The 220,518-nt window shown below is 38.3% G+C and overlaps 1 protein-coding gene, 1 non-coding gene and 1 pseudogene across 3 annotated transcripts; all 3 read left to right on the top strand.

Annotated features, from left to right (window-relative positions):
• Window positions 1-59,112: 59,112 nt before the first annotated feature.
• Window positions 59,113-220,196, top strand: TLK1 (tousled like kinase 1). The gene is made up of 21 exons (XM_010377611.2): window positions 59,113-59,848; window positions 90,388-90,506; window positions 127,380-127,451; window positions 149,265-149,340; window positions 152,564-152,610; window positions 154,372-154,467; window positions 155,734-155,823; window positions 157,050-157,142; window positions 160,721-160,831; window positions 160,948-161,084; window positions 164,539-164,727; window positions 182,438-182,504; window positions 196,134-196,231; window positions 199,664-199,745; window positions 204,060-204,151; window positions 204,234-204,323; window positions 204,482-204,651; window positions 204,840-204,975; window positions 212,716-212,827; window positions 213,804-213,911; window positions 218,133-220,196. The coding sequence occupies exons 1-21, from the start codon at window positions 59,710-59,712 to the stop codon at window positions 218,307-218,309; spliced, it is 2,301 nt and encodes a 766-aa protein (XP_010375913.1). The 5' UTR covers window positions 59,113-59,709; the 3' UTR covers window positions 218,310-220,196.
• LOC115893353 lies at window positions 88,847-88,930 on the top strand. Its single transcript, XR_004053365.1, has one exon. It is a non-coding gene; the product is annotated as a small nucleolar RNA Z195/SNORD33/SNORD32 family (small nucleolar RNA).
• On the top strand, window positions 88,854-89,570 carry LOC104673527 (annotated as a pseudogene). The gene has a single exon (XR_749522.2). The product of XR_749522.2 is annotated as a 60S ribosomal protein L13a pseudogene (transcript).
• Window positions 220,197-220,518: the final 322 nt, after the last annotated feature.

Consider the following 220,518-nt stretch of genomic DNA (forward strand, 5'->3'; position numbering starts at 1 on the left):
GAGGTCAGGAGTTTGAGACCAGCCTGGTCAACACGGCAAAACCCTATTTCTACAAAAATACAAAAATTAACCAGAGGTGTGGTGGCACATGCCTGTAATTCCAGCTACTCAGGAGGCTGAGGCATGAGAATTGCTTGAACCCAGGAGATGGAGGTTGCAGGAAGCCAAGATGGCACCACTGCACTCCAGTCTGGGTGATAAAACAAGACCCTATCTCAAAAAAAAAAAAAAAAAAAAAAAAAGGAGGTGGGGAGGGACCCCAGAAAGCTCTCTTGACTCTTTCTGCCATGTGAAAATACAACAAGACGTTGGCAGTCTGCAACCCAAAAGAGGGCCCTCACCAGAACATGACCATACTATCACCCTAATGCTGGACTCCCAGCCTCCAGAAGTATGAGAAATACATTTCTATTGCTTATAAGCCACCCAGCCTATGGTATTTTGTTATAGCAGCCTGAACTAAGACAGAGAGAGACAGAGGGAGACTTGATTCACACAGAAGAGAAGGCAGTGTGACCATGGAGGCAGAGATTGGAGCAATGCAGCCACAAGCCAAAGAATGCCAGCAGCCTCCATAATTTGAAAGAGGCAAGGAATGAACTCTCCTGGAGACTACAGAGGGAGTGCAGCCCTGCCAACACCTTGCTTTTGGCCTAGTGAAGCTAATTTCAAACTTCTGGTCTCCAGAACTGAAAGAAAATAATTTTATGGGTTTCTTTATTGTTTTGTTTTAATAATTGGAGACTGTTTATTTTTCTTTCGGTATGATTAGAAGGAAGGCCTTTAGAGTCAAATCTTCCTGGATTTGAATCTATCATTGTGATCTTGGGCATATTCTTGCACCTTATTTGTCTTCAAAATGGGGCTAGAAAACAGTACCTACCTCAAAGGTAAAGCTTTAAAAAACTGTGGGTTTTTCTGGTAAAATACACAAAATATAAAATTTACCATGTGTTATGATTTGAATGTTTGAATTCCTTCCAAAATTTATGTTGAAACTTAATTTTTAATGCAAGGGTATTAAGAGGTAGGGCCTTTAGGAGATGATTAGTTAATGAGGACTCCTCTGTCATGAATGGGATTAAGGCTCTTACAAAAGAACTTCACACAGTATTTGCCCCTTTTTTGCCCTTCTGCCTCTCCACATGAGGACACTAACATGAGGGTTAGTCCCCTCCAGAGGATGCAGCAACAAGGTGCCATCTTGGAAGCAGACAGCAGCCCTCACCAGACAGCAAACCTGCTGACACCTTGGTCTTGGACTTCCCAGCCCCTAGAACTGTAAGAAATAAATTTCCATTGTTTATAAATTACCAGTCTCAGGTATTTTGTTATAGCAGCATAAATGAACTAAGACACCACCTTTTTAAGTGTATGGTACAGTAGTGGTAAGTACATTTTCTTGTTGTACAACCAGTCTCTTCCAGAACACTTTTCATCTGGCAAAACAAACTTTATACCCATTAAATGACATTCTATTCCCCTCTGTCTTTAGCCCATGGGCAACCACCATTCTACTTTCCATCTCTATGAATTTGACTACTCTGTTTTTGTTGTTGTTGTTGTTTTTTGTTGTTGTTGTTGTTTGTTGTTTGTTTGTTTTGAGATGGAGTCTCGCTCTATCACCAGGCTGGAGTGCAGTGGCGTAATCTCAACTCTCTGCAACCTCTGCCTCCCGCGTTTAAACGATCCTCCTGCCTCAGCCTCCCGAGTAGCTGAAACTACAGGCATGTGTCACCACACCTGGCTAATTTTTTTGTATTTTTAGTAGAGACAGGGTTTCACCATGTTGGCCAGGATGGTCTTGATCTGCTGACATTGTGATCTGCCCGCCTCCGCCTCCCAAAGTGCTGGGATTGCAGGTGTGAACCACCATGCCTGGCCTTACTCTGTTGTTTTAATACACCAGGTTTGTAGCGATACAAACTTGGTGTATTAAACTTGGTATTTTAATACACCAAGTATGTAGTAATTTGTTATAGCAGCCATAGGAAACTAATACAGTATTCTTCCCCAACTTTCTCCATGTTCATACAACTTTAAATATTTATAGATGTACACAATTTAACTCACACATATATATGCAGGAATTTTTGTTATTGCTCTATAAAAATAAGACCATATTACATGTACTCTTCTTTGTTCTCTCTTTTCACTCAACATGTTTATTGAATTTGTGTTCAGAATAATCATTTCACTCTTTGACTTTGGGCTAACCTGTTTCAAAGTACCTTTATAAGCTTTCATTAGATGTTAATGTCTGAAGCATGTTCAGAGTGCTTTCTCTGCCATCTGACAGTGGTGTCCTCTCAATTAGCCAAGCCCTCATGATCAGTTTTAGGAGTGTGTTCCTCCCTCCTGCTGTCTGCTTTTCATACCCTTCTCCATTCATTAGGGCCTCCACCAGAGGGGGGCAAGGAAATGGAAAAGAGGTGAAATACGACTCCAAAACTGACAAAGAGATCAATGGAACAGGAGGGTCCAGAAACCAGTTCTTAAAATGGTCATTTTTCCTTATGTTAGGGATGCTGGAAGAAACTTCAGTAATATACTTACCAAGTTATCTGTGGATTTGCGAGGGAGAATGGTATCTACTGCCTACTCTTGATTTGTAAGTTGGTTTGCCCCATGTTTATATAATCATGGCAAAAAGCAATCCCTTCATAAATGTCGGAAGAATACATTCAATCAACAAACACTTATTAAGTATCTATAATGTGGCAGGAATTATGCCAGGCTCTGAATGAATGAACAACTCAGGTTTTTGTTTCTTTCCCTAACAAGTGGGACTCCTGTTCTGTAGCACTGTTGTTGGAAGGTAAGAGGTTTAACAGTGAAAAAGTAGGGAGGATAAATGCATCAGTTCGGTATCAGTTTCCTAGGGCTGCCATAAAAACGTACTACACACTGAGTGGCTTAAAATAACAGAAATATGTTGCCTTATACTTCTGTGGATTAGTAGTCTGAAATCAAGGCAGGGCCGCATTCCCTCTGAATCCTATAAGAAAATTCTTCCTTGGCTCTTCCAGCTTCTGGTGGTTTGCTGGCCGTCTTTGGCATTCCTTGTCTTGCAACTGCATAACTCCAATCTCTGTCTTTGCTGTCACATGGCGTTTTTCCTGTGTATCTTTGTCTTTACATGGCTGTCTTTTAAGAACATCAGTTATATTGTATTGGGGGCCCATAGTACTCCAGTATGAGCTCATCTTAACTAATTGCATCTGTAATGACCCTACTTCTAAATAAGGTCCTATTCTGAGGTACTAGGGGTTAGGACTTCAACATGTGTTTTAGGGGGTGAGGAGGGACACAATTCAACCCATAACAGTTTCTACTTGTCAAACAGACAAGTCAAAAAAGATCTTGGAATTCTGGAGTTCGTTAATCTAGGAAGTTGTTGTTCTCTGGTTTTGTTTTGTTTTTTAAGGCAGCATAGTGGTTAGTGTGCAACTCTGGAGCCAGAATTAGTTTGAAGAGTATCTCTACCTCTTACTAACAGGTATGACCTTGGGCAAGTAAACTAATTCCTGGTGCCTCAGTTTGCTGTCTGTAAAATGGAGATAATAACAGAACTTACGGAATTGTTATAAGGATTAAATGAATTAATGCCAGGAAAGTCCTTAGAACAAGGCTTGGCACAAAGAGAATCTTGATAGGTGTTAGCTAATTTTATTAAAAATGAGTAACCGTGAGTTGATTATTCTTGTAATCAATTCCCACTAAAAGGGTGGTGAGCATATTGTTAAAGGGAATAAAGTGTTCCACTGTGTGCATGTACCCACTGGGGCCTCCCTCTAAGACGAACTGGACTTCCAAGGAGTGGACAGCTGCTCACTGCATATGCTACTAAAGTGCCTTTCTTAGCCTCTGACAGACTATAAAGTCAAGAGACTTCCAAAGCCCCTAGAGAAATATTTCTTCTTTTGGACAACCAACCTCTGAAAAACAATTGATTGAAATGTTTTCACGGAAAATATATCACTATTAGGGAAGCCTATATATATAAAATTTAAATCTCCTTTGGTTCCTTTTGGATTTCAACTTAAAATGACCTGTAGGCTCTATCGGAGTAAGAGCAATACATCACCGTGCCTGTCTTAGACATTCTTAGAGCAGATTTGCTCTGCCTGGTGTGACCTTCCTCCAGTCACAGCAGAGCCTGAATGTAGACTTGATTCCCTCAGATCCCCGAGGAAAAGAGAAAATTCTCATCACAACTGACAAGAGTTGGAGAAGGGCACTGTGTTCTGTATTTGCGTTGGAAACTAAACACAATACGCCATCCTCGTTTCCTATGAAAATGAATGTTAGCGTCTTTATGTAGGTGGAGTCGAAGGTAAGGTGGAGGGGATACTGAAAGAGTTGAGAGAGAGAGTGGGTGCAGCGGCTCATGCCTGTAATCCTAGCATTTTGGGAGGCTGAGGTGGGCAGATCACTTGAGCCCAGGCGTTTGAGACTAGCCTGGGCAACACAGCAAGTGGCCGCCTCTACAAAAAATACAAAAATTAGCCAGGCATGGTGTTGCCAACCTGTAGTCCCAGCTACTCGGGAGACTAAGGTGGGAGGATTGCTTGAACCCAGGAGTTAGAGGTTACAATGGGCCATGATCATATAACTGCACACCAGCCTGGGAGACAGAGCAAAGCCCTGTCTCAAAAAAACAAAACAAAACAAAAAACAAAAACAAACAAACAAACAAACAAAAAAACTGTTGAAAGAGAACCTGATTGCAGACGGAGTCAGGCTTCAATTGCTGAATCAAGACCCATTGTCTTGACTCACTTAAACATCACAGAATTCTTTAGCTGGAAGACCTTGAGGGGTTACTAATTCAGGAGTTGAAACAAAGTGTAGAAAGTAATTTGTTAGAAATAATAAAAGTACAGTTTATGACTGTTGATTAATTACTAAATTTCAGGGGATTCTAAGTTCTTATCATACAGTGGTCCTCAAAGTATGGTTCTTCCAAGACCAGCAACTTCGCATCACCTGGGAACTTAATAGAAATGCAAAATTTTCAGCCTCACTGCAGACTTAACTGAATCAGAAATTGTAGGGTGGGGCCTGGCAACCAATGATTAACAAGCCCTCAAGGCAATTCTTTTTTTTTTTTTTTTCCTTTTTGTGGAGAACGGGGTCTTGCTGTGTTACCCAGGCAGGTCTCGAACTCCTGGGCTCAAGCTATCCTCCCGCCTCTGCCTCCCTGAGAGCTGGGATTACAGGCGTGAGCCACCGCGCCCGGCCCCCTCAAGGCAATTCTGATGCCCACTCCAGTTTGAGAATCACTGTTAAAATCGTATCAATTTAATGCACCTGACATTCAGGTGTGCTTTATCAGGGGAGTATGAATGGGTGAAGTTGTATACAACTAGCGCCTGGTGACTGGGGCACAGAGAGCCACGCATGTGCACATGTTATTCTCTGATGTCCCATTAGGATAAAGATAGACCATTAGTGACCTTATCTAGACCCCATTGTACAGATTAAGAAGCTGAGGTGCAGAAGGGTTATGTGACTTACCCAAGCCACATGGATACTAAAAGGCAGAGAAGACACTAGGTCCCACCTTTCCTAGAGACCACCAGCTCAGAATTTTCTTCTGTCTTTTTTCTTGAGACAGGGTCTCACTCTGTTGCCCAGGCTGGAGTGCAGTGGCTTGATAAAGCTCACTGCAGTCTTGAGCTCCTGGGCTCAAGCAATCTTCCTTCCTCAGCCTCCTGAGTAGCTGAAACTATAGGCATGTGCCACCATGCCTGGCTAATTTTTTTTTTCATTAAAAATTTTCTAAAACTATTCACCAGAGTCTGAAAGAAGATGATGGCTGCTAGAGGTGGGCTCCAAACTCCTCAAGAAAAATATGGCTGGAGTTTGAGACCAGCCTGGGCAACAAAACAAGACCCCCTCTCTAAAAAAAATTTTTTTTAAATTGCTGGGCATGGTGGCATGTGCCTGTAGTCCCAGCTACTTGGGAAGCTGAGGTGGGAGGATCATTTGAGCCCAGGAGTTTGAGGCTGCAGTGAGCCATGATCATGCCACTGCATTCTAGCATGGGTGACAGAACTAGACCTTGTCTCTAAAAAAATACAAGCCTCAAACTCCAGGGCTCAAGTGATCCTCCCACCTCAGCCTCCCAACTAACTGGGCCTACAGGTGCATGCCATCATGTCCAGCTAATGTTTTTTACATGTTTTTGTAGAAAGTAATTTTATTACATCGCCCTCCTGCCTCAGCCTCCCAAAGTGTTGGGATTATAGGAATGAGGCACCAGGCCCAACCTAAAATAATTTTTTTTTTTTTTTTTTTGAGACGGAGTCTCGCTCTGTCGCCCAGGCTGGAGTGCAGTGGCCGGATCTCAGCTCACTGCAAGCTCCGCCTCCCACGTTTACGCCATTCTCCTGCCTCAGCCTCCTGAGTAGCTGGGACTACAGGCGCCGCCACCTCACCCGGCTAGTTTTTTTTTTTGTATTTTTTAGTAGAGAAGGGGTTTCACCATGTTAGCCAGGATGGTCTCGATCTCCTGACCTCGTGATCCGCCCATCTCGGCCTCCCAAAGTGCTGGGATTACAGGCTTGAGCCACCGCACCCGGCCACAAGTTTTTTTATGTTAAATACATTTTGCTTTTTAAAAAAAAAAAAAAAAAAAAAAAAAAAAAACCCAAAATGCTTTTTGCTGTTTTCCTCTCATTTCTTCATGAGCACAGAGCACTAAAACTAAAACGCTGTGTACAATCATAGGAAGCTCAAATGTCCTGCTGGAGACCCCTGATTAACAGGGGCTCTGACTGCCTGCCTTAGCCCAAATGCAAGCTCTCATCACCAAGCAGGCATTTAATAAATGTCCTTTGATAATAAAAATTATGAGGACAAAATGGGTTTATAATTTTTTTTTTTTACAGTTAAGAAATTACGTGCTGGAGGTAGAGAGGACTTAAATTGCTTTTCCAAAGTCACACAACCGGTTTTAAAAGGAGCTGGCGCTGGAACTGAAGTCTTCTATCTACTGGTTCCAAATCCTTTTCCGTTAGACTACACTGACATTGATAAAGGAAGTCTAAAAGGATGTCTTTTATTTCCTTAGGAGGAACATGTTTATTTACCCAGGCAAAGGTATAATGAAATCAAACGTCAGGGACCTATTACCAGATATAAAGATATCAACTGAAGAGATGTTGGGAAAATTGGGGGTGTCAGGTTAAAGTGACAAAAAGGCAGCATAACAGGGAGTGAAGCTTGGGGGCGGGGAGGGGAGGTGAGGGAGGGGGCAGCGAGGGGTGAGCCAGGAATGTCTCTCTGTGATAAAACAACTGCTGGAGTGGCCAGGCTGAGCTTATGCAGATGCTAATTGATTTCTGGAGGTCCAGAAAGGCTTGTTAGACAAGCTTTAAAATGAGAGGAGGCCAGGCATGTTGGTTCATGCCTGTAATCCCAGCACTTTGGAGGGTAGGTGGATCACCTGAGGTCAGGAGTTCGAGACCAGCCTGGCCAAAATGGTGAACCCCTGTCTCTACAAAAAATACAATTAGCTGAGCGTGGTGGCATATGCCTGTAACTCCAGCTACTCGGATGGCTCACTTGGATGAACCCCGGAGGCAGCGGTTGCAGTGAGCCAAGATTGCACCACTGCACTCCAGCCTGGGCGACAGAGTGAGACTCTGTCTCGAGAAAAACAAGAGGCCAGGCACAGTGGCTCACGCCTGTAATCCCAGCACTTTGGGAGGCCGAGGCAGGCGGATCACGAGGTCAGGAGTTCGAGACCAGTCTGACCAACATGGTGAAACCCCATCTCTACTAAAAATACAAAAATTAGCCTGGCATGGTGGGGTGCGCCTATAATCCCAGCTATTCAGGGAGCTGAGGCAGGAGAATTGCTTGAACCCGGGAGGCGGAGGTTGCCGTGAGCCGTGATGGCACCATTGCACTCCAACCTGGGCGACAGAGCAAGACTACATCTCAAAAAAAAAAAAAAAAAAAAGAAAAAAGAAAAAGAAAAAGAGAGGAAATGCAAACAGAACATCAGCATCCATTTAACTCAGATATCACTAGATACATTTATGACTGAGTGTAGTCAGTGCAAAATAGCATTGAACAATTAAACTTTCATGTGCACCTCAATGAAGTATCTTTGTATATTATATTTCCTGTGTATTAAATAAGTATAGGGTAAGCCACACATCTTAGGTGAGTTCAACTACACAAGAAAAGAAAGAGGAAGTGAACTTACCATGACAAACGGTTTGATATAATTCGTGGTGAAAACCAAAAGGCTTCCTACAGTCCAAACCGGTTATAGAAAGGGAACCAGTCAAAGTAAGTAATAAAACAATGCTTGTTTAAATTTTTGTCGCATGAAAGGCTCTACAGCAATGTAAACTGTGTTACAGGCACTAACAGTCTTGTAGGATTCGAGGTCTCTGAATTGTTGAGCATCTGTCTTCAGAGCGCTTTTTAGTTTCTAAGAATGTAACATGGGGCAGGAAGCAGAGAAATCAACCAGAAGTAAGCTTTTCATTTGCCCAAAGGATGTCACTGCAAAGATCACAGGAGATAATGTAGACGTATCTGAAGAACTGCCTTCTGGGCTGGCTGCTTATGACTGCCGTCTCTGGCACATCCAGCTGCATATACCTGCTGGCTGAAGTTACTCTCTCAGCCTCCTGGTTATATTCAGCTTCAAATGCACCTTCCTTTCTCCCTCCTGGTAACAGTCAGAGAAGCCTAGATCCTGTTAGCAGTTCCTAGATTTCCTCTCAACGTTTCATGGCATTCTCTCAATGAATTAACCTTGCCCTAATTTAATTAGCCAGCAAATTCTCCCTTGCAAATTGTTCTGGTTTAGTTTTGTCTCTAGATGGTTCAGATATAAGGATGTTGCAATACAATGCAAAAAAGTCAGAGTCCGAAGTGTCCGTGAACATTAGGACTGGGTGTTTGTTTGTTTTGTTTGACTTTGTTTTTGCACAGGGCATTGTTTTTGTTTACTGTGGTGCTTAGCCCATTGGATGTATTAATTGGATATACTAATCAGAGATTTTTCTGATTATGTCTGAAATTGAAATTCTTTTATTTCCCAAATACTTGCCTAGATGTGGTCTTGGTGGGGAGCAGCCCCAGCCAGGGCTGTTACTCTTAAAGGGAAGATACTGACCATGGCTGGGTGTGGGGGTATGTGCCTGTAGTCCCAGCTACTCAGGAGGATTGCTTGAGTCCAGGAGTTCATTCTCTCTTATAGCCACATTCTAGCCTGAGCAACATAGTGAAACCCTTGTCTCTTATCAAAAAAAAAAAAAAAACAAAAAAGAGAGACCGTGAAGGTGTGAGTGGCATTACAACCTTATTTCTCTTTCAGAGAGGCTGCTATAATACACACCTTGGTTACCACATTCCAGTCCAGCTCTATTCATCTAAAAATAATCAGTTGCTTCACTGATCATGGTATTATAATGACATTCAAATTCAGAACAGTAATACAACTTTTTAACATAAGGAAAATGTAAATAAACATCAATGAATATATGACACTGTATTTTGATTTACCTAATTAGCTAGTAGGAGGTACAAAACAGGCATTCTCATACACTGCCTGTGCCTACAAGCTCCTAGAAATTTTAAGAATGTGTATCAGTGTTGTCATTAGTTTGCTAGGGCTGCTATAACAAAGTTCCATGGATTGCGTGGCTGAAATGACAAAAATTTATTTTCTCACAATTCTGGAGGCTAGAAGTCCAAGACCAAGGTATAGGCAAGGTTAGTTTCTTTCGAGATCTCTCTCCTTGGCTTGTAGCTTGTAGATGACCGTCTTCTCTCTGTCTTTTTATGGTCTTCACTTTGTACATATCTGTGTCCAAATTTCCTCTTCTTATAAGGACTCCAGTCATACTGGATTAGGGCCCACCTAATGACCTCACTGTAACTCATTATAATTACCTCCTTAAAGATCATATCTTCAAATACAGTCCCATTATGAGGTATGGGAATTAGGACTTCAACAAATAGACTTACAAAAGGACCCATTACTGAGTCAGCTTTTAGTAAACCATACTAAAGAAATGAATATAATTTCTTAAGTTATAGGAGTATATATTACTTTCTTATAACCTGCTTTTCTTACCCAATATATATTTGAACATTTCTGTGTATATCTAAACACTTACAACATACATTTTCATCACTATCTAGGATTCTATCATGTAGACACCTAATAATTTATTTAGCAGTACTAACTTAAATTTAATTTTTTGAATAAGAAAAACATTCATATGGTTCAAAATCAAAACAATATAAAAAGGTAAATACTTCCATCCTGCCCCTGTTCCATATAAGTAACCCCTTTTATTAGTTTCTTGTGTATTCTTCCAATGTTTCCTTATGCAAATAAAAGCAAATGCAAATACATGCTCTTATTTCCCCTACTTTCTTATACAAAGGGAACACACTATTTACACTGTGCTGCAACTTACTTTTTCTAAAAAGCAACATATTTCTGAAGCTTCTCCATTATCAGTACATAAAGAGCTTCCTCATTCTCTCTTATAGCCACAATGTACAATTGTGAAGCTGAACCATGGTTTACTTAACCAGTGTCTTCTTTACAAGGTTGTCTCTAATTTTTCTTCTGTTACAACCAGAGGGGCAAAGAATAAACTCATACATGTTATTTCCTACAAGTGCAGGTGTATTGCTAAGATAAATTCCTAGGAGTGGGACTGTTGAGTCAAAGTGCATTTATTATTTTGATAGACACTGCTAGAATGTTCTGCACTGGGCTTGCATCATTTTGCCGTCCCACCTGCAGGGAACAGTAACTAATGTTTCAAAGCTTCCCCAAGAGAATGAGTTGTAAACGTTGGGATAGTTGTCAATATCAAATGCCTCATTTTTGAATGTTTAAGTTGTTTCTACTTTTGCTACACTTAGCAGCACTAGGATTAATATCCTAGAGCTACACCTTTGCTCATTTTAATTGTAGCCTTAAAATAAATTTCTTAAAGTTGATTATGTTGTTCTGGGAGTACATGCCTTTTTAGGGCTTTTGATCTGTTTTGGGGATTCTTGAAGTCTCAGGGTTTTTTAAGCACGGAGAGGAGAACTCTCCACTCATAATGTAATTAATGCTCTAAGTTTATATAGCTAATAAACAAAACTCAGAAAATCAGTTTCCTTGAGCATTTAAACATTGATTCTAAACATAATTAATTAAAATTCCTTCAATGATTTAAAATTTAATTACAAATTTAATTTGAAGGATTATTTACAATCCCTCAAATGCCTTAAACAACAGTGAGAATAAAACTTACAATTTAAAAATAGCAACACCATGAATTCAATTTCTTTTATAAAAAGTCTATTCTTATTTTTATACCTTCCTAAAGTTGCAATAATACTAATATCTATACTTTGCCAGGATTACATTAATTTTACTAAAGCCAAAATTTAAAAAATAAGAAAAAAGAAGACTAAATCAGACTAATTTACGTTGGAGAGCCTGTGTTGTTAATTTAGTTGAGATATACTTGTATCTTTGAAAGTGATTCAAGCCCTGGCGAGGCACAATGGCTCATGCCTGTAATCCCAGCACTTTGGGAGGCCGAGGTGGGCAGATCACTTGAGATCAGAAATTTGAGACCAGCCTGGCCAACATGGCGAAACTCCATCGCTACTAAAAATACAAATATTAGCTGGCCGTGGTGGCGGACGCCTGTAATCCCAGCTACTTGGGAGGCTGAGATCTGAGAAAAGAATCACTTGGACCTGGGAGGCGGAGGTTGCAGTGAGCTGAGATCATGCCACTGCACTCCAGCCTAGGTGATAAAAAGAAAGTGATTCAATCCTGTATCAAAGACTAGTCTAGACCCCCCACCCTTTTAAAAATAGATTTTATTTTTAGAGCTGTTTTAGCATCACAGCAAAATCAAACAGAAAGTACAAAGAATTCCTATATCCCCCCATCCCCAAACATGCCCAGCCTCCCCTGCTGTCAACATCCCACACCACAGTGGTACATTTGTTACAATGGATGAGCCAACATTGATGTATCATGATCACCCAAAGTCCATAGTTTGCATTAGGGTTCACTCTTGGTGTTGTACATTCTATGGGTTTGAACACATTTATGGTGACATATATCCACTGTTATAGAATCGTACAGAGTGGTTTTAGTGCCCTAAAAATTCTCTGTGATCTGCTTACTCATCCCTCCTTCTCGCTAATACACTTACTGATCTTTTTAGTGTCTCCCTAGTTTTGACTTTTCCAGAATGTCATATAATTGGAATCATACAGTGTGTAGCCTTTTCAATTTGTCTTCTTTCACTTAGTGATATGTATTTTCATTTCCTCCATGTCTTTTCATGGCTTGATAACTCATTGAGTTTTAGTTCTGAAGAATATTCCCTTGTAGGATATCCCACTATTTATCCATTCATCTACTGAAGGACATCTTGGTTGCTTCCAAATTTGGGCAATTATGAATAAAGTTTCTATAAACATCCGTGTGCAGGTTTTTTGTAGACATAGATTTCAATTCATTTGGATAAATACCAAGGAGCATGACTGCTAGACTGTATGGTAAGAGTATGTTTAATTTTATAAGAAACTGCCAAACTGTTTCAGAGTGGTTGTACCATTTTGCATTCCCACCAGCAATGAATGAACATTCCTGTTGCTCCACATCCTTGTCAGCACTTGGTTTTGTCAGTGTTTTGAATTTTGGCCATTCTAATAGGTGTGTAATGGTATCTCATTGTTGTTTTAGTTTGCAATTCCCTGATGACATATAATGTTGAACATCTTTTAATATGCTTATTTGCCATCTGTAGATCTTCTTTGGTGAGATACGTCCCTTTTTATAGAAAGGTTTTCCTCATGTCAATGGGACTTTCATGTCCAGTCCACACTTTTACATAGATTTTAGTTTCTAGCAAGCTGGTCTCTTTTCCTAAAATAATGCGTTCTTTTTTATTTGCTTGGTCAGCATTACATAAACCAGTATCATGTCCCCATTAAATATTGACTTGGTCTTCTAGCACTATTGGAACCTGTATATGCCCTACTAGGCCCTAGAAGTGATAGGCCCCTTAAAGGTTTCATCTCCATGAAGATAAGGGGTAGAGATTTTATTGCCCAGCCTCCCTCTTTAGAACATTTGTCTAATCCATCACCTTTCTACCTCTCCTCTCTCATCCATCCTAACGTTGGTAGGGTTCTTACTGTTCTTCATTATAATTTGGCTATCTCACCATTTCACAACTTTCTCTTTTCTTAATCAAATAGAGAAAAATGCATGCCATATTTTATTAAATGTAAGATGCTATTGATTGTCAGCTGCTTCATTATGTTATGTGCCTCTAGGAAAGAATAAAAACTAATTAAACTATGACACAACGCCTTACTGATAATCTTACATAGTTGAGGAATCAGTTAAAATCGCCTCTCATTGCTCTGAAATTTCTTTCTATGAGGGATTTGGCCATTTGTCCCATCTTCAGTTGTATTTCTTGACATGTAATAATAATCTTTTTGCATGTATCTCAGTAACAAAATATAACATAGTTTCATTTACTGCAGGTAGCTTTTCTTTCTCGGGTCCCATAAAGCACTTAGTTGTTGCATTGGAAAAAAAATATGGGAGATATGCTGACACTCTTCTAAAGATGAAGATTTGCTTCACTAATAGCAAATGTACATTCCACTGCTCTGTTTCGTTGCCTTTCTGTGTATACAATATTTTGTTTCAATCCCAAAGTTACAGAGGAAACCTTTATTTTTAGACATTTCAAATAGTGGTTTAACTCAATCTGTAAAATAACAAACAACGAAGCAGATTACTCAACTGAAGTGAAGAGAATGGACAGCTGTTACTAAGTGTGAACATGCCGCTCTCCACCCAACAGCAATTAAAAGGCCATCTACTGTAGAACCACTTCAATTTCAGAGGTGTTAAAATACAAAAAACAGCTGTCTTGGCCTGGTGCCGTGACTCACGCCTGTAATCCCAACACTTTGGGAGGCCAAGGTGGGAGGATCGCTTGAGCCCAGGAGTTGGAGACCAGCCTGGGCAACATGGCAAAACCTCATCTGTACAAAAAAAAATACACAAATTAGCTGGGTGTAGTGGCATGCGCCTGTAGTCCCAGCTACTCAGAAGGCTGAAGTGGGAGGATCGCTTGAGCCTGGGTAGTCAAGGCTGCAGTCAGCTGAGACTGTGCCACTGCACTCCAGCCCTGATAACAGAGCAAGACTCTGTTGGGGGGGGAAAAAAGCTGTCTTAGAATCAATAAGTATGTATCTTATAATTTCTATAATTTAACTGTCATATATTTAATAGATGATAGATGGAACACCTATGAATGTCAACATTCTACTATTTTTAGAGACAGGGTCTTGCTCAGTCTCCCAGGCTGGTGTGTGTGCAGTCACATGATCATGGCCCACTGTAACCTCTAACTCCTGGGCTCAAGCAATCCTCTCACCTCAGCCTCCCAAAGTGCTGCGATTACAGGCATGAGCCACCACACCTGCCTATTAAAAATGCATTTAAAAAATATAGCATATTCCATTGCATTCACCCTTATTTAACATCATAATTTCCTTTTGTTTTTTATTTACTTAAAATCTTTGTTTTTTTTTTTTTTTTGGAGGACTCTCACTGTATCGCCTAGGTTGGGGTACAGTGGCACGCTCTGACTGCAACCTCCAAATCCTGGGTTCAAGTGATTCTCCTGCCTCAGCCTCCTGAGTAGCTGGGATTACCCGCCACCACACCCAGCTACTTTTTGTATTTTAGTAGAAACGCGGTTTCACCATGTTGGCCAGGCTGGTCTCAAACTCCTAACCTCAACTGATCTACCCACCTCAACCTCCCAAAGTGTTGGGATTACAGGCGTGAACCACTGTGCCCAGTCCATAATTTCCTTTTTATATAAAATACATAGATTTTTCCTTTTTGGAGTGGCTTACAGATATGTAAATCATTTCAATTAGCCATAAGTACCTCTTTTTGTTATTTTTTTTGGATGCTTAAATGACACAAAATGACACCAGTTGACCAGGCCTGCCTTTAAGCAGGCTCTTTTGTCCTTTCAACATGACTCTGACATTTTAAAAACATCTTTGCTTCCTGAAAACATTACGATATTCTATGTTTATTTTTCTCCCTATCGTAGGACATGGCATTAGCTACTTTTGATGGCTATTAGAATTTAAGACCAAATCTGGGCACGCACTGGGGTTCCAACGTAGATCATTCCATTTTAGTATCAGTGTAGCCAGGACTATAGCACTGCAAAGTGCCAATTTAAAGGCATTTCTCTTGAAAATCTTGAGTTCATGTCAATTTCTCCATGTGTAATGGAGAAATATTCTAATCTAACTCTAAATCCCTTTAAATTCTGATCTAATCACAAGTTTTAAATTTGTTTTCTATACAAAATGCTTACTTAAATGTTTAACCTTTCACTTATCCATAATTTTATCATCTTTTCTTTTCTTTTCTGAGACAGAGTCTCGCTCTGTTACCCAGACTGGAGTGCAGTGGCATGATCTTAGCTCACTGCAACCTCTGCCTCCCGGGTTCAAGTGATTCTCCTGCCTCAGCCTCCCAAGTAGTTGGGACTACATGCATGCGCCACCACCCCCTGCGAATTTTTGTATTTTTTTTAGTAGAGACAGGGTTTTACCATGTTGGCCAGGCTGGTCTTAAAATCCTGACCTCAGGTGATCCACCAGCTTCGGCCTCCCAAAGTGCTGAGATTACAGGCACGAGCCACTGCACAGGGCCCATCTTTTCTTTTATAATTCTTATATGTCTCATGGATCACCAACCTGTAGTAATTTTATTGACACTGTAAAATTTCCTCCAATATATTTTGTATAAATAAACACTCTCAATGCTCATGCTCCTAGCCGCATTATTTACAGTAGCCAAAATGTGGAAGCCATCCAAGTGCCCGTCAATGAATGAACGGATAAACAAAGTGTGGTTCATACATGTAATGAAATATTATCCAGCCTTGAAAAGGAAGGAAATTTTGACCTATGCTACAAAGTGGATGAATCTGAAGGACATGATACATTACATAAGCCAGTCACAAAAAGACAAATACAATGTTATTCCACTTATATAGAGTCCCTAGAGTAGTCAAATTCATACAGACAAAAAGTAGATGGTGGTTGCTAGGGGCTGGGGATAAAGGGTATGGAGAACTGTTGTTTAATGAGTATAGAGTTTTAGTTTTACAAGATGAATTCTGAAGACTGGTCACACAAAATGTGAATATACTTAACACTACTGAACTATACATTCTGTATACCATAAAAATGGCTAAGATGGTAAATTTTATATTGTGGGGTTTTTTTTAAACCACAATTAAACATTTAAAAAAAATTATGCTCTCACCAAGAGGGCATGGGGATACTTATTTCTCCTAAAATTACATTTGCAGTAGAAAAAACAACTAGCTTTGTTTTTTAAATTTTAAAGAAATTAATTGGAAGAATTAACAATACTTAACAATATATTAATATAGTGTATATTCCCCCACCACTGAGAGAGAATCCATTGTTTATATCAAATTTCCAAAAACGTATCTGACCCTAAAAGATGCTAAAAACCATTCTTCTACAGAAATGGAAATTTTCAAAAAGAACTTTGGAAATTAGATCAATATTTTGTCCAATAAAACTATGAGAATGATATTTGTATGTGCCAGAATTAAGATTTGAAAATAACTTAAAATATTGTTAAGTAGTCCAGATCTAACAATTTAACAGATAAATAGAAAGTTCTATTTTTTTGTTTTGTTTTGTTTTGAGATGGAGTCTTGCTCTGTCACTGAGGCTGGAGTTCAGTGTTGCAATCTCAGCTCACTACAACCTCTGCCTCCCCGGCTCAAGCCGTTCTCCTGCCTCAGCCTCCCAAGTAGCTGGGACTACAGGTGCATGCCACCACGCCCAGCTAATGTTTGTATTTTTAGTAGAGACAGGGTTTCACCGTATTGGCCAGGCTGGTCTTGAACTCCTGACCTTGTGATCTGCCCACCTCAGCCTCCCAAAGTGCTGGGATTACAGGCATGAGCCACTGGGCCTGGCAGGGAAATTCTTATACCCAAAAATTATTTGTTGTTTGTCTGAAATTCAAATTTAACTGGGTATCCTGTATTTCATCTGCCAACTGTACGTTTTAGGTATAGTAAGAACTCAATAAACATTAACAAAATCTAGTAACAGTCCCCAACTCCAGTTTTTCCATAAGCCCCTCCTCCCTGTGCAAGGCAAATTGCCTAGATAGATAGATAGATAATATATATGATTGATGATAGATAGATAGATAGATAGATAGATAGATAGATAGATAGATAGAGTCTAGCTGATAAAGTGGTCTTAGGCTAAGTTCACGTAGTCATAGTGGTGTCTAGACCTAGCGAGCTGAGGTTCTCACTGCCCTCTCCAGTTGGTCACATCGAGCTGTAGTAAAGACCTGCAGAGACCGTGCATGAAGAGATACGACTTCAGGGTGATGGAACAGCTCCCTGTAAAGAACAGAAAACTTTAAGTGAAAGAATCACCGAGATTTCTTCAGAGTTGTACCAGAGCATTAGATGGGAACCAAGGTGGAACAGTTCCTTAGAAATTTTCAGCACACTCTGAGGGAAATTCTCAGTGGTTAGAGCAGTCTACAGAGCCAGTAAATGAAAACCTAAACAGTAGGGACCTTCTTGCCAATTGAGGCTGGATGATCACCTATCAAATGTGTCATGAATGGGATTTCCTAGTTGAGTGGCTGGATATGTGGCCCAGCTGTCCTCAAAAAGGCTCTGAAGTGAGGTCAGGCAAGGTTCATGTTGATAGTGTGGCTCTTACTGAATGGCAGCTCTCTAGCCAGTAATTTCAAAGATGCTTGATAATGATTGATGACAAAATATTAAGTGTAAATCTGTAAATAATGAGATGGCATTTCAACAGTAATTAATTAACAAGCATTGATAAAATGAATTTAAAATTAATCTCAAACATACTCTATGAATGTAAAAACTTTTGTAATGAACTTAGGGTAAGGCAGACAGATAATATAAAAATGGGATTTGAGGCCGGGCGTGGTGGCTCACGCCTGTAATCCCAGCACTTTGGGAGGTTGAGGTGGGTGGATCATGAGGTCAGGAGATCAAGACCATCCTGGCTAAAAGGATGAAACCCATGGTGAAACCCTGTCTCTACTAAAAATACAAAAAATTAGCCGGGCATGTTGGCATGGACCTGTAGTCCCAGCTACTCAGGAGGCTGAGACAGGAGAATGGTTTGAACCTGGGAGGTGGAGGTTGCAGTGAGCCAAGATCAGGCTGCTGTACTCCAGCCTGGGCTACAGAGAGAGACTCTGTCTCAGGGAAAAAAAAAAAAAAAAAAAAAAAGAAGGGATTTGAGCCAAGTGCCTAATTTGACTTGTCAGGAGCAATTTTTAAATGATTTAGATTAATAAAAATAATATAAACTAAAATCTGATTGATCCTAATATATTTATGATGCTAATTAAGACTCAGAAGGACCTAATATGAATCTCCTTAATAATTTGTAAAATTACAGATGGGGTCTCACTATATTGCTCAGTGTAGTGCTATTCACAAGTACTATCATGGCACACTGTAACCTCGAACTCCTGGGCTTGATCCTCCTGCCTCCGCCTCATGAGCAAATGGGATTACAGGCATGCACCACCATCCCCAGATTCCAACTAATCTTGATTTTGATCCAGTTTTATTTAGCTTGCCTGAATTTCAAATTCCTAAGCTTAGGCCTACCTTAATGGATCCCAATACATTGCAGCAAGACTGTAAAAGCTGGGCTGTGCAAGTCATTCTAACAGTTCAAAGAAAGGAACTATGGCTTCCAGATAGTCATATGATAAAGATAATTCCAAACCACTGTTGTTGCACAGACCAAAATTTTAAACTCCTTTAAGTAACGATATCATGCAACTGAAATTTAATACGGGATGGCGAGGGGTAGCAAAAACAAGCACTTGAAGGATGAAGCAAAGCACACTTTAAATAATGTAATATAACTGTGGAATGCTGACAAATGGTATCTTGATGGGAGGGGAAAGTGGAAACCCCACAATTTCTATTTCTACTATGTTTTCCAAAGACACGATTTGCTTATGTTTGTATGTAAACAGGGCTTTATTTTCTAATAGTATCGGTTCTGATTTAATCAGGGGAAAAACTCTTGCTTGGCCTCACCTTCCAGTCTCTCACATTTATGCTAGTGGTTCCCTGTTTTCTGGAAAAGGGAATTCTTGAGTCATTGGTCATTACTGTAAGCCGTGTCAAAGGTGTGTCCTCTGCTCAGCAGTTACTAATGATCTATTGTGGGATAGCTTCTTTTTTTCCCTTACACTTGCTCTGTTGAAAATATCAACAAAATCTGAGTTTATTTGCTCACCAGTATTGTGCATGCCGGAGACATGAAAACATCCAACCTCATATTCCTTGATTTCTACCTTGCAGAAACTTTTCAGTAAATGAGGCTTTGAAATTTTCAGATTCTATTTTGAATTTATAATATGATCCTCCTCCATAATTGAAAAGTTTTTCCCCAGCAAAAGGGCCCACTGGATTTACTACTTTGTGCCCTATCCCAAACACACACTTATAGGAGGATCCACTGGCTGAGGGATCCCTCAAACTTCAGACTGATTCTGGGCTTTAGGACTCAAGGCTCAGAGGCTCAGACGACTCCGCACTTTGTGGTTTGTTTCTGATTTTTTTTTTTTTCTTTCTTTCTTTTTTTTAACCAGGTCTCACTCTGTCACCCGGGACAGAGTGCAGTGATGTGATCATGGCTCACTGCAGCCTCCATCTCCCAGGCTTCGGTGATCCTCTTTCCTCAGCTTCCCCAAAAGTGCTGGGATTATGAGTGCATGCCACCATACCCAGCTAGTTTTTAAATTATTTGTGGAGATAGGGGCTCCATATGTTTCCCAGGCTGGTCTGTAATTCCTGGGCTTAAGCAATCCTTTCACCTTGGCCTTGCAAAGTACTGGGATTATAGATGTGAGCCACTGCACTTGATGCTTTTGGCGAGTTTTGAGTTCAGAATGACCTTGGCATGATTTTATGGGCTAGCCTAGAAAACTGATCTGGCAGATACACATGCACATTCCTAATATAACACTACTTTTAAAATAAATTGCTTCCAAGCCACAAACAACTTAGTTACAGATGGCTGTTTGGAAAACAATTCTTTCACTTTTTTGAAAAACAAATTTTGGGTACATGGTTCTTTCATTAGAAACTTATTGGATGGACAGGACTTGATCTTTACTTTTAATAATTCATGTTATATATTACCAAAAATGTGATTCTGGTGATGTCAAAGTCATGCTTTGTTCATTTGAATCTATTAAATAAAGTACTTATATGGGAAATAAACTTACTTTAAAATTGATCAACAGGTAAATAGGAAAGGTCTTAAATAATCATGAATAAAGAACTAAAACAAGCAAACATTTGCTTTTCTAGGTTGGAGGATAAATTTATCAGAGTCAGATTTTCCTCACCATGCAGAGTTTAAAGGCCGTTTATAATTATTCCTCATCTCCATCCTTTAGTCCATCAGACCTCTCTTCTAACACATCTTTGGATGCTTGTCTAACTTTCCACTCTCATCACTGCCAACCCAACCACCAGCTCTGTCTAGTCCCAGCTGCTCTTACAACCTGCTAATTGAATAGTTTCAATGGCCCTTTTATACATCTATCCAAATCCACTCCAATCCTCTACTTTGTCACATTCATTCCTGGATTTTTTTCCTTGCAGTTTTGAATGTGCTAATATTTCTATTGAAAATTATTCTACTCATCCATAAGACGCAAATATTTTACATTATTTTTCCAATTGAGATATTGTGGCCATGTTGAACCATTGATATTTCTTAAATGATGCCTCTGAGCAGAAAAGCTTCATGCTCTAATTAATTGAGCTGACACATTTATAGAATATTAAATGTGCTTACACATATATATCACACATTAAATATGTACATCAAATACATTTATAATGTATTTCCAGCTGGCCAGCCCACATTTCTTTGCCTTTATCATTTTTTTCTCTGTTCTTGTTTACCTCTGGTAACTATAGAACATAGATGAATACTTCAGTAAATGCTTGGATTTAAACTATGATGAAGAGGAGACAGACCATCTCCCCTATGCAAGTTGTTCATGTAAACATTTATTGACCGTCTACTGTAGGCCAGAAACCAGGGTAGGTACTGAGGATACAAAAATGGACACATCATATCTATCCACAAGAAACTTTGTCTGGTGCAGTTGTTTCATAAGTTAGTGTTCTTATAAGAATCATGTAAGGGTACTAGCCAAAAATGCAGATTCTGGAACCCCTAATTACCCCACATTTTAATTTTAGAAGTTTGGAGTAGAGCCCAAGTATATGCATTTTAGCAAGTCCTCCAAGTGATTCTTTAGTTTTTTTTGTTTGTTTGTTTTTGTTTTTGAGACAGAGTCTCACTCTGTCTCCCTGACTGGAGTACAGTGGTGTGATCTTGGCTCCCTACAACTTCTGCCTCCCAGGTTCAAGCCATTCTCTTGCCTCAGCCTCCTGAGTAGCTGGGATTACAAACCTGCACCACCATGCCCAGCTAATTTTTGTACTTTTAGTAGATACAGGGTTTCACCATGTTGGCCAGGCTGGTCTCGAACTCATGACCTCAAGTGATCTGCCCATCTCAGCCTCTCATAGTGCTGAGATTGCAGGCATGAGCCACCATGCCCGGCCTGATGCTCCAAGTGATTCTGATGCAGGTAGTCCATTGATAACACTTTCAAAACATCACATTGAATACTACTGAATGTTTTATATTTGTGCCTATAGTTCTGTACTGTTATCTTACTTTTTGGGGGGTACTTTTGTTTTTTTTGTAAAAAGCTATTTAAAAGAATATGTTATTTAACCAGTTTCCTTTTCATCAAATGCTTTTTTCTCTTTCATTTTTAAATAAGAAATCTTTTCATATTCAGAGATTATCAGTCAAGTATAAGAAAATTTAGCCGGGCGTGGTGGCTCACGCCTGTAATCCCAGCTCTCAGGGAGGCAGAGGCGGGAGGATAGCTTGAGCCCAGGAGTTCGAGACCTGCCTGGGTAATACAGCGAGACCCCGTTCTCCACAAAAAGGAAAAAAAAAAAAAAAAGACAAAAAAGAAAATTTAATGTATGAGTGCTTTTCTAAAAACCTAGTTTATCATATATTTTCCCTATTTTTTTCACCTCCATTAGACTATAACACAAAATGTAACACTGTTACAACAATATTATTACTTTACAAAAGTTTAGATTTCAAAGTTTACTACTGAGTATTTTTTTCTTCGTACTTTCCCCACACTTAGGGTTCTCCTGCTTCCAGGAGGAAAGGAACATTTAGTTTCTCTAGTCCAACTAAAGGCCCAAATGATGACTTATATGAGATGTAACTTCTAGCTATATGCCCATTACTTTGAAAGAGACTATGAAAGTAAGTTTAAGTAAAGCAAAACATGAAATAATCTTACTGAGTAAGTTTTTAGAGCTATATTCTTATAGGCATAGTTTGTTACTTTTTTAACTAATGCTTAAGTTTGATGGAATAGTCCTCCCAATCTGTCTTCAACTTTCTTTGCTAACTCACTGTGAAGTCTCTCGTAGAACCAGGCTGACAGTGGCCTCCAGACTGCTGCCTTCAGACACCATACCATTTTTTAAAAATTTCCCCTGCAAACTACTTAGTTTTTAGAGTCCATTGAAGGGATGCCCAAGCTCACCTCCATCCTTCTGCACTGACTTCTCTGTAACCTCTGTCCATGTAGCTGGGAAGGGGTTGCGAGAGCAGACATAGAAAAAAACATACAGATATATGGCAAGCCAAGTAACCATTAAACAAAAATTTTTTTTTTGAGACAGAGTCTCACTCTGTCACCCAGGCTGGAGTGCAGTGGCACGATCTCGGCTCACTGCAAGCTTTGCCTCCTGGCTTCCGACCATTCTCCTGCCTCAGCCTCCCGAGTAGCTGGGATTATAGGCACCTGCCACCACGCCTGGCTAATTTTTTTGTATTTTTAGTAGAGATGGGGTTTCACCGTGTTAGCCAGGATGGTGTCGATCTCCCGACCTCGTGATCCGCCTGCCTCGGCCTCCCAAAGTGCTAGGATTACAGGCGTGAGCCACTGTGCCCGGCCAACCATTTCAATTTTTTGAGAACATTTTAAAAAATCCCCATGGGTTTGATGTTTTCTAATTACCAGGAGATAATTATCCATATTATATTTAAATAAAATGAAAAGGTCACACCACTTCTGGCTACAAGGCCTGGCATGGTGGCTCACGCCTGTAATCCCAGCACTTTGGGAGGCCAAGGCGGGCGGATCACCTGAGGTCAGGAGTTTGAGACCAGCCTGGCCAACATGGTGAAACCTCGTTCTATTAAAAATATCAAAATTTGCTGGGCATGGTGGTGGGCACCTATAGCCTCAGCTACTTGGGAGGCTGAGGCAGGAAAATCACTTGAACCCGGGAGGTAGAGGTTTCAGTGAGCCAAGATCACACCACTGCACTCCAGCCTGGTAGGCAGAGTGAGACTCTCATCTCAAAAAAAAAAAAAACAGCTAATGCCCCTCCCTCCCTCCCTACCTCCTTCCTTCCTCCCTCCCTCCCTCCCTCCCTCCCTTCCTTTTTCTTTCTTTTTTTTTTGATACAGAATGCACTCCAAGCTGGAGTGCATTCATGCAATTTCAGCTCACTGCAGCCTCCACCTTCTGGGTTCAAGTGAATCTCCCATCTCAACCTCCCAAGTAGCTGGGACTACAGGCACACACCAATATGGCAAGACTGGGTTTTGCCATGTTGGCCAGGCTGGTCTTGAACTCTGGACCTCAGGTGATCTGCCCACCTCGACCTCCCAAAATGTTGGTATTACAGGCATGAGCCACTGCTTCTGGCCTACAATGCCTTTTAGCTCATTGGGATCTCAACAGAAAATCTTATAAATGTAATCATTTTAGGTGTTTATCCATATGCTCCACCAAAATGAGATGTAAGAAGACAACATTTTACAAAATGAACAGTGTTGATTATTTAGGAACAATATACTTAATTTCAGGAACAGAAGACAATGACATATTTCATTATTTCCCAGTAGAAAATAATATATATTCAAATATAGAGCTTATTCATGGTGGATTATGTTTTATACAAGTACTGTATTCTTCTTAGTGTCTGACATCTTGTTATGAAAAGGGTGTTTTCAGTTGTGAAGAGTGTTTCATATCTTTAAGGGTTTAGGGCTTGAAGGATTTCACTAGTTGAATCTTTACTGACAGCAAGTAAATGAAAATGCCTATCAGAGAAATTTTGCTGCTGACTTCAACTTGCCAGCCACAGACATTCTGTGTTTTGAACTGATTGAGGAAAGGACTGTGTTAGAAAAGGAGCAGTGAATGAGCAGAGTAGTGATTCGTGTAGTGATTGCCAAGAACCTTGCGTTTCAATCCTCCCTCTTTTTTCTAATATAACCAAATGAATTTTTCTCTTAATGAAAAATAATTACAATGGCTTTTACTTTTTTTTTTTTTTTTGAGACAGAGTCTCGCTCTGTCACTGAGGCTGGAGTGCAGTGGCGCGATCTCTGCTCACTGCAAGGTCTGCCTCCTGGGTTCATGCCATTCTCTTGCCTCAGTCTCCTGAGTAGCTGGGACTACAGGTGCCCACCACCACGCCCGGCTAATTTTTTTTTTTTTTTTATGTTTAGTAGAGATGGGGTTTCACCACGTTAGCCAGGAGAGTCTCGATCCCCTGACCTCATGATCCGCCCACCTCGGCCTCCCAAAGTGCCGGGATTACAGGCATGAGCCACCGCACCTGGCCCACAGTGGCTTTTACTTTTAATTTTTATTCAAATTTTGTTTCACTGAACTTTTTCTCAACCCCAAAACTTTACTTTGTTTCATAATAAATGATGGAGAACTTAAAGATACATAATAAATGATCAACCTTGCTCATGTATGGGAAGAAACATCACAGGATTTCATAAGATTTCTTTACATTCCTCTCTTCTTCAGTCAATTTATTTCTGTAGGTATGGAAGATGGAATTACAGGCCCCACTGAAGACTGTTTATAGTTGTTTGGGTTGTACAGTCCACAAATGGCACAATTATATGTAGCAGCCCTGACTGCTGAGGCTCATTTTTCTACACTTCCTAAGTGTTGTGTTCACAGTTTAATGTGAATAAGGATTAAAGAAATACATTTCATCAATGGTGAGCCCCAACTATGCTCCCCATGTACTGGTGTGTAAGCCATTTGCTTTTAGCCTAAAAGGGAAAAACGATCTAGACATGCTAAGACAAGGGCAATCGCATTATTAAAACAAAAACGGCAGGGCACAGAGGCTCACACCTGTAATCCCAGCACTTTGGGAGGCCAAGGCGGGTGGATCACCTGAGGTCAGGAGTTCGAGATCAGCCTGTCCAACATGGTGAAACCCTGTCTTTACTAAAAATACAAAAATTAGCTGGGCATGAGGTGGCAGTGCCTGTAATCCCAGCTACTTGGGAGGCTGAGGCATGAGAGTCACTTGAACTCAGGAGGTGAAGGTTACAATGAGCCGAGATTGCGCCACTGCACTCTAGCCTGGGCGACAAAGAGAGACTCCGTCTCAAAAACAAAACAAAACAAAAAAAACAATAAAAAAAACCCTGGGCAACAAGAGCGAAACACTGTCACAAAAAAAAAAAAAAAAAAAAGGCCGGGCGCAGTGGCTCACGCCTGTAATCCCAGCACTTTGCAAGGCCAAGGCGGGCGGATCATGAGGTCAGGAGATCGAGACTATCCTGGCTAACACGGTGAAACCCCGTCTTTACTGAAAAACAAATACAAAAAATTAGCCGGGCGTGGTGGCGGGCGCCTGTAGTCCCAGCTACTCGGGAGGCTGAGGCAGGAGAATGGCGTAAACCCGGGGGGCAGAGCTTACAGTGAGCCGAGATCGCGCCACTGCACTCCAGCCTGGGTGACAGAGCGAGACTCCTTCTCAAAAAACAAAAAAAACCAACAACAATAAAAAAAACCTAAGTGATAAAAGAAAACAGAAAACAAACAAAAAAATATTAACAGTCACTATGGAGACATATTTATGTCATCTAAGAAACAACGGTTTTGGTGAGGTTTATGAAGTCCTAGCGGGTGTGATTTTCACTCCTCCTAAAGTAGACTTTTCATTCTCTCCCAGTATTGATATTTCTAAGTGTGGCTGCTGGCCTCATGTATTTGATTTATGGCAGCATATGGTAGAGCTCACAGATTGCTTTCTTTTACCAAATGTGTGGTTACCAATACTATATAAGTCTGTACCTGAGCAGAAGGTTTTAAAGAGCTAATTTCAACAAGATTTCTTGTAGTGATTTACACCAGCTTTATTGTTAACCAAGGAAAGTTAGCAGGCTTTACATCATAATCATTTAATAGATTCTGTAACTAAAAACTGAAATGTACATATGTTAAAGTATGTCGATCCACTAGGCAGCTAATTCCAAATCTGAGAAGAATAGCATGGAAACATGATCAAATAACAACATTTTCCAAAATAATCCTCTCTTGTGAACAGGTTCAAGACCCTTCTTATGAATGACTAGAACAGTCATCAAGATGTTGGAATTTGAAGCATGTACAGATGGCCCTAACTCTTTTTTTTTTTGAGACGGTGTCTCGCTCTGTTGCCCAGGCTGGAGTGCAGTGGCCAGATCTCAGCTCACTGCAAGCTCCGCCTCCCGGGTTCCCGCCATTCTCCTGCCTCAGCCTCCCATGTAGCCTGGACTACGGGACTACAGGCGCCCGCCACTTTGCCCGGCTAGTTTTTTGTATTTTTTAGTAGAGACGTGGTTTCACCATGTTAGCCAGGATGGTCTCGATCTCCTGACCTCGTGATCCGCCCGTCTCGGCCTCCCAAAGTGCTGGGATTACAGGCTTGAGCCACCGTGCCCGGCCAGATGGCCCTAACTCTTAAACTATCTCTAACATTTTGGCCATGACACCTTAAAGTCCAGTGGTTCAGACTGATTTTTTTGTCACCAATAACTTCTTTTTTCTTTTTTTCAAGATGGAGCCTCTTTGTCGCCCAGGCTGGAGTGCAGTGGCGCGATCTCGGCTCACTGCAACCTCCGCCTCCCAGGTTCAAGCCATTCTCCCACCTCAGCCTCCTGAGTAGCTGGGATTACAGGCACATGCCACCATGCCTGGCTAATTTTTTGTGTTTTTAGTAGAGACGGGGTTTCACCATGTTAGCCAGGATGGTCTGGATCTCCTGACCTCATGATCCACCTGCCTCGGCCTCCCAAAATGCTGGGATTACAGACGTGAGCCACCGCACCTGGCCCTGTTACCAATAACTTCTAAATCCAAATGCCCTTTGGAGGGTTGCCACTTGTATTATGAAAATAATCGTCAGTCATGGTGGCTCACGCCTGTAATTCCAGCACTTTAGGAGGCTGAGACCTGAGGATCACTTGGGCCCAGGAGTTCGAGACCAGCTTGGGTAACATGGCAAAACCCCGTCTGACAAAAAGTACAAAAAAATTAGCCAACATGGTAGTGTGCACCTGTAGTCTCAGTTACCAAAGTGGCTGAGGTGGGAGGATCACCTGGGCCCGGGAGGTCAAAGCTGCAGTGAGCTAAGATCGCACTACTGTACTCCAGCCTAGGCAACAGAGTGAGACTCTTTCTCCAAAATAATAATAATAATAAATGTGTGTTCATCTATTTAGAGCAAAAATTTTCAAAATGTGTTCTGAGGTAAAAAGGATTCTATGGTCAAATTAGACTGGGAAATGCTGAATTAAATCTGGACCTACCTCTCAAAGCCTTGAAGATGCTACTATGCACTGGGAGTCTTCAGAGAAGATTCCAGTATTCAGCATCTCCTCAATTTATTACATCAAAGGATCAGAGTTTTTAAACTGATCACAGTTTATAGCACACATTTAGGAAAGTGTGTTGGCCTTGCTGGGTAAACCCCTTCTTATGTCTTGGTAGAAGGACTGCTAATACAGGTCAATGGCAAAAAGAGAAGTTCTTAGGAAGGCAGTGGGACCAGGGATTTTAGTTTTCAGTGGCAGAAGTAAGATTATTTAAAACTCAATTTCCCTTTGTTTCCTCCCAAGGCCCTCTCCTGGCTGATGTGAGATGCCTAAAGATGGCCTTCATTGAGGAAGGAAATGAATTCAGGGTGTGGCTCAGGAGAAAGGGGTGGGTATCTCTGGCCAGTTCTAATTCTGACTTGAGAGAGACTCCTGGGTGCAACCAATCCTACTGCCCCAGTCCCTGGAGTAGCTGGGACTGTAGGCGCACACCACCATGCGGCTTATTTTATTTTATTTTTTTTAGAGATGTCGGGGGGTGGGTCTCACCATGTTGCCCAGGCTGGTCTCAAACTCCTGGCCTCAAGTGAACCTTCCACCTTGGCCTCTCAAAGTGTTGGGATTATAGGCATGAACCACCATTCCTGGCTAAGATTGCTTCTTGGTAGGGTTCTTGAGGCATAAGGGCAGATCCTGATTTTATGGGACTTGAAAGTTCCCCAATTTGGAGTTAGGGGGAACTTGTTTAAAAGAAGAACATAAACTTTTTTTTTTTTTTTTTTTTTTGAGACAGAGTCTCACTGTGTCACTCAGGCTGGAGTGCAGTGGTGTGATCTCGGCTCACTGCAACCTCCACCTCCTGGGTACAAGCAATTCTCCTGCCTCAGCCTCCCTACTAGCTAGAATTATAGGCACACACCACCACACCCAGCTAATTTTTGTATTTTAATAGAGACGGGGTTTCACCATATTGGGCAGGCTAGTCTTGAACTCCAGACCTCAAGTGATCTACCTGCCTCTACCCCACAAAGTGCTGGGATTACAGGTGTGAGCCACTATGCCCAGCCAGAAGAACACAAAATTAAGGGCAAAAGTGACTATTTAAAATAAGGAAAGAAATCAGAACAAATTAGATTTTAAAAACTGATAAATACCATTAAAAATCACAAAGAAGAACAATATAAATTTTATAAACTGCCTGACATATTCCTAAATTTTTAAAACTATTTTTTGCTGCATGCTTGTTGTTTACCTCTTTATATGAAGTTTTCACATTTTGAAAGAATATTTTACGTAGAATAGAAAGATAATCCAGGCTTTCCTCTAGCAAGTTTGTTTGAAAATTTTTTTTTTAATTGGTAATTTAGAAAACTTCCTTTCAGCATCATAACGTGGAAATGTCATGCAAAATTTTAGGATTATTGTCAAACTTTGGAAAACTTTTACCTAGATTCTTTCATGTATCTGATTTGAGAGCATTTCAGATTTTCTTGTGAGTGACTAATGCAACTCCTTGAATTGAAGACACTCATTTAACAGTTTGTCATCAATATCCTAGTGTAGTGGCTTGACAGTAAGCTTTATGTTGAGCCCTGTACCCTCACATCATGGTGCCAGGCGAGTTAGCACCATGGGCAGCAGGAGTTTTCCTGAAAATGATTCCTATACCTCCAAGGTTGGCACTAACTCAACTATAAACAAAAGTGACTGTGTAGCTCCTAAACAGATTCCACTGAATTTCCCCTTAGCTTCATCTCCCAAAAACCAATGCCACTCCAACAACACTCACTTTGTGTTGTGAGGATGGAGAAGTTCAAATGGAAAAGTCATATTAATGATTGCAGCTAAAATATCTTAATTGTGCAAATTTGACAAAAATATATGACCTTGTGAACATATTGCCAGGGTCTCTTCCTCACTGAATGGAGATGTCTGATAGATCTCTTTCCATGTTTTAGCTGGCATACGCCTTCTGCCCTTTTTTTTCTTTTCTTTTGAGACAGGGTCTTGCTCTGTCGCCCAGGCTGGAGTGCAGTAGCATGATTTTGGCTCACTGCTTTTCTTCCTGCTTGGAATTCAAATACAATGCTGGAGGTGAAGCAGGCATCTTGTGACCACAAAATGACAACATGAGGGCAAAAACCATATAAAAAGGGAAAGGCACAGAAAGATGGAAGGCTCCCAGCTGATTTCACGGCCTTTCTTCAGACTTCTTGGTACACAAAAAATATCTATCATATTTCCTGTTATTTACTAATGAATGCAATCACAAATTGAAATGCTTCCCATGATAGTGATTTTGAATTAATGATATAGGTAACAGAATTTCTTTTGCCACCCTGTGGGACTTTGAACATTTTAAAAATCAGTTGGCCTATGCAATAAACAATGCACGTTGTTTTCTCAAGTCTTTCCCATACTTCTTATGAACATTTTAAAATCAGGAAATATTTGAAATCTTAAAATTGTACTATCATAATCCCAGCACTTTGGGAGGCCAAGGAGGGCAGATCACGAGGTCAGGAGTTTGAGATCAGCCTGGCCAACACAGTGAAACCCATCCCTACTAAAAGTACAAAAAATTAGCAAGTCATGGTGGTGGGTGCCTTTAATCCCAGCTACTCAGGAGGCTGTGAGGCAGGAGAATCGCTTGAACCCAGGAGGTGGAGGCTGTAGTGAGCCGAGATCACGCCATTGCACTCTAGCCTGGGCGACAAAGCGAGACTCTGTCTCAAAAAAAAAAAAATTGTGCTCTCAATATTTGAGTTGATCTTTCGATGTTATTTAAATTCCCTCTCTATAGTCTGGTTGCATGGATATTTCACTTAAGATGTGATATTGATTTAAGATGATTTTCACAGCTGACTTATAATTCTTACATGTTTACTTTGTCCTTTTGTAAAATGAAAATAATTACTAGTTCTTATTAAGCACAAAGGATGTAAATGAGTCTGTTGTAATGTCTTTGTATGTCATGGATAATGTATCAAATGATTTTCCTATGAGGTATTTTGCTTGAATCTTTTTCTTTCTTTTGTTTTTTTTTTTGACACAGAATCTTGCTCTGTCGCCTAGGCTGGAGTGCAGTGGCATGATCTCGGCTCACTGCAACCTCCACCTCCCTGGGTTCAAGAGATTCTCCTGCTCAGCCTCCCAAGTCGTTGGGACCACGTGCCACCACGTCCTACTAATTTTTTTTTTTTTGAGACGGAGTCTGGCACTGTTCCTGGGTTGGAGTGCAATGGCCTCCAACCTCCACCTCCGAGGTTCACGTAATTCTCCTGCCTCAGCCTCCCAATTAGCTGGGAATACAGGTGCACACCACATACCTGGCTAATTTTTTGTATTTTTAGTAGAGATGGGGTTTCACTATGTTGGCCAAACTTGTCTCGAACTCCTGACCTCGTGATCTGCCCACCTTGACCTCCCAAAGTGCTGGGATTACAGGCATGAGCCACCGCACTCGGCCTAATTTTTGTATTTTTAGTAGAGATGGTGTTTCACCATGTTGGCCAGACTGGTCTTGATTTCCTGACCTCAGGTCATCCACTCACCTTGGCCTCCCAAAGTGCTGGGATTATAGATATGAGCCACTGCGCCCAGCCTGCTTAGGTCTTAATGCCCATATTAGGATCCTGTAAAATAAGATTTTAAGTGTGGACAGGATTATTGCTTAAGCTAAGAGTCCAATAGTTTGGACTATTTTCAGGGTACTGCTTTAGAATTGATCATGTTTTTGCTAAAAGCTTACCGGGTATTTTTCAACTAGATCTGACATAAGGGATGAGTGAATTTCACTTGACCTTTGACCCATGCTCCTGTGTTCCTTATGATTTAGTCATATCTGTTTATATATTTCATGTTATGCACGTGGATTCCTGCTTCTTGCCCCTCCCATTGACTTTGTAATTCAGTCCAGAGTTCATAATCTGTCATACAATCTCCTCTCAATGTGAAGTTTCTTTTTATTGTAGAATATACCACTCTGTTCTTTTATTGGTATATAATTAAATCTGTACTTATAGTAAGTTACTTATTCATTCATTCATTCATTCAACAAATATTTAATGGATGCCTCTATATAACAGATAGAGTTCTAGGCAGTGGAGATGTAGTATAAATAAGGGTAACAAGGTTCTTTTTTTTTTTTTTTTTTTTTTTTTTTTTTTTTTTGAGACGGAGTCTTGCTCTGTCGCCCAGGCTGGAGTGCAGTGGCTGGATCTCAGCTCACTGCAAGCTCCGCCTCCCGGGTTCCCGCCATTCTCCTGCCTCAGCCTCCCGAGTAGCCCGGACCACAGGCGCCCGCCACCTCGCCCAGCTAGTTTTTTTGTATTTTTTAGTAGAGACGGGGTTTCACTGTGTTAGCCAGGATGGTCTTGATCTCCTGACCTCGTGATCCGCCCGTCTCAGCCTCCCAAAGTGCTGGGATTACAGGCTTGAGCCACCGCGCCCGGCCCAACAAGGTTCTTGTTCTCATGAAGCTGACATTCTATCAAAACCAGGCAGACAATAAACAATATTTTAAAACTAGGAATGGATCTAGGGAATGGTGGAGAGCTGGCTTCCTAAAAAATCATGTTTGGAGGAACTCAAAAGCCAGTAGCTCAAAAAATATCTCTCACTTGACTGAAGTGATGTTGTGCCCCCTTCTTAAAATTCTCTCTAACACTTCAGCTCATGGCATCTGACATTCTTCCCTTAAAGACTGTAAGTACTCATTAATAGCTAGAGTTAGAAGTAAGTTTAGGAAGGACTTTTGAAACTGTCATAGACTTTTAATGGTATTGAGTCATAGAATGTTAAAACTGGAAGGCAGATAGTTTAGAAATATTCTCTGGGAGTCACCTGAGTTATCAGGCCAAACAATTAAGACCTTGAACCCTGAAGAATGACGTGTCAAGTGTATATATTCCAGCTAGGATGTCTATTTCCTAGGATGATGCTAAATTGATGAGGCTCCTAGGAGTGGATGCCAAAACTCAAAGGAGACTCCTAGAGATGGGAGGATTGATGGAAGAAAGTAATGAAGATGAACTTTGCTGTTTCTGTTAGAATTACTCTTACCTGGACCAACCAAAAAAAATAAAAAATAAAAAGAAGTGCCTGGATTTAAATACTTTATTCTTTTTTTTTTTTTTTTTTTGAGACAGAGTCTTGCCGTGTCACCCAGGCTGGAGTGTAATGGCATGATCTTGGCTCACTGCAGCCTCCGCCTCCCAGGTTCAAATGATTCTTCTGCCTCAGCCTCCCGAGTAGCTGGGATTACAGGTGCCTGCCACCATGCCCAGCCAATTTTTGTATTTTTAGTAGAGACGGGGTTTCACCATGTTGGCCAGGCTGGTCTCGAACTCTTGACCTCATGATCCACCTGTCTCGGCCTCCCAAAGTACTGAGATTATAGGGATGAGCCATCACACCTGGCCTAAAGACTTTATTCTTTTATCATTCATCTTTCATCAATTATATAAGAGACTAATATGGAAGTTACTATGAAAAGTAATTACAAAGTGATTATTTAAGCCCACACAACCTACAAAGCATGATGAGGTGTTCTGCCCACACTCCTTTGCAGTTTCAGTTCAGAGTGACTTTTAGTGCTGGGCTTCTCCTAGCCAATGAGAAATGGATGAGAAATAAAGTTTGCTTCTTAATTGAGTCACTGTGGGAAATATGGGGAGAATAATTCTTGGTCATATAGGACTGTCCCACACATTGCAGGATATTTAGCATCTCTGGCTCCTAGACACTAAATGACAAGGGCACTTCCTCCCATCATTATGACAAAAATTTCCCCAAACATCCCTCCAGGGGAGGGGACTGTGTCATCTCCCTGACTGAGAATCACTGGTAATCAGGAAGAGATTCTTAAATGCGTCCCTTCCATGTGACATGGTATGTGTGAGGCTAGATGTTTGTGTTCATTGCTGTGAGAGTGCAGAGGGAGAGGTATCTCACTGAATCTGGTGTTTCCCATAGGCATTTCGATGAGGATTATTCCTATCAAAATAATCCAACAATGCCATTCCTACTCAAAATATTTTAAAGCCTCCCCTCTGGGTTTACTTTTAGAGCCTGAGTCATATTCTTTTGAATTTGTTCAACAGAAGAAAGTTTCTTCCTTTGGAAGCATCCCAAAGTCACTTGTAGCCAAGCCTTGTGAGTAAGATGAGTGAACAAGCTGGACAATATTATTTTTAGTTAAAAACAGTTTCACAGAACATAAAATTATGAGCCAGCACTTAGTAGTTAGTGAATTATGAAAAGCACTTAGTTCAGGTTTTAATAAGATTTACCACTTAGTCCATTATTTTTCAAAGTCTTATTATCACGAGATTCTTAGCACTCTGTTAGGTACTGCAGATATAGAAATGAAAAACAATTCCTGCCATTAAGGAATTCACTATCTAGGGAGAGAGCAAGAGAGAAAGATAAGTAAACCAATAATTGCAATAAAAACGTAAAAGTGTATGCTAGAAGAGGTATATTTGTGCTGCTATGGGAGTACAAAGGAAGGGCACTAGCCCAATCTAACAGCAATGTTCACGGTTTACCACAGGAAGTTGATGCTTTATCTGAGTTTTGAATGTGCAGTGCTAATTGGCTTGAAGGAGGAATGGAAGATATTCTAGGCAGAAGCAGCAGCATATCCAAAGATACAAAGGATTGAAAGTGTGGTGCACTCTGCGAGCTTCAAGTTCTTTTGTGTCTGGAGCAGATGGTATCTATTAGGAGATGACACTGGTGAGATAGGCAGTGTCATGTGTCAATGCTCTTTTTATTTGCCATACCAACGAATTTGGACTCTGTATTGAAGATGAAGGGTGACCATGAAGGATTTAAAGGGTAGAAATCTGATGATACTTACATTTTTACATCATCCTAGGAACAGAGTGGAAAATGAACTGGAGGAGGATAAAACCAGAGACAGCAGTTAAGATGCTAGGAAACATGGGAGAAATGATGAGGTCCCAAATAAAGAGGCAAGGATGGGGATTAAATGGAGAGGGAGGATTCAATACATTTAAAAATATAAAGTAACAGTGATTAAAACATAATTATAAATGGTGAAAAGAGATCCTTTCTGATAAATGGATCAGGATACAGTTCAGAAACCAACGCTGAATAGGAATTATGCATACAGTAAGGATGACATTTTAATTTAGTAGGAAGTGAATGGAATTTTTGTTAAAGATGTTGGTTAGAAAGATATACTAGTTTTCTTTTTCTCTTCTTTTTATTTTTTCTTTTTTTGAGACGGAGTTTCGTTCTTATTGCCCAGGCTGGAGTGCAATGGCATGATCTCGGCTCACCGCAATCTCCGCCTCCCAGGTTCAAGTGAATTCTCCTGCCCCAGCCTCCCTAGTAGCTGGGACTACAGGCATGTGCCAACACGCCCAGCTAATTTTGTATTTTTAGTAGAGACAGGGTTTCTGCATGTTGGTTAGGCTGGTCACGAACTCCTGACCTCAGGTTGTCCACCTGTCTCGGCCTCCCAAAGTGCTGGAATCACAGGCATGAGCCACTGCACCCGGCACTAGTTTTCTCATTATCAAACTATCAAAAACCTTATGGCTTAAATAATATATTTAAATTTACTTTCTTATTGTTCAGTAGGTCAAAAACCTGATATGAGTCTCATTGGGCTAAAATCAAGGTGTTAGCAGGGCTTTCTGCTTTTTGGATTCTCTAGGTGAGAACCTAGTTCCCTGCCTTTTCTAGCTTCTAGAAGCCACCCTTTTTCCTTGGCTTTTGGCCCTTTCCTCGGTCTCCAAAGCCTGTAACATCGCACGTCTCTAACCATTATTCTGTAGTCACATCGCCCTCTGCCCACAGCTAGGGAAGTTTCTCTACTTTGAAGGACCTGTGTGATTAGATTGGACCCACACAGACAATCTGGGATAATCTTCTCATCTCTACAGTCCTAACCATATCTGGAACATCTCTTATGCTGTGTAAGGTAACATATCCATAGGTCTTGGGTTTACGGCATGGACAGCTCTGTGGAGCCATTATTCTGCCTACTACAGATGAAAAAAAATGTTAATTTAGAGTCCTACCTCATTACATAAATGAAGAATAAATTACTGATGGATTAAAGATCTAAACATCAAAACTAACAAAGTATGAAAAAAATGTAGGAGGATATCTTTAAATAAGGAAGACTTTCCTGGATAGGATAAGAAACCCAATGGTCATAAATTAAACTATTGACAGACTTGGCCCAATATTTAAATTATTTAAAGCATCCATACAATGAAAGACAAACAAAAAGTTACAAAGTTAACAGGCAAGCACTAGACTAGAAGACAATATTTGCAATATATATATATATATATATATATATATATATATATATATATAAAATAGACAAAGATAATATCCATAGTATATAAAGAGTATCAAAAAATCAATGAAGAATAAAACCAACCAGATAGGAAAGTAAACAAAGGATAAAACAGATGATTTAGAAAAGAAAAAATAAAAGTAACTAATAAACAGAAAGTAAGAAAGCTAAACTTCTTTCACTATTAGAGAGTATTAGGAATTTCTACATATGTGGTAAATCTTTAAAGAAAAGCAAGGAAATGATAAGATATATTCAGGATATATCTTATCCAGTTTAGACTTATCTGTGGGTGGAGAGGAACACACTGGGAGCTTTAACATTATTGACAAATTCTCTATTTCTCAAACTTAGTAGTAAATTCATAGATGTTCATTTTTATTTTTAAATGTCATTATTGTACATTTATTACACTTATTCTTTTTGGTATATGTAATGTATCATGATTTTTAATATGGAAAAACAGGTTTTTAAACTTTATTTTCAGATAACTTATTTGAAACAACTTCAAACTTACAGAAAAGCTGCAAGAATTGTACAAATAACCCCCATAAACTCTTTGTCCTGAGACCCTATTCAAGTTTGTCCAGCGTCACAATAATGTGGTTTTTTTTTTTTTTTTGAGACAGAGTTTCACTCTGTCACCCAGGCTGGAGGACAGTGGCATAATCATAGCTCTCTGCAGCCTTGACCTCCTGGGCTTGAGCAAATCTTCCTGCCTCAACCTATGGATGAGCTGGGACTACAGGCATGTCTCCACCACACCTGGCTAATTTTTAAATTTTTTGTAGCAATAGGGTCTCACTATGTTGTCCAGGCTGGTCTCATACTCCTGGGCTCAAGCAATCTTCCTGCCTCAGTCCCCCAAAGTGTTGGGATTACTGGTGTGAGCCACTGTGCCGGGCCTCAGTATATTCTTTTTGCTATAAAGCAAAAGGATCCATTCCATCTATTGTACCCAGTTATCATGTCTCTCTAGTCTCCTACTCTGAAATAGTTCTTCAATTTCCTTGTCTTCCAAGGCCTTGATATTTTTAAAGACTACAGGCCAATAATATTGTAGAATGTCTCTCAGTTTAGACTTATCTGAAGTGTCCTTTTGATTTGACCTAGATCCTGCTGGAACATCATAGAAGTGAAGCTAAGTTCTTACTGCATTCTAATAAGTAGCCCATAATGTCAGTATGTCCCATTTCTGGTGGTATTAATTTGATCAGTTGATTAAGATGGTATATGCCAGGTTTCTGACTGAGAAATTATTCTTGTATTCCTTTGTAATTAATAAGAATTTTGGGGAAAGTACTTTGAGATTGGGTCAAATTCTCTTCCTCATTCTACTTTCACCCACTAAATTAGCATCCATTGAGGCTTTTTCTGAATTTTTATTATGCTGATTACCAAAAAGTGATTTTCTAATTCCATCTACATTTGTTAGTACAGTGTGATTTCCATATGGCCCTATTCCCAGAGATAGTCATCACTAGCGTTCCTTTTTGATAGTCTGATGGGGATTTTTCTCTACATGCTCAGGTATAGGAGAGAAAAGCCAGTGGATGGATTGATCCAGACTAGGTTCAGTAAGTGATCTTTCAAAGGAGTAAACAAGTTAATTGTCTTGGCAAGAGTAGGGTTGACGAGATGGATTGTGGGGTGTAGCTGGATAAGGAAGGAAGTAAAGCCAGAGGCAGCTGACAGATTAGGAGGAGAGAGACAAGGAATGCCATAGTTTGAATGCTCTACCCCTTTGAATCTCACATTGAAATCTGATCCCCAATGTTGGAGGTGGGGCCTAATGGGAGGTGTTTGGGTCATGGGAGTGGATCCCTCATGAAGACATTAATACTCTCTCTCTATTTAGAGAGGAATAGGTTATTGCTTTATTAGTTCCCTTAAGAGCTGGCTATTAAAAAGAGCCAGGTGCCTCTCCTTCTCCTTGTTTCCTTTCTTGCCACGTGATCTCTGCACACAACAGTTCCCCTTCGCTTTCCACCATGAGTGGAAGCAGCCTGAGGCTCCCACCAGAAGCAGATGCTGCCACCATGCTTCTTGTATGGCCTGCAGAACCAGGAGCCAAATAAACCTCTTTTCTTTATAAATTACCCACCCTCAGGCATTCCTTTAGAGCAACACAAAATGGACTGAGATGAGGATGTAGAAACTCTTTGATGCTAATATGTTAGAAGGGAAGCTTTAGGAAGTACAAAAAAATTAGAGCACTTGGGTCCTGGCTTGGTTTTTTACTTCCGATTTCTCAGATGCTTCAGAGTCTTTATATGGACACCTCATTGATTAAGCACATGGAATGATTCATACTGATTGAAGTCAAGAAACAAGTTTCACCATTTCACTTGTGAGTCTGACAATTTTGGGGTCTCGGTGATGGTGTTTTACAACTACCAACTTTGAAGTTTTGCTTCAAGATCATTAAAGGAACATGGAATTTTGTTTCAGCTACTGTTTCTCTCAATGAGACATTAATTCTTCCAGCTTCTGTTGAAAGATCAGAACAAATGGCAAACCTTTATTGTTTTTGTTCATTATACAAACAAATTTTCTTGTGCTCAAAGCTTTTTACAGAATGAATCTCTTCTAACTTTAACTCCTCAAACATCATTATCAGAGTTAATCATATTTTAAAGCCCCAAGTCTCCGAACTTTTTAACATTTGCATTAGCCCTACAGTTTTACTTCTCATGAAGAGTCATCTTCTCCAGCTTTGAACATTATGCTAAAGTAAAAAAAAAAAAAAGAAAAAAAAAGCATCCTCTTAACATTATTTGTATGCCCACATAGTCCTAACATGTCGAGTGATTCATTTGCAGCATTTACATGACTGAAAACGTAGTCTCAAATCAGTGTCTCAGTAACAGTCACTCATTTTAAAGCCAGTGCAGAAAACCCTCCTGGACTACTGGAACTTTGTAACATCAGCGCAAAGCTTCAAACAGAACAGATGCAAACTACTTCAGAACTCTGGAAAGAGTCATTCAAACCTGTGGCACTGAAGATGCACCGGATTATCCAGTGCAATAAAAAGTGTATATAAAATTTAATAGTCATCAGTGTAAAAGGCCATAATACTTGAAGTAATCAAAACATGTTGTAGTCTTCTCGGTTCTGACAGTTCCTCTTTTGTTTCCAGGAATCGTAAGGAGAAAACAATCGGTCTTTGTAGCACTCCCATGTTGCTAATCTATGATTTCGATTATTCATACTCAAGAAAAGAGATGTCAATATGGGTAAAACAACTGATAATATGCTAAGGCATTCCTTCCTATCAGTTTAGGATGTGAATTTTGATGACAAATACTGCCTATTGAGACACAGGGACCTGGGGGGCAATTTTTTTTTTTTTTTTTTTTGAGATGAAGTCTCGCTCTCACTCTGTCATCCAGGCCAGAGCCAGAGTTGAGTGGCCCTGTGTAGCTGGGATTACAGATGTCCACCCCCATGCCAGGCTAATTTTTTTTTTTTTTTGAGACAGAATCTCACTCTATCACCCAGACTGGAGTGCAGTCGCAAGATCTCGGCTCACTGCAACCTCTGGCTCCCAGGTTCAGGTGATTGTCCTGCTTCAGCCTCCCGAGTAGCTGGGATTACAGTCATGCGCCACCACACCTGGCTAGTTTTTTTTTGTTTTTAGTAGAAATGGGGTTTCACCATATTGGCCAGGGCTGGTCTTGAACTCCTGACCTCAGGTGATCCACCAGCCTCAGCCTCTCAAAGTATTGGGATTATAGATGTGAGCCACCACACCTGGCCTAATTTTTGTATTTTTAGTAGAGACAGGGTTTTATCATGTTGGCCAGGCTGGTCTTGAACCCCTGACCTCAAGTGATCGCCCAGCCTTGGCCTCCCAAAGTGCTGGGATTACAGGTATGAGCCACTGCACCTGGCTGCTCCTGCTCCTTAATGTCTCCTTTACTTATTCCTTATTTGTGAATAATGAAATTGATAAGTAGAACAAATACTGTCTGCTTGATTGTCAGACCAAAAACTACTTCCTTTTTCTCTTCTTCGCTTACACCTTCTCTTCTCATAAAAGGAATAGAAGGAGCTAACTGCTTAAATGTCAGACTCATAGCAATAAAGAATCTATCATGTTTCAAAACCTCTGAAAGATCTCTAGAAGACAAATAGGGGGCATTGGGGAATCCACACCTTCTCTAACATTTTTATCCTCTTAGCCAAGATTCTAATTCATGTCTGTCTGATTCGCTTAACTGCTAGATTACAAAAAATTAGGTCTTTGAAATGAGAATGAGAAAGAAAAAAATGTCATCATGTATATTTATTTCATTTGGGAATAAAAGGGTGCCCTGTAATTTAGAATAAGAGACAGGGATGACTCATTACAACGATGAGGATTATTAAGGAAATGAATAAATCAATCACACCACTCCAACTGTACTTGTCATCACAGTAGCATTGCCAATTTCCCTATACAGTTGGTAATTGTTATTCCATATCTTCTTACATAGAACATAAGGCCCATTCTGGTGTAACAAGAAATATTAGAATAGTCTTCAAACCCATCATTAGATGAGGCTATTAAAAGCACTAACTAGAGCAGGTGCAAGCTACCTCGGAACCCTGGAAAGAGTCATTCAAAATTACAGCACCGAAAATGCATTGAATTATCCAACGTAACAAAAAGTATATATAAAATTTAATAGTCATCAGTGTAAGAGGCCATATACTTGAAAATTAAGACTGTTTTGATGTTAAGTTAAATTGATACCCCAAACCAGGAAAATGGTAGAATGCCTAAACTAACATTTAAATTTCTTCTGTTTAATAAGTCTATAACTGCTTAACGAAAAGAATAAGAGCAATATATATTGCAGCAGCTTTGTTTGACTCTATTTAGACAAGAAAAATCTTAAGCTTCCCTGTAGTTTTCCTTATAAAGCTGACTGATTCTCAGTTCATTTCAGCTAATGTTTTGCTTGATATGTCTTCGTTGCTTTGTCAGGCTTGGAGTTACTTTTCCACTGCTGTTTTTGCCTGCTCCCTAGCCAAGGTTACTATTGTTGTCATGAGGTGTCTTTACCCAAGCCTATCTGTCTTAGTATAAGTCAATGAAGACAGAAGATGGAGGAGAAGAAAGGGTGAGAAGCCAAAGAGCTTCCCTTAAGCTCCTGTCTGTAACTGAAAGTTCCATGACATTCCATCCAGAAATCAAGAAGCATATCTGTGGAAACTGAAAGAAATAAAGGCCTATGCAGAACAGTTGAGAGCACAGACTTGGCCTCAAGCAGACCTGGGTTCCAATCCTGGTTTCTTCCCTTAATATCTGCATGACGTTGGACAAGCTCCCTAATCCCTCTAAATCTGAGTTTTCCTGCTTAAAAAAATGAGAAGAACAATATTATCTATCTTACAGAGTTTATTGATAGGAGCATATTAGATAATGCATTTAAACACTCTGTATAGAACCCAGCATATAGTAAGCATTCAAAAATGCAAGGTCGGGCACGGTGGCTCAGGCCTGTAATCCCAGCACTTTGGGAGGCCAAGGCGGGCGGATCACCTGAGGTCGGGAGATCTCAGGGGACCAGCCTGGCCAACATGGAGAAACCCCGTCTCTACTAAAAAATACAAAATTAGCCGGGTGTGGTGGCGCATGCCTGTAATCCCAGCTACTCAGAAGGCTGAGGTAGGAGAATCGCTTAAACCTGGGAGGCAGAGGTTGCGGTGAGGTTGCGGTGAGGTTGCGGTGAGCCAAGATCGCGCCATCGCACTCCAGCCTGACCAACAAGAGAGAAACTTCGTCTCGAAATTAAAAAAAAAAAAAAAAAAAAAAAAAAATGCTAGGTAGTAAAATATGGATGCTATTAATATAAAACCTTTTTGTTCAAAAATGCACTATAGTCTTGGTAGGAGATGCTCCCATATCCTTTTGAGGGCCTTATTCAATAAGGACCTTGAGTCTAAAAATTGCTGTACTTCTATCACTTTGTTAGTTGAAAAGAGACAGGTTCTAAACAAAATGGTAAAGTATATCCTTGATGACCAGTTCTGTTCCTAATTTGGTTTCTCTTTCCAATAATCACGCCCTTCCCTCCCCTCAAGACACTTAGAATTCTGTATGCCAAGGTCTCTCACAAAGGCTTTCTGTCTTGAGGTAGAAGTACTTGTTCTGTTTGAGAAACAGCTTTAAGAAGGCCAATGAGGTGGCTAACGCCTATAATCCCAGCACTTTGGGAGGCTGAAGCAGGTGGATCCCTTGAGCCTAGGCGTTCGAGACCAGCCTGACCAACGTGGCAAAAAAACCATCTCTACAAAAAATAAAAAAATTAGCCAGCATGGTGGTGTGTGCCTGTAGTACCAGCTACTCTGGAGACTGATGTGGGAGGATCCCTTGAACCTAGGTCAAGGCTGCAGTCAGCTGTGATCAGGCCACTGCACTCCAGCCTGGGTGACAGAGTGAGATCCTGTCTCAAAAAAGAAAAAAGGAGTCAGGTATACTGTCTCATACCTGTAATCCCAGCACTTTGGGAGGCAGAGGCAGACACATCACTTCAGGTCAGGAGTTCAAGACCAGCCTGGCCAACATGGCGAAACCCTATCTCTACTAAAAATACAAAGATTAACTGGGCATGGTGGCGGGCACCTGTAATCCCCGGCACTCAGTAGGGTGAGGCAGGAAAATCGCTTGAACCCAGGAGGTGGAGGTTGCAGTGAGCTGAGATTGCGCCACTGCATTGCACTCCAGCCTGGGTGACAGAGGGAGACTATGTCTAAAACAAACAAACAAACAAACAAAAAACACAAACAAACAAACAAAAAGGCCGATGAGATGAAACAGAGAGTGAGCAAGGCAGAGAATGCTCAGAGAGGAGGCTGACGATCTAGAACAGAGGCCAAGTCATTGTGGACGCAGAGGGCAATGTAGGGCAGGAATAACTACGAGGTTATTGTTTTAGATCAGTAAGAGATGATGGTAGCCTAGACTAGAGTGGTAGCCATGGAGAAAAGGAGAAATGGTAACATTAGAGTGTGCTGTTAATGCGTAGCAGATCAGAACTTAATTACGTGGATGTGGGAAATGTAGAATCAGACAACTGCTAGGATTTCAGCCTCAGCAACTACTAACTAATGGGGCCATTTACAGAGATGGGAAAACTGGGGAAAGAACAGGTTTGGGGGCAAAAGTCAAGAGTTCTGTTTTGGATATGTGAGTTATTAGACAGCCCAAGAGAAGCTGTGCTAGCCGAGGTTGGAGCTCAGAGAGTGATCAGGGCTGGAGACTTGTATTCTGAATCAATCTGCACAGAGATGGTTTTTAAACCCACGCAGTGTGCTGCTCAACACTGGTCCCAATTGAATCACCTGGACTGCTTTACCACCCTTGATATCCTGACTCCAGCTCCAGAGATTCTGATACAAAAGGGGCCTGGATTTGGTATCTCTTTTTTTTAAAAGCTTCTCAGGTGAGTCTAATGTGCAGTCAAGGTTGAGAACCAGGGTCCACGGGAGGAAGTTGCGGGCATCAAGGTGGGAGGACAGTGTCCCAGAGGGCAAATAAAGACAGAGGTTTAAGAAGGAGGGAGCAATCAGCTGAATCAAATACTGCTAGGAGGGCTAGTTAGACAACCACTGAGAGGTAACTGTTAATTAGGCATGATGAAGTGTGTTACAGATAGAATGGGAGATAACAAATGGTCCTCCAGTTTTTCTTCATTGTGTATGTACAGTTGTCCCTTGGTATCCATAGGGGATTGGTTTAAGGACCACCTTCCTATACCAAAATTCAAGGATACTCAAGTCGCTTCTATAAAGAGGTATCATATTTACATACTTATAAACTTTAAATCATCTCTAGATTACTTATGATACCTAGTACAATGTAAATGCTCTGTAAATAGTTGCTATACACTATTGTTTAGGGAATAATGACAAAAAAGAAAAGTTTGTACATGTTCAGTATAGAATGCAACCACTACCATTTCTTTTTTTTCAAATATTTTATTTTAAACCTTTAGTTGATTAAATCTATGGCTATAAATACCATGAATACAGAGGGCTGAGTGTACTTTTTTTTTTTTTTTTTTTTAAACAATCTCACTCTGTAATCCAGGCTGGAGTGCAGTGGCACAATCATAGCTCACGGCAGCCTTGACCTCCTGGGCTCAAGCAATCCTCCCATATCAGCCTCCGAAGTAGCTGGGACTACAGGCTTGCACCACCGCACCTGGGGCTGATTTTATCCATTTTGTGTAGAGACGGGGCCTTGCCATGTTGCCCAGGCTGGTCTCAAACTCCTAGCCTCAAGCAATCCTCCCAACATGTTGGGATTATAGGCATGAGCTACTTCACCCAGCCTGGACTGTACTTATTAAGTGAAGTTGGGAGTCATAAGGCATTTTATAAATAAAAATCATTTAAAATGTTAAAGGTACTATTACTAAAAATTACATTCTAAATCTTTTCCTTTTTTTTTTTTAAAAAAAAAAGAGATGGTGAATCTAAAGAACACATAGCCACAGAAAATTTGGGGAATTGAGAAAAGGAAAAAAAATATTACCCAAAAGACTATTGTGTGAACATAATAACCATTACTTAGTCATTGACTCACTTTCATTTAGTGAATTCCTACTTTGCAGCAGGCTCTGTGCTAAGGATATAGAAATGAGTATGACAAAGTATTTGCCCTCAAGGAACTCAGGGCCTAGTGGAGGAGGTGGACATACAAAAATAATTATAAAACAAAGTGATAAGTGATATAATAAAAATTTTACTAGTATACTATGGGAGCAAGGAGATAGCTTAATATTGCATGTTAAATAATAATTATGAAGAGCCCCTTGGCAAATTAAAAAATTGCTCCATTTTAATGTTAGTGATAAAAACAAGAAGGAGAATCAGTGTACCCCATGATTACAATCATATAAAAATGTGATTCCCCAAAGGTTCTCCAGCCAAGGAGAGGCTTGAGCTGTGTCTTGAATGGTGAGTTAAGCAAATAAGATTAGGAAAAGGGTATGGGAAAGAATAGGTAGGAGAAGGAAATTCCAAGCTGCAAGAAGGCAAAGGAAGTGAAACAGTGTATAACCTGTTTGGTCACTGTAATAACTTTGGTGTGGCTGCAGGGTGGGATTCCCATGAGGCAGTAACCAGATATAAAACTGGGGAGACAGGCAGGTGATAACAAGATTAAAAAGATAAAAAAGAATCACAGAGTGCTAGAAAGACTAGTTGGAAAGCTTTTGGAATAATCCAGGAGGAAAAATAATAAAAGTTTGAACTAACACAATGGAAGAAGGATGGATGGATGGATAGATGAATGAATGGGAGGAGCTGGATTCAAAAGGCTGTTTAAGAGACACTGTAGTCTTAGGGAGTGGTAAGGGATGGAGGTATGGGAAATGGGGAGCTGGGGGGAAACAAGAATGACTCCCAGGTCTCTTGTTTGGATAACTAACTGGGTTCTTGTCTTGGTTCTTATTCCTGGTCCTGTTTCTACCCAAGATAGTGAATATAGGATGAAGACATTTGAGAAAACTGTGGAACATCCAAGGGGAGATGCATAGGGATGATTCTGAACATCCTGGAGCTCAGGAGAAAGATGTGGGCTAAAGATACAAATTTAAGAGTCATCATTAGGCTGGATGTGATGGCTCACACCTATAATACCAGCGCTTTGGGAAGCCGAGGGGGCAGGATGCTTTGAGCCCAGGAGTTTGAGACCAGCCTGGGCAACATAGTGAGACTCTGCCTCTTCCAAAAAAAGAAAAAGAGAAAAAAAATTAGCAGGGTATGGTGGTGCACACCTGTAGTCCTAGCTACTCTGGAAGCTGAGGTGGGAGGATCCCTGGAGCCCAGGAGTTTGGGGCTTCAGTGAGATCTGATGACACCACTGCACTATAGCCTGGGCAACAGAGTGAGATCCTGTCTAGCTCTGTACATATGTGATCCATATGAGTCATAAGAGTAGATGAGATTGGGCAAGAAAGTTGCATATATATCATTTGTGTGTTTTCCTTTTTAGTTATGTTATTCTAACTGGTATATTTCCTTAGTTATAATAATAGCATACAATTTTCTGTTTCCTTTTTCACCCTACATTATATCAAAAGCTTTTGTCATGTTGCACCAGAGTTTTCAAAGTAGTCACAACTGGCTGAATAAAACTATACTAACAGGATATGCTATAGTTATAATTGACTTTGACTCTGTGATAAACATTTTTATTCATAGTATTTCTCCATATTTTGGATTTTTTTCTTAGGAAAGAGTCTCAGAAATGGGAATATATGTATGCTACACAGTTAAAGTGGACTATACATATATCCAAATCATTTTCCAAAATGTTTGTACCAGTTTACCAACAAGCTATGAGAATACTAGAGTATTAGTCTGCTCTCTCACTGCTATAAAGAAATACCTGAGACTGGGTAATTTATACAGAAAAGAGGTTTAATTGGCTCACAGTTCTGCAGGCTGTACAGGAAGCATGATGCTGGCATCTGCGTGGCTTCTGGGGAGGCCTCAGGTAACTTTTAGTCATAGCGGAAGGCGAAGGGGAAGTAGGCATGTCTTACATGGTCAGAATAAGAGCAAGAGAGAGAAATGGGGGAAGATGGCACTTTTAAATGACCAGGTCTCATGAGATCTCACTCCCTATGACAAGAACAGCACAGAGAAGGAAATTCACCCCCATGATCTAATCACCTTCCACCAGGTCCCACCTCCAATACTGAGAATTACAATCCTACATGAGATTTGGGTGGGGACACAGATTCAAACCATATCAACTAGTTTAACTAGATACTTCCCATAATTTTGTATTGTGTGTGTGGTGTGTCTATATTTTTATTGTATATGTTAAAACATTTTATTGAAGTATAACATACATGTACCAAAGTGTACAAATCTAAATGTATAGCTTGATGAATTTCCACAAAGTAAATGTACTGTGTAACCTGAACCTAAACTAAGAAACAGACCATTACCAGTCACTCAAAAGCCTCCCTCCTATCCTCTCAAGGGTAACCACTGTCCTGATTTTTAACCTACAGAATGATTTGCCTGTTTTTAAACTTTACATAAATGGAATCACATAGTATGTAATCTTTCATGTCTATCTTCCTTTGCCCAATATTATTTTTGTACAGTTCATCTACATCATTGTGTTTAGTTGTGATTTGTTAATTCTCATTTCTGCATAGTATTGTATTATGTGAATGTTCCACAATTTATTTATTCTGATGAGTGCTTAGGTAATTTCTAGTTTGAGGCTATTACAAACAGTGCTGCTTTATGAACATTCCTGTCCATGTGCTTTTGATGAATATATGTAACGCCTTTTTGTTGGGTATATACCTAGGAATGAAATTGATGGATCACAGATATGGACATTTCAACTTTAATGGTTACTGCTACCAGGTACCAATATCCACTTCCAGCAGTGTGTGGGAGTTCCCAGTGTTGCACATATTTACTGACATTTCATATTTTTCATTTCAGCCTATCTGTTGAGTGGTATCTCTTTTGCCTTATTTGCTTTGTTGTTGTTGTTGACTAAATAAATTTAGCTTTTTTTTTTTTTTTGCATTTGGTTATTCTCTTTTGTGAGACAACCGTTCAAGTTTTTGTTTATGTTTCTACTATATTATCTATCTTTTCCTTAAAGGTTTTATTTTGTTTTTTACATATTCTGAATATGAGTCCTTTGTCAGATATATGTATTGCAACTATCTTTTTCCACCCTGTGTTTGCCTTCACTGTCTTTTTTTTTGGGGGGGAGATCAGGGCAGGGTAAGAGTCTCCTATTTTGCCCAGACTGATCTTGAACTTTCAATCTGCCTGTCTCAGCCTCCTCAGTAGCTAGGACTACTTACAGGTGCATACCACTGCACCCAGCATCCTTTCACTGTCTTTTTTTTTTTTTTTTTTTCCAGACAGGGTCTTGCTGTGTCATCCAGGCTGAAGTGCAGTGGTGTGATCTCAGTTCACTATAGTTTTGACCTCCCTCCACCTGCCTTGACCTCCCAAAGTGCTGAGATTACAGGCATGAGCCACTGCACCCAGCTCCTTCACTGTCTTAAAGCAAGTTTTTTGATGATCACAAGTTCTTTATCTTAATATTGTTTAACCAATCAAATATATCCCACATGGTTAGCATATTTCATGTCCTGTATAAGAAATCTTTGCCTAACTTAAGATCATAAAAATATTTTTCTATTTTTAAGAGCTTTGTTTTAATTTTCATATTTACAGCTACAATTCATTTGGAATGTATTTTTGTGTTTGGTGTGAGGTAAGGGTCAAAGTACATATTTTCCCCTTTGGATATCCGTTTGACCCAGCCTCATTTATTGAAAAGATAATTCTTTACCCCACTTCACTGAGTATTAATATTCCAATTTTTTCTTTCTAGTTTAATCGATGAAAAGTAGTACTTCATTGTTTAATTTAAATTTCTTGACTATTTGGGTGGTTTGACATTTGCCCATTGCATTAATCAAGACAGGATATGCTATGCTGTAATAGCAAATAAAGCACTAAACAACGTAGGTTTATTTCTCTATGTGCAAAGTCTGGTGCCAACTTACGGGGCAGCTACGCTCCCTGCAGTGATTGGAAGATCCAGGGCACTTTCACCTTGTGACTTCACATCATTATCTGGTCTCTATAGTCGCTACCAGAGGAGAAGAGAGAGTGTGATAGTGGCACAATGACTCTTAAGTCTTTTGCCTGGAAGAGACACACCAGATGCCTGCTTACATTCCATTGTCTATACCCAATAACGTGGTCCCATATCACTGAAAGGGGACTGGAAGTTATAGTTTTCCCATGTGCCCAGGAAGAAGAGGAAAACTGATACAGTGAGGTAGTGGTTCTGTAACACTCCCATAGTTAACGAATTTATTTTCAATTTTGTGAATTGTTGTATCTATTGCCATTTATCTTTTTGTGTATCTCATATTTATATTAAATCAAAATAACCTTTAAGCTTTGAATTCTATTTTAATCTAATAATGCTTTTTCTAATTTATTATAAGCTTGCTTACTACATATTTAACTATTCTTTGTAGTCTTTTTGTGTTATTATATTAAGATTTTTTTAATAAGCAGTAAAGTATTGGATTTTAATTTTTAACACAATCTGGGAGGCTTTTTCTATTAATAGGGAATCTACATTTAATAACTAAACTTATCATGCTTAGTCTCACTGCTGCCATGTTTTCATGCCTTTCTTTTCATGTGTGCATGCTGTTTCTTTTCAGTTTTGTCATTTGCTCTGCAGACTTAGTTTTGTTTGCTCTTATTTTCTACTGTGATTTTCAAAGATGGCCATTCCTCTGATTCTGCTAGTGGGTTCCTGAAAGCTGTCCACACTTTTTTTTTTGAGACGGAGTCTCGCTCTGCCACCCAGGCTGGAGTGCAGTGGCCGGATCTCAGTTTACTGCAAGCTCCGCCTCCTGGGTTTACGCCATTCTCCTGCCTCAGCCTCCCAAGTAGCTGGGATTACAGGCGCCCGCCACCTCGCCAGGCTAGTTTTTTGTATTTTTTAGTAGAGACGGGGTTTCACCGTGTTTGCCAGGATGGTCTCGATCTCCTGACCTCGTGATCCGCCCGCCTCGGCCTCCCAAAGTGCTGGGATTACAGGCTTGAGCCACCGCGCCCGGCCCACAAATACTTTTAAAATCTACCTTGGCTTAATTGAATCAATAAAAAGCCAAACAATAGCTTTTAACTATCTGTGGAAAAAAAGGCACCAAACATTTTGTTTTTCTTCTAGCCCCTGTTAATCCTTCTTTTTCTTGGTCTTCGTTAATTTAATCTGGGGTAGTAAACTCAGTCATTTGAAAAAATACAGCATTTGTTTTCCCATAAAGTAATTGCTATTCCTATAAAACATTTGGAAAATATTGAAAAGTACAAAGGCCAGCAACAAAAATCTGCCATTATTTTACCACAGCAAGACAACCACTCTTAATACTTTGTTACATTTTCTACTGAGCCTGGTGGTGCATGCCTGTAATTCCAATTATGTGGAAGAATCCCTTGACCCAGGAGTTCAAGGCCAGCCTGGGCAAGATAGTGAGAATCGGTAATAAAAATATTTTGATATATTTCCTCTCATTCTTTTTGTTATACACTTTTTATATGGTCGAGACTATATTGTATATATATTTTTATGTTGCTTTATTCACTGAGATGCTCTTATAAGCAAATTATTGCTTTTGGTTATTATAAAATCTTCACAAACATTTTAATGGCCTTCTATAAGATAGATGAGCCACAATTTATTACCATATGCTTAATATTGTACATTTAGGTTATTTTCAATTTTATTGTTATTATAAATAATGTTGAATAGAATTATCTTTGTGTACAAAGAGAAAAAGCACAGACACATTTTTTCAAATGTAAGATTGTTTCTTCCAGATAGATTCCCAGATGAAATTAGTGGATCAAAAATAATTTTTTTTTTTGAGAAAGGGTCTCTGTTGCCCAGGCTGGTGTGCAGTGGCAAGATCTCGGCTCACTGCAACCTCTGCCTCCCAGGTTCAAGCGATTCTCCTGCCTCAGCCTCCCAAGTAGCTGGGATTACAGGCACATGCCACCATGCCCAGCTTTTTGTATTTGTTGTAGAGACGAGGTTTCACCATGTTGGTCAGGCTAGTCTCAAACTCCTTACCTCAAGTGATCCACCTGCCCCTGCTTCCCAGAGTGCTAGGATTACAGGTGTGAGCCACTGCGCCCTGAGCACACACTTCCAGAATAACTCCCATCTTTATAAATAAAATCTCAATGTAACTATATTGTTGTGATAGTTCTATTAACATTTTAGACTTAGCATCAACTTATCTCCCATTATTGGTGTTTATATTATCTTGTATCTATAGCTAGAGTCTGTTTTAGACATCAGCTCTGTCCAAACCCTATCTTCCAAACTACGAATTCTTTTTATGATTCAGTGATTCATGGTTCATTGAATTATGTCAAATCCATGGGAGAATGGTCCTGATTTGCCCCTAAAGTCCTGGGATTACAGGCATGAGCCACCGCGCCCTGAACACAGACTTGTAATCAGCACCTGGATCATGGAACAAAAAAATCACTTGCAGCCCAGAATCCCGGCTCTTACTTCATGGTGGCATTTTGACTCCTTTTTTTTTTGGGGGGGGGGGAAGAGGAGGAAGAAATTCTCATCAATATTTTACATTTCCATATTGTTTCAAAGTTTCTAAATACATATGAGGTTATATATGTCTCCTTTGTCATGTATCTAATTAAGAAAGATTTGGCATTTAAGTTTTTATTTTCTGGGAAAGCATTAAGTAATTTTGAAAATCTTTACTATGGAGTGGGAAAGATATTGTCAAAAATCAAAGACGTTTGATTTTTTTTATGAAAAGAAACTTCCATTTCTTTTGCCTACGAAAAAATTTATGCTGCAGAAACAATGTCCAGAGTAAGATTTTGGGCATTTTTGTTTTTTCCTCTAATGTGATAAATTTATATTTTGGTTTAATCAGTAAAATTTAGGATGAGTAAAGTGTAACACTAGAATTATAAATTATAATTTATATATTTTTAATTACTTTTCAAAGTTGCCTGCTTTATTAAGAGGTAAACTGTTGATTCAAAATTTGTAATATGAGCACTGTTTGCTTGTTGTACTTTGTTTTTGTAAACATTTCATAATACCAGGTCCTTGGAGGATAGCTTCTAGTGCGCTTTGGGGGAGGGGATATTATTGTTCTGAAGTTGGTTACAATTTTTTAACCTCAGGTGAAATAAATCTAGTAATTCCAGTTTTTGTTTGAGAATCTAGTAATTCCAGTTTTTGTTATGTATGGACCAAGGTTTTCTTTTTTTCAAATGGATTGACAAATCTGAGAGAAAACATTTCCATCACTGGAGAGAGCAGAGGAGGTGTAATCTAACCTATTATATACAAAAGCTTGGAACTATCTCTTCAGGATTTGGAAACCAAAACCTTCAAGCAGTGGTTTTGTGAATTGTACAATGAAGATAGAATCACCTTAATGAAATGAGAATTCTTCATAATCTAATGTAATGGAGCCATTTGTCTAAGCAACTAATCAAAAAAACTATTGAGGGGACATGTTGAGATTGCAGGGTAGGCATCTTAAAAGCTCTGATCTGTATTCATACCTTTGGACAAAGAAGGAAACAAAAATCTGGAGGTGAGTCCAGGCAGAGGAGGCCATGTTGACATTTCAATTCACTCTGATAAGACGGAAGAAGGCCCAGTACTCCTCAACTCAACATTTGTAATGTAATAATTCATACATGTAAGAGTAGATCTAATACATACATGTAGTTTAAAGAGAAAGAATAAGACAAACATACCTCTGTACTCCCACCCAGCTTAACAAGTGGTGCTTTTAGCAGTGTTTTTGAAGTCCCTGTGAGTTCCCATGATCACATGTGCCCTTTTCCCTGAAGGAGGTAACCACTCTGATCCTGGCTTCTCAGTTACATTTTTTTTCCTTGTAGTTTAATCACATATGTATTCCTGAACAATATATTACTTAGTTTTTTTTTTTTTTTGAGACGGAGTCTGGCTCGGTCGCCCAGGCTGGAGTGCAGTGGCCGGATCTCAGCTCACTGCAAGCTCCGCCTCCCAGGTTCACGCCATTCTCCTGCCTCAGCCTCCCGAGTAGCTGGGACTACAGGCGCCCGCCTCGTCGCCCGGCTAGTTTTTTGTATTCTTTAGTAGAGACGGGGTTTCACCGTATTAGCCAGGATGGTCTCGATCTCCTGACCTTGTGATCCGCCCGTCTCGGCCTCCCAAAGTGCTGGGATTACAGGCTTGAGCCACCGCGCCCGGCCATTACTTAGTTTTCAATGATTCTGTATATTTTAGGAGGAATCAAACTGACTTTGTTCTTCTGTAACTTGTTCTTTTTAGTGAGCATTATATTTGTGAGCATTTTAATTATGCAGTATCCCACTGTATAAATATACATATCTCTAATTTATCCATTCTCTTATTGATGGACATTTGGGTAGTTTCCAGGTTTTGACTACTACAAACAGTAGTGCCGCAGACGTTCTTGTTCTATCTCCTGGTGCACAGCAGCAAGAATTCCTCCAGGATATATTCTTTGGAAGGGAACTGCCAGGTCACAAAATCTTCGTCTTTCATAGATACTACCTTCCGAACTATCTTTTTGGTTACTTCAAAAGGGCTTGGGTTGCCAGATTTAGCAAATTAAAATGCAGGATGCTCGGATAATTTGAATTTCAAATAAATAAAAAACTTTTTAGGATAAATATGGCCTACACAATATTCATAGTTTAATCTGAAAACCCTAACAAGGTCAGTGAACTTTATCAAACCACAAACATTGGGCAATGAAGGATGAGTGTGAGGGGATGGTGGGGCATTTGGCCTATTCTTCCTCTGCTAGATGGCCAGCTTAGATGTTTATGAGCAGGTTAGCTCGGGGGACTCCAGTGCTTATTAACCAGCTGTGTAGGTAGTTGGTTGGCTCCACAACTGTATGCCAGGCAGGTGCTAGATGTTGGGTATTAATACAACTGTAAACATTACAGAGAAGGGTCCTTGACCTCCCTAGGCTTTCAGCCAAGAGGGGGAAATAGAGAACAGAGAACAGTACAGCAATGACAAATGTATGATGGGAGCAGTGGTGTGCTGGTGAGTGCTTAATAACTGGCTCTGATGGGGAGAAGCAGCTCTAACTTGTAGCTTTTGCTGACCTAGGATTTATAAGTACTCTCATCATGGCTGACTTCAAGCTACAATTGTAACATGTAACATTACTGAACTTGGAGTTGGGAAGCCACGTACATAATCTCCCAGGACATTACGAACAGGCTCCAGTATCCCACTGTATAGGAGTACTCAGAAAGGATACCTCATCCAGTCTCTGGGCTCATTTCTTTTCTTTTTTTTTTTTTGAGACGGGGTCTCCCTCTGTTGCCCGGGCTGGAGTGCAATGGTACAATCTCGGCTCACTGCAACCTCTGCCTCCCGGGTTCAAGCAATTCTCCTGCCTCAGCTTCCTGAGTAGCTGGGATTACAGGTGTGTGCCACCATGCCTGGCTAATTTTTCTATTTTTAGTAGAGACGGGGCTTCACCATGTTGGTCAGGCTGGTCTCGAACTCCTGACCTTGTGATCCGCCCACTTCGGCCTCCCAAAATGCTGGGATTACAGGCATGAGCCACCGCACCTGGCCTCTGGGCTCATTTCTTGTTGGTTTGGGGGAAAGGGGCTTAGGTGGCTCAGACATTAATCTTTTCCTTGAATTTAGAAGTAATCAAATGTTGAGTATAAAATGCATTTTAGTATGTCTATAATATTGGATGCTTTGTAAATATTTTTACTATAGTATAGAAATAGTAAAGAGTCTACTAAACATCATTGTAAATTATGATCATCCTACAGATCGGGGCTCAAACCTTCCACTTTTGCATCTGACCTTCCATTAGGAGACTATGTGAAGACAGGAATCAAACATTTAATTGTCCTTCTAAGGAAGTATTCACAACAAAAATATAACTAAAGTAACTTGATCATGTATATGCTATAATCCTCTAGTCATCATTGAAGTCTTCTCCTGCATTGCCCTTTCACCTGAATCCCAGCTCATTGATCGTCATCATTCATTAATTCCACAACACTGACAGAGCCCTTGGTCTGTACTAGAGGCTTAAGGCCCTGTCCCCATGGAGCACTCAGAACGTTCTCTCCAGTCTCTTCCTGATTCTTTCTAGGCAGGTTTACTACCTTTTACTTGCTCAGTTCATTTTTGTGTTCTCAAGCGGGCTTTCCCTCTGGGAATATTCTTCCATGGAAGATTGCCAGAAAGCTTCCAATGATCTCTTCTTGCTCTTGAGATTTCTTCTTCCCTACAGAGTGGCAGGTGTCTCTTTCTGTCTGAATCTGGACTTTTCTGACTTTTGTATATTTTTTCCTATTGTGTAATCTATCACTCTAACCATCTAATCTTTTTCTTTTTTTAAAATAGAGATGGGGTCTTACTCTGTTGCCCAGGCTGGTCTTCAACTCCTAGGCTCAAGTGATCCTCCTGCCTCAGCCTCTCAAAGTGCTGGGATTACAGGTGTGAGACACCATTCCCAGCCTTGATCTATTTTTTTATCAGACATTTTTTGAATGCCCATATACTAGCAAATGTCAAGGTGTGGAGAAGCCTCTACTTGCCATTTAAAAGTTTTCATTTATTTGACATAATCATTTTATAAAATTATGTATTTGCACAATTTATGTCTAGAGGCCTTCTTTATGCTTCAATTACTTCAAAAGTATTTATTGAACTTTTTCCGAATGTAAAAAGAAATACATTTGTTTTACAAAATTTGGAAAAGCATACATGAAGAAATAATAACTATGTAATCTCAAAGCCCAATGCTAGTTATTATTAACTTTTGGGGGCACATCCTTCCAGTTTTTCTTTTTTTTGAAGAGATGGGGTCTCATCATGTTGCCCAGGCTAGTCTTGAACTCTTGTGTTCAAGTGATCCTCCCACCTTGGCCTCCTGAGTACTTCCAGTTGTTTTTGATGCATATTTAGGAATAAATCCAGATCATATCCATTTTTTCACTTACTATAGTGTGAAAATGTTATCTTCTTTGGTATTCTTTGAAGACATGATTTTAAATAATGGCATGACATTCCATTTTCAGGCTAAGCCGCAGTTTGTTTAAGTAACTCCCTATTGCCAGTAGGGGCCTTTATTTTTAAGGTTGGTGAGTACTGTCTTATCAAAAACTACATGAAGACAGGAATCAAACATTTAATTGTCCTTTTAAGGAAGTATTCACAACAAAAATATAATGAAAGTAACTTGATCATGTATATGCTGTAATCGTCTAGTTATCATTAAAAATAAACGTAGCCAATCTGCATTAAATGTTAACATGAGTTAGGCCGGATGTGGTGGCTCATGCCTGTAACCCTAGCACTTGAAGAGGCCAAGGTGGGTGTACTGCCTGAGCTCAGGAGTTTGAGACCACCCTAGGCAACATGGTGAAAACCCCTCTCCACTAAAATACAAAAAATTAGCCAGGCATTGTGACGGGCACCTGCAGTTTCAGCTACTGAAGAGGCTGAGGTATGAGACTTGCTTGAATCTGGGAAGCAGAGGTTGCAGTAAGCCGAGATTGCACAACTGCACTCTAGCCTGGGTGACAACTGAAAAAAAAAAAAAAAGTAATATGAATTGGTATAAGGGCAACTGAAAAGCTTGAAGCTCTGGAGAAGGTTGGGAGAGATAACCTACCATCATCAAACCTTTTTGGTTGGGCTTTATTTACCATTTTTGAGAGGAACTGAGCTCTGTATAGTCTCAGGTAGGAGCTTTAAAAAATCACTCAGTGACTCTAACCTCTTTCTTGTAGATGAAGAAATTGAATCAAGTTACCTGCTGAGACTAATACTCAGGTCTCTTAACTTCCTTCCTGTCCCATATTCTTTTCACCGCAATCTGCTGACTAAGCCTACTCTTAAAAATACAGAAAGAGCATACATTTATCAACATGTCATTACAGAAACTCTGTTCATCTTACAGGGCATGTACTCAGGTATAAAAATCGTATGGCAAGATCTTGGGTATGTATCCAAGGGAAAGGAAAATCTATGTCCACAGAAAGACTTGTACATGAATGTTCTTAGCAGCATTATTCATAATAGCCAAAAAGTGAAAACAACGCAAATGTCCATCAATAGTTTAATGGATAAACAAGTGTAGTATACTCATTCAGTGGAATGCTACTTAAAAATAAAAACTATTGATAATGCAACAATGTGGACGAATCTCTCAAAATAATGATGTTGAGTGAAAGAAGTCAGACAAGGCCGGGCACAGTGGCTCATGCCTGTAATCCCAGCACTTTGGGAGGCCAAAGTGGGCGGATCGCCTGAGGTCAGGTGATCGAGGCCAGCCTGGCCAACATGGTGAAACCCTGTCTCTACTAAAAATACACAATTAGCTGGGTGTAGTGGCACATGCCTGTAATTCCAGCTACTCAGGAGGTTGAGGCAGGAGAATCATTTGAACCCAGGAGGCAAGAGGCTGCAGTAAGCCAAGATGGTACTCCAGCCTGGGCAAAACAGAGTGAGACTCTGTCTCAAAAAAAAAAAAAAAAAAAAAAAAGCAGACAAGAGTACATATTGACTGTATGGCCAACATTTATCTAAAATTCTATGAAATGTAAAGCTACCCATATGACAGAAAGATGATCTGTGGTTAGAGAGAATGGAAGTAGAGTGGAGGAGGAACCACAAAGGGATAGAGGAAACTTGGGAGGGTGATAGATACATTCACCACTTTCCTTGTAGAAGTGGTTTCAGGGATGTATATACATCAAAACTTATCAAATTGTACACTTTATTTTTATTTATTTTTGAGACGGAGTCTAGGAGTCTCGCTCTGTCGTCCAGGCTGGAGTGCAATGGCGCGATCTCGGCTCACCGCAACCTCCGCCTCCCAGGTTCAAGCCATTCTCCCACCTCAGCCTCCCCAGTAGCTGGGACTACAGGCATGTGCCACCACACCCGGCTAATTTTTTATTTTTAGTAGAGGCGGGGTTTCACCATATTGGCCAGGCTGTTCTCAAATTCCTGACCTCGTGATCCGCCCGCCTCAGCCTCCCAAAGTGCTGGGGTTACTGGTGTGAGCCATCGCTCCCGGCCTGAAATTGTACACTTTAAATATGTGCAGTTTATTTTGTCAATCATACCTCAATAAAGTTGTGAGATGTCCCTCTTAAGTTTGAAAAGCAGACAAGACTAAAAACTCACTGAAGTATCTAAAGCACAAGGCAACTACAATTACTTTTGGAGATAACTGACAATCAAAGTTCTTTTCTAGTATGATAGTTTATCTGAACAAAACATTACTATGAGAAATGCAAAGTCATAAAAATAAAAAATAGAAACGACATTTTTGTCCCCCTGGTAATCATGCCATTTCCTCATGTCTGTGCAGTAGCGCTATGTTATAATCTTTTTAGTGCTCTATTCAATTTGGTTTTTTTAAAGAGAGAAATAACCTTGTTGTAGTTTTCCTGAACTAGACTGCTCTTTTATGTACAAGAAGCCCAATCCCTGGTGTGAGTGTACTTGTGTGGGTCTGTAGAAAGCTACACTGTATCTATAAATTTTAGCAAATGCTGTCATTTGTTTTGGGATTTTTCTAGTCGGGACTCAGCGGAGACACTAGAAACAAATCAGAAATTTCTAGAAACCATACCTTCTACAAGATGAACGCTGTATAGTTTTCCTAAATATGTGAATTCAGTAATCACATTTTTCATTTAGATTTTCCACTTAACTGTTTTAAAACAAAGAATTGCTATACCATTCAGTCTACGAAACCGGTAATTTTCAATTTCTTCATTAAAGATTCCTTCACTCTTTTTTAGAAAACACGAGAAAGTTTTATTTCCCAACTCTCCCACTACCCATTTCAGAGCTGTTTTATTCGGTCATTATTCCCATTCTGCAGACGGGGAGGCGCACATATGTTTTTCTGCATAGTACAGAGGGGCATGAAAGAAGGAACTTTCAACTTTTCAGTTCCATTTTGAGAAACGATCACATTGAACTCCCGAGAAGCGGCAGCTGAGCGAGAGCAGCAGCATTTCTCCCCGGGGTTGGGTGTGGGTCAGGAGCCAGGCGCGCTTCCGCGGGAATAGAGGGGGAGTCAGGTGGCAGCAGCGCCCGAGCCCGAGTGGCGCGGCGGGGGCGCGCCTCCCTCCGGCCGGCGCGGGGACGCTGCCCCCGCGCACGCGAGTCCGGCAACCCCGGGCTCCCGCGCCGCGCGGCGATCCGCGGGTGCGGCAGGGTCGCCCCCACGCTTTCGTCTCTTCCCTCGCGCGCTCGCTCCCTCCCCATGCCCCCAACATCTCTCCCCCCAGTCCCTGGCAGGTCCCTCCCCCAAGCCTGCTCCCGCGGCCGCCGCTGCCGCTACCGGAGGCGCAGGAGCCTCGCGATAGTGTTTGCACAGGCGGCGCGTGACGCCGCCGCCGCCTGTAACTGATGCAGAGGTTACCCCGCCGCCTCAGCCGCCACCCACCGCCCGCCGCCGCCTCCCGGGCGACGCCGGGGGCCGACGCACTGCAGAGGTGCCGGCAGGTTCCGCCCGCGGAAGTCTCCTCGGCCGGCGCAGCCCGCGCTCCGCCCGCGCTCCGACCCCGGCCCCAGGGCACCCCCTCGACGCCTCCGCCGCCGCGCTCCTTCCCTCCGCCTCTTCTCCGGCGCGCCCGCCCGCTCCCTAGCTTCTCCCCCTTTCCCTCCTCCCTGTCCCCTCTCCTTCCCTCACCTCTTTCCTCCCCACCTCCCCTCTTCTCGGTTTCCTCCCCCATCCCCTTGACTCTCCCCTCCCAGCCCTCGCTCTCTAGCTCGCCCTTAGCGCGGCCCCCGCCATGACGGAGGCGGGTGCCGGTGCCGTTGCCGCCGCTGCCGTCGCAGGGGGGGAGTCGGGTTCCCAGAAAGTAGCTTGATGAGTGTCCAAAGTAGCAGTGGAAGTTTGGAGGGGCCGCCATCTTGGTCCCAGCTCTCCACGTCTCCAACCCCGGGCTCGGCGGCGGCGGCCAGGTCCCTGCTGAATCACACGCCGCCATCCGGGAGGCCCAGGGAAGGTAAGCACTGCCGCGCCCGCGCCCGCTTGCGGGCCTCCCCTCCCGTGCCGCGGACCCCCGAGACCCCCCGGGGCTCCTCCGCCAGACCCCGGGGTGGGGGATGGTGACGAGGTGGACGCGAGGCCGCCCGGCTCCCCGGCTCTGGGGAGGTATTGCCCTGGTTGTGGGTGGTGGTTCGCGGGTGGCGGAGGAGACGGATGAGGGGGTGCGCGCTGGTGGGGACGGGGCGAGGCGCACAGACTCGCCTGGGGTTCCTGGGAGCCAGTTCTGCGAGGGTGGGAAGCCTCCCCCCGGACGCGAGCCCCTTTCTGCTCCATTTGCCAGCACACTCAGTACTCTTAACCTCCTGGCCTCCGGTCTCTGGTGGGTTTTCCCTCCCGCTGGAGCCTTCGTCCTCGAGCCCCCTCCCCTTCCCCCGCGCACTCCTCCCATGGAGGCGGTCCCCGCTCTGCGAGCTTTGCTGCCCCGGACCTGGAGGATGCCCCTCGCTTGCAGGGTCTCTCATTTGGGGAGAGACGCTGAAATTATCTAGGCAGACTTTGATTCCCTGTGTGGCCCCCTAGAGCAATTTAAACGACAGACTGACTCGTGGGCAGGCTTTTAAAACCGCCCCTCCAGATGGTTGCAACTTTCTCTCCTTCGCCGTTGCCTCCTGCGTGTTTGTGCGTTATATTCTCTGCTGCAAGTAGGCTACTGTTCTTCTCTGACAGGGTCGTGGGTTTTGTGGGAAATATCTGCGTAAAGGTTATTGCAAACACGCACTAGATCGGTTACAATTGTTTTCTAAGTTTTCTGGCTTCTTGCAAGCAAGTGTGCTGCCACCAGATGTAGCAGTTAGACAGCTTGTAAGGCACCGGCGTGCTTTTGACTAAAATTTCAACTTGCTGTATTTAACTTTAAGGATACGACATAAAATAAAATTTGGGAGAAAACACATTTATGGGTGATGAATAAATGTGCATGGAATGTCTTTTAACGCTCTTTTGTCTGGAAAACGCTTAGCGATGTTCATCCGCAATTGGTAAACGGGTTGTTCACTCCCAGTTGTCGCACACGAGGAGATTGTAGGCATATTTTCAAACGTCTGGAAGTTCAGCAGTCTAGTGAATGTTTTAAAGAAATCAAGAGCTTCGATTTATGTAGGAATCGGTGGGAGTACTTTATTTTGAAAATATCTGTCGATATATACTATCCAGAGCCTTGACAATTGTTAAGCAAGTGTTTTGTGTCCTGAATCCAGTGGTTCAGGCATAGCATTCTTTGTCATTTTGTTCCTGTGAGCATGTGTGAAAGTGACAATAGGCTCAAAGATTGGCATGAATATGCTCCAGAAAATTCACGGAAAGCTTTGATTTATGGGATCCATTAAACAGGCGGAATACATTGACTGACGTTTCTCCCTTTCATCTTATCCCAACGCAGAGCTTTCATTATTAGAATGTAAAAGTATTAAATGACTAAAAATTTAATATATCTGGTGATTCTTTTGCACTTGAAAATTTCTAAATGAACGGTTTAAAATGTATTTTATAGAGAAGCTGGTGCTTTTAGCATGCTTTTACTTTTGTTTGTAGTTTCGTTAAGATGTTTTGTGTTAGTGTTGTGGGTTTAAAAAGACCATTTTATTGTTTCTTATTTAAGACTATATCATCATTCATTCGTTCATTCATTCATATCTCGAATATTTATTGAGCCATTACTGTGAGCCAGGCCGTGAACTGGATACTGAGGACATAGTATTGAATTGTTTATCTGTTGACATCTGTTACCAGTATTGGGAATTTGGGAGACAAAACATCTAGATTGTGAGTTTCTGAGGTTACTTCAACTTAAAAACATTCTGCACTTTTCCTGATGTTTGAAAATTTGGAGGGGTTGGAATCGTTTAGCTTGAGCTTCCAAATAACCATAATTTTTTCCGGCAGTTTAGATTGCAGTGGGTTTTTATGTAACCTAAAGTAGTGAGTTTCTGTTAATTCATGATATCATAGGACAGGCTTTTGTGAAAGTTACACTTCATGCCAAGTACCTGTATAGCTACAGAGGGATATTTCTTTTTGACCAACCAGCATGCAAGTTAAAACTATTAATCCTCTCTAGGGTTATATTCATTTTGAAGTTTGGCGATGTGTTCTCAGATTTCACTAACGCTCACAGGAATATGAAGCCCTGAGTATCAAAATGGAGATGTTTTCTATTGAGCGAAATCTCAGTTTTTATTTTAACAAGTGTTTAGCACCTTTTTCAGGTATACATGTTACTACATTATATAAATTGATGAAGTTTTAGAAAGCTTTTTGACGGCTAGTTACTGCTAGTAAGAACCATTGATATTAATGGAACTTGAATGTATTGTATGTGTCAAGAAGAGAACTTTGTTTCTTGAAAAATTGAGCCAGTTTAACATAGAGTAATAGAAGAATTGAAACTTCAAAGAGATGAACATGTATATGAACTTACATAAATATTCTATGTGATGAACTCCTTTTAGGCAAATTTAACTTTGAAAATGGGTTACTTTTAAAGATATGCCATAAGCATCTGTAAAAGTTACTTATTTTGAAGTTTTGACGTTTGAAACCAAAAATCTAATATTATAATCCGATTATTTTTGATGCTGTATGTTGTGGTTCTCTTTCTCTCTTTACCTTATTACCATTATCATATTCATATAGTTTTATTACAAATACAATACAGCTCTTTAAGATTTGAGAATCTATTAGAATTTAGGAAATTATATGATAAATATAGTGTAGATTTCTTTTCCCTGGGTCCCAAAGCTTTTTCCCTTACCAATCTTGTGGTTCTGTTTGAGGTGTTCAGCGATGTAGCTCTAGATTTTCTGTTGAATCTTTTAAACCTATAATCTCCATCTCATTTTGTCTTCTATAATCCTGTGATTAAGGGAGTGAGGAGTTAAAAAGGTCTTCAAGTAAAGCCCAGTTTTGCTTTGTTGAAGCCTAGGAACCTAGTGTCATAATGGCTAGATAAGAGTTGGGTTTTTTTGCATATCAGTACATGGGTACTTTTGAATGGGTTATTGCTGAGAATCAAAGGATTGCTTATACAGAACACTTGCATTTTCTTTCCTGCTCCTGCCAAGTATAAATAATTTGATTTTTTTTTGTAAATAGTGAAAACTTGGCCAAAAGGATGGCATGGGCCGGGAGTGGTGGCTCAAGCCTGTAATCCCAGCACTTTGGGTGGCCTAGGTGGGTGGATTGCTTGAGTTTAGGAGTTCAAGACTAGCCTGGACAACATGGTGAAACCCTGTCTCTACAAAAAATAGAAAAATTAGCTGGGCATGGTTCGGGAGGCTGAGTTGGGAGGATTGCTTGAGCCTGGGAGGTGAAGGCTGTGGTGAGCCTAGATAGTGTCATTGCATTTCAGCCTGGGTGACAGAGTGAGTCACTCTCTCAAAAAAAGATGGCATGATAGTACGATTAAACTGTAAACTTGCTCTGTTTCCATATTTAAAGGCTGCATTCCTTAGAAGAATTAAAGTATTTGACTTCAGATGATTTAGTAATGAGATGTTAAAAACGAAGGTGTACCAGATGGCCCTGTAGACCTTTAATTTTTTGAAATCGCTAGCTGGAGGAAGACAGGGTTATATGTTTAAGGATTCTAGCTCATGAATAGATACGTGACAGATGTCTCCTTTACAATGGTACATTTACACATTAGAGGAGAGAGAAAAGAGAGAAACCAGAATGGAAGTTTGAAAATCTTATGCGAAATAGACTATGCTTTCGCCTTTTGACCTCAGAGCCTCTTTACTCGCTGAACAATTATTGAGGACCCCAAGGAGATTTAGGTTTATGTGGCTATGTCTACTAGTATTTGCCATTTTAGAAATTAAATCACAATTTCAAATATATTTAATTTAAAAATAAAGTGTGTTGTAAATAGAATTTTTTATGAAGAATAAATATGTTCTAAAACCAAAGAAACTAGACCAGTGGTGGTGTTTTATATTTTTGCAAATCACCTTGATTTCTGGCTTACTAGGAGAAGACAGCTGGGTTTTGTGTCTGCCTTCTGTTGTGATGTTTTGGTTGAGATATGTGAAGAGAATCCAGCTTCATGTAGATACATGGTTGGAAGAGGAAGGAGTGAGTATTCTTTGGCATTACATGAAAATTCAACAAGTGGCAGGTTTTTTTTTTTTTTAAGTTACTTACAATGTGAAAGTGCATTGTATTCCAGAAATGTCTCTAGGATCTACAGGAAGTCTAGGAACATATATTTACAGAAGAGACTAACGGGTGGGAGACATGATAGCTGTCTCCAGGTATTTAAGAAACCTGGATTTCAGTAAATAGGATGTAAAAACCTGTTAATTTTAATAAGTAGGAGGGAGAATAGATCCATTCTCCTGCTTTAGAAGGCAGACCAACTGGTGAAAATTAGGAGGACATAGATTGAGATCAGTCTAATTTTTTTACAAGAATGTAAGAACTGTATGACTAGACTTGAAACAGTGGAACAGTGGAGCTACAATGGAACTCGCAACCACTAACAACAATGGAAAGTAGTAGTTAGTTTTGAGAATTTAAAGTGTACTACAGGGACATGTTTTTTGGGGAGGTGGAGATAAATTCTGTAGATTCTTATGATGAGTGCTATTGGATTAGTGACTTAAGGCTTCATCCAATTCAAAAATGTAAACATTCTATGATTCTTTAAAAATCCCTGAATATAGTTAAGCTATACTTATATATTCATTAATGTTTTTGAATGTTCTTTCAAGTCCGTAGTATGAAACTATTGTTGACTTTATTACTATTTTGCATTTTTATTGTGGTTTTCCTCCGAGGATTTTCCTGTATTTTCTGGTGTCAGCAAGATCAGTCTTCATGAAATCTTGCTAAATTCCCTGTGAAATATAATAAGCTTCAGACATTTTAGAGAACCAAATGCTGTTTATGATACAATTTAGTAGAGTTGCAATATATTTCAGCACAGAATTTTAGAATACTATGGGGGCTGATTTTCAGTTTTGTAAGAGAAACTATGAGCATAGTTTATATAGTCTTTTATTTGTAATTGTTTACATGATTTCAGAAGTAATATGCTTAAGCTATTCTAACGTTTTTAAACCTAGAGAGTCTGAAAAGAGGAAAGAAGAAAGAAAAGTATTTTAATTGATCTCTTTTGAATTTAAAAATGCATGTTAAATATAACTAGAACATAAATGAAGAATTTAAATTCCCATCTTATTCCTAGAATTATACCTATAATATTTATCCTTACATACAACAATTCATATTTTAATTTTGCATGGCACATAATCTCTTCTGTGAGTTGGATTTTTAGATGGTGAGAATTTAAGCATAAATTCTGACAACTTTCTTGAGGTCAATTTAATATTAATAAGTGTAGTAAGTAATAATACCCAGCTTGAGACCTCATGTACTTGTTGCATTTGGATTTAAAGCTCATTTTCTCTAGAAGAGCTGTAGAAATCATTCATTTAGTTTCATAAACTCCTTCATACTTATTAATGATTTTCAAGAATCTTAGAATAAATTACAGGAATATTGTTATGAAGTAGAAGAAGCAGTATGGTATAGGGGAGAAAGTGATTGTAGTTGGAATCTGAGGGTTGTCTTTACTTTGCTATTAACTAGCTGTGTGACCTTGGGCAAGTTGCTTATCTCTGCTTCAGTTCCATAAACCATGAATTACAGAGCTGAAACAGATCTTGGAAGCAATCTAGTACAAACCTCTCATTTTACAGATGAGGAAACAGATAATTAGCACAGGCTTTCGCTGTAAGACAGTTGGGCCCAAAATTCAGTTTTCTGACTTTCGGGTTGGTTTTTTTTTCCATTATACTTCACAGCCTCTTTTCATCTGTAAAATGAGAGCATTGGATTAGAGGCTCTCAAAAGCCTCTTCCAGCTCAAAAATATTGTCATTCCTGTGACATTAGTCCTAATATAATTTAGTAGGGGAAAGTTTGTAACTTTTATTTATTGGTGAAGGAAATGTTTCTTGAAGAGCCTTTGCAAGGCTATATTTTGTTTTTGTTTTTTTTTGAGATGGAGTTTCGCTCTGTCACCCAGGCTGGAGTGCAGTGGCCGGATATCAGCTCACTGCAAGCTCCGCCTCCTGGGTTTACACCATTCTTCTGCCTCAGCCTCCCGAGTAGCTGGGACTACAGGCGCCCGCCACCTCGCCCGGCTAGTTTTTTGTATTTTTTAGTAGAGACGGGGTTTCACCGTGTTAGCCAGGATGGTCTCGATCTCCTGACCTCGTGATCCACCCGTCTCGGCCTCCCAAAGTGCTGGGATTACAGGCTTGAGCCACCGCACCCAGCCTATATTTTGTTTTTTTAAGAGAATATCATCAGGCCAGGTGCTGTGTCTCAGGCCTGTAATCCCAGCTTTGGGAGACCAAGGCAGGAGGATTGCTCGAGCCCAGGAGTTTGAGACCAGCCTGACCCCGTCTCGAAAAAAAAAAAAAAAAATTACCTGGGTATGGTGGCATATGTCTGTAGTCCTACCTACTGGGGAGGCTGAGGTGGGAGGATCCCTTGATCCCAGGAGTTCAAGACGGCAGTGATGCATTGAGCTATGATCATGCCACGGCACTCCAGCCTGGGCAACACAGTGACCCCCGTCTCAAAAAAAAAAAAAAAAAAAAAGGAAAATATCTTTATTATTACCAAAGGGTGTTTACATTTATGAGCATGGTAAGTAGTGTGATAGGTAGTCCCGTTTTTTTGAAAACACTTATTAATATATTAACGATATAAATTGCATAAACAAACAATGTGATACCCGGAAGTGAAATAAGTAGGTGATTGTTCCTCAGAAAATATTTCTTGAGTTTATTTCATCTGAGACCCCTGTGTTTGCTCCTAGTTAAGTGCCTGTGTTGTTTAGTGTCTCATAGGATTGTCTGTTTCCATAGCATCTGCATCATGCTACTTTTATTATAGTTTTATTTATGTTGTCTACTAGACAGAAAGGTCTTGAATTCAGAGACTATTTTGTTCATTTCCATATTTTCAGTGCACAGTGGGACATCCTCTACAGAGTTGGCACTCAACTAAAAGTTTTGTTGAAGGACTGTTTCACATACATCATCTCTCTATGTATTGTATGCACGTATTTCAGACCCAGGAAGATGCTTATTTTAGTAATTCTAAATAAAAGTGAATTATATTTTAGAGGGTGATATGGATAACAGTAACAGTAATAGCTAAAGTTTATTGTGTTCACACGTTAATTCTTGTATTTCATAACTCTGAGATATATACAGTTGTTGTTCCTATTTTCAGATGAAAAAACTGAAGCACTGAGAAGTAAAGTGACTTACCAGTGTGACCTAGAGTAGTACATAATGGGAATTTAAACCAAGTTGGTGTATTTTAATCACTGGGATATATTGCCTAAAATACGAAAATTTGGCTTTTAGGATTTTAGTAGTTTTTCTAAGCAAATTTTAACTTACTGATCAGTCTTCCAGGCTTATTCAGTTTACCTCTAAACTTTTGTTAACTTTTTTTGCATGAGTTTTTATACACGTGTGAAGATAAGATTTTTTAAAAAATACAAAAACCCCAACCAAACACCCCAATTTAGAAAGCTGTACCAGCTGTGCACATCTTACATTTCCTTTTTTTAAGATAAGTTTTGTCCATTCATGGAACATGTTAGAGATACATCAATGAAAAATTTTATTTCCATGTTAGGTAATCTAGTTTGTGATTCCATTTATCTTAATATTTTGGCCTCATAAGCCCACTGGAGCCATAACAAGTAAATATTAGAATTTGAACAAAAGATTTCCCACTGTCTATTTATTGTGGAGTCTGTTTATTGTGAGCAGTCTTTTTATTGTGGAGGCTTTATAACCTGATGGACAAGCCTTTAAATTAGAATGTTTTAGCGGCAGATCTTTGACTCTTAATAGTATACAATATGGGCAGGGGAAAGAGACTTGATGTGCAGTCTAGTTAATCTGTAAAAAAGTATTTTACAAAATACTTAGTTTTAGTTCTTTTATTGCTAACAACAACAACAACAACAACAACAACAACAAAACCTTTGGTAGCATGTATTATGTAGCAAACCTAATTGAGAGGCAGGATTTGAGTGGATTGATAGGAATTCATTAGTCACAGAGTGGAAAGATATGCGGAACAGAGCAGATCCAGGTGGTAGGTTGTCAAACTTGAATTAAATTTTCCCAATGTGGCTTCGTCATTAGGTCTGAAATTTAATGAATTTCAAGAAGGCGATTTTACCTGTATTTAAATAAAAGTGATTATATTCTACATAGATTCATTAGCCAAATATAAGTGTTTTTGGGGGATGACTTAAAATATTTTTTCCTTTTCATTTATATGGATTGTTAATAATTGGTTATACTCATAAATTTGTGCCTTTCCTTGAAAACTAATTAGCTGGTGGAAGTTAATTAGGTTTAAATTCTAAGGTTTAAATTCTGCTGTTAATATGATACCTTGTGTGACTTCATGATTCCCCACTGGACACTAGGTAAGTGCTTCCTATCTGAGGATGAATGTAGTTCCTCTGGGGAAGGTCAGAGGGGTTTGTGTGAGGCTAATCATACTCATCCTGTCTCCTGAGACCAGAGACATGTTTTAGTTTTTTCCTTTTTTGATACTGTATATTTGCCTCATAAAAAATACAAATTTTCCCTTTTCCTGCAGATTTCTTTTAAACATCTGTGTAAGTATATAGTTTAGCTCGACTTTGTATACTACTCTGATACTTATTTCATTTACTTAAAGATACACATATTTATTAATGCTGGACACTGTCTGGGCACTCATTTGCTTCTAACAATCATATGAAGTCCTGTTAGTATCCCTACTTTACAGATGAGAAAATCGAGGCATAGAGAAGTTAAGTAATGTACCCAAGGGCCAGGCACAGTGGCTCATGCCAGTAATCCCATCATTTAAGGAGGCTGAGGTGGGCAGATGGCTTGAGTGCAGGAGTTCGAGACCAGCCTGGACAACATGGTGAAACCCTGTTTCTACAAAATATACAAAAATTAGTCGGGTGTTGTGGTGCACGCCTGTAGTCGCAGCTAGTTGGGAAGCTGAGGTGGATTGCCTGAGCCCAGGAGGTTGAGGTTGCAGTGAGCCATGATTACGCCACTACACTCCAGCCAGGGCAGCAGAGGGAGACCTTGCCTTAAAAAAAAAAAAAACAAAAAAACAAAAACCAAAAAACAATAATGTACCTAGGCACAGACAGAGAATATTTAGCAGCGCCAGGATTCAGACTGGGCTGAGTGCATGTTCTTAACAGTTACACTATTCTGTCAGTGTTATTTCCTTGAATGGATGCACTATAATTGGTTAACTATTCTTCTTTAGGTAGGACGTTAGTCATGAATCTTTTGGTTACACGTGATAACAACTTAACACAACTTTGTTAAGTTAAAGAATGAGTGTATTGGTTCACATAGTAGGAATTGTATGTGGAGAATGATGGAATGGCTTTGGAAATAGCTAGATCCAAGGTTGCAAGTAATGTCATTGGGTTTCTTTGTCTCCTTTTTGGGTTTTTCTAGCCTCTTGCTTCTGGAGCGCCAGACGTATACCTTTAACTTAGCAACCACACTTGAAAGACAGCTTCTCTTTCCTGTTGTCCACATGTGTCAGTTCTGGGTTGTTGGTAATCAATTCTGATTATCAGTTCCTTAACCAATCATTGGAACCTGGGAGATGAGCTACAGCAAGGGCAGCCACTTTGGTGGCTGTGGTTCGGGTCAGTTGGGGAACCCACAGAAAGCCATAATTGACAGTCTCCTTGAGATGACGTGAATTGGATGAGGTGTAGTTTTCCTGAGGAAGGGATGATGGTGAGCAAAAAACAACTATAGTGAATCATTTAGGTTATGTCTTTTTAATTTTAATTTTATGACTATCATAGATAATGATATAGTAACTCAGTAAAAGCTTCTTTTTTTAAATACTAGATTTTCAGTGATGGGATTACCAGAGCAGAGTATAAAACTATTTTAGGGCTTTTGATAAATGTTGCCAGATTATTTTTTTGAAGGATACATGTGCTTAGCTCATATACCAACAGCATGCATGAGATGAGCATGTACTTTTGAACCAGGTAGGGTTCAGCTCATGTTAGAAATACTGTACTGGGCTTAAATATTAACACATGCCTTGCACTTAATCAAAGGGTTGCAAACTTGACACTGAGCAAATATCTAATGCAGTTTATCAAATGTTTCCTATTTTCTCTGGATGTTTTTTATTCTCATTATTTAAAAATTTTTATTATGCAGTTTCCTTCCTTCCTTCCGTCCGTCCGTCCGTCCGTCCGTCCTTCCGTCCGTCCGTCCTTCCGTCCGTCCGTCCTTCCTTCCTTCCTTCCTTCTTCCTTCCTTCCTTCCTTCCTTCCTTCCTTCCTTCCTTCCTTCCTTCCTTCCTTCCTTCCTTCCTTAATTTCCTTTCTTTCCTTTCTTTTTTTTTTTTTTTTTTTTTTTTTTTTTTTTTTTTTTTTTTTGAGACGGAGTCTTGCTCTGCCACCAAGGCTGGAGTGCAGTGGCCGGCTCTCAGCTCACTGCAAGCTCCGCCTCCCGGGTTCACGCCATTCTCCTGTCTCAGCCTCCCGAGTAGTTGGGACTACAGGCGCCCGCCTCGTCGCCCGGCTAGTTTTTTGTATTTTTTAGTAGAGACGGGGTTTCACCGTGTTAGCCAGGATGGTCTCGATCTCCTGACCTCGTGATCCGCCCGTCTCGGCCTCCCAAAGTGCTGGGATTACAGGCTTGAGCCACCGCGCCCGGCCGCCTTTCTTTCCTTTCTTTCTTTTTCTTTTCCGTTTTTTTTGAGACAAGGTCTCACTCTGCTTCCCAGGCTGGAGCGCAGTGACATGATCACGACTCACTGCAGCCTCCAACTCCTGTCCTCAAGCACACCCCTTCATCTCAGCCTCCCAGGTAGCTGGGACTACAGGTGCGTGCCACCACATCCTGCTGATTTTTTAACTTTTTGTAGAGACATGGTCTCCCTATGTTGCCCAGGCTGGTGTTGAACCCCTGGGCTCAACCAGTCCTCCTGCCTCTGCCTTTCTAAGTGTTGGGATTACAGGCATTAGCCATTGTGCCCAGTCTGTTGTATAGTTTTAAACAACAAAACCAAAAGGCTAATAAATGGTACCGCTTTGCAAGCTCCTGCCCCTCCTTTATTTTTCCTCCCGGTGTCTCCTACTTCTCTGACCTAGTTGGCAGCATTATACTTTTTGGATGTTGGTAGCATGTGTAAAATACATTATTGCATAACAAGTTAGTATAACATAATAGTTTCAAGGGTTTTGCCACTTAATTATGCTAAGTTACTTAACCTCTCAATGCCTTATCTGTAGATTTTATTTTTGATAGGGTGGGATAGTAATAGTAACTATGTCACAAGGTTGTGAAATTAAATGAGAAATGCATGGCACTTTAACAACTCACTATGGATTTTTTCATTTCTTTTCTTCTTCTCCTGCTTCTGCTTCTCCCTGCCCGCCCCCGACCCTCCCCACCTGTTTTTTTAGAGACAAGATCTTTCTCTGTTGTCCAGGCTGGAGAGAAATATAATTTATTTACTCCCAGTAAGGCAAATCTTAGAAATGTAAAAAAAAAAAGCAATTCAAAGGATGAAAAATGACTATGTGTGTAATCTTTACCACAGTATTATATAGTGAGAAGAAATGAGACCAACAACTGTGATTAAGTTTTGGTATGTATATCAACTAAACGTTTTATATATATATATATTTATTTATATATATTTTTATATATATAAAACATATATATATTTTTTAAGACAGAGTCTTGCCCTGTTACCCAGGCTGGAGTATAGTGGCACGATCTTGGCTCACTGCAACCTCTGCCTCCAGGGTTCATACGATTCTCACACCTCAGCCTCCTGAGTACCTGGGACTACTACGCACCACCACGCCTGGCTAATTTTTGTATTTTTGGTAAGACGGGGTTTCACCATGTTGGCCAGACTGGTCTTGAATGCCTGACCTCAGGTAATCTACCCTTCTCGGCCTCCCAAAGTACTGGGATTCCAGGTGTGAGCCACTGCGCCCAGCCTTGTATACATTCACTTAAAAGACAATTAGGAAAACTGTGCAATATAGGCACATGTACAAATGACCAAACATAGCCTAAAAGTTACTTTTCAATGACTCCATAATATTAGTTTGTTTTTTGTCTCGGCTTTCTCTCAAAAGAAAAAATTCACCACCAAGAGCAACAATGACAAACAACATGCCCAAAGTCACACAGATGAGAAGTGATTGAAGAAAAGATGCCAACCCAGGTCCACACTCCTAATCCCTATACCACACTGCCTATATTCCCACTGGTAAACACACATTATTAGGCACCTAGTGCACGTAAAACACTCTCTCTCCTTGGTACTAGTAAGAACACACAAAAATCACAGTATAGGCCCCTTTTAAAATTTGCAATATAGTGCTTTAAAGTATACAACTGCTGCTGGGCGCAGTGGCTCATGCCTGTAATCTCAGCACTTTGGGAGGCTGAGGTGGGTGGATCACGAGGTCAGGAGATCGAGACCATCCAGGCTAACACGGTGAAACCGCGTCTCAAGTAAAACTACAAAAATTAGCCGGATGTGGTGGCACGCGCCTGAAATCCCAGCTACTCAGGAAACTGAGGCAGGAGAATCGCTTGAACCTGGGCAGTGGATGTTGCAGTGAGCCAAGATTGCACCACTGCACTCCCGTCTGGGTGACAGAATGAGACTCCATCTCAAAAAAAAAAAAAAAAAAGGAATGACTGCATACCAATATAATGTATAAACACTGCTAATCCAAATCTAGTGCTTGACATGTAAATGGTGTAACCATGTCTTATACATGTGATCAGTTCTAAAGCCACAGAAAATTACAGGCACTAAGATGATGAAAGCAGCAATTTTGGGCATCATTCTTATTGTGTCCCTCTTTATCTCAGTATTACATTTTACCTTGTAGTATTCGTATCTAGTGTTAAGACAGATACACTTTCATTTGGTGTTTGCATGATACAGCTTTTTTCATTCTTTCAGCTTTCGAATTTTAGCCGTATCTTGTAAGTTGCATATATTAGTTAAAAAAAACTAGTTTGACCATGTTTGTTCTTTAATTGGAACATTTAGTACATTTACATTTAATATTCTTGCTGATATATTTAGGTTTAAATTGATACTCCTAATAAATGATTTCTATTTATCTTGTTTGAACTTTCTGTTATTCTTTTCTGCTGCTTTTGGGATTATTATTATTTTTTGTTCCAAATACCCCCCCACTCCCCAACTTGGCTTAATAGTTAGACCATCTTTTTTAAAATTTGTTTTTAATATTTATCCTAGAGATTACAATATGCTTCCTTTCTGTGTTAAAGTGTGATATAAGTTAGCACTTTTTTCTTTTTCTGGTCAGTGCAGCAATGTTAGAAAACATTAATTGTACATTTCCCTCTCCAGAATTATATACTATTGCCAGATAGTTCTCTGATATTTTAACTCCCCAGAAGATATTATCATTAGTGTTTTATTCAGTAATTATACCTTTAAATTTGTTTATATACTCAGTTTTTTTCCTTCAATCTTCAGTGCATTTCCAGGCTTCTAGCTGGGTTGATTTTCTCTCTCTGAAAATATTCCCTCTTTTTTTTTTCTCTCTCTGTTTGGGCCTATCTGTTGAGGAATTCTTTTTTGCTTATCTGATAATACCTTTTTTTTTCATTTTTTATTCTTGAAGGGATTTTTTGTGGGGAGGGAGCTTGGTATAGAAGTCTTGGTTGGCAGTTATTTTCATTTGTCATGTTGCAGCTATGCACAGTGCCCTTGAGACCTGGTTTCCAGAGTTTCTGTTGAGAAATCAACTCTCAGTCTTATTGTTGCTCCTTTGACTGTACTCTAGCTTGTAGATCTCTGGTCACTTTTTGTTTTTGTTGCAGTGGGGTGTTTATTTTTAGTTTTCAGCAGTTTTACTGTGATATGTCTAGGTGTCTTTTACTTGTTCAGCTTGGTGTTTGTAGGACTTCTTATATCTGTGACTTAGGACTGCACTGCCCAGTGCCAACCACTAGCTGCATGTAACTATTGATACCAATTAACATTTAAAAAGTTATAAATTCAATTCCTCACATTTTAAGTTCTCAGTAGCCAAATGTTTCTGTTAGTTACTGTATTGGCAGATGGAGAAGGTTTCCATCATTCTATCAATAGAATAGCAAGTTCTGTTGCATCATTCTATCAGTAGAATAGAAAGTTCTGTTGTACAGGACTGACGAGCGTGTTCGTGTTCATCAGTTTTGGAAAATTCTCAGACTATATCACTTCAGATAGTGCTCCTGTCTTGTCATCTTTTTTCCTCCTGGTACTCCAGTTATACATGTATTAGACATTCTTAAATTTGCCCTGTGTTTCTTACATCCTTTTTTGTATGTTTCATCTTTTTATTCCTGTGTGCATTTTTAAAGATAATATTTTTCTGACCAATCTTCCAGTTCATTATTTCTCTTAGGCTGCGTCTAATATGCCATCAGACTCATACACTGAGTTCTTTAATTTAGTTTATTTTACTTTTTAGTTCTAGAATTTCAGTTTTATTCTCTTTAGTTTCAGGTTTTCTGCTAAAGTTCTCAGTCTTGCTACTCAGCATACTTATTTGACAGTCTGTGTCTGATAACTTAATTATCTAGATCCCTTTGGGTCTTGTTCCGTGTTTCATTTGCATTTTATTTGTGTTATTTTCTTGGATTTCTGATTGTTTTTTATTATGTATGAGACATTTGATGTGAAATACTATAGAAGTAATTTGAGGCTTAGAATAATGGTAGTCTTCCATGACATAAAATCTACATCTAATTTTGACAGAAACATAGGGGCTCTATAAATCTGCTTCTCTTAATTCACTTTTAAGGATTGAGATTATTTGAAGCTGGGCTTTGATTGTATTTCTTTTGCTCTGAGGTTGAGATTCCAACCCAGAGTTTGGGGGAGGCTCAGAGTCTCATTTTTGTCTGGCTAGCCCAGTGAGGCTGTCAGATGTTTTGCTTAGCTTCCCAGCCTCGCAGTCACTGCTTAAATCAGCAGTTGCCTGTAGGGGAGAAGAAACGGTATACCAGACTCACCTCTGGGAACTTACTGAATTCTGGCCCCATTTCTTTACTGCCTGATCTCTAGAAGCAGACTTTTCTTTTTTTAAACTTAGTTCAACTTTTCAAGTTTCTTCAGCCAGAGATTGGTTTGATGACCTGATCACCATTACTGGAAGTAGAAAGTCCTTGTTTGCTCCTATTTTTAATACTTTACTTGGTTTTGAAATTTTGGGTGAATTTGAATCATTTTCTCCTCTTAACCATGCTCTTCTTCTGTCTCTTTATCGTCCTTTTGTTTAAATTATCAATTGGTTATATCAGGGGTCTGCAACACCAGGGCTGCAGACCCATACTAGTCGCTGGCCTGTGAGGAACCAGACACGCAGCGGGAGGTGAGCAGCAGGCCAGTGAGCATTCCCACCTGAGCTCCACCTCCTGTCAGGTCATCCATGGCATTAGATTCTCAGAGGAGCACGGACCCTGTTGTGAACTGCACATGCAAGGGATCTAGGTTGCTCGCTCCTTATGAGAATTGAACTAATGCCTGATGATTTGAAGTATAACAGTTTCATCTGAAACCATCTCCACTGCACCCCACCCCACCCCACCCCTGGTCCATGGAAAAATTGTCTTCCACGAAGCTGACCACTGGTGCCAAAAGAGGTTGGGGACCACTGGGTTATATACGGAGTTTGAATAGGACCAACTTGTGGAGCAGTTAGCCATCTGGAATTGTAGGTTTAATTGGAAGCAGAACTATCTTTGCCTTTGATGCCTTGAAGACAGCCGGTTTTTTTGTTGTTGTTGTTTGTTTTTGAGACAGAGTCTCACTCTGTTGCCGAGGCTGGAGTGCAGTGGTGGGATCTCGGTTCACTGCAACCTCTGCCTGCTGGATTCAGGCTGTTCTCCTGCCTCAGCCTCCCAAGTTAGCTGGGACTACAGGCGCGTGCCACCACGCTCAGCTAATTTTTGAATTTTTAGTAAAGACAGGGTTTCGCCTTGTTGTCCAACCTGGTCTTAAGCCTGTGACCTTGGGTGATCGCCCACCCCTGCCTCCCGAAGTGCTGGGATTACAGGCGTAAGCCACCATGCCCAGACAGATTACTGTTATTTTAAAAGTCTTTTTTTGGCAACTGGCTAGTACTAATGTAAGTTACATTTGGATTCAGATAAAATCTTCAGAGCATTACGATATATTTTTAAAAGACAGCTCTTCATGAAATCACATTTTTTATATGTATGTATGTATGTATGTATGTGTATGTGTGTGTGTATGTATGTATATCCTATTTCTTTAATGCTGGATATTTTCTCAGCTCTGTACTCAATTATTTGTCCTATAAGTAAAAATGTGATACACATCTTTAGTCACTTTGCTTCTTTTAAATTATTACCCTTTGAGCAGTAATTTAATATGAAAAATGTTTTAGCTTTCGAAACAGACTTTTAGAGTTGCTTACAGTATAACGTACCCTTTATCCCTTTGGAAAATTTCATTTTGTGTATTGTAGTTACTGTTCCAATTTGTTAATTGAGTTATTTAGTCAAAAAATATGAATGTCTTTAGGGATGTTACTGTATTGTACGAGTTGTAACTTTAGAGTGCCACTAGCAACACGTACATATGAACCAGTTTAATGGAAACGTTATTGCTCTCATGGTAGTTTTAGGAAGTGTTTGGCTTGTTAAGTAGGGATGGTATTACATGTTATTTTACTTACTACATATATTTGATTATCAAGAGATTAAGCAGTTTTCCACATCTTTATTACTGTTTCTATTGGTGACTTGTTTTAAAAATTAAAACAGTCTTAAATCTCATCTTGGACTTGTTACTCCTGCTCATTACTGCCAAAGCTTACTATAGTATGTACTAACTACAAGGACTGTGATTGTTTTTATGTTAAGATTACTTAAGTTTCTTTGGACTAATTTTCTTCTCTAGCTTGAGAAAAAAATGATTGGAATTTTTCAGAGGGGTTACATTATTTTATACTGTCCTCCAAATGCTGGCATCTGAAATTTGAAGGTTTGCAGTAAGGATCAATTTATAGTAGTTATCTACTCTCTATTTGCTATTATAAAGCCAAAATAAATATATTAATTATGTCGTTTTCGTGTATTACTATTTAACAAATTCTATTTTTCCTTAAATTTTATGTTAATAAGTTAACTGGCTGAAACAAACATACATGGCCAGTTAGAACACTGTCTAAAACTTCTTGATATAAGCAAGCATTTTAGTTGTCTTTGAAAGCTCACACAATACGTTACAACCTCTATGTCTACCCCCTTGAGCTTGCTTTTAAGAAAGTGATAAAAGTGATGCAAACTTTTTATTATCATTAGTTCTCAATAATTTTATTGTATAATTTAACTTTTATAGGATGCCTTTTCTAAATTTGTATGAAGTAAAAATAACTTTCAGTCCGGTTATTTGAGAAGACAAAGCTGTATAACTGAATAGTGGTATAAATCCTATGTTTGTTAAGAGTGCCCGAAGAGCTTAATAACTAATGAAAGTTTATCTTTTTTTTTTTTTTGGAGACAGAGTCTCACTCTGTCACCTAGGCTGTAGTGCAGTGGCGCGATCTCGGCTCACTGCAACCTTCACCTCCTGGGTTCAAGCAATTCTCCTGCCTCAGCCTCCCGAGTAGCTGGGACTACAGGCACACGCTGCCACACCTGCCTTATTTTTTTGTATTTTAGTAGAGACGGGGTTTCATTGTGTTGCCCAGGTTGGTCGCAAACTCCTGAGCTCAGGCAGTCCACCCGCCTTAGCCTCCCAAAGTGTTGGGATTACAGGCTTGAGCCACTGCGCCTGGCTGAAAGTTTGTCTTAAAACTGAGGCTTACTTCAGATACTAAAGCTATTAAACATAAGACATGTGTGCATGTGCCTGGGTGTCTATGTAGATGGCTTGGGGGTAGAAGTAAAATCGAAAGCCACAGAAAAGACTATGGCTTTTTATTTAAAAAAAAAAAAATCACTTCATTGAATCAACATTTTAATTTGTTGATACTCTTTTTTGAATTTACTTCATTTTATTTCTGCTCTGCATCTAATTCCTTATTTTGGGATAAGATATAGAGCATGAGTCAGCAAATTTTTTTTTTTTTTTTTTTTTTTTTTTTTTTTTTGAGACAGGCGCTCACTCTGTCACCCAGCCTGGAGTACAGTGCCATGATCTCAACTCATTACAGCCTTGACCTGCAAGGCTTAAGCAATCCTGTCACCTCGCCTGGCTAATTTTTGTATTTTTTGTAGAGATGGGTTTCACCATGGTAGACTGTTTTTGAATTCCTGAGCTCAAGAAATCCACCAGTCTTGGCTTCCCAAAGTGCCGGGATTACAAGTGTGAGCCACCACACCTGTCCTAAACTGTTTTTAAAAGAATTGTCACAACTATGACAACTCCTTGTGTTTGTGTGGTAAAGTGCAGCCATAGACAATATGCTAACAAGTGAAATGGCTGTGTTCATTAAAACCTTACTATGGACACTGATATTTGAATTTCATATTGATTTTACTAATTGCAAAGTAGTCTTCTTTTGATTTTTTTACCTTCTGATATTTAACAGGATAGTCACTGCTGCCCATCCCTGTATAAAGTAACTTCCCTTGAGGAAGTTCAACCCTTCTAGTTACCCAACTATCCAGGTAGCTTTTGAAAGTTTTGAATTAAAGAGCAGATGTTTCTCTGACTTTTCATAGATCAAGAAAAGTCAGGGATGAAAATTGTTAGCTCTGTACATATGCAAACATCTTAGCCATTTTTTGTTTTCAAAATTGTAATTGTGGTTAAAAAACACAAGACATAAAATTTACCATCTTAGCCTTTTCTTTTCCTTTCCTGTCCTGTCCTGTCCTTTTTTGAGACAGGGTCTCCCTCTGTCACCCAGGCTGGAGTACAGTGGTGCAGCCTCCACCTCCCGGGTTCACTTGCCTCAGCCTCTGGAGAAGTTTGGATTACAGGCATGTGCCACCATGCCTGCCTACATCTTAGCCATTTCTAAGTCAGTAGTGTTTAAACTTGGGTCCCATCCCCCAGATACCTCATTATGTACACGCAAATATAAAAAAAAAATCAGAAGTCTAAAACATGTTGCTCCCAGGCATTTTGGGTAAAGGCTACTCAACCTGTATTCATCATTGTTCATAGTTAGACATTATGAACTATCAGTGTCTAAGCCAGAAAACAACCCTTCTCTTTTCTTTTTTTAAAAAAAGCTTATTTTATTTTATTTTAATTTAGATAGGGTCTCACTCTGTCTCCCAGGCTGAAGTGCAGTGGTGCCGTCTCAGCTCACTACAACCTCTGCCTCCTGGGTTCTGGCGGTTCTCATGCCTCAGCCTTCCGAATAGCTGGGATTACAGGCACCCGCCACCACACCTGGCTAATTTTTTGTATTTTTAGTAGAGACAGCATTTCCCCATGTTGGCCAGGCTGGTCTGGAACTCCTGACCTCAAGTGATCCACTTACCTCGGCCTCCCAAAGTGCTGAGATTACAGACATGAGCCTGCGCCTGAATTCAGTCTGTCACCAAATCTTGTTTTTTTGTCTCTTAGATATTTTTCTGATCTGTCACTGCTCTAGTTTAGGCTCCTGTTTTCTCTTAACCTGGATGGCTGCCTAACATGTCTCCATGTATCCCCTCTGGAATCTACCGTTAGGCAAAAAAGCAGAAGCTATAGTACTTCACAAGTAACTGTGTTTAATTTTCAACTTGGCTAAAGTAGCTCAGCTTGTATCCCTTTTATTTTTATTATTATATAGTTTTACATATTGAGCTCCGAGAAATTATAGTTCCTTGGTTTTTAAATAAGATCTGTAAGAGGAGTTTAATCCATATTTAGTGTTGTGTTAATCTTCACACCAGTAAGTTAGACATTTATTCTCATTTTACAAATAAAGAAATGGTTCCTGAGAGTTAACTGTGTGGTGGAGTTGAGATTTTGATTTAGTGTTTTGTTTTGTTTTTTGAGACAGTGTCTCACTTTGTTCCCTAGGCTGGAATGCAGTGGTGTGTTCATAGCTCACTGCAGCCTTGATCTCTGGGCTCAAGCGATCCTCCCGCCTCAATCTCTCCAGTAGTTGGGATCACCACACCCAGCTAATTTTTTGATGTTTTGTTGAGATGAGGTCTTACTATGTGGCTCAAGCTGATCTTGAACTAGGAAGCCGTAGCACCTGGCTGACAGCCATCAGTATTAAACACAAAAGTTTAAGTGTTCCTTTTAGGCTTTTAATTATCTTAGAAAACAGCTATTTGTAAAGAAATTGAAAGAACTTTTACTAAAATACCACTACGCTGTATTATTAGAGTACTAACATTAACATGCAATGAACTTATACAAATACGTAAGTTTATAATTTATCTGAAACTTGTGTTGGGGTGGGTAAGTGTAACTTTATGAGTTTCTGGATATATGACTACTGTTGATATGGTTTAGCTGTGTCCCCATCCAAATCTCATCTTGAATGGTTGTTCCCATAATCTCCATGTTTTGTGGCAGGGACCCGGTGGGAAGTGACTGCATCATGGGGGCACTTTCCCGCATGCCGGGTCTCCTCCCGATAGTGAGTTCTCACAAGATGTAATGGTTTTATAAGTGTGTGGCATTTCTCCTGCTTGCACTCATTCTCTCTCCTGCTGCCCTATGAAGAGGTGCCTTTGGCCATGATTGTAAGTTTCCTGAGGCTTGCTCAGCCACGAAGAACTGTGAGTCAATTAAACCTCTTTTCTTTATAATTTACCCAGTCTCAGGTATTTCTTCATAGCAGTGTGAGAACGGACTAAATACAATGGTAAAGAAAACTAAATCCAAACTGAGAAGTGGATGGATGGAGATTTTATGTAAGATCTTTCATTTAGCAATATGTCAGCTAGGGATAAATATATCCCCTGATGAACTTTCAGGATTTTGTACAAATTTTTGTAATTGTAAATGTAAAAGCATCTTTGAATGCCAGCGGCTACCACTGTATAAAATGTAATCTCAATTGTTGAACAAAAAAAGAAAAAAAAAAAAAAGATATGTGGGAAAAAAGACTGGAAGAAAATAAGCCAAAATGTTGACATTGGTTATCTTTGGGTAGTAGGAATATGAGTGGGATTTCGTTGGCTCTAATTTTTTGCATTTTTCCATTTTTCTTTACCATACGTTCATGACTGAGGGTAAAAAGGAAAAGAAGTGAAATTGCTTCTTTCCTGACAGTTTTTTAGGAAAATAGCTTTTTGTTCATAAGTCAAATAAATTGTCTTGGGGAAGAAATGTGAAGAAATATGAAGTCAGAAATATTATAATTGAAAGAAGTCTTGGTATAAGTCCAGTATTTTTAAGTGACTGTTTGCTGGAAAACTGTGATGTTAATCTGAGGCCAACCAGGCATGTAACTTTAGGACTTTGCATCTGCCACTCTGTTTTGGCAACTTTTAGAGTAATACAAAAAAGACATGAGAATGATGTGACCCACAATTTATTTGAATCACTAAATACTGTCCAAAAATGGGAGTTACAGTAATTTGTGAGGACACTAGGAAATCTGATTATATTATAAGCCATTTTGGTCATTGAGTATTAGGTTGAACCACATGAACCTATTTTATAGATTAAAAATGGTTGAGTGTAACTTCCTATGATTTAACCTGTTAAAAATAGTACTTTTTCATTCTTCATTCAAATTTGATTTACTTAGCTTGTATTATGTATGTATAATATATATAATATGTATATATGTATATATAATATGTATATACATATATATATAGATTGATACAGATCTATATATATATAGACACAGAGATATATAGGTATCTTATCTAAATTTACAGGTTGGTGTGTCCATTAAGGTTGCAGATAAAAGAAATTATTATTAGAATCTTAAAATTTTGATTTTGGGGTGATTTGGTCATTGGAAATATGTCTTTCTCGAGGACTATTATGACCTTAATGTGGATTATGTGCTAATTTATGTATCTGGATCCCAAAGTTGGTATTCCCTGGAGTCTGATGGCCATTTACTGATGTTGAGTTAATTAAATTGTATTTTATTGAAGCAGTCAAAAAAATTACATCCATAGAAAATAAACTTATTTTAGGCTGTTAGCTTTTTGGCAAGAACCATTGATTTAAGAGTTGAGGACATTTGAAGCAACATCACTAGTCAATTAAAAAACAAGACAAATGATTTGGAGTGGTTTTTCTTGGCTCTTGATGAGCCGGCAGATGTTATTGATACAATTCAGTTGTTCTTTATTCAAGGAGTCAGTGCCAAGTTTGAAGTGGCAGAAAAGTTGGCCTCTGAATAGTCTGTGCAGAACAACTATAGGCAAGAATATTTTCAAAGCTGAGAAAACACTAAGTACAATCTGAAGTGGAATCTGCTAGGATGTGCTGCAACCGATGGTGATAAAATACATATGGAGCAGAGAAAAGCTTAGTTGGACTAGTTTACAAAGCTTGTAAAACTGAGGAGTTCATAGTTTATGGTTATTCGTTGTTATTCATTGGCAGATACTTTGCAGAAAATATTTCCATCTATCCATGTGTGTTACTGAATCAGTATTGTCAACTGTGAAGTCAGTTTGCTCTTTTGGACTTAACTAGCATCAGCTGCACGAATTTTTGTTAGAGGATGAATATCCTGACTGGCTTAGAAGTGGTAAAGTATTTTTTTCGCAATTGTTTGAGCTAAAGGGTGAGATTGAAATTTTTTTGAGCAAAGGGAACTGCCCTCAACTGCTGTTAAATACTAATTAACTTTGGAAATTAGCTTTTTCTGAAGATTGGGTAATGTTTTTAAAATGAATTTAACCTAAGATTTCAAGGCAAAATAGTGCTTATATGTGAAAGACTGTGGTAAAGTCATTTCAGTGGCAACTGATATTCAAATCCCAAGTAATTTCAGGCTGCTTTATATACTTCTCAAGCCGTCAAAGAAGTTAGATTGTCATTCCCACATGAATATGAATGGACGCATTTTCTAGTCTCAAACTATAGTTCCCACAGCATTTTTCAGAAGTTGACACAAATGCACAGAAAATTCCATATTTCAAAAATTTGTTTAATTTTGCAGTGGAGAAACTTTCTACCTAACCTTCAGTTGGAAGTAATCAGCACTGTGATGACATACTGAAAAGCAAATATCAGATGAAGAACCAATAGATAACTGCCTTCCCAGTAATGAATATGCTCAATTAAAATCATGATTGTGGGTTAATATCAATATTTGGCAATATCTGTTTCTGTTAAAAGACATTTTCAAAGACAAATACATACAATCTCATTACAGATCAATTTTTTTTTTTTTTTTTTTAAAGAAAAAGTGCTCTCATTCTGCACCCAGGCTGGAGTACAGTGGCACAATCATGACTCACTGCAAGCCTGTAACTCCCAAGCCCAAGTGCTTCTCCTGCCTCAGCCTTCTGAGTAGCTGGGACCATAGGTGCATACCAGCACACCTTAGGTTTTATTTTTTTTTTTATGTTTGTATAGACAGGGTCTCCCTATGTTGCCCAGGCTGGTCTTGAACTCTTGGGCTCAAACAATCCACCTGTCTTGGTCCCCCAAAGTGTTGTGATTACAGACGTGAGCCACTGCGTTTAGCCTATAGATCAATATTAACAGATGAGGCCAGGCGTCGTGGCTCATGCCTGTAATCCCAGCACTTTAGAAGGCACAGGTGGGCTGATCACTTGAGATTAGGAGTTCAAAAACAGCCTGGCCAACATGGTGAAACCCCGTTTCTACTAAAAAAAAAAAAATACGAAAATTAGCCAGGTGTAGTGGCATGTGTCTGTAATCCCAGCAACTTGGGAGGCTGAGGTGGGAGAACCTCTTCAACCTGGGAGGCGGAAGTTGCAGTGAGCCTAGATCGTGCCACTGCACTCCAGGCTGGGCAACAGAGCAAGACTTCGTCTCAAAACAAAATTTAACAGATGAGTATTTGTAATAGATTTTGATGATAGGAAACTCCAATTAAGTGAGGTTATTTGTTGAGGTGCTGTCTTCTCAAAAAGAATTTCCTTCTTTTCATTAGCAGACTTTTATTTAAAAAAAAAAATTGTGTGTGTGTATATTTATTTATTTATTTATTTTGTCATACATGGTCTTCTCTTGTCACCCAGGCTGCAGTGAAGTTGTGTGATCTCGGCTCACTGAAACCTCTACCTCCTAGGTTCAAGTAATTCTTGTGCCTCAACCTCCTAAGTAAATAGGATTACAGGCACCCACCAACACGCCCGGCTAATTTTTGTATTTTTAGTAGAGATGGGTTTTTACCATGTTGGCCTGGCTGATCTTGAACTCCTGACCTCAAGTGATCCGTCCTCAGCCTCCCAACGTGCTGGGATTATAGATGTGAGCCACTGCACCTGGCCTATATTATACTCATTATTGTATCTTGAATTTTGTCAACAAAAAGTTTGTAGAAATTGTTTCTGTATCCAGCCTGGGTGACAAGAGTGTCTCAAAAAAAAAAAAAAAAATTGTTTCTGTCTTGTTATGTAAGTATCTATATGATTTTGCCTATTGGCCTGCAAAGACTACAATATTTGTGACTGGGCCCTTTACAGAAAAAGTTACAGATCCGTGTTCTACAGAAGTACTTCTGAAACATGAATGTATATAGTAATTACTGGGGATCTTGTTAAGATGCAGATTCTGGTTTGGTTGGTTTCTGGAGGAACCCATGATTTTGCATTTCTTAATAAGCATCTTGATGATACAGTTGCTGCTGGCTCATGCACTGTAGGTTGAGTAGCAAGGCTCTACTGTTTAGGATTAGCATTTGCTGAGCACCTATTATGTGCCAGGAATTACACCGGAGCTCTTGCGTATATTGCCTCTTTAAAATATCTTATTAGGGCCGGGCACGGTAGCTCATGCCTGTAATCCCAGCACTTTGGGAGGCTGAGGTGGGCAGATCACGAGGTCAAGAGATCGAGACCATTCTGGCCAACATGGTGCATCCTGGCCAACATGGTGAAACCCCATCTTTACTGAAAATACAAAAATCAGCTGGGCGTGGTGATGCGCACCTGTAGTCCCAGTCACTCAGGAGGCTGAGGCAGGAGAATCGCTTGAACCCAGGGGGCAGAGGTTGCAGTGAGCCGAGATCGCACCACTACACTCCAGCCTGGCGACAGAGTGAGACTCCGTCTAAAAAAGAAAAACAACAACAACAACAACAAAAAACTAATTAGAAGATGTTAAGAATTAAGGAAAGATTGTGCTTTTAAGAGTTTTTGGTTAGAAACGCATTGATGCTTGGGTGCATAATTTCCTGTAAGACTTCATGGAAGAGGGTTGAGGTCCTAGAGGAAACTATACATCTGAGAAAAACAATAGGAAACAAAATATATTATTATTTACTGATCCAGGTCAGAGCAGGGCCCGATGCCCTCATATTCCATGGTAAATTTCAGTGTGCCATCAACTAGTTATCAAGTCAAAGAGTAGGCATAGTATATAGCACATACATACTTTATAAATATTTTCTTCCAATCTGTTGTTTGCCTTTTCATTTTGTAACTATGTTCTTTTGAACTAGCACCATTTTAACTTTTTGATGAAGTCCAATTTATTGAATTAAGAACTTGTAATTATTATTTGAGACAGGTTCTTGCTGTGTCACCCAGCCTGGAGTGCAGTGGTGCAATCTTGGCTCACTGCAGCCTCGACCTCCTTGGCTCAAGCAATCCTCCCACCTCAGCTCCTTAGTGGCAACTACAGATGCGCACTGCCACACCCAGCTAATTTTTGTAGAGACGGGGTTTTGCCATGTTGCTCAGGCTGATCTTGAACTCCTGGACTCAAGTGATTCTCTTGCCTTGGCCTTCCAAAGTGCTGGGATTACAGGCTGGGTGCTACCATACCCAGCCTGTAATTATTTTTTTTTTAATTGTGGCAAAATATAAAATTTACCGTGTTAACTGTTTTTAAATGTAAAGTTCAGTGGTATTAAGTACGTTCACATTGTTGTGCGACCATCACCACTCTTCATCTGTAGAAATTTTCCGTCTTCCCCAGCTGAAACTCTGTACCCATTAAATACTAACTTCCCATTCCACCACACCCACCAGCCCCTGGCAACCACCTTTTGTGACTGACTTATTTTACTTAGCATAGTGTCTTCAGAGTTCTCCGTGTTGTAGCATGCCCCCACATTTTCTTCATTTTTCCGGCTGAATAATATTCCATTGTATGTAGATACCACATTTTGTTTATCCATTCATCTGTTGATAGCCATTTGGATTGCTTCCACCTTTAGGCTAATGTGAATAATGATGCTGTAAACATGTGTGTACAAATACCTGTTTTAGCCATTGCTTTTGCTTGTATTGGTTATATACTCAAGTGAAATTGCCGGATCATATGGTAATTCAGTGTTTCATTTTTTGAGGAACCGCTATACTGTTTTGCACAGTGGCCGCACCATTTTAAGTTCTCAGCAGCAATGCACAAGGATTCCAATTTCTCCACATCCTAACTAGCACTTGTATATTTGGGTTTTAGTTTTTGATAATAGCCATCCTAATGGGTATGAAGTGGTATCTCACTGTGATTTTGATTTGCATTTCCCTCATGATTAATGTTGAACATCTTTTCATCTCCTTATTCGTCGTTTGCACACCTTCTTTGGAAAAATTTCTATTCCAGTCTTTTGTCCATTTTTTGGTTTGGTTTTTTGTTACTGAGTTGTAGAAGTTCTTTATATATTCTGAAATCAATCCTTTGTCAGATATGTAATTTTCAGATTTCCATTCTGTGGGTTGCCATCTCACTCTGTTGATTATGCCTTTTAGGCGCAAAAGTTTTTAATTTTGATGAAGTCCAACTTACCCATTTTTCTTCCTTCCTTCCTTCCTTCCTTCCTTCCTTCCTTCCTTCCTTCCTTCCTTCCTTCCTTCCTTCCTTCCGTCCGTCCGTCCGTCCCTCCTTCCCTCCTTCCGTGCAGTGGTGCGACCTTGGTTCACTGCGACCTTGGTTCACTGCAGCCTTTGCCTCCCAGGTTCAAGTGATTCTTGCCTCAGCCTCCTGAATAACTGAGATTACAGGCACACACCACCATGCTCGGCTAATTTTTTTGTATTTTTAGTAGAGACGGGGTTTCGCCGTGTTGGCCAGGCTGGTCTTGAACTGCTGACCTCAAGTGATCTGCTGGCCTTGGCCTCCCAAAATGCTGGGATTTCAGGCATGAGCCTCTGCACTTGGCCCTATTTTTTCTTTAGTTGCCTGTGCTTTTGGTGTTAGATCAAAGAAACCAGTGCTAAAATGAATGCCACGAAGCTTTCTCCATATGTTTTCTTCTAAGAGTTAGAAAGTTTTAGGTCTTATATTCAGGCATTTGATCCATTTTGAGTTAATTTTTGTATATGGTTAAAGTAAGGATCCAACTCAGTTTGTTTGCTTGTGGATATCCAGTTTTCCCTGCACCATTTGTTGAAAAAACTGATCTTTCCCCACTGAATGAATGGTGTTGGTGTTCTTACTGAAAATCATTTCACGTGAGGGTTTGTTTTCTGGTCTCCCTGTTTTATCCCATTGATCTATATCTATCTATATATATGTATGTCTGTCTTTATGCCAGTACCATATTCTTATTTTTTAAATGTGATTTAATGTTTTCAAAATAGTCCTGTGCCAGGGAAGGATTGATAGTTTTTTTTTTTGTTTTTTTTTTTTTGTTTTTGAGACGGAGTCTCGCTCTGTCACCCAGGCTGGAGTGCAGTGGCCGGATCTCAGCTCACTGCAAGCTCTGCCTCCCAGGTTTATGCCATTCTCCTGCCTCAGCCTCCCAAGTAGCTGGGACTACAGGTGCCCACCACCTTGCCCGGCTAGTTTTTTGTATTTTTTAGTAGAGACGGGGTTTCACCATGTTAGCCAGGATGGTCTCGATCTCCTGACCTCGTGATCCGCCCGTCTCGGCCTCCCAAAGTGCTGGGATTACAGGCTTGAGCCACCGCGCCCGGCCGGATTGATAGTTTTTTATAAAGCAAAACTTCAGTAGATTGTAAGTTTCAGTGCCAAGCTTAAGACTTGACAGACCTGCCATATAATAGGTGTTTGATTTGAGAATCATGTTTGAAGCCAAAGGAGGTCTGAAAAGAAAACAGAAGGCCATGGGGAATATTTGCAGTTAAGAGAGAACAAGAAGGTGGTGGGGGGAACAGGTGTAGCTGAATTATGAAAACTAGAACTGTTTATGTTTTTACTTTGGTTTTTCCTCTCAAAGGAATAATGTACAGTTTCTGATGTAATAGCAAGAAGGGAAAAAATGGAAGCATTGATAATACTAAGGATGATATGGTTATAAACCAGTTTAAGGGAAGAATTAAATGATAGCACAATAAAATTGAAGCTATGGTAGACTTCTAAAAAGACATAAGTGAGGGGAGAAGGAGACAAGGAGTGAGCAGATGCCAGAGAGGTAGGGTACTTGTGAATACAAGATTTCTTGGATGTCAAGAAGGAATGAGGTCAAAAGCAAGTGTTAAGTTAAAGGCTTTAGCTTTTTAGAGGGATTTACCTCTTTTTTTGAGCTAAAGGAAGTAGACAGGGGAAGGTGTATTTTCAGGTACAGGGATCCAAATAAGCATGAAAGAGTGGCCACCATTCATCTAGTCCTTTGTCCAGGTGAGGATAAAAAGTAAGAAAGGCAATTTCAAAAGATAAGATCTATAGGAGTAGTTGTTAACCTTTAGGAGAATAATGTCAGGATGTGTGGAAGGGGGCTCGTATAGTTCAAAAATGCTCCCCAAGTCATTCCAGATTCTGGCAATATCCTTACCTGCTCTCTTTGAGAGCCATTCATTTATGTCACTTCTAGGGTTTTTGTCAGAATTAGCGGACTTAGATAAAGTAATTTTTAAGAATTTGTGGTCGGTGATGAGCAACATTCACCATCTTTCGTTTGAGTCTCACGGCCATGAGATCAACCCCATGCACCGCTCTGAGACCTGCCAGCCACTCTTCCCCAGGGTTGGGGACTCCAGGCTCAAGAAGTGGATTTCTATTAGGCTAGATTTTCATTTAAACGTGAACTTAGCTCTGGCCGGAAGGTGGTGGTCGTACGCTGCGAAGGCATCAACATTTCTGGCAATTTCTACAGAAACAAGTTGAAGTACCTGGCTTTCCTCCGCAAGCGGATGAACACCAACCCTTCCCGAGGCCCCTACCACTTCCGGGCCCCCAGCCGCATCTTCTGGCGGACTGTGCGAGGCATGCTGCCTCACAAGACCAAGCGAGGCCAGGCTGCCCTGGACCGCCTCAAGGTGTTTGACGGCATCCCACCGCCCTACGACAAGAAAAAGCGGATGGTGGTTCCTGCTGCCCTCAAGGTCGTGCGTCTGAAGCCTACAAGAAAGTTTGCCTATCTGGGGCGCCTGGCTCACGAGGTTGGCTGGAAGTACCAGGCAGTGACAGCCACCCTGGAGGAGAAGAGGAAAGAGAAAGCCAAGATCCACTACCGGAAGAAGAAACAGCTCATGAGGCTACGGAAACAGGCTGAGAAGAACGTGGAGAAGAAGATTGACAAATACACACAGGTCCTCAAGACCCACGGACTCCTGGTCTGAGCCCAATAAAGACTGTTAACTCCTATAAAAAAAAAAAAAAAAAAAAAAAAAAAAAAAAGAATTTGTTTGAACTTCATCTAGAATTTGGAGTGCTTTAGTGTGCGTAATAACAGTAACATCAGGGTGTTAAAATTTTCCCCTTAATTTTCAAGGTGTTGTTTAATAATAAATGTTACTTCAGTCATCTGTATGTATGATAAACGTGTCTGTGTTTCATTTACCTGATGGAAACCTAAAACTATCAACCATACAAAAAATCTTAAGGATTGTGACAATAATAAAACAGTTCTATATAGTTTCAAATGTAGTTATATAAGATATACATAAAATAATTAAGTGATAATGTCACATAGTTACAATTCTGGGTATGCTTAGAATAGGGAGGTTACATTAGAAGAGTAGTATTTTTTCAACTATGGACCCATGGTCCATTATTGGTTTATGAAATCAATTTAATTGCTATTTACTACTGTCACCCCACCCTTTTTTAAATGGATTGGAATAGACTAGAAAATAGTTGTTGTACAGGACACTTACTACTGCATTGCAGTAAGATTCGGTATTCTGTGAAACTTTTAAATATATGAATGTTTGTAACTGTGTATGAATTAGATGGAAAATACATTTCTTTCTGTGAGTTGCAGCCAAAAGTGTTGGAAATCCATTGTAGGATGTTTTGGTAAGTTGATGTGTACATTTAAAAATAGTCTGTCAATTTCATCTGCTTGTAGCATTCCTAAATTTTTAACATCTTAACTAATCATATATATATATATTTGTGTGTGTAAGTATAAAGTATACACACATATATATGTACATATGTATATTTTTTTTCTTAATAGGTGCAATGGATGAGCTTCATAGTCTGGATCCAAGAAGGCAAGAGTTATTGGAAGCTAGATTTACTGGAGTTGCAAGTGGGAGCACTGGGAGTACGGGCAGTTGCAGTGTTGGAGCTAAAGTGAGCAAAATTTTCATCTTTATTTGACAGTCTTTCTTTGTATTAAATGGTCTAAAATAGTATGTAAAGGATTCCTACATATGTGCTTAACAGCAAATGTAACTTTTATAATGTATAGAATAAGATCAGTGTTCATAAACCTGTTTTGAATATAGTATACCATATTTCAGGGGCATTAGGCATTATAATACAGCATAATATGTTTCAGGGATAAAAAGGAGTTCGGTAGATTGTACTGCCGGTCTCCCACTGTGTACTTTCTTACCCTGCCTGCCCTTATTATCCATGGTCCTATCTGTACATCTTATCCACTGTTTCTAATTGCTGCATAAAACTTTAATAGCGTATATCTTTTAGGTCAGGAGTCCTCAACCCTGGGCCGAGGACCAGTACTAGTCCTGTTAGGAACCTGGCCGCACAGCAGGAGGTGAGCGGCAGGAGAATGAGCAGTACTGCCTGAGCCTCACCTCCTGTTAGATTTGGCGGTGTTAGGTTCTCATGGGAGCATGAACTCTATTGTGAATTGCGCACATACGAGGGATCCAGGTTGTGCACTCCTTATGAGAATCTAATGCCTGATCTGAGGTGGAATAGTTTCATCTCTAAACCATTCCCCACCCCACCCCCAGCCCCCCATTTTTCATGGAAAAATTGTCTTCCACGAAACTGATCCTGGGTGCCAAAAAAGTTCGGTATCTTTGTGTTCAGCCTTTCAGTAATAGACCCAGATTGTCTACCTCAAACTGTGATGAGTTTTCATGTACTTGGGCTCTTACGGACCTTTGTGACCATTTATTTAGGATGTATTCCCAAGAGCACAATTGCTAGGTCATAGGGTATGTATAGACTAAAACTGGATAAATACAAGGATGCTGTTCAGAACAGTTGTACTAATCTGCATTTTCAGTGGAGTGCATGAGTATTTCTGTACTTCTATATCTCAGAAACACTTGACACCATCCACATTCCTCGTCATTTAGGTATAAAATATCTTTTTGTTTTACTTGTACCATCAATTATTTTGAGAATTTTTTCTTCTTCTTCTTTTCTTTTCTTTTTTTTTGAGGGAGTCTCACTCTGTCGCCCAGGCTGGAGTGCAGTGGCACAATGTTGTCTCACTGCAACCTCCACCTCCCAGGTTCAAGTGATTCTCCTGCCTCAGCCTCCCAAGTAGCTGGGATTACAGGTGCCCACCACCATGCCTAGCTAATTTTTAGTAGAGACGGGGTTTCACCATGCTGGCCAGGCTGGTCTTGAACTCCTGACCTCAGGTGATCCCCACCCACCTCGGCCTCCCAAAGTGCTGGGCTTACAGGCGTGAGCCATCACGCTCGGCCTATTTTGAGTATGTCTTTGTATGCTTGTTAACTTGTTGGGAGTCTTAGAAATTATTTTAATTCTTTGTCTGTTTTTATATTAGTATTACTTTCTTTTTTGAACTGATTTTCCCATGTTCCATGTATATTCTACATGTTGATTTCTTGTTGACTTCATGCATCATAAGTAACTTCTCCCACTTTGTCATGTCTCTTACTTTGTTCATGGTCTCTGTTGAACTGGAGTTGTGTGAATTCATAGCATATTGAACTTTCTAAATTTGTTATCATCAGTCTCACCAATTTTTTGCCTTATGGTTTGTACCTCAGAAGTTTTGACTAACCCTTGGTATTTAACAAAAATAAGCATCACCATTAACCATTTGGGTCAAATGGACCTTTTTGTATTTTTATATTTATAAGTTATTTTACTACTAATTTATAGACACAGGAATAAAAGGATTATGAAAAACAACTTTATTAGATATTTTAATAAGAATTATATTGCACACCTCTTTTTATCAAGTAAATTTTGGCTCACAAACATAAAAGATGAAAGAATACTGTGATACGTCCTTTGAGCATAATGAGGTGGTCCAGAATATGGTTGCAGAATATTATATGATGCAGTCCTTACTGTGTTTTCTTTTTTTCCTTATAAATATATTGTTCAATTCATTGATTCTTGAATTTGAGAAAATTCGTCTAGGTTTATGTTATCTGATTATCTGAGATTTTACAAATAGTATCACCACCATCAGCTTCAGAGTCTAGACATGCTACTGTTGGTGTTTATTTTCTGATTAATCTAATAATTGTAAGATGTATTCCTCTGTCATTTTCTTCTCTTAGCCATTGTGGATGGAAAATGAAAATTTTTGAATTTTTAGGTGGAGTCAGTGAAAGCCAAGATTAGACTACAAAGATGGTATTCTAGTCTTTCAAAAATATTCTTAAAAGATGAAGCGGGGTGAAAAATGATGCAGTACTTGAAAGATAATGGAAGGCAAGAAGAAAACTGAAAGATGATTTATTTTACTATTGCACCATCCTTGTAGGTTATTAAATCTGTATTTTTCTGTTGTTTCCATAACAAATGAAGTAAACTTAGGTGTTTAAAACAACACAAATTTATTATAGTTTTGTAGGTTAGAAGTCTGTTACTAGTTTTATGGGCTAAAATCAAGGTGTTTATAGGGCTGTAATCCTTTTTGGAGGCTCAAGGGGAGGATCAGTTTCCTTGCCTTTTTTAGTTTCTTCTTTTTTTTTTTCCCCCTCTGAGACAGGGTCTGGCTCTGCCACTCAGCCTGGAGTGCAGTGGGGTGATCGCGGCTCACTGCACCTTCTGCCTCCTGGGGTCAGGTGATCCTCCCGCCTTAGCCTCCCCAGTAGCTGGCACTACAGGTGTGTGCCACCATGCCCAGCTAATTTTTGTATTTTTAGTAGTGAAGAGGTTTCACCTTGTTGCCCAGGCTGGTCTTGAACACCTGGGCTCAGGTGATTTGCCCACCTCGGCCTCCCAAAGTGTTGGAATACAGGTGTGAGCCACAGCACCTGGCCACCTTTTTTGGTTTCTAGAGGCTGCTGTATTCTTTGGCTTGGCTGTTCCTCCAGTTTCAAAGCCAGCAACAGCCCATCTCCTTGACCATTCTTACAAAGTCACATCTCTGACAACAGTCTGGAATGGTTGGGTCTCTACTTTTATGTACTCAATGTGATTAGAGTAGAACAACCCAAATAATCTGGGATAATCTTCCCCAACTCAAAAGGCTTACCCTTAGTCACTTCTGCAGAGTCCTTTTTTTGCCATGTTAAGGTAATATAGTCACAGGCTCTGGGATTTAGGGTGTGTGTATCATTGGGGAAATTATTCTGCCTACCATACACCATCATTCTTCATTTTTTTCTTTGATTTTTTATTTTGTTTTTTAGTATAGTTGGGAATAATTGATGAAAATAATAAGTAATGATGAAGTAATTCCTAGTATGTGATAAATTCAAAATATAGGAAAAATAAGATCTGTGAGATTCCATAATATATTTTAGATTTATGAAAGGGTCCATTTGACATCTGATACTTGCAAGATATAATGAGTTTTATTCTATTAACAATAAATATAATTTTTGTTTTTTTGATGATCCCTAAGAAGAATAAAAGTCCTCAAATATCATTCTTTACAAATACTTAGAATGGCTCAAAAAAGAAATTCAAAAACTAGAATTTGATCTCATAGACCTTGATGGTATTCTAATTGTTAAATACTGCTTCTCCATCCCTGGGCCATAAAGATATTCTACAGTTTCTGTTATTAATTTTATAGGTTTACTGTCATACTTGCTCTGTAATCCATCTAGGGTCCACCTTTTGTATAGTTTTGGTAGTGATCCAGTTTTATTTTTCTCCATCTAGTGAACAAGTTTTCTCCACAGTGCTTCTTAAATCATCTTTTTTTTTTTAGTGATTTGTGATGCCATCTTTATCATACATATGACTTACATAATTAACACATATGATTTACATATATATGATAAGTATATGTGGGCCGGGTGTGGTGGTTCATACCTATAATCCCAGCACTTTGGGAGGCCGAGGCCGGTGGATCACTCGAGATCAGGAGTTCAAGACTAGCCTGGTGAACATGGTGAAACCCCATCTCTACTAAAAAATACAAAAAATTAGCTGTGCATAGTGGCAGGTGCCTGTAATTCCAGCTACTCGGGAGGCTGAGGCAGGAGAATTGCTTGAACCCAGGAGATGGAGGTTGCAGTGAGCTGAGATTGCGCCATTGCACTCCATCCTGGGTGACAAGAATGAGACTCCATCTCAAAAAAAAAAAAAAAAAAAAAAAAGTTTATGTGGTTGCCATGTATATATAGGATATAGGTTTGTCTCTGAAATGTCTCTGATGTCCCAGTGGTCTGTGTTCTTGTGCTCCAATATCACATTAAAAATACTATCATATTTTGGTATGTCTTTTTTATATAGTAAAGTAAAATCTCTTGTTTACTCATTTTCTAGGGTTGACTTTGTTCTTTATGGATCTTTAGTCCTTCATAAAATTTAAGCATCTCTATATTCTTGATAGCATTTGCGAATTCTTCTATTGTAGCTTTTTTGTGTCTTTTTCCTTAAAATATTCGAATGTAATTCTAATTTTGAATGCATTCAATTTGTACATTACTTTAGGGACTACTAGCATCTTTGTAAGATTAGGTTATCCTATTTAAGTACATGAAATGTCTCCCTATTTATTCAGTTCTCCCCATAGACTTCTTAGGAATTTTTGGCTATTAGATCCTTTAAAGTTTGTTGTTAATCTGTTTTTAATTATATTTTCTAGTTGATTATTGCTGACTTAGGATGCTTTTAATTTTTATAGTTTGATCTTGTATCTGGCAGTTTTGCTGTTGTTCTCTTTTATTGATTGTAATGGTTTGTTGGTTCTGTAGATTTATTTAAGAGAAATAGTTATCTTCCAAAAATGATAGTTTAATCTCTTATACCTTAAATATGTATTTTTTCCTTATCTTGTTCATGACCTTGAATGCTGTGTCTTGTTCTTGCCTTGAAAGAGGAATTGTCTGAAGCTTCTTCATTAAGCATAATGCTTGCTCTAGGTTTCAAGTATATAACTATGCCCAAATTAAAGAAGAGCTTTTTTATTCCTGGTTAGTTAAGGAGATTTTGTTTGTTTTAAAAATTATAAATAGTTTTGAACTTAGGAAAGTCTTTTTTCAGTGTTGATTGAAAGACTCAGGTTTTTCTCCTTTGGATTATTAATATGATAATCGAATAGATTCTTAAAATGTTGAACCTTGTTTGCATTTCTGGGATAAACCATACTTGATATGATGTACTATTTAAAAAACACTTATCAGGCCAGGCCTGGTGGCTCACACCTGTAATCCCAGCACTTTGGGAGGCCGAGGTGGGCAGATCAGGAGGTCAGGAGTTTGAGACCAACCTGGCCAATATGGTGAAACCCTGTCTCTGCTAAAAATACAAGAATTAGCTGGGCATGGTGGTGTTCACCTGGGGTCCCAGCTACTCGGAAGGCTGAGGCAGGAGAATTGCTTGAACCCGGCAGGTGGAGGTTGCGGTGAGCCAAGATCGTGCCACTGCACTCCAGCCTGGGCCACAGAGCGAGACTGTCTCAAAATAAACCAAAACCAACCAACCAACCAAAGAAAACCCCACCATTCATTGGATTTAATACATGATTATTATTTATGATTTTTACATATATGCTTTAAGAGAAATGAATGTGCCAACTGGAAGAATGTAGTTCAGTGAGTTTTGACAAATGTATACACTTATGTAATCTACATTCCTCTGAAGATACAGAACATTTTCATTACCCTACCATATCTGGTTTATAATTCACTATCACATTAGCCTCACAAAATGAACTGGGCCCCTTTCACTGTTTTTAGTTTTTTCAGCATCCTGTATATGATAGGAAATGTTCATGAGAATATGAGTAGACACTTGTAAAACTGTCTTGGCCTGGAGTTTGTTTAGAATGGAGACCTTTTTTTTTTTTTGAATACAGGGGCTCACTTTGTCACCCAGGCTGGAGTGCAGGGGTGTGATCTTGGCTCACTGCAACCTATGCCTCCCAGGCTCAAGCAGTCCCTCCATTTCAGCCTCCCAAGTAGCTGGAACTATAGACGCTTGCACCACGACACTCGGCTAGTTTTTTGTTGTTGCTGGATTTTTTTTTGTAGAGACCAGGTTTTGTCATGTACCCAGACTGATCTCTAACTCTTGACTGAAGCGATCCACCTGTCTTGGCCTCCCAACGTGCTGGGATTACAGGTGTGAGCCACTGTGCTCAGCTAGGGAGATCTTTTACTGTCATTTTAATTTTTTTTTTTTTTGAGACGGAGTCTCGCTCTGTCACCCAGATTGGAGTGCAGTGGCACGATCTGGGCTCACTGCAACCTCCACCTCCCAGGTTCACGCCATTCCCCTGCCTCAGCCTCCCGAGTAGCTGGGACTGCAGGCGCCCACCACCACACCCCCCTAATTTTTTTTTGTATTTTTAGTAGAGACGGGGTTTCACCGTGTTAGCCAGGATGGTCTTGATCTCCTGGCCTCATGATCCACCCGCCTCGGCCTTCCAAAGTGCTGGGATTACAGGCGTGAGCCACCGCGCCCGGCCTAATTTCTTTAATATTTAGTTCGTTAATTCATTTCATGTAAGCTTTTAAACTTATTAGTATATATTTATAATACTTTTAACAACCTCCTTTGTTACTTTCTTTCTTCATATTCTCCTTTTCTGTTCATTCTTGCCAGAACTTTGTTTACTGAATATTTCAAATAAACAAATTTTTGTTTTAATGTTTTTCACTTTTTTTCTTCTCCCTTTTCCCCAATGATTTCTGCCTTCATAATTTACTTGTTATTTTGGATTTGCTTCTGTGGCTCTTCTTCCAGCTATTGAATTGAATGTTTAGTTTATTTACTTGTATATAGACATAATTAACATACAATAAAATGTGTAGCTCTTATGTGTTTGGTTATGGAACTTTCTCCCCACGGTTTTTATTAAGGTATAATTATCAATTAGTAAAATTACCCTTTTTTTACTTGTATAGTTCTGTTTTAAGATTTGACAAATGTATTTAATTGTGTAACCACCATCACAATTAAGATATTAAGTAGTTTATTTCACCAAAATATTTTCCCATACACCTTTGTAGTCAGCTCCTCTAGGTTGCCTCTGGCAACCACTGATCTGTTTTCTGTTCTTTTAGTTTAGGTTTTTAAGAAATGTTACATAAATGGGTACATATTGCAATATGTACCTTTTTGAGTATGGCTTCTTTTAACTTAGCATAATGCATTCATTTGAGATTGATCCATGTTGTTGGATGTTGGACCCTTTTGAATGCTAAATAGTATTCTGCTGTATGAAGATAACTACTTCTTTTTAGTCCATTTTCTGTTTGTTTATTTTTTGAGACAGAGTCTTGCTCTGTCGCCCAACTGTAGTGCAGTGGCACACTCTTGTCTCACTGCAACTTCCACTTCCTGGGTTCAAGCGATTCTTGTGCCTCAGCCTCCCGAGTAGCTGGGATTACAGGCGTGTGCCCCCATGCCCAGCTGATTTTTGTATTTTTAGTAGAGAAGGGGTTCACCCTGTTGGTCAGGCTGGTCTCAACTCCTGACCTCAAGTAATCCGCCTGTCTTGGCTTCCCAAAGTGCTGGCATTACAGGCATGAACCATCGCGCCTGGCTTTTTTAGTCCATTTTCTAGATGAGGAATATTTGTGTTGTTTCCAGTGTTTTGATAATTAGGAATAAAGGTATTGTAACCATTTGCGTATTCAACCTCCTGAGCTCAAGTAATCCTCGCAACACAGCCTCCCAAAAAGCTGGGACCACAGGTGTGCACCACCACGCCTGGCTAATGTTTTGAAGAGATAGGGTTTCATCATGTTGCCCTTAGATATGGAAATTGTTTAGTGTAAATAATACAAAAAACAAAATATAAAACACTTCCATCCCTCCAGAGTGTTTTCTTCTGCCCCTTTCCAGTCATTTCCCTCTTGTCAAACCCTTTCCCCCAGCTCTTATCTAATTTCTGTCACTACATTGCCTGTACTTGGATTCCATATACAGTAAATGAAAGTATGTAGTATATTCTTTTGTGTCTGGCATCCTTTATTTAACATAGTATTTTTGAGATTTATCCACGTTGTTGCTGTTTTAGTAGTTAATTCTTTTTGTTGATGAATAGAATTCCATTGTGTGAATATACCACAGTTATGCATTTAGTAGAGTGGTATTTGGATGTTTTCATTTTGCCTGTTATAAGTAAGATTACAATAAACATTTTGGTACAAATGTTTTGGTAACATGTTTTCATTTCTCTTGGGAAGATACTTAGCTGGATAGATGTATATTTAACTTGATAAGAAACTGCCAGGTTTCCAAAGTGTTTGTACCTGTATAAAAACTTTGTTCTGCATCCTCCCTGACATTTTGTTGTGATTCTTTTTCATTTTAGTGTAGTGGGTGTGAAGTAATATCAGCTCGTTTATTTTAACTTTTCTTGTTTTTTGATTAATGCTATCCCTCCAAGAACTGCTGTTGTAACTGTTCCATAAGTTTTGATGGGTGCTATTTTAATTAATGTTCAGATCTATATATTTCATAATTACCTTTGTTTCCTTTTTAACACAAGGGTTATTAATATAGGATATTTTGAGCTATCTTTTTGTTCTGGATTTTCAATCTGTTGCATTACAGTTGGAAAGTAGTTTGTATGACATCAGTCCCTGAATGTGCCTCATTTTAGAAACATTTCATATCTGATAGCTCTTAATTGTATTTGTTCAGATCTTAGACATCTCCTTGTATTGTGAACTTGGTGTATCTTTTTCTGAGGGAGGTGTGTTAAAATATTTAACTGATGATCCATGTATTTCTACTTGCCATTCATTTGTTTTTGCTTGATACATTTTGAGGTAGTATTTTTACATGTGTATCTCTTGTTCTTTTTATGACTGTACACTACTTACTGTTAACTTTAGCTTTCTTTTGGATTATATTTGTTTTAGATACATGGTTTTCTATTTTATTTTTGCTCTCTTTAAATGTGTTTCTTGGGGCTGGGAGTAGTGGCTCATGCCTGTAGTCCCAGCACTTTGGGAGGCCGAGGCAGGTGGATCACTTGAGCCCAGGAGTTCAAGACCAGCCTGGGCAACACGATGAAACCCTATCTCTTCAAAACATTAGCCAGGCGTGGTGGTGCGCATCTGTGGTCCCAGCTTCTTGGGAGGCTGAGTTGGGAGGATTACTTGAGCTCAGGAGGTTGAGACTGCAGTGAGCTGAGATCATGCTACTTCAGCTTGGACGACAGAGTGAGACCCTGTCTCATTAAAAAATAAATAAATACATGTATTTCTTGTAGACATCATATGTTTTTTGATAAAGTAGGAGCATTCAACTCTCTTAAATGGTGAGTTTTGTTTATTACATTTTTTGTAATTATTGTTATTTTCTGACTCGGTTCTACTATCTGTTGCCTAATGTCTTCTTGTACTTTATGCATTTTCCATTGGACAAATGTGAATTTTTTTTTTGATGTTTTAAAGTTACATATTCTATTTGTAGTGTTATGACAGTATACTCAGTGTAGTATATAGTATATGAGTGTAGCATGTCATTATAACACCGAAAATGCTCTTTCAAACTGCATTCCTGTGGGTTTTTTCCCTTTAAGTTTCGCTTAATTTGTGTTCATGTACATCTTTACCATCTTTCTCTGGTATTGCTGTGGTCTCCTGGCTGCTGTGTGTGTGTGTGTGTGTGTTTTTTTTCCTTCTTTGAGAGAGGGGTCTCACTCTGTCACCCAGGCTGGAGTGTGGTGACACAATCTTGGCTCACTGCAGCCTCTGCCTCCCAGGCTCAAGTGATACTCATGTCTAAGCCTCCTGAGTAGCTTGGACAATAGGCAAGTGCCACCATGCCTGGCTAAGTTTTTTGTATTTTTTTTAGAGATGAGTCTCACTGTGTTGCCCAGGCTGGCATTTAACTCCTGGGCTCAAGAAGTCTGCCCACCTTGGCCTCCCAGAATGCTGGGATTACAGGCATGAGCCTCTGTGCCTGACCAGCTCCTTTTTTAAATTCAGTTGTTATAACTCATTATTGTCTTTGAAATTCAGATTGTCTCAAATTTGGCCAGTGGAAACTCCTTCACATGGTCACTTTAGAGATCTTTTATCATTCTTTGGTTTTCAGACACAAGACATTTCTGGCTTACCTCATCCATTTCTGCATTGAATGTGAGCAGACATTCTCCAAGGATTCCTGGTTCATTTTAGTGAATAATGGTACTTAGGAACCAACATCTAGGTGCTAGTTGTGCTTGTTGTTATAATACATAATAGTCTCTTAGAAGAATGCCAGCTGATGTAGAATCAGAACATTCATCATTTGGCATCCCAAATGTAATTATTAAGGCAAGGATCATCAATGGATGCTAATACCATTTAGTAAAATGTTTTCAAGAGCAGTATACTTACAAAGTCCTAATGTTTTACCCCATAGATTAGTTACTACAAAAGAGAAATGTGTTTAAAATGGACACCATTTCTCACCACCATAATAATCAAGATCAGACTTTTCATTGGCATATTATCTCAGAGAATCTGACATTGTATGTGCCTCCTAAGGTGGTGCAGTAGGAGTTACACAAATCACCTCTGTTTTTAATGCTGGAAGTATTTGATTTGAATTTAATGATGAGGCAACACTCCTGGGACACTGCTAGACAGCTGGCCTGGACTCATCAAAGTATTCAGTGCCTTAAAGAGCAAAGAGAGGTAAATGGAATTGTTGTAGATTGGATGAGGCTAAAGAGACATAGCAATCAGATGTAGTGTGTGAATCTGAATCCTGATTTGCTCCCAGACTGGGGGAAAACAGTTATAAAGGACATTTTTGTGACAATTGGGGAAATTCGAGTATAGATGTATGTTGGATGAAGATACTGAATTAATGTTGGTTTTACTCTTTTGTCTTTTGGGTAGGTTGTAATTTTAAAAATTGATTTAAGAACAAATATAGGTGAAGCTACAGAATGTATGACAGTTGTGACCAATGACTCCTGTAATGTTTAGAGTGATGATGATAATGTGCTTGTGAGATGCAGTATTATTAGGCAAATTTTAATAATAGTAGCATCAAGAGTTTGTAATTTGGAAGTAAAAACTAGAATCTAAGGATCAAATTGCTGGTAGCGATGGTGCTCTAGGAGAGAGGGGCAGGGAGAAAGGTAAATACCTTATCTAGGAGTATTGATTTATCCATAGAGAAAAATAGAGCAGTATATTTGCTGAAAGCAAGAAAGTGAGCACAAGCAACAGATACTGTACATAGAAGCTTCGTTTTTTGTTTTTCTGCTTTTATTGTTTTTAATTGATAGAGTAATTGTACATATTTATGGAGTACAGTGTGATATTACATGTATAGACAATGTATAATGATCAGATCAGGGTAACAAGCATATCTGTCATCACTTCAAACATTTATCATTTCTTTGTGATGGGAACATTCAAAATCTGCTCTTCCAGCTATTTGAAGATATACAATAAATTGTTGTTAATTATAGTCTTCCTATAGTGCTATAGAACACTAGGACTTACTCTTGCTATCCAGCTGTACTTTTATATTCATTAATCAACTGTTGGCTGCCCCCTCCCGCCTACTCTTCCCTACCTCTATTCTGTTCTCTACTTATAAGATCAGCCTTTTTGGTTTCTGCATATGAGTGAGAACATGCAGTATTTATCTTTCTGTGCCTGGCTAATTTCACTTAACAATGTCCTCCAAGCTCATCAATGTTGCTGTGAATGAGAGAAGTTTTTTTAATGGTGAGACAGTATTCCATTGTGTATGTACCAGATTTTCTTTATCCATTTGTCTGTTGATGGACACTTAGATTGATTCCATACTTCAGCTATTATGAATCATGTTACAGTAAACATGGGAATGCAGATATCTCTTCAGCATACTGATTTCCTTTCCTTTGGGTATACCCAGTAGTAGGATTGCTGGATCTGGTAGTTCTATCTTGTTTTTAAGGAACCTCCATATTTTTTTTCCTTAATGGCTATACTGATTCGCACTTCCCATCAACAGTGTAGGAGGGTTTCCCTTTCTCTGCATCCTTGCTAGTATTTGTTATTTTTTGTCGTCTTTTTTCTTTTTTGAGACAGAGTCTCGCTCTGTTGTCAGGCTGGAGTGCACAGTATCGGGGCTCACTGCGACCTCCGCCTCCTGGTTTCAAGTGATTCTCCTGCCTCAGCCTCCTGAGTAGCTGGGATTACAGGTGCACGCCACCACGCCCAGCTAATTTTTGCATTTTTGGTAGAGATGGCATTTCACCATGTTGGCCAGGCTGGTCTCAAACTCCTAACCTCAAGTGATCTGCCTGCCTCGGCCTCCCAAAGCACTGGGATTATAGACATGAGCTACTGTGCACGGCCAAGCATTTTTTAATATACCTGTTAAAATTTGTATGGTTTTTGTATGGTTCTTCTTTCAAGAAATGTCTTTGCCCATTTTTAGATTGGATTATTTATTGTTTTGCTGTTGAGTTGTTTGAGTTGCCTGTAAATTCTGGATATTATTCCCTTCTCAGATGAGTAGTTTACCAATCACTTTCTTCCATTCTACAGGTTGTCTCTTCACTTTATGATTGTTTCCTTTGCTGTGAAGAAGCTTTTTAGTTTGAGAAAATACCATTTGTCTATTTTTGCTTTTGTTGCCTGTGCTTTTGAGATCTTCTTCATAAAATCTTAACCTAGACCAATGCCCTGAAGTGTTTCCTCTAAGGTTTTTTCTAGTAATTTCATAGTTTTGGATCTTATGTTTAAATCTTTAACCCATTTTGAGTTGAGTTTTGTATACAGTGAGAGATAGGGGCTAGTTTCATTTTTCTGCATATGGATATCCGGTTTTTAATGTTCCCAGTGCCTTTGTCGAAGATTAGTCGGCCATAAATGCATAGATTTATTTCTGGCTTCTATTCTGTTCCATTGATCTGTGTCTGTTTTTATGGCAGTAGCATGCTCTTTTGCTTACTGTAACATTGTAGTATATTTTGAAGTCCAGTAGTGTGATGCCTCCAGTTTTATTCTTTTAGCTCAGTGTTGCTTTGGCTATTCAGAGTCTTTTGTGGTTTTATATGAATTTTAGGATGCTTTTTCTCTTTCTGTGAGGAATGTCATTGGTATTTTGATTGGAATTGTGTTGAATCTGTAGATCACTTTTGGTAGTATGTCATTTTCAGAGTATTCTTCCAATTCATGAACATGGGGTGTCTTTGTATTTTTTTATGTTCTCTTTAATTTTTTTCTTCAGTGTTTTATAATTTTCCTCATAGAAATCCTTTACCTCATTGGTTACTTTTATTTCTATTTTTGTTTGTTCATAGTTCTTATAAATGGAATTTTTTTTTCTTTTTTTTTTGGAGATGAATCTCACTCTGTGACCCAGGCTGGAGTGCAGTAAGTACAATCTCGGCTCACTGCAACCTCTGCCTCCTAGGTTCAAGCAATTCTCGTGCCTCAGCCTCCACACGCCCACCACCATGCCTACGTAATTTTTGTAGTTTTAGTAGAGACGGCATTTCACCATGTTGGCCAGGCTGGTCTCCAACTCCTGGCCTCAAGTGATCCTCCCAAAGTGCTGGGATTACAGGCGTGAGCCACTGCTCCCAGCAGTGGCTTTCTTGATTTCTTTTTCTGCTAGTTCATTGTTGGTGTATAGAAATGCTACTAATTTGTGTATGTTGATTTTGTATTCTGCAGCTTTACTGAATTTATCAGTTCTCACAGCTTTTTGGTGAAGCTTTTAAGGTTTTCTATATATGAATTCATGTCATCTGCTATACATAGAACTTTTAAATTGCTGGAATAGAATGTAGAAGAAGGAATATAAAGAAATGTAATTCAACAAAAGAGAAGGAGAAAGAGAAAAAAAGAAAATATTTCATTTTTATCTGCTATTATATAAGATGGAAGCAATAAAGCCAGGTATGTATTAACACAATAAATGAGACTCCATCTATAAGCTGTTAACAAGAAACATCCCTTAAAAAATGATGAACTTTGGAAATACCTGGAAAGAAAGTATCTCAGATAATCACGAAGAAAAATAAAGTACAATTAAGTATAAATTTGAGGCCAGCTGCAGTGGCTCACGCCTGTAATCCCACCACTTTGGGAGGCTGAGGCAGGTGGATCACTTGAGGCCAGGAGTTCAAGACTAGCCTGACCAAAATGGAGAAACCCCATTCTCAAAAAATTAGCCGGACATGGTGGGATGCACCAGCAATCCCATGTACTTGGGAAGCTGAGGCAGGAGAATTGCTTGAACCCAGGAGGCGGTGGAGATTGCAGTGAGCCAAGATTGTGCCACTGCACTCTAGCCTGGGTGGCAGAGTATGACTTCTGTTTCAAATATATATATATATATATATATATATATATGAAGTACACAGACACACACATATATACATATATATAAATATAAATTTGAGATCAATTTTTTTCTTAACTCAGAACCTTCCCCAAACTTCCCATTGCATTTCAAATAAAATTCAGTGTTTTCACTGTGCTCCGCACAGATCAGAAGGCCTTCCTCTAAATCAGGAGGCCTTTTGATTTAGCCTTAGGCTAACAACTGCCCCACCACGGCACCCACACTGGCTTATTTGCCACTTGCCTCAAACACACTTCTCGCTGACTTCATTCAAATTTCCCCTCTTCAAAGAGGCCTTATCTCACCCTTCTATGTGAAGTAATACCTTTGTCACTGCCCCTTAGTTTTTCCACTTCTTTTCTGTAACACTACAACTTACTGATTCTGTAGGTAATACTAAAATTTATATGTTTGTTTATATTCTCTTTCCCTTCTCGTAATGGAAACTCCATGAGCACTTGAATTGAGTCTGTTTTTTTCACTGCTGTATCCCTAGCATCTACGACAGAACCAAGGCCCTCAATGAATATTTTTGAATGCATGAATGAATAGCAAATAAAGCATTTTTCAAAGGCAAAAACCTTGAATGGTATAATGATAGATTTTTTTAAGGACTAAGTCTCCACAAAGAAGATAAGGCAGTTAAAATTTTTATGTATCAAACCGTTCTAGAAATAACATAGTGAATTTATTAAAACACAGTTAGAATGAGGAATTTTAAATGATTCTTTTAGATTTTGACTGTTGTTTTACCCTAAGCCTGTTTCACCTGTTTATTTACTTGCCAGACCCTGGTAGCATATGAATTTGTGACTCTCAGATAGAAAGAAGGGTAAATGTTATAAACTGTAATGATGTAAACTTACTGTGTAGTTGTCATGTTGGGAGAAGTTAAGGATATATTTTCTTGTTTTACATAATGAGGAGTCATTACACACAGTTTGAACTTAAAGAAAAAAATTACATTACTTTAAGGTAAGGCAACCATTTGAAGAATTAAAAATAAAAAATATAACTAAATGTGTCAGAAAGAAGGAGAAACTGTGATGCTAGATAAATTCTTCATTTTCCATGGCAGGGTCAATTGAGGATTTACTGGATTCTGGTACATACAGTAGATTACTTTGCACCTGTTTGAAAGAAAGGAAGTAAAGAAAAAAAGAAATGAAGACACTGTCTATGTTTTGATTTGGAAATGTCTCCAAGATATATTAAGAGAAAAATATGCAATGCAGTCTGTATAATGTTATCTTTGAGTAAAAAGGGAGGAACCAAAGAATATATATTTAATTTGCTTGTATAGAAATAGAGACTCTAGGAAGACAGTAAGAAAGAAACCACAGTAGTCTGTTTACATTGCCTATTCAAAAATTAATTAAGATGGTTCCCGGCAAGATGGCCGAATAGGAACAGCTCCAGTCTCCAACTCCCAGCGCGAGCAACACAGAAGACCTGTGATTTCTGCATTTTCAACTGAGGTACTGGGGTCATCTCACTAGGGAGTGCCGGACAATCGGTGCTGGTCAGCTGCTGCAGCCTGACCAGCGAGAGCTGAAGCAGGGCGAGGCATCGCCTCACCTGGGAAGTGCAAGGGGGAAGGGAGTCCCTTTTCCTAGCCAGGGGAACTGAGACACACAACACCTGGAAAATCGGGTGACTCCCACCCCAATACTGCGCTTTGAGCAAACGGGCACACCAGGAGATTGTATCCCACACCTGGCCGGGAGGGTCCCACGGCCACGGAGCCTCCCTCATTGCTAGCACAGCAGTCTGTGATCTAACTGCAAGGCAGCAGCGAGGCTGGGGGAGGGGCGCCCGCCATTGCTGAGGCTTAAGTAGGTAAACAAAGCCGCTGGGAAGCTGGAACTGGGTGGAGCTCACAGCAGCTCAAGGAAACCTGCCTGTCTCTGTAGACTCCACCTCTGGGGACAGGGCACAGCTAAACAACAACAACAAAAAAAGCAGCGGGAACCTCTGCAGACGCAAACGACTCTGTCTGACAGCTTTGAAGAGAGCAATGGATCTCCCCACACGGAGGTTGAGATCTGAGAAGGGACAGACTGCCTGCTCAAGTGGGTCCCTGGCCCCTGAGTAGCCTAACTGGGAGACATCCCCCACTAGGGGCAGTCTGACACCCCACACCTCACAGGGTGGAGTACACCCCCGAAAGGAAGCTTCCACAGTAAGAATCAGACAGGTACACTCGCTGTTCAGCAATATTCTATCTTCTGCAACCTCTTCTGCTGGTACCCAGGCAAACAGGGTCTGGAGTGGACCTCAAGCAATCTCCAGCAGACCTGCAGCTGAGGGTCCTGACTGCTAGAAGGAAAACTATCAAACAGGAAGGACACCTATACCAAAACCCCATCAGTACGTCATCATCATCAAAGACCAGAGGAAGATAAAACCACAAGGATGGGGAAGAAGCAGGGCAGAAAAGCTGGAAATTCAAAAAATAAGAGCGCATCTCCCCCTGCAAAGGAGCGCAGCTCATCGCCAGCAACGGATCGAAGCTGGCGAGAGAATGACTTTGACGAGATGAGAGAATAAGGCTTCAGTCCATCAAACTTCTCAGAGCTAAAGGAGGAATTACGTACCCAGCGCAAAGAAACTAAAAATCTTGAAAGAAGAGTGGAAGAATTGACAGCTAGAATAATTAATGCAGAGAAGGTCATAAACGAAATGACAGAGATGAAAACCATGACACGAGAAATACGTGACAAATGCACAAGCTTCAGTAACCGACTCGATCAACTGGAAGAAAGAGTATCAGCGATTGAGGATCAAATGAATGAAATGAAGTGAGATGAGAAACCAAAAGAAAAAAGAAGAAAAAGAAATGAACAAAGCCTGCAAGAAGTATGGGATTATGTAAAAAGACCAAATCTACGTCTGATTGGGGTGCCTGAAAGTGAGGGGGAAAATGGAACCAAGTTGGAAAACACTCTTCAGGATATCATCCAGGAGAACTTCCCCAACCTAGTAGGGCAGGCCAACATTCAAATTCAGGAAATACAGAACGCCACAAAGATAGTCCTCCAGAAGAGCAACTCCAAGACACATAATTGCCAGATTCACCAAAGTTGAAATGAAGGAAAAAATCTTAAGGGCAGCCAGAGAGAAAGGTCGGGTTACCCACAAAGGGAAGCCCATCAGACTAACAGCAGATCTCTCGGCAGAAACTCTACAAGCCAGAAGAGAGTGGGGGCCAATATTCAACATTCTTCAAGAAAAGAATTTTAAACCCAGAATTTCATATCCAGCCAAACTAAGTTTCATAAGTGAAGGAGAAATAAAATCCTTTACAGATAAGCAAATGCTTAGAGATTTTGTCACCACCAGGCCTGCCTTACAAGAGACCCTGAAGGAAGCCCTAAACATGGAAAGGAACAACTGGTACCAGCCATTGCAAAAACATGCCAAAATGTAAAGACCATCCAGGCTAGGAAGAAACTGCATCAACTAACGAGCAAAATAACCAGTTAATATCATAATGGCAGGATCAAGTTCACACATAACAATATTAACCTTAAGTGTAAATGGACTAAATGCTCCAATGAAAAGACACAGACTGGCAAACTGGATAAAGAGTCAAGACCCATCAGTCTGCTGTATTCAGGAGATGCATCTGACATGCAGAGACATACATAGGCTCAAAATAAAGGGATGGAGGAAGATCTACCAAGCAAATGGAGAACAAAAAAAAGCAGGGGTGGCAATACTAGTTTCTGATAAAACAGACTTCAAACCATCAAAGATCAAAAGACACAAGGCCATTACATGATGGTAAAGGGATCAATTCAACAGGAAGAGCTAACTATCCTAAATATATATGCACCCAATACAGGAGCACCCAAATTCATAAAGCAAGTCCTTAGAGACTTACAAAGAGACTTAGACTCCCATACAATAATAATGGGAGACTTCAACACTCCACTGTCAACATTAGACAGATCAACGAGACAGAAAGTTAACAAGGATATCCAGGAATTGAACTCATCTCTGCACCAAGCGGACCTAATAGACATCTACAGAACTCTCCACCCCAAATCAACAGAATATACATTCTTCTCAGCACCACATCGCACTTATTCCAAAATTGACCACATAATTGGAAGTAAAGCACTCCTCAGCAAATGTAAAAGAACAGAAATTATAACAAACTGTCTCTCAGACCACAGTGCAATCAAACTAGAACTCAGGACTAAGAAACTCAATCAAAACCGCTCAACTACATGGAAACTGAACAACCTGCTCCTGAATGAGTACTGGGTACATAACGAAATGAAGGCAGAAATAAAGATGTTCTTTGAAACCAATGAGAACAAAGATACAACATACCAGAATCTCTGGGACACATTTAAAGCAGTGTGTAGAGGGAAATTTATAGCACTAAATGCCCACAAGAGAAAGCAGGAAAGATCTAAAATTGACACCCTAACATCACAATTAAAAGAACTAGAGAGGCAAGAGCAAACACATTCAAGCTGGCAGAAGGCAAGAAATAACTAAGATCAGAGCAGAACTGAAGGAGATAGAGACACAAAAAACCCTCCAAAAAATCAATGAATCCAGGAGTTGGTTTTTTGAAAAGATCAACAAAATTGACGGACCGCTAGCAAGACTAATAAAGAAGAAAAGAGAGAAGAATCAAATAGACGCAATAAAATATGATAAAGGGGATATCACCCCTGACCCCACAGAAATACAAACTACCATCAGAGAATACTATAAACACCTCTACACAAATCAACTAGAAAATCTAGAAGAAATGGATAATCCTGGACACTTACACTCTTTCAAGACTAAACCAGGAAGAAGTTGAATCCCTAAATAGACCAATAGCAGGCTCTGAAATTGAGGCAATAATTAATAGCCTACCAACCAAAAAAAGTCCAGGACCAGATGGATTCACAGCTGAATTTTACCAGAGGTACAAGGAGGAGCTGGTAAGGAAACTATTCCAATCAATAGAAAAAGAGGGAATCCTCCCTAACTCATTTTATGAGGCCAACATCATCCTGATACCAAAGCCTGGCAGAGATACAACAAAAAAAGAAAATTTTAGACCAATATCCCTGATGAACATCGATGCAAAAATCCTCAATAAAATACTGGCAAACCGGATTCAGCAGCACATCAAAAAGCTTATCCACCATGATCAAGTGGGCTTCATCCCTGGGATGCAAGGCCGGTTCATCATTCGCAAATCAATAAACGTAATCCAGCATATAAACAGAACCAAAGACAAGAACTACATGATTATCTCAATAGATGCAGAAAAGGCTTTTGACAAAATTCAACAGCCCTTCATGCTAAAAACGCTCAATAAATTCGGTATTGATGGAACGTACCTCAAAATAATAAGAGCTATTTATGACAAACCCACAGCCAATATCATACTGAATGGGCAGAAACTGGAAAAATTCCCTTTGAAAACTGGCACAAGACAGGGATGCCCTCTCTCACCACTCCTATTCAACATAGTGTTGGAAGTTCTGGCTAGGGCAATCAGGCAAGAGAAAGAAATCAAGGGTATTCAGTTAGGAAAAGAAGAAGTCAAATTGTCCCTGTTTGCAGATGACATGATTGTATATTTAGAAAACCCCATTGTCTCAGCCCAAAATCTCCTTAAGCTGATAAGCAACTTCAGCAAAGTCTCAGGATACAAAACTAATGTGCAAAAATCACAAGCATTCTTATACACCAGTAACAGAGAGCCAAATCATGAATGAACTTCCATTCACAATTGCTTCAAAGAGAATAAAATACCTAGGAATCCAACTTACAAGGGATGTCAAGGACGTCTTCAAGGAGAACTACAAACCACTGCTCAGTGAAATAAAAGAGGACACAAACAAATGGAAGAACATACCATGCTCATGGATAGGAAGAATCAATATCGTGAAAATGGCCATACTGCCCAAGGTTATTTATAGATTCAATGCCATCCCCATCAAGCTGCCAATGAGTTTCTTCACAGAATTGGAAAAAACTGCTTTAAAGTTCATATGGAACCAAAAAAGAGCCTGCATTGCCAAGACAATCCTAAGTCAAAAGAAGAAAGCTGGAGGCATCACGCTACCTGACTTCAAACTATACTACGAGTCTACAGTAACCAAAACAGCATGGTACTGGTACCAAAACAGAGCTATAGACCAATGGAACAGAACAGAGTCCTCAGAAATAATACCACACAACTACAGCCATCTGATCTTTGACAAACCTGAGAGAAACAAGAAATGGGGAAAGGATTCCCTATTTAATAAATGGTGCTGGGAAAATTGGCTAGCCATAAGTAGAAAGCTGAAACTGGATCCTTTCCTTACTCCTTATATGAAAATTAATTCAAGATGGATTAGAGACTTAAATGTTAGACCTAATACCATAAAAACCCTAGAAGAAAACCTAGGTAGTACCATTCAGGACATAGGCATGGGCAAGGACTTCATGTCTAAAACACCAAAAGCAACGGCAACAAAAGCCAAAATTGACAAATGGGATCTAATTAAACTAAAGAGCTTCTGCACAGCAAAAGAAACTACCATCAGAGTGAACAGGCAACCTACAGAATGGGAGAAAATTTTTGCAATCTGTTCATCTGACAAAGGGCTGATATCCAGAACCTACAAAGAACTCAAACAAATTTACAAGAAAAAAACAACCCCATGAAAAAGTGGGCAAAGGATATGAACAGACATTTCTCAAAATAAGACATTCATACAGCCAACAGACACATGAAAAAATGCTCATCATCACTGGCCATCAGAGAAATGCAAATCAAAACCACAATGAGATACCATCTCGCACCAGTTAGAATGGCAATCATTAAAAAGTCAGGAAACAACAGGTGCTGGAGAGGATGTGGAGAAATAGGAACACTTTTACACTGTCGGTGGGATTGTAAACTAGTTCAGCCATTATGGAAAACAGTATGGCAATTCCTCAAGGATCTAGAACTAGATGTACCATATGACCCAGCCATCCCACTACTGGGTATATACCCAAAGGATTATAAATCATGCTGCTATAAAGACACATGCACACATATGTTTATTGCGGCACTATTCACAATAGCAAAGACTTGGAATCAACCCAAATGTCCATCTGTGACAGACTGGATTAAGAAAATGTGGCACATATACACCATGGAATACCACGCAGCCATAAAAAAGGATGAGTTTGCATCTTTTGTAGGGACATGGATGCAGCTGGAAACCATCATTCTTAGCAAACTATCACAAGAACAGAAAACCAAACACCACATGTTCTCACTCATAGGTGGGAACTGAACATTGAGATCACTTGGACTCGGGAAGGGGAACATCACACACCGGGGCCTATCATGGGGAGGGGGGAGGGGGGAGGGATTGCATTGGGAGTTATACCTGATATAAATGACGAATTGATGGGTGCTGATGAGTGGATGGGTGCAGCACACCAACAGGGCACAAGTATACATATGTAACAAACCTGCACATTATGCACATGTACCCTAGAACTTAAAGTATAATAATAATAATAAAAAAATTAATTACAAACATTTTTTAAATAAGTCATTCCTCTCAGTGGTGGTACTGATGTGGGAAGGAGAAATTATCTTTCTGTAATGATTGAAATTCTTCTTATGTGCCTGTGTTGCTTTTATTTTTCTTAAATCAATGTCTCATGGGTGTTTTAAAAAAAATCTATTCTTTTGAAGACTTCAAGTCTGTGTATGTGTGCTTGCAGTGGAACATACTATATGACTGTATGAATGATTATATACTGTATTTTGTTGAGCTTTTTTCCTTCTGATTTCCCTCCACTAATGTGAACTTTTAGAATCACTTTTATTGAGATATAATTAACATACCATAAAAATGACTCATATAACATATTTAATGCTTTTTAATGTATTCACTTTTTTATGCAACCATCACCACTGTCAAACTCTAAAACATTTTTATTACCGCAAAACTGAAACACACAAACATTAGCAGCAACTTTCCTTCTTCCCCATCCTACACTGCATCGCGTGGCAACCACCAATCTACTTTCTCTATCTCTGGATTTGTCTTTTCTGGACATTTTATATAAATGGAGTGATACAATATGAGATATTTTGTGCCTGGCCCTTTTTTTTTTTTTTTTTTTTGAGACAGAGTTTCACTCTTGTTGCCTAGGCTGGAGTGCAATGGAGCTATCTTGACTCACTGCAACCTCCATCTCCTGGGTTCAAGCGATTCTCCTGCCCCAGCCTCCTGAGTAGCTGGGATTACAGGTGCATACCACCGAGCCTGGCTAATTTTTGTATTTTTAGTAGAGACAAGGTCTCACCATGTTGGTCAGTCTGGTCTCGAACTCCTGACCTCGTGATCCACCCACCTTGGCCTCCCAAAGTGCTGGGATTACAGGTGTGAGCCATTGCGCCTGGCCTTTGCCTGGCTTTTAAAACCTAGCATAATGTTTTCGTGGTTCACAGATGTTATACTATGTATTGTACTCATTCCATTATATGACAGAATGTTCCATTATATGGATGTGCCACATTTTGTTTGTTCTTTTGTGAGTTGTTGGACATTCGAGTGATTGTTTCCATTTTTTGATGTAAATGTTATGAACTGTTATGAATACTCTTAGAAACTTTTGTGTAACATTTTTTAGTTCTCTTAGGTATATAGATAGGAGTGAAACTGCTGATTCTATGTTAACTCTATGTTTAATGTTTTGAGGAACCGTCAAACTCCTTTTCAAAATAGCCACACTGTTTTATATTCCTACCAACAATCCAGCAATGCATAAGAGTTCCACTTTTTCCACATCCCTGTCAACACTTATTATTGTCTTTTTAAATTATAGCCTGTATTGGTCTTCTTGTGTTGCCATAACAGAATGCCAGAGACTGGGCAGTTTATAAAGAAAGAGGTTTATTTAGGTCTTGGCTCTGTAGGCTGAGAGGTTCAAGGGCATGGCCTTGGCTTCTGGCGAGGGGTTTTATACTGCCTCATATTCCAGAAGGCCAAAGGGGAAGTGGATATGTGTGAAGAGGGACTAGGGAGGGGGAACCTTGCTTTGTAACAACGTGCTCTTGCTGGAACTAAATCCAGTCTTGCCAGAGTAAGAACTCACTCATTACTGCAAGAGTCGCACCAGGCCGTTCATGAGGGAGATACAACGCAAGCACCTTTCACTAGACCTTACTTCCCACACTGTTACACTTTGGACCAAATTTCAAAAAAATTTCTTATGCCTGTACCATACTGTTTTGATTATTATTACTTTGTAGTATATTTTGAAATCAGGTACTATGATGCCTCCAGCTTTGTTCTTACTCAGTTTTGCTTTGGCTCTTTGGGTTCTTTTGAGGTTACACATAAATTTAGGGTTGTTTTTTCCATTGCTGTGAAAAATGCCATTGGAATTTTATTAGGATTATACTGAATCTGTAAATCACTTTGGATAGCATAGACATTTAAACAGTATTAATTCTTTCAATTCATGAAAACAGGATATCTTTCTTTTTGTATTGTCTTCAATTTCTTTCAGCAGCTTTATAGTTTTTATTTTATAGATCTTTCACCTCCTTGGGTTTTTTTTTTTTAAGACAGGGTCTTGCTCTGTCACCCAGGCTGGAGTGCAGTGGTGCCATGTTGGTTCACTGCACTCTGCCTCCTGAGTTCAAGCAATTCTGCTTCAGCCTCCTGAGTAGCTGGGACTATAGACGCCTGCCACCACGGCTGGCTAATTTTTGTATTTTTTTGGTAGAGGTGGAGTTTCACTGTGTTTGCCAGGCTGGTCTTGAACTCCTGGCCTCAAATGAGCCACCTGCCTTGACCTCCCAAAGTGCTGGGATTACAGGCATGAGCTACCTCATCTGGGCTGATTAAATTTGTTCTGAAATTTTTGTTAGTTTTTTATATGGTATTATAAATGGAAATGTAAGTTTATTTTATTTTATTTTTTTGTAGACATGGGGTCTCACTATGTTGATCAGGCTGGTCTTGAACTCCTGGCCTGCTAACTCTAATATTTAGCTAACTCTAATAGTTTCGTGGTGGAATCTTCAGGGTTATCCATATATACAATTATGTTATCTGCAAATAGAGATAATTTTATTTATTCTTTTCTGGCTTGGATGGCTTGTATTCTTTTTTTTTCTTTAGCCTGATTGCTCTGGGTAGGATTTCCAGTACTATATTGAATAGAAGTGGTGAGAATGGGCTTACTTACTTGTCTTGTTCCTGATCTTAGAGGAAAAGCTATCAGCTTTTCATCCTTGAGTATGAAATTAGCTGTGGGCTTATCATTTATTGCCTTTATTATGTTGGGTGCAGTTCTTCTATACCTAGTTTAGTGAGAGTTTAATCACAAAAGGATGTTGAAAGGTTTTTTTTTTAATCATGGAAGGATGTTGAATTTTGTCAGATGCATTTTCTGTATCTATTGAGATGATGATATGATTTTTATTCTTCATTCTGTTAATGTGGTGTGTCATATTTATTGACTATGTATGTTGAACCACCCTTGCATCTCAAGAATAAGTTTCATTTGATCTTGGTGTTTGATGATCCTGTTAATGTGGTGTTGAATTTGGTTTGTTAGTGTTTTGTTGAGGATATTTATATCTTCTAGAATCATTTTTGGTAGCTTGTGTCTTTCTAGGAATTTGTCCGTATCATCTTGGTTATATGATTTGTTGGCATGAAACTTTTCATTATATTCTCTTGTAATTCTTATTTCTGTAAGTCAGTGATAACATGAGCTCTTTCATTTCTGATTGTAGTAATTTGAGTCTTCCATCTTTTGGTCTTGGTAGGACTTGCTAAAGATTTGTCAATTTTGTTTTCAAGGATCCATCTTTTGGTTTCATTGATTTTTTTTTCTATTGTTTTTCTTTTCTCTGTTTCATTTGTTTCTGCTGTGATACATATTTTTCCTTCCTTTGGTTTTAGTTTGCTTTTCTTTTTTCTAGTGTTTTTTGGGTGGACGGTTGGGTTATTGATTCGCGATCTCTTTTTAAATGTAGACATTTACAGTTACAATTTTCCCTCTAAGCACTACTTTAACTATATCTCATATGTTTTGATATGCAGTGTTTTTGTTTTCATTCATCTCAAAAGTTTTTTTCTAATTATCTCTCTGAGATTTATCCTTTGACCTATTGGTTACTTAGGAGTGTGTTGTTTAATTTCTACATATTTGTCATTTGTAGCAAATCTTTATGACAGTCATACATAAACCTGTATCTGCTACCCTCTTCACTCCCTTTAGAAAATTTAGTTTGAGACCAGGCGTGGTGGCTCACGCCTGTAATTCCAGCACTTTGGGAGGCTGACGTGGGTGGATCACCTGAGATCAGGAGTTCAAGACCAGCCTGACCAACATGGTGAAACCCTGTCTCTACTAAAAATACAAAATTAGCCAAGCGTGGTGGTGCATGCCTGTAATCGCAGTTACTCTGGAGGCTGAGGCAGGAAAATCGCTTGAACCTGGGAGTTGGAGGTTGCAGTGAGCCGAGGTCGTGCCATTGCACTCCAGCCTGGGCAACAAGAGCAAAACTCTGTCTCGAAAATAAAAGAAAAAAAGAAAATTTAGTTTGAGGGTATTGCTTGCCCTTACAGTGTCAATCTTTTAAGCATTCTTGAATACATGCTGCCATGTTTTGAGTTTGTGTGTTTGAAAATGTCTTTCTTTTGCTTTCTCATAGTATCTCAGTAGTTTATAGATACCATTTTTGGTGTCTTCTAGTTTTTAATTTTTCTTCAGCTCAGGAAGTTTTCTTTTTAATATTTGATTTTTTTTCTTAATTTGTTTCCTCCCTTCTGAAAACCAGTTATTTTCATAGTAGATCCCCTAGATATGTCCTTTGTATCTATTGTTTTAACTCAGGATTTTAATTTCTTCATATTTTGATGTTATGGGATGATTCTAGTTCATTTTCTAGATTACTAATTTCATTTCTAGCAGTGTTTCTGCCCCTACTCTTTACTGAATTTAAATTTTTGCAATTGTGTTTCACTGTCAACTCTCTTATTTCTAATTATATTTACTTTAAAATTCAAATAATATACTTATAAAAGATTTATTTCTGCTTGACCTTAATTTTTCCTCCAGTTGAGCCACCTATTCTGTGTTTGATTGGGGCTCTCCCTTGCAAGCTAGTTAGGCTCCTTAAATTACCTGTAAGGTTTTCTTGTCACAGCATCCATTCTGGTTAGGCTGGTGGTCTTCTCAGTAGTGGTAGATTGGTTGGTGGTGAGGTTTACACCTCTTGCTCCTGGTGTTGGCTACAATCAGGTGGCATCTAGAGCAGCATGGGACAGGTGGATAAGGGGAGTCTTCTCATTATGCAGAAGTGATCAACTTAAGTCTCTGTCAGATCTACCTTTATGTAACCCTATGGACATTCTTCACCATAGATATGACCAGAAAAGCAGGCCTGATCTTACTTATCTACTCTAAATTATTGATTATCCTAGCCTTGTTAACAGTGGTATTAAGAAGGTGTTGCTTAGAATTTTTTTTTAATGGTTTCACGTAGTTTTTAAGTTGAAGTTCAAATTACCTGACATTTTTCTGATTCCTACCTTACCACTGTAGCCCAATTTCATGCCCCACCTTCCATCTTTTCTTCACATTGTACTTTGCTCATAACAACCTATTTGTGGTTCCCTAAATGGATATGGTTTTTCACATCTTTCCTTTGAACATACCCGTATGCCCTTTCTTTTCATCAGATGCATCACTATTTGAATGTCAAGGTCAGATCAGGTATCACTTTAAGGATGTTTCTCTGGTTACCTCTTTCCATCTGATTGCCCAAATCCAAATCTGGTGGACCTCCTGTGTCCCTCTTCAACACCTATGTGTACCTAGACAAAATTTTTCCCATCATATTTTAATTATTTGTTTCTTACTTGACTATTAAGCTCTTGAGGACAAAGGACTGTGTAGCTTATTTTAGTGATCTCAGCACTTAGCTCTGTGTCTGCTGTGTAGTTATGTGCTCAATTTTGGGGGAATGAAATACTTCTACTATAAGAAATCAAAACAGTGTATCCTGATTCAGAAAATTTGGAGACTCAGGCAGTTAGAGGCTAATTTTGAGACTGGCATATATTTTTAAGTGTACCGGGGGAAATTTTTGAATTGCATTTAAGAGTTTACATGGAGTCATGTGGTCCATCTGGACTTGCTTTAATATTATCTTCTTAGCACTGCCCAGTATCAGCAAGCTCTTTGGAACTGAAAATAAGGCCAGTATCTGTTTATTTTACTAATTTTCCTAACTTCTAACCTGTTAACATCACATGAAAAATAATATACCCATCTAGTTGCTTCATTTCCTCACCATATATTTTGAAGTACTCGTGTGTAAGGGTCCATTTAGGGTCCTTGGTTGGTAGACAGAGGACAAAATCCTTGCCCTCAGATGCTTTTAGTCTGTTCCAGTAGTAACCACAGAAGAGCAAGCATAGTTTGGGAACTTCCAGGTGGACATATTCATCATTTTGTCCATGGGGGTAGGAGGGTGGTCTTAACAGTTTGCAGGTTAAACCCACATTTCAAAAAACATGTTAAAGTAGGAAGCATTCTAATGAAATCTATTGGCATAGCAAATGGGTATTTTGGGATATTAGTTAACTAAAGAGATATTTGGGGAGATGGCAGCTACAAACTAAAATCTGAACACTTTGATTAATATTTAGAATTAATTGACAACTACAGAGAGCCATTAGTGGTGGTGCTGATAAGAATGTGGATGGTAACCAAAACTTAGTCTGTTTTACAGTTTTGCCTATAGCTGGTCATAGTCAAAATATGTAGTGTGAAAGTGAATGTCATTGATGGACCAATCTTCTTTAAGATGTTTGAGTTCGTTTTCTACTTTTGTCCACCCCAGATTTTTTGCCAAAACAATTTGGATTTTTTTTCTTTGGCAGAAAAAAACTCCAGCTCTCTAGTACCTTAAGCAAAGAAGGGAAGTTATTGATCGAATATCAGGCGATTCAGAGTGGTTTGGAGGCCTGGAAAACCACAGTTGTACAGGAACCAGGGCAACCTTGGGTGACTAAGCAGCAGGAACTGCCCATCCTTTTCATTGTGGGATCTCCAGTGGATTAAAAAAAAAAAAGACACCCCCACCCCCATCCCATGCTTATTATATCATTCCTTTGAGATTCAAACTTCTGGAGAAGAGAGTTGATTGATTTTCCCCTTTGTTTCTTGATTATAAGTATGGGTAAAGATTACGTATGGGAGAAGGAGACCCTCCTTAGAATTTCTATAGTTGCTGGGCAGGTTGATTTCCAGTCCTACCAAAAATACAAGGACAGGATGGTTTTCTAAAAAGGAACTGTGTTGCTGTCATGAATTTGGAATGGAGGTTGAATACCTAAAATGGGAAATGTTTACTGTGTTCTGAATCATAAGACTTGATTTTCAAACCCCAAATTTAAGACAGTTAATGCTTTTTAGGGATACAAGAAATGTTTATACTAGATTATGTCTGGTTAGATGGGGGCATCTATTGATGAAATATAATATTCCCTCTTAACGCATTTAGCTCCTCTCAAGCATTGAACTCAAGCACTGATTTTTGTGATTTTCGTATGGTCTGTGGCAGAGGTTGGCAAACTTTTTCTGTAAAGTGCCTGGTAGCTAAATATAGGTCATGTGATCTCTATCAAAACTACTCAACTCAGCTCTGCTATATTAGTACTAAAGCAGACATATACCATAAGTAATCAAATGAGTATGGCTTTGTTCCAGTAAAACTTTATATAAAAACCAGGCAGAGAGCCATAGTTTGCTGACCCCCTATCTTATGGCAACTCTGTCCAATAGAAGTTTCTGATATGATGGCCATCTTTTACATCTGTGTGGCCTAGGAAAATCCCAAGGATTTGATGACTTTGTAGCAAAGAAACCATTCAAATAAATAGCATAGACGATAAGTAGTTCTCTTCCTCAGTATATTTAGGATAATGACAAATCATAAGTATACTCAGTGAATGTTCACAAACTGAACACAGTGATGTAAGATTATCCCCATAACATGATTATGACCTAGAGAAAAATCATAAGGAATCTACAAATAATTGAAACTAATAAGTAAATTAGTTAAGGTCATTGATTATAAATCATATATTAAAATCAGTTATATTTCTGCATATCAACAACAAATAAGTAGAAAGTAGAAAATGAAGTTTTAGAGAGATACCATATACAACAATATTAAAAATTGCTAATATAAATATAATGTTAAATATTTACAATAAAATATAAATTGAAATAAATCTGACAAAAGATACCCAAGATATCTTTACTGAAAACTGTAAAACAGTGAAGTCAAAAAAGGCCTTATTAAATGAGCTGCAGTATTCAAAAATTGGAAGACTCAATGTTATAAAGCTGTTAGTTCTTACTAAGTCGATTTATAGCTTCACTGCAATACCAATTAAAATCCCAGCAGGATTTTGGGGAGGGTGGAAATTAACAAGCTGGCTCCAAAATTATATAAAAATGTAAAGACCAAGAATGGTCCAGGCAGCCTTAAAGGACAATAACAGAGCTGGGGGAATTATACTACTATATATCAAGAATATTTCTTGATATTATTGGTAAAATTAAACCAGGCACAGTGGCTTGTGCCTGTACTCCCAGCTACTTAAGAGGCTGAGCAGGAGGATCATGTGAGCCCAGGAGTTCGAGGGTGCAGTGAACTATGATCATGCCACTGCACTGCACTCCAGCCTGAGTGACAGAGGAAGACCTGGTGTCTTAAAAAATAAAGAGAAAGTTAGTCATTAAGTCAGTATGATATTGATGTGAATAGAAAAATAGACCAATGAAAGAGAATAAAGTCCAGCAGTAGACCCATCTGTAAATAGTAACTTGATCTATGACAAAGGTGATATTGCAGTGCAGTGGGAAACAGTTGATTGTTTTAACAGATGTGCTGTATCAATTGGATATCTATAAGGGAAAATAAATAACTCTTCACTTTGAACTCTTACCATGATACAAAAGTCAATTTCAGGTAAATTGTAGATTTAAATGGGAAAGGTAAAGCAATAAAACTTTAATAAAATGAATAGACTTTGAGATTCAAACTCTTCATGACTTTAGATTGGCAGAGATTTCATAAATAGGTTCCAAAAGGCAGTAGCCAAGAAGAAAAACATTTGATAAATGTAACTGCGTTGAAGTGACACAGTAAAGTGTGAAAAGGCAAACCATAGATTCGTGTCCCGAATGTGGAAAGAATTCCTGCAAATCAAGAAGGAAAAGACACAGCATTCATGTTCATAATTTCAAAAGCCAGGCCAGATGTGGTGTCTTACTCCTGTAATCCCAGCACTTTGGGAGGCCAGGAGTTTGAGATCAGCCTGGCCAACGCGGTGAAACCATGTCTCTACCAAAAGTACAAAAAGTAACTGGGCATGGTGGCGCATGTCTGTAATCCCAGCTACTCAGAAGGCTGAGGCAGAATCTCTTGAGCCCGGGAAGTGGAATTTGCAGGGAACCAAGATCATCATAGGATCAGGGAGACTTTTGTGTCTGTCCTGTGTTTGAGCTATTTCCTGTATTCCGTAACTTCTCTTTCTTGGTTTATTTGTTTTTGATGGAGCAGATTCCCTGGTTGCTTCTTGAGGAAAGATATATGGGTAGTGAAATTTTTGAGATCTTGCATGTTTTCCTCCTACCCCTTTGTTTTTAGTGTATCTGACGGGTAGGATTCTAGGTTGGAAATCATTTTCTCCGAATTTTGAGTTTTGAAGGCATCGTTCTATTGTCTTCTAGCTTCCAGTGTTACTGTTGCACACTCCAATACCATTCTGATTCCTGATTCTTTGTAATACTCTATTTGTTCTTCCCTGGAAGCTTTTATTTAGGAGCTTGTGTTTGTCTCTAGAATTTAAAATTAATTATTCTGATATATCTTGGTTTGGTTTTCTTTAAGCCATTGTGCTTGATTTTTTAAAAATGTGTCTTTCTAATCCAGAAACATGCTTTCCAGTTCTGGAAGAATTTTTTGAGTGATGTTGGAATTTGTTCATATCTATGCATTAAGCACTTAAACACTTATTGGAAACTTTGTGTAACTAGGCAGGGTTTACTGACTGATGGATTGGTTTTGTTTTTTGGGGTGTTCTTGATACAGGGTCTCACTTGCCCAGGCTGGAGTGCAGTGGCACTATCACAGCTCACTGCAGCCTCTACCTCCTGGGCTCAAGTGATCCTCCTACCTTCGCCTCCTGAGTAGCTGGGACTACTGGTACATGCTATCACATCTGGCCAATTTTTTTTTCCTCTGTAGAGACAGGGTTTCCCATGTTGCCCAGGCTGGTCTCAAACTCCTGGGCTCAAGCCATCCATCTACCTCAGCCCCCCAAAGTGCTGGGATTATAGGTGTGAGCCACCATACCCAGCCACGGATGATCTATTAGGTCATTTCTCTGAAGGACTTATGAGGGATTTATAAAATCTCCCAGAGAGAGATTTTATCATCTCATACCTGTGGAGTAAAAGCTTGTGGCTGCTAACTTTTTAGAATTGAGAACAAGAAAGGGGCCTAAGGGTCTCTTTAGTGTAGACTTTCTACTTAACCTTCTCTGTTTTCTCAGCTGTGCCTTATGCATCTTAGTACAGAGTTCTTCTAGCTCACTATTTCCAGATAGTAAAGTTGGCCTCTAGCATTTATGATGACAAGTCAGCAGTTACTTTTATCCTTTTTTATTCTCATGTGTCCTTTATCCAGCTGCTTTCAAGAACTGTTTTCTTTATCTTTGGTTTTCAGCAGTTGACTGTGATGTGCCTAGGTGTGGTTTTCTTTGTACTTACCCTGCTTGGGGGATTGAGTGAGCTCTTCAATCTATAAATTAATATCTTTGCCAAATTTTGGGATTTTTCTGGCTGTTATTTCTTCAAATTTTTTTTTCTGCTGCTTTTTCTCATTTTATGACTCCAGTTACATGTGTATTAGACTGCTTCATGGTGTCCAACAGACAGTATTTTTCAGTATTTTTTTCTCTGTTCTTTAGTTTGAGTAATTTGTCTTGATCTATCTTCGGTACTGTCTTTTTCCATTCTTCTGTTAAGCCCATTCAGTAAGTTTTCTATTTTAGAGAGTGAAATTTTCAGTTGTAGAATTTACATTCAGCTCTTTTTACAGTTTTTATTTTTCTGCTGAAATTTCCAATCTTGTCGTTTAAGCTACTTATATTAGCTGCTTTATGGTATTTATTTGCTGATTCCAAATCTGTTACTTCATGGTTAGTATCTATTGATTGTCTTTCCTTTTGAGTATGAGTAACTTTTTCTTGTTTCTTCATATGATTACAAATTTTTATTGTATCCTGCACACTGTGAATGACACATTACAGTGACTTTGGAGACTGTTTTTTATTTTTCTTTGTTTTAGGAGGCAGTTAACTTGGCTAGACTGAAATTTAAACTATGTTTCTCTGCAGAGGGCAGCACTGACATCCCTGTTAGTTGTTTTATCTAGGCTGCTTATTGTCTGCTCCGTTTTTTCGTAGATCACTGACAAGCCAGAGAAGTAGGCAGAGTTAATATGGAGAATTTGGGACTCTCCCTTTGTGGATCTTTATTTTCCAGCATATCCCTCCTTACTTTGCAGCCTCTTTGGAAGCACGAAAGTTGTTTTTCAAGCCAGTGAGACTACAGATTTTGATCTTGGTTTCAACTGCTGTCTGTGCAGCTTTGATCTCTGGGACCTTCCCCTCAGCAAAAGCTGTGAAAACAGGAAACCTACCTAGATCTATTCCCTTCTTCTTCCTCTTCCTCTTCTTCCTTTTTTTTTTTTTTTTTTTTAAAGACAGAGTCTTGCTCTGTTGCCCAGGCTGGAATACGGTGGTGCGATCTCTGCTCACTGCAACCTCTGTCTCCCAGGTTCAAGCAGTTCTGCCTCAGACTCCCTAGTAGCGGGGATTACAGGCATGCGTCACGACACCCGGCTATTTTTTGTATTTTTAGTAGAGACGGGTTTCACCATGTTGGCCAGGCTGGTTTTGAACTCATGACCTCAAGAAGTCTGCCCATCTCGGCGTCCCAAAGTGCTGGGATTACAGGCATGAGGCACTGCACCCGGCCTCTGTTCCCTTCTAAGTGTTGTCTTGTACTTAGATGCTGCCTACTTTTGGTTTGGGTGGTGGTTTTTTAAAATCTTCTTTTTCCAGAATTTATAGTTATCTGTAGAAAATAAGGTATTCTGTTTTTACTGGTGGTGGAATCTTATTCATCTACCTACCTACTTGTATTTTTGTTGTTTGTTTTAAAAGATAAAAATATTTCATGAATTTTTATTGATATTTCCAATTCAAACTCAGGATTATAAGGTTTTTTTCATATGCATCTTTATACTATGAATTACGATTCTTGAAGATATAAAGCAGAGGATAGAATTGGATATCCCTTAATTATTTTACCTTATTCTGTATTTCACACACATAGTGGTCTCAAAATAACATTAGCACAATGAACAAAGTGGATACTGAAAAATATGCTTTCCATCCCCTAGTTTTAAGAATATTGTATGCATTTAGTCATTAACTATTACATCCTCTCCCTTGTCATTATCATTTAATCTTGATCAACAATAAGTCATATTATTGCTTGCCTTCAATTCTTAGACTGATAAACTATTCATTTTGGTTGTCTTAAGCTTGTTCTATAGTAGATTCTTTAGGAAAGGCTCATGGGAGCAGGATTCCCTAATTCTTGCAGTTTTGGTAACCATGTATCTATGCTTTCCATGTGCTTAAAATAGATTTTACTAAATATAAAACACTTTGCTTTTGTTTTCTTTCCTTGAATAGCTTATGTCACTCCGTTTTCTTCTGGCATAAAGTGTTTGCCTTTGATGTTCGCTTTCTGGGTTGTTACTCTTAGGTGTGCATGGTGCTCTGTCAGTAATTTCAATTTTTTCAATTGAACATTTAAAGAACAACAACTGACAACAAGAGCCTGACAACTGAAAATGTCAGAGACATTTATTTTCTTTTTATTTTGAGATGGAGTTTTGTTCTTGTTGCCCAGGCTGGAATGCAATGGTGTGATCTTGGCTCACTGCAGCCTCTGCCTCCCAGATTCAAGTGATTCTCCTGCCTCAGCTTCCCAGGTAGTTGGGAATTACAGGTGTGCACCATCATGCCTGGCTAATTTTGTATTTTTAGTAGAGACAGGGTTTCACCATGTTGGTCAGGCTGGTCTCGAACTCCTGACCTCAGGTGATCCGCCCGCTTCAGCCTCCCAAAGTGCTGGGATTCCAGGCATGAGCCACCGTGCCCAGCCTAGCCGTCAGAAACATTTTCTTTAATTACAGTTTTTACTGTTTTCTGGCTTTAGTAGTTTTTAGGGTCTTCTGTTATCTGTATATTGATCTTTGTTGCTTCATCAGCTGTTGCTTACTCTCAAATCCTTTTTATCTCTTCATTTCTTTTGATTTCAAAAATGTTCCTGTTTTTCGCCTTCTAGTTATCTTTTAAAGCATTATCTACTGTATATATTTGCTTTTGGGTTCATTCAGATTTACTTTTTATTTCTGAAACTTTTTCTTTTATTTTTAATGCTTTCTTGAGTTCTGTTACCTTATTTCTGAGTTTTTTGAAATCTGATTTATATAGTTGCTTCATGTCTTGAGTCATTTTTGTAATATCTTTTAGCTCATTTTAAAATAGTAGGTTACAGTTTTTACCTATTTTGTGGATGTGTGTTTCTGATATGCTTTTATTATCTGGATGTTATTCTGTATCTTTCTTTTTTCTTATACCTTTATGACCTACATAATTTTCTTTTGCCTACTTTCATGTGAAATTGGATTTCCTAAACACTTAAATAGCAGGTGTGGTTCAGGATGGCTTTTCTTACAGGGCTTTCTCTACTGCTGTTTTTAGGCATGCTTCAAAATTGTGGCATTTGCTTTCTGAGTTTGCTAGGCGACCTTCCCTCTCTGCTTTATCTGAATATTCTCTTTCCATTATTGTAATTGTACCTATATAGTGCTCAATTTTCATTCCACACCCAGTAATTTATACTCATTGTACCACCCTGTTATGTAAAGATCAGTTTCAGGGATTCATAGAGGCCAGACGGCTCTCAGTTCTTAGACGTAACCGTGGACTCCTCCCTCTTAAGTCACTAATTGAAAGTGCAAAACCCTTCTGTACTTAAGTTAACCTAGCTTCTGTACCTGCTTGTTGACTGTTTTAGGTGTCTTTTGTTTTTGGTTATCAGACATCTGTTTCTTACTGTTTCCTCCCGTATTGATAATGATACCATACATTATCTATGGTTGTTGTTGACTTGTTTAAATCTGCTGTTTTGAGGGGGATTCATGGAGATTCTTGTCATCTAGTTTTGTTGTAAATATTGCCCATGGGTTTTTGGTTTACTATTTAGTTTTATACATTATTTTGGTGGGTATTTACAGATGCTCAGACACTTTGCCACTGCCCTTATTGTCCTAGAATCTTTCTAATGTGTTACTTCTTAATTGCTGCTGTTTCAAATTTGATAATCTTGCCATAATTAGATAACTTATTCCCAGTACTACTTGAATTGTAATTAGTTCAAGTGCTATCCTCTGTTGACAGCAGCTTTTACAGTATCCAGCATAGTACTGGGCATGTATGCAATGGCTCAGAGTTGTCACTTTGGAAATTAATCTAATTTCAATTATATAATTATAGTCCAACTTGCAACCTGTTAATAGTAGGATTAGCAGCCACTCCTGTTACAAGTGGAGGTGAAACGTGAGGATATCAATTGGCTTGCCTGTATGTAATGTTAATTCTTGCCTCATCTTTGGCATATATGCCATGATCTGTCAGCCTCCTTGTCTAAGCATTTCTGGAAGACTTTGATCTGATGTACTGATGGTACAAAAAAGTCACAGAAGCATAGAAGCATCATAGAAGCATATTGGAAACAAAGCAGACATCATCCTACAGAATGTTAGCTCTTTTTTCTTTGTTACAGTTCAAGAATACTGTCAAGGAAATGGAGAAATTCTTGAGCAAAGCAGTTAATTAAAATGGTCAAGATGGTCAAAGAGTTTTTTGAAGAGATTGAGTTAAAACAAACAAACAAAAAAAAAGACAGTTTGTTAATACGGAGAAAGGCAAAGAGGTGTGTTTCAAACGTGATGGAATTTCATAATTGTGAAGGGACCTGAAGAGCCCAAATAGTACTTTCAACCAAAGGTAGCATTAGTTTTTAATACATTGGGTAATAATTTTAGGGATCTTGTCATCCTGACAATGGCTCAATTCCTTTGCTTTTGAACTGGGATTTAAAAAACCAGCTAATAGAAGTCAGTTCCTAAAACACAGCGGAAGTTTATTGACTTTATAAAACTTTTCAGAGTATTTATAGTGTTAAGAATTTAGTATTTCTTATTTTTACCTCATTTGGCTTCCTTGTTTAAAAGAATTATATTTTATTTATGAAGATAGATTATGTACTTTGTAATATGTTTGTTTAAAATTATTCCCAGTGCTTTAAAAAAGTACTCCTAATTTTTACTTTTTAAAAAATCTTTAACAGGCCTCAACAAATAACGAAAGCTCTAATCACAGTTTTGGAAGCTTGGGATCTTTAAGTGACAAAGAATCAGAGGTAAGTAATTTCATTTTAAATATGGTGCTATTAAAGTAAAAGCTGGAATCACCGTTTTAATTAGTTTTTCGTTTCTTCATCAGTTCTTTTGCTAAAGGTTAATGCTTTTAAAGTTTCTTATAGGAATGTTTTGTTCTGCCTTACGAAGCACAACATTCAGATTGAAGATTGCATTTGGCGTTAGAAAGAAAATACAGTTTCTTTGGTTATGTAGCTGAACTTGTAAATGAATGATGTATATATATTCTTACTGAAGACAGTTATTAGCCATTCATAATTCTGTGAGAGGAAGGTGGTTCTTAAGTATGTTGTGTTTCCCAGTTTTCTATTATTTCCGTTTATTCTTCCCTTTTAGTTTGATCCTTAGTAAGAGTTTATGTACTTTCTGAGATATAGATACACATTTTTCCCCTCTTTTTAGAATTTCTTATGGAATCATGCTGCCGGTTTTCACTTTTTGTATTTTAAAATATCTGAAGAATTCCCTCCCCTCTTGATCCCTCCCCCTTTTACCCATTTACTGATCCCACCAAGAAAATATCTGGAATTTTACAAGCGGGCATTTGGATCCATGGTATAATTTACTCTGAGCATGATATACTTGACATCTTTTAAAAATGGGTAGACAGGAAGTTCCGTGGGTTTTAGCATTCATTTGTTGATGTTACAGCTTGACTCTTGTGGATATAGCCTTTTCTCTCCTTGGATGATACAGTTCTGTCACGTGTGTGTGTGTGTGTATTTTCCCTGTCAATCTTATTTCTACTTGATCCATTTTTGTCTTTTTTCTACTTGGTTAGTATAGACCTATCACCTTGATAATACCAGTAGTTCATTAGCACTCAGAGACTCTTAGGCATTTTGTTTCACTGTTCAGAAGAAAGGGAACTTCAAAGGTGGCATTTTTTTAGTTCTGTGTTATTGAAAGCATCTAGAAATCTCTAGGTAGACAGTTGCGTGCAGTTCTCTGCAGGACCCTGACACTCCAAAGGAGTATGGCATAGGGCTCTCACTCATCAGGCTTTCCCTTCCACAGAAACAACTGGCAGGCAGCTGAAAGGACTGTGCAAGTGACGGGACTTTATCTGCAGTAGGTTCCCTTGAGGTAAGCGTTAGTAGCCCCTGTAGCATCAGATTATCAGTTTAGCTTTTAAAAAATTAACATACTTATACTAAGTCTTTGAAAATTGTAGGTTTAGCTCTAGTCAAAGTTTTTTTAAAAACTATATCAAGAATGTTCTCACTTTATATTTCCTGGACTTTGGAACATTTCTTGATATTTTCCCAGAATTGGGAATATTTAGTAATTTCACCTGCCTCCTCTTTCATAGGCATTTGTGTTATGAAGAGCAATAAAATAATTTTAGATACTTCTCTTTTCTGTTCACTAAATATGATATTTTTGATATATATTTTTTAAAAAGCAAAACATGGTGAAAGTTAGATCACTTATCACAGTTATATGTTCTTTATAGGTACCCATATTCCAAATATAAGTTATAGATTTAGTATTTGGATTTTTTCAGAGGAATTAGTCCATAAGAGAATTCAACTTCCCTTTAAAGAGCCCAGGGATCACTTTTGGCTATATTTTTAGTTAAAACATGTTTTTGTTTCTTAAAAGACCATACTGGCATTTGCAATGAAACACAATTTGGTTAATCATTAGATATACTTAGCTTTATCTGTATTGAAGTTTTGACATTAGGGGCAGTAATAGAAAATTTTGAAAAATCTTTAGGGCCATGTACGGTGGCTCACACTTGTAATCCCAGCATGTTGGGAGGCTGAGGCAGGATTGCTTGAGACCAGGAGTTCGAGACCAGCCTGGGCAACATGGCAAAGCCCTGTTTCTACAAAAAAACACAAAAAATTAGTTGGGTATGGTGCCATGTGCCTGTGGTCCCAGCTACTCCAGAGGCTGAGGTGGGACGATAACCTGAGCCTAGGAAGTCGAAGCTGCAATGAGCCATGATTGTGCTACTGCACTCCAGCCTGGGCGACAGAGTGAAACCCTGTCTTAAGAAAAAAAAGAAAGAAAAATGTTTTGGCTTTTGCTGTTCTGCATTCTCTGTCTTGGATTTTTACAAATTAATGGTTAAGTCTAGTGGCACAGAAATGACTACAGATTATACATTGTCCTTAAGATTCAAAGAAATAATTACTATTACCATTATTATTATTATTATTATTTTAGTGTATCTTTCCATTTAAGAAGTTGCTTATCTGGAAAGTGATTCCCAGGTTTTATCTGTGTAGTTGATACCTTAATAAATTCCTTTGGGATGAAATTTTATATATATCAAAATACAGATATTTATAGATCATTAAGTAAACATGAGAAGAAACAGTTGCAGGATGGAAGTACTTTGGTTTTTCCTAGTACTCCTAGTAGTAAAGTTTATGAAGTATTTCATTGTCTTCTGATGTCACTATTTTGGTAATCCATTCTCCGATTTACTACATTTTTAAAAATAGTAGTTTTTGGTTTTGGGAGCAAATAGTACTGGAAGGTTTATTACTTTTTTTTTGAGACGGAGTCTCGCTCTGTCATCCAGGCTGGAGTGTAGTGGCGTGATCTCGGCTTACTGCAACCTCTGTCTCCCAGGTTCAAGCGATTCTCCTGCCTCAGCCTCCTGAGTAGCTGGGATTACAGGCGTTAAGCCACCGTGCCCAGTCAGTTTATTACTTTTTTTTTTTTAAACTGCTGCCTCCTACCACCCTTACCCCACCCTGGATTCCTGAAATTTATATCCATATTTTAATATAATTAATATGCATACCCTATTGTAGTTCACCAACTGGACTTTTCTGTTGAATCCCTCATTACAATCCCTTTTCTGTACTTTGTTTCCTCCTACCAGTACTCTTTTCAGACATCCAGAATCCTCTTGTTTTCTTCTACCCTAACTATTAAAACTGGAAAGCATCCAATTGTCATTGTTAGGTTGATTAATCTACTTCAAGTGAAATTTTTATTTCAGTTTGTATGCGGTTTATTTTATATATGAATCTGACTTTTGTTTGTTGTAAATGTGGAATTAAATAGAATGAAAAAGTTTTTCCTCTTGTAAATGAAAGAAGATGGTAGGGAGGAAGGTATTGTTTTGATTTTGTTTTATTTTACATCACTCCTGGTCCATTCAGCAGGCTCCAGAAAATTCAGGGTATTTTCAGTAAACATTTATTGCATATCTATTAACTTATAGTCTCTGCCTAATCACAGAGAATATAAAGATGAATAGGATACAATCCCTGCCTTCAAATGAAATCAGTGTTTAGTAGAACAAACATTTAGACTGTCTGCTTCATGAACAGTGTAGGCTGTGCTGTAACAGATACAAGCACAAGATACTATGGAAGCAAAGTGCAAGAAACACCAATTTCATTTGCCTGTAGGGGAAAGGAAGCAAAGAGGTCTTCCTTCAAAGAAGAGATGATAATTTGAGTTTTTAAGAGAGGCCGTGAATTCATCCCATAAGACAGGGCGAGGTATGAAAAGAAGGTATACAGAGGGACTACGATATGTGTTTGCTTTTACATGGGAGTATGACAGATAGTTTAGTTTAAGAGAGGACAGTGATTCTAGCCACTACTGTTCTTTAGATCTCCCGAAAAGCTTTAAAAAATACCCAGCTGCTTCAGTGATTCCCCTGGTTTTCAGACTTCTGGTAGAGGGAGTATATGCAGAAATGGGGAAAGGTAGGCAAGGTTCAGGTTTTGAAGACCCTTGTATTTCATAGTAAGGAATTTGGACTTCAGGTAGAGAGCCATTGAAACAGGGGAAACAAAAGACAAAGTAGAGGTAAAAGGCAGATAGCAATGTAGAGGATTGGATTGAAGGGACATGAAACCTAAGTTAGGAAGATCAGTTTGTTAAGGAATACTGCCTTCTTTATAAAACTCTAAAACCTTCAAGGTTTAATATTAGGAAGAAAAACTTGAGATAAAAGGACTTCTAACTAGTATTTTCAAGTTTGCTGTTTGGGCTCTGCCTTCTTCAGATTCTCTAACTTTGGGTACTGAGACTATCACCACCCAAGGCTGTGGTTCTCAAACTGTTCTGTGCGAATGAATCACTTAATGTTTATGACGGTAGGTCTGGGGTAGAATTTTGCATTCCTAACAAGCTTCTAGATTTCATTAGATTTTTTTTTTCCTTCTTTTTGAGCTGGAGTCTCGCCTGTTCCCCGAGTTGGAGTGCAATGGCACGATCTCAGCTCACCACAACCTCCGCCTCCCAGGTTCAAGCAATTCTCCTGCCTCAGCCTCCCAAGTAGCTGAGACTACAGGCATGCGCCACCATGCCCTGCTAATTTTTGTATTTTTAGTAGAGATGGGGTTTCACTATGTTGGCCAGGCTGGTCTCGAACTCCTGACCTCATGATCTGCCTGCCTTGGCCTCCCAGAGTGCTGGGATTACAGGTGTGAGCCCTTGAGCCTAGCAGACTTCATTAGATTTTTGAAAAGTAGAATCAGTAGAGTTTGATTACTCGGAATTAGCATAAAGAAGGAAAGGGAGGAGCCTAAGATGATTTAAAGGGATCTAGCTACAGTGCCTTTGAGATAGGCATCACAGAAGGAAGATAACAAGTGTAGATGGTTTAGCAGGAGCTATCTGGAACTCAGGAAGGAGGTCAGGCTAGACAAGAAGAACTAGGGGTCTTTGGCATAGGTGTTAATTAAAAAGGCTTGGTTGTAGATAAGCAGATCTTAGAGTGTGGTTTGAGGATTCCTAGGGGTCCCCTGTGATTCTTCCAAGGAGTCAACAAAGTCAAGTGTTTTTTATAAAAGTGCTAACACATTATTTGACTTTTTAACTTTCATTATCTCATGAATTCCCAATGAAAATTTCCAGAAGCTGTATAATGTGTGATATCACTCTGATTTATTCATTTTTACTCTTTTACACTAGTATATTCTAGTGTTATAATGTTTTAGTTTAAAATCCTAAAATAGTTAAAGATCGATAGTTATACACATGTAAATAAAACCTCTTTGGGGTCCTTAACAATTTTTTAAAAGTTATAGAGGGGTCCTGAGACCCGAAAGTAATAGTAAGTAGAATTAAATATCATAGAAGTCAGTTAAGATAGTGATTGTAAAAAGTGACTAAGAATTTTACACTTAGACTTAATTTTAGTAGATTAATGGGAACAAAATGCCAGATTGTAGTTAATTGAGGAGAAATTGGAAAATGAGGCAATAGCAACAGCAAACATTGACTGCTTTTGGCAGAACCTTGACTGTGAAGGAAAGGAGACAATATCTAGAGTCAAACAGGCTTGACAAATCATGTGCTAAGGAAAGAGTCATAGCAGAGCTGTATTGGAGACAAAGTGCTGAAGAGAGAGGAAAAGAGAAACAAAACCAAACATCTTTTCCTGGAGGAGGAATGAATGGGTGAAATCCAGACCCTGGGTGGGCAGGGTTATTCATAGACAGGACTAGGAACATCTTTCCCCTGAATTGGGGTAGATGAACTTGCTTATCTGATAACCCTTTCTCTTACTTAACAGTGAAAATAGGTTATCAGCTGAAAGGAAAGAAGCGTGAGTGGGTTGTGGATTTGAGGACTGATAAAAATTTTATGGGAGGACCAGAGAAGAGAGTGTACCAGGGCCACTCATCCTTTATTGAAATGTTTTAGAATACCTGAAGGAGTTAGAAATATGGTCATGTATCTAACCTGCTGGCTAAGAGCCCACATTCTTTTATGAGGATAAGAGCCCATGTTTCTTGAGTACCAGTGTTTTGAAAGTTTTTTTTTTTTTCTCTTGAGACAGAGTCTTGCTCTGTTGCCCAGATTGGAGTGCAGTGGCCCGATCTTGGCTCACTGCAAGCTCTGCCTCCTGGGTTCACACCGTTCTCCTGCCTCAGCCTCCTGACTACCTGGGACTATAGGTGCCCACCATGCCTGGCTAATTTTTTGTATTTTTTTTTTTTTAAGTAGAGACGAGGTTTCACTATGTTAGCCAGGATGGTCTCGATCTCCTGACCTCATGATCCACCCGCCTCGGCCTCCCAAAGTGCTGGGATTACAGGCGTGAGCCACCACGCCCTGCTCAGTGTTTTCTAAGTTTTGAAACATGCCGTGATCCACCTATTTGCAGTTCTCCTTGTAGCACTTTCACTATCTAAACACAATGATCTTGTGTCTTAGTTCATTTTCTGCTGCTGTAACAGAATATCACAGACTGGGTAATTTATAATGAACAGAAGTTTATTTGGCTCTTGGGTCCAGAGGATAGGAAGTCCAAGAGCATGGTGTCAAGCATTGAATGAGGATCACCACATGGTAGGAGATGGAAGGCAGAAGTGAGCGTGTGAGAGAGAGAGGGAGAATTGGGCTCAACTCATCCTTTTAATCAGGAACCCGCTCTGTCAGTAACGAACCCATCCCTACAATAATGGCATTAATCCACTCATGAGGCCTCTACCTCTTTTTCTTTTCTTCTACCCTGCCGAGACCGAGTTTTGCTCAGTTGCTCAGGCTGGAGTGCAGTGTCACGATCTTGGCTCACTGCAACCTCTGACTTCTGGGTTCAAGCGAGTCTCCTGCTTCAGCCTCCTGAGTAGCTGGGATTACAGGCGCCTGCCACCATGGCTGGCTAAGTTTTATATTTTTAGTAGAGACAGGGTTTCACCATGTTAGCCAGGCTGGTCTCGAACTCCTGACCTCAAGCGATCCGCCCACTTCATCCTCCCAAAGTTCTGGGTTTACAGGCATGAGCCACTGCGCCTGCCTCCCCCCAACCTCTTAATATTCTTACTATACGGAGCAAGTTTCTACGTTGAACTTCAGGGCACATAGTCAAACCATAGCACCTTCAGGTTGGGTACAGTTGCTGTCTCTACCTAAGCCCAAGATGCTAAGTTAGATTATGCATCTTTTAGCTCATTTGGTATTCATAATGATTATTAAAACCATAACCATTTTTCCTCCATCGGGATACATTTATCTGCTTTATTTATTTATTACTGACGTTGGGATATTTGTGACTGAATGTATCATTTAATTACATCATTTTTAATAATGTCAGAGAAGCACAGTTACATCTGTTTATACATGTGTGCTTACATACAAGGTACTCCATAATATTCATGTTTATAAAGCAGACATATATCAAATTATTTTTCTCAATTTAATCCTTAATACTCATCTTTTGGAATACTTTTGTATAATCTAAATCAGATTTGAAAAAGTTAAAATATATACTATCTCTGTAACCAAAGTGGTTTTCCCCCCTTTTTCCTGGGTAACTATCAAATCTTAAGCCTTTATCCGCTGACCTTAAGTTATTGTGTATTTTTCATCAAAGTATATTTTGGGATTTTTGAGTTATGAATTTTAAATTATGGATATATGGAAGCTGGGACAGTTGTTGCATCTAGAGCATTTCCTGATTTAACCTTGTTTTATATACATACCCACCTCCACTTTCTCATACCTGCTTTTTTGCCCTTTTAGTAATGCTTAGTGCTTAGCTAGTGCTTAGTGTGATTCTAAGCACTAGTGCTTAGCTATGATTCTATTTGAAAATAGAGGTAATACTGGCCTTAAGTTTTGTTAACATTTTCATTAAATTTTAATTTATCTATATTTATTTGCTGTGACCTGGAGAAATCTTTTTTTTTTTTTTTTAATGCCTTACTCTTGAGTACCTAGTAAGAAAGAAGAGAGACTTTAAAAATCGATTTACTGATGGATGGGATAAGTATCACTGAAAGTTACATTTTTAGGACTTTTACCCCTGAATAAATTACCTTGCTTTTGACTTACTCTGTTTAAATCTGTTCTGCTTCTTAAGATGTTCGACACCTATCATAAATTTTAAGAAATATTCTGTCTTGCTTCCTAAATTATTTTCTAAAATATGTTAGTGTGATAAATGATGTTTGTGGTATTCTACTTGATGACCACCTCTATCTTTTATCTCTCTGCTAGTATTTTATCACTTTGTTCTTACCAAAAATCTTACTATTTTTATGTCATTCCTTTTTCTTCCTTTCCTTTCCTTTCCTTTCCTTTCCTTTCCTTTCCTTTCCTTTCCTTTCCTTTCCTTTCCTTTCCTTTCCTTTCCTTTCCTTTCCTCCTTTTTTTTTTTTTTTTTTTTTCCCTTTCCTTTTTCCCTTTTTTTTTTTTTTTTTTTTCTTCTTTTCCTTTTTTTCCTTGTCCTTTCCTTTCTTTTTCCTTTTTTTTTTTTCCTTTTTTTTTTTTTCCTTCCTTTCCTTTCCTTTCCTTTCCTTTCCTTTTTCCTTTTTCCTTCCTTTCCTTTCCTTTCCTTTCCTTTTTCCTTTCCTTTCCTTTTTTTTTCCTTTTTTTCCTTTTTCCTTTCCTTTTTCCTTCCTTCCTTTCCTTTCCTTTCCTTCCTCCTTCTCTTTCCTCTTTCTCTTTCTTTCTTCTCCTTTCTCTCTCTTTCTCTTTCTCTCTCTTTTCTTTCTCTTTTCTTTCTCTTTTCTCTTTTCTTTTTCCTTTCCTTTCCTCTTTTCTTTTCTTCCTTCCTTCTTCCTTCCTCCTTCCTTCCTTCCTTCCTTCCTTCCTTCCCCCTTCCCTCTCCTCCTTCCCTCCTTCCCTCCTTCCCTCCTTCCCTCCTTCCCTCCTTCCCTCCTTCCCTCCTTCCCTCCTTCCCTCCTTCCCTCCTTCCCTCCTTCCCTCCTTCCCTCCTTGCCTCGCTCTGTCACCCAGGCTGGAGTGCGACGGCACGATCTCTGCTCCCTGCATCCGCTGTCTTCTGGGCTCAACGGTTCTCCGGCCTCAACCACCCAAGTAGCTGGGATTGTAGGCACCCACCACCATACCTGGCTAGTTTTTGTTTTTTCAATAGAGATGAGGTTTCGCCACATTGACCAGGCTGGTTTTAAACTCCTGACCTCAAATGATCTGCCTGCGTTGGCCTCCCGAAGTGTTGGCTTTATAGGCGTGAGCCACCGCACCTCTGGCCTATGTCATTGTTTTTACTGAGGCATGATATGCAACAATGTTGCTATATGCAATGAACAATATGTACAGTAATGATTTCTTGAAAGCAAGTACTCTTTCTATACATGGAAAATGGTATTATTTTGTAACATGAAAAATGGGGAATGTGGCCAGGTGGGGCGGCTCATGCCTGTAATCCCAGCATTTGGAAGACTGAGGCAAGCAGATCACTTGAGGTCAGGAGTTCGAGACCAGCCTGGCCAACAGGGTGAAACCCCATCTCTACTAAAAATACAAAAGTTAGCTGATCGTGGTGGCACATGCCTGTAATCCCAGCTACTCAGGAGGCTGAGACAGGAGAATCACTTGAACGTAGGAGGTGGAGGTTGCAGTGAGCCGAGATTGCACCACTGCACTCCAGCCTGAGTGACAGAGCAAGACTCTGTCTCAAGAAAAAGAAAGAAAAAAAAGCAGGGGGGCGGGGGAATGTTGTTTTGTTCTCTTCTTGTTAGTTCCTGTGAAACACCTGAAATTACTTTGTAACTTTTTTTTTTAAAAGAGATAACAGTATTTAATTCACCACTATATATTAAAGGACACACTATTTTAGAGACCTATATTCAGGCAGAAAGTAGAGTATCTGACACTAAAAATATATTGTATTAACCAGGTTCATAGCAAAAGATGTGAGTCCTGCTTGAACATGTTCATGCTTATTAGTGTCTTGGAAGGAAAAGTGGACTGGAAACCAAATGTGAGACTCATCCTGGCTTTGTACATCTGTTTCCATAAAGGTAGAAGAATATGTATATCAGAATTCTTCAGGGAGCTTTTTTTAATGTTTAAGTAGCCAGTTGGAAATTATGATATATTCTGTCTAGTTGAGTTCTTGTAGGTCATGAAATCTTGAAATGGTTCTGTAAGCTATTTAGCAAGCAAACAAACAGCTGTTAAGTATTACCCTTTAGAAAAATATATTTGATGTGGTTCAGTGGTTGTTTTTTACAGCAAGGAATTTCTAAGGGAATATAACAAGGATGCCCACCTTCACCACTGTTACTCAGTATAGAACGGGAAGTCCTTGCTAGAGCAGTCGGACAAGAGAAAGAAATAAAGGGCGTCCAAATTGGAAAGGAAGAAGTCAAATTATCCTTGCTTGCAGATGATATAATCTTACATTTGGAAAAACCTAAAGACTACCAAAAAATTATTATGACTGATAAATTCAGTAAAGTTGCAGGATACAAAATCAATATTAGAAAAAAAGTAGCATTTCTATATGCTAACAGCGAACAATCTGAAAAAGAAACCAATAAAGTAATCCCATTTACTATAGCTATAAATAATATGAAGTATGTAGACATTAACCTTTTTTTTTTCTGAGACAAAGTCTTGCTCTGTTGCCCAGGCTGGAGTGCAGTGACACGATCTCGGCTCACTGCAGCCACCACCTCCCCTGTTCAAGCAATTCTCCTGCCTCAGCCTTCCGAGTAACTGGGATTACAGGCGCGAACCACCACACCCAACATTTTATTTTTCTTTGAGATGGAGTTTTTGCTTTGTTGCCCAGGCTGGAGTGTAATGGCACTATCTCAGCTTACTGCACCCTCCGCCTCCTGAGCTCAAGCAATTCTCCTGACTCAGCCTCCCGAGTAGCTGGGATTACAGGCGCCCACCACCAAGCTTGGCCAATTTTTTTTTTAAATGTATTTTTAGTAGAAACGGGGTTTCACCATGTTGGCCAGGCTGGCCTCAAACTCTTGACCTCAGGTGATCCACTAACCTTGGCCTCCCACTGTGCTAGGATTACAGGTGTGAGCCACAGCACCCGGCCTACCCAGCTAATTGTTTTGTACTTTTAGTAGAGATGGGGTTTCATCATGTTGGCAAGGCTGGTTGAACTTCTGACCTCAAGTGATCCGCCCCCTCGGCCTCCCAAAGTGCTGAGATTACGGACGTGAGGCACCGCGCCCAGCTTTTAGACATTAACTTAAAGTAGTAAAAGATTTCTACAATAAAAACTATGAAACATTGATGCAAGAAATTGAAGAGTATGCAAAAAAATTGAAGCATATTCCATGGTCATGGAATGAAAGCATCAATACTGTTAAAATGTCCATTGTACCCAGAGCAATCTATGGGTTTAATGTAATCCCTGTCAAAATACCAATGGCATTCTTCACAGAAATAGAAAAAATGATTCTAAAATTTGTTTAGAACGACAAAAGACCCAGAATAACCAATGCTATCCTGAGCAAAGAACAAAACTGGAGGAATCACATTACCTGACTTCAAATTATACTACAGAGCTATAGTAATCAAAATAGCATTGTACTGGCATATAAACAGACACATAGATCAGTGAAACACATAGACCAGTGGAACAGAACAGAGAACCCAGATAGAAATGCATATATCTACAGTGAAGTTATTTTTGACAAAGGTGCCAAGAACAAACATTGGGGAAAGGACAGCCTCTTCAATAAATGGTGCAGGAAAAACTGGATGTTCGTATACAGAAGAATGAAACTAGACCCCTATCTCACACCATATACAAAAATCAAAATGGACTGAAGACTGAAATCTTAAGACCTCAAACTATGAAACTACTACAAGAAAACACTGGGGAAACTCTCTAGGACATTGGTCTGGGCAAAGATTTCTTAAGTAATACCCAACAAGCATAGGCAACCAAAGCTAAAAATGGACAAATGGGGCCGGGCACAGTGGCTAATGCCTGTAATCCCAGCACTTTGGGAGGCCGTGGTGGGCGGATCACTAGGTCAGGAGATTGAGACCATCCAGGCTAACACAGTGAAATCCCGTCTCTACTAAAAATACAAAAAATTAGCTGGACATGGTGGCAGGTGCCTGTAGTCCCAGCTACTCGGGAGGCTGAGGCAGGAGAATGACGTGAACCCGGGAGTCAGAACTTGCAGTGAGCCGAGATCGGGCCACTGCACTCCAGCCTGGGTGACAGAGGGAGACCCGTGTCAAAAAAAAAAAAAAAAAAAAAAAAAAAGGACAAATGGGATCACATCGAATTAAAAAGCTTCTGCACAACAAAGGAAACAATATCAGCAAAGCGAGGAGATAACCCACAGAGTGGGAGAAAATATTTGCAAACTATCCATCTGACAAGGAATAAATAACTAGAATATATGAGGAGTTCAAACAACTCTGTGGGAAAACATATAATAATCCGATCTAAAAATGGGCAAAAGATTTGAAGAGACATTTCTCAAAAGAAGACATACAAGTGGCAAACAAGTTGATGAAAAGGTGCCCAATATTATTGTTTCTAAGACATGCAAATCGAAACTACAATGAGATATCATCTCGCCCCATTTAAAATGGCTTTTATCCAAAAGGCAGGCAATGACAAATGCTGGCAAGGATGTGGAGAAAAGGGAACCCTCATACACTGTTGGTGGAAGTGTAGATTAGTACAACCACTATGGAGAACAGTTTGGAGGTTCCTCAAAAGGCTAAAAATAGAGCTACCATGTGATCCAGCAATTCCACTGCTAGATATATACCCAAAAGAAAAGAAATTGATACATCAAAGAGATATCTGCACTGTCATGTTTATTGCAGCACTATTCACAATAGCCAAGATTTGTAAGCAACCCAAGTATCCATCAACAGATGAATGGATGGCCGGGCGCGGTGGCTCAAGCCTGTAATCCCAGCACTTTGGGAGGCCGAGACGGGCGGATCACGAGGTCAGGAGATCGAGACCATCCTGGCTAACACGGTGAAACCCTGTCTCTACTAAAAAATACAAAAAACTAGCCGGGCGACGTGGCGGGCGCCTGTAGTCCCAGCTACTCTGGAGGCTGAGGCAGGAGAATGGCTTGAACCCGGGAGGTGGAGCTTGCAGTGAGCTGAGATTCGGCCACTGCACTCCAGCCTGGGTGACGGAGCGAGACTCTGTCTCAAAAAAAAAAAAAAAAAAAAAAAACAGATGAATGGATGAAGAAAATGTGGTACATATACACAGTGGAGTACTATTCAACCATAAGAAAGAATGCGATCCTGTCATTTGCAACAACATGGGTGGAACTGGAGGTCATTTTGTTAAGTGAAATAAGCCAGGCACAGAAAGACAAACTTCACATGTTCTCATTTATTTGTGGGAGCTAAAAATTAAGACAATGCAACTTATGGGGATAGAGGGTAGAAAGATGGTTACTAGAGTCTGGGAAGAGTGGTGGTGGTGGGGAGGGGGAATGGTTAATGGGTTCAAAAATAGAAAGAATTAATAAGACCTAGTATTAGCTAGGACAACAGAGTGTGTATAGTCAAAAATAATTTAATTGTATATTAAAAAAAACTAAGAGTATAATTGGATTGTGTAACACCTTTGTGTTACAGTTGATGTACCCCATAAATATATACACCTACTGTGTACCCACAATGATTTAAAAAAAAGTTTTTTTAAAGGAACCTTCTAAGCTGATTGGTGGAAACGAGATTGGAAGAGAAAAACGGCCTATTAATGTAAGAGTGAAGACATTCTTTTAAAGTGGAACCCAGTATAGTGCTTTACCATAATAGGTGCTCAGTAAATAGTTGTTGACTGGTAACATGACAGGTTGACATCACTGTCTACCCACCTCCTTAATAGGCTACTACTTTTCCTCTAGCATACTCATCTCACTTGCTAGCATTTCCTAGTCTTACGATCAGGATGTGTGTATCTACAAAAGCAGTTTTCAAATTTTGGGTGTTAGGACTGCTCTATAACTTTAAAAATTCCAGGACCCTAAAGAGCTTTTGTTTATGTTGGTTACAACTATTTGGTATTTACCATTTTAGGATTTCAAACAAAATGTTGTAATCCTAGAATACACAAATACATAATCCATAAATCATCCAGTGAGTTGTCATCACATGCCATATAGCCTCTGGTAATTTTCACTGTAAACTCAGAATGAAAGTAAAAAAGCACATCATACAGTTAGTTTTATATAGCAACTACAAATGATTCTTAATGTATTCATCAAAGCAAGGTTTCTCACCCTTAACGTTATTGACGTTTTGCACTGGATAAATTTTGGGGGGTGGGGTTCCTGTTCCATGCAGTGTAGGATGTTTAGCAGCATCTCTGCCTCTGCACATTAGATATCTACAGCCTCGTTACCCCCATCCCCAGTGTGTCAACCAAAAATGCCTCTATATTGCCAAATACCATCTCCCCTGGTTGAGAGCCAACTCATTAATGGAATGAGAAAAAAGAAGGTTTTTAGCATGTTACCCATGGAGCTAGATTGCCACTTCATAAGTTTAACATGTCTAAATTTAGAAACAGGTGAGTCAGAGTAAGTAATTTGTCCATAGTCACACAGATACAAGTTAACAGAATCAGAATTTGAATCCCAAAGTATGCCTTATTTCAAAGTGATGCTCTCAACTACTGTGCTGTTATAATCTTTCTGTATAACTAATATAATATATAACTTGTTATATAAATTACCCTGATAAGTTTTGGACAAAAATGGTACTCTTTGGAAATATTTAGGTTTCAGATAACTTATAGTAATTATCAAATTTGCCAGTCTAAGATATACCTGAGCTAATAGCACTTCACAAATGTTTAATCTGATAAATGTTGCTTTTAGACTGGATTTTTAAAGCATTGACCACAAGTTGACATTACTGACAAATTTTGTTTCAGAATTTTATTCTTTAGTTTAAAAAATATTAGAAAGATGTATTTTTATGTCAGTAGAACACAGTGAATGTTCTACTAATTTTCTTTAAGATTCTCATTTTTCTAAAATAACCAAGTAACCATGACAACCCATTTGACTTTTTATAACCTAATTAGTTTTCTGCTATATGTAATAATTTTGGTCTTTAATATGGAAGATTGTAAGGAATAACATTCTTAATTTTAGAGATTCTGTAAAGTGGAATATGTGGGAACTATACAACTTATTATTTTATATATAAACCTAGATAGACAGACAGACTGTTCCTAATCCTGATGATACATAACATCACTTCTGGACCTTTTTAAAAATAATGATTCCTTTGGTCTTTTTCCAAAGATGGTTAAATTTGGACTGGAGATTCCAGCATGAGCTTTAAATAAAAGCTTTATAAATGATTGATGTATAGTCAACCTTAAGAATCAATACTAATAAAGACATGATAGAGCAATTTAAGAAAAGGACAAAGAAGCTGGGTATGGTCACATGTCTGTAGTCCCAGGTACTTGGGAGCCTGCGGCAGGAGGATCACTTGAACCTAGGAGTTACAGTCCAGCCTGGGCAACAAAGCGAGACCCCATCTTTCTTTTTTTTTTGTTTTTTTTGTTTTGTTTTTTTGTTTTTGAGACAGAGTTTTGCTCTTGTTGCCCAGGCTGGAGTTCTATGGCACAATCTCAGCCCACTGCAACCTCCGCCTCCCGGATACAAGCAATTCTCCTGCCTCAATCTCCCGAGTAGCTGGGACTACAGGTGCTCACCACCACATCCATCTAATTTTTTTGTATTTTTAGTAGAGGTGGGGTTTCACCATGTTGCCCAGGCTGGTTTCAAACTCCTGACTTCAGGTGATCCACCCACCTTGGCCTCCCAAAGTGTTGGAATTCAGGCTTGAGCCACCACTCCCGGCCGACCCCGTCTCTTGAAAGAGAAAGAAAAAGAAAAAGAAAAGACAGATCACTTTTTTTTTCTGATTAAAAGTGTTGTATTGGCACCATGGAATACTGTGCAGCCATAAAATAGGATGAGTTCATGTCCTTTGCAAGGACATGGATGAAGCTGGAAATCATCATTCTCAGCGAACTAATACAAGAACAGAAAACCAAACACCACATGTTGTTTCTCTTAAGTGAGAGTTGAACAATGAACACATGGACACGAGGTGGGGTGGGGTGGGGGGAGGCATTACATAACAGGGCCTGTCGGGGGGTGGGGGATGGGGGAGGGATAGCGTTAGGAGAAATACCTAATGTAGACTACAGGTTGATAGGTACAGCAAACCACCATGGCACATTTATACCTATGTAACAAACCTGTACGTTCTGCACATATACCTTAGAACTTAAAGTACAATAATAATAATAATAAAATGCTGTATTGGTGTAGAGAAAGTAGTAACACTTTTTTACCCATCAGATCTTAAAGGATTGTTGAGTAGTCTTATACAGTGTTAATGTAAACATGTCAGTTGATATTGGCTTTGAATGTGCAATTTGGCATTATCTTTAAAAATCTAAGTGTGCATATTTTGCGATACAGCATTTACATTTAAAAGTATGTATACCAGAGAAATGATAGTACAGACCTAGGGAGTCATGTTCAAAGGAATTGTAGGGGTATGATACAGGAGTATATTATTCCATTGTGAGTGTCACAATGGGTCAAAAGTTATGAGACCACAGCTCTGAATTTGACTATTATAAGCACTCTCAAAATGCAAACATTTCCAGAATAAATTATCTGAAAATGTTACTTCCCAGCCCCCCACCCTTCAGCAGTTGTTCTAAATGGCTGTTTTATTCTTGTATGATTTGAAAACTACTGGCAAGGTAATTTGAGTAGGGGAGAAAGTTCAACATTATTCTAATTTTATAGTATATACTATTTAACAAATAAAGCCTTAAAGGGATAGCCGGAGAAGGGAAAATGCCAAGAAATAGACTACGTAAGTGATAAGAAAATAACAGACAAAATAATTTTCATCAATATTAAAACCTTAGTATACTCCTTTAAACATGTATGAATGCAGTGGGTCCAAGTGATGGGAGTTTCAGAAGTCACAATGTGAGGATGTTAAGTTAAGTTAGGTAGTTGTTAAAAATTAAGCGTAATTGTTTTAATATTACATTTCTTTGGAGTACTGATACGGTTGTGAATGCTGTGCATGTGTAAATAGAGTCCTTCAACGTTTACAAAAATTTTACAAAAATGTATGAGCTGACATACTTTAAATATACCTGTAAGACAGCACATATTTAGTTGGGTGGTTACCCAATTTCTTCTTATTGGTGTTCTACCATCTTTTATATTACACGTTATTAAACAATAAAGGCAGTACAGCAGAAAATACACTAAACTCCAAATTGCCTGCACGATGATTTTGATTTACTTAGAACTACAAGGAAATGCTTTTATTTGATGATAGGATTCCAAAATTTTGCATACATAAATTTTTTATACTAAATATTAAAATCAACATTATAATAGAGATCTTCTTTTAGAGGTCAAAGGTTCAAGTAAATATTTACAGATAATAGTTATCAATATTAAAGTTTTAACTCTGGGATAGAGACAGATTATGTGAATTTCAGGTCATACCAGCTCAAAATCATCCTTGAATTCGGATGTGCATATTTCATGAACACGTTTTATTTAAATGTAAATAGGATACGAAGCAGCAAGTATTTTCCTGTCTCACATCTAGTTCAACAAGTTTTGCCTAGAAATGTGGATAAAAATTGAACATTGTTTTACCAGCTGCCAGCAAAAAGGTTTGTCATGCCATTTGTTCAAATTATAGTAGCTTTGAATTTGATACCCGAGTGTGAATCATTAGAATAGCCAGTGAGTTGCAGTTTTGAAACCAGTCTTTGGCCGAATGGATCTATCAGAAAAAAATTTATTCTATTAGGTTTGAAGATTGAATATTTTGTAGGGATACTGTTTAATATTAGAGTAACTTTTCTTTCTGTTTTAAAGTATTTTCTTGTTTAACAAAAAGTATTGAAATATTCTGTGTCTATTAACTATAGTGATTTTTTAAGAAATGATGATATCTGATTTTTGTTGTTTATTCACTTAGGCCCAATGAAGAACAGACTTTAATATCCACCCCTTCTTTTTTTGTTGTTGTTAAAATATCTTTTTGTATACTGTTAAATTTTCTGTATTGCATTTATTTCCGTAATTTTAAATATCTCTCTAGTTTGAGGCTTATACATGTGGTTATCTGTTTTCATGGAATAATTCATGTTGATTTCTGTCCCTCATTCTGTAACAGCATTGAGATTCCTGTGTTCTTATGTTTAGTCTTATTTACATTGAAGAAAGACTCATTCATATTTTATTATAAGATAAAACCAGCAGGCCACATGATTAGTTATAAAAACCTTGATTAATAATCACTGACCTAAGTTCCAAATAAAACTGGAGGATTAGTTAAATTATATCACTACACCTCTTGAGTCCTTTAAATTTGTCTTTGTGTTTTTTCAACAAACTTTCAACTGGTAGAAAATACTGTGTAAGTTCACACTAGTATCTTGGAGTATCTAAATGCCAGAGTAGTCATTCAGGTTTTGATATGATTACAAATCTAACATTTACACAACTAACTTGATTTAAAGTGTACTAGGCTCTCCTTTCTTCATTATCTCCTAACGACTGTTTCACTGTATATTGGAGGTCTTTGACCTTTTATAATTACTGCATTCTTTTCATCTTCACTTCAAAGCCAAACCTATTGTTTTGCATTCCATATTAATCTTTTCTTTAGTGGTCTATTTATAGTAGGATAGTGAAGAAAAAATAGAGAATAAAAGAAAGAAATGACAGCATTATTAGCAAGAGCAATCTTGAAAATGTTCTATATAAAATGTTTGATATGTGCACATTGTATACCTTAGCAAATACATACGTGGCCTGGTTGATGTCCTTTGGATTTCCTCAAGAAAATAATTGGTCATGATCAGTAGTTTTTTTTAAAAGCTGCCGAACTATTTTTTCGAAGGAAATCTCACCTGGAATCTCAATATTAAAATAGGAGATGCTGTGTTTGCAGATTCATGGTAGAGGTAACATAGACTATGTCTCTGGTAGGCTAGAGCCTTAACTCAGCCACTCACTTCCTTCCCTTCTCCTTCCCCTTTAAGACTTCTGGGGCACAGCAGTCTTAAAATTAATTTTAGTCCTGTTACCCTTTTTCTTCTCCATCTATAAATTCTTCTCTGGTTTAAAGGAGGTAAACTTGTTGCTTTCTTTACCATAATTATAATGCATTCGTTTGCTTTTTGGTTGGTTTAATGAAAAGACATTTTTGCCAATGGACTGTCCCATACCTCCACACTGGGAAATTCTGCCTCAGAGGAAAAAACCTTCACTAAGTAATCTGTATGTTAAACAACAAAACACTAAGTAATCTATATGTTAAATAACAACCTTAAATATCCTAAAGTGCATATCCAGTGAAGTATTTAACGAATGTTATCTCAAATAAGTTTTGAAAATTTATTGTATCTTCCCACCTCATCCCTTTTTTGGAGATAGCCAATGCATGTTAGCATTTTGAAATCTAATTTTGTTTACCCCATTTGAACTCACCCCCTTTCACCCCCATTTAGAATATAGCCTTCTCAACCTGTCATTGAACACTAATTCCTTAGGATATACTTTAGAAAATGGTACAGAACCATTTTGAACTTGACATTTTATTTGTTTACTAGCTAGAAAATGCTTTTTTCAATATAACTGGTTCAGAATTATAACATTTTGTATGGGTTTTTCCCCCCCATTTTTGCCTGTTCAAGAGTACCTAGTCAAGATTTAAGATGGAATTCAAATAGGATCCTGCCATGCTTAAAAAATTAGTTAAACCTTAAAGTATTCTGAAAAATTATGTTTTCTTGACTCTATTTTTTTATATAAATTAAGTTAGCAAGGATATGAATAAATTATTATTTGGGGATTTTTTATTTTAACATAGATTTGGGGTTCTTTTGTTTTTGAGACGGAGTCTCACTGTATCACCCAAACTGGAGTGCAGTGGTGTGATCTTGGCTCACTGCAACCCCTACCTCCTGTGTTCAAGCAATTCTTGCACTTCAGCCTCCCGAGTAGCTGGGACTACAGGCACGCACCACGATGCCCGGCTAAGTTTTATATTTTTAATAGAGACAGGGTTTCACCATGTTGGCCAGGCTGGTCTCGAACTCTTGACCTCACGTGATCAGCCCGCCTCGGCTTCCCAAAGTGCTGAGATTGCAGGTGTGAGTCACTGCGCCTGGCCGATTTAGGGTTCTTTAATAAATATTAACTTAAAATAATTTTTAATGTAGTGATACTTTTATTTCTGGGAAAACAGAAGATTGATTATTGTTTGAGTTTGGTAATTTTGACAATGAAACGAAAGTAGTAAACTGCCTACCCAAAATTGCTGGTGCATCAGTCTACCTCCTGAGAAGATGGCCAGTTATGGTGGATTTCTCTAAGACTTCTGGTTTGTGAAGTGAAAACATACCGGCATTTCATTGGACATATTGAGTTTTATTTACAAACACTAAAATTTTGAAATATTTTTATACAGTAGATTAGTTCTTGATGTAAGATATCATAGAAAAAAGGAAGAGCATTTAGGTCTTAGAATTATATAGAGCTGAATTTGATTTGAATCCTGGCTCTGCCACACTGGTAGTGTTACCTTGAGTAAGTTAGTTAATATTCATTCATGTATTTATCAAGAATAACTGTATGCCAGGAGTGGGGTAAGAGGGTGAGGTGGGGAGAAGATGTAACATCTGTTTTTAGAGAATTCAGAGGCTATGAACATTCGGTGCAGCTTCTCTGAATCTGTTAACTTGTTGGCAAAATAGAGGTGAGAAAACTTTAAATACTCAAGATGGTACTTAGAGGAACAATATGTGTTCAGTAAGAATTAGGCTGTGTATTGTTATTCATATATTTAATTGTAGGCCCACTCAGAGACATACAAATATGTATTAAATCCCTTCCTTGTTGGGGGACCATGATGCTTTAAGAGATTTATTTTAAGTTGTTTAGTAAGATTCATTCATTCAATCAAATATTAATGGAGCTCCTGTGAAGTTCAGGAATTTTTCTGGCACCAGAGGTGCTTACCAAGTTTCTAGAATTTGAGGGCCTGGTGCCATTGCCTTGTGCTTTTGCTCTTGGTTTTAATTTTTGACTAAGCAGGAAAGTTTGTCAAACTTCAGAGAAATTACTTGTATTAGTCTAATGAAAATACTTGCTATCTGTTATAGGAACACACATGTCATTTGGAACCAGAGCCACCATCTAGAGCAGGGATCTCTTAACTTTTTTTGTACAAGGCCAGATATTTGTGACTTTATGGGCCATTCCGTCTCTGTTGTGGCTACTCAGCTCTGCTGTTGTAATGTAAAAGCAGCTATGGACAATACCTAAATGAAAGAGTGTGGCTGTGTTCCAATAAAATTTTATTAGGAATACTGAAACTTGAATTTCTTATAATTCTCACACCATAAAATAATCTTTTTCTTTTCAATTTTTAAAATTTCAAACATTTAAAAGTGTAAAAACTGGTTCGATCATACAAAACAGGTGACCAAACTGATTAGGCCCACAGGTCATAGTTTACTGATCCGTTATCTAGGGCATAATCTGTGAATTGGCTATAATTGTTGGATAATTGCCAGGCATTTAAGTGAATGGTCCTTTTTAGTAGGGATTGTGTATATCAGGTTTGTGTTCTGCCCCTTTTTTTCTCATCCAAGTTTACTTTTATACACTAAGTATGTTTGAGTAGTAGGAAACTAAGGAAAAACTTAATAGGAAAAAACTAATAGGAAACACTAGGGTGACTTTTTCCCCCCTCATCCAGTTAAGCATTGGAAGGTCATCTTGTCAAGGCTAATTACTCTAGGATTTTTCATCTGCTTTATGTCAAATTCTGTAACTGAATATCAGATAATATGTACAAGATCTTCTCTACTTGGAATTTAAAAATTTATACAGTAGGAATTTTTATCTTTTAAATAAATTGTGTGTAAATAACAGTATATTAACATCTCTTGACACTACTGAATGCTATTTTTTTGGTCTTGAAACATGGTTTTATATTGATTGTGATAATTTTGTATATTAAAACTGTCATTTAAAAATCTGTTATCTTGTTTTCTGTAGACACCAGAGAAGAAACAATCGGAATCATCCAGGGGAAGAAAGAGAAAAGCAGAAAACCAGAATGAAAGTAGTCAGGGTAAGCACACATCTTCCTTCAGAGCCTAGTAGACACTTAAAATTAATTGTTTTAATTTTTAACCAGTTAATATTCTAGTTGTAAAATAATACGAAGTTGTAAATCTTGGTGTGTGCACAGGTAGTTAGTGTATAATTATTGCTTTGAGGCTTTTCAGCGTTGCCCTTATTGTTTTTTTTTTTTTTTTTTGGGCGGAGTCTCGCTCTGTCGCCCGGCCTGGAGTGCAGTGGCCGGATCTCAGCTCACTGCAAGCTCCGCCTCCCAGGTTTACGCCATTCTCCTGCCTCAGCCTCCCAAGTAGCTGGGACTACAGGCACCCACCACCTCGCCCGGCTAGTTTTTGTATTTTTAGTAGAGACGGGGTTTCACCGTGTTAGCCAGGATGGTCTCGATCTCCTGACCTCGTGATCCGCCCGTCTTGGCCTCCCAAAGTGCTGGGATTACAGGCTTGAGCCACCACGCCCGGCAACCCTTATTGTTTTCATTTGGGTCCTAGAAAGACAAGTATCATATCCAAATCTGGCAAGCATTAACTTATGACTTTTCATTTTTCATTCTTTATATGTATTGTATTAAAATGACTTGTTTTTGAAATAAAAGCTTCAATCTCACTTTAATAGAACTACGTAAACTTCTCCTTTTTATTTAAAAAAAGGCTATAAAAATAATTATGAGACTCTAGTTAAAGCATCTGTTTTTCTTTCCATCCTTTCTTGCATACCTACCTTTTGTGATATGAGCTAAGAAAATTATTTTCATTAAACTAAATGTCTTATAATGAATAGAAAAATAGTACTGTCATTTAATTTGAGCACTCAAAATTAAATATAATAAATTAGGCTCTTAAATCGTGTATAATGATGACTTTATACATAATGTTACATGTGTTGGAGCCAATCTTTAGCCATAAGATCTATGGCTGTGAACCCATGACTTACTGGTGTATATAGGGCACACTGGAAGCAAGGAATATATTTGCAGCAGCTGTCTTTGTGGAAGGAAGGGGTAAGTCATTTTAGTGCCTTTTCTGAGGTGTATTGTATTTTATATCTCAGTTTACACTGAGCTCCTTTTTGGTCTTAGTGTAGCTCCCCCAAGTTGTAGTTAGTGGACTTGGAGCTTTATTTATTGTAAAGATATAATAATTATGATTATTTCAACTGTTCTAAAAACTCAAAAATAAGCCCCCAAATAAGATGAGGCTTCTGGATTGGTTTAACCATGTTTTTTCCTTTGTGGTCTGCCATCTGCAGAATTGTCTGATTATTTTTGTTTTTAGGATGGTTGCCTAAATGGTTTTTTCTCATTTCACCTTCCTTACTTATATTTGCTTTAGTCTGGCTTTCAGTGTTTTTCCCCCCTTCCTTTGGAGTAAACTTGACTTCAAGTCCAAAGCAGACCTCTCCTCTCATCTTCTGCAGGGTTCCCCAAACTCCCGGTCTTACAGTCCTTGGCCTATTGGGAACCATGTCGTATAGCAGGAGGTGAGCAGCAGGCCAGTGAGCAATTACCGCCTGAGCTCTGCTTCCTGTCAGATCAGCAGCGGCATTAGATTCTCATAGGAGTGTGAGCCCTATTGTGAACTGCACATGCAAGGGATCCAAGTTATGCACTCCTTTATGAGAATCTAATGCCTCATGATCTGAGGTAGAACAGTTTCATCCGAAAACCATCTTCCCTACTGCCCGCAGTCTGTGGATAAATTGTCTTCCACAAAACTGGACCCTGGTGCCAAAAAGGTGGGAAACTACTGATCTTATGGACTAGATTGGTCATATGTCCATTCCAAAACTAGTATGACCAACAGAGGTACTATTGCCTTAAAAAAATGAGGCCATCTCTAGGTGGATAGTGTCAGAAATTTAAAAAAAGAAAAAAAATCAGGCCCATCTTTGAAACTGGAAATGGAGGAAATGGAATTAAGTTCTTAAACATACAGCCTGTGTGGAGAAGGGATGATACTTGAACAAAATTGAAATTCTTATAAGAAGGAGAGAAGGGGACCTGGAAGTGGAAGTTGTATAGGAAGGAGTCAGCTTCCTCTGAAGTTACATGTGCCACATAGGGTGAAGGGTGTTAACAGAATAAAATTTTCATTCAATTAAGGAAAAAGAATTGGGGAAATAGCTTCTGGAGTAGGCAACCAAAACCATCTGTCTTCATTAAAATATAGCACCTCTTTACAGTCTACAGAGAAATTATTATAGACAGAAGGGAAGTTCCTTTAGCATAAGATGTTTACAGTCATCTCTGACCTCTAAATAAAATCTGTGCAGAAGTAATGTTCAAAATTTCTAGGTAGCATTGGTAGTCCTGAATACTTGTTTAGTTTTTAAAAATTCCCCCCACCTTGTTCCAAGAAGAAATTTAAAGTTGTTGAACTTTTAAGAATACTGTTTTTCATCTTAGTAATGGCTGGCACATAGTAACCACTTAAGAAATATTTGTTAAATAAGGTAAATGAATGCATGAAATAAGTCAGCATTGAATTGATAAATATGTGTTTGTTTATATTAAGCAAAGCTTTTGACTTTGTGATATCACTAGTTGTAACTTGAAGAAATCATGTATTCTATATAGTTCCAGTCAAGGATGGCTACTTCTCCCCTAAGAAAGCATCTGTAAACACCATATTTCTTAGCATGTTCTTAAATTAAGACTTGTAGGACTGATGAAGAATCCATTTTAGAGCAAAATATTTAAAAAATAACGTGATCTCTAATGAGCTAGTTCACTTTGTCAGTATGGTCATATATGAGCAATATTTACAATCTAGTTTTTAAAAAACATTGTATTTATTTTGGGAATAGTTTTTAGAAAATCAAAATACGTTTTACAAAATAACATTCCTATTGAAGCGTGTTACTGTCAGTTTGACAGGAATCATGTTATGGTTTGTATAACTAAAGCTGTTTTATTATTTACAGGTAAAGGTTAGTTTGTCAGTGATGTTATCGCTACTTTTTTATTTACTGATTTGCTTTTCTGAAATTAGTAGTTATTAAGCAGTATTAATAATGTAGTTTTAAAACAGGATATCACTTACATCATTTATTTGTATGATTCTCCAATAACTGGAACTTTTAAAAATTGGCATGTCTCTATTGAAATGTCACTTGATTTTCATATTTGTGAAGTTGACAGCTGATGTCCTGCGGACTCTTTAGTATTTTTTTGATGCCCATCAGTACCCTACTAACATCATGCGCTTCTTATATTTTAGGAAAAAGTATTGGGGGACGTGGCCACAAAATTAGCGACTATTTTGAAGTAAGTTCATTGAGGATTATCTCCTTTTCCTAATTCAGTACTATTCTGCTGTGAGCTAAAAATATTTTCTTAGAAGCACAGGTCACCTTTTGATTACTTGCTTGATTAGAGCAGAGCTTTATTACTATGTGATATCTTTTCTTTCTAGGAAAATTAAATTTACATTTACATTGGGATGCCATTCATTGTTTTCTAAATACTTTCTCACATAGTTGTTTATAATAACCTGTAAGATAGGCAAAATACATATTAGTGTTTCAGTTTACAGATGATGAAACTGAAGCCCAGAAATGTAAAGTAGCCTACATTGTAATTTTTCGAATTTTTCTGTCAGACCTTGGCAGCAGTGACCTTGAGCAATAATAGAACACTAGGCATAAATGGGTTAACCCATTTAAGGCAAATTCTGAATTGAGGAGTAAAGAATAGAACTTAAAGTTCCCTGGCTCTCTAGCTCAAAATTCTCTCTATTATCAATACAGACTTCATCACATTACAACAACATTTGAGTCCTGTGGATGGAAATTAAGTATTTGATAGAGGCTTGAATCTAAGAGAATGCGAAAACAATAAATTTAGATTCTTACCCAATCTGGAATGATGCCTTGCTTCTGTATAGAAACACTTTTGGCTACCGTTTTAAATTAGAAAATTTTTAAGTGTAATTATTAAAACAACAAACATGGTCTACTCAATTGAAAAATATTTATATTTACTTGAGAGAGCAGAATTGGCTGATTAAGGAAAGGGCTGATTTTTTTTTAATCCACCACTGCTTTCTTTCTTGGGTTTGTAAAATCTAAAGTAAAGCAGTTGCTGACCATGAGATACATTGCTCTTTGGTTGAGGTCAGTCACTTACTGATATCATTAATTAAGAACCTTTGCCAAAGGTACGATAAATTCAAATAAACAAATGTCTCTTGAATGCCTACTGTGTGCTAAATTTTGTGCTAGGCTCTATTGGTAAAATAAATAAGGCAAAATCCCTAAGTTGTAGGAAGTTGTTTAATGAACATGCTAGGAAGTCCCCATCTGTGCTGTTCATGTAAGTAATTAAACAAGAAATGATGAAGTGGACAGTAATCTACACACCCAGAGGAACTTTGCAGCAGTAAGTTATTTTCTTTTCCCATCCCGTATGGAAACTTGAAATAGGAGAAAAGGTAGCTATGGAACAGATCAGTTGATTTCTCTTCATGTGCAGCTAAGTCATGCACTTTGTACAGAAGAATTGATTTTTTAAGGATGTTGTGCTGTTAGAGGGAAGGGACCTATTATAATTATTTTTATATAGTGCCATGAACACTTGGATATCTTGAGACAGATGTTCTGTTTAAAATAGTTGATGATGTTCACTAAGGTCTATGTGTAGACATTTTGGAATTTCTTGGGATTAGGGACTATATGGCTCAATAAACATTTGTAGGGAACCTGTGCTAAGATTTGGGGGGAAAACAAAATATGTTTATTGCTTTGGAGGAATTTATTTGTCTTTGAGTTGACCAAAATAACAGATGATAGTAAGAATATAGAGTAATAAGGATCTTTATAAAACAGTCTTGTCATGTTCGTGTGATCAGTAGTCTCTCAGTCTTTTAGGACTTGGCTGACCTTAGGTTTTTTTTGTTCTGGATCCATTTAAATGACTACTTATTTTAAAATTAGGTATATTTAGATTAATTCTTAATGTCATATCTGAAATAACAACTGTCTGAGCCTGCTTTGGTAAATAATAATGTTTCCTTTTTCTTTTACTCAGTACCAGGGTGGAAATGGCTCAAGTCCAGTAAGAGGCATACCTCCTGCAATCCGTTCTCCTCAAAATTCACATTCACATTCCACTCCTTCCTCATCTGTAAGTCATCTTTCAAGTTTTTCATGCATAGTCTTTGGGAGGTTATGTATATTGAATAAGTTTTATAATTTGTTGTTTTTTATTGAGAACTTAAATAAGTTAGCATTTATCTTTTAATACATTATTTCTGTGACATGAATTAAATCCTTCTAAATTATCTGGTGCTATTAGAATTTTATTTCTGGAAGTGAGCCTCTTAAAGATTTTCTGAAGTAATTATATCCAAGAAGCATTGTTTCTGTTAAAAGAATGCCTGTTTAGTCTGTGGGACTAACATGAGTACTCTTGTATCAATCTGTATTCAGTTATTGATTCCTAATTTATAACTTCCTTAACAATTGAATTTCTTAAGCACTAAAATTATAGCATAATTCCTTTCTGGGAATCCTTAAGAAAAAGGCAGGATATGTAGTTTAGTATAGATAAAGAATCACGGACTTAAAATTATCTTAAACTTTTCGGTTTATTGCTAACGTTTTAGATATAGTTCTTTCATATGCATTGTTTTGCATATTGGATTTCATTTTTAAATTTACTTTCATTGTGTGAAAGTTCATTATCTAACTAGAAAAACAATATTGGTTTTCAGTAATTTAAAGAGGAATTAAAGAATCAGAGTTTCACTTATTTATTCAAGCACGTTGTTTTTATTTCTTGTGTCCCCTTCTTGATCCTTGTCTTTAGACATACTTGGTTGTGTCTTACTCATTTTGTACCTTTCAGGATATCACATTGCTGTGTATAAAGTGAGGCATAAGATTCAACAGTAACTTTAAGAGTTGTAGTGATAGCGTTGATACAATGTTATAATCTGCTTTCAGTGAGTGTATTTTTGAATTAGTGACCAGATAAACTATGAAATTCATTAATAAATTGATATTAAACTACATAAGGGCATGTATTATTGTCCCTAGTACTAAGTTTGTTTTTTGAACTATCATAATAAATTTTTAATATTTTCCAGAATAATTTATTTGGCCTTTTTTTTTTTTTTTTTAATAGTATGAAAGCATTAAGATTTCTTTTATGGCACTAGAATGTAAGCTCCATGAGGGCAGGGAATATATTGTATTTCTCACTGGGTCTTATGTAGGAGGTACTTAATGAATGCTTGTTGAATAAATGGTGATTAAAGGTTTCTAAAAGTCAGTTATGTTTCAATGTAGGTATTATTCTGATAGAAACTTCTGCAGAAATGTTAATTATTGCTAATTAGAAACTTTTTTTTTTTTTTTGCTAATATAAAATTTTTAATAATTTTTTTAGGTTCGACCGAATAGCCCTTCTCCTACTGCATTAGCATTTGGGGACCACCCTGTTGTACAACCAAAGCAGTTATCCTTTAAAATTATTCAGGTAAATGATAATTAAACTGTTTTTTTCCCATGGCTTCTAAGAAACCATTGACTAACTTACTAACAACTGAGATGTCTATTTGTTTTATATGTAGTCATAAAGCAGAATTACACATCAAGAAAGATAACAGTAATTACTAAACAAAAACAACAGAATTTGTAGGAAGGAGTGAGAAACTGAAACACACAATTTACTGTCAGCTGTGACTTCTGTTTACTGATTCTTTCTGAACTTAATTTCCAAGTATATGTAATTGATGTATTGTGAAACTGCTGTATTTTTTCTAAGTGTACATTAAAGCCGCTCATTTGACTGTATTTATGTAAATACATATATGTGGCAAATTATAAAAATTATTTGAATTATTTGTATATTTTCTACACTTATTTAGTTTCATGAATTTTGAGCACAAAGTTCTTCATTTTAATTTTTTACATGTGGTAGTTTCTGAATGGCACTTTCTCAGACTGGGGTTTGGGAGAGTAGAGTAGATGTTACTCTTCAACCTCAGCTTGCCAGATTATTTCCATTAGATTTTATTTGTGAGGTCATATCCAAACTGTTGTGCATGTATCAAAACCTCTTTCTTTGGATGATCCTGAGGCTAGGATTACAGGTACATTCCTTCATCCACTGAGTAGATCATGAAAGGTTTTGCTGCATGAGATGTTGGTCAAAGGACATAAAATTTTAGTTAGAAAGAATAAGTATCAAGGGAACTATTATACATCATGGGGGCTACAGTTAAAAACAGTATTTTGTGTATATGAAAATTGCTAAGAGAGTAGATTTTAAGTGTTCACACCACACAAAAAAAGATATATGTTAAATAACTTGATTTAGCCATTCCACAATGTAAACATATATCAAAACATTGTGTTGTATACCATAAATAGATAGGTTTTTACTTATCAATTTAAAACAGGTTTTGCAAAATTCGAAAAAATCAGCTAGAGGAAGGTATAGCACAAAGCAGCGGATATATTGAATTGTAATGTGGGACATCAATATTCTGAGTAATTGACCTTTCTAGATGTCTCTTGGTAAGTCTGTAGCGTTTATACACTTGAAGTTATTAAAACTGCACTAAAACTTTTTGAGATTCACTTTACATATGCACACAAATATATTTTTCTTTACCTTTTGAATTTGGAGTAAAGTCTGGTTTTGCGTTTGCTTGAAACAACATATATAATGGAGATAATAAAATAACTTTTTTCATTTAGACTGATCTCACAATGCTGAAATTAGCAGCATTAGAAAGTAATAAAATCCAGGACCTGGAAAAGAAGGAGGGACGTATAGATGATTTGCTCAGGGTAAGTAATGAGTCATAGAGGGGAAAAAAAATTGAATAAATTATTTGGCAACAGTCAAACTGTTTAGAAAATACTTAGCATTGCAAAAAAAAATCTGTAGCTAGGCCGGGCACGGTGGCTCATGCCTGTAATCCCAGTACTTTGGGAGGTCGAGGTGGGCGGATCACAAGGTCAAGAGATCGAGAGCGTCCTGGCCAACATGGTGAAACCCCGTCTCTACTAAAAATACAAAAATTAGCTGGGCGTGGTGGCGCATGCCTGTAGTCCCAGCTACTTGGGAGGCTGAGGCAGGAGAATCGCTTGAACCCGGGAGGTGGAGGTTGCAGTGAGTTGAGATCGCACCACTGCACTCCTGCCTGGCGACAGAGTGAGACTGTCTCAGAAAAAAAAAATACTGTAACTAGAACTCAATAAGCTTTTTCTGTTAGTTTAAGTACATGATTGAAAATACCAATTTTAAAGTGAAATATTTTATTAGATCTTCAGTAAATTGGGAATTGAGAAACTGTTGGAGAACTGAAAGGAAGTTAATAACATTTATGTGACCAACTACCATAACACAAATAGCCATTTCATATTAAAGTTTATTGATTTTATTATATGCCTGACATCTGATACCGATAGGATGAAGTAACTGCTGCAGTTCTGAAGGATTTTTAATGTAAGCTTTATTTAAAAATACATCTAGAAGTATATTTACAATGTAAGGGTTTAAAGCAGCAGTTCTTACCCTTGATGCTCCTTAGACTCACCAGTTGGGAAGGGTGAAAGTACTTAATGCCTGAACTCTACCCTGAGAGGTTCTGATCAAGTTGATGACATGATGTGGGCTTGGGCATTGGTAGTTTTAAAGGCTCTCCCGGATAATTCTAATGTAAGCCAGCATTGAGAACTACTGGTATAGAAACTCGATAAAACCAACACCTGTGATCCTACTGTGTTTGTCAGTACCTTTAAAATCCAGTGTGTCTTTTTCCTGATCCTGTCATATTTATTTTCTCACATCCATTTACCATTTAACCACTATTTAAAATTTTGTGTTTGTCGTGCCTTGGTATTTCTTTATGGTTGTATTAAATATGTGCTTACATTCTTAACAATATATTATTTCATTTGGTTTTTGAACGTTAAGTGAAATTTTCCGGTATGGACCCTTTTGCCCAGCTTGTTTTCACTGAACGTTATATATCAGAGTCGTCCACTTTGATGAGTATAACTGTAGTTTGTTCTTTTCACTGCAGTATTGTAAAGCGTTTTGAGTATACCATAATTTCTGTATCTTTTCTGCTTTTAGTTGACATTTTATTTCTACTTTTTCTAATATAAACAGTTCTAAGAACATTCTTTGTACGTGTCTTCAGGGCAAATATGAAAGAATTTTTCTATGGTATATGTTTAGGAAAGACATAGCCAGAGTACAGGGAGTATGCATTTTCCATTTTACTGTGTAATAGCAGTTACTTCTCAAAGTTTTTTAGTCTGGTCATTTTTTTCCCCCCAAGTGACACTCTGTCACCCGGGCTAGAGCACTGTGCGGGATCATAGCTCACTGTAACCTTAAACTCCCGGGTTTAAGCGATATTTCTCCCTCAGGCTCCTGAGTAGCTAGGACTACAGACTTGTGCCATCACTCCGGGCTGATTTTTTTTTTATTTTTTGTGGAACTGGGAGTCTACAGGCTGGTATTGAACACTGGCTTCAAGTGATCCTCCCACCTTGGCCTCCCAAAGTGCTGGGACTACAAGCATGAGCCACCATGCCCAGCTGATCTTTCAATATAAATTATTAGTCTTACTGAAATTGATTTTTGGTATGGCATGATGTGGTTTCATTTCAGTTTCTTTCTATATGGATAATCAGTTGTTCATCCCCATTTAATTAAAAGCTCATTCTCACACTGCCAGCTCTATCAGCATAAAATCTTGTTTCCAATATACAAGTGTGTCTATTTCTGTGTTCTGTATCATGTTTCCTTGTTCTGTTTGTATCTCTACACAAGTACTGCAGCATCTTTTTATCATTGTTGATAAAACAATTTTTATCAATTGTTTTTGGCCATTAGTAACAGTGAACATAAATAACAGTCCTTCAAATGAGATAGAAGCTTATTTTTCAAGAGAAGAACAGAAGTGGGCAGCTCAGATATTATTACTCCTCAGTATCATATGGGACCTTGTCATTGTTAGTTCATGGCTGATATCTCAAAGGTCACTTCAAGATTCTGTATATCTATTAGGGTCACAATTATGATATCTGCTTTCTAAGCAGATAACAGGAGGGAGGATGGGAGCAAAGAACAAAAAGCACAATTCTGTGTGCAGCCTTCTTGGATATCTCATTGAACAACTTCTGCTTGCATCTCATTAACCATCCTTCGCTGCAAGGGAAGCTGGGAACTGTAGTCTTTTGGCTAGGCAGATAGCAATCCAGGATAAAACATTGAATTTTCATTATTAAGGAAGAAGGGGGCTTAGGTGATCATAATTATGTAGCTTTATATTAAGTCATGATACATGGTTAAACAGATATCCTCTTCTTCATTTTGGCTATTTTTGGCCCTTTGCAGTCTTAGAGAAATTTTAGAATCAGGTTTCAAGTTGCATATGCATCATACACACACATTGTTAAGGTTTTATTTGAATTGCTGAGGGTCTATTAGTTTTAAATTCTGTTTCCTCTTCCTTGAAAAACAATTGTGTTGGGTATCTGATTTTAGGCTGGCAATTATTTTCTCTCAGCACTTTCAAGATACTGTGCCCTTGTCTTGTGGATTCTACCATGGTTGGCCTAGACTTTTGATTCTCAAAGTGTGATCCTCAGACCAGGAGCATCAGCATTCCTGGAGAACTTATTAGAAATGGAAATTTTCAGGTCCTTCCTGAGACCCGATTCAGAAGCTCTGGGAATGGTTCCCAGTAATCTGTTGTAACAAGCCCTATAGGTTATTCTCTTGCCACTGTACTAATCAGGCTCATCTTTTGATGTTAGAGAGAGGCCTCTTTTCTGAGCATATGGCCACCTACAGAGTGAACAGAATTAGTATCCTATTGCTAAGGAAGAGTGGTGAGGACAGCTGTTGGGTAGGCAACTTGTGTATGTCATTTATAAGTTCAGTGGAGAAAATATTTTGTTAGTTATAAGAGATAGAGGAAAACTCACATTTAATTTGTTAATTATGAGATAGAGGAAAACTCACATTTATTTTTAAGTGATAGACACTTTATATACCATATTTTAGTTATTTTTAACAAAGTGAGGTAGATTGTGTTGCTTCTATTTAGAAATAAGAAAGCTGAACTAAGTTTCTTGTAACTTAGCCAAAGTTAACCTTAGAGTATGGATTTGAATGTGATGGATATGGATACAAACTTCCCTGTATGTACTTTCCACTACACACTTAAGTAACATTTAACAGTATTATCTCATGGCTAAGTAGGCTTTTTTTTTTCTTGTATCATACTCAGATATTTAATATTATTAGTCCTATCTGTATATAATTTATTTAGAACATTAATAATATTTCTAAGCTTTTCATATTCCCCAGTCTAGACCTTTTGCATTTTCTACTTATGTCACAGGCTAACTGTGATCTCAGACGGCAAATAGATGAACAACAAAAACTACTTGAAAAATACAAAGAACGATTAAATAAGTGCATATCAATGAGCAAGAAACTTCTTATTGAAAAGGTAGGCTAAAAGTTGAGTAAATTTTCCCTTCCCCTTCATTAGCCGCTTTTGCTTTGTATGCTTTTATAAATTAATGAATAAAATTGAGTGACGATTTTTTTTTCTCCTTTTCTCAGAGTACACAAGAAAAATTGTCAAGCAGAGAGAAGAGTATGCAAGATCGATTACGCCTCGGGCACTTTACAACAGTTAGACATGGCGCTTCATTTACTGAACAATGGACAGATGGTTTTGCATTTCAGAATCTTGTGAAGTTAGTCATTCTTAACATTTAAAAGTTTTTAGTATTCCTTTGGGTTTTCATTGCTTTAAAAGATTATAGATTTGTAATTGTGCTCTCCAGTTCATCACTACCCTGAAATCATAGAATTTAGTACATTTGAAAGGGATATGAAACCAAGAGTATTATGATTGTAGCTTAGTAATTTCTTGATTAATTAGCATTCGTCTGTGGAATATAATATGTTATTCTAACTCTGACTTTCCGACATATTAACTGAACGTTTAGCTTTACAGATGATATTTTGAGAGGGAAATCGTTGAAAATTTAATTTCACTGGAAGATTTGTGTATGTGTTTATCTCCTAGGATTTTCCTACTTAGTTTTTTCCCATTCCCCATTCTTTACGTGTTAATATTCAGCACTTGCCTGCTCTCTATTCCTAAGGAAAAAAACTTCTCTTTTGCCTCAGATATAGTAAATCATTTATCAGTTAAACTGAACATGTGGCTTTAGCATTTCTGAGGTAAACTCTTTATTATTTATTTATTTTAATTTCAACTTTTAGATTCAGGGGATATATGTGCAGGTTGTTACGGGGTATATTGCATGATACTGAAGTTTGGGGTACAATTGAACCCATCACTTAGGTAGTGAGCATAGTACCCAATAGTTTTTCGATCCTTGCCCCTGTCTCTGCTTTCTTCATCTTTGTGGCTGCCAGTTTCTATCATTCTCATCTTTATGTCCACGAGTCTCCAATGTTTAGCTCCCACTTATACATGAGAACATGCGGTGTTTGGTTTTCTGTTGCATTTCAGATCAAACTTTAAAACAGAGAAATTATAGTTACCATATTTTCTTGAGTTCAGATGGTGGTAGATAAGGATTGATTGGCTGTTTATGTGTTAAGGAGTGCTAAATATGCTACTCCTTTTTTGGGGATGGGAGGTGGAAAATGTTTTTAAACTTGAAAGTTGGGAGTAATGCTAGCATGAACATCAGCTTTTCCAGAGTATCCAGTTATTTGAAATAGAAGCAAAACTTTCTTTCACATGCTATCACACCAACATTGCTGTTCGAACACTGCCACCTAGGACTTGCCACAGAATGACCTTCTCTCTCAGCAGATGTATTCAACTTTTCTTCAACATAGCTGTGCTAGTTATACCACAGTGAAACAAAGGATAATGTACTTCTGATATTAGAGAGTTTGGATTTCAATTCCGCAGATAATGGGACTTGTTAAAGGTTTACATATAGTGTACGTGATCAGAATGATATCTACGGTGATAGTTGTAGAATAATTGATGGTAATGTGAAAATATTAGAAAGAGGATGAGTGTTATTGGTAGTTAAGATGGAGGGATATCCAGATGAAAGGTGATTGAAGCATGAACTAACATATCAACAATAAAGTAGAAAGCAGAAGGTGAATTTTTAGTGTTTTATGAGCAAGAGGCTCTGCTACTAAACCCAGACCTGCAGTTGTCCTGCAGTGAATAATAGAGACGGTTATATAATCAAATATGAATGTTCTGAAATATAAATTCTACCAGTAGTTCCAATTTCTCCACTTAACTGTCAAAAAAGAGGCCAGGTGCAGTGGCTCACGCCTGTAATCCCAGCACTTTGGGATGCTGAGTTGGGAGGATCACTTGAGGTTGAGAGTTCGATACCAGCCTAGCCAGCAGGGTGAAACCCCATCTGTACTGAAAATACAAAAATTAGCCAAGAGTGGTGGTCTGCGCCTGTAATCCCCGCTACTCGGGAGGCTGAGGCACAAGAATCGCTTGAACCTGGGAGGTGGAGGCTGCAGTGAGCTGAGATCACGCCACTGCCCTCCAGCCTGGGCAACAGAGTGAGACTCTGTCTCAAAAAATAACTACCAAAAAAGAAAATAATTACTTGTATGTCCTGACTTTCACTAATAAGCATTTATTGAGGACCTACTATGTTTATATCAAGCCATTTATAATTGGTGATATAACCCAGAGTGGTTAGAAGATGAGAGGAGAAATAAATAAATAAAAAGTAATAATAATCTCTAAACTGTATAGTCATCCCTGAATAATCAGCCGTTAATATCTATTCCAGTAATTATTTCCATTAATATTTTAATCATTAGGATTATTACTGCTTATTTACATTTATACCATCCTGATGGTGCCCTAAAATAGCCTTAAGATTTACTTATTAAAAATTGAAATTTATTCCTGCCTCTAAATGAAAACGGATTAAAGTCTTGTTCTCACTTTGCTATTCTTGAGGTTTTTCTCTACTCTTTTAATCTTCTACCTAGGTTCTTCTTGATTTTTTTCACTCCTGTCGTATTCTGCTACTTCATCACTAAAACCATAGGGAAGGGGATGTGTGTAAGGTCAATTCTGCATTAGCAAAGTAGGAGCCCTTTAGTTCTGGTGTCAATGGTTGGGGAGAGGAGGTCATGAAATATTTGACTTGCTCTAAGTATCGTAACCATATAGGATTTGAAAATTTTTATTGGCATAGTGAGGTGACCTAAAAGAGAACATGGTTACTGTTAGAATAAGCTTAAGGTGTTGTATGATAAGTTGGTTTTTAAAAGTTTCACTGTTAACTACTTAATGCTCTGCTCAAACTGCTAAAATATCTAATCTACATTTTAATAATCGACATGATATCTATTAGTTTTTAGAATTAGGGAGCATTTGCAAAATTGTTTCAGATTCTTGAATGGTAAGCATTAATTTTATTTTTGTTACTTTCCCATTTTTCAGAGCCGTGCTAATTTTTCTTGCTATTTTCTTGTCTTTTTTTCCCTTAAATTATGAAAAAAATTTTTCTTATAAATTTCTTATGTTAAGGTTAATTTGTTTGATTTCAAAACACCAACTTCTCATTCCCAATTTTTTTTTTAAACAAAAGTAGATTTAGAAAATAACTCTCTTCATATTAAACTCATATTTGCCTTTTGTAAATTTGTTTGCAAATACTGTGGTGAGACGCATGTGTAACATGTACCCCATACTTTAATAGTTTGGGGGCTTGTTTTAGCTCATTTATTTATTTCATTCAGGAAACATTTATTGAGCAACAGGTAAGTGCTGATCTCTACACTAGGTACTAGGGATAAAACAGGATACTGTATAAATGGACACCGTCTCTGTTCTTAGAGGGTGATGTCGTCTAACCGGACACTTTCTGATAGAGCATCTATAGGAATGATATTTATTAGAAAGGTTGAGGTGGGGAGATAGACGTTCCCATGAAATTATATATGGCAACACATCTTTCCCTAATCTAGGGGTTTAGAGAACACCTCACTTAAAAAAATTCTTTCACATGAGACCTGAAAGATAAGTACAAGTCGGTTCACAAGAGTGGAACCAGAAGGCTACAAATGTATATTATATGGTTTTTCATGTTTTTTATGCGTTTTTTTCCAATTTAACCATGAAAAGTAATGGAAGGTTAATATGGTTTTTGTTTGTTTATTTTTACACAGGCAACAAGAATGGGTGAATCAGCAAAGGGAAGATATTGAAAGGCAAAGGAAACTTCTAGCCAAACGCAAACCTCCCACAGCTAATAATTCTCAGGCACCCTCTACCAATTCTGAACCAAAACAAAGGAAAAACAAAGCAGTCAATGGAGCAGAGAATGATCCTTTTGTTAGACCAAATTTACCACAACTGTAAGCCTCCATTTAAAATTTTTCTTTTTTAAAATTGTTGCCATTGAGCGTGAATGTTACTAGTGGGTGTTATTTATAATTAATACTTAGATAGCAAAATTGATTATGACCAGGAAGGAAGGCAGTATTGAAAATTTAGCTCTAAATTAATAGCCCCAAATATCTGAATTCTACCTTTTTAAGCAGAGATTTAACAATTCTCTTTTAAAATAGAGACTTAGGTAGCTAAGAGGTTACCAGAATTCACCCTTTCCTCTGTGTCTGAATCAGTTAAGAATCAGTTGAAAGTTTTGGATTATTTTAATTTAGTGTTTCCATTCACATTCCTTTGTCGGAGAGAATGAAGTAATGTAACGACCATTTATATATTTTCTCAACCTGTGAAAGCAGTTTATTAGTGGGTTATAGGTATTGTTTTTCCCTTTCTGCTTTTCTTTATTTTCTGGATTTTCTTTCTTAATGAATTATGCTTTATAATTTAAAGGACAAAGACATTTTTTAAAAGTTACATGCTTATTGTAGAAATTTGGAAAATAGGACAAAAAGAACAAAATAATATAGACCATGATCCCATTTCACAGAGAACACCATTGTTAAAATTTCAGTATACAGATGTATCCAAACTTATATAAATTTTCTGTTCTAGAAGAACTTATGTAAACTCATGTGAGTAGAAAATACATAGGCTGGGCGTGGTGGCTCATGCCTGTAATCCCAGCACTTTGGGAGGCCGAGGTGGGTGGATTACCTGAGGTCAGGAGTTCCGAGACCAGCCTGGCCAACGTGGCGAAACCCCGTCTCTACTAAAAATACAAAAATTAGCCGGGTATGGTGTCAGGCACTTGTAAGTCCAGCTACGCAGGAGGCTGAGGCAGGAGAATTGCTTGAACCCGGGAGGCGGAGGTTGCAGTGAGCCGAGATCATGCCATTGCACTTTAGCCTGGGGGACAAGAGTGAGACTTTGTCTCAAAAAAAGAGAAAATACATACACCCTCTAATGTCTTGTGTGTCATATATTCGTTTCTCCTCTATTGAAAGATGGTCTGTCATCCATGCTTTGAATCCCATCCGCAACGGTATCAGGAACCTCTTCTGTTGATACCTCCTTTGTGCTCTACTTGTTAACTTCCGTTCAGAAAACATGTAAGCAAAACCATTAAAAAACTCTCCCTCAATTACAAATCCCTTTAGTCTCTATATTCTGTCTGTCCTATTCATAACTAGGCTTCTTGAAAGAATTGCCTGTCCTTGTAGTCTCTTCTGCCTTGTCTTCCAGTCCCCCTTTCTTAAACTGAAATTATTCTTGATTATCTTCCTGATGCTAAATGCTGTAACATTTGGGTCTTTAACTTACGTGGCAGCATTGAATATTGTTGACTTATTTTTTCCAAAAAGACTCTCTTAGTTTTTAAGATACTCAGTTTCCATTTTAACTCATCCAGCTGCATCTTCTCAGTATCTTTCTATGGGCATCATTTACTTACCAGTCTGTAAAATGTAGATGACTTGTAGGGATATGTCCTAGGCCATCACGTTTCTCACTCTGCGTATTCTCCTTGAGTAGTATCTACTCTTAGGGTTTCGGTTACCATGTACATCCTGCTGACATCAAAATTACCATCTCAAGCCCACTTTTCTCTGTTGAGTATCAGGTAATTCTTTCTCAGTCTTGAATGTCATATCCTGCTTAGTTGCTGTCAGTACTTAAATGTCTCACAGGAACTTCTAATGCAGCCTGTTCAAAACTATATTTACTAAAAACAAACAAAACCTTGTATTTACTGTTATCTTTCCCATTCAGTCTGTCTTTACATGCACACCTTGCCCCTTTTCTGTGTTCTGTGAGTGGCACTACCATCCTCTTACATGTAAGAATTGTAGTTGTCACCTTTAACATTTTAAGTACAGATTTTATTTATTTTTATTTTTTATTTTTTGAAGAGATGGAGTCTCCCCATGTTTTCCAGGCTTGCCTTGAACTCCTGGGCTCAAGCTGTCCTCTTTGCCTTGGCTTCCCAAAGTACTGGGATCACAGGCATGAGCCACTGTACCTGGCCAGATTTTGTTGATTTTTTCTTAATCCATTAGTGATTAAATGGTGATAATATTAATCTTTCAAAGTTCATCTCAAAATGTACTTTCTTCTTAAAGCCTTTCTTAAGTTTCTTGGGCTGTAGTAAGTTAAAATTAGAACGTTTTGACTATCATTAATTTTTAAAAAGAACTGTACTTTTTGTAAGTTAGTAAATTTGTTCAAGAAAAAACAAAAACGCACGTGAATGACCGGGTTGGTGGGTGGTTGTATTAAAAGAAAGATGGGATGTCTCACACCATCATCCCAGTGCTTTGGAAGGCTGCAGTGGGAGGATCGCTTGAGTCCAGGAGTTTGAGACCAGCCTCTCAACATAATGAGACGTTGTCTCTATTTCTTTAAAAGAAAAAAAAAAAGGAAAGTGTGTGTTAGCTTTAACTCTACCCTGTAGATACCCAGTCCTACTAGATAGCAGATATATCCACTCATCTTTTATGTAAGTTCCCACTAACGCCATTCATTCTAACTCAAGTTAATGCTATCTTTTACTTGGGTTATTTTTATAATCCCTCCCTCGTCCCATTTCAATTTTGGTTTCTTCCTGCAGTCTATTTTCATGTCGTACAGTCATTTTTCTGAAATAAAAATGTGATCCTTTCTTTATCTTCCTTATAACCCTAACAAAGCTCTCCAGTACTTGAATGATATAACCCCAAAGTCCTAATATGGCTTATAAAGCACTTTTGATCTGGCTCCTTCTTCCTTCTCTGGTCTCATTGTTGCCATCATTCAGTACTTCTACTTCACTGTCAACATTCAGACTCTCACCCGTTGTCTTAATTTCTGTTAATCTTTTAAGTCCCACAGTAGTTATTGCTTCCTCCTGAAAGCTTTTCTTTAGTACATGAAAGATGGGAGTTACTTATTACTTTGAGGTATCACCATAGTAAGTATCCTCTATCTCTTCAGTCACAGCATCAGTGTCCACTTAGGTAATGATACTAGGAAGTTGCCTGTCATCTTAATGTTTCCCTTTCCCTCATTCTTTGTCTGTTTCCGTAACATTTTCATGTTTGCTCCATTCTTCATTTTCACGGTCACTGTCTTAGTATAGGACCTTGGTTTTTTATTAACCTAGATTACTGGTTTTCATGTCCTACCGTGTTTAACCTCTGTCAGTGACTTTCTAGATAAAATTCACCCACATGAAGACCCTTTATGTAAACCTTATTTCTCACTTTAGCCTCATTTTCCAACATTTGCCCTACGTATATCTTAAGTTAAACTTTTTCAATTCTCTAAATGGACTGTGCTTTCTTGCTTCTGTGACTTTATCTTGTTCCTTACCTTTCTTCATTTGTCTCATTTCCTATTTATCCTTTAAGACTTGGCTCAGATGCTTTAAATGCTTTCTTCAAAAGGAAGTTCTAACTTTTTTTTTTTTTTTTTACTGGTTTCTCCTATTGCCCCTCAAGCTAGGTGTCATGATATTTTGTGCATACCTGTGTGTATTGTACCATTTATTTCACTGTTTTATCTCTGTAGTCCCAATGCCTAGCACAGTGTTTGGTGTATGGAAAGTGGTCAATACTAAATTACAACACATAAACATTTAGGCTGGGTGCAGTGACTCATGTCTGTAATCCAGTGCTTTGGAAGGCCAAGGTGGAAAGATCGTTGAGGTCAGGAATTTGAGACTAGCCTGGGCAACAGAGCAAGACCCTATCCCTACAAAAATAAAAATTAGCCAAGTGTGGTGGCATGTCCCTGTAGTCGCACATACTCAGGAGGCTGAGTCAGGGGGATCTCTTGAGCCCAGGAGTCTGAGTTTACAGTGAGCTGTGATCACTCCACTGCACTCCAGCCTGGGTGACAGTGAGACCCGGCCTCAAAGGAAAAAAAAACAAAAAAAACTCACATTTGATTGAATTTAATTTCTTTTTGATAGATTATCTTTCTGGTTTGTCACAGGTATTTTGTTTACTACTTGTCTTCCAAGATGCTAACAGCTTTAATTGTAGTCTAATAGTCATAGTCTTCTCTCATTTCTATCCCATTTTATTCCATATGTTGACCTAAAACTAACTCTGTGGCAAATGAAGTGATGGGTACTACATAGCAATTTGATTACATTCTTAATCAGATTATAGGTTTAAATAGGGCAAAAGGCCACAGAAGCACTTTGATTCATATATACTGCAGTTTGAATAATGCTTTTTAGACACAAAATTTCACATCTCTACTTGGCGAACTATCTTTTAAAACTTCTTTTGAATCACTGCTTAGTGAAAAGTGGCTTTGGCTTGTGTGCAGAGTATCTAGTATAATTAGGGGACAAGTTATGAATCTTTAGTTCTATTATCTATCAATAAATTAGCATAGAAAATGAAGCTACTGTTATGTAGTACAGTAGTCCCCAACCTTTTGGCACCAGGGACCAACTTTGTGGAAGACAGTTTTTTCATGGACCAGGATGGGGGCTCGGGGATGGTTTTGGGATGAAACTGTTCCAGCTCAGATCATCAGGCATTGGATTTTCATAAGGAGCACACAGCCTAGATCCCTTGCATGAGCAATTCACAATAGTATTTGTGCTCCTATGAGAATCTAATGCCACTGCTGGTCTGACAGGAAGTGGAGTTCAGGTGGTAATGCCTGCTGGCCTGCTGCCCACCTCCTGTTGTGCGGCCTAACAGGCCGTGGATGGTACTGGTCTGTGGCCCAGGGGTGGGGAATCCAGATGTGGTGGGTAGGACTTTAGGTTCTCTAGTCAGACAGATGTGGATTCCAAACTTAACTCTCCCAGATTATTTTTAGTAAGTTATTTTACTTCTTTGAGTCTCCATTTTCTTGTGAAAGTATCTACATTATACTGTTGAAAAGACTGGGAGGTAATGCATATACTTGGTGTGGTTTTGGTTTATAATTTATTTCTAACTATTAGCAAGAGTCAGTTTTTTAGGTGATAACTAGTTATTTTAGTTGCAAAGACTTTATTCAGAGTAAATAGTTTGGATTTACTATTAATGCTGTCTTTGGATAAAGTCTGATGACACTTGCATTGATTTTTCTTTGCTAATACATTTTAACCAAGATTTTTACTTAAAATATATTTCAAATTAAGCTTTGGTTGTATCTATTAGACTTACATGTTGCGTGTTTCACAGAGGGTGACTGTGAAGTTAAAAGTAAGTAATATTTTACCTCATATTTTATATTATTGAAGTTTTAGAGGTCATTGCTTTTCCATTATAGCTTTAATTTTAAATTAAGAATGTATTTTAGGCTGGGCGTGGTGGCTCAGCCCTGTAATCCGAACGTTTTGGGAGGCTGTGGCGGGAGGATCACTTGAACCTAGGAGTTTGAGACAAGCCTGGACAACATAGCAGGACCCCATCTTTACCAAAAAATAAAAGATTAGCTGGACGTGGTGGTATGTACCTATAGTCCCAGCTTCTCAGGAGGCTGAGGTGGGAGAATTGCTTGAACTCAGGAGGTTAAGGCTGCAGTGAGGTGTGATTACACTCCCCTCCAGCCTGAGTAACAGAGGAAGACCCTGTCTCAAAAAAAAAAAAAAGAATATGTTTTATATAACGTTATTAGTGGAATACTTATCTCTTTTTAAAATGAATAAACTTATTTTTTAGAGTAGTAGTAGGGCAGCAGTAGTAGGGCAGTAGTACAGTAGAATTGAGCAGAAAGTACAGAGTTCCTATATACCTAACCCCTGTCCCCACACAGGTACATTCTCTTCTACTGTCAACATCCCACACCACAGTGGCACATATGCTACCTGCATAGACATGTCATTATCATCCAAAGTTACATTAGAGTTCACTGTTGATGTTGTACCTTTTGTGGGTTTTGACAAATATATAACTGATTTTTTAAAAATCCTGTCTGAAAAATCTTCCCTTCATGGGAGAATTTAATCTATTTTTCAATTCATGTCATTACTTATTGGGGCTTAAATTTGGTCTTTCTTTATGCTTCTGTTTATCCTACCTAGTCTCCATCCTTTTTTCTTTTTTTTCTCACCTTTTATTACATTGACCAGTTTTTGTTTATTTTATTCTTTTTCTTTATTACAGTATGAGCATATTTCTATACTCAGACCACACATACATACATGTGTCTACCTGTAGGACATCATTATTGTCTTGCATAGTCAGTGTTCATATGAACTTTATCCACATATTTATTTTTTGCTCTTTACTTATTTCTACACCTCTCATAAGATCTTTCTACCAAGAATACCCTTTACAGATTTTCCTTTGTAAAAGAAAATTACAGAGGGGTCTGTTGGTAGTGACCAGTTTTTGTTTGTCTGAAAATTATTTTGCCTTCATTCTTTGGATATCTTTACTGGTTTTATAATTTTGGGTTGGTAGTTATTTGAAGAGACGATTTTTACTGTCTTCTGACTTGCATTATTACTATTGACAAGGTAGCTGATAGTCTTTAGAGAAACAATCCTGTATGCAGCATAAGCAGTATTTGAAGGTGAGATAACTAAGAATATTTCAGAAACAGATGAACAAGATCATTCTACAGGTTCATGAAGGCCAGCAAATTCCAGGGGGTGTGAATGAAAAGAAATACTCATCGAGGCCGGGTGCGGTGGCTCACACCTGTAATCCTACCACTTTAGGAGGCCGAGGTGGGTGGATCGCTTGAGCTCAGGAGTTGAAGACCACCCTTGACAACATGGCAAAAACCCATGTCTACTAAAAATGCAAAAATTAGCCAGGCATGGGCCTGTACTCCCAGCTACCTGGGGGACTGAGGTGGGAGGATCACTTGAGCCTGGGAGGCCAAGGCTGCAGTGAGCCATGTCATGCCATTGCACTCCAGCCTGGGTGACAGAGCGAGACCTCTGTCTCAAAAACAAGAGAAAACTCATCCATACACATCATAGTGAAATTTCAGAAAATTAAGGCAAAGAAAAAAATTCTTAAGCAGCCAGAGGGAAAAAAGACATACTGAAATAACAGTTTAGAAAGGATATTCAGGCAAACACCAACCAAAAGAAAGCTATATTAAATCAGACACAGTAGAATTTAAGGCAAAAAAAAAAATTATTAGAAATGAAGTGGTTGTTATAAACGGTTGAAATCACTAGGAAGGTGTAATAATTCTAAACTTATATAAATGTGATAACATGGTCTCAAGATAAATAAAAAACATAATAATAGATCCACAAATCATAATGGGAGATTTAAGCACATTTCTTAGAAATAGAACATGTAGATAAAAATAAAGCACTACAAAACAAAACACACAGTGCATGCAAGATTTAATGGGATTGGCAAACTTGAACCAATGGACATATATAGAATACCTCCCAACATCTGCAGAATACATGTTCTTTTAAAAATATTGACTATAAAAGAAATTGGTTATAAAGCAAGCTTCGGCAAATTTCACAGGATTGAAAGTTTATGTAAGAGTGGTATTCTTTCTCCCTTAGTCATTTGGTAGAACTCTGTGATGAAAATGATTGAAATCATTATATATGTTCCCTGACCACAGTGCAATTAGCTAGAAATCTGTAACTAAAAGGTAGTGGAAAAGTGCCAATGAAAATGAGGGAAAATTTTGAAATGAAAGATTTCAAAATATTTTGAAATGAATGTTAGTGAAAGTGCTACATAACAAAATTGATAAAATGCATTTGAAACGGTATCTAGAGAGAAAATTACAGCTTTAGTTACGTATGTAAGAAAAGGAGAAAAACTAAAACTTTACAAACTAAGCATCTATTTCAATAAGTTAGAAAGAAAATGAGCAAGAGAATTAACCAAAGAAGGAAGAGGGAAAAGATAGCAGAAATTAGTATAGGAAACACACATACGATACAGAGAATAAACCAGTTTTTTAAAAATAGTGTTAAAATTTTTGTAGGGGGAAAAACCTAATAAAACTAATATGACTAATTTTTAAAAACCACAGCCATCCCCAGGAATGAAAAAAGGAATATTTACTACTGTGTCTAGATATTTAAAGGAAGCAACACATTATAAATTGCTTAAATTTGAAATCTTTGTGAAATTGACACATTTACAGAAAAATACAATGGAACCAAAACTGACAGTAGAAGAAACAAAATCCACATAGTTCTGTAACTATTAAATAAAGTGAATCTGTAATTTAAACATTTATTCAGAGAAAAACTGCAGGTCCAAATAACTGCATCTAAGAATTTTATCAACCATTTAAGGATGAAATAGTGCCAGTCTTTTACAAACTGTTCTGAAGAACAGAAAAGGTAGATATGCTTCCCACTTATTTTCTGAGGCCAACATAGTCTTCATGCCAAAACTCAACAAAGACTGTACAAGAACGATAGTTACAGGCAAATCTCACTTGTAAAAATAAATGCACAAATCTTAAATAGTAACACAAACACAACATGTAAGATATAAAAATGCTAGTTTATGAAGACCAAGTTGGGGTTATGTTGGATGTGCAAGGTTGGTTATAGATTAGAAAAATATATGTAATTTTTCACATAAACAGAAAAATCATATGATTATCTTAATAGATAAAAAATTTTTAAAAATTAGATAAAATTTAACATTGATCTGTGACTAAAAGTCTTAGCAAACAAGCAGAAGATACTTCCTTAATCTGCAGTTTGCATTCCTTTTTACTTTTGCTTGAGTATCTCCATGCTGTACTCTTGGGTCATCATGCCCCGGTTTTTTTTTTTTTTTTTTTTTTTTTTGAGATGGAGTTTCACTCTTGTTGCCCAGGCTAGAGTACAATGGCAGGATCTTGGCTCACTGCAACCTCTGCCTCCTGGGTTCAAGTGATTCTCCTGCCTCAACCTCCCAAGTAGCTGGGACTACAGGCATGTGCCACTACGCCTGGCTAATTTTGTATTTTTAGTAGAGATGGGGTTTCTCCATTTGGTCAGGCTGGTCTTGAACTCAGGTGATCCGCCCACCTCAGCCTCCCAAAGTGCTTGGATTACAAGCGTGAGCCACCGCGCCGGGCCCATCATGCCTCTTAATACCCCATTTCTTCTTCCTGTCCTCCTGCTGTTGCTTCTTTTTAATTTAGTTCAGATATTACCTTTTCTGTTACTTTTACTAGTTTCCTGCAAATAGAATGTTTTTTTTTCCTTTCCTCTGTGTGTTCATAGCTGTATTATTCAAAGTAATTATCTTAAAATCAGCTGATGAGCAAACTTGATCCCATTTAAATCTAGCTTTTTTAAAGACTAGGATATGGCATTTTGGGAAAACCATTATTCTACCTGCTGACCCCCAAAGATTCACATCCTTTCCACATGCAGAGTATATTCACCCTATTTCAACATCCCCATTACAGTGTCGGCTCAAAGTCTAATGTCGCATCTAAATCCCATAAGCTCAAAGTTCCAATTCTCATCAAATAAATCAGATATGAGTGAGACTTGGGGTATGATCCACCTTGAGACACAGTTTTTCTTCATCTGTGAAACTGAAACTCGAGAAGTAAGTTACCTCCTCCCACAGTACGATGGTGGGACAGGTATCTGATGACAGTTTATAGACATTCATGTTCAAAACACAAAGCAGTGGAAGGAAATTCCTGTGGAATTTCAAAATCCATCCAAACTCCATTTGGTTTCAAGGTCTGAGAATAATCTTTTATGGTGATCTTCTGTGCTTCTGCCTTTTGGATACAAGGTTCTGTTCTCTAGGTTATCCTTTCTTTTTGATGACGTTTAGCCTGCTAACAATCTGTTTAAACTTTTTAGAAATTATGCCTTTTTTTTTTTTTTTTTTGAGACAGAGTCTCGCTCTGGGTTCAAGTGATTCTCCTGCCTCAGCCTCCCAAATAGCTGGGATTTACAGGCACCCACCACCATGCCAGGCTAATTTTTGTATTTTTAGTAGAAACGGGGTTTCACCATGCTGGTTAGGCTGGTCTCGAACTCCTGACCTCAAGCAATTCACCCGACTTGGCCTCCCAAAGTGCTGGGATTACAGGTGTGAGCCACTGTGCCCAGCCTTTAGAAATTAAGCTTCTTAAAATTCTAGCTTCTGTCCCCTGCCCAATTCCAAAGCCACTTCCGTGTGTTTAGGTATTTATTAAAGGAGCATTGTACTTCCAGGTAAGACGATCAGCAGTAATTTCTTATGGCTGCTGTAACAAATCACACAAACCTAGCTTTAACCAACAGAAATATTACCTTACTGTTTTAGCGATCACAAATCTGAAATGGGTTTCATTTGAGCTAAAATCTAGTTGTTAACAGGGCTGTGTTACTTCTAGAGACTCTAGAAGAGAATCAATTTCCTTGCCTTTTCCAGCTTCTAGAAGCTGCCTACATTTTTTGGTTTATGATCCCCTTCTATCTTCATAGCCAGCTGCAGCCAGTCAAGTGCCTCACCTGTCACATTGCTCTGATTCTGACACTACCGCCCCTTCCTTCTGGGCACACATGGGTAATGCAGAATAACTCCCTGTTTTACTGTCAGCTGATAAGCAACCTTAATTTCACCTGGTGCCTTTCATTTTCCTTTTATTTATGACCTAACATATTCACATGTCTCAAGGATTAGAATATGGAAATCTTTGGCCATTATTTTGCATATCACAGTAGTACTTGGTGTGTAAGTCATTGTATTAGTTCTCTTTCATGCTGCTGATAAAGACATACCTGAGACCAGGCAAATTACAAAAGAAAGAGATTTAATGGACCTAATAGTTCCGCATGGTTGGGGAGGCCTCACAATCATCGCAGAAGGTGAAAGACACGTCTCACGTGGTGGCAGATAAGAGAAGAGAGCTTGTATAGGGGAACCCCCCCGCCCCCCCCCCTTTTTTTTTTGAGACGGAGTTTTGCTCTTTGCCCAGGCTGGAGTACAGTGGCATGATCTTGACTCATCACAACCTCTGCCTCCCGGGTTCAAGCAATTATCCCACCTCAGTCTCCTGAGTAGCTGGGATTACAGGTGCCTGCCACCACGCCTGGCTGATTTTTTGTATTTTTAGTAGAGATGAGGTTTCGCCATGTTGGGCAGATTGGTCTGGAACTCCTGACCTCAGGTGATCTGCCCGCCTCGGCCTCCCAAAGTGCTGGGATTACAGGCATGAGCCACCAAGTCCAGCTGGAAACTCCCCTTTTTAAAGCCATCAGATCTTGTGAGACTTATTCACTATCATGAGAACAGCATGGGAAAGACTTGCCCCCATGATTCAGTTACCTCCCACCAGGTCCCTCCCACAACATGTGGGAATTCAAGATGAGATTTGGGTGGGGACACAGCCAAACCATACCAGCCATTATACTTGTACTAAGTGTAAGTAATTGCAATTCAATTTCTATTATGTTGTGAACATTTGGACTCTTCATAGGAAAACTAGTTTCATCCCTCCCACAATCACCTATTTTTTTTCCTAGTGATAACATTTTTAAGTTGAGGTTAAATTCATATAACATACAAATAACCATTTAAAAATGTACAGTTCAGTGGCATTTAGTACATTCACAGTGTTATGTACCATCACTTCTCTCTAGTTTCAAAACTGTTCCCTTAACCCAGAGGAACACTCTGTGCACATTAAATAATCACTCCCTAGCCCTTTCTCTTCTCACCTCCAGTAGCAAATAATCAGTTTTCTTTCTCTGTGTATTTGCTTCTTCTGAATGTTTTATATAAAATGATTCATACCTTATGTGACCTTTTGTGTCTTTTACTTAGTATAAGTTTTCAAGGTATATTCATGTTGTAGCATGTAGCAGTACTTCATTCTTTTTATGGCTGAACAATATTTCATTGTGTGATTATGCACAATTTGTTTATCCATTCATTCACTGATGGAACTTTAGGTTGTTTCCACCCTTAGGTTATTATAAATAGTTCTGCTATAAACACCTGTCTGCAAGTTTCTGTGTGGACTTATGTTTTGTTTTCTCTATCTATCTAGTACTGGGTATTATGGTAATTCTATGTCTTATCTTGTTCAAGAACTGCTTATTTTCCAGTCGGCACCATTTTACATTCCCATCAGCATGACAGTATCCCTATTTTTCTACATCCTTGACAATACTTTTTACTTTCCCATTTTAAAAATCATAACCATCCTGGTGGGTGTAAAGTGATATCTCACGGTGATTTTGATTTGCATTTCCCTAATGACTTAATGTTGTTGAACATCTTTTAATGTGTTTGCTGGACTTGTTTGGAGAAATGTCTATTCAAGTCTTTTGCACATTTTTTTCACCAGACTGTTTGTTATTTTGTTGTTGTGGGAGGTTTTTTTTTTCTTTTTTTTGTATTCTGGATACTAAACTGTTATCAGATACATGATTTGCAGATATTTTCTGCTATTCTGTAAGTTATCTTTTACTTTTTTGATAATATCCTTTGATGTACAGGAGTTTTTTATTTTTATGAGTACATAGTATTAGGTTGGTGCAAAAGTAATTGTGGTTTTTGCTACTTTCAGTGGCAAAAACCACAGTGACTTTTGCACCAACCAATGTATGGGGTACATGATATATTATGATATATTATGATACAGGCATACAATGTGTAATAATCACATCAGGGTAAATGGGATATCTATGACCTCAAGCATTTATCATTTCTTTGTTATAAACATTCCAATTATACTCTTTTGGTTATTTTTAAATGTGTAATAGAGTTTTGTTGACTGTGGTCATCCTCTTGTGTTACCAAATACTAGATCTTATTCATTCTATATTTTTGCACCCATTAACCAACCCCACCTTTTGCCCCCCTTCCCACAGTCCTTTCCAGGTTCTAGTAACCGTCATCCTCTCTATCTCCATGAATTCAATTGTTTTAATTTTTAATGTTTTTAATTTTTATGAAATGTATTTTGTTGACTTTTGTTACTGTTGTTGCTTATGCTTTTGGTGACAAACCTAAGAATTTATTGCCAAATTTATAGTCATGAAGATTTACCCCTGTGTTATCTTCCTTTTGTTTTGTTTTGTTTTGTTCTGTTTTGTTTTGTTTTGTTTTGAGACAGGGTCTCGCTCTGTCACCCAGGCTGGAGTGCAGTGGCGCGATCTCAGCTCACTGCAACCTCTGCCTCCCATGTTCAAGTGATTCTCCTGTCTCAGCCTCTTAAGTATCTAGGATTACAGGTGCCCACCACCACACCTGGCTAATTTTTGTATATTTAGTAGACAGAGTTTTACCATGTTGGCCAGGCTGGTTTTGAACTCCTGGCCTACCTCAGCCTCCGAAAGTGCTGGCATTACAGGCATGAGCCACTGTGCCCAGCCTCCTGTGTTATCTTCTAATAGTTTTAGTTCCCATATTTAGGTCATTCATTTTCAGTTAATTTTTGTACATAGAGTGAAGTAGGGGTCCTACTTCATTATTTTGCATGTGGTTCTCTAGTTGTCCCCCCATCATTTGTTGATGAGATTTTTCTTTCCTCATTGAATGGTCTTGGTACCCATGTCAGAAATCAACTGGCCATAGATTTTTGGGTTTATTTCTGAATTCAAATCTGTTTCATAGGTATGTATGTGTATTCTTATGGCAGTATCTTACTTTTTGGAAGTCTCCCATCTGTGGACATAGGATATCTTTTCATTTAATTAGCTCTTTTTGAAATCCTTAGCAATATTTTGTAGTTTTTAGTAGGCAAGTCTTTCACCTCCTGGGTTAAATTTATTCCTAGGTATTATATTCTTTTGGATGCTATTGTAAATGTAATAGCTTTCTTAATATCCTTTTCAGGTTGTTCATTGCTGGTATATAGAAGTAACTAATTTTTGTGCATTGCTCTCCTGTCCTGCCGCTTTGTCAAATTTATTTATTGTTCTAGTGATTTTTTTCTTGTGCATTTTCTGGGGATTTTCTAAATATAAAGGCATGTCATCTGCAAATAGTTTTATTTCTTAGCTTACAATTTAGATGTGTTTTATTTCTTCTCCTTACCTGACTGCTCTGGTAGGACTTCCAGTGCAATATTGAATACCAGTGATGGAAGTAGATGTCCTTGTCTTTTTCCTGATATTAGGAGAAAATCTTTCCATTTTCACCATTAACTATGATGTTAGTTTGCTTGGGTTTTTTGCTGTTGTTGTTTTCTTTTCTTGCTCTGTCGCCCAGGCTGGAGTGCAGTGGCACAATCTCAGCTCACTGCAACCTCTGCCTCCCAGGTTGAAGTGATTCTTATGCCTCAGCCTCCTGAGTAGCGGGGACTACAGGTGTGCACCACCATGTCTGGCTAATTTTTGTTTAAGTGCCTCTAACAGTCTATTTACCATAGCTTGTGTTCTTTGAGGCCTCAGGTTAATTCTTTGCTTAAACAGAATGTCTTTAAGACATTTAACACCAAATTTGTTTAAAATGAGTATTTCGTTTTTTTGGTATTTCTACTAACTTTTTAAAATACTGTCACCCCACGTTTCTGTTGAACTATTTTAGAACACTTTTAAAATTTTTCATTTACTCAGACTTAGTATGGAAGATTATCAGGAGTCAAGTCCTATGTTTGGGGTTTAAATTTGTTAACTTTAAAAATATTATGTGTGCATAATAAAAATATCACATTGTTATGTGTGCATAATAAAAATATTTTTATGTGTGTATAATAAAAATATTAATAATTTAACTCATCAGATGTGAGTCTGTGGGAAGAGATGGACTATATCTTTGCCTTATCTATGAATAAAAGATTTGCTAAGTAATTTAACCGACTGAATTGTTTGAGAGGGCAGGTTTTTTTAAAAGCATCTTACACACATAAAAGTATTGATAATTAAAAGCCACTGCTGTGAACATTATCCTAGCTTAGCTCTTTTCATTCTGTGTCTAAAATCCTGTTTCTTTAAAGAAGATTGTTCCCAATTTCTTTTATCTAAATACGTAGATTTCTTTAAAAGCGTTTTTTATTAATACAAATGGACAACAGAGATTATCGAAGAAGCTACAATGTGTCAGGTATTAATAATCCCTACTACTTCCTAGTAGGAGATGGAGAGAAAATGTAAGAAATGGCTCTTTTGTCATTTGGGGGTTTGCATTCTAATTGGCAGGACAAGACGCTGGCAGAGGAACTCTTACTGAGATTTGTGAATCCCAAAATTATATATATGTAAAATTTTCTGGGAAGAGTATTTATAACTTCCTTCAGATTTTTTGTTTTGTTTTGTTTTTGTTTTGTTTTGTTTTTTAAGATCTCTGTGATTGTAAAATGGTAAGAATCATTGCCCTGGAAAGTGAGTAGTGTAGCAACACACAACAACAAAATACCATTTCTCCCAAATTGCACAAAGTGTAGCCATGTGCATGTGTAGGAACTTTGCAGTTATATCTGATAGCCAGACCTCTTGGTAGGACAAAAATTTCAAGTAACTCAAGTCATGTACTAATTTTGGTTTAAGATATGCCAAATATTAGCTGTTTTGTAATTCAGTAAAAATCTTAGTATAGAATTTCTATATAGAAACAAAACAGATTTAAATATCTTTTAAAAATTAGTTCTCAGCCCATCCTATGACCTACTAGTGGACCTAAAACCATACTTTAAGACTATGAATTTATGATCCTGTTATACAGGCAAATTTCCTCTAGTGGCGTAAACCTGTACCCATATCCAGAAGCTTTTTGCCAACATTCCTACATCTTTTCTTTTCTAGATTAGTTGAGATATTATACATTTTAGTTTTCAACCTCATTTTCTTTAGTATCACATCCCTCCTCCTCCCTCTCTCACTTCATCTACATTCACACTCCAGCATTTAATTCTCTAAATTGACTGTAAGCAACTGCTGCATCTACAACTATTGCTATATTCAGTGTAATAAAATCCAGTAGTTGTGTCACCCTAAGACTGGGTAGAGAGATTTAATTTAAAATTTTAATTTTTTTTGGCTCTTAAAATGTTGCGAGTGGAATACTAACTGAATTTCTTGTTTTTATTTATTTCCTTTGAATACTCCTTTTTTAGAATTAGTAAATTTAATTAGCATCTAGCTAAAGGGAAACAGCATTTATGCTAAATGTTGCTGAGGGACTGAAACCAAACAGATCACACCTGAGTTAGGAGCTTAATGAAATAACCTCAAAACACATAAGAAAATTAACAAACAAGGGCTTGAATATGATAGATAAGAGCTATTCTTTAAAAGTTGGGGTATGGGCTGGTTGTGGTGGCTCACACTTGTAATCCCAGCACCTTGGGAGGCTGAGGTGGGTGGACCACTTCAAGCCAGGCATTCAAGACCAGCCTGGCCAACATGACAAAACTCCATCTCTACTAAAAATACAAAACTTTAGCTAGGCATGGTGGCATATGCCTGTAGTCCCAGCTACTCTGGAAGCTGAGACTTGGGAGAATTGCTTGAATTTGGGAGTGGAGGTGCAGTGAGCTGAGATCATGGTTTCTGCACTCCAGCCTGGGCAACAGAGCGAGACCCTAATAAGTCTTCTTATGGTTCTGCATATATTAAACTGATTATTTTTCAAAGTTAGGTAAGAATATTTGAAATAATAAGATAACCATGAAGCACTTTGAAGACTTAAAGTCCTGTATCTATTTTTATTAAGATTTTGAAGTAGGTAGGCATGGTGGTGTACACCTGTACTCCCAGCTACTTGGTACACTGAGGCAGGAGAGTCACCTGAGCCCAGGAGTTCAAATTCAACCTGGACAGCAAAGCAAGACCCTGTCTCTACATTTGGAGTATAAGAATATAGTGCTTTTTTGTGGGGGTGAGGGGAGATTGAGACAGGGTTTTGCTATGTTGCCCAAGCTGGTCTGGAATTCCTGGGCTCCAGTGATCCACCTGCCTCAGCCTCCCAGAGTGCTGGGATTATAGGCGTGAGCCACTGCACCCGGCCAGAATTTAGTACTTTGACTAAAGTTTTAGCATTTTTTAATCTTTCCTATTTACTCCCAATACAATGAAGCAGGGAAAGGAAAAATATCTTTGTTTTTTTCCTCTTTTTAAGAACTGCCCAAACTGGACTGACTCCCTTTGCAGTGATTTCCCATTACTCTTTGAGTAAAACTGAAATTCTTTACTTTGCCTGCAAATCTATACATAGTATGTCTCCCCAGCTTGCTTCTCCTACTACCCACAACCTTTTGACTACATCTAATTTACTCCCATTTTTTTCTCTTCTATTTATATGCCAAGACTATTTTCATCTTAGAGTTTTAAACTTTCTATAACTCATGTCTAGAATATACTCCCCAGAGTCCTCTCATGGTTGTCTTTTTGTATTTAGATGAAGGTCACCTCTCTAACACCCAGTCCAAATTAACGTAATGCGATTAGTCATTACCATACCATCCTTTTTTGCTTTCTTCATGACACTTACTGTTACTTAAACTTATTTATTTCATCACATGGGTTTTTTTAATACTTGCTTACCTCCACTATAGAGTGTAAGCTCATACTAATATGTAAGGAGAAATTGTCTTGTTTTTCACTGTATCCTTAGGATATAAATTCTAGAACATCACTTGATAAATGGTACTCATTAAATCATTGTAGAATTAGTTAACTGTTTCATCTAAAAGTATTAAATATAGTCTGAAGAATATCTCAAAGGATTTTTGTCTCATACATTTTGGGCTTAAAGTTGTCCACATTTTAGTATTTCCATTTGAGTTTTATATTTTGCTAGTTGTTAATAAACTAAGTATTAATCTCAATATGTAGAATTAAAATTTCATTTTTGACAGGTTGACTTTGGCAGAATATCATGAACAGGAAGAAATTTTCAAACTTAGACTAGGACATCTCAAAAAGGTATGTGAAACATATGCTGCATTTTTAGTTCAATTTGCTACCAGAATTTGTGGGAAGTTGTGTTATATTAAAAGCCAAAATTTAAGAGAGTAAGATTTCAAATTAGAAATTTCAGATTAAAAAGAGATGCATTAAAGTTACTTTATTTTATTTATTATTATTTTTGTTTTTTGAAACAGTCTTGCTGTCAGTCTGGAGTACAGTGGCACAATCTAAGCTCAGTGCAACCTCCACTTCCCTGGTTCAAGCGATTTTCGTGCTTCAGCCTACTGAGTAGCTGGGATTACAGGCATGTGCCACCACACCTGGCTAATTTTTGTATTTTCAGTAGAGTGAGGGTTTCGTTGTGTTGGCCGGGCTGGTCTCAAACTCCTGGCTTCATGTGATACACCCGCCTTGGCCTCCCAAAGTGCTGGGATTACAGGCATGAGCTGTCACACCTGGCCAAAATTACATTTTTATGTTGAGTATATTAAAATAACATTCCTTTATCTGTGTCAACTTAAAAATCTTGAGATGATGATATACCATGTCCCTGTAGTGGAGGAATGATTCTTGGACAGACCTCCAAAGTCTTCAGAGTACTCTATTTAAGTACTACCTTTTGGTAAAAAATAACTTCATTTTAAAGAGGAAATCTAAAATTCCGTATTATGTTCATTTCATAATGAAATAGCAATTGTAAATAAATAGCAAACTTATTTCTTTGGCTTATCTTTTAATTTGTTGCTTGTGTGATGTTTTGATTAGAAGATGTACATAGGAAAAAGCACTTAGTAATAGTATAAAGGGATAAACTGAGAAAACACATTTCTGTGTGTTACTGTCGCAAACTTTTAAATAATGTATATCTTCTTGTTTGTAAACTCTGAAATTGTAATCAGTTTATTGTTTTTACAGGTCTTAATTTTAGTTCAAATGATTTCAGAGAAGTAGTAATAACAGAGTAGGTTTTTTTCCCTCAAAATGAAGTTACCCACAGACATAAAATTCTTTTTCTTTGACCCAATTTTTTGTGCTTTCTGCTTGTCAGGTTCTTTAAATTTTTTAAATAGGCTGAATTATAGGTAAAATTGAATGAGTGAACTAATTGGAGATAGTATCTGTGAAGTTGTCTCCATGGGATCGGGTGAGGTAGGACAGAGAAACCCATTCTGGTAGCAGCTACTATTACACTGCATACTAATTTGTTTTGGAAATGTTATTAATATGCTGGGGACTCCTACCATTTAATTATAGGGAATAGAAAATTATTATATATAATTTGCATTAGTATCATTTAATATGCTATATCTGTCTAGGCCAACTGCCCAGAAAGCTTCAACCTAAACTACTTGAACAGTGAATTCAAAAATGATTTAGTTTGGTCTTTTTGTTTTTTAAGTAGTTCTATTTTGTTCTATTGCAATTATTGACTGCTTTTCCTGCTCTTTGAGACTTAGTTGACAACTTCAGTCTATTCTCTATAATAGATGGAGCTATAGAGCTATCGTAATAGTTCTATGATAATGATAGAACCATGTAAAGGAAGTATAGAAGGGAAAAGGGAGTTTTTAGTACAGGATGAGTCATAAGTATTTGTGTGCCCACCTAAACTGTTTTTATAATGAGTTCATGAGGGCCTATGCTTGATGTCTCATATAAAGATTTACCAGTTATTTTCTAACCAGCCTGTGGTGATAAAGGAATACTTACTTAGTTATAGTGATTCCAAGATGTACTTGAGAGTTTTGCTGAAGGGTTACTATTTTCACATGTAATACCGAATTTCAGATTACTTTTTCTAAATGATGACATTTTACATGTGCACCTTATTTTATGAAAATCTGTTATAAAATCTGAAATTGTAAAGCAGTTAAATTCAGAATTAGCTATTTGTATTACAAAAAAGTACACTTTGAAAAGGCTTCAAAGGAGGGTTTGTTTTTGTTTTGGTTGGTTGGTTTTAAAGCTTTCCTGGTACTTTGAAAACACTGGTTTCTGTGAAAAACACTTTTCTAACGTAAAGTATACTTAGTGTCCAAATATTATACAGACATTTGTAAAATGTTGTAGAACACTAAACCTTCTAACCTTCGTATTCTCCTCTTTCCCAGTGTTTGACTTCTATATTTTTCGTATTTACTTACTCTTTCCTGTAACTATCCCTTCCATAATCTTTTTCCTGCTTTTTTTTTTTCTAGCTTTTATCAGATTTACTGAGCAGTCTTAGATTTCTAACTTTATCTTCTTTTTAACTAATTTACAACATAAATTTTCTTTGACCTTCATCGTGGAATATTTTGGGGAAATGGATTAACAATAATGCTGAAACATACTCTCATGTCATGAATACCCAGATTTTCTTCTGAGAGACTATTTTGGGTGAGAAGAATGAGTGTATTATAAAGAAAGTGGCCAGTAGTACATACAGGGAACAAAATTAAGCAAGTAATGTCTCCTGAGAGCATAAATAGCGGTTGCCTGCTTAGAACTGAGTATTAATTTTTGAGTTATACCGTTAAAAAATAATAAGCAATGTTACATGTATACAAATAAGTTATTTGGTATTCTGAAGCACAGTGGGAAAAAAGGTCATTCTGTTTTCTAAAAAAGATTAAACAGACTTTTAACACACACAGGACAGGCTTGAGTCAAACGAAAAGATATTATCACTTCTGTCTTAATCAGCTTCTGGGTTTATTAAGCAGACGTGAACTGGTACTCCAACTTGTAAGTATACAGCTTCTACCATAGGCTGGATCTGAATATTTGATGCCCCTTGTGTCCTGCACAGGAAATATAACCAGTCAGTTTGTGCTTTAGATTTGGAACCTGGCATACTCTTGCATTAGCACGGGTGACTCTCTTGCCCTTTGTCCCTTCAATAAATTCTTAACATTAAGCAGAATTAATTATTAGACTAACTTTCTTAGCACTGAAGGACGAAAGTTCGTTGAGGAAGCCCATGGCATATGTACATATGAGAATAGACAGGCCTGTTTACTTTTTCTTGAAGTGGATAATTTATGACATGCATTGTATTTCATAATGATAATCACTATAATTGAAAAGCTGAACTAAAATATGAAAAAGTATGTTTACCTTTGAATAAATCATAAAGTTTAGTTCATATTTTATACTGTTCTTCAGGGTTAGAAAAATAATAAATCCAAACATAGCCTTACTCTGTTATCCAAAGTGTGATAGAGTAAGGAATGAGAGTCAGGCAGAAACCTCCAGAAGTAAGTACTTGGCTAAAATAAATAGGTGTTGCTAGTTATTACCAAAAAGTAAATGTAAACTTACTTATGGGCTTACTAATTTTCTCTTCTGAGATTAGGGAAATCACTGTGGAGCATCACTTTTTTTTCCCCTCAACTGTATCAAGAATTCTTTTATGTAATATTTATTGTTTTAGTTGTTCCCAGTTTATGCAGTCATTGCTCACCCATTTATTAAGTGATTTATTGCCGTACTCTGCCTGACACAGGCATAATTCAAATTCCCATTTTAATGGAATTACATATTACTTTTTATAGACTTTGAAGCTTTAACCATTTTTGAGTGAACATTAATTACACCTTTTTGAATGCCCAGATCTATATATACTTCCTCTGGAGTAATACCACCAGTAAATGACAAAGCCAAAACTTGAACCATTCCCAGTCCTATTTCAATACTGTACCCATGTGATTAATTCCTAGAATTATTTTGTTGTAGACTAATAGTAAGTTGATTCATTGTATTCTGAAAAATTAATTCATTGTGGCTTTCCTTGCATCTCTGTTAAGTACTGAACTGTTTGCTTTTCCCTAAGTTTTTTTTTTTTTTTTTTTTTTTTTTTTTTTTTTTTGGTGTATTGGGGGGTGAACATACTATTTCATTTTCATTACAGATAAAGGAGAACCGTTTTAAGTTAATTATTTTTCATACACATTCTTTTTCATTCTCTTTCACATATTTTCTTCCTTGGGCATTATGTTAGTGACCGTTGTATGAACTACAGTATTTCTTTGTTATTAACTAATATATTGATTTTTCACTCAATTTATTTTTAAAGGTCAGTCAACAAAGACCTTTTAAAAAAACATTTTTTAATACAAATTCAAATAATTTTAAAATATATCTTAAGGAATTCTTAGAATAGAACTGTATAATAAAATATATGGAGACTATACAAATTATTCCTGAAAGTATTTCAGAAGGAACAAGTAACTTTTTTGGTTATCATTAATTATATACAGACTTCCCCAGTTATTAATAAAAGCTTGTAGTTGCGAAGAGAGTAATTTCCTATCTTTAAAAAGTTGTTAAATTGAGGCAAAGCTTCTAATGATCCTATTTTATCTACCTGTGCCCATGTGGAATCGTGGGTTCAAGGAAACCAACCAAAAACCTGCTGGCTCTTATAATTGATAAGGTTTTGATAGCTGTCTCTGACAAATTCAAATTATGGGAAAACAATTTATCTTTGTGATTCAGAAGCTCTGCTAGATTGATTATATAGTCAGATCTTTATTCTGGAGTTGAAGAAAATGGTATGGATTTGCTTTCAAGGATTGTCACTAAATTAACACATAAAACTAAAAATAAAATACAATCCCTGCAAAATTAAATTCCTTGAAATGTCCATGTTTTTAAAAAGATACAAGTTACTAGTCATAATGCCCCAGACTGATGAGTAAATGAGAATTTTGAAAGTTATTGGGTCCAGTAACTATGTCTTGAGACTGCTGCAGCTCAAGTTTATGATATGAACAACATGTGGGTATGTTACTCTTTATTTTCTTGTCTTCAAATTTTTTTGTCTTCTGGGTTTTAAAATATTTGATTAGTTGGAGAGAATGTGTTTAGAAAGTGTGACATCTCAGTATGGAGTATTAAATAGTGTAGTAGGGATTGGCTTTAACGTGTGTGTTTTGGTATGTGTGTGAGTGTGTGTGAGTGCATTTGACTTATGAGCCCTGAATATAAGTGCCAGAGTTTTATTTGAAAAACATAACCAATTTGTAATTGAAACAGGATTAGTCAAGAATCATCAGCACCAACACAAATGTATCTTTGCAGACCGAAGGAATCAGCTAAACAATTTACAGTCATCTCAATCTCTACTAAAACAAAAATCACATCCAACATGCCACCTGACACCATTTCTTTCTCTCTCTCTCCTTTGCTCCTTGCGATGTGGCATTCATCTCTCCTTGTGCCTCCGTTCTGAAGAGATAACAGTATAGCAACAACTCTGCCACTGAAATCCTGTTCTCTGATCGATATTGGCACCTGCAAAGAGAAACAACCAGTAACAGGCAGCAGCAGCATCAGTATTAATCTTCCATGATGAAATCTTTACAGGTCAAGAACAAGTACACAGCTCTTTTCTCACTCCTTCACAGTGGACCATGCAACTAGTTGAAATGGAAGACAATGGATTGTCTACAAGCCTTTTGAACAGTGGAGAATACAGGGCGTTGGCTTTAGGTGAATTGACCCCCAAATATTCTTGAAGTTTGGTGTCCCCGTTGGTCTTTCTTTCTAGAACACCATTGTCATCTGACTTATCAAACCCTTAGTATGACCACAAAGAATAAGTTTTTATATGTGACATTTTTTGTCACTTTAGGTTTGAATGAAAATAATGAGCAGTATAATGCTAGAGGGCTTAATCTTTAAACATGTTGTTCATCTTTATATTTGTAGCCATGACTGGAAGAAATCTTCTAGGAATTCTCTCAGTTAAAGCCAACTACATTGTGCGTGATGCTTCCGTAGAACCTGACACAAGATGCTGCTTGTGTAGGCAGTTTTCAGTGGAATTCTGGGGAAAGTACACTATACTAGAAAAAGTCGTGATTAAGCCCATGAAGAATGTTAAAAGATTCCTGATTTCTTGGTGTGTGTGTGTGTGTGTGTGTGTGTGTGTGTGTGTGCGCGCGCGCGCGCGCGTGCGCACACGCGTGCCCCAGAAAGGTGCCAAGAAGAGTGCTGGAATTCTAACTTTACAATTTGTCCTTACTACTATTTTCCATTTAAAAATGAGTAGTTGTCCCAAAAAGATGACTGTGGTGAGAGAACATTAAATAGCTGTAGATGGGAAAACTCATTAGTGTTTACGTTCTTATCTCTTACTCACATTTGGACCTACAAACTATCCTGGCTCTATTTTTCCCTATTTATAATCACACAGCCTTAACTTGGTAGTAGATAATGTTCAGCTACCAAAATGAAAATGTAGAGGTAAAAGGTGTTTTACTTCCCCTTTGTGTGTGTGTGTGTTTGTGTGTGTGTGTGTTTTCACCCAGGCTGGAGTGCGGTGGCACAATCTTGGCTTACTGCAACCTCCGCCTCCCAGTTTCAAGCGATTCTCCTGCTTCAGCCTCCTGAATAGCTGAGATTACAGGCGCACGCCATCATGCCTGGCTAATTTTTATATGTATTTTTTAGTAGAGACGAGGTTTCACCGTGTTGGTCAGGCTGGTCTGGAACTCTTGACCTTGTGATCTGCCCGCCTCAGCCTCCCAAAGTGCTGGGATTACAGGCGTGAGTCACCGTGCCTGACCCACAGTGTTTAGTATTAATCCTGTGGTTATACAGGCAATGGAATTTAAAACATTTTGGAGGCCGGGCGCGGTGGCTCAAGCCTGTAATCCCAGCACTTTGGGAGGCCGAGATGGGCGGATCACGAGGTCAGGAGATCGAGACCATCCTGGCTAACACGGTGAAACCCCGTCTCTACTAAAAAATACAAACAACTAGCCGGGCGAGGTGGCGGGCGCCTGTAGTCCCAGCTACTCGGGAGGCTGAGGCAGGAGAATGGCGTGAACCTGGGAGGCGGAGCTTATAGTGAGCTGAGATCTGGCCACTACACTCCAGCCTGGGCCACAGAGCGAGACTCCGTCTCAAAAAAAAAAAAAAAAAATTTTGGAAAGAATCTTAGAAATCATGTTAGCCATCAGCAGGGTTTGTAATTCAGATCTGTAAATTCAGTTCAGAGATAACTTTCACAAAAAAGTGAAAACAGTTGCTTGGCTACCAGCCCTTCCCAATCATAACTGTAAATCCATGCCATATGCATAATGAGTCTGTAGAAGACTAGGTTTAAAAGGAAGCAGAGGCCGGGCGTGGTGGCTCATGCCTGTAATCCCAGCGCTTTGGGAGGCAGAGGCCAGAGGAGCGCTTCAGCCCAAGAGTTGGAAATCTTGTCTCTACCAAGAAAAAAAGTTGAGGCGGGGAAGCAGAAAAGAAAACTGGAAGAAGGACTGCAGTACACTACACGAAGGCATTGCACCAGTGTGTGCTCAGGCTTGGTGTCAGCCCTTTGGTTAGTGTGGAACGTTACAGAATTTCACTCCTATAATACAGCAGCTGTAAATATTTTTAAGACAAGTGTGCTAGATATTTAAATTTTGCCAATAAGTTGAATTCTTAAACATTTATTTGATGCTGGGGAGGTAGTTTTTGTTTTGTTTTGTTAGAGGAACTGACAGAATTAAAACCTGCCTATTTTAATAGTCATTCCAAGTTATGGGTATTAATGTACGTATTTATGCATTTGAAGGGAGAATAAACCATTACCCCCTCCACACACACCCAGAAAAACAGGAAATGAAGTGTGTAGAGAGCAAAACATTGAGTAAAGGTACTAATTTTCTAAGCTAGTTGAACACACCTGAGGTGATACAGTATGCTCTCATCAGTAATAAGCCACTTTAGTAATTGGGGATGGGAGTGGAGGGAAGACTTATATAATTAGGAAAGAAAGCCCCCAGTATTTAATGATCTTTGTCTTTTCTCCTTCTCCTACCCTTCTTCCCAATCTATACAATTATTCTCAAGCAAAAATATGATTATGGTGCAATAGTTTCAAAATTCAGACCTACATTGTCTAGGTGGTTATTTTGATTGGTTGGTTGGCTGGCTGGCTTTTACTTTTATTGGTTCATATCTCACACATTCATATTTAGGATATGGGAAAGCATATAATATGGTGACATAATAAGGATAAATTCGAAGTAAATTGGTAATTTTCTCAATTTTTTTTTGCCCTGCCCTTCATTTTAATTAGCTTTTTTTTTTTTTTTTTTTTTAAAGACAGTCTCGCTGTGTCACCAAGGCTGGAGTGCAGTGGCGCAATCTGGGCTCGCTGCAACCTCCAACTCCTGGGTTCAAGCGATTCTCCTGCCTCAGCCTTCCAAGTACCTGGGACTACAGGCTCCTGCCACCATGCCCGGCTAATTTATATATTTTTAGTAGAGACGGGGTTTCACTATGTTGGCCAGGCTGGTCTCAAACTCCTGACCTCATGAGCCACCCACCTCGGCCTCCTGAAGTGCTGGGATTATAAGCATGAACCACTGCACCTGGCCCTTAATTAGATTTTAATAGTGCCTTTTGTTAATCTCACCTTTTGCTTTCTTGGTGGTAAACTTTTAGAATGGCATTATAAATAGTTTGTGAAATTAAAATTTAATTTTTTGGGGGACTTAGAGATGTTAACTTTTAAGGGATTAATACTGTTCACATTACTAAAGTGAATTTGGTGTTAAATTGTTTTTTTTTTTTTTTTTTCTGAGACGGAGTCTCACTCTGTTGTCATCCAGGCTGGCTGGAGTGCAGTGGTGTGACCTTGACTCACTGCAACCTCGGTCTCCTGGGCTCAAGTGATTCTTGTGCCTCGTCCTCCCGAGTAGCTGGGGTTGCAGGCAAGCACCACCATGTCCAGCTAATCTTTGTATTTTTAGTAGAAAAAGGGTTTCGCCATGTTGGCCAGGCTGGTCTCGAACTCATGACCTCAGGTGATCCACCAGCCTTGGTTTTCCAAAGTGCCGGGATTACAAGCGTGAGCCACCGCACCTGGCTGGTGTTAAAACCTCATTCCGAACTGGTTTTCTTAATCAAGTAGTGTTGTTACGGTGAATAGACTGTTTCAAGCTATATTCTTCTACCAACTCCCATAGGTTATAGGCATGCTGAGAATAATACGTCAAAATACTTCCTATTTTATCTTGGCTTTATGCGAAGGCAGTTCTTAGAAATTGAGTTTTTTGGTAGAGAGAATATGTAACGTATTCAGGATTTGCTAAATAACTTTAAACTAGCAAGTTTAATTTTTTCAGGAAATGTATTGGCTTTACATATAAAAATGTGTTTTATAACTTTTTAAACCTTATAGTTTTAATGCCTACCATATTTCACCTTTTAATAATTGCCTTTTGAAAAAAATGCCATTATGAGAAATGTTCCAGAATACTCCAGATTCATCTACCATTTTCTTTTCTTTTTTAAAAACATCTCCCTCACATAGGAACCACCTATCATTTTTAACCTGGAGTTTTACAGAAATTCTGCATTGCTACAGCCTACATTTGGCTTATAGACTTGAGCCAGAGGAATATTAAGTTGCCATAAGAGACTTTGATTACAAATAGAAAGCATTTCTATGCTGAAGATCTGGTGAGGGACAAAGTCTTTTAGTGAAGTTGTTGTGGGATTTATCCGTACACATTTTTTTTTTTTAATTTTAATTGTTAGAAGGTAGTGTTTTTTGCAGATTACTTAAACAATGAGACAGTGTTGAGATCTGTTGTATACCTGTCTGACTTGGCTTTTTATGTGAGAGTATTAGATTTTATTTTAAAATACTGTTAAAATAGCTATAGTATGTATTGTTGAATTTTCCATTGTATTTTTTGTTTAAACAGAAAAGAGCCATGTCCTTTTATTGTGTGTTTAATTGCCAAACCTACCTCTCTCTTTAATACAGTCTGTTCTTATTTATGTCTCTTCTTCATTGTAATAGCCTACAGAGACCAGTTCATTTCTGGAGATGCTATTTGTCTCTTTGTTTCTTCTAGATTTTCTCTGCTTTCCTTAACTGCTCAACTAGGGTATGAATTCAGGACTAAAACTTGGTGTTCTTACTAAGCACAACTTAGCTGATTGGATTGTCTCCTTTCAGTCTACTCATCTGGCCTAGTTTTGCTATGAGTTTGAGGATTCTATTCTGTGATGAATTCAGATCAATTGTAAGCCTAGTTAATCCTGTCTTCTCCTGAACCCTTGGAAAAAGAGTAATTCTGAGGATGGCCCAGAGGTTAATGTCAGTCTCAGGCAAGGAGAATGTAGGCTACTGGATAGATCTTTGGAAACGATCTGTAGCAAAGATAAGTTAGTAGTTCAAACTATTGTACCCTGGGCCAAACCAAAACTGGGCCTTGCCCCATTCTCTGAGGACAAGGTGCTAGATAGTACTGCCCTAGCATTTACCTACAAGTATGTGTGTTGGCCATAACAAAATACCAGACTGGGCACCTAAACAACAGATATTTATTCTAGAAGTCCATGACAAGATCAGGCAGAGTTTGGTTTTGGGTAAGGGCTCTCTTGCTGGTTTGCAGATAACCACCCTCTCACTTTGTCCTCACATGGCCTTTTCTCTGTGCTCCTTGGATGGGGGTGGGGGGACCTTTCTTCTCATAAGGCCACTAATCCCATCATGAAGGCCCCATAACCTAATCCAACCTTGAGTACCTCCCAAAGGCCTCATCTTCAAATGCTGCCCTATTAGGAAATAAGGGCTTCAATACATGAATTTTGGGGGAACACAGACATTCAGCTCATCACAATATATGTACTTTTTCTTAATGGAATTTTTAGAATAGCAGAGTTACCTTTCCCCCAGAAGTGTGTCAGTTTGCTTGAAGTCTAAGATATTGCGAAATACTAAGTTACAAGATGAAAGACAAATATATTTCACTGAGTATGGTGGGTTTATATCTATCTATATAAGACATAATTTCTTCCCTTGACATTTCCTTCTAAATACCCAGAATCCATCTTTTTTTCTTTCTCTAATGCTACTGACATTTTGTTTTTCTTCCAGTAAACTTAACAATTCAAATGGAATGAAACTTGCTTGTGCTTTTATTTTGTAAGATTTTTATGGGACATATTTGTCATGTTTTTAGAGGCAAAAAAAAAAAAAGCTTGCTTTAATTTGCTGATACAGACATACATTTTACTTTAACAAGTATTTATTTTGTAATATTGATTACTACCATTGTATAGACATCTGAAGGTTATAAAACAAATGTAGTTTTGTTCCTCAGCAACCTATTTGAATCTTGTAACATGTATTTATGACTCAATAAAATTTAGCTTTTATAAATTCACTGTTGAGATAGTTTCCCCATGCCACAATTTCAAATAAAGGTTAAAACAAGTATTTATTCTAATAGGCTTTTCACAATTTTATCAGATTATTTAAACTTTCACCAGCCTACCAAATGTTGAGTAGCTTCCTACACGTATGACAGTCAATAAGTTCTTGAGCAGCAAAATGTTAGTAATACGCAGGGGAAAAGTCGTTGCTTTCTAGATTCTAGTCTAGATTAGAACTGAATCTAGATTCTAGATTTCTAGTGTAAATTAAATTCTTTCATACTCCTGGGTAAACCTGTATGGCCAGTTTCTTATCTATTTTACATGGCTAAACTATGATAACTAAGCTGTGTTTTGAGTTTTTTGTCTCAAAGCTTTAAAATTTACTTCCTGTTTTTATAATGAAACTTTGATTATTGAATCTCCTAAGATATCACTTTTTAAAATTAAAATTAAAAATATATGTGACTGAAGCTATTAATGAGGAAATTTCAGTTAAATTAAGACAATCTATGTAGTGTACCTATTTTAGAAAATCTCCCAATAATTCTAGAAAGATTTATCTTCATTTGAATTTATTTTGAAATTTTCTGTTTGCCGTGTAATATCAAATGTGCATTAAATATCTCTGCAACAAGTAGTGGTTGAATTTCATTTTAAAATAATAAAAGTAACCTTAAGATAGAGATATAATTTGTTTTTTCCTCTTAATGCTTAAAATATTCCTCTGAATTTCTGTCTTAGGTACCATTGTAATAAGCTTTATACCTCTACTATCTGTCTTTGAATGAAATGATAATATTTATATTTTCAAAGTAAATTTCAGAGTTATATTTTGAGGTAAAGAATTTTTTATATCAAAAGATAAATTGCTAAAAGAAGCAAAGGAGCTGATGAAATATTTAAATGCATTATTCAGAAAAAACTTCTGTTCCATGTGGTCTAGATGTACAATTCTCGTGGGTACACATTATGCCAAGGTGATCTGTATTTCTTTACTTCAAAATTATGTACTAAAAATATTCTAAGCTGGGCATGGTGGCCTCACACCTATAATCCCAACACTTTGGGAGGCTGAAGCAGGAGGATCCCTTGAACTTAGGAGTTCCCTAGCCTGGGCAACATAGTGAGACCCCATCTCTAAAAAGAAAAAAAAAAAAAGGTGTGGTGGTGCATGCCTGTGGTCCTAGCTACTTGGGAGGCTGAGGCAGGAGGATTGCTTGAGCCTGGGAGGTCAAGGCTAAGGTGAGCTGTGATCATGCCACTGCGCTCCAGCTGGGTGACAGATTGAAGAAAGAAATTGGGCTAGAAATTTTCACTGAAACCTGGCACAGGCTTATCCTTTTTTTTTTTTTTTTTTTTTTTTTTTTGCTGGCCAGTGGTGGCGGGGTGGAGAGTGGGGATGGAGTTTCCCTCTTGTTGCCCAGGCTGAAGTGCAATGGTGCGCTCTCAGCACACTGCAACCTCCGCCTCCCAGGTTCAAGCAATTCTCCTGCCTCAGCCTCCCGAGCAGCTGGGATTACAGACATGTGCCACCACGCCTGGCTAATTTTGTATTTTTAGTAGAGACGGGGTTTCTCCATGTTGGTCAGGCTGGTCTCGCACTCCCGACCTCAGGTGATCCGCCCGCCTTGGCCTCCCAAAGTCCAAAGTGCTGGGATTACAGGTGTGAGCCACCACACCCAGCTCTAGTCTTACCCATTTTTTAAGTAGTAGTCAAATTTGTATTGACAAAGGGGTGTGTGTGTGTGAATGAATGAATGACATGAGTGATAGGTGTACTTACTTGTTTTGGTGGCTAGTCTAAAAGTTGTGTATTTTAAGACAAAAATGTATTTGTCACAATATTTATATTGATTATTAAATTTCTTTAAGATTTATTTACTTCTGCTCTGATACCTTAGGGTCTGCTACAGCAATCTATAAATTTTTTGTTGTAATGTCTCTTTAGGATTGCAGTGAGATTTATCCAAGTGAGTGGTCAATTTGTGTTTGTGTGTGTGTGTGTGTGTGTGTGTGTGTGTGTATGTATGTATTTGTACTCCAAATGCTGTAAGGTGTAGGAAGAATCATTCTTTTTTCTTTCTTCCTTTTTTAACTATTATAAAATATTTTCATTTTATTTGTTTTCTACTAGTAAATTATTCCTTCTTAAATTAAAATTTGCATGGACTAGAAATAGCTCATTTTATGTTATGTCAGTTTTCAACTACCTTTCAGTATACACGTTATAAAAATAGATTTCTTGTAGTACAGAATAAAACCTAGCATCTCATTAGGTATAGATTTTCATGTGGAGGATGGTTTCTTGAAATAGGTTTTTGCCTTACCTCATTCCATCTTTTGGGCATTGAAAAGAGCACTTTGGTCTTTTAACTCTATAATATACTATTCTTCCCATCACTGTAAAAAATTGATGCATGGGTAAAAATATCTTTTTTATATCGCAAATAAATTGAGCTTGTTATAGTCCCCTCTCTTCATTTTCAGGAAGAGGCAGAAATCCAGGCAGAACTTGAACGTTTGGAAAGAGTCAGAAATCTTCACATACGTGAGCTGAAAAGAATAAACAATGAAGATAATTCACAGTAAGTCATTATTTGCATTTCACAGTTTTATATTATTAAAACTCCTCCTCTACTCCCCGCCCCGTAGAGAGCGTAAACACAATATTTCCTTCTTGGGTTGTCTCATTGTACTTAGAAAAGATCCAAAGTCGTTCCCATGGCTTGGAAGGCCTTTTATGATCTGGTCCCTGGCCACCTAACTGTCCTCACTTCTCTTAAAACATGTCAAGGGCATTCCCATCTCAGTGGGCTTCTGTGCTTATTACCGTTTCCTCTGCCTGGATGTTCCTCCTCTAAACACCTAATTGGCTTAATTACTTATCTCACTCCAAATGTTCTTTAGAAAGGCCATTCTTAGACCACCCTATTTAAAGTCGTAGTCCCTAGCCAGGCCCAGTGGTGCTCACCTGTAGTTCCAGCTACTCAGGAGGCTAAAGTAGGAGGATTGCTTTGGCCAGGAGTTCAAAACCAGCCTCGTCAACATAGTGAGACCCCCATTTCTTTAAAAAAAAAAAAAAAAAAGCAGTCTCTGCCTCTTCATATCCTCTTTTAGTATTGTTACCTTGCTTTACATTTTCACAATGTTGATCACTATCTGGAATTATAAATTTATTTTGTAGTTATTATCTCCTCCCTCTAGAATGTAAGCTTCATGAGTGCAAGGACTTGGTTTTGTTCTTGCTGTATCCATAAAGCCTAGACCAGTGCCTGACATATGGCAGGCACTTAATAAATATTTGAATACCAAAGTTAATGTTACAGTAGTGAAGGAGAAATTATTTCAACCAGAAGTATTTCAGTAAGCCATGTATCCCACATTATGCAAGAATTGGGAGAGAAATGGAAAAGTAGAGGTTACAGTCTGTGTTCTTAATCGGTTGTCAGAATGAGTGCCATAGACAGTACATGTTGAAGCAATTGAAGGGAAAGAAAATATCTGTGGGCTTGTGGGAGCTTCATGAAAAAGACAGAAATTGAGCAAGACGTAGAAGTAGAAATTAAGCAAGGTACTACTTGGATTTAGCTGATGTAAAAGAGAGGAAAGGTTTCTTTTTACACTTCATCTTTAAGACTATTCATGTAGTTTAAAGCTTCATGAGTTAATACAAGTATCAGAATAGGAAGTGGCCAATTTCTGAGTGAAATAAAATCTTGCTTAGAAAGGCCTTGTGATGTCTGTGTATATGTGTAATTCATAAATACACAGATCATTCCATTGTGTGCAGGGAAAGAAATAATATAGTTATGGAATAACCTAAATTATGTCAGATTAAAATTCTAATGAAAGCCAGGTGTGCTGGCTTACGCCTGTAATCCTTGCACTTTGGGAGGCCAGTGCAAGCAAATCACTTGAGCCCAGGAGTCGAGAACGAGGCTGAGCAAGGTGGAAAAACACTGTCTCTACAAAAAAATACAAAACTTAGCAGGGAATGGTGGCATGCACCTGTTGTCGCAGCTACTTGGCAGACTGAGGTGGGAGGATCACCTGAGCCTGGGATGTTGAGCCTGCAGTGAGCCTAGATTGCACTCTAGCCTGAGTGATAAAGTGAGACTTTGTCTCAAAAAAAAAAAAAAAAAGGTGAGGGGCCAGGTGTGGTGGCTCACGCCTGTAATCCCAGCACTTTGGGAGGCTGAGGTGGGTGGATCACTTGAGGTTAGGAGTTCGAGACCAGCCTGGCCAACATGGTGAAACCCCATCTCTACTAAAAATTAAAGAACTAGCCGGGCATTGTGGTGGGCGCCTGTAATCCCAGCTAGTTGGGAGGGCTGAGGCAGGAGAATCACTTGAACCCGGGAGGCGGAGGTTGCGCCACAGCACTCCAGCCTGGGCAACAGAGCAAGACTCTGTCAAAAAAAAAAGTGAGAGTCTGTCTAAAAAAGAAAATCTAATAGAGCATATGGTAGAAAACTAATTTAAGACTAACTGTTCTGAAAATTACATTTCAAATTTTGTGGATCTGACTTAACATTGATGAAAATAAAATCAGCTGTTACAGCTTTACAGTGTGACTTGAAACGAAGCAGAAATTTCTTATATCTATAAGTTTCTCAAGAAAAAGCTTAAAGTACTTAATCTGTAGTCAGTTGATTTTGAAAACAATAATAAAATACAATGTATTTTGGCCAGGCGTGGTGGCTCATGCCTGTAATCGCGGCACTTTGGGAGGCCGAGGCAGGGGTATCACGAGGCCAGGAGTTTGAGACCAACCTGGCCAATATGGTGAAACCCCGTCTTTATTAAAAATACAAAAATTAGCTGGGCGTGGTGGCACATGCCTGTAGTCCTAACTAATCGGGAGGCTGAGACAGAAGAATTGCTTTAACCCGGGAGGCGGAGGCTGCAGTGAGCCGAGATGAGCCAGAGCGAGTCTCTGTCTCAAAACAAACAAAAAAAGCGATGTGTTAGCATTGTAAAGCTAACATTGGTTTTTTTTGTTTGTTTTGTTTTGTTTTGTTTTTTTGAAAGTGTACATTTTGGAACCATAATTTTCTGCTAAGTCCTGCCTTTTATTAGCTGTTAAGCAAGTTACTTAACTTCTCTTTGCAGCAGTACCTTCATTTATAAAATAGACATAGTTATAGGACCTACCTGATAGGATGAGTTGAAAAGTGAATGAGTTAATACAGGTAAGAGCATAAAACACACAAGTTGAACATCCCAGTTTTGGAAATCTGAAATGTAAACTGCTCTGAAATCTGAAAATTTTTGAGCACTGACATGACATTCAAAGGTCATACACAAAGGAAATGCTCATTGGAGCATTTCAGATTTTGGATTTTCAGATTAAGGACGCTCAGTTGGCAGTATCCTAAAATAAAATAAAAAAGAAAATCCAAAATCGGAAACATTTCTGGTTCCAGGTATTTCAATAAGGGATACTCAGCCTATATATGGCAAGTACAATAAATACTAAATAGTAATAGTAGTAGTATTACCTATGAGTGATTTTTTTTTTAATTTTAAAAAATCTTTTTAAAAATTGGTGGTTAATTTATTTTACGAAAGTCCAAAGACAGTAAAATTTAATGATGGCCAGTTTATAATTGTGTTTAATCATATCTCCATACTGTAAAATATTGATTAATTATAACTCCCAATATAAAAGTCTATTTTTTCCAGAGAAGTGATTCATGCTGAGTACATAGAGGATTTTATGAAGCTCTTGGCAATGCAGTATTGTTAGGTCTTTGTGAGAGTGCTATAACTGGTCATTGATCCTGAATATTGAGCTATAAAAGTTAAGTTTTGTGAGCACCAAAGCTTTAAAATGGGTGGTAGTTGGGCAGGTAGACTGGTAGAGAATGAAAAGAAATATTGAATGAAATTTGAAATTAGCAGTGGAGTAACTGATAAATAAATAGCTAGGAGTAGAATAAGAGAGTAGAACTTCAATGTAGAAGGAATTTGTGTGTGTGTGTTTTAATATGTCTGTTTTTTCCCCCACCCATAAGGTTCAAAGATCACCCAACTTTAAATGAAAGATATTTATTACTTCATCTACTTGGTAGAGGTGGCTTTAGTGAAGTATATAAGGTAATGTAAATTTTATTCTGTTTTTTTACACTAATGTAGCAAGGATATAGGAGTATGTGGTTAAGAAGTACTTATGTTGGCTGGGCATGGTGGCTAACACATGTAACCCCAGGGCTTTGGGAGATGGGAGGGTACCTGAGGCTAGGAGTTTGAGACCAACCTGGGCAACATAGTGAGACCTCATCTCTACTAAAAAAAAAAAAAAAAAATCAGCCAGGTGTGGTGGCGTACACATGTAGCCCCAGCTACTCAGGAGGCTGAGGTGGGAATATATCAGAGTCCAGGAATTCATGGCCACAATAAGCTATGATTGCACCACTGCACTCTAGTCTGGGTGACACAGCAAGACCCTGTCTCAAAAAAAAAAAAAAAAAAAAAGAAGTACTTGTCTTTTGTTTATCGATTATATGTCCTCATTACAAAAAAGGGTTTGTTGTGGCTTCTGTTGTCTTCTTTCCAGAATCCAAAGACTGTTTGCCACCTGCACAGTCCCTGTGATATTTGTTACCTAGTCAACATTAACCAGTCCAATACAAAGAGTAGCAGCTATTTAAATCAAGATAGGCAGGTGGCCATTTAATACAGTACACTTGTAGAAAGATTGTACCCCTTAATTTAAAAATGTCTGAAGTATTAACATGTCCTGAATTTATCCAAATTTCTACCTATGTCAAGTCCGTTTCTCAAATGCATAAGTATAAATGTAGGCATTTTAACTCCCCATGTTCACTATTTTATACCTTTCTTTCTTTTTTGTACTTTATATTGTATCTTTCAGTGTAACCTTTAAATATTGGATTCCTGAGGTCCCTTTTATCATTCTGTATTCTCTCTTAAGAAGGTTTTTATCCTCTCTCATTCACTGGGTTGTCTATTTGGTGTCACCCCCAGGTGATACACAGCTCACACTTTCTTTCTGAGCTCAGTACCTCAAAGTGTGTTTGTATACATGACTTACCTCATGTGGGTGCTGCATAGGTACTGGAAACTCACATTTGAAATAGAAGTTATCTTCCTCTCCTCTAAAATGCCTTTTAACACTGCTCCTGACTTCCCTGACTTCAGTATATAGCATTGCCATTCATCTGCCTGGTCCCTCAAGTGAAAAAAACACAAAAACCATCGTATGCTCTTCTTTTCCCTTTGTTCCCTTGCCCTCACATATTGTAAGTCCCTAGTTCCTGCTATTATTAATGTCATTAAGTTCTCGTAAATTCAGCCATGACCCTTCCCTTCTGTCTCTTAGCTCAAGGCTTTTTCCGGAACCTCATAGCTGGTTGTCTTCTTTTGGGCGTTGCTTTTCTCAAGTCATTTTGTACACTGCAAATAGAGTAAACTTTTTATAAAAGGCAACCTGATCATCTGTCCTACTTAAAAGCCCCAGTAGCTTCCCATTTGCTCTTAGAATGAAGGGTATATGCTCATCTTTAGTTCCTCTAAACAGCTTCCCGGACCCTCTTCATCTTCTCACATAGATTTGGTGTATTTGATAGTATTACAGATTCCTTGTAATACTTTGTGCTTCATTACATATTGGCATAGTTGGTTAAAAGCTTTGGTTCTGAAGCCAGGCAGCTAAGTTTAAATCCTGACTGCTATTGACTAATTTTATTAATTTGGGCTTATTATTTAAATCTCTGTCTCATGTCTCCTTCTGGGAATAGTAACAATACCTACATTATAGGGCTGTTGCAGTGATTAACTGAGTTGTCACATGTAAATCACATAGAACATCGGTGCTAAGATAAGCTGATAAGATTATTAGAAATCTTGCCTGTTGGCCATGGCTCATACCTGTAATCTTAGCACTTTGTGGGGCCAAGGCAGGCAGATTGCCTGAACTTAGGAGTTTGAGACCAGTTTGGGCAACATGGCGAACCCCTGTTTCTACTAAAAATACAAAAAAAAGTAGCTCGGCATGATGGCACATGCCTGTAGTCCCAGCTACTTGGAGGCTGAGGCATGATAATTGCTTGAGCCTTGGAGGTGGGAGGTTGCAATGAGCCAAGATTGTGCTACTGCACCCTACCCTGGGGGACAGAGGGAGACACTTTCTCTCAAAAAAAAAAAAAAAAAAAAAAAGGAATCCTGACTGTTGCATGGGTCAAAGACTATGCCCTTCTCGCTTCTGGTTCTGAGTTGGAAAAATTATGGGATTTAGATTAAGAGAACTTCAGTTCTGGTATCAGTTCAACCATGCACTATTTTTTGTTATTTTGTTAACTTAAATAAGCATTACACGTCAGGGTCCTCACCTTCCTCATTCATCAAAAGTGATCTTTGAGCTCTCTTCCAATTCCTGTTTCTCTGATTCTAGTAATAGTTTATCCTTAAGAACTTAATGGGTGAAGTAGGCTTAACATAAGGTAGAAAAGATTATCATGATAGTTCAGCTGGGATCTAAAAGTCACTAAAAGTGCAGTTAGCATTAGCGTGGCCTAAAAGTTGTTGAGCTTATGAACTTACCATTAGCCTTCATAACAGCCCTCTACCACTGCCTGGTTGTATTTTACATAACTATTTTAGCCTCATAGGTAGGACTTTTGTAGAAGAGGCTTACATAGCGATTAGAAAGTGCAGATTGGGGCCCAGTGACTTGAACTTTCTATACTGACCTAAATACTAGTGACATCATTCTCTAAGCCCTTTAAAGCCCTTTCATGATTGCCAGGTCTGTTGGAAAACAACCAGACAAAAAGCAGATTGTAAGTCAAGAAGTAAAGAGTTGTATTTTATACCAAGGTGGGAGATGTTGAGTCAGTTGCTGAGTGATTGCCATATTAATCTTATAGAAAGGTATACTTCTACTCACCTGAAATCTTGGGAGGATGATGTGTTATATATAATTTATTATAATCAGTATACTCTGATAATAACTTTTTATTGGTTATATACTTAGTTTTTTCTTCAATTATCCTTTATTATGATTGCCTTTGAATTTAATTCTTTATAGATTTGTTCTGCCTTGTCCCTTACATAAACTTATTTTATTTTTATTCTTTTTAGTTTCTTTACACTTAACCCTTGATAATAATATGTAATTAGCTAATGTTTCTTGGCTGTACCATGTATTATTCTAAACACCTCATATGTTTTACTCCATTTAATCCTCTCAATAACCCTAACTTTTGGGGCTCAGAGAGGGTATTAGCACAGAGTCACTCAGCTAATAAGCTAATCTGATTGCAAAGAGAATATTCTTAACAACTGTATGCTATATTATATCTCATCTCCTACTTTTATAGTTTTGTACCAAAGTAGTCACTTTACTATTTATCCCCTCTTGCTTATCTTTAGGTTAAATTGATGGGAAGGAATGGGAACCTTCTTTCTAATAAATATGTAAACTTTTAAGTGAAAGGGGCACCTTTCTGTATAAATCACAATAGAACCAAAATTATTAAATGTCTCTTTAATAGTATTCTTTTAAAAAAAAATAAATCATATAAAGCTGTTAAAACACTGATCATTCTGTGTTTTTAATTTAAGAAGTAGGCTGGTGATTTGAACAAATGAAGTATAAATTCTTTTTGAGACAACCAGGGAAAATTGAGGACAGGTTAGGTATTAGACGAGATTAAGGAATTATTACTGATGTAGTTAGGTGTGATAATGATATGTGGTTATTTTTATTTAACTACTGATGTGTTTACTGGGGGAAATAATGTATTTGTTTTAATAATACTCTGGTTGAAGGGGTGGGATGCAAGGGTAGTAGGGAATAGATGAAACAAGAATGGCAAAATATTGATAATTTTTGAAACCGGATGGTGGGGCATAAGGGCACATTATAGTAGTCTACTTTTGTATATGTTTGAACAGTTTTATAATAACTGTAGAATTTTTTTTCAACAGTTGGAAAAATAACTGTTAGGAACTTTTTAATTTTTTCTAAAAAGTGAAAAAGAAGTAGGGAATTGCTAGGAAAAGATAGATTTAAAAGGTTTTATCCGACCTAAAAAAAAGTGGTACAGTCTGTTTTCCTGGCTGCTTACTACCAGTATAGAGGAATAAATCCATATTAAAAACCAATAATAGCTTTATTGTTTTATTTTTATTCAGTATATTGGCATTTATAAAATTTAATGTGAAAATTCACATTAAGGTTTTCTCTGATTTATTACCATAGAATTTCTGTCTTCTGATAATAAAAGTGTCATTGAACTATATATAGTCTTAGCAGAGAAGATAATTCATAATTGTAGGGTTTGTCCTAATTCCATATTACTACAAAAATTATCACCAAAATAAAAAACATCTCTTCAGGTATTCAATTGGTCTTTCATCTTAATTGTGTTTGACTTGAAATCCTAGGCTTTTGACCTATATGAACAAAGATATGCTGCTGTGAAGATACATCAGCTTAATAAAAGCTGGAGAGATGAGAAGAAAGAAAACTACCACAAGTAAATACTAATACTTTATGGTTTTTTTTAATTGAATATTTTTTGAATGATCATGGAGAATTAATACACTGTCTTCCCGTAGACATGCCTGCAGAGAGTATAGAATACACAAAGAACTGGATCACCCCAGAATAGTTAAACTCTATGATTATTTCTCCTTGGATACAGATACGTAAGTGAATATTAAGGTTTAATTTTTAAGGAAGGATATGCTTGCTCTGTCTTTCCCCATCCTGTGTTGATGATGTAAATACTCTCCATTTCCCCATTGTGATTCTGAATTCTTGGATAATACTTATGTCAATTTTTTTTTTCTCTTCTCTGTTGTAGGTTTTGTACAGTGTTAGAATACTGTGAAGGCAATGACTTGGATTTCTATCTGAAGCAACACAAGTTAATGTCAGAGAAAGAAGCTAGGTCTATTGTAATGCAGATTGTAAATGCACTAAGATATCTCAATGAGATCAAACCCCCTATTATACATTATGATCTTAAGCCAGGTAATTATGAAATTTGTCTAATTTTTTTAAAAACTTGAGTATAGTTTTTAAAAGTCATTAAGTTATCTGAAAACATGATTTTTGGTTCCGCTTTTAAGACATCAGTAGAATACTAGTAAAATTTAAAGTTATTAAAGTTATGTTTTTCATGTATGTGTCATTAAAAGAATTTTATATTTTATTCTTAGGAAACATCCTACTGGTAGATGGAACAGCATGTGGTGAAATCAAAATCACTGATTTTGGTCTGTCCAAGATTATGGATGATGATAGCTATGGTGTAGATGGAATGGATCTAACTTCTCAGGGGGCAGGCACTTACTGGTAAGTATATTACTAAAAACATCAGAATGTCTAGATTAGTGCCCAGTGCTTTTATGATAAAATTTAGTTTTTTTTATTTCCATGTGGCCATTAAGATTACTGTGGTAAAAGGTACTGATATTAAATTCTCATTTGAGAGGGAGACTTCTGTGGTCATTCCTCTTCTCATCTGTTCTTACTGCAAATAACAGCATACTGGAGAGAGAATGACTTGGCATTAACAAGTGACTTCAGTACCTGCCAGTCAGAAACTCCTAACAGGAAGAATTCATTCATGGGTTTTCTTCTACAATGTTAGGGTGATGTTTATCATAAATATGAATACTTATGTTAATATAATATTTCAACTATTGCAAGCAAAAACTGCAAGCATCAAGCCTTCTCTGTGGAAGTTGTATGGTTGCAGGGGTTTTCGTTTTATTTTGAGACAGGGTCTTGCCCTGTCACCCACCCTGGAGTGCAGTGGTATAGTCTTAGTTCACTGCAGCCTCAAACTCCTAGGCTCAAGCAATCCGCCCACTTACTCTTGAGTAACTGAGACCACAGGTATGCACCACTATGCCCAGCTAATCTAAATTTTTTATAGAGACAAGGTCTTAATTTGTTGCTCAGGCTGGTCTTGAACTCCTAGTATCAAGTGATCTGCCTCTCCCAAAGTGCTTAGATTAGAGGCATGAGCCACTGCACCTGTGCCTGGTGGTTTTTGTGGAAGATGGATGTTTTGTTGGTTGTGAATGGGAGATAAATTTGGCATATTCTTTGGACTTGACTTTCAGAAATCCCTTTTAAAGACTTGATATGTATAGATTTAAATTTAGATATAATCACAGATTCATAGATACAAATCTAAGTGACTGTCATCCCCCTCAGTATACCTACGTGTTCACAAAAACTACTTCAGCGTGAATTTTAAAACTTGTTAAATTCACCAGAGTGGAGAACATAAACTATAAAATTTCAAAACAAACTTAATTCTCAGAGAAAATTAGCATAAACAGTGACATTTTAATGGGAAGAAAGATAACTGCGTTCAAGTTCATTGAAACAGGATTGTGACTACAAATATAAATGTGACCTCAGGTTTTCCAGAACAGTGTTCACACAGCCTGAGCACATCATAACCAGTTACACACGATACCACTGGTCTGTACTTTTAATGAACAGGGATTAGTCATATTCGTGTATTCTTTTAAAGCCACTTTAAAATTTTAAATTTGGCTTGTGGCATTTCCTAAGATAAGAATGTCATGAATTTTTTATTCATATTTTAAGAAAACTATTCAAATTGCTAACCCCCTGAAAGTCAATATTCTCAAAGTCTTTGGATTTTTTTAGGAATAAGGCTCTTTTTTTTATTAACAACAAAATCTTACTCTAATAAACAAAACCAACAAAAACAAAGCATCCTGGTAGATTCTTAGATTCCATGGAAGATAGCTTGAAAACCATATTCTAAATAATAAATTATTCTTCCTCTACCGGACATTGTCAATATTTGTTTCTCTCTCACTCTGGCTTCACTAGTATAGGAAAGGACAAGGAAATGTCCCTTTTCCAGATGGTCAAGGGACAAAGACCTTATGTTTCAGGGGCTGTACTGAAAGGAGATACAATGATGGCATTGTTATATAAGAACATGGAATATATTTCTCAGGGAAATCTGTGGTCCAAAAATTGGTTTATGTCTACAGTCATATTAGTTGTTTAGCTTTGTACAGCTGACCTTGAATAAAATGGATTTGAAATGCATGGGTCCACTTTTATGTGGCTTTTTTTTTCAATAAATACATTGGAAAATTTTTTGGAGATTTGCAACAATTTGAAAAATCTCACTGACGAACCATGTAGCGTAGAAATATTGAAAAAATTGGCTGGAGGTGGTGGCTCATGCCTGTAATCCCAGCACTCTGGGAGGCTGAGGCAGGCGGATCACTTGAGGTCAGGAGTTTGAGACCAGCCTGGCCAACATGGTGAAACCTCGTCTCTACTAAAAATACTAAAAGTACAAAAGTTAGCTGGCCGTGGTGGCGCATGCCTGGAATCCCAGCTACTCAGGAGGCCGAGGCAGGAGAATTGCTCAAACCCAGGAGGCGGAGGTTGCAGTGAGCTGAGATCACGCCACTGCACTCCTGCCTGGGCGACAGAGCAAGACTCTGTCTCAAAAAAAAAAGAAAGTAAAAGAAAAAAATACTGAAAAAATTAAGAAAAAGATATGTCATGAAGGCATTAAATTAATGTAGACACTCATCTGTTTTATCATTTACTGCCGTAAAATGTACACAAATCTATTATAAGAAGTTAAAATTTATCAAAACATGTATACAAACACAGACTCTACCTGGTGCTATTTGCAGCTGAGAGAAATGTAAACAAACGTAAAGATGCTGTATTAAATCATAATTTCATAAAATTAACTGTACCACATACTGTGTACTGTAATAATTTTGTAGCTATGTCTTGTTACTATTGTAAGGAGCTCAACTGTTTTGAGTATCTGTTTAAAACACTGTGATGCTAATCTCCTTCATGTGAGCAATTAATCTCTCCAGTAAAAGGCCTATCGCGGTAAAAAGTAATCTCTCGTGCTTCTCAAATGTTTTTCATCATGTTTAGTGCAATATTGTCAACCTTGAATAACACCAGTAATGCTAGAAGTGCTCTTAAGGAGCAGAGAAAAATCATGGCATTACAAGAAAAAGTTGAATTGCTTGATATGTACCATAGATTGAGGTATATATAGTTTGGATTGAGGAATAGTTGCCCACCATTCCAAGATAAATGAATTCAACAAAAAGATCATTGTTTAAAAAAAAGAAATTTGTAAAGCTGTCGCTGCAGCTATGTCAACAGGCACAGAAACCTTGTACTTTTTGCAAAATACCGTGTTGTCTCTAATCGAAAATGCAAGCCATGCACGGTGGCTCATGCCTGTAATCCCAGAACTTTTGGGAGGCTGAGGCAGACAGATCACTTGAGCCTGAGAGATGAAGATCAGCCTGAGCAACATGGCGAAAGCCTATCTCTACATAAACATACAAAAATTAGCGAAATGTGGTGGCACATGCCTGTAGCCCCAGCTACACAGGAGGCTGAGACAGGAGGATCATTGCTTGAGCCTGGGATGCGGAGATTGCAGTAAGCCCAGATTGCACCACAGCACTCCAGCCTGGGTAACAGAGAGAGAACCTGTCTCAAAAGAAAAGGACAAAGAAAATGCAGCTTTTTGGATGCATGATACCCATAGACTGTAATGTGATTTTAGAAAAAGCAAAGAGATTATATGACAATTTTAAAGCAAAAGGAAGGTGAAGGATCTAAAGCTGGAGAATTTCATGTCAGTAAAGGATGGTTTAATAATTTTAGAAAGAGGTTTGACTTTAAAAATGTCAAGATAACAGGAGAAACAGCTCCCGCCACCCAAGAATTCCCACATGCTATTAAGAAAACAATTGAGGCTGGGCGCAGTGGCTCACGCCTGTAATCCCAGCACTTTGTGAGGCCGAGGCAGGTGGATCACGAGGTCAAGAGATCGAGACCATCCTGGCCAATGGTGAAACCTCATCTCTACTAAAAATACAAAAATTAGGTGGGCGTGGTGGCGTGTGCCTGTAGTCTCAGCTACTAGGGAGGCTGAGGCAGGAGAATTGCTTGAACCCAGGAGGCAGAGGTTGTAGTGAGTGAGATCACGCCACTGCACTCCAGCCTGGGCAACAGAGCAAGACTCGGTCTCATTCATGAGTGAATGAATGAAAAAGAAAAAATAATTGAGGAGAAATGATAGCTTCCTGAACAGATAATTTAATGCAGACAGAAGTGCCCTATTCTAGAAAATAAAAATGTCACAGAGGACATTTATATTTGTAAGGAAGAGAAGTGAGTACCAGGATTTGATGCAGGAAGGGACAGGCTAACTCTGCTGTTTTATGCAAATGCAGTTGGGTTTATGATCAGGACTACCCTTATCTATAAAGCTGCTAACTCTGGAGCCTCAAACAGAAAAGATAAATACCAGCTGCCAGCCTTTTGCCTATACAACAAGGAGGCCTGGACAGTGAGAACCCTTTTTTCTGGATGGGTTCCATCAGTGCTTTGTCCCTGACGTCAGAAAGTACCTTGCCAATAAGGGACCACCTTTTAAAGTTTTTTGATACTGGACAATGCCCCTGGCCACCTAGTAGCCCATGAGTTTAACACTGAAGATATTGAAGCCATCTACTTGTCTGCAAACAAAACAATATCTCTAATTCAGACTCTAGATCAAGTGGTCTTAAGGACCTTTAAGGCTCATTACACATGATACTCTATGGAAAGGATTGTCAGTGCTGTTAAAGAGGACCCCAGTAGAGAGAACATCATGAAAGTCTGCAAGGATTACACCACTGAAGATGTCATCATTGTTTTAGAAAAAGCCATGAAAGCCATCAAGCCTGAAAGAGTACATTCCTGCAAGAGAAAACCACGTCCAGATGTTGCGTGTGACTTCACAGGATTTATGACAGAGGCAATCAAGGAAATTATGAAAGAGACTGTGGATATGGCAAAGAAGGTGGGGTGAAGGGTTTCAAGATATGGATCTTAGAGAAACTCAAGAGCTAATGGACACCCCTCCAGAGGAATTAAGGTGACTTGATGGAGATGAGTGCTTCCAAACTGGTACCAGATGATGAGAAAGAAGTAGTAGAAGAGACACTGCCAGAAAACAAGTTGACATTAGACAGCCTAGCAGAAGGGTTTCTATTAGTCAAGACATTGCTTTTGACTTTTATGACATAGACCCTTCTATAATATAGGCACTGAAACTAAAGCAAATGGTGGAAGAAGGATTGATATTATATGAAAAAGCAAAACAAATTATGATGTATGTCTTTAAAGTTGCACTAAGTGTGTCTGTCTCCCCTTTCGTCTCTTCCCCCTCTGCTACCCCTGAGACAGCAAAACTAACCCCTCCTCAGTCTACTCAACCTAAAGATGACAAGGATGAAAACTTATGTCATAATCTACTTTCACTTAATGAGTAGTGATTTTCTCTTATGATTTTTCTTAATAGCAATTTTTTTCCTCTAGCTTATTATAAGAATTTAGTATATAATACTTACAGCATAGAAAATATGTGTTAACTGTTCATGTTATCAGTAAGTCAACTTCCAGTCAACAGTGGGCTATTAGTAGTTAATTTTTTTTTTTTTTTTTTTTTGACAGAATCTTGCTCTGTCACCCAGGCTGGAGTGCAGTGGCACGGTCTCAGCTCACTGCAACCTCTGCCTTCCAGGTTCAAGCAATTCTCCTGCCTCAGCCTCCCGAGTAGCTGGGATTACAGGCACCCGCCACCATGCCTAGCTAATTTTTTTGTATGTTTTGTAGAGACAGGGTTTCATCATGTTGGCCAGGCTAGTCTTGAACTGCTGACCTCGTGATCCACCCGCCTCGGCCTCCCAAATTGCTGAGATTACAGGTGTGAGCCACCACGCCCAGCCTAGTAGTTAACTTTTTAACTTTTTAGGGAGAGTCGAAAGTTAGACATGTGGCCAGGCACGGTGGCTCACTCACGTGAGCCTCTGATCCCAGCAGGAAGACCACTTGAGCCCAGGAGTTGAAGACCAACCTGGACAACATAGCAAGACCTTGTCTGTATATATTTTTTTAAAAAATTAGCCAGGCATGGTGGTGTGTGCCTGTGGTCCAGCTAATTGGGAGGCTAAAGTGGGAGAATCGCTTGAGCCTGGGAGATCGAGGCTGCAGTGAGCTGTGATCGCACCACTGCACTCCAGCCTGGGCAACACAGTGAGACACGGTCTCAAAAAAATAAATAAAAATCATAACTGCATAGGTCAGTGCCTCCAACCCCTATATTGTTCAGGGGTCAACTGTATTTGATATATTTGGATAGCACTGTACATACTCATGTATTTTAGAATACACATATAATATTGCTCTTATAAATTACCTTTCATCCTCACAAGCTTAAAATATTTAGTTTTGTCTCTCTGGTCTCAAATTCACTAAATCCTGGTGGACATCTTTTCCCAAGTTACTTTGACATCAATTTCTGTGGTTGCTCTCCTTGCATACATACACCTCGTGCCTGGAGAGAGTATAGCTTAATGTTTACAAGCCATTCCTGTTTCAGTTACACACATAGACACCTGCATAAAATACACTTTTATTGATAAAATAAATCCCAGCTTTTTACTACATTACAAGTGAGTTATCGGTTATCTTTGGTGGTTTTACTTCAAGGAAGTTTCATGTGTTTTTTAAGAGATTGTCAACATCCTGCTGAAATCTTACTGATTTTAGCATAGTGAATACAAAACTGCATTTTTTTAAAAAAAAGAGTAAATTCCCATTTAGCAGCATTATTCCTTTTGAGAATTTTAAGTTTATCTAAATTTTTTGAGTTGTGAGATGTTTGCATCCCTGATGGATCTTTTACTTATAACTGGAGATGACAAATTGATTTTTACCCTTCATCTATTAAAAATTATGAACTGGCTTAGTGCGGTGGCTCATGCCTGTAGTCCTAGCACTTTGCGAGGCCAAGGCTAGGATCACGTAAGGCCAGTAGTTGAAGACCAGCTTGGTCAACAGTGCAAGACTATCACTACAAAGAAGAAAATATTAGCTGGGTGTGCTGGTGCACGTCTGTAGTCCCATCATTCCGGAGGCTAAGGTGAGAGGATCACATGAGCCCAGGAGTGTGAGGCTGCAGTGAGCTACGAGCGTACCACTGTACTCCAGCCTGAGTGACAGAGTGGGACCCTGTATCAAAAAAAATTATGAACTTATAAATAGGACTTAGATAGTTTTAAAATAGTAATTTTGAATATCCATTGTGTTTCAGACACTGCTAGTGCTTGAAACTGTGCAGTGAATAAGAGTTCCTGGAGCTGCTCACAGTCTGGTGTGATTGTAGTTGAATGCCGTAATAGAGGCATTGCACCATTCTGCAGTAACACAGAGAAAAGCAGAGCCACCTGGGGAGAAGCAAAAATGGCTTATGGGGATTGGGTGGGTCTTGAAGAAGAAAAGATGCTAAGTAATTGGAGTGATTAGGGAAGGCAGCAGTGATTGTCATATTCAAGAGCTCAGAGGATAAAGGAGAGCCGAGTGAGGATGCAAGTGAATTGGTTTTGATTAGCCAATTTGGTGGGTTAGGGTAGGGGAAAATAGTGTGTGCAGATTTTGAAAATGTATGTTGTTGCCAGATTAGCATGGGTCTTGTGTTACAAACAAGAGATACAAGGTCTTGTTGGCAGTAAGTGCTGTTGAGGTTGTTTGAACAAAAGAACCACATGATCTGGTGTATATTTTAGGGAGAGAAGTGCCTACAGTTTGAACAGTAGTTAAAGAGGATGGGAGAAGATTTCTTCTATTATTAGATACTCCAAATTAGACCATTGTAATCTCTCTTAACTTTTTGTTTCTGTAGGTAGGTAGGTAGGCAGGCAGATTAGATAGATAGATAGATAGATAGATAGATAGATAGATAGATAGATAGATAGATAGATAGATAGATAGGATAGAGGTGAACTTTATCACAATGTTGTATGTGTTGGCTCTAGAGTTAAATGATAAAAGAATGTAAATGCTCCAGAAGTTCAGTTGATGATTTTCACTGATAGGAGTCCTAGAGTTTATGTATGGATAGAATTAGTGTTCTAAGATTTTACACTTAGAAGATTTTAAGTTACAGATTGTCAATAGTAACCTTTCCTTTTTTCTCTCCCACAAAACTTATAGGTATTTACCTCCTGAGTGTTTTGTAGTTGGAAAAGAGCCACCAAAGATTTCCAACAAGGTTGATGTATGGTCAGTTGGAGTCATCTTCTTTCAGTGTCTTTATGGTAGAAAGGTAAATTCAATTCTGCTAGCCTTCAGCTATACATTGATAAATTAAGTTGAATTTTTCCTTCTTAAAAGCAAAATTTCACTAACTCAAAGTCAATTTAGATCCTTCTAAAGAAAGCCAGGCTTCTCCTCTATTTCTTCCTAAAATTTCCATGGATCAGAATTATTTTAATGTCACACCAGTTTACTTGACCTGCTTTTTGCTTTCTTTCTTTCTTTCCCTTTTTTTAAGAAAAGAAGTAACTATCTGTTAACATGCTAATATTTGTCTACTATTGGGAATACTGGAGTCAATACTTTTCATTATCCACCATTCACTTGACCTCCTCTTACACCCCCCACCCCACCCACACACACAGTTTGGCCTGGGTGGTCTGTTTCCCCCTGTTGCTTGTCAGGGAGATACCATCAAAGTTAGTCTTAATTATTTCCCAACTTATTTTTATATTGAAGTTGGAAGTACAGGTTACCATAGATATTATCTAGCCCACATCCCACCCCATCCCTTCATCAATAGGGGAAGAGAGGTTAAGGGATTTGTGTGGGATCTCCTCACTCCACATCCAGAGCTCCTTCATTTAAATTCGCCTGTGATACACAAAGTATTTGATCTTTGGAAATTGTCATAGGTATTTTCATTACTACTTCATCTCTTCTCTAATTGAACTTCATTGTTTAAACATTCAGAATAAAGTTTTACATTTCTTTTTACGTTTTTATTTTATATTGCAACAGCATTATTTTCTTCTTCTTACAGTGTTTAATCTATGTTGAAGATTGATTAGATAGGCTTTCTTGGCCTGCTATCAGTTATACCTTGTTTGTATGAGAATTCATCTCTGGTTTCAAATAACTGAGGAAGATTTTAGAACACAAAATATTTGGATTTTGGATTTTGGGAATTCGCTTAGACAGTAATGGTATCTGTGTTTAAATATTTTGTGAGAAAAATATCTCAACGTTTAATTTTTTTTTTTAAGCCATTTGGTCACAATCAATCTCAACAAGACATTCTTCAAGAAAATACAATATTAAAAGCCACAGAAGTCCAGTTCCCTGTAAAACCTGTTGTAAGCAGTGAAGCCAAGGTATTAAATTTTTGTAAATGAGTTTTGTGAAGTAACTTTTCTTTCATCAGTTTTGCTGACAACAAGGTAAGTACTTTCCAAAAATAAGTAAAGTCACAAGACTCGCTGCTGCAGGGGATCTGTCCAGCAGGAGCTGGTGATTTCCTTTCAGAAAAGGAGTTGCATCAGCCTCTGGTTGCTGCAGTTTTTATCTTTTAAGCAGCCAAATATGGTCCCTGATTGTTTATGTTCATCAGCTGCTACTTTGAAAATTAGGGAAAAATCACAAGATCTGGGCTCATCATTACCTTTTATGTATTATTTATCTGCTTATGTTAATACTGAGATATTATAAGTATATAAGAAATATTAAAAGTAATAATAGGGCCGGGCGTGGTAGCTCACACCCGTAATCTCAGCACTTTGAGAAGCCAAGGCAGGCAGATCATCTGCGGTCAGGAGTTTGAGACCAGCCTGACCAACATGGTGAAACCCCATCTCTACTAAAAATACAAAAAATTAGCTGGGCGTGGTGGCACTTGCCTGTAATCCCAGCTACTGGGGAGGCTGAGGCAGGAGAATCACTTGAATCTGGGAGGTGGAGGTTACAGTGAGCTGAGATCATGCCATTGCACTCCAGCCTGGGTGACAGAGCGAGACTCCGTCTCAAAAAAGAAAGAAAGAAAAAAAAGTAATAAATACCATTTATTTTAGTGCTTTTATATACATTGTCTTGTAACAGCCTTATGAGGTGTAGGTACTTTTGTTATTCCCATTTTATAAAAGAGGAGAACAGCCATACCATGGCAAAAGGACCTTGTTCAGGATCATACCAGCTAGTAGGCAGCAGAGCTGCGGCTCACAAGTATCTACTCCTCCAGACTCCAAAGTCCACAGCCTTGACCTCTATGCTGCTCTGTAGTAGCTCTTGAGAGCTAATCAGTCCAGTATAATCCATATGTCTGTATAATAAAATTACAGGAAAGAGCTATTTCTAATTAATAGCAAAACTTTTTTGGTGTTCAGTATCTTCCTGCCTTCATCCTGTTGGCCTTTTGTGTTTGTGTTTTTATTACTCCTCTGTTGCATTCATCACAAAGCTCTTTTCTCTGTGACTTGCTGTTGTAGGCTTCTCTTTTCTAAACCTGGTCAAGTTCATAAGACAAACCCAAGAAGCTCCTATTTTTTTCTTGTGTGAATAGTGCAGGCCATAAGAATAATTCATAAACAAGCACTATATAGTTTCTATATTCTCTTATTCTTACATAGTGCAGATACATACTGTGAGATGTTTGGGGTCGTAGTAACCTACCTAATTGAAAATATGCTGGGTTTTGTGTAATCTCACTGATTGTGTTTATTAGAACTGTCCAGCATTCCATTTTGTCTATCTTTATTGGTTTTTTGTAAATTATTTGAATGGTGGTTAGAACATTTTGACAATTAAAAAGATAAAGATAGGCCAGGCATGGTGGCTTACACTTGTAATCCCAGCTCTTTGGGAGGACAAGGCAAGATGATCACTTGAGGCAGAGAGTTCAGGAACAGCCTGGGCTGTAACATAGTGAGACCCCATCTCTTAAAAAAAAAAGGAGGAGGGGGGCTAGGCTTAGTAGCTTATGCTATAATCTCAACACTCTGGAGGCAGAGGTGGTTGCTTGAGCCCTGGGGTTCAAGACCAGCCTGACCAACATGGCAAACCCTGGTCTCTGCCAAAAATACAAAAATTAGCCAGGCATTGTGGCACACACCTACAGTCCCAGCTACTTGGGAGTCTGAGGTGGGAGGATCACCTGAGCTCAGGAAGGTCAAGGCTGCAGTGAGACTTGATGATACCGCTGCACTCCAACCTGGGGGACAGAGTGAGACCCTGTCTCAAAAAACCAAATAGGCCAGGCGCGGTGGCTCACACCTGTAATCCCAGCAATTTGGGAGGCCCAGGCAGGCAGATTGCCTGAGCCCAGGAGTTCGAGACCAGCCTGGGCAACATGGTGAAACCCCATCTCTACTAAAAATACAAAAATTGTCTGGGCGCGGTGGCTCATGCCTGTAATCCCGGCACTCTGGGAGGCCAAGGTGGGCGGATCACGAGGTCAGGAGATGGAGACCATCCTGGCTAACACAGTGAAACCCCGTCTCTACTAAAAATGCAAAAAATTAGCCGGGCGTGGCGGTGGGCGCCTGTAGTCCCAGCTACTTGGGAGGCTGAGGCAGGAGAATGGCGTGAACCCGGGAGGCGGAGCTTGCAGTGAGCAGAGATTGTGCCACTGCACTCCAGCCTAGGCGACTGAGCAAGACTCCGTCTCAAAAAAAAGAAAAAAGAAATACAAAAATTAGCATGCTGTAGGGGCCTGTGCCTTTAGTTTCAGCTTCTGAGGATGCTGAGCTGGGAGGATCGCTTGAGACCAAGAGGTAGAGGTTGCAGTAAGGTGAGATTGCACCACTGCACTCCAGCATGGGTGACAGAGCAAGACCCTGTCTCAAAAAACCAAACAAACAAAAAAGAGATAAATATTCTTATTTTAAAGCAAAATGAATTATTTTTGTAAGATAAACATGACTCCTTTAATAAATATTTTAACTGTGCTAGCATCTAAATCTTGTCTTATTTTCTGTCTATAGCCTCATCGAGAACAGAAATTAAATGAATTTAGTTGACCCAAGATCTGTTTTTTTAATACTGACCAAAAAGGCCAGGAGGAATGGAGTTGCCAAAGGCAAAGTCTCATTTAGCCATTCCTGGTTCTCTTCTTAGGCTCTTTATAGGTGCCACAGTCACCTTTTTGAGATCTGGAATCCAGGAAGGGTTAAGAGGTGGTTGGGGGGATATATTATTAATAAGATAGTTATATAATATATATCATATTTTAATGTAATATATAATATCTCTATATTCTGTATCCCTACAGAAGATACCTTGGCCAAGCACGTTCCCTGACTTGGTGTGGGCATCGTTAAGTACATTGCGTGTTGCAGACTTCTTAATCCTAACCTCGCTGTTGATAGCCTTTCCACCCCTCAAACTCTAACTATCAGTCTTGATGTTTTTTCTCCCTCTGAATCATTTTTCAGAGTGATCTCTGAAATTTTGTGAAAGATAAAAAAGATAAGACCTCTAAGGGATCAGATTGACTTCTGATAAACAGTAAGCTATGGTAAAATTAGAATAGCTAGGTATATTTTTAGAGAAAAATAGACTCCTAATGAATTTCAAAGCAAAGAAAGTACAAAATAGTTACTTTTTAATGTGATTATACTTCTGTTTAGTGGTATATATTAATTTCTACTGTCAGCAATAAGGGAAACAATTACCAGTTACCTCCTGAGAATATTTTATCTGTTGTCACCTCCCCCCGCAAAAAAGGATGAACCTCAAAATTTAATATTAAGTGAAAGAGGTCTGGCAAAGGAGAACATAATTTATAATTCTATTTATATAAAATTCAAAACAATCAAAACTTAACTGTGTTGTTAGAAGTCAAGATAAAGGTTACCTAGATTCAACTGGGGACAGAGCCAGTGCCTGGAAGTGGGCATGAGGGGGATTCAGAGGTTCTTTTTCTTGATCTGGTTGCCAGTTACATAGATGTATTTACTTTGTGCTGTGCACTTACGATTTGTGTGCATTTCTAAAAATGTGTTACACTTCAAGAAAGGTTTTTTTTGTAAGAGGCTATTCTCAAAGAAAAACTAAGTAAAATTGGTTTGAGAAAAAAAAAAGTGATTATATTCCATTTATTTAGCTTTTCCAGGAGTGTGATGATGCATAGGGTTAACCTGGGAAACAATATCCCTAATGGAAGTGTCACTGCAGTGGTCTCTTCATCTAAAGAAAGTCTTTATGTCAGCAGGAAAAAATATGGCTGAAAATGGCATCTTACCCTTTGCTAAACTGAAGTGATAACAAAATGGGATGAGGGTGGGAGGACTGTTTAGCAGAAGAAAAATGCTAGAAAAAGAAGTCTTCAGAATTTCGTAAGCAGAAATAACTTACCAGTATAAGTTCAAATGGTTGCAGTAGTAATTTAGACTGTAAAGTGAACCACTGCAGGGGCTTCAAGCGGTGAGTTGCATTTGGAGTGAGAATTTTATTGCTGCAGAATTTTCTTTTAAGGTTTGAACTTCCAATAAAATGAGAGCTACTTATGTCTTAAATGTGTCCATCCTTCTGTTGATTCAGTTGATTGATATTTAGAAGGGAAAAAGATCATTAATTGCTGACTTTTTCTTTCTCTTTTTGAGGCCTTTATAAGACGCTGTTTGGCATATCGAAAAGAAGATCGATTTGATGTGCACCAGCTGGCAAATGACCCATACCTTCTCCCACACATGAGAAGATCAAATTCTTCAGGAAACCTACACATGGCTGGGCTGACAGCATCCCCTACGCCCCCTTCTTCAAGCATAATTACTTACTGACTTTCCTCCAAGATTGGCATGATGTATTTGAATTGCTTCCAGATGCACACTTGAGTTTGAGAGCATTTGAGTGTTTTTGTTTTGTTTTGTTTTGTTTTGTTTTTACACAAGACATGGTTAAGAACTGTTTGTGAACTGAAGTTTCTCATAGTGTCATTTGTATGAGAGTGGATCATGGACAATGAATAAATGCACACTTCTGACTATAATTTTGAGCAGTGAAGGATGACTGCCTGTTACAAAGAAACAGGAATACCATGTTAAGATAGAAGAAAAAAATTTTGTTTATTTGGGGGAACACTGTAAATAACGTTTATAATACTTAAATACATTTGGTTGTTACTAGAGAGTTCTAATATGAAGGGTAGTTTTTCATTATTTAAAAACACATGGAAAAATAAGAGACATATTTCTAACATACGAACTATAGTGCCTGGATACATTCTTCAGCATTTGGCAGTTAATCTGCTGAAACCAAAGTAAGAACTGAATGACAGTGACAGTTGTGTTTTATAGTAATAGAATGTGAGAGTTAGAATCTTTGGACATAGTTAGGCTTTGTCATTTGCCTCTTCTGGCGTTTACCAAGTTGTACCTCGAGATCACATGTCCGTTTTCTTTCACTGGTTATATTAAAGGGAGAGCTATTATTTCTAAATACTTTACACTTTTGACAAAATGAGCTGCTTGTTTTGAAATCAGTTGAATTCACTAAATTATAATATTGCCAGTGTTTTCAACGTGTTAGAACTGATAACAGGTATTTTTCTTTGTTACCAGGCCTTGTTCATCAAAATAGGTGACAGTATGTAACCAAATGCAGACCAGTTCTATGCAGGATAATGATAAATTCCCTTCTAGCTCTATTGTAAATTGTTGTACAGATGTCATATTTCAATTACTAAGTTTCAGCAGCTTATTCTTGTACAAATGTTTAAAATATGGCTTTTCTAATTGGATATTGTATTTTTTTTAAGTCTTCTTGAAGGCGCTCTAATTGCTGCTAAATGATGTTGCTTCTTTGCTAAAAAATTAAATGACCTAGAAGGTGCAAGTTGACTGTACATCATAGAGAGATATTAAAAAGCATACAGTCATTAACAATCAAGACGTAAAAGTGATCCATGTTGGACATAATTGAGTTTTTAAAATCAATTTATTGGGTTCTAGGGCTGTGGAGCACATAGATACTAGATTTATAATTTGTTCATGGTTATTCTGCATTTCTAGAAAGTTCTTATCAGCAAGATAGTCCCATAAACAAATTTCTTGTGGTTTGTACAGATTTGTTAAAATGTGAACATTTTCTAACTGCCTTGTAGGGTAGAAACCAATATTTTTCAGGATGCTGTATTTCACTCCTGTAAGGACTTTTTCTTTATTGTCACATTCATAATGCTGATACTTACATGTAAGTTGTTCATGTTGCAGAAAAAGGAGGTTATACTTACCACGGATTCTCTTTAATATTGTACAGTTAAACTGTATTTCTGATGTTGCAAGCCATTTTGTTTTTTCATTGTACATAGACACATTGTCTCTTTAAAATGCTGCTGAAATTGTAGAGAATATAGCCAAAACAGTAATAAACAATGACAGTTAAAATGTAAAGACTATGAAAATGACATTGGAAGGGAGCTTTCAAGATGGTAGGATATTGACTGACTGAGCTCCTTTACTTAAAAATCAGCTGAATAAATTCCCTAAGTATACTTCAAGACAAGTGTAAATTGTTTCAAGCTGTTAAAGTTAAACCTAATAACCATTATCAAGGCAACTCCTGGGTAAGTAACACTTAGAACTATCAAGAGTGGTTTAAGGGGCCAGCTATACCCATTCCTCTGTAGAGCAGATAGAAATCCTGTTAAAAAAAATACTACACAGTAATGAAATCTTAGCATTGATTGAGTGCTTTAGGTGCTGCCTGCAAGTTTTCAGTTTTGTTGTTGGAGTTTTCATCTTTATGAATTATAAAGTACTATGTTCATAAAGTAACATTTAAATTCCTGAACTAAAAGAAAATGCCCAGTTTGCTTAAAATTTTGGGGAGATATGAAGTGAATGTGTAAATCTAACTTTGAGGTTCAGTCAGTTTAATAGTATAGACCTGGAGATCACTGCTGTACCATTTTACTTTCAAATGAATGAGAGCAACTGCTAGTGTCAGAACGCAGGAAAGGGGAAGAACAAACCATGAAATGAAGTTGCT

Source organism: Rhinopithecus roxellana, chromosome 14 (assembly GCF_007565055.1).
Source record: "Rhinopithecus roxellana isolate Shanxi Qingling chromosome 14, ASM756505v1, whole genome shotgun sequence".
In the NCBI taxonomy this organism is placed as follows: Eukaryota; Metazoa; Chordata; class Mammalia; order Primates; family Cercopithecidae; genus Rhinopithecus; species Rhinopithecus roxellana.

Excerpts from the sequence above, each read along its gene's own strand:
- TLK1 (XM_010377611.2), top strand. The coding sequence starts at position 59,710 with ATGAGTGTCCAAAGTAGCAGTGGAAGTTTGGAGGGGCCGCCATCTTGG. Across the intron at positions 204,324-204,481 it reads TTCTCCTTGGATACAGATAC|GTTTTGTACAGTGTTAGAAT; the intron begins GTAAGTGAATAT and ends TCTCTGTTGTAG. Across the intron at positions 204,976-212,715 it reads CAGGGGGCAGGCACTTACTG|GTATTTACCTCCTGAGTGTT; the intron begins GTAAGTATATTA and ends CAAAACTTATAG.